The 288,358-nt window shown below is 41.8% G+C and overlaps 4 protein-coding genes across 10 annotated transcripts; 2 read left to right on the top strand and 2 right to left on the bottom strand.

Annotated features, from left to right (window-relative positions):
* Window positions 1–102,019: 102,019 nt before the first annotated feature.
* Window positions 102,020–134,747, top strand: LOC110524914 (mitochondrial import receptor subunit TOM70). 2 transcript variants are annotated; one of them, XM_090236541.1, is made up of 12 exons: window positions 102,020–102,412; window positions 111,973–112,146; window positions 113,173–113,299; window positions 115,163–115,272; window positions 122,239–122,387; window positions 122,801–123,008; window positions 127,691–127,825; window positions 128,100–128,207; window positions 130,531–130,647; window positions 130,804–130,901; window positions 131,102–131,224; window positions 131,901–134,747. In XM_090236541.1, exons 1-12 carry the CDS (start codon window positions 102,167–102,169, stop codon window positions 132,052–132,054), a joined length of 1,749 nt encoding a protein of 582 aa, XP_090092667.1. In that variant the 5' UTR covers window positions 102,020–102,166; the 3' UTR covers window positions 132,055–134,747. The 2 variants fall into 2 exon arrangements, with proteins under 2 accessions (XP_090092667.1, XP_090092668.1); XM_090236542.1 differs by having other exon boundaries at window positions 102,096–102,412; window positions 111,285–112,146.
* Window positions 134,748–143,750: 9,003 nt separating this feature from the next.
* On the top strand, window positions 143,751–199,501 carry gtpbp6 (GTP binding protein 6). 2 transcript variants are annotated; one of them, XM_036978958.2, is made up of 10 exons: window positions 143,751–144,544; window positions 145,063–145,200; window positions 145,372–145,442; window positions 145,572–145,702; window positions 152,442–152,512; window positions 154,664–154,822; window positions 183,909–184,117; window positions 184,951–185,099; window positions 186,663–186,815; window positions 199,214–199,501. In XM_036978958.2, exons 1-10 carry the CDS (start codon window positions 144,061–144,063, stop codon window positions 199,338–199,340), a joined length of 1,692 nt encoding a protein of 563 aa, XP_036834853.2. In that variant the 5' UTR covers window positions 143,751–144,060; the 3' UTR covers window positions 199,341–199,501. The 2 variants fall into 2 exon arrangements, with proteins under 2 accessions (XP_036834853.2, XP_090092665.1); XM_090236539.1 differs by lacking the exon at window positions 145,572–145,702 and having other exon boundaries at window positions 143,775–144,544.
* A 237-nt stretch (window positions 199,502–199,738) lies between these two features.
* Window positions 199,739–223,854, bottom strand: plcxd1.2 (phospholipase C, X domain containing 1, tandem duplicate 2). Of its 3 annotated transcripts, XM_036978959.2 has the most exons (6): window positions 223,413–223,854; window positions 221,484–221,620; window positions 212,403–212,531; window positions 212,017–212,172; window positions 211,292–211,475; window positions 199,739–202,684 (listed from the first exon to the last, which is right to left on the bottom strand). In XM_036978959.2, exons 1-6 carry the CDS (start codon window positions 223,525–223,527, stop codon window positions 202,407–202,409), a joined length of 999 nt encoding a protein of 332 aa, XP_036834854.1. In that variant the 5' UTR covers window positions 223,528–223,854; the 3' UTR covers window positions 199,739–202,406. The 3 variants fall into 3 exon arrangements, with proteins under 3 accessions (XP_036834854.1, XP_036834856.1, XP_090092666.1); XM_036978961.2 differs by lacking the exon at window positions 212,017–212,172 and having other exon boundaries at window positions 223,413–223,835; XM_090236540.1 differs by lacking the exon at window positions 221,484–221,620 and having other exon boundaries at window positions 223,413–223,762.
* A 13,151-nt stretch (window positions 223,855–237,005) lies between these two features.
* Window positions 237,006–282,169, bottom strand: LOC110524918 (jade family PHD finger 3). Of its 3 annotated transcripts, XM_090236535.1 has the most exons (13): window positions 281,979–282,169; window positions 266,709–266,767; window positions 265,991–266,011; window positions 265,702–265,761; window positions 263,016–263,098; window positions 262,447–262,604; window positions 257,820–258,010; window positions 254,026–254,237; window positions 252,538–252,705; window positions 244,628–244,744; window positions 242,632–243,168; window positions 241,759–241,876; window positions 237,006–238,865 (listed from the first exon to the last, which is right to left on the bottom strand). In XM_090236535.1, exons 4-13 carry the CDS (start codon window positions 265,748–265,750, stop codon window positions 237,679–237,681), a joined length of 2,820 nt encoding a protein of 939 aa, XP_090092661.1. In that variant the 5' UTR covers window positions 265,751–265,761; window positions 265,991–266,011; window positions 266,709–266,767; window positions 281,979–282,169; the 3' UTR covers window positions 237,006–237,678. The 3 variants fall into 3 exon arrangements, with proteins under 3 accessions (XP_090092661.1, XP_090092660.1, XP_090092663.1); XM_090236534.1 differs by lacking the exon at window positions 265,991–266,011; XM_090236537.1 differs by lacking the exons at window positions 262,447–262,604; window positions 263,016–263,098; window positions 265,702–265,761; ... (1 more) ...; window positions 266,709–266,767; window positions 281,979–282,169 and having other exon boundaries at window positions 257,657–257,854.
* Window positions 282,170–288,358: the final 6,189 nt, after the last annotated feature.

The raw sequence follows: 288,358 nt of genomic DNA, 5'->3' as shown, positions 1-288,358 counted from the left end.
TATGACAGACCAGCTAGATCTACTGTCTCTATTTTATTATGACAGACCAGCTAGATCTACTGTCTCTATTATAATATGACAGACCAGCTAGATCTACTGTCTCTATTATATTATGACAGACCAGCTAGATCTACTGTCTCTATTATATTATGACAGACCAGCTAGATCTACTGTCTATATTATATTATGACAGACCAGCTAGATCTACTGTATCTATTATAATATGAAGGACCAGCTAGATCTACTGTCTCTATAATAATATGACAGACCAGCTAGATCTACTGTCTCTATTTTATTATGACAGACCAGCTAGATCTACTGTCTCTATTATAATATGACAGACCAGCTAGATCTACTGTCTCTATTATATTATGACAGACCAGCTAGATCTACTGTCTCTATTATATTATGACAGACCAGCTAGATCTACTGTCTCTATTATAATATGACAGACCAGCTAGATCTACTGTCACTATTATATTATGACAGACCAGCTAGATCTACTGTCTCTATTATATTATGACAAACCAGCTAGATCTACTGTCTCTATTATATAATGACAGACCAGCTAGATCTACTGTCTCTATTATTTAATGACAGACCAGCTACATCTACTGTCTATATTAGATTATGACAGACCAGCTAGATCTACTGTTTCTGTCATAATATGACAGATCAGCTAGATATGCTGTCTCTATTATATTATTACAGACCAGCTAGATCTACTGTCTCTATTATTATATGACAGACCAGCTAGATCTACTGTCTCTATTATAATATGACAGACGAGCTAGATCTACTGTCTCTATTATAACATGACAGACCAGCTACATCTACTGTCTCTATTATTTAATGACAGACCAGCTACATCTACTGTCTATATTAATTTATGACAGACCAGTTAGATCTACTGTCTCTGTCTCTATTATATTACTACAGACCAGCTAGATCTACTGTCACTATTTTATTATGACAGACCAGCTAGATCTACTGTCTCTATTGTATTACGACAGACCAGGTAGATCTACCGTCTCTATTATATTATGACAGACCAGCTAGATCTACTGTCTCTATTATAATATGACAGACCAGCTTGATCTACTGTCTCTATGTCTCTATTATATTATGACAGACCAGCTAGATCTACTGTCTCTATCATAATATGACAGACCAGCTAGATATGCTGTCTCTACTATATTATGAAAGACCAGCTAGATCTACTGTCTCTAAAATAATATGACAGACCAGCTAGATCTACTGTCTCTATTTTATTATGACAGACCAGCTAGATCTACTGTCTCTTTCATAATATGACAAATCAGCTAGATATGCTGTCTCTATTATAATATGACAGACCAGCTAGATCTATTGTCTTTTCTATAATATGACAAACCAGCTATAGCTACTGTCTCTATAATAATATGACAGACCAGCTAGATATGCTGTCTCTACTATATTATGAAAGACCAGCTAGGTCTACTGTCTCTATTATAATATGACAGACCAGCTAGATCTACTGTATCTATTATAATATGGCAGACAAGCTAGATCTACTGTCTCTAAAATAATGACAGACCAGCTAGATCTACTGTCTCTATTTTATTATGACAGACCAGCTAGATCTACTGTCTCTATTATATTATGACAGACCAGCTAGATCTACTGTCGCTATTAAATTATGACAGACTAGCTAGATCTACGGTCTCTATTATATTATGACAGACCAGGTAGATCTACTGTCTCTACTATATTATGACAGACCAGCTAGATCTACTGTATCTATTATAATATGACAGACCAGCTAGATCTATTGTCTCTATTATAATATGACAAGCCAGCTATAGCTACTGTCTCTATTATAATATGACAGACCAGCTAGATCTACTGTATCTATTATAATATGGCAGACAAGGTAGATCTACTGTCTCTAAAATGATATGACAGACCAGCTAGATCTACTGTCTCTATTATATTATTACAGACCAGCTAGATCTACTGTCTCTATTACTATATGACAGACCAGCTAGATCTACTGTCTCTATTATAATATGACAGACCAGCTAGATCTACTGTCTCTATTATTTAATGACAGACCAGCTACATCTACTGTCTATATTAGATTATGACAGACCAGCTAGATCTACTGTTTCTGTCATAATATGACAGATCAGCTAGATATGCTGTCTCTATTATATTATTACAGACCAGCTAGATCTACTGTCTCTATTATTATATGACAGACCAGCTAGATCTACTGTCTCTATTATAATATGACAGACGAGCTAGATCTACTGTCTCTATTATAACATGACAGACCAACTACATCTACTGTCTCTATTATTTAATGACAGACCAGCTACATCTACTGTCTATATTAATTTATGACAGACCAGTTAGATCTACTGTCTCTGTCTCTATTATATTACTACAGACCAGCTAGATCTACTGTCACTATTTTATTATGACAGACCAGCTAGATCTACTGTCTCTATTGTATTACGACAGACCAGGTAGATCTACCGTCTCTAATTATATTATGACAGACCAGCTAGATCTACTGTCTCTATTATAATATGACAGACCAGCTTGATCTACTGTCTCTATGTCTCTATTATATTATGACAGACCAGCTAGATCTACTGTCTCTATCATAATATGACAGACCAGCTAGATCTACTGTCTCTATAATATTATGACAGACCAGCTAGATCTAATGTCTCTATTATATTATGACGGACCAGCTAGATCTACTGTCTCTATCCTAATATGATAGACCAGCTAGATATACTGTCTCTATTATATTATGACAGACCAGCTAGATCTACTGTCTCTATAATAATATGACAGATCAGCTAGATATGCTGTCTCTATTATATTATTACAGACCAGCTAGATCTACTGTCTCTATTATTATATGACAGACCAGCTAGATCTACTGTCTCTATTATTTAATGACAGACCAGATACATCTACTGTCTGTATTAGATTATGACAGACCAGCTAGATCTACTGTCTCTGTCATAATATGACAGATCAGCTAGATATGCTGTCTCTATTGTATTATTACAGACCAGCTAGATCTACTGTCTCTATTATTATATGACAGACCAGCTAGATCTACGGTCTCTATTATAATATGACAGACCAGCTAGATCTACTGTCTCTATTATTTAATGACAGACCCGCTACATCTACTGTCTATATTAATTTATGACAGACCAGCTAGATCTACTGTCTCTGTCACTATTTTATTATGACAGACCAGCTAGATCTACTGTCTCTATTGTATTACGACAGACCAGGTAGATCTACCGTCGCTATTATATTATGACAGACCAGCTAGATCTACTGTCTCTATTATAATATGACAGACCAGCTTGATCTACTTTCTCTATGTCTCTATTATATTATGACAGACCAGCTAGATCTACTGTCTCTATCATAATATGACAGACCAGCTAGATCTACTGTCTCTATTATATTATGAAAGACCAGCTAGATCTAATGTCTATATTAAATTATGAAAAAACAGCTAGATCTACTGTCTCTATTATATTATGACAGACCAGCTAGATCTACTGTCTATATTATATTATGACAGACCAGCTAGATCTACTGTATCTATTATAATATGAAGGACCAGCTAGATCTACTGTCTCTATAATAATATGACAGACCAGCTAGATCTACTGTCTCTATTTTATTATGACAGACCAGCTAGATCTACTGTCTCTATTACAATATGACAGACCAGCTAGATCAACTGTCTCTATTATATTATGACAGACCAGCTAGATCTACTGTCTCTATTATATTATGACAGACCAGCTAGATCTACTGTCTCTATTATTATATGACAGACCAGCTAGATCTACTGTCACTATTATTTAATGACAGACCAGATACATCTACTGTCTGTATTAGATTATGACAGACCAGCTAGATCTACTGTCTCTGTCATAATATGACAGATCAGCTAGATATGCTGTCTCTATTGTATTATTACAGACCAGCTAGATCTACTGTCTCTATTATTATATGACAGACCAGCTAGATCTACGGTCTCTATTATAATATGACAGACCAGCTAGATCTACTGTCTCTATTATTTAATGACAGACCCACTACATCTACTGTCTATATTAATTTATGACAGACCAGCTAGATCTACTGTCTCTGTCTCTATTATATTATTACAGGCCAGCTAGATCTACTGTCACTATTTTATTATGACAGACCAGCTAGATCTACTGTCTCTATTGTATTACGACAGACCAGGTAGATCTACCGTCGCTATTATATTATGACAGACCAGCTAGATCTACTGTCTCTATTATAATATGACAGACCAGCTTGATCTACTTTCTCTATGTCTCTATTATATTATGACAGACCAGCTAGATCTACTGTCTCTATCATAATATGACAGACCAGCTAGATCTACTGTCTCTATTATATTATGAAAGACCAGCTAGATCTAATGTCTATATTATATTATGAAAAAACAGCTAGATCTACTGTATCTATTATAATATGAAGGACCAGCTAGATCTACTGTCTCTATAATAATATGACAGACCAGCTAGATCTACTGTCTATATTATATTATGACAGACCAGCTAGATCTACTGTATCTATTATAATATGAAGGACCAGCTAGATCTACTGTCTCTATAATAATATGACAGACCAGCTAGATCTACTGTCTCTATTTTATTATGACAGACCAGCTAGATCTACTGTCTCTATTATAATATGACAGACCAGCTAGATCTACTGTCTCTATTATATTATGACAGACCAGCTAGATCTACTGTCTCTATTATATTATGACAGACCAGCTAGATCTACTGTCTATATTATATTATGACAGACCAGCTAGATCTACTGTATCTATTATAATATGAAGGACCAGCTAGATCTACTGTCTCTATAATAATATGACAGACCAGCTAGATCTACTGTCTCTATTTTATTATGACAGACCAGCTAGATCTACTGTCTCTATTATAATATGACAGACCAGCTAGATCTACTGTCTCTATTATATTATGACAGACCAGCTAGATCTACTGTCTCTATTATATTATGACAGACCAGCTAGATCTACTGTCTCTATTATAATATGACAGACCAGCTAGATCTACTGTCACTATTATATTATGACAGACCAGCTAGATCTACTGTCTCTATTATATTATGACAAACCAGCTAGATCTACTGTCTCTATTATATAATGACAGACCAGCTAGATCTACTGTATATATTATAATATGACAGACCAGCTAGATCTACTGTTTCTATTATAATATGACAGACCAGGTAAATCTACTGTATATATTATAATATGACAGACCAGCTAGATCTACTGTCTCTATTATATTTTGACAGGCCAGCTAGATCTACTGAACTATTATAATATGACAGACCAGCTAGATCTACTGTCTCTATTATAATATGACAGACCAGCTAGATCTATTGTCTCTATTATAATATGACAGACCAGCTAGATCTACTGTCTCTATAATAATATGACAGATCAGCTAGATAGGCTGTCTCTATTATATTATTACAGACCAGCTAGATCTACTGTCTCTATTATTATATGACAGACCAGCTAGATCTACTGTCTCTATTATAATATGACAGACCAGCTAGATCTACTGTCTCTATTATTTAATGACAGACCAGCTACATCTACTGTCTATATTAGATTATAACAGACCAGCTAGATCTACTGTCTCTATTATATTTTGACAGGCCAGCTAGATCTACTAAACTATTATAATATGACAGACCAGCTAGATCTACTGTCTCTATTATAATGTGACAGACCAGCTAGATCTATTGTCTCTATTATAATATGACAGACCAGCTAGATATGCTGTCTCTATTATATTATTACAGACCAGCTAGATCTACTGTCTCTATTATTATATGACAGACCAGCTAGATCTACTGTCTCTATTATAATATGACAGACCAGCTAGATCTACTGTCTCTATTATAACATGACAGACCAGCTACATCTACTGTCTCTATTATTTAATGACAGACCAGCTACATCTACTGTCTATATTAATTTATGACAGACCAGTTAGATCTACTGTCTCTGTCTCTATTATATTACTACAGACCAGCTAGATCTACTGTCACTATTTTATTATGACAGACCAGCTAGATCTACTGTCTCTATTGTATTACGACAGACCAGGTAGATCTACCGTCTCTATTATATTATGACAGACCAGCTAGATCTACTGTCTCTAATATAATATGACAGACCAGCTTGATCTACTGTCTCTATGTCTCTATTATATTATGACAGACCAGCTAGCTCTACTGTCTCTATCATAATATGACAGACCAGCTAGATCTACTGTCTCTATAATATTATGACAGACCAGCTAGATCTAATGTCTCTATTATATTATGACGGACCAGCTAGATCTACTGTCTCTATCCTAATATGATAGACCAGCTAGATATACTGTCTCTATTATATTATGACAGACCAGCTAGATCTACTGTCTCTATAATAATATGACAGATCAGCTAGATATGCTGTCTCTATTATATTATTACAGACCAGCTAGATCTACTGTCTCTATTTTTATATGACAGACCAGCTAGATCTACTGTCTCTATTATTTAATGACAGACCAGATACATCTGCTGTCTGTATTAGATTATGACAGACCAGCTAGATCTACTGTCTCTGTCATAATATGGCAGATCAGCTAGATATGCTGTCTCTATTGTATTATTACAGACCAGCTAGATCTACTGTCTCTATTATTATATGACAGACCAGCTAGATCTACGGTCTCTATTATAATATGACAGACCAGCTAGATCTACTGTCTCTATTATAATATGACAGACCAGCTAGATCTACTGTCTCTATTATTTAATGACAGACCCGCTACATCTACTGTCTATATTAATTTATGACAGACCAGCTAGATCTACTGTCTCTGTCTCTATTATATTATTACAGACCAGCTAGATCTACTGTCACTATTTTATTATGACAGACCAGCTAGATCTACTGTCTCTATTGTATTACGACAGACCAGGTAGATCTACCGTCGCTATTATATTATGACAGACCAGCTAGATCTACTGTCTCTATTATAATATGACAGACCAGCTTGATCTACTTTCTCTATGTCTCTATTATATTATGACAGACCAGCTAGATCTACTGTCTCTATTTTATTATGACAGACCAGCTAGATCTACTGTCTCTATTATAATATGACAGACCAGCTAGATCTACTGTCTCTATTATATTATGACAGACCAGCTAGATCTACTGTCTCTATTATATTATGACAGACCAGCTAGATCTACTGTCTATATTATATTATGACAGACCAGCTAGATCTACTGTATCTATTATAATATGAAGGACCAGCTAGATCTACTGTCTCTATAATAATATGACAGACCAGCTAGATCTACTGTCTCTATTTTATTATGACAGACCAGCTAGATCTACTGTCTCTATTATAATATGACAGACCAGCTAGATCTACTGTCTCTATTATATTATGACAGACCAGCTAGATCTACTGTCTCTATTATATTATGACAGACCAGCTAGATCTACTGTCTCTATTATAATATGACAGACCAGCTAGATCTACTGTCACTATTATATTATGACAGACCAGCTAGATCTACTGTCTCTATTATATTATGACAAACCAGCTAGATCTACTGCCTCTATTATATAATGACAGACCAGCTAGATCTACTGTATATATTATAATATGACAGACCAGCTAGATCTACTGTTTCTATTATAATATGACAGACCAGGTAAATCTACTGTATATATTATAATATGACAGACCAGCTAGATCTACTGTCTCTATTATATTTTGACAGGCCAGCTAGATCTACTGAACTATTATAATATGACAGACCAGCTAGATCTACTGTCTCTATTATAATATGACAGACCAGCTAGATCTATTGTCTCTATTATAATATGACAGACCAGCTAGATCTACTGTCTCTATAATAATATGACAGATCAGCTAGATAGGCTGTCTCTATTATATTATTACAGACCAGCTAGATCTACTGTCTCTATTATTATATGACAGACCAGCTAGATCTACTGTCTCTATTATAATATGACAGACCAGCTAGATCTACTGTCTCTATTATTTAATGACAGACCAGCTACATCTACTGTCTATATTAGATTATAACAGACCAGCTAGATCTACTGTCTCTATTATATTTTGACAGGCCAGCTAGATCTACTAAACTATTATAATATGACAGACCAGCTAGATCTACTGTCTCTATTATAATGTGACAGACCAGCTAGATCTATTGTCTCTATTATAATATGACAGACCAGCTAGATATGCTGTCTCTATTATATTATTACAGACCAGCTAGATCTACTGTCTCTATTATTATATGACAGACCAGCTAGATCTACTGTCTCTATTATAATATGACAGACCAGCTAGATCTACTGTCTCTATTATAACATGACAGACCAGCTACATCTACTGTCTCTATTATTTAATGACAGACCAGCTACATCTACTGTCTATATTAATTTATGACAGACCAGTTAGATCTACTGTCTCTGTCTCTATTATATTACTACAGACCAGCTAGATCTACTGTCACTATTTTATTATGACAGACCAGCTAGATCTACTGTCTCTATTGTATTACGACAGACCAGGTAGATCTACCGTCTCTATTATATTATGACAGACCAGCTAGATCTACTGTCTCTAATATAATATGACAGACCAGCTTGATCTACTGTCTCTATGTCTCTATTATATTATGACAGACCAGCTAGCTCTACTGTCTCTATCATAATATGACAGACCAGCTAGATCTACTGTCTCTATAATATTATGACAGACCAGCTAGATCTAATGTCTCTATTATATTATGACGGACCAGCTAGATCTACTGTCTCTATCCTAATATGATAGACCAGCTAGATATACTGTCTCTATTATATTATGACAGACCAGCTAGATCTACTGTCTCTATAATAATATGACAGATCAGCTAGATATGCTGTCTCTATTATATTATTACAGACCAGCTAGATCTACTGTCTCTATTTTTATATGACAGACCAGCTAGATCTACTGTCTCTATTATTTAATGACAGACCAGATACATCTGCTGTCTGTATTAGATTATGACAGACCAGCTAGATCTACTGTCTCTGTCATAATATGGCAGATCAGCTAGATATGCTGTCTCTATTGTATTATTACAGACCAGCTAGATCTACTGTCTCTATTATTATATGACAGACCAGCTAGATCTACGGTCTCTATTATAATATGACAGACCAGCTAGATCTACTGTCTCTATTATAATATGACAGACCAGCTAGATCTACTGTCTCTATTATTTAATGACAGACCCGCTACATCTACTGTCTATATTAATTTATGACAGACCAGCTAGATCTACTGTCTCTGTCTCTATTATATTATTACAGACCAGCTAGATCTACTGTCACTATTTTATTATGACAGACCAGCTAGATCTACTGTCTCTATTGTATTACGACAGACCAGGTAGATCTACCGTCGCTATTATATTATGACAGACCAGCTAGATCTACTGTCTCTATTATAATATGACAGACCAGCTTGATCTACTTTCTCTATGTCTCTATTATATTATGACAGACCAGCTAGATCTACTGTCTCTAACATAATATGACAGACCAGCTAGATCTACTGTCTCTATTATATTATGACAGACCAGCTAGATCTAATGTCTCTATTATATTATGAAAAACCAGCTAGATCTACTGTCTCTATTATATTATGACAGACCAGCTAGATCTACTGTCTATATTATATTATGACAGACCAGCTAGATCTACTGTATCTATTATAATATGAAGGACCAGCTAGATCTACTGTCTCTATAATAATATGACAGACCAGCTAGATCTACTGTCTCTATTTTATTATGACAGACAAGCTAGATCTACTGTCTCTATTATAATATGACAGACAAGCTAGATCTACTGTCTCTATTATATTATGACAGACCAGCTAGATCTACTGTCTCTATTATAATATGACAGACCAGCTAGATCTACTGTCACTATTATATTATGACAGACCAGCTAGATCTACTGTCTCTATTATATTATGACAGACCAGCTAGATCTACTGTCTCTATTATATAATGACAGACCAGCTAGATCTACTGTATATGTTATAATATGACAGACCAGCTAGATCTACTGTCTCTATTATAATATGACAGACCAGGTAAATCTACTGTATATATTATAATATGACAGACCAGCTAGATCTACTGTCTCTATTATATTTTGACAGGCCAGCTAGATCTACTGAACTATTATAATATGACAGACCAGCTAGATCTACTGTCTCTATTATAATATGACAGACCAGCTAGATCTATTGTCTCTATTATAATATGACAGACCAGCTAGATCTACTGTCTCTATAATAATATGACAGATCAGCTAGATAGGCTGTCTCTATTATATTGTTACAGACCAGCTAGATCTACTGTCTCTATTATTATATGACAGACCAGCTAGATCTACTGTCTCTATTATAATATGACAGACCAGCTAGATCTACTGTCTCTATTATTTAATGACAGACCAGCTAGATCTACTGTATCTATTATAATATGACAGACCAGCTAGATCTATTGTCTCTATTATAATATGACAAACCAGCTTTAGCTACTGTCTCTATAATAATATGACAGACCAGCTAGATATGCTGTCTCTACTATATTATGAAAGACCAGCTAGGTCTACTGTCTCTAAAATAATATGACAGACCAGCTAGATCTACTGTCTCTATTTTATTATGACAGACCAGCTAGATCTACTGTCTCTATTATAATATGACAGACCAGCTAGATCTATTGTCTTTTCTATAATATGACAAACCAGCTATAGCTACTGTCTCTATAATAATATGACAGACCAGCTTTAGCTACTGTCTCTATAATAATATGACAGACCAGCTAGATATGCTGTCTCTACTATATTATGAAAGACCAGCTAGGTCTACTGTCTCTATTATAATATGACAGACCAGCTAGATCTACTGTATCTATTATAATATGGCAGACAAGGTAGATCTACTGTCTCTAAAATAATATGACAGACCAGCTAGATCTACTGTCTCTATTTTATTATGACAGACCAGCTAGATCTACTGTCTCTGTCATAATATGACAAATCAGCTAGATATGCTGTCTCTATTATAATATGACAGACCAGCTAGATCTACTGTCTCTATTATAATATGACAGACCAGCTACATCTACTGTCTCTGTTATTTAATGACAGACCAGCTACATCTACTGTCTATATTAATTTATGACAGACCAGCTAGATCTACTGTCTCTATTATTTAATGACAGACCAGCTACATCTACTGTCTATATTAGATTATGACAGACCAGCTAGATCTACTGTCTCTGTCATAATATGACAGATCAGCTAGATATGCTGTCTCTATTATATTATGACAGACCAGCTAGATCTACTGTCTTTATTATATTATGACAGACCAGCTAGATCTACTGTTTCTATTATAATATGACAGACCAGCTAGATCTATTGTCTTTTCTATAATATGACAAACCAGCTATAAGTACTGTCTCTATAATAATATGACAGACCAGCTAGATATGCTGTCTCTACTATATTATGAAAGACCAGCTAGATCTACTGTCTCTATTATATTATGACAGACCAGCTAGATCTACTGTCTCTATTATATTATGACAGACCAGCTAGATCTACTGTCTCTATTATATTATGACAAACCAGCTAGATCTACTGTCTCTATTATATTATGACAGACCAGCTAGATCTACTGTCTCTATTATATTATGACAGACCAGCTAGATCTACTGTCTCTATTAAATGATGACAGACCAGCTAGATCTACTGTCGCTATTAAATTATGACAGACTAGCTAGATCTACTGTCGCTATTATATTATGACAGACCAGGTAGATCTATAATATAATATAATAGATCTATAATATGACAGACCAGCTAGATCTATTGTCTCTATTATAATATGACAAACCAGCTTTAGCTACTGTCTCTATAATAATATGACAGACCAGCTAGATATGCTGTCTCTACTATATTATGAAAGACCAGCTAGGTCTACTGTCTCTAAAATAATATGACAGACCAGCTAGATCTACTGTCTCTATTTTATTATGACAGACCAGCTAGATCTACTGTCTCTTTCATAATATGACAAATCAGCTAGATATGCTGTCTCTATTATAATATGACAGACCAGCTAGATCTATTGTCTTTTTTATAATATGACAAACCAGCTATAGCTACTGTCTCTATAATAATATGACAGACCAGCTAGATATGCTGTCTCTACTATATTATGAAAGACCAGCTAGGTCTACTGTCTCTATTATAATATGACAGACCAGCTAGATCTACTGTATCTATTATAATATGGCAGACAAGCTAGATCTACTGTCTCTAAAATAATGACAGACCAGCTAGATCTACTGTCTCTATTTTATTATGACAGACCAGCTAGATCTACTGTCTCTATTATATTATGACAGACCAGCTAGATCTACTGTCTCTATTATATTATGACAGACCAGCTAGATCTACTGTCTCTATTAAATGATGACAGACCAGCTAGATCTACTGTCGCTATTAAATTATGACAGACTAGCTAGATCTACGGTCTCTATTATATTATGACAGACCAGGTAGATCTACTGTCTCTACTATATTATGACAGACCAGCTAGATCTACTGTATCTATTATAATATGGCAGACAAGGTAGATCTACTGTCTCTAAAATAATATGACAGACCAGCTAGATCTACTGTCTATATTATAATATGACAGACCATCTACATCTACTGTCTCTATTATAATATGACAGACCAGCTAGATCTACTGTTTCTATTATAATATGACAGACCAGCTACATCTACTGTCTCTATTATTTAATGACAGACCAGCTACATCTACTGTCTATATTAATTTATGACAGACCAGCTAGATCTACTGTCTCTGTCTCTATTATATTACTACAGACCAGCTAGATCTACCGTCTCTATTATATTATGACAGACCAGCTAGATCTACTGTCTCTATGTCTCTATTATATTATGACAGACCAGCTAGATCTACTGTCTCTATCATAATATGACAGACCAGCTAGATCTTCTGTCTCTATTATATTATGACAGACCAGCTAGATCTAATGTCTCTATTATATTATGAAAGACCAGTTAGATCTACTGTATCTATTATAATATGATGGACCAGCTAGATCTACTGTCTCTATAATGATTTGACAGACCAGCTAGATCTACTGTCTCTATTTTATTATGACAGACCAGCTAGATATACTGTCTCTATTATATTATGACAGACCAGCTAGATCTACTGTCTCTATTATATTATGACAGACCAGCTAGATCTACTGTCTCTATTAAATGATGACAGACCAGCTAGATCTACTGTCGCTATTAAATTATGACAGACTAGCTAGATCTACTGTCTCTATTATATTATGACAGACCAGGTAGATCTACTGTCTCTACTGTATTAAGACAGACCAGCTAGATCTACTGTATCTATTATAATATGACAGACCAGCTAGATATATTGTCACCAATTATAATATGAAAGACCAGCTAGGTCTACTGTCTCTATTATAATATGACAGACCAGCTAGATCTACTGTATCTATTATATTATGACAGACCAGCTAGATCTACTGTCTCTATTATATTATGACAGACCAGCTAGATCTACTTTCTCTATTAAATGATGACAGACCAGCTAGATCTACTGTCGCTATTAAATTATGACAGACTAGCTAGATCTACTGTCTCTATTATATTATGACAGACCAGGTAGATCTACTGTCTCTACTATATTAAGACAGACCAGCTAGATCTACTGTATCTATTATAATATGACAGACCAGCTAGATATGCTGTCTCTACTATATTATGAAAGACCAGCTAGGTCTACTGTCTCTATTATAATATGACAGACCAGCTAGATCTACTGTATCTATTATAATATGGCAGACAAGGTAGATCTACTGTCTCTAAAATAATATGACAGACCAGCTAGATCTAATGTCTCTATTTTATTATGACAGACCAGCTAGATCTACTGTCTCTGTCATAATATGACAAATCAGCTAGATCTACCGTCTCTATTATATTATGACAGACCAGCTAGATCTACTGTCTCTATGTCTCTATTATATTATGACAGACCAGCTAGATCTACTGTCTCTATCATAATATGACAGACCAGCTAGATCTTCTGTCTCTATTATATTATGACAGACCAGCTAGATCTAATGTCTCTATTATATTATGAAAGACCAGTTAGATCTACTGTATCTATTATAATATGATGGACCAGCTAGATCTACTGTCTCTATAATGATTTGACAGACCAGCTAGATCTACTGTCTCTATTTTATTATGACAGACCAGCTAGATATACTGTCTCTATTATATTATGACAGACCAGCTAGATCTACTGTCTCTATTATATTATGACAGACCAGCTAGATCTACTGTCTCTATTAAATGATGACAGACCAGCTAGATCTACTGTCGCTATTAAATTATGACAGACTAGCTAGATCTACTGTCTCTATTATATTATGACAGACCAGGTAGATCTACTGTCTCTACTGTATTAAGACAGACCAGCTAGATCTACTGTATCTATTATAATATGACAGACCAGCTAGATATATTGTCACCAATTATAATATGAAAGACCAGCTAGGTCTACTGTCTCTATTATAATATGACAGACCAGCTAGATCTACTGTATCTATTATATTATGACAGACCAGCTAGATCTACTGTCTCTATTATATTATGACAGACCAGCTAGATCTACTTTCTCTATTAAATGATGACAGACCAGCTAGATCTACTGTCGCTATTAAATTATGACAGACTAGCTAGATCTACTGTCTCTATTATATTATGACAGACCAGGTAGATCTACTGTCTCTACTATATTAAGACAGACCAGCTAGATCTACTGTATCTATTATAATATGACAGACCAGCTAGATATGCTGTCTCTACTATATTATGAAAGACCAGCTAGGTCTACTGTCTCTATTATAATATGACAGACCAGCTAGATCTACTGTATCTATTATAATATGGCAGACAAGGTAGATCTACTGTCTCTAAAATAATATGACAGACCAGCTAGATCTAATGTCTCTATTTTATTATGACAGACCAGCTAGATCTACTGTCTCTGTCATAATATGACAAATCAGCTAGATATGCTGTCTCTATTATAATATGACAGACGAGCTAGATCTACTGTCTCTATTATAATATGACAGACCAGCTACATCTACTGTCTCTGTTATTTAATGACAGACCAGCTACATCTACTGTCTATATTAATTTATGACAGACCAGCTAGATCTACTGTCTCTATTATTTAATGACAGACCAGCTACATCTACTGTCTATATTAGATTATGACAGACCAGCTAGATCTACTGTCTCTGTCATAATATGACAGACCAGCTAGATATGCTGTCTCTATTATATTATGAAAGACCAGCTAGATCTACTGTCTTTATTATATTATGACAGACCAGCTAGATCTACTGTTTCTATTATAATATGACAGACCAGCTAGATCTATTGTCTTTTCTATAATATGACAAACCAGCTATAAGTACTGTCTCTATAATAATATGACAGACCAGCTAGATATGCTGTCTCTACTATATTATGAAAGACCAGCTAGATCTACTGTCTCTATTATATTATGACAGACCAGCTAGATCTACTGTCTCTATTATATTATGACAGACCAGCTAGATCTACTGTCTCTATTATGTTATGACAAACCAGCTAGATCTACTGTCTCTATTATATTATGACAGACCAGCTAGATCTACTGTCTCTATTATATTATGACAGACCAGCTAGATCTACTGTCTCTATTAAATGATGACAGACCAGCTAGATCTACTTTCTCTATTAAATGATGACAGACCAGCTAGATCTACTGTCGCTATTAAATTATGACAGACTAGCTAGATCTACTGTCTCTATTATATTATGACAGACCAGGTAGATCTACTGTCTCTACTATATTAAGACAGACCAGCTAGATCTACTGTATCTATTATAATATGACAGACCAGCTAGATATGCTGTCTCTACTATATTATGAAAGACCAGCTAGGTCTACTGTCTCTATTATAACATGACAGACCAGCTAGATCTACTGTATCTATTATAATATGGCAGACAAGGTAGATCTACTGTCTCTAAAATAATATGACAGACCAGCTAGATCTAATGTCTCTATTTTATTATGACAGACCAGCTAGATCTACTGTCTCTGTCATAATATGACCAATCAGCTAGATATGCTGTCTCTATTATAATATGACAGACGAGCTAGATCTACTGTCTCTATTATAATATGACAGACCAGCTACATCTACTGTCTCTGTTATTTAATGACAGACCAGCTACATCTACTGTCTATATTAATTTATGATAGACCAGCTAGATCTACTGTCTCTATTATTTAATGACAGACCAGCTACATCTACTGTCTATATTAGATTATGACAGACCAGCTAGATCTACTGTCTCTGTCATAATATGACAGACCAGCTAGATATGCTGTCTCTATTATATTATGAAAGACCAGCTAGATCTACTGTCTTTATTATATTATGACAGACCAGCTAGATCTACTGTTTCTATTATAATATGACAGACCAGCTAGATCTATTGTCTTTTCTATAATATGACAAACCAGCTATAAGTACTGTCTCTATAATAATATGACAGACCAGCTAGATATGCTGTCTCTACTATATTATGAAAGACCAGCTAGATCTACTGTCTCTATTATATTATGACAGACCAGCTAGATCTACTGTCTCTATTATATTATGACAGACCAGCTAGATCTACTGTCTCTATTATGTTATGACAAACCAGCTAGATCTACTGTCTCTATTATATTATGACAGACCAGCTAGATCTACTGTCTCTATTATATTATGACAGACCAGCTAGATCTACTGTCTCTATTAAATGATGACAGACCAGCTAGATCTACTGTCGCTATTAAATTATGACAGACTAGCTAGATCTACTGTCTCTATTATATTATGACAGACCAGGTAGATCTACTGTCTCTACTATATTATGACAGACCAGCTAGATCTACTGTATCTATTATAATATGACAGACCAGCTAGATCTATTGTCTCTATTATAATATGACAAACCAGCTTTAGCTACTGTCTCTATAATAATATGACAGACCAGCTAGATATGCTGTCTCTACTATATTATGAAAGACCAGCTAGGTCTACTGTCTCTAAAATAATATGACAGACCAGCTAGATCTACTGTCTCTATTTTATTATGACAGACCAGCTAGATCTACTGTCTCTTTCATAATATGACAAATCAGCTAGATATGCTGTCTCTATTATAATATGACAGACCAGCTAGATCTATTGTCTTTTCTATAATATGACAAACCAGCTATAGCTACTGTCTCTATAATAATATGACAGACCAGCTAGATATGCTGTCTCTACTATATTATGAAAGACCAGCTAGGTCTACTGTCTCTATTATAATATGACAGACCAGCTAGATCTACTGTATCTATTATAATATGGCAGACAAGCTAGATCTACTGTCTCTAAAATAATGACAGACCAGCTAGATCTACTGTCTCTATTTTATTATGACAGACCAGCTAGATCTACTGTCTCTATTATATTATGACAGACCAGCTAGATCTACTGTCTCTATTATATTATGACAGACCAGCTAGATCTACTGTCTCTATTAAATAATGACAGACCAGCTAGATCTACTGTCGCTATTAAATTATGACAGACTAGCTAGATCTACGGTCTCTATTATATTATGACAGACCAGGTAGATCTACTGTCTCTACTATATTATGACAGACCAGCTAGATCTACTGTATCTATTATAATATGACAGACCAGCTAGATCTACTGTCGCTATTAAATTATGACAGACTAGCTAGCTCTACTGTCTCTATTATAATATGACAAACCAGCTATAGCTACTGTCTCTATTATAATATGACAGACCAGCTAGATCTACTGTATCTATTATAATATGGCAGACAAGGTAGATCTACTGTCTCTAAAATAATATGAAAGACCAGCTAGGTCTACTGTCTCTATTATAATATGACAGACCAGCTAGATCTACTGTATCTATTATAATATGGCAGACAAGGTAGATCTACTGTCTCTAAAATAATATGAAAGACCAGCTAGGTCTACTGTCTCTATTATAATATGACAGACCAGCTAGATCTACTGTATCTATTATAATATGGCAGACAAGGTAGATCTACTGTCTCTAAAATAATATGACAGACCAGCTAGATCTAATGTCTCTATTTTATTATGACAGACCAGCTAGATCTACTGTATCTATTATAATATGGCAGACAAGCTAGATCTACTGTCTCTAAAATAATGACAGACCAGCTAGATCTACTGTCTCTATTTTATTATGACAGACCAGCTAGATCTACTGTCTCTATTATATTATGACAGACCAGCTAGATCTACTGTCTCTATTATATTATGACAGACCAGCTAGATCCACTGTCTCTATTAAATAATGACAGACCAGCTAGATCTACTGTCGCTATTAAATTATGACAGACTAGCTAGATCTACGGTCTCTATTATATTATGACAGACCAGGTAGATCTACTGTCTCTACTATATTATGACAGACCAGCTAGATCTACTGTATCTATTATAATATGACAGACCAGCTAGATCTACTGTCGCTATTAAATTATGACAGACTAGCTAGCTCTACTGTCTCTATTATAATATGACAAACCAGCTATAGCTACTGTCTCTATTATAATATGACAGACCAGCTAGATCTACTGTATCTATTATAATATGGCAGACAAGGTAGATCTACTGTCTCTAAAATAATATGAAAGACCAGCTAGGTCTACTGTCTCTATTATAATATGACAGACCAGCTAGATCTACTGTATCTATTATAATATGGCAGACAAGGTAGATCTACTGTCTCTAAAATAATATGACAGACCAGCTAGATCTAATGTCTCTATTTTATTATGACAGACCAGCTAGATCTACTGTCTCTGTCATAATATGACAAATCAGCTAGATATGCTGTCTCTATTATAATATGACAGACGAGCTAGATCTACTGTCTCTATTATAATATGACAGACCAGCTACATCTACTGTCTCTGTTATTTAATGACAGACCAGCTACATCTACTGTCTATATTAATTTATGACAGACCAGCTAGATCTACTGTCTCTATTATTTAATGACAGACCAGCTACATCTACTGTCTATATTAGATTATGACAGACCAGCTAGATCTACTGTCTCTGTCATAATATGACAGACCAGCTAGATATGCTGTCTCTATTATATTATGAAAGACCAGCTAGATCTACTGTCTTTATTATATTATGACAGACCAGCTAGATCTACTGTTTCTATTATAATATGACAGACCAGCTAGATCTATTGTCTTTTCTATAATATGACAAACCAGCTATAAGTACTGTCTCTATAATAATATGACAGACCAGCTAGATATGCTGTCTCTACTATATTATGAAAGACCAGCTAGATCTACTGTCTCTATTATATTATGACAGACCAGCTAGATCTACTGTCTCTATTATATTATGACAGACCAGCTAGATCTACTGTCTCTATTATGTTATGACAAACCAGCTAGATCTACTGTCTCTATTATATTATGACAGACCAGCTAGATCTACTGTCTCTATTATATTATGACAGACCAGCTAGATCTACTGTCTCTATTAAATGATGACAGACCAGCTAGATCTACTGTCGCTATTAAATTATGACAGACTAGCTAGATCTACTGTCTCTATTATATTATGACAGACCAGGTAGATCTACTGTCTCTACTATATTATGACAGACCAGCTAGATCTACTGTATCTATTATAATATGATGGACCAGCTAGATCTACTGTCTCTATAATGATTTGACAGACCAGCTAGATCTACTGTCTCTATTTTATTATGACAGACCAGCTAGATATACTGTCTCTATTATATTATGACAGACCAGCTAGATCTACTGTCTCTATTATATTATGACAGACCAGCTAGATCTACTGTCTCTATTAAATGATGACAGACCAGCTAGATCTACTGTCGCTATTAAATTATGACAGACTAGCTAGATCTACTGTCTCTATTATATTATGACAGACCAGGTAGATCTACTGTCTCTACTATATTAAGACAGACCAGCTAGATCTACTGTATCTATTATAATATGACAGACCAGCTAGATATATTGTCACCAATTATAATATGAAAGACCAGCTAGGTCTACTGTCTCTATTATAATATGACAGACCAGCTAGATCTACTGTATCTATTATATTATGACAGACCAGCTAGATCTACTGTCTCTATTATATTATGACAGACCAGCTAGATCTACTTTCTCTATTAAATGATGACAGACCAGCTAGATCTACTGTCGCTATTAAATTATGACAGACTAGCTAGATCTACTGTCTCTATTATATTATGACAGACCAGGTAGATCTACTGTCTCTACTATATTAAGACAGACCAGCTAGATCTACTGTATCTATTATAATATGACAGACCAGCTAGATATGCTGTCTCTACTATATTATGAAAGACCAGCTAGGTCTACTGTCTCTATTATAATATGACAGACCAGCTAGATCTACTGTATCTATTATAATATGGCAGACAAGGTAGATCTACTGTCTCTAAAATAATATGACAGACCAGCTAGATCTAATGTCTCTATTTTATTATGACAGACCAGCTAGATCTACTGTCTCTGTCATAATATGACAAATCAGCTAGATATGCTGTCTCTATTATAATATGACAGACGAGCTAGATCTACTGTCTCTATTATAATATGACAGACCAGCTACATCTACTGTCTCTGTTATTTAATGACAGACCAGCTACATCTACTGTCTATATTAATTTATTACAGACCAGCTAGATCTACTGTCTCTATTATTTAATGACAGACCAGCTACATCTACTGTCTATATTAGATTATGACAGACCAGCTAGATCTACTGTCTCTGTCATAATATGACAGACCAGCTAGATATGCTGTCTCTATTATATTATGAAAGACCAGCTAGATCTACTGTCTTTATTATATTATGACAGACCAGCTAGATCTACTGTTTCTATTATAATATGACAGACCAGCTAGATCTATTGTCTTTTCTATAATATGACAAACCAGCTATAAGTACTGTCTCTATAATAATATGACAGACCAGCTAGATATGCTGTCTCTACTATATTATGAAAGACCAGCTAGATCTACTGTCTCTATTATATTATGACAGACCAGCTAGATCTACTGTCTCTATTATATTATGACAGACCAGCTAGATCTACTGTCTCTATTATGTTATGACAAACCAGCTAGATCTACTGTCTCTATTATATTATGACAGACCAGCTAGATCTACTGTCTCTATTATATTATGACAGACCAGCTAGATCTACTGTCTCTATTAAATGATGACAGACCAGCTAGATCTACTTTCTCTATTAAATGATGACAGACCAGCTAGATCTACTGTCGCTATTAAATTATGACAGACTAGCTAGATCTACTGTCTCTATTATATTATGACAGACCAGGTAGATCTACTGTCTCTACTATATTAAGACAGACCAGCTAGATCTACTGTATCTATTATAATATGACAGACCAGCTAGATATGCTGTCTCTACTATATTATGAAAGACCAGCTAGGTCTACTGTCTCTATTATAATATGACAGACCAGCTAGATCTACTGTATCTATTATAATATGGCAGACAAGGTAGATCTACTGTCTCTAAAATAATATGACAGACCAGCTAGATCTAATGTCTCTATTTTATTATGACAGACCAGCTAGATCTACTGTCTCTGTCATAATATGACAAATCAGCTAGATATGCTGTCTCTATTATAATATGACAGACGAGCTAGATCTACTGTCTCTATTATAATATGACAGACAAGCTACATCTACTGTCTCTGTTATTTAATGACAGACCAGCTACATCTACTGTCTATATTAATTTATGACAGACCAGCTAGATCTACTGTCTCTATTATTTAATGACAGACCAGCTACATCTACTGTCTATATTAGATTATGACAGACCAGCTAGATCTACTGTCTCTGTCATAATATGACAGACCAGCTAGATATGCTGTCTCTATTATATTATGAAAGACCAGCTAGATCTACTGTCTTTATTATATTATGACAGACCAGCTAGATCTACTGTTTCTGTCATAATATGACAAATCAGCTAGATATGCTGTCTCTATTATAATATGACAGACCAGCTAGATCTACTGTCTTTATTATATTATGACAGACCAGCTAGATCTACTGTTTCTATTATACTATGACAGACCAGCTAGATCTATTGTCTTTTCTATAATATGACAAACCAGCTATAAGTACTGTCTCTATAATAATATGACAGACCAGCTAGATATGCTGTCTCTACTATATTATGAAAGACCAGCTAGATCTACTGTCTCTATTATATTATGACAGACCAGCCAAATCTACTGTCTCTATTATATTATGACAGACCAGCTAGATCTACTGTCTCTAATATATTATGACAAACCAGCTAGATCTACTGTCTCTATTATATTATGACAGACCAGCTAGATCTACTGTCTCTATTATATTATGACAGACCAGCTAGATCTACTGTCTCTATTAAATGATGACAGACCAGCTAGGTCTACTGTCGCTATTAAATTATGACAGACTAGCTAGATCTACTGTCTCTATTATATTATGACAGACCAGGTAGATCTACTGTCTCTACTATATTATGACAGACCAGCTAGATCTACTGTATCTATTATAATATGACAGACCAGCTAGATCTATTGTCTTTTCTATAATATGACAAACCAGCTATAGCTACTGTCTCTATAATAATATGACAGACCAGCTAGATATGCTGTCTCTACTATATTATGAAAGACCAGCTAGGTCTACTGTCTCTATTATAATATGACAGACCAGCTAGATCTACTGTATCTATTATAATATGGCAGACAAGCTAGATCTACTGTCTCTAAAACAATGACAGACCAGCTAGATCTACTGTCTCTATTTTATTATGACAGACCAGCTAGATCTACTGTCTCTATTATATTATGACAGACCAGCTAGATCTACTGTCTCTATTATATTATGACAGACCAGCTAGATCCACGGTCTCTATTATATTATGACAGACCAGGTAGATCTACTGTCTCTATTATTTAATGACAGACCAGCTACATCTACTGTCTATATTAATTTATGACAGACCAGCTAGATCTACTGTCTCTGTCTCTATTATATTACTACAGACCAGCTAGATCTACCGTCTCTATTATATTATGACAGACCAGCTAGATCTACTGTCTCTATGTCTCTATTATATTATGACAGACCAGCTAGATCTACTGTCTCTATCATAATATGACAGACCAGCTAGATCTTCTGTCTCTATTATATTATGACAGACCAGCTAGATCTAATGTCTCTATTATATTATGAAAGACCAGTTAGATCTACTGTATCTATTATAATATGATGGACCAGCTAGATCTACTGTCTCTATAATGATTTGACAGACCAGCTAGATCTACTGTCTCTATTTTATTATGACAGACCAGCTAGATATACTGTCTCTATTATATTATGACAGACCAGCTAGATCTACTGTCTCTATTATATTATGACAGACCAGCTAGATCTACTGTCTCTATTAAATGATGACAGACCAGCTAGATCTACTGTCGCTATTAAATTATGACAGACTAGCTAGATCTACTGTCTCTATTATATTATGACAGACCAGGTAGATCTACTGTCTCTACTGTATTAAGACAGACCAGCTAGATCTACTGTATCTATTATAATATGACAGACCAGCTAGATATATTGTCACCAATTATAATATGAAAGACCAGCTAGGTCTACTGTCTCTATTATAATATGACAGACCAGCTAGATCTACTGTATCTATTATATTATGACAGACCAGCTAGATCTACTGTCTCTATTATATTATGACAGACCAGCTAGATCTACTTTCTCTATTAAATGATGACAGACCAGCTAGATCTACTGTCGCTATTAAATTATGACAGACTAGCTAGATCTACTGTCTCTATTATATTATGACAGACCAGGTAGATCTACTGTCTCTACTATATTAAGACAGACCAGCTAGATCTACTGTATCTATTATAATATGACAGACCAGCTAGATATGCTGTCTCTACTATATTATGAAAGACCAGCTAGGTCTACTGTCTCTATTATAATATGACAGACCAGCTAGATCTACTGTATCTATTATAATATGGCAGACAAGGTAGATCTACTGTCTCTAAAATAATATGACAGACCAGCTAGATCTAATGTCTCTATTTTATTATGACAGACCAGCTAGATCTACTGTCTCTGTCATAATATGACAAATCAGCTAGATCTACCGTCTCTATTATATTATGACAGACCAGCTAGATCTACTGTCTCTATGTCTCTATTATATTATGACAGACCAGCTAGATCTACTGTCTCTATCATAATATGACAGACCAGCTAGATCTTCTGTCTCTATTATATTATGACAGACCAGCTAGATCTAATGTCTCTATTATATTATGAAAGACCAGTTAGATCTACTGTATCTATTATAATATGATGGACCAGCTAGATCTACTGTCTCTATAATGATTTGACAGACCAGCTAGATCTACTGTCTCTATTTTATTATGACAGACCAGCTAGATATACTGTCTCTATTATATTATGACAGACCAGCTAGATCTACTGTCTCTATTATATTATGACAGACCAGCTAGATCTACTGTCTCTATTAAATGATGACAGACCAGCTAGATCTACTGTCGCTATTAAATTATGACAGACTAGCTAGATCTACTGTCTCTATTATATTATGACAGACCAGGTAGATCTACTGTCTCTACTGTATTAAGACAGACCAGCTAGATCTACTGTATCTATTATAATATGACAGACCAGCTAGATATATTGTCACCAATTATAATATGAAAGACCAGCTAGGTCTACTGTCTCTATTATAATATGACAGACCAGCTAGATCTACTGTATCTATTATATTATGACAGACCAGCTAGATCTACTGTCTCTATTATATTATGACAGACCAGCTAGATCTACTTTCTCTATTAAATGATGACAGACCAGCTAGATCTACTGTCGCTATTAAATTATGACAGACTAGCTAGATCTACTGTCTCTATTATATTATGACAGACCAGGTAGATCTACTGTCTCTACTATATTAAGACAGACCAGCTAGATCTACTGTATCTATTATAATATGACAGACCAGCTAGATATGCTGTCTCTACTATATTATGAAAGACCAGCTAGGTCTACTGTCTCTATTATAATATGACAGACCAGCTAGATCTACTGTATCTATTATAATATGGCAGACAAGGTAGATCTACTGTCTCTAAAATAATATGACAGACCAGCTAGATCTAATGTCTCTATTTTATTATGACAGACCAGCTAGATCTACTGTCTCTGTCATAATATGACAAATCAGCTAGATATGCTGTCTCTATTATAATATGACAGACGAGCTAGATCTACTGTCTCTATTATAATATGACAGACCAGCTACATCTACTGTCTCTGTTATTTAATGACAGACCAGCTACATCTACTGTCTATATTAATTTATGACAGACCAGCTAGATCTACTGTCTCTATTATTTAATGACAGACCAGCTACATCTACTGTCTATATTAGATTATGACAGACCAGCTACATCTACTGTCTCTGTCATAATATGACAGACCAGCTAGATATGCTGTCTCTATTATATTATGAAAGACCAGCTAGATCTACTGTCTTTATTATATTATGACAGACCAGCTAGATCTACTGTTTCTATTATAATATGACAGACCAGCTAGATCTATTGTCTTTTCTATAATATGACAAACCAGCTATAAGTACTGTCTCTATAATAATATGACAGACCAGCTAGATATGCTGTCTCTACTATATTATGAAAGACCAGCTAGATCTACTGTCTCTATTATATTATGACAGACCAGCTAGATCTACTGTCTCTATTATATTATGACAGACCAGCTAGATCTACTGTCTCTATTATGTTATGACAAACCAGCTAGATCTACTGTCTCTATTATATTATGACAGACCAGCTAGATCTACTGTCTCTATTATATTATGACAGACCAGCTAGATCTACTGTCTCTATTAAATGATGACAGACCAGCTAGATCTACTTTCTCTATTAAATGATGACAGACCAGCTAGATCTACTGTCGCTATTAAATTATGACAGACTAGCTAGATCTACTGTCTCTATTATATTATGACAGACCAGGTAGATCTACTGTCTCTACTATATTAAGACAGACCAGCTAGATCTACTGTATCTATTATAATATGACAGACCAGCTAGATATGCTGTCTCTACTATATTATGAAAGACCAGCTAGGTCTACTGTCTCTATTATAACATGACAGACCAGCTAGATCTACTGTATCTATTATAATATGGCAGACAAGGTAGATCTACTGTCTCTAAAATAATATGACAGACCAGCTAGATCTAATGTCTCTATTTTATTATGACAGACCAGCTAGATCTACTGTCTCTGTCATAATATGACCAATCAGCTAGATATGCTGTCTCTATTATAATATGACAGACGAGCTAGATCTACTGTCTCTATTATAATATGACAGACCAGCTACATCTACTGTCTCTGTTATTTAATGACAGACCAGCTACATCTACTGTCTATATTAATTTATGATAGACCAGCTAGATCTACTGTCTCTATTATTTAATGACAGACCAGCTACATCTACTGTCTATATTAGATTATGACAGACCAGCTAGATCTACTGTCTCTGTCATAATATGACAGACCAGCTAGATATGCTGTCTCTATTATATTATGAAAGACCAGCTAGATCTACTGTCTTTATTATATTATGACAGACCAGCTAGATCTACTGTTTCTATTATAATATGACAGACCAGCTAGATCTATTGTCTTTTCTATAATATGACAAACCAGCTATAAGTACTGTCTCTATAATAATATGACAGACCAGCTAGATATGCTGTCTCTACTATATTATGAAAGACCAGCTAGATCTACTGTCTCTATTATATTATGACAGACCAGCTAGATCTACTGTCTCTATTATATTATGACAGACCAGCTAGATCTACTGTCTCTATTATGTTATGACAAACCAGCTAGATCTACTGTCTCTATTATATTATGACAGACCAGCTAGATCTACTGTCTCTATTATATTATGACAGACCAGCTAGATCTACTGTCTCTATTAAATGATGACAGACCAGCTAGATCTACTGTCGCTATTAAATTATGACAGACTAGCTAGATCTACTGTCTCTATTATATTATGACAGACCAGGTAGATCTACTGTCTCTACTATATTATGACAGACCAGCTAGATCTACTGTATCTATTATAATATGACAGACCAGCTAGATCTATTGTCTCTATTATAATATGACAAACCAGCTTTAGCTACTGTCTCTATAATAATATGACAGACCAGCTAGATATGCTGTCTCTACTATATTATGAAAGACCAGCTAGGTCTACTGTCTCTAAAATAATATGACAGACCAGCTAGATCTACTGTCTCTATTTTATTATGACAGACCAGCTAGATCTACTGTCTCTTTCATAATATGACAAATCAGCTAGATATGCTGTCTCTATTATAATATGACAGACCAGCTAGATCTATTGTCTTTTCTATAATATGACAAACCAGCTATAGCTACTGTCTCTATAATAATATGACAGACCAGCTAGATATGCTGTCTCTACTATATTATGAAAGACCAGCTAGGTCTACTGTCTCTATTATAATATGACAGACCAGCTAGATCTACTGTATCTATTATAATATGGCAGACAAGCTAGATCTACTGTCTCTAAAATAATGACAGACCAGCTAGATCTACTGTCTCTATTTTATTATGACAGACCAGCTAGATCTACTGTCTCTATTATATTATGACAGACCAGCTAGATCTACTGTCTCTATTATATTATGACAGACCAGCTAGATCTACTGTCTCTATTAAATAATGACAGACCAGCTAGATCTACTGTCGCTATTAAATTATGACAGACTAGCTAGATCTACGGTCTCTATTATATTATGACAGACCAGGTAGATCTACTGTCTCTACTATATTATGACAGACCAGCTAGATCTACTGTATCTATTATAATATGACAGACCAGCTAGATCTACTGTCGCTATTAAATTATGACAGACTAGCTAGCTCTACTGTCTCTATTATAATATGACAAACCAGCTATAGCTACTGTCTCTATTATAATATGACAGACCAGCTAGATCTACTGTATCTATTATAATATGGCAGACAAGGTAGATCTACTGTCTCTAAAATAATATGAAAGACCAGCTAGGTCTACTGTCTCTATTATAATATGACAGACCAGCTAGATCTACTGTATCTATTATAATATGGCAGACAAGGTAGATCTACTGTCTCTAAAATAATATGACAGACCAGCTAGATCTAATGTCTCTATTTTATTATGACAGACCAGCTAGATCTACTGTATCTATTATAATATGGCAGACAAGCTAGATCTACTGTCTCTAAAATAATGACAGACCAGCTAGATCTACTGTCTCTATTTTATTATGACAGACCAGCTAGATCTACTGTCTCTATTATATTATGACAGACCAGCTAGATCTACTGTCTCTATTATATTATGACAGACCAGCTAGATCCACTGTCTCTATTAAATAATGACAGACCAGCTAGATCTACTGTCGCTATTAAATTATGACAGACTAGCTAGATCTACGGTCTCTATTATATTATGACAGACCAGGTAGATCTACTGTCTCTACTATATTATGACAGACCAGCTAGATCTACTGTATCTATTATAATATGACAGACCAGCTAGATCTACTGTCGCTATTAAATTATGACAGACTAGCTAGCTCTACTGTCTCTATTATAATATGACAAACCAGCTATAGCTACTGTCTCTATTATAATATGACAGACCAGCTAGATCTACTGTATCTATTATAATATGGCAGACAAGGTAGATCTACTGTCTCTAAAATAATATGAAAGACCAGCTAGGTCTACTGTCTCTATTATAATATGACAGACCAGCTAGATCTACTGTATCTATTATAATATGGCAGACAAGGTAGATCTACTGTCTCTAAAATAATATGACAGACCAGCTAGATCTAATGTCTCTATTTTATTATGACAGACCAGCTAGATCTACTGTCTCTGTCATAATATGACAAATCAGCTAGATATGCTGTCTCTATTATAATATGACAGACGAGCTAGATCTACTGTCTCTATTATAATATGACAGACCAGCTACATCTACTGTCTCTGTTATTTAATGACAGACCAGCTACATCTACTGTCTATATTAATTTATGACAGACCAGCTAGATCTACTGTCTCTATTATTTAATGACAGACCAGCTACATCTACTGTCTATATTAGATTATGACAGACCAGCTAGATCTACTGTCTCTGTCATAATATGACAGACCAGCTAGATATGCTGTCTCTATTATATTATGAAAGACCAGCTAGATCTACTGTCTTTATTATATTATGACAGACCAGCTAGATCTACTGTTTCTATTATAATATGACAGACCAGCTAGATCTATTGTCTTTTCTATAATATGACAAACCAGCTATAAGTACTGTCTCTATAATAATATGACAGACCAGCTAGATATGCTGTCTCTACTATATTATGAAAGACCAGCTAGATCTACTGTCTCTATTATATTATGACAGACCAGCTAGATCTACTGTCTCTATTATATTATGACAGACCAGCTAGATCTACTGTCTCTATTATGTTATGACAAACCAGCTAGATCTACTGTCTCTATTATATTATGACAGACCAGCTAGATCTACTGTCTCTATTATATTATGACAGACCAGCTAGATCTACTGTCTCTATTAAATGATGACAGACCAGCTAGATCTACTGTCGCTATTAAATTATGACAGACTAGCTAGATCTACTGTCTCTATTATATTATGACAGACCAGGTAGATCTACTGTCTCTACTATATTATGACAGACCAGCTAGATCTACTGTATCTATTATAATATGATGGACCAGCTAGATCTACTGTCTCTATAATGATTTGACAGACCAGCTAGATCTACTGTCTCTATTTTATTATGACAGACCAGCTAGATATACTGTCTCTATTATATTATGACAGACCAGCTAGATCTACTGTCTCTATTATATTATGACAGACCAGCTAGATCTACTGTCTCTATTAAATGATGACAGACCAGCTAGATCTACTGTCGCTATTAAATTATGACAGACTAGCTAGATCTACTGTCTCTATTATATTATGACAGACCAGGTAGATCTACTGTCTCTACTATATTAAGACAGACCAGCTAGATCTACTGTATCTATTATAATATGACAGACCAGCTAGATATATTGTCACCAATTATAATATGAAAGACCAGCTAGGTCTACTGTCTCTATTATAATATGACAGACCAGCTAGATCTACTGTATCTATTATATTATGACAGACCAGCTAGATCTACTGTCTCTATTATATTATGACAGACCAGCTAGATCTACTTTCTCTATTAAATGATGACAGACCAGCTAGATCTACTGTCGCTATTAAATTATGACAGACTAGCTAGATCTACTGTCTCTATTATATTATGACAGACCAGGTAGATCTACTGTCTCTACTATATTAAGACAGACCAGCTAGATCTACTGTATCTATTATAATATGACAGACCAGCTAGATATGCTGTCTCTACTATATTATGAAAGACCAGCTAGGTCTACTGTCTCTATTATAATATGACAGACCAGCTAGATCTACTGTATCTATTATAATATGGCAGACAAGGTAGATCTACTGTCTCTAAAATAATATGACAGACCAGCTAGATCTAATGTCTCTATTTTATTATGACAGACCAGCTAGATCTACTGTCTCTGTCATAATATGACAAATCAGCTAGATATGCTGTCTCTATTATAATATGACAGACGAGCTAGATCTACTGTCTCTATTATAATATGACAGACCAGCTACATCTACTGTCTCTGTTATTTAATGACAGACCAGCTACATCTACTGTCTATATTAATTTATTACAGACCAGCTAGATCTACTGTCTCTATTATTTAATGACAGACCAGCTACATCTACTGTCTATATTAGATTATGACAGACCAGCTAGATCTACTGTCTCTGTCATAATATGACAGACCAGCTAGATATGCTGTCTCTATTATATTATGAAAGACCAGCTAGATCTACTGTCTTTATTATATTATGACAGACCAGCTAGATCTACTGTTTCTATTATAATATGACAGACCAGCTAGATCTATTGTCTTTTCTATAATATGACAAACCAGCTATAAGTACTGTCTCTATAATAATATGACAGACCAGCTAGATATGCTGTCTCTACTATATTATGAAAGACCAGCTAGATCTACTGTCTCTATTATATTATGACAGACCAGCTAGATCTACTGTCTCTATTATATTATGACAGACCAGCTAGATCTACTGTCTCTATTATGTTATGACAAACCAGCTAGATCTACTGTCTCTATTATATTATGACAGACCAGCTAGATCTACTGTCTCTACTATATTATGACAGACCAGCTAGATCTACTGTATCTATTATAATATGATGGACCAGCTAGATCTACTGTCTCTATAATGATTTGACAGACCAGCTAGATCTACTGTCTCTATTTTATTATGACAGACCAGCTAGATATACTGTCTCTATTATATTATGACAGACCAGCTAGATCTACTGTCTCTATTATATTATGACAGACCAGCTAGATCTACTGTCTCTATTAAATGATGACAGACCAGCTAGATCTACTGTCGCTATTAAATTATGACAGACTAGCTAGATCTACTGTCTCTATTATATTATGACAGACCAGGTAGATCTACTGTCTCTACTATATTAAGACAGACCAGCTAGATCTACTGTATCTATTATAATATGACAGACCAGCTAGATATATTGTCACCAATTATAATATGAAAGACCAGCTAGGTCTACTGTCTCTATTATAATATGACAGACCAGCTAGATCTACTGTATCTATTATATTATGACAGACCAGCTAGATCTACTGTCTCTATTATATTATGACAGACCAGCTAGATCTACTTTCTCTATTAAATGATGACAGACCAGCTAGATCTACTGTCGCTATTAAATTATGACAGACTAGCTAGATCTACTGTCTCTATTATATTATGACAGACCAGGTAGATCTACTGTCTCTACTATATTAAGACAGACCAGCTAGATCTACTGTATCTATTATAATATGACAGACCAGCTAGATATGCTGTCTCTACTATATTATGAAAGACCAGCTAGGTCTACTGTCTCTATTATAATATGACAGACCAGCTAGATCTACTGTATCTATTATAATATGGCAGACAAGGTAGATCTACTGTCTCTAAAATAATATGACAGACCAGCTAGATCTAATGTCTCTATTTTATTATGACAGACCAGCTAGATCTACTGTCTCTGTCATAATATGACAAATCAGCTAGATATGCTGTCTCTATTATAATATGACAGACGAGCTAGATCTACTGTCTCTATTATAATATGACAGACCAGCTACATCTACTGTCTCTGTTATTTAATGACAGACCAGCTACATCTACTGTCTATATTAATTTATTACAGACCAGCTAGATCTACTGTCTCTATTATTTAATGACAGACCAGCTACATCTACTGTCTATATTAGATTATGACAGACCAGCTAGATCTACTGTCTCTGTCATAATATGACAGACCAGCTAGATATGCTGTCTCTATTATATTATGAAAGACCAGCTAGATCTACTGTCTTTATTATATTATGACAGACCAGCTAGATCTACTGTTTCTATTATAATATGACAGACCAGCTAGATCTATTGTCTTTTCTATAATATGACAAACCAGCTATAAGTACTGTCTCTATAATAATATGACAGACCAGCTAGATATGCTGTCTCTACTATATTATGAAAGACCAGCTAGATCTACTGTCTCTATTATATTATGACAGACCAGCTAGATCTACTGTCTCTATTATATTATGACAGACCAGCTAGATCTACTGTCTCTATTATGTTATGACAAACCAGCTAGATCTACTGTCTCTATTATATTATGACAGACCAGCTAGATCTACTGTCTCTATTATATTATGACAGACCAGCTAGATCTACTGTCTCTATTAAATGATGACAGACCAGCTAGATCTACTTTCTCTATTAAATGATGACAGACCAGCTAGATCTACTGTCGCTATTAAATTATGACAGACTAGCTAGATCTACTGTCTCTATTATATTATGACAGACCAGGTAGATCTACTGTCTCTACTATATTAAGACAGACCAGCTAGATCTACTGTATCTATTATAATATGACAGACCAGCTAGATATGCTGTCTCTACTATATTATGAAAGACCAGCTAGGTCTACTGTCTCTATTATAATATGACAGACCAGCTAGATCTACTGTATCTATTATAATATGGCAGACAAGGTAGATCTACTGTCTCTAAAATAATATGACAGACCAGCTAGATCTAATGTCTCTATTTTATTATGACAGACCAGCTAGATCTACTGTCTCTGTCATAATATGACAAATCAGCTAGATATGCTGTCTCTATTATAATATGACAGACGAGCTAGATCTACTGTCTCTATTATAATATGACAGACAAGCTACATCTACTGTCTCTGTTATTTAATGACAGACCAGCTACATCTACTGTCTATATTAATTTATGACAGACCAGCTAGATCTACTGTCTCTATTATTTAATGACAGACCAGCTACATCTACTGTCTATATTAGATTATGACAGACCAGCTAGATCTACTGTCTCTGTCATAATATGACAGACCAGCTAGATCTACTGTTTCTGTCATAATATGACAAATCAGCTAGATATGCTGTCTCTATTATAATATGACAGACCAGCTAGATCTACTGTCTTTATTATATTATGACAGACCAGCTAGATCTACTGTTTCTATTATAATATGACAGACCAGCTAGATCTATTGTCTTTTCTATAATATGACAAACCAGCTATAAGTACTGTCTCTATAATAATATGACAGACCAGCTAGATATGCTGTCTCTACTATATTATGAAAGACCAGCTAGATCTACTGTCTCTATTATATTATGACAGACCAGCCAAATCTACTGTCTCTATTATATTATGACAGACCAGCTAGATCTACTGTCTCTAATATATTATGACAAACCAGCTAGATCTACTGTCTCTATTATATTATGACAGACCAGCTAGATCTACTGTCTCTATTATATTATGACAGACCAGCTAGATCTACTGTCTCTATTAAATGATGACAGACCAGCTAGGTCTACTGTCGCTATTAAATTATGACAGACTAGCTAGATCTACTGTCTCTATTATATTATGACAGACCAGGTAGATCTACTGTCTCTACTATATTATGACAGACCAGCTAGATCTACTGTATCTATTATAATATGACAGACCAGCTAGATCTATTGTCTTTTCTATAATATGAAAAACCAGCTATAGCTACTGTCTCTATAATAATATGACAGACCAGCTAGATATGCTGTCTCTACTATATTATGAAAGACCAGCTAGGTCTACTGTCTCTATTATAATATGACAGACCAGCTAGATCTACTGTATCTATTATAATATGGCAGACAAGCTAGATCTACTGTCTCTAAAACAATGACAGACCAGCTAGATCTACTGTCTCTATTTTATTATGACAGACCAGCTAGATCTACTGTCTCTATTATATTATGACAGACCAGCTAGATCTACTGTCTCTATTATATTATGACAGACCAGCTAGATCCACGGTCTCTATTATATTATGACAGACCAGGTAGATCTACTGTCTCTACTATATTATGACAGACCAGCTAGATCTACTGTATCTATTATAATATGGCAGACAAGGTAGATCTACTGTCTCTAAAATAATATGACAGACCAGCTAGATCTACTGTCTCTATTATAATATGACAGACCATCTACATCTACTGTCTCTATTATAATATGACAGACCTGCTAGATCTACTGTCTCTATTATAATATGACAGACCAGCTACATCTACTGTCTCTATTATTTAATGACAGACCAGCTACATCTACTGTCTATATTAATTTATGACAGACCAGCTAGATCTACTGTCTCTGTCTCTATTATATTACTACAGACCAGCTAGATCTACCGTCTCCATTATATTATGACAGACCAGCTAGATCTACTGTCTCTATGTCTCTATTATATTATGACAGACCAGCTAGATCTACTGTCTCTATCGTAATATGACAGACCAGCTAGATCTTCTGTCTCTATTATAATATGACAGACCAGCTAGATCTACTGTCTCTATTATAATATGACAGACCAGCTACATCTACTGTCTCTGTTATTTAATGACAGACCAGCTACATCTACTGTCTATATTAATTTATGACAGACCAGCTAGATCTACTGTCTCTATTATTTAATGACAGACCAGCTACATCTACTGTCTATATTAGATTATGACAGACCAGCTAGATCTACTGTCTCTGTCATAATATGACAGATCAGCTAGATATGCTGTCTCTATTATATTATGACAGACCAGCTAGATCTACTGTCTTTATTATATTATGACAGACCAGCTAGATCTACTGTTTCTATTATAATATGACAGACCAGCTAGATCTATTGTCTTTTCTATAATATAACAAACCAGCTATAAGTACTGTCTCTATAATAATATGACAGACCAGCTAGATATGCTGTCTCTACTATATTATGAAAGACCAGCTAGATCTACTGTCTCTATTATATTATGACAGACCAGCTAGATCTACTGTCTCTATTATATTATGACAGACCAGCTAGATCTACTGTCTCTATTATATTATGACAAACCAGCTAGATCTACTGTCTCTATTATATTATGACAGACCAGCTAGATCTACTGTCTCTATTATATTATGACAGACCAGCTAGATCTACTGTCTCTATTAAATGATGACAGACCAGCTAGATCTACTGTCGCTATTAAATTATGACAGACTAGCTAGCTCTACTGTCTCTATTATATTATGACAGACCAGGTAGATCTACTGTCTCTACTATATTATGACAGACCAGCTAGATCTACTGTATCTATTATAATATGACAGACCAGCTAGATCTATTGTCTCTATTATAATATGACAAACCAGCTTTAGCTACTGTCTCTATAATAATATGACAGACCAGCTAGATATGCTGTCTCTACTATATTATGAAAGACCAGCTAGGTCTACTGTCTCTAAAATAATATGACAGACCAGCTAGATCTACTGTCTCTATTTTATTATGACAGACCAGCTAGATCTACTGTCTCTTTCATAATATGACAAATCAGCTAGATATGCTGTCTCTTTTATAATATGACAGACCAGCTAGATCTATTGTCTTTTCTATAATATGACAAACCAGCTATAGCTACTGTCTCTATAATAATATGACAGACCAGCTAGATATGCTGTCTCTACTATATTATGAAAGACCAGCTAGGTCTACTGTCTCTATTATAATATGACAGACCAGCTAGATCTACTGTATCTATTATAATATGGCAGACAAGCTAGATCTACTGTCTCTAAAACAATGACAGACCAGCTAGATCTACTGTCTCTATTTTATTATGACAGACCAGCTAGATCTACTGTCTCTATTATATTATGACAGACCAGCTAGATCTACTGTCTCTATTATATTATGACAGACCAGCTAGATCCACTGTCTCAATTAAATGATGACAGACCAGCTAGATCTACTGTCGCTATTAAATTATGACAGACTAGCTAGATCTACGGTCTCTATTATATTATGACAGACCAGGTAGATCTACTGTCTCTACTATATTATGACAGACCAGCTAGATCTACTGTATCTATTATAATATGGCAGACAAGGTAGATCTACTGTCTCTAAAATAATATGACAGACCAGCTAGATCTACTGTCTCTATTATAATATGACAGACCATCTACATCTACTGTCTCTATTATAATATGACAGACCTGCTAGATCTACTGTCTCTATTATAATATGACAGACCTGCTACATCTACTGTCTCTATTATTTAATGACAGACCAGCTACATCTACTGTCTATATTAATTTATGACAGACCAGCTAGATCTACTGTCTCTGTCTCTATTATATTACTACAGACCAGCTAGATCTACCGTCTCTATTATATTATGACAGACCAGCTAGATCTACTGTCTCTATGTCTCTATTATATTATGACAGACCAGCTAGATCTACTGTCTCTATCATAATATGACAGACCAGCTAGATCTTCTGTCTCTATTATAATATGACAGACCAGCTAGATCTACTGTCTCTATTATAATATGACAGACCAGCTACATCTACTGTCTCTGTTATTTAATGACAGACCAGCTACATCTACTGTCTATATTAATTTATGACAGACCAGCTAGATCTACTGTCTCTATTATTTAATGACAGACCAGCTAGATCTACTGTCTTTATTATATTATGACAGACCAGCTAGATCTACTGTTTCTATTATAATATGACAGACCAGCTAGATCTACTGTTTCTATTATAATATGACAGACCAGCTAGATCTATTGTCTTTTCTATAATATGACAAACCAGCTATAAGTACTGTCTCTATAATAATATGACAGACCAGCTAGATATGCTGTCTCTACTATATTATGAAAGACCAGCTAGATCTACTGTCTCTATTATATTATGACAGACCAGCTAGATCTACTGTCTCTATTATATTATGACAGACCAGCTAGATCTACTGTCTCTATTATATTATGACAAACCAGCTAGATCTACTGTCTCTATTATATTATGACAGACCAGCTAGATCTACTGTCTCTATTATATTATGACAGACCAGCGAGATCTACTGTCTCTATTAAATGATGACAGACCAGCTAGATCTACTGTCGCTATTAAATTATGACAGACTAGCTAGCTCTACTGTCTCTATTATATTATGACAGACCAGGTAGATCTACTGTCTCTACTATATTATGACAGACCAGCTAGATCTACTGTATCTATTATAATATGACAGACCAGCTAGATCTATTGTCTCTATTATAATATGACAAACAAGCTTTAGCTACTGTCTCTATAATAATATGACAGACCAGCTAGATATGCTATCTCTACTATATTATGAAAGACCAGCTAGGTCTACTGTCTCTAAAATAATATGACAGACCAGCTAGATCTACTGTCTCTATTTTATTATGACAGACCAGCTAGATCTACTGTCTCTTTCATAATATGACAAATCAGCTAGATATGCTGTCTCTATTATAATATGACAGACCAGCTAGATCTATTGTCTTTTCTATAATATGACAAACCAGCTATAGCTACTGTCTCTATAATAATATGACAGACCAGCTAGATATGCTGTCTCTACTATATTATGAAAGACCAGCTAGGTCTACTGTCTCTATTATAATATGACAGACCAGCTAGATCTACTGTATCTATTATAATATGGCAGACAAGCTAGATCTACTGTCTCTATTAAATGATGACAGACCAGCTAGATCTACTGTCGCTATTAAATTATGACAGACTAGCTAGATCTACGGTCTCTATTATATTATGACAGACCAGGTAGATCTACTGTCTCTACTATATTATGACAGACCAGCTAGATCTACTGTATCTATTATAATATGGCAGACAAGGTAGATCTACTGTCTCTAAAATAATATGACAGACCAGCTAGATCTACTGTCTCTATTATAATATGACAGACCAGCTACATCTACTGTCTCTATTATTTAATGACAGACCAGCTACATCTACTGTCTATATTAATTTATGACAGACCAGCTAGATCTACTGTCTCTGTCTCTATTATATTACTACAGACCAGCTAGATCTACCGTCTCTATTATATTATGACAGACCAGCTAGATCTACTGTCTCTATGTCTCTATTATATTATGACAGACCAGCTAGATCTACTGTCTCTATCATAATATGACAGACCAGCTAGATCTTCTGTCTCTATTATATTATGACAGACCAGCTAGATCTAATGTCTCTATTATATTATGAAAGACCAGTTAGATCTACTGTATCTATTATAATATGATGGACCAGCTAGATCTACTGTCTCTATAATGATTTGACAGATCAGCTAGATCTACTGTCTCTATTTTATTATGACAGACCAGCTAGATCTACTGTCTCTATTATATTATGACAGACCAGCTAGATCTACTGTCTCTATTATATTATGACAGACCAGCTAGATCTACTGTCTCTATTAAATGATGACAGACCAGCTAGATCTACTGTCGCTATTAAATTATGACAGACTAGCTAGATCTACTGTCTCTATTATATTATGACAGACCAGGTAGATCTACTGTCTCTACTATATTAAGACAGACCAGCTAGATCTACTGTATCTATTATAATATGACAGACCAGCTAGATCTATTGTCTCTATTATAATATGACAAACCAGCTTTAGCTACTGTCTCTATAATAATATGACAGACCAGCTAGATATGCTGTCTCTACTATATTATTAAAGACCAGCTAGGTCTACTGTCTCTAGTATAATATGACAGACCAGCTAGATCTACTGTATCTATTATAATATGGCAGACAAGGTAGATCTACTGTCTCTAAAATAATATGACAGACCAGCTAGATCTACTGTCTCTATTTTATTATGACAGACCAGCTAGATCTACTGTCTCTGTTATTTAATGACAGACCAGCTACATCTACTGTCTATATTAATTTATGACAGACCAGCTAGATCTACTGTCTCTATTATTTAATGACAGACCAGCTACATCTACTGTCTATATTAGATTATGACAGACCAGCTAGATCTACTGTCTCTGTCATAATATGACAGATCAGCTAGATATGCTGTCTCTATTATATTATGACAGACCAGCTAGATCTACTGTCTTTATTATATTATGACAGACCAGCTAGATCTACTGTTTCTATTATAATATGACAGACCATCTAGATCTATTGTCTTTTCTATAATATGACAAACCAGCTAGATCTACTGTCTCTATCATAATATGACAGACCAGCTAGATATGCTGTCTCTACTATATTATGAAAGACCAGCTAGGTCTACTGTCTCTATTATAATATGACAGACCAGCTAAATCTACTGTATCTATTATAATATGGCAGACAAGCTAGATCTACTGTCTCTAAAATAATGACAGACCAGCTAGATCTACTGTCTCTATTTTATTATGACAGACCAGCTAGATCTACTGTCTCTATTATATTATGACAGACCAGCTAGATCTACTGTCTCTATTATATTATGACAGACCAGCTAGATCTACTGTCTCTATTAAATGATGACAGACCAGCTAGATCTACTGTCGCTATTAAATTATGACAGACTAGCTAGATCTACGGTCTCTATTATATTATGACAGACCAGGTAGATCTACTGTCTCTACTATATTATGACAGACCAGCTAGATCTACTGTATCTATTATAATATGGCAGACAAGGTAGATCTACTGTCTCTAAAATAATATGACAGACCAGCTAGATCTACTGTCTCTATTATAATATGACAGACCAGCTACATCTACTGTCTCTATTATTTAATGACAGACCAGCTACATCTACTGTCTATATTAATTTATGACAGACCAGCTAGATCTACTGACTCTGTCTCTATTATATTACTACAGACCAGCTAGATCTACCGTCTCTATTATATTATGACAGACCAGCTAGATCTACTGTCTCTACTATATTATGACAGACCAGCTAGATATACTGTATCTATTATAATATGGCAGACAAGGTAGATCTACTGTCTCTAAAATAATATGACAGACCAGCTAGATCTACTGTCTCTATTATAATATGACAGACCATCTACATCTACTGTCTCTATTATAATATGACAGACCTGCTAGATCTACTGTCTCTATTATAATATGACAGACCAGCTACATCTACTGTCTCTATTATTTAATGACAGACCAGCTACATCTACTGTCTATATTAATTTATGACAGACCAGCTAGATCTACTGTCTGTGTCTCTATTATATTACTACAGACCAGCTAGATCTACCGTCTCTATTATATTATGACAGACCAGCTAGATCTACTGTCTCTATGTCTCTATTATATTATGACAGACCAGCTAGATCTACTGTCTCTATCATAATATGACAGACCAGCTAGATCTTCTGTCTCTATTATAATATGACAGACCAGCTAGATCTACTGTCTCTATTATAATATGACAGACCAGCTACATCTACTGTCTCTGTTATTTAATGACAGACCAGCTACATCTACTGTCTATATTAATTTATGACAGACCAGCTAGATCTACTGTCTCTATTATTTAATGACAGACCAGCTACATCTACTGTCTATATTAGATTATGACAGACCAGCTAGATCTACTGTCTCTGTCATAATATGACAGATCAGCTAGATATGCTGTCTCTATTACATTATGACAGACCAGCTAGATCTACTGTCTTTATTATATTATGACAGACCAGCTAGATCTACTGTTTCTATTATAATATGACAGACCAGCTAGATCTATTGTCTTTTCTATAATATGACAAACCAGCTATAAGTACTGTCTCTATAATAATATGACAGACCAGCTAGATATGCTGTCTCTACTATATTATGAAAGACCAGCTAGATCTACTGTCTCTATTATATTATGACAGACCAGCTAGATCTACTGTCTCTATTATATTATGACAGACCAGCTAGATCTACTGTCTCTATTATATTATGACAAACCAGCTAGATCTACTGTCTCTATTATAATATGACAGACCAGCTAGATCTACTGTATCTATTATAATATGGCAGACAAGCTAGATCTACTGTCTCTAAAATAATGACAGACCAGCTAGATCTACTGTCTCTATTTTATTATGACAGACCAGCTAGATCTACTGTCTCTATTATATTATGACAGACCAGCTAGATCTACTGTCTCTATTATATTATGACAGACCAGCTAGATCTACTGTCTCTATTAAATGATGACAGACCAGCTAGATCTACTGTCGCTATTAAATTATGACAGACTAGCTAGATCTACGGTCTCTATTATATTATGACAGACCAGGTAGATCTACTGTCTCTACTATATTATGACAGACCAGCTAGATCTACTGTATCTATTATAATATGGCAGACAAGGTAGATCTACTGTCTCTAAAATAATATGACAGACCAGCTAGATCTACTGTCTCTATTATAATATGACAGACCAGCTACATCTACTGTCTCTATTATTTAATGACAGACCAGCTACATCTACTGTCTATATTAATTTATGACAGACCAGCTAGATCTACTGTCTCTGTCTCTATTATATTACTACAGACCAGCTAGATCTACCGTCTCTATTATATTATGACAGACCAGCTAGATCTACTGTCTCTATGTCTCTATTATATTATGACAGACCAGCTAGATCTACTGTCTCTATCATAATATGACAGACCAGCTAGATCTTCTGTCTCTATTATATTATGACAGACCAGCTAGATCTAATGTCTCTATTATATTATGAAAGACCAGTTAGATCTACTGTATCTATTATAATATGATGGACCAGCTAGATCTACTGTCTCTATTATATTATGACAGACCAGCTAGATCTACTGTCTCTATTATATTATGACAGACCAGCTAGATCTACTGTCTCTATTAAATGATGACAGACCAGCTAGATCTACTGTCGCTATTAAATTATGACAGACTAGCTAGCTCTACTGTCTCTATTATATTATGACAGACCAGGTAGATCTACTGTCTCTACTATATTATGACAGACCAGCTAGATCTACTGTATCTATTATAATATGACAGACCAGCTAGATCTACTGTCTCTATTATATTATGACAGACCAGCTAGATCTACTGTCTCTATTATATTATGACAGACCAGCTAGATCTACTGTCTCTATTAAATGATGACAGACCAGCTAGATCTACTGTCGCTATTAAATTATGACAGACTAGCTAGATCTACGGTCTCTATTATATTATGACAGACCAGGTAGATCTACTGTCTCTACTACATTATGACAGACCAGCTAGATCTACTGTATCTATTATAATATGGCAGACAAGGTAGATCTACTGTCTCTAAAATAATATGACAGACCAGCTAGATCTACTGTCTCTATTATAATATGACAGACCAGCTACATCTACTGTCTCTATTATTTAATGACAGACCAGCTACATCTACTGTCTATATTAATTTATGACAGACCAGCTAGATCTACTGTCTCTGTCTCTATTATATTACTACAGACCAGCTAGATCTACCGTCTCTATTATATTATGACAGACCAGCTAGATCTACTGTCTCTACTATATTATGACAGACCAGCTAGATCTACTGTATCTATTATAATATGGCAGACAAGGTAGATCTACTGTCTCTAAAATAATATGACAGACCAGCTAGATCTACTGTCTCTATTATAATATGACAGACCATCTACATCTACTGTCTCTATTATAATATGACAGACCTGCTAGATCTACTGTCTCTATTATAATATGACAGACCAGCTACATCTACTGTCTCTATTATTTAATGACAGACCAGCTACATCTACTGTCTATATTAATTTATGACAGACCAGCTAGATCTACTGTCTGTGTCTCTATTATATTACTACAGACCAGCTAGATCTACCGTCTCTATTATATTATGACAGACCAGCTAGATCTACTGTCTCTATGTCTCTATTATATTATGACAGACCAGCTAGATCTACTGTCTCTATCATAATATGACAGACCAGCTAGATCTTCTGTCTCTATTATAATATGACAGACCAGCTAGATCTACTGTCTCTATTATAATATGACAGACCAGCTACATCTACTGTCTATATTAATTTATGACAGACCAGCTAGATCTACTGTCTCTATTATTTAATGACAGACCAGCTACATCTACTGTCTATATTAGATTATGACAGACCAGCTAGATCTACTGTCTCTGTCATAATATGACAGATCAGCTAGATATGCTGTCTCTATTACATTATGACAGACCAGCTAGATCTACTGTCTTTATTATATTATGACAGACCAGCTAGATCTACTGTTTCTATTATAATATGACAGACCAGCTAGATCTATTGTCTTTTCTATAATATGACAAACCAGCTATAAGTACTGTCTCTATAATAATATGACAGACCAGCTAGATATGCTGTCTCTACTATATTATGAAAGACCAGCTAGATCTACTGTCTCTATTATATTATGACAGACCAGCTAGATCTACTGTCTCTATTATATTATGACAGACCAGCTAGATCTACTGTCTCTATTATATTATGACAAACCAGCTAGATCTACTGTCTCTATTATAATATGACAGACCAGCTAGATCTACTGTATCTATTATAATATGGCAGACAAGCTAGATCTACTGTCTCTAAAAGAATGACAGACCAGCTAGATCTACTGTCTCTATTTTATTATGACAGACCAGCTAGATCTACTGTCTCTATTATATTATGACAGACCAGCTAGATCTACTGTCTCTATTATATTATGACAGACCAGCTAGATCTACTGTCTCTATTAAATGATGACAGACCAGCTAGATCTACTGTCGCTATTAAATTATGACAGACTAGCTAGATCTACGGTCTCTATTATATTATGACAGACCAGGTAGATCTACTGTCTCTACTATATTATGACAGACCAGCTAGATCTACTGTATCTATTATAATATGGCAGACAAGGTAGATCTACTGTCTCTAAAATAATATGACAGACCAGCTAGATCTACTGTCTCTATTATAATATGACAGACCAGCTACATCTACTGTCTCTATTATTTAATGACAGACCAGCTACATCTACTGTCTATATTAATTTATGACAGACCAGCTAGATCTACTGTCTCTGTCTCTATTATATTACTACAGACCAGCTAGATCTACCGTCTCTATTATATTATGACAGACCAGCTAGATCTACTGTCTCTATGTCTCTATTATATTATGACAGACCAGCTAGATCTACTGTCTCTATCATAATATGACAGACCAGCTAGATCTTCTGTCTCTATTATATTATGACAGACCAGCTAGATCTAATGTCTCTATTATATTATGAAAGACCAGTTAGATCTACTGTATCTATTATAATATGATGGACCAGCTAGATCTACTGTCTCTATTATATTATGACAGACCAGCTAGATCTACTGTCTCTATTATATTATGACAGACCAGCTAGATCTACTGTCTCTATTAAATGATGACAGACCAGCTAGATCTACTGTCGCTATTAAATTATGACAGACTAGCTAGCTCTACTGTCTCTATTATATTATGACAGACCAGGTAGATCTACTGTCTCTACTATATTATGACAGACCAGCTAGATCTACTGTCTCTATTATTTAATGACAGACCAGATACATCTACTGTCTGTATTAGATTATGACAGACCAGCTAGATCTACTGTCTCTGTCATAATATGACAGATCAGCTAGATATGCTGTCTCTATTGTATTATTACAGACCAGCTAGATCTACTGTCTCTATTATTATATGACAGACCAGCTAGATCTACGGTCTCTATTATAATATGACAGACCAGCTAGATCTACTGTCTCTATTATAATATGACAGACCAGCTAGATCTACTGTCTCTATTATATTATGACAAACCAGCTAGATCTACTGTCTCTATTATAATATGACAGACCAGCTAGATCTACTGTATCTATTATAATATGGCAGACAAGCTAGATCTACTGTCTCTAAAATAATGACAGACCAGCTAGATCTACTGTCTCTATTTTATTATGACAGACCAGCTAGATCTACTGTCTCTATTATATTATGACAGACCAGCTAGATCTACTGTCTCTATTATATTATGACAGACCAGCTAGATCTACTGTCTCTATTAAATGATGACAGACCAGCTAGATCTACTGTCGCTATTAAATTATGACAGACTAGCTAGATCTACGGTCTCTATTATATTATGACAGACCAGGTAGATCTACTGTCTCTACTATATTATGACAGACCAGCTAGATCTACTGTATCTATTATAATATGGCAGACAAGGTAGATCTACTGTCTCTAAAATAATATGACAGACCAGCTAGATCTACTGTCTCTATTATAATATGACAGACCAGCTACATCTACTGTCTCTATTATTTAATGACAGACCAGCTACATCTACTGTCTATATTAATTTATGACAGACCAGCTAGATCTACTGTCTCTGTCTCTATTATATTACTACAGACCAGCTAGATCTACCGTCTCTATTATATTATGACAGACCAGCTAGATCTACTGTCTCTATGTCTCTATTATATTATGACAGACCAGCTAGATCTACTGTCTCTATCATAATATGACAGACCAGCTAGATCTTCTGTCTCTATTATATTATGACAGACCAGCTAGATCTAATGTCTCTATTATATTATGAAAGACCAGTTAGATCTACTGTATCTATTATAATATGATGGACCAGCTAGATCTACTGTCTCTATTATATTATGACAGACCAGCTAGATCTACTGTCTCTATTATATTATGACAGACCAGCTAGATCTACTGTCTCTATTAAATGATGACAGACCAGCTAGATCTACTGTCGCTATTAAATTATGACAGACTAGCTAGCTCTACTGTCTCTATTATATTATGACAGACCAGGTAGATCTACTGTCTCTACTATATTATGACAGACCAGCTAGATCTACTGTATCTATTATAATATGACAGACCAGCTAGATCTATTGTCTCTATTATAATATGACAAACCAGCTTTAGCTACTGTCTCTATAATAATATGACAGACCAGCTAGATATGCTGTCTCTACTATATTATGAAAGACCAGCTAGGTCTACTGTCTCTAAAATAATATGACAGACCAGCTAGATCTACTGTCTCTATTTTATTATGACAGACCAGCTAGATCTACTGTCTCTTTCATAATATGACAAATCAGCTAGATATGCTGTCTCTATTATAATATGACAGACCAGCTAGATCTATTGTCTTTTCTATAATATGACAAACCAGCTATAGCTACTGTCTCTATAATAATATGACAGACCAGCTAGATATGCTGTCTCTACTATATTATGAAAGACCAGCTAGGTCTACTGTCTCTATTATAATATGACAGACCAGCTAGATCTACTGTATCTATTATAATATGGCAGACAAGCTAGATCTACTGTCTCTAAAATAATGACAGACCAGCTAGATCTACTGTCTCTATTTTATTATGACAGACCAGCTAGATCTACTGTCTCTATTATATTATGACAGACCAGCTAGATCTACTGTCTCTATTGTATTATGACAGACCAGCTAGATCTACTGTCTCTATTAAATGATGACAGACCAGCTAGATCTACTGTCGCTATTAAATTATGACAGACTAGCTAGATCTACGGTCTCTATTATATTATGACAGACCAGGTAGATCTACTGTCTCTACTATATTATGACAGACCAGCTAGATCTACTGTATCTATTATAATATGGCAGACAAGGTAGATCTACTGTCTCTAAAATAATATGACAGACCAGCTAGATCTACTGTCTCTATTTTATTATGACAGACCAGCTAGATCTACTGTCTCTGTTATTTAATGACAGACCAGCTACATCTACTGTCTATATTAATTTATGACACACCAGCTAGATCTACTGTCTCTATTATTTAATGACAGACCAGCTACATCTACTGTCTATATTAGATTATGACAGACCAGCTAGATCTACTGTCTCTGTCATAATATGACAGATCAGCTAGATATGCTGTCTCTATTATATTATGACAGACCAGCTAGATCTACTGTCTTTATTATATTATGACAGACCAGCTAGATCTACTGTTTCTATTATAATATGACAGACCAGCTAGATCTATTGTCTTTTCTATAATATGACAAACCAGCTATAAGTACTGTCTCTATAATAATATGACAGACCAGCTAGATATGCTGTCTCTACTATATTATGAAAGACCAGCTAGGTCTACTGTCTCTATTATAATATGACAGACCAGCTAGATCTACTGTATCTATTATAATATGGCAGACAAGCTAGATCTACTGTCTCTAAAATAATGACAGACCAGCTAGATCTACTGTCTCTATTTTATTATGACAGACCAGCTAGATCTACTGTCTCTATTATATTATGACAGACCAGCTAGATCTACTGTCTCTATTATATTATGACAGACCAGCTAGATCTACTGTCTCTATTAAATGATGACAGACCAGCTAGATCTACTGTCGCTATTAAATTATGACAGACTAGCTAGATCTACGGTCTCTATTATATTATGACAGACCAGGTAGATCTACTGTCTCTACTATATTATGACAGACCAGCTAGATCTACTGTATCTATTATAATATGGCAGACAAGGTAGATCTACTGTCTCTAAAATAATATGACAGACCAGCTAGATCTACTGTCTCTATTATAATATGACAAACCAGCTTTAGCTACTGTCTCTATAATAATATGACAGACCAGCTAGATATGCTGTCTCTACTATATTATGAAAGACCAGCTAGGTCTACTGTCTCTAAAATAATATGACAGACCAGCTAGATCTACTGTCTCTATTTTATTATGACAGACCAGCTAGATCTACTGTCTCTTTCATAATATGACAAATCAGCTAGATATGCTGTCTCTATTATAATATGACAGACCAGCTAGATCTATTGTCTTTTCTATAATATGACAAACCAGCTATAGCTACTGTCTCTATAATAATATGACAGACCAGCTAGATATGCTGTCTCTACTATATTATGAAAGACCAGCTAGGTCTACTGTCTCTATTATAATATGACAGACCAGCTAGATCTACTGTATCTATTATAATATGGCAGACAAGCTAGATCTACTGTCTCTAAAATAATGACAGACCAGCTAGATCTACTGTCTCTATTTTATTATGACAGACCAGCTAGATCTACTGTCTCTATTATATTATGACAGACCAGCTAGATCTACTGTCTCTATTGTATTATGACAGACCAGCTAGATCTACTGTCTCTATTAAATGATGACAGACCAGCTAGATCTACTGTCGCTATTAAATTATGACAGACTAGCTAGATCTACGGTCTCTATTATATTATGACAGACCAGGTAGATCTACTGTCTCTACTATATTATGACAGACCAGCTAGATCTACTGTATCTATTATAATATGGCAGACAAGGTAGATCTACTGTCTCTAAAATAATATGACAGACCAGCTAGATCTACTGTCTCTATTTTATTATGACAGACCAGCTAGATCTACTGTCTCTGTTATTTAATGACAGACCAGCTACATCTACTGTCTATATTAATTTATGACAGACCAGCTAGATCTACTGTCTCTATTATTTAATGACAGACCAGCTACATCTACTGTCTATATTAGATTATGACAGACCAGCTAGATCTACTGTCTCTGTCATAATATGACAGATCAGCTAGATATGCTGTCTCTATTATATTATGACAGACCAGCTAGATCTACTGTCTTTATTATATTATGACAGACCAGCTAGATCTACTGTTTCTATTATAATATGACAGACCAGCTAGATCTATTGTCTTTTCTATAATATGACAAACCAGCTATAAGTACTGTCTCTATAATAATATGACAGACCAGCTAGATATGCTGTCTCTACTATATTATGAAAGACCAGCTAGGTCTACTGTCTCTATTATAATATGACAGACCAGCTAGATCTACTGTATCTATTATAATATGGCAGACAAGCTAGATCTACTGTCTCTAAAATAATGACAGACCAGCTAGATCTACTGTCTCTATTTTATTATGACAGACCAGCTAGATCTACTGTCTCTATTATATTATGACAGACCAGCTAGATCTACTGTCTCTATTATATTATGACAGACCAGCTAGATCTACTGTCTCTATTAAATGATGACAGACCAGCTAGATCTACTGTCGCTATTAAATTATGACAGACTAGCTAGATCTACGGTCTCTATTATATTATGACAGACCAGGTAGATCTACTGTCTCTACTACATTATGACAGACCAGCTAGATCTACTGTATCTATTATAATATGGCAGACAAGGTAGATCTACTGTCTCTAAAATAATATGACAGACCAGCTAGATCTACTGTCTCTATTATAATATGACAGACCAGCTACATCTACTGTCTCTATTATTTAATGACAGACCAGCTACATCTACTGTCTATATTAATTTATGACAGACCAGCTAGATCTACTGTCTCTGTCTCTATTATATTACTACAGACCAGCTAGATCTACCGTCTCTATTATATTATGACAGACCAGCTAGATCTACTGTCTCTACTATATTATGACAGACCAGCTAGATCTACTGTATCTATTATAATATGGCAGACAAGGTAGATCTACTGTCTCTAAAATAATATGACAGACCAGCTAGATCTACTGTCTCTATTATAATATGACAGACCATCTACATCTACTGTCTCTATTATAATATGACAGACCTGCTAGATCTACTGTCTCTATTATAATATGACAGACCAGCTACATCTACTGTCTCTATTATTTAATGACAGACCAGCTACATCTACTGTCTATATTAATTTATGACAGACCAGCTAGATCTACTGTCTGTGTCTCTATTATATTACTACAGACCAGCTAGATCTACCGTCTCTATTATATTATGACAGACCAGCTAGATCTACTGTCTCTATGTCTCTATTATATTATGACAGACCAGCTAGATCTACTGTCTCTATCATAATATGACAGACCAGCTAGATCTTCTGTCTCTATTATAATATGACAGACCAGCTAGATCTACTGTCTCTATTATAATATGACAGACCAGCTACATCTACTGTCTATATTAATTTATGACAGACCAGCTAGATCTACTGTCTCTATTATTTAATGACAGACCAGCTACATCTACTGTCTATATTAGATTATGACAGACCAGCTAGATCTACTGTCTCTGTCATAATATGACAGATCAGCTAGATATGCTGTCTCTATTACATTATGACAGACCAGCTAGATCTACTGTCTTTATTATATTATGACAGACCAGCTAGATCTACTGTTTCTATTATAATATGACAGACCAGCTAGATCTATTGTCTTTTCTATAATATGACAAACCAGCTATAAGTACTGTCTCTATAATAATATGACAGACCAGCTAGATATGCTGTCTCTACTATATTATGAAAGACCAGCTAGATCTACTGTCTCTATTATATTATGACAGACCAGCTAGATCTACTGTCTCTATTATATTATGACAGACCAGCTAGATCTACTGTCTCTATTATATTATGACAAACCAGCTAGATCTACTGTCTCTATTATAATATGACAGACCAGCTAGATCTACTGTATCTATTATAATATGGCAGACAAGCTAGATCTACTGTCTCTAAAATAATGACAGACCAGCTAGATCTACTGTCTCTATTTTATTATGACAGACCAGCTAGATCTACTGTCTCTATTATATTATGACAGACCAGCTAGATCTACTGTCTCTATTATATTATGACAGACCAGCTAGATCTACTGTCTCTATTAAATGATGACAGACCAGCTAGATCTACTGTCGCTATTAAATTATGACAGACTAGCTAGATCTACGGTCTCTATTATATTATGACAGACCAGGTAGATCTACTGTCTCTACTATATTATGACAGACCAGCTAGATCTACTGTATCTATTATAATATGGCAGACAAGGTAGATCTACTGTCTCTAAAATAATATGACAGACCAGCTAGATCTACTGTCTCTATTATAATATGACAGACCAGCTACATCTACTGTCTCTATTATTTAATGACAGACCAGCTACATCTACTGTCTATATTAATTTATGACAGACCAGCTAGATCTACTGTCTCTGTCTCTATTATATTACTACAGACCAGCTAGATCTACCGTCTCTATTATATTATGACAGACCAGCTAGATCTACTGTCTCTATGTCTCTATTATATTATGACAGACCAGCTAGATCTACTGTCTCTATCATAATATGACAGACCAGCTAGATCTTCTGTCTCTATTATATTATGACAGACCAGCTAGATCTAATGTCTCTATTATATTATGAAAGACCAGTTAGATCTACTGTATCTATTATAATATGATGGACCAGCTAGATCTACTGTCTCTATTATATTATGACAGACCAGCTAGATCTACTGTCTCTATTATATTATGACAGACCAGCTAGATCTACTGTCTCTATTAAATGATGACAGACCAGCTAGATCTACTGTCGCTATTAAATTATGACAGACTAGCTAGCTCTACTGTCTCTATTATATTATGACAGACCAGGTAGATCTACTGTCTCTACTATATTATGACAGACCAGCTAGATCTACTGTCTCTATTATTTAATGACAGACCAGATACATCTACTGTCTGTATTAGATTATGACAGACCAGCTAGATCTACTGTCTCTGTCATAATATGACAGATCAGCTAGATATGCTGTCTCTATTGTATTATTACAGACCAGCTAGATCTACTGTCTCTATTATTATATGACAGACCAGCTAGATCTACGGTCTCTATTATAATATGACAGACCAGCTAGATCTACTGTCTCTATTATAATATGACAGACCAGCTAGATCTACTGTCTCTATTATATTATGACAAACCAGCTAGATCTACTGTCTCTATTATAATATGACAGACCAGCTAGATCTACTGTATCTATTATAATATGGCAGACAAGCTAGATCTACTGTCTCTAAAATAATGACAGACCAGCTAGATCTACTGTCTCTATTTTATTATGACAGACCAGCTAGATCTACTGTCTCTATTATATTATGACAGACCAGCTAGATCTACTGTCTCTATTATATTATGACAGACCAGCTAGATCTACTGTCTCTATTAAATGATGACAGACCAGCTAGATCTACTGTCGCTATTAAATTATGACAGACTAGCTAGATCTACGGTCTCTATTATATTATGACAGACCAGGTAGATCTACTGTCTCTACTATATTATGACAGACCAGCTAGATCTACTGTATCTATTATAATATGGCAGACAAGGTAGATCTACTGTCTCTAAAATAATATGACAGACCAGCTAGATCTACTGTCTCTATTATAATATGACAGACCAGCTACATCTACTGTCTCTATTATTTAATGACAGACCAGCTACATCTACTGTCTATATTAATTTATGACAGACCAGCTAGATCTACTGTCTCTGTCTCTATTATATTACTACAGACCAGCTAGATCTACCGTCTCTATTATATTATGACAGACCAGCTAGATCTACTGTCTCTATGTCTCTATTATATTATGACAGACCAGCTAGATCTACTGTCTCTATCATAATATGACAGACCAGCTAGATCTTCTGTCTCTATTATATTATGACAGACCAGCTAGATCTAATGTCTCTATTATATTATGAAAGACCAGTTAGATCTACTGTATCTATTATAATATGATGGACCAGCTAGATCTACTGTCTCTATTATATTATGACAGACCAGCTAGATCTACTGTCTCTATTATATTATGACAGACCAGCTAGATCTACTGTCTCTATTAAATGATGACAGACCAGCTAGATCTACTGTCGCTATTAAATTATGACAGACTAGCTAGCTCTACTGTCTCTATTATATTATGACAGACCAGGTAGATCTACTGTCTCTACTATATTATGACAGACCAGCTAGATCTACTGTATCTATTATAATATGACAGACCAGCTAGATCTATTGTCTCTATTATAATATGACAAACCAGCTTTAGCTACTGTCTCTATAATAATATGACAGACCAGCTAGATATGCTGTCTCTACTATATTATGAAAGACCAGCTAGGTCTACTGTCTCTAAAATAATATGACAGACCAGCTAGATCTACTGTCTCTATTTTATTATGACAGACCAGCTAGATCTACTGTCTCTTTCATAATATGACAAATCAGCTAGATATGCTGTCTCTATTATAATATGACAGACCAGCTAGATCTATTGTCTTTTCTATAATATGACAAACCAGCTATAGCTACTGTCTCTATAATAATATGACAGACCAGCTAGATATGCTGTCTCTACTATATTATGAAAGACCAGCTAGGTCTACTGTCTCTATTATAATATGACAGACCAGCTAGATCTACTGTATCTATTATAATATGGCAGACAAGCTAGATCTACTGTCTCTAAAATAATGACAGACCAGCTAGATCTACTGTCTCTATTTTATTATGACAGACCAGCTAGATCTACTGTCTCTATTATATTATGACAGACCAGCTAGATCTACTGTCTCTATTGTATTATGACAGACCAGCTAGATCTACTGTCTCTATTAAATGATGACAGACCAGCTAGATCTACTGTCGCTATTAAATTATGACAGACTAGCTAGATCTACGGTCTCTATTATATTATGACAGACCAGGTAGATCTACTGTCTCTACTATATTATGACAGACCAGCTAGATCTACTGTATCTATTATAATATGGCAGACAAGGTAGATCTACTGTCTCTAAAATAATATGACAGACCAGCTAGATCTACTGTCTCTATTTTATTATGACAGACCAGCTAGATCTACTGTCTCTGTTATTTAATGACAGACCAGCTACATCTACTGTCTATATTAATTTATGACAGACCAGCTAGATCTACTGTCTCTATTATTTAATGACAGACCAGCTACATCTACTGTCTATATTAGATTATGACAGACCAGCTAGATCTACTGTCTCTGTCATAATATGACAGATCAGCTAGATATGCTGTCTCTATTATATTATGACAGACCAGCTAGATCTACTGTCTTTATTATATTATGACAGACCAGCTAGATCTACTGTTTCTATTATAATATGACAGACCAGCTAGATCTATTGTCTTTTCTATAATATGACAAACCAGCTATAAGTACTGTCTCTATAATAATATGACAGACCAGCTAGATATGCTGTCTCTACTATATTATGAAAGACCAGCTAGGTCTACTGTCTCTATTATAATATGACAGACCAGCTAGATCTACTGTATCTATTATAATATGGCAGACAAGCTAGATCTACTGTCTCTAAAATAATGACAGACCAGCTAGATCTACTGTCTCTATTTTATTATGACAGACCAGCTAGATCTACTGTCTCTATTATATTATGACAGACCAGCTAGATCTACTGTCTCTATTATATTATGACAGACCAGCTAGATCTACTGTCTCTATTAAATGATGACAGACCAGCTAGATCTACTGTCGCTATTAAATTATGACAGACTAGCTAGATCTACGGTCTCTATTATATTATGACAGACCAGGTAGATCTACTGTCTCTACTATATTATGACAGACCAGCTAGATCTACTGTATCTATTATAATATGGCAGACAAGGTAGATCTACTGTCTCTAAAATAATATGACAGACCAGCTAGATCTACTGTCTCTATTATAATATGACAAACCAGCTTTAGCTACTGTCTCTATAATAATATGACAGACCAGCTAGATATGCTGTCTCTACTATATTATGAAAGACCAGCTAGGTCTACTGTCTCTAAAATAATATGACAGACCAGCTAGATCTACTGTCTCTATTTTATTATGACAGACCAGCTAGATCTACTGTCTCTTTCATAATATGACAAATCAGCTAGATATGCTGTCTCTATTATAATATGACAGACCAGCTAGATCTATTGTCTTTTCTATAATATGACAAACCAGCTATAGCTACTGTCTCTATAATAATATGACAGACCAGCTAGATATGCTGTCTCTACTATATTATGAAAGACCAGCTAGGTCTACTGTCTCTATTATAATATGACAGACCAGCTAGATCTACTGTATCTATTATAATATGGCAGACAAGCTAGATCTACTGTCTCTAAAATAATGACAGACCAGCTAGATCTACTGTCTCTATTTTATTATGACAGACCAGCTAGATCTACTGTCTCTATTATATTATGACAGACCAGCTAGATCTACTGTCTCTATTGTATTATGACAGACCAGCTAGATCTACTGTCTCTATTAAATGATGACAGACCAGCTAGATCTACTGTCGCTATTAAATTATGACAGACTAGCTAGATCTACGGTCTCTATTATATTATGACAGACCAGGTAGATCTACTGTCTCTACTATATTATGACAGACCAGCTAGATCTACTGTATCTATTATAATATGGCAGACAAGGTAGATCTACTGTCTCTAAAATAATATGACAGACCAGCTAGATCTACTGTCTCTATTTTATTATGACAGACCAGCTAGATCTACTGTCTCTGTTATTTAATGACAGACCAGCTACATCTACTGTCTATATTAATTTATGACAGACCAGCTAGATCTACTGTCTCTATTATTTAATGACAGACCAGCTACATCTACTGTCTATATTAGATTATGACAGACCAGCTAGATCTACTGTCTCTGTCATAATATGACAGATCAGCTAGATATGCTGTCTCTATTATATTATGACAGACCAGCTAGATCTACTGTCTTTATTATATTATGACAGACCAGCTAGATCTACTGTTTCTATTATAATATGACAGACCAGCTAGATCTATTGTCTTTTCTATAATATGACAAACCAGCTATAAGTACTGTCTCTATAATAATATGACAGACCAGCTAGATATGCTGTCTCTACTATATTATGAAAGACCAGCTAGGTCTACTGTCTCTATTATAATATGACAGACCAGCTAGATCTACTGTATCTATTATAATATGGCAGACAAGCTAGATCTACTGTCTCTAAAATAATGACAGACCAGCTAGATCTACTGTCTCTATTTTATTATGACAGACCAGCTAGATCTACTGTCTCTATTATATTATGACAGACCAGCTAGATCTACTGTCTCTATTATATTATGACAGACCAGCTAGATCTACTGTCTCTATTAAATGATGACAGACCAGCTAGATCTACTGTCGCTATTAAATTATGACAGACTAGCTAGATCTACGGTCTCTATTATATTATGACAGACCAGGTAGATCTACTGTCTCTACTATATTATGACAGACCAGCTAGATCTACTGTATCTATTATAATATGGCAGACAAGGTAGATCTACTGTCTCTAAAATAATATGACAGACCAGCTAGATCTACTGTCTCTATTATAATATGACAGAACAGCTACATCTACTGTCTCTATTATTTAATGACAGACCAGCTACATCTACTGTCTATATTAATTTATGACAGACCGGCTAGATCTACTGTCTCTGTCTCTATTATATTACTACAGACCAGCTAGATCTACCGCCTCTATTATATTATGACAGACCAGCTAGATCTACTGTCTCTATGTCTCTATTATATTATGACAGACCAGCTAGATCTACTGTCTCTATCATAATATGACAGACCAGCTAGATCTTCTGTCTCTATTATATTATGACAGACCAGCTAGATCTAATGTCTCTATTATATTATGAAAGACCAGTTAGATCTACTGTATCTATTATAATATGATGGACCAGCTAGATCTACTGTCTCTATAATGATTTGACAGACCAGCTAGATCTACTGTCTCTATTTTATTATGACAGACCAGCTAGATCTACTGTCTCTATTATATTATGACAGACCAGCTAGATCTACTGTCTCTATTATATTATGACAGACCAGCTAGATCTACTGTCTCTATTAAATGATGACAGACCAGCTAGATCTACTGTCGCTATTAAATTATGACAGACTAGCTAGATCTACTGTCTCTATTATATTATGACAGACCAGGTAGATCTACTGTCTCTACTATATTAAGACAGACCAGCTAGATCTACTGTATCTATTATAATATGACAGACCAGCTAGATCTATTGTCTCTATTATAATATGACAAACCAGCTTTAGCTACTGTCTCTATAATAATATGACAGACCAGCTAGATATGCTGTCTCTACTATATTATGAACGACCAGCTAGGTCTACTGTCTCTATTATAATATGACAGACCAGCTAGATCTACTGTATCTATTATAATATGGCAGACAAGGTAGATCTACTGTCTCTAAAATAATATGACAGACCAGCTAGATCTACTGTCTCTATTTTATTATGACAGACCAGCTAGATCTACTGTCTCTGTTATTTAATGACAGACCAGCTACATCTACTGTCTATATTAATTTATGACAGACCAGCTAGATCTACTGTCTCTATTATTTAATGACAGAACAGCTACATCTACTGTCTATATTAGATTATGACAGACCAGCTAGATCTACTGTCTCTGTCATAATATGACAGATCAGCTAGATATGCTGTCTCTATTATATTATGACAGACCAGCTAGATCTACTGTCTTTATTATATTATGACAGACCAGCTAGATCTACTGTTTCTATTATAATATGACAGACCAGCTAGATCTATTGTCTTTTCTATAATATGACAAACCAGCTATAAGTACTGTCTCTATAATAATATGACAGACCAGCTAGATATGCTGTCTCTACTATATTATGAAAGACCAGCTAGGTCTACTGTCTCTATTATAATATGACAGACCAGCTAGATCTACTGTATCTATTATAATATGGCAGACAAGCTAGATCTACTGTCTCTAAAATAATGACAGACCAGCTAGATCTACTGTCTCTATTTTATTATGACAGACCAGCTAGATCTACTGTCTCTATTATATTATGACAGACCAGCTAGATCTACTGTCTCTATTATATTATGACAGACCAGCTAGATCTACTGTCTCTATTAAATGATGACAGACCAGCTAGATCTACTGTCGCTATTAAATTATGACAGACTAGCTAGATCTACGGTCTCTATTAAATGATGACAGACCAGCTAGATCTACTGTCGCTATTAAATTATGACAGACTAGCTAGATCTACTGTCTCTATTATATTATGACAGACCAGGTAGATCTACTGTCTCTACTATATTAAGACAGACCAGCTAGATCTACTGTATCTATTATAATATGACAGACCAGCTAGATCTATTGTCTCTATTATAATATGACAAACCAGCTTTAGCTACTGTCTCTATAATAATATGACAGACCAGCTAGATATGCTGTCTCTACTATATTATGAAAGACCAGCTAGGTCTACTGTCTCTATTATAATATGACAGACCAGCTAGATCTACTGTATCTATTATAATATGGCAGACAAGGTAGATCTACTGTCTCTAAAATAATATGACAGACCAGCTAGATCTACTGTCTCTATTTTATTATGACAGACCAGCTAGATCTACTGTCTCTGTTATTTAATGACAGACCAGCTACATCTACTGTCTATATTAATTTATGACAGACCAGCTAGATCTACTGTCTCTATTATTTAATGACAGAACAGCTACATCTACTGTCTATATTAGATTATGACAGACCAGCTAGATCTACTGTCTCTGTCATAATATGACAGATCAGCTAGATATGCTGTCTCTATTATATTATGACAGACCAGCTAGATCTACTGTCTTTATTATATTATGACAGACCAGCTAGATCTACTGTTTCTATTATAATATGACAGACCAGCTAGATCTATTGTCTTTTCTATAATATGACAAACCAGCTATAAGTACTGTCTCTATAATAATATGACAGACCAGCTAGATATGCTGTCTCTACTATATTATGAAAGACCAGCTAGGTCTACTGTCTCTATTATAATATGACAGACCAGCTAGATCTACTGTATCTATTATAATATGGCAGACAAGCTAGATCTACTGTCTCTAAAATAATGACAGACCAGCTAGATCTACTGTCTCTATTATATTATGACAGACCAGCTAGATCTACTGTCTCTATTATATTATGACAGACCAGCTAGATCTACTGTCTCTATTATATTATGACAGACCAGCTAGATCTACTGTCTCTATTAAATGATGACAGACCAGCTAGATCTACTGTCGCTATTAAATTATGACAGACTAGCTAGATCTACGGTCTCTATTATATTATGACAAACCAGGTAGATCTACTGTCTCTACGATATTATTGCAGACCAGCTAGATCTACTGTATCTATTATAATATGACAGACCAGCTAGATCTATTGTCTCTATTATAATATGACATACCAGCTATAGCTACTGTCTCTATTATAATATGACAGACCAGCTTGATCTACTGTATCTATTATAATATGGCAGACAAGGTAGATCTACTGTCTCTAAAATAATATGACAGACCAGCTAGATCTACTGTCTCTATTATAATATGACAGACCAGCTACATCTACTGTCTCTATTATAATATGACAGACCAGCTAGATCTACTGTCTCTATTATAATATGACAGACCAGCTACATCTACTGTCTCTATTATTTAATGACAGACCAGCTACATCTACTGTCTATATTAATTTATGACAGACCAGCTAGATCTACTGTCTCTGTCTCTATTATATTACTACAGACCAGCTAGATCTACCGTCTCTATTATATTATGACAGACCAGCTAGATCTACTGTCTCTATTATAATATGGCAGACCAGCTTGATCTACTGTCTCTATGTCTCTATTATATTATGACAGACCAGCTAGATCTACTGTCTCTATCATAATATGACAGACCAGCTAGATCTTCTGTCTCTATTATATTATGACAGACCAGCTAGATCTAATGTCTCTATTATATTATGAAAGACCAGTTAGATCTACTGTATCTATTATAATATGATGGACCAGCTAGATCTACTGTCTCTATAATGATTTGACAGACCAGCTAGATCTACTGTCTCTATTTTATTATGACAGAACAGCTAGATCTACTGTCTCTATTATAATATGACAGACCAGCTAGATCTACTGTCTCTATTATATTATGACAGACCAGCTAGATCTACTGTCTCTATTATATTATGACAGACCAGCTAGATCTACTGTCTCTATTATATTATGACAGACCAGCTAGATCTACTGTCTCTATTAAATGATGACAGACCAGCTAGATCTACTGTCGCTATTAAATTATGACAGACTAGCTAGATCTACGGTCTCTATTATATTATGACAGAACAGGTAGATCTACTGTCTCTACTATATTATGACAGACCAGCTAGATCTACTGTATCTATTATAATATGACAGACCAGCTAAATCTATTGTCTCTATTATAATATGACAAACCAGCTATAGCTACTGTCTCTATTATAATATGACAGACCAGCTAGATCTACTGTATCTATTATAATATGGCAGACAAGGTAGATCTACTGTCTCTAAAATAATATGACAGACCAGCTACATCTACTGTCTCTATTATAATATGACAGACCAGCTAGATCTACTGTCTCTATTATAATATGACAGACCAGCTACATCTACTCTCGCTATTATATTATGACAGACCAGCTAGATCTACTGTCTCTATTATAATATGACAGACCAGCTAGATCTACTGTCTCTGTTGTATTATGACAGACCAGCTAGATCTACTGTCTCTATTATATTATGACAGACCAGCTAGATCTACTGTCTCTATTGTATTATGACAGACCAGGTAGATCTAATGTCTCTATTATATTATGACAGACCAGCTAGATCTACTGTCTCTATTATAATATGACATACCAAGTAGAAATACTGTCTCTATTGTATTATGACAGACCAGCTAGATCTACTGTATCTATTATAATATGACAGACCAGCTAGATCAACGGTCTCTACAATAATATGACAGACCAGCTAGATATGCTGTCTCTATTATTTTATGACAGACCAGCTAGATCTACTGTCTCTGTTATTATATGACAGACCAGCTAGATCTACTGTCTCTATTATATTATGACAGACCATCTAGATCTACTGTATCTATTATAATCTGACAGACCAGCTAGATCAACGTTCTTTATAATAATATGACAGACCAGCTAGATATGCTGTCTCTATTGTTATATGACAGACCAGCTAGATCTACTGTCTCTATTATATTATGACAGACCATCTAGATCTACTGTCTCTATTATAATATGACAGACCAGCTTGATCTACTGTCTCTATGTCTCTATTATATTATGACAGACCAGCTAGATCTACTGTCTCTGTTATTATATGACAGACCAGCTAGATCTACTGTCTCTATTATATTATGACAGACCAGCTAGATCTACTGTATCTATTATAATATGGCAGACAAGCTTGATCTACTGTCTCTAAAATAATGTCAGACCAGCTAGATCTACTGTCTCTATTTTATTATGACAGACCAGCTAGATCTACTGTCTCTATTATATTATGACAGACCAGCTAGATCTACTGTCTCTATTATATTATGACAGACCAGCTAGATCTATTGTCTCTATTATAATATGACAAACCAGCTATAGCTACTGTCTCTATTATATTATGACAGACCAGGTAGATCTACTGTCTCTACTATATTATGACAGACCAGCTAGATCTACTGTCTCTATTATAATATGACAGACCAGCTACATCTACTGTCTCTATTATTATATGACAGACCAGCTAGATCTACTGTATCTATTATAATATGACAGACCAGCTAGATCAACGGTCTCTATAATAATATGACAGACCAGCTAGATATGCTGTCTCTATTATTTTATGACAGACCAGCTAGATCTACTGTCTCTGTTATTATATGACAGACCAGCTAGATCTACTGTCTCTATTCTATTATGACAGACCATCTAGATCTACTGTATCTATCATAATCTGACAGACCAGCTAGATCAACGTTCTCTATAATAATATGACAGACCAGCTAGATATGCTGTCTCTATTATTATATGACAGACCATCTAGATCTACTGTCTCTATTATAATATGACAGACCAGCTTGATCTACTGTCTCTATGTCTCTATTATATTATGACAGACCAGCTAGATCTACTGTCTCTGTTATTATATGACAGACCAGCTAGATCTACTGTCTCTATTATATTATGACAGACCAGCTAGATCTACTGTATCTATTATAATATGGCAGACAAGCTTGATCTACTGTCTCTAAAATAATGTCAGACCAGCTAGATCTACTGTCTCTATTTTATTATGACAGACCAGCTAGATCTACTGTCTCTATTATATTATGACAGACCAGCTAGATCTACTGTCTCTATTATATTATGACAGACCAGCTAGATCTATTGTCTCTATTATAATATGACAAACCAGCTATAGCTACTGTCTCTATTATATTATGACAGACCAGGTAGATCTACTGTCTCTACTATATTATGACAGACCAGCTAGATCTACTGTCTCTATTATAATATGACAGACCAGCTACATCTACTGTCTCTATTATTATATGACAGACCAGCTAGATCTACTGTATCTATTATAATATGACAGACCAGCTAGATCAACGGTCTCTATAATAATATGACAGACCAGCTAGATATGCTGTCTCTATTATTTTATGACAGACCAGCTAGATCTACTGTCTCTGTTATTATATGACAGACCAGCTAGATCTACTGTCTCTATTCTATTATGACAGACCATCTAGATCTACTGTATCTATCATAATCTGACAGACCAGCTAGATCAACGTTCTCTATAATAATATGACAGACCAGCTAGATATGCTGTCTCTATTATTATATGACAGACCATCTAGATCTACTGTCTCTATTATAATATGACAGACCAGCTTGATCTACTGTCTCTATGTCTCTATTATATTATGACAGACCAGCTAGATCTACTGTCTCTGTTATTATATGACAGACCAGCTAGATCTACTGTCTCTATTATATTATGACAGACCAGCTAGATCTACTGTATCTATTATAATATGGCAGACAAGCTTGATCTACTGTCTCTAAAATAATGTCAGACCAGCTAGATCTACTGTCTCTATTTTATTATGACAGACCAGCTAGATCTACTGTCTCTATTATATTATGACAGACCAGCTAGATCTACTGTCTCTATTATATTATGACAGACCAGCTAGATCTACTGTCTCTATTAAATGATGACAGACCAGCTAGATCTACGGTCTCTATTATATTATGACAGACCAGGTAGATCTACTGTCTCTACTATATTATGACAGACCAGCTAGATCTACTGTATCTATTATAATATGACAGACCAGCTAGATCTATTGTCTCTATTATAATATGACAAACCAGCTATAGCTACTGTCTCTATTATATTATGACAGACCAGGTAGATCTACTGTCTCTACTATGTTATGACAGACCAGCTAGATCTACTGTCCCTATTATATTATGACAGACCAGCTAGATCTACTCTCTCTATTATATTATGACAGACCAGCTAGATCTACTGTCTCTAAAATAATATGACAGACCAGCTAGATCTACTGTCTCTATTATAATATGACAGACCAGCTACATCTACTGTCTCTATTATAATATGACAGACCAGCTAGATCTACTGTCTCTATTATAATATGACAGACCAGCTACATCTACTGTCTCTATTATTTAATGACAGACCAGCTACATCTACTGTCTATATTAATTTATGACAGACCAGCTAGATCTACTGTCTCTGTCTCTATTATATTACTACAGACCAGCTAGATCTACCGTCTCTATTATATTATGACAGACCAGCTAGATCTACTGTCTCTATTATAATATGGCAGACCAGCTTGATCTACTGTCTCTATGTCTCTATTATATTATGACAGACCAGCTAGATCTACTGTCTCTATCATAATATGACAGACCAGCTAGATCTTCTGTCTCTATTATATTATGACAGACCAGCTAGATCTAATGTCTCTATTATATTATGAAAGACCAGTTAGATCTACTGTATCTATTATAATATGATGGACCAGCTAGATCTACTGTCTCTATAATGATTTGACAGACCAGCTAGATCTACTGTCTCTATTTTATTATGACAGAACAGCTAGATCTACTGTCTCTATTATAATATGACAGACCAGCTAGATCTACTGTCTCTATTATATTATGACAGACCAGCTAGATCTACTGTCTCTATTATATTATGACAGACCAGCTAGATCTACTGTCTCTATTATATTATGACAGACCAGCTAGATCTACTGTCTCTATTAAATGATGACAGACCAGCTAGATCTACTGTCGCTATTAAATTATGACAGACTAGCTAGATCTACGGTCTCTATTATATTATGACAGAACAGGTAGATCTACTGTCTCTACTATATTATGACAGACCAGCTAGATCTACTGTATCTATTATAATATGACAGACCAGCTAAATCTATTGTCTCTATTATAATATGACAAACCAGCTATAGCTACTGTCTCTATTATAATATGACAGACCAGCTAGATCTACTGTATCTATTATAATATGGCAGACAAGGTAGATCTACTGTCTCTAAAATAATATGACAGACCAGCTACATCTACTGTCTCTATTATAATATGACAGACCAGCTAGATCTACTGTCTCTATTATAATATGACAGACCAGCTACATCTACTCTCGCTATTATATTATGACAGACCAGCTAGATCTACTGTCTCTATTATAATATGACAGACCAGCTAGATCTACTGTCTCTGTTGTATTATGACAGACCAGCTAGATCTACTGTCTCTATTATATTATGACAGACCAGCTAGATCTACTGTCTCTATTGTATTATGACAGACCAGGTAGATCTAATGTCTCTATTATATTATGACAGACCAGCTAGATCTACTGTCTCTATTATAATATGACATACCAAGTAGAAATACTGTCTCTATTGTATTATGACAGACCAGCTAGATCTACTGTATCTATTATAATATGACAGACCAGCTAGATCAACGGTCTCTATAATAATATGACAGACCAGCTAGATATGCTGTCTCTATTATTTTATGACAGACCAGCTAGATCTACTGTCTCTGTTATTATATGACAGACCAGCTAGATCTACTGTCTCTATTATATTATGACAGACCATCTAGATCTACTGTATCTATTATAATCTGACAGACCAGCTAGATCAACGTTCTTTATAATAATATGACAGACCAGCTAGATATGCTGTCTCTATTGTTATATGACAGACCAGCTAGATCTACTGTCTCTATTATATTATGACAGACCATCTAGATCTACTGTCTCTATTATAATATGACAGACCAGCTTGATCTACTGTCTCTATGTCTCTATTATATTATGACAGACCAGCTAGATCTACTGTCTCTGTTATTATATGACAGACCAGCTAGATCTACTGTCTCTATTATATTATGACAGACCAGCTAGATCTACTGTATCTATTATAATATGGCAGACAAGCTTGATCTACTGTCTCTAAAATAATGTCAGACCAGCTAGATCTACTGTCTCTATTTTATTATGACAGACCAGCTAGATCTACTGTCTCTATTATATTATGACAGACCAGCTAGATCTACTGTCTCTATTATATTATGACAGACCAGCTAGATCTATTGTCTCTATTATAATATGACAAACCAGCTATAGCTACTGTCTCTATTATATTATGACAGACCAGGTAGATCTACTGTCTCTACTATATTATGACAGACCAGCTAGATCTACTGTCTCTATTATAATATGACAGACCAGCTACATCTACTGTCTCTATTATTATATGACAGACCAGCTAGATCTACTGTATCTATTATAATATGACAGACCAGCTAGATCAACGGTCTCTATAATAATATGACAGACCAGCTAGATATGCTGTCTCTATTATTTTATGACAGACCAGCTAGATCTACTGTCTCTGTTATTATATGACAGACCAGCTAGATCTACTGTCTCTATTATATAATGACAGACCATCTAGATCTACTGTATCTATCATAATCTGACAGACCAGCTAGATCAACGTTCTCTATAATAATATGACAGACCAGCTAGATATGCTGTCTCTATTATTATATGACAGACCATCTAGATCTACTGTCTCTATTATAATATGACAGACCAGCTTGATCTACTGTCTCTATGTCTCTATTATATTATGACAGACCAGCTAGATCTACTGTCTCTGTTATTATATGACAGACCAGCTAGATCTACTGTCTCTATTATATTATGACAGACCAGCTAGATCTACTGTATCTATTATAATATGGCAGACAAGCTTGATCTACTGTCTCTAAAATAATGTCAGACCAGCTAGATCTACTGTCTCTATATTATTATGACAGACCAGCTAGATCTACTGTCTCTATTATATTATGACAGACCAGCTAGATCTACTGTCTCTATTATATTATGACAGACCAGCTAGATCTACTGTCTCTATTAAATGATGACAGACCAGCTAGATCTACGGTCTCTATTATATTATGACAGACCAGGTAGATCTACTGTCTCTACTATATTATGACAGACCAGCTAGATCTACTGTATCTATTATAATATGACAGACCAGCTAGATCTATTGTCTCTATTATAATATGACAAACCAGCTATAGCTACTGTCTCTATTATATTATGACAGACCAGGTAGATCTACTGTCTCTACTATGTTATGACAGACCAGCTAGATCTACTGTCTCTATTATAATATGACAGACCAGCTAGATCTATTGTCTCTATTATAATATGACAAACCAGCTATAGCTACTGTCTCTATTATATTATGACAGACCAGGTAGATCTACTGTCTCTATTATAATATGACAGACCAGCTACATCTACTGTCTCTATTATTATATGACAGACCAGCTAGATCTACTGTATCTATTATAATATGACAGACCAGCTAGATCAACGGTCTCTATAATAATATGACAGACCAGCTAGATATGCTGTCTCTATTATTTTATGACAGACCAGCTAGATCTACTGTCTCTGTTATTATATGACAGACCAGCTAGATCTACTGTCTCTATTATATTATGACAGACCATCTAGATCTACTGTATCTATCATAATCTGACAGACCAGCTAGATCAACGTTCTCTATAATAATATGACAGACCAGCTAGATATGCTGTCTCTATTATTATATGACAGACCAGCTAGATCTACTGTCTCTATTATATTATGACAGACCATCTAGATCTACTGTCTCTATTATAATATGACAGACCAGTTTGATCTACTGTCTCTATGTCTCTATTATATTATGACAGACCAGCTAGATCTACGGTCTCTGTTATTATATGACAGACCAGCTAGATCTACTGTCTCTATTATTTTATGACAGACCAGCTAGATCTACTGTATCTATTATAATATGGCAGACAAGCTAGATCTACTGTCTCTAAAATAATGACAGACAAGGCTAGATCTACTGTCTCTATTTTATTATGACAGACCAGCTAGATCTACTGTCTCTATTATATTATGACAGACCAGCTAGATCTACTGTCTCTATTATATTATGACAGACCAGCTAGATCTACTGTCTCTATTAAATGATGACAGACCAGCTAGATCTACTGTCGCTATTAAATTATGACAGACTAGCTAGATCTACGGTCTCTATTATATTATGACAGACCAGGTAGATCTACTGTCTCTACCATATTATGACAGACCAGCTAGATCTACTGTATCTATTATAATATGACAGACCAGCTAGATCTATTGTCTCTATTATAATATGACAAACCAGCTATAGCTACTGTCTCTATTATAATATGACAGACCAGCTTGATCTACTGTATCTATTACAATATGGCAGACAAGGTAGATCTACTGTCTCTAAAATAATATGACAGACCAGCTAGATCTACTGTCTCTATTATAATATGACAGACCAGCTACATCTACTGTCTCTATTATAATATGACATACCAGCTAGATCTACTGTCTCTATTATAATATGACAGACCAGCTACATCTACTGTCTATATTAATTTATGACAGACCAGCTAGATCTACTGTCTCTGTCTCTATTATATTACTACAGACCAGCTAGATCTACCATCTCTATTATATTATGACAGACCAGCTAGATCTACTGTCTCTATTATAATATGACAGACCAGCTTGATCTACTGTCTCTATGTCTCTATTATATTATGACAGAACAGCTAGATCTACTGTCTCTATCATAATATGACAGACCAGCTAGATCTTCTGTCTCTATTATATTATGACAGACCAGCTAGATCTAATGTCTCTATTATATTATGAAAGACCAGTTAGATCTACTGTATCTATTATAATATGATGGACCAGCTAGATCTACTGTCTCTATAATGATTTGACAGACCAGCTAGATCTACTGTCTCTATTTTATTATGACAGAACAGCTAGATCTACTGTCTCTATTATAATATGACAGACCAGCTAGATCTACTGTCTCTATTATATTATGAAAGACCAGCTAGATCTACTGTCTCAATTATATTATGACAGACCAGCTAGATCTACTGTCTCTGTTATTATATGACAGACCAGCTAGATCTACTGTCTCTATTATATTATGACAGACCATCTAGATCTACTGTATCTATTATAATCTGACAGACCAGCTAGATCAACGTTCTCTATAATAATATGACAGACCAGCTAGATATGCTGTCTCTATTATTATATGACAGACCAGCTAGATCTACTGTCTCTATTATATTATGACAGACCATCTAGCTCTACTGTCTCTATGTCTCTATTATATTATGACAGACCAGCTAGATCTACTGTCTCTGTTATTATATGACAGACCAGCTAGATCTACTGTCTCTATTATATTATGACAGACCAGCTAGATCTACTGTATCTATTATAATATGGCAGACAAGCTAGATCTACTGTCTCTAAAATAATGACAGACCAGCTAGATCTACTGTCTCTATTTTATTATGACAGACCAGCTAGATCTACTGTCTCTATTATATTATGACAGACCAGCTAGATCTACTGTCTCTATTATATTATGACAGACCAGCTAGATCTACTGTCTCTATTAAATGATGACAGACCAGCTAGATCTACTGTCGCTATTAAATTATGACAGACTAGCTAGATCTACTGTCTCTACTATATTATGACAGACCAGCTAGATCTACTGTATCTATTATAATATGACAGACCAGCTAGATCTATTGTCTCTATTATAATATGACAAACCAGCTATAGCTACTGTCTCTATTATAATATGACAGACCAGCTTGATCTACTGTATCTATTATAATATGGCAGACAAGGTAGATCTACAGTCTCTAAAATAATATGACAGACCAGCTAGATCTACTGTCTCTATTATAATATGACAGACCAGCTACATCTACTGTCTCTATTATAATATGACAGACCAGCTAGATCTACTGTCTCTATTAAATGATGACGGACCAGCTAGATCTACTGGTTCTATTATAATATGACAGACCAGCAAGATCTACTGTCTCTATTATAATATGACAGACCAGCTAGATCTACTGTCTCTACTGTATTATGACAGACCAGCTAGATCTACTCTCTCTATTATAATATGACAGACCAGCTAGATCTACTGTCTCTATTATATTATGACAGACCAGCTAGATCTACTGTCTCTATTATATTATGACAGACCAGCTAGATCTACTGTCTCTATTATATTATGACAGACCAGCTAGATCTACTGTATCTATTATAATATGGCAGACAAGGTAGATCTACTGTCTCTATGTCTCTATTATAATATGACAGACCAGCTGGATCTACTGTCTCTATTATAGTATTACAGACCAGCTAGATCTACTGTATCTATTATAATATGACAGACCAGCTAGATCTACTGTCTCTATAATAATATGACAGACCAGCGAGATCTACTGTCTCTATTATATTATAACAGATCAGCTAGATCTACTGTTTCTATTATAATATGACAGACCAGCTAGATCTACTGTCTCTATTATATTATGACAGACCAGCTAGATCTACTCTCTCTATTATATTATGACAGACCAGCTAGATCTACTGTCTCTATTATATTATGACAGACCAGCTAGATCTCCTGTCTCTATTATATTATGACAGACCAGGTATATCTACTGTCTCTATTATATTATGACAGACCAGCTAGATCTACTGTCTCTATTATATTATGACAGACCAGCTATATCTACTGTCTCAATTATAATATGATAGACCAGCTAGATCTACTGTCTCTATACTAATATGACAGACCAGCTAGATCTACTGTCTCTATTATATTATGACAGACCAGCTAGATCTACTGTCTCTGTTATATTATGACAGACCAGCTAGATCTACTGTCTCTATTATATTATGACAGACCAGCTTGATCTACTGTCTCTATGTCTCTATTATGTTATGACAGACCAGCTAGATCTACTGTCTCTATTATATTATGACAGACCAGCTAGATCTACTGTCTCTATTATAATATGACAGACCAGCTGGATCTACTGTCTCTATTGTAATATGACAGACCAGCTAGATCTACTGTATCTATTATAATATGACAGACCAGCTAGATCTACTGTCTCTATTATAATATGACAGACCAGGTATATCTACTGTCTCTATTATATTATGACAGACCAGCTAGATCTACTGTCTCTATACTAATATGACAGACCAGCTAGATCTACTGTCTCTATTATATTATGACAGACCAGCTAGATCTACTGTCTCTGTTATATTATGACAGACCAGCTAGATCTACTGTCTCTATTATATTATGACAGACCAGCTTGATCTACTGTCTCTATGTCTCTATTATATTATGACAGACCAGCTAGATCTACTGTCTCTATTATATTATGACAGACCAGCTAGATCTACTGTCTCTATTATAATATGACAGACCAGCTTGATCTACTGTCTCTATGTCTCTATTATAATATGACAGACCAGCTGGATCTACCGTCTCTATTATAATATGACAGACCAGCTAGATCTACTGTATCTATTATAATATGACAGACCAGCTAGATCTACTGTCTCTATAATAATATGACAGACCAGCTAGACCTACTGTCTCTATTATATTATAACAGACCAGCTAGATCTACTGTCCCTATTATATTATGACAGACCAGCTAGATCTACTCTCTCTATTATATTATGACAGACCAGCTAGATCTACTGTCTCTATTATATTATGACAGACCAGCTAGATCTACTGTCTCTATTATATTATGACAGACCAGCTAGATCTACTGTCTCTATTATATTATGACAGACCAGCTAGATCTACTGTCTCTATTATAATATGACAGACCAGCTTGATCTACTGTCTCTATGTCTCTATTATAATATGACAGACCAGCTGGATCTACCGTCTCTATTATAATATGACAGACCAGCTAGATCTACTGTATCTATTATAATATGACAGACCAGCTAGATCTACTGTCTCTATAATAATATGAAAGACCAGCTAGATCTACTGTCTCTATTATATTATAACAGATCAGCTAGATCTACTGGTTCTATTATAATATGACAGACCAGCGAGATTTACTGTCTCTATTATAATATGACAGACCAGCTAGATCTACTCTCTCTATTATATTATGACAGACCAGCTAGATCTACTGTCTCTATTATATTATGACAGACCAGCTAGATCTACTGTCTCTATTATATTATGACAGACCAGCAAGATCTACTGTCTCTATTATAATATGACAGACCAGCTAGATCTACTGTCTCTACTGTATTATGACAGACCAGCTAGATCTACTCTCTCTATTACAATATGACAGACCAGCTAGATCTACTGTCTCTATTATATTATGACAGACCAGCTAGATCTACTGTCTCTATTATATTATGACAGACCAGCTAGATCTACTGTCTCTATTATATTATGACAGACCAGCTAGATCTACTGTCTCTATTACAATATGACAGACCAGTTTGATCTACTGTCTCTATGTCTCTATTATAATATGACAGACCAGCTGGATCTACTGTCTCTATAATAGTATTACAGACCAGCTAGATCTACTGTCTCTATTATATTATGACAGACCAGGTAGATCTACTGTCTCTACTATATTAAGACAGACCAGCTAGATCTACTGTATCTATTATAATATGACAGACCAGCTAGATCTATTGTCTCTATTATAATATGACAAACCAGCTTTAGCTACTGTCTCTATAATAATATGACAGACCAGCGAGATCTACTGTCTCTATTACATTATAACAGATCAGCTAGATCTACTGTTTCTATTATAATATGACAGACCAGCTAGATCTACTGTCTCTATTATATTATGACAGACCAGCTAGAACTACTCTCTCTATTATATTATGACAGACCAGCTAGATCTACTGTCTCTATTATATTATGACAGACCAGCTAGATCTCCTGTCTCTATTATATTATGACAGACCAGGTATATCTACTGTCTCTATTATATTATGACAGACCAGCTAGATCTACTGTCTCTATTATATTATGACAGACCAGCTAGATCTACTGTCTCTATTATATTATGACAGACCAGCTAGATCTACTGTCTCTGTTATATTATGACAGACCAGCTAGATCTACTGTCTCTATTATATTATGACAGACCAGCTTGATCTACTGTCTCTATGTCTCTATTATGTTATGACAGACCAGCTAGATCTACTGTCTCTATTATATTATGACAGACCAGCTAGATCTACTGTCTCTATTATAATATGACAGACCAGCTGGATCTACTGTCTCTATTGTAATATGACAGACCAGCTAGATCTACTGTATCTATTATAATATGACAGACCAGCTAGATCTACTGTCTCTATTATAATATGACAGACCAGGTATATCTACTGTCTCTATTATATTATGACAGACCAGCTAGATCTACTGTCTCTATACTAATATGACAGACCAGCTAGATCTACTGTCTCTATTATATTATGACAGACCAGCTAGATCTACTGTCTCTGTTATATTATGACAGACCAGCTAGATCTACTGTCTCTATTATATTATGACAGACCAGCTTGATCTACTGTCTCTATGTCTCTATTATATTATGACAGACCAGCTAGATCTACTGTCTCTATTATATTATGACAGACCAGCTATATCTACTGTCTCTATTATAATATGACAGACCAGCTAGATCTACTGTATCTATTATAATATGACAGACCAGCTAGATCTATTGTCTCTATTATAATATGACAGACCAGGTATATCTACTGTCTCTATTATATTATGACAGACCAGCTAGATCTACTCTCTCTATTATATTATGACAGACCAGCTAGATCTACTGTCTCTATTATATTATAACAGACCAGCTAGATCTACTGTCTCTATTATATTATGACAGACCAGCTAGATCTACTCTCTCTATTATATTATGACAGACCAGCTAGATCTACTGTCTCTATTATATTATGACAGACCAGCTAGATCTACTGTCTCTATTATATTATGACAGACCAGCTAGATCTACTGTCTCTATTATAATATGACAGACCAGCTTGATCTACTGTCTCTATGTCTCTATTATAATATGACAGACCAGCTGGATCTACCATCTCTATTATAATATGACAGACCAGATAGATCTACTGTATCTATTATAATATGACAGACCAGCTAGATCTACTGTCTCTATAATAATATGACAGACCAGCTAGACCTACTGTCTCTATTATATTATAACAGACCAGCTAGATCTACTGTCCCTATTATATTATGACAGACCAGCTAGATCTACTCTCTCTATTATATTATGACAGACCAGCTAGATCTACTGTCTCTATTATATTATGACAGACCAGCTGGATCTACCGTCTCTATTATAATATGACAGACCAGCTAGATCTACTGTATCTATTATAATATGACAGACCAGCTAGATCTACTGTCTCTATAATAATATGAAAGACCAGCTAGATCTACTGTCTCTATTATATTATAACAGATCAGCTAGATCTACTGGTTCTATTATAATATGACAGACCAGCGAGATTTACTGTCTCTATTATAATATGACAGACCAGCTAGATCTACTCTCTCTATTATATTATGACAGACCAGCTAGATCTACTGTCTCTATTATATTATGACAGACCAGCTAGATCTACTGTCTCTATTATATTATGACAGACCAGCAAGATCTACTGTCTCTATTATAATATGACAGACCAGCTAGATCTACTGTCTCTACTGTATTATGACAGACCAGCTAGATCTACTCTCTCTATTACAATATGACAGACCAGCTAGATCTACTGTCTCTATTATATTATGACAGACCAGCTAGATCTACTGTCTCTATTATATTATGACAGACCAGCTAGATCTACTGTCTCTATTATATTATGACAGACCAGCTAGATCTACTGTCTCTATTACAATATGACAGACCAGTTTGATCTACTGTCTCTATGTCTCTATTATAATATGACAGACCAGTTGGATCTACTGTCTCTATTATAGTATTACAGACCAGCTAGATCTACTGTCTCTATTATATTATGACAGACCAGGTAGATCTACTGTCTCTACTATATTAAGACAGACCAGCTAGATCTACTGTATCTATTATAATATGACAGACCAGCTAGATCTATTGTCTCTATTATAATATGACAAACCAGCTTTAGCTACTGTCTCTATAATAATATGACAGACCAGCGAGATCTACTGTCTCTATTACATTATAACAGATCAGCTAGATCTACTGTTTCTATTATAATATGACAGACCAGCTAGATCTACTGTCTCTATTATATTATGACAGACCAGCTAGATCTACTCTCTCTATTATATTATGACAGACCAGCTAGATCTACTGTCTCTATTATATTATGACAGACCAGCTAGATCTCCTGTCTCTATTATATTATGACAGACCAGGTATATCTACTGTCTCTATTATATTATGACAGACCAGCTAGATCTACTGTCTCTATTACATTATGACAGACCAGCTATATCTACTGTCTCAATTATAATATGATAGACCAGCTAGATCTACTGTCTCTATACTAATATGACAGACCAGCTAGATCTACTGTCTCTATTATATTATGACAGACCAGCTAGATCTACTGTCTCTGTTATATTATGACAGACCAGCTAGATCTACTGTCTCTATTATATTATGACAGACCAGCTTGATCTACTGTCTCTATGTCTCTATTATGTTATGACAGACCAGCTAGATCTACTGTCTCTATTATATTATGACAGACCAGCTAGATCTACTGTCTCTATTATAATATGACAGACCAGCTGGATCTACTGTCTCTATTGTAATATGACAGACCAGCTAGATCTACTGTATCTATTATAATATGACAGACCAGCTAGATCTACTGTCTCTATTATAATATGACAGACCAGGTATATCTACTGTCTCTATTATATTATGACAGACCAGCTAGATCTACTGTCTCTATACTAATATGACAGACCAGCTAGATCTACTGTCTCTATTATATTATGACAGACCAGCTAGATCTACTGTCTCTGTTATATTATGACAGACCAGCTAGATCTACTGTCTCTATTATATTATGACAGACCAGCTTGATCTACTGTCTCTATGTCTCTATTATATTATGACAGACCAGCTAGATCTACTGTCTCTATTATATTATGACAGACCAGCTATATCTACTGTCTCTATTATAATATGACAGACCAGCTAGATCTACTGTATCTATTATAATATGACAGACCAGCTAGATCTATTGTCTCTATTATAATATGACAGACCAGGTATATCTACTGTCTCTATTATATTATGACAGACCAGCTAGATCTACTCTCTCTATTATATTATGACAGACCAGCTAGATCTACTGTCTCTATTATATTATAACAGACCAGCTAGATCTACTGTCTCTATTATATTATGACAGACCAGCTAGATCTACTCTCTCTATTATATTATGACAGACCAGCTAGATCTACTGTCTCTATTATATTATGACAGACCAGCTAGATCTACTGTCTCTATTATATTATGACAGACCAGCTAGATCTACTGTCTCTATTATAATATGACAGACCAGCTTGATCTACTGTCTCTATGTCTCTATTATAATATGACAGACCAGCTGGATCTACCATCTCTATTATAATATGACAGACCAGATAGATCTACTGTATCTATTATAATATGACAGACCAGCTAGATCTACTGTCTCTATAATAATATGACAGACCAGCTAGACCTACTGTCTCTATTATATTATAACAGACCAGCTAGATCTACTGTCCCTATTATATTATGACAGACCAGCTAGATCTACTCTCTCTATTATATTATGACAGACCAGCTAGATCTACTGTCTCTATTATATTATGACAGACCAGCTGGATCTACCGTCTCTATTATAATATGACAGACCAGCTAGATCTACTGTATCTATTATAATATGACAGACCAGCTAGATCTACTGTCTCTATAATAATATGAAAGACCAGCTAGATCTACTGTCTCTATTATATTATAACAGATCAGCTAGATCTACTGGTTCTATTATAATATGACAGACCAGCGAGATTTACTGTCTCTATTATAATATGACAGACCAGCTAGATCTACTCTCTCTATTATATTATGACAGACCAGCTAGATCTACTGTCTCTATTATATTATGACAGACCAGCTAGATCTACTGTCTCTATTATATTATGACAGACCAGCAAGATCTACTGTCTCTATTATAATATGACAGACCAGCTAGATCTACTGTCTCTACTGTATTATGACAGACCAGCTAGATCTACTCTCTCTATTACAATATGACAGACCAGCTAGATCTACTGTCTCTATTATATTATGACAGACCAGCTAGATCTACTGTCTCTATTATATTATGACAGACCAGCTAGATCTACTGTCTCTATTATATTATGACAGACCAGCTAGATCTACTGTCTCTATTACAATATGACAGACCAGTTTGATCTACTGTCTCTATGTCTCTATTATAATATGACAGACCAGTTGGATCTACTGTCTCTATTATAGTATTACAGACCAGCTAGATCTACTGTCTCTATTATATTATGACAGACCAGGTAGATCTACTGTCTCTACTATATTAAGACAGACCAGCTAGATCTACTGTATCTATTATAATATGACAGACCAGCTAGATCTATTGTCTCTATTATAATATGACAAACCAGCTTTAGCTACTGTCTCTATAATAATATGACAGACCAGCGAGATCTACTGTCTCTATTACATTATAACAGATCAGCTAGATCTACTGTTTCTATTATAATATGACAGACCAGCTAGATCTACTGTCTCTATTATATTATGACAGACCAGCTAGATCTACTCTCTCTATTATATTATGACAGACCAGCTAGATCTACTGTCTCTATTATATTATGACAGACCAGCTAGATCTCCTGTCTCTATTATATTATGACAGACCAGGTATATCTACTGTCTCTATTATATTATGACAGACCAGCTAGATCTACTGTCTCTATTACATTATGACAGACCAGCTATATCTACTGTCTCAATTATAATATGATAGACCAGCTAGATCTACTGTCTCTATACTAATATGACAGACCAGCTAGATCTACTGTCTCTATTATATTATGACAGACCAGCTAGATCTACTGTCTCTGTTATATTATGACAGACCAGCTAGATCTACTGTCTCTATTATATTATGACAGACCAGCTTGATCTACTGTCTCTATGTCTCTATTATGTTATGACAGACCAGCTAGATCTACTGTCTCTATTATATTATGACAGACCAGCTAGATCTACTGTCTCTATTATAATATGACAGACCAGCTGGATCTACTGTCTCTATTGTAATATGACAGACCAGCTAGATCTACTGTATCTATTATAATATGACAGACCAGCTAGATCTACTGTCTCTATTATAATATGACAGACCAGGTATATCTACTGTCTCTATTATATTATGACAGACCAGCTAGATCTACTGTCTCTATACTAATATGACAGACCAGCTAGATCTACTGTCTCTATTATATTATGACAGACCAGCTAGATCTACTGTCTCTGTTATATTATGACAGACCAGCTAGATCTACTGTCTCTATTATATTATGACAGACCAGCTTGATCTACTGTCTCTATGTCTCTATTATATTATGACAGACCAGCTAGATCTACTGTCTCTATTATATTATGACAGACCAGCTAGATCTACTGTCTCTATTATAATATGACAGACCAGCTTGATCTACTGTCTCTATGTCTCTATTATAATATGACAGACCAGCTGGATCTACCGTCTCTATTATAATATGACAGACCAGCTAGATCTACTGTATCTATTATAATATGACAGACCAGCTAGATCTACTGTCTCTATAATAATATGACAGACCAGCTAGACCTACTGTCTCTATTATATTATAACAGACCAGCTAGATCTACTGTCCCTATTATATTATGACAGACCAGCTAGATCTACTCTCTCTATTATATTATGACAGACCAGCTAGATCTACTGTCTCTATTATATTATGACAGACCAGCTAGATCTACTGTCTCTATTATATTATGACAGACCAGCTAGATCTACTGTCTCTATTATATTATGACAGACCAGCTAGATCTACTGTCTCTATTATAATATGACAGACCAGCTTGATCTACTGTCTCTATGTCTCTATTATAATATGACAGACCAGCTGGATCTACCGTCTCTATTATAATATGACAGACCAGCTAGATCTACTGTATCTATTATAATATGACAGACCAGCTAGATCTACTGTCTCTATAATAATATGAAAGACCAGCTAGATCTACTGTCTCTATTATATTATAACAGATCAGCTAGATCTACTGGTTCTATTATAATATGACAGACCAGCGAGATTTACTGTCTCTATTATAATATGACAGACCAGCTAGATCTACTCTCTCTATTATATTATGACAGACCAGCTAGATCTACTGTCTCTATTATATTATGACAGACCAGCTAGATCTACTGTCTCTATTATATTATGACAGACCAGCAAGATCTACTGTCTCTATTATAATATGACAGACCAGCTAGATCTACTGTCTCTACTGTATTATGACAGACCAGCTAGATCTACTCTCTCTATTACAATATGACAGACCAGCTAGATCTACTGTCTCTATTATATTATGACAGACCAGCTAGATCTACTGTCTCTATTATATTATGACAGACCAGCTAGATCTACTGTCTCTATTATATTATGACAGACCAGCTAGATCTACTGTCTCTATTACAATATGACAGACCAGTTTGATCTACTGTCTCTATGTCTCTATTATAATATGGCAGACCAGCTGGATCTACTGTCTCTATAATAGTATTACAGACCAGCTAGATCTACTGTCTCTATTATATTATGACAGACCAGGTAGATCTACTGTCTCTACTATATTAAGACAGACCAGCTAGATCTACTGTATCTATTATAATATGACAGACCAGCTAGATCTATTGTCTCTATTATAATATGACAAACCAGCTTTAGCTACTGTCTCTATAATAATATGACAGACCAGCGAGATCTACTGTCTCTATTACATTATAACAGATCAGCTAGATCTACTGTTTCTATTATAATATGACAGACCAGCTAGATCTACTGTCTCTATTATATTATGACAGACCAGCTAGAACTACTCTCTCTATTATATTATGACAGACCAGCTAGATCTACTGTCTCTATTATATTATGACAGACCAGCTAGATCTCCTGTCTCTATTATATTATGACAGACCAGGTATATCTACTGTCTCTATTATATTATGACAGACCAGCTAGATCTACTGTCTCTATTATATTATGACAGACCAGCTAGATCTACTGTCTCTATTATATTATGACAGACCAGCTAGATCTACTGTCTCTGTTATATTATGACAGACCAGCTAGATCTACTGTCTCTATTATATTATGACAGACCAGCTTGATCTACTGTCTCTATGTCTCTATTATGTTATGACAGACCAGCTAGATCTACTGTCTCTATTATATTATGACAGACCAGCTAGATCTACTGTCTCTATTATAATATGACAGACCAGCTGGATCTACTGTCTCTATTGTAATATGACAGACCAGCTAGATCTACTGTATCTATTATAATATGACAGACCAGCTAGATCTACTGTCTCTATTATAATATGACAGACCAGGTATATCTACTGTCTCTATTATATTATGACAGACCAGCTAGATCTACTGTCTCTATACTAATATGACAGACCAGCTAGATCTACTGTCTCTATTATATTATGACAGACCAGCTAGATCTACTGTCTCTGTTATATTATGACAGACCAGCTAGATCTACTGTCTCTATTATATTATGACAGACCAGCTTGATCTACTGTCTCTATGTCTCTATTATATTATGACAGACCAGCTAGATCTACTGTCTCTATTATATTATGACAGACCAGCTATATCTACTGTCTCTATTATAATATGACAGACCAGCTAGATCTACTGTATCTATTATAATATGACAGACCAGCTAGATCTATTGTCTCTATTATAATATGACAGACCAGGTATATCTACTGTCTCTATTATATTATGACAGACCAGCTAGATCTACTCTCTCTATTATATTATGACAGACCAGCTAGATCTACTGTCTCTATTATATTATAACAGACCAGCTAGATCTACTGTCTCTATTATATTATGACAGACCAGCTAGATCTACTCTCTCTATTATATTATGACAGACCAGCTAGATCTACTGTCTCTATTATATTATGACAGACCAGCTAGATCTACTGTCTCTATTATATTATGACAGACCAGCTAGATCTACTGTCTCTATTATAATATGACAGACCAGCTTGATCTACTGTCTCTATGTCTCTATTATAATATGACAGACCAGCTGGATCTACCATCTCTATTATAATATGACAGACCAGATAGATCTACTGTATCTATTATAATATGACAGACCAGCTAGATCTACTGTCTCTATAATAATATGACAGACCAGCTAGACCTACTGTCTCTATTATATTATAACAGACCAGCTAGATCTACTGTCCCTATTATATTATGACAGACCAGCTAGATCTACTCTCTCTATTATATTATGACAGACCAGCTAGATCTACTGTCTCTATTATATTATGACAGACCAGCTGGATCTACCGTCTCTATTATAATATGACAGACCAGCTAGATCTACTGTATCTATTATAATATGACAGACCAGCTAGATCTACTGTCTCTATAATAATATGAAAGACCAGCTAGATCTACTGTCTCTATTATATTATAACAGATCAGCTAGATCTACTGGTTCTATTATAATATGACAGACCAGCGAGATTTACTGTCTCTATTATAATATGACAGACCAGCTAGATCTACTCTCTCTATTATATTATGACAGACCAGCTAGATCTACTGTCTCTATTATATTATGACAGACCAGCTAGATCTACTGTCTCTATTATATTATGACAGACCAGCAAGATCTACTGTCTCTATTATAATATGACAGACCAGCTAGATCTACTGTCTCTACTGTATTATGACAGACCAGCTAGATCTACTCTCTCTATTACAATATGACAGACCAGCTAGATCTACTGTCTCTATTATATTATGACAGACCAGCTAGATCTACTGTCTCTATTATATTATGACAGACCAGCTAGATCTACTGTCTCTATTATATTATGACAGACCAGCTAGATCTACTGTCTCTATTACAATATGACAGACCAGTTTGATCTACTGTCTCTATGTCTCTATTATAATATGACAGACCAGTTGGATCTACTGTCTCTATTATAGTATTACAGACCAGCTAGATCTACTGTCTCTATTATATTATGACAGACCAGGTAGATCTACTGTCTCTACTATATTAAGACAGACCAGCTAGATCTACTGTATCTATTATAATATGACAGACCAGCTAGATCTATTGTCTCTATTATAATATGACAAACCAGCTTTAGCTACTGTCTCTATAATAATATGACAGACCAGCGAGATCTACTGTCTCTATTACATTATAACAGATCAGCTAGATCTACTGTTTCTATTATAATATGACAGACCAGCTAGATCTACTGTCTCTATTATATTATGACAGACCAGCTAGATCTACTCTCTCTATTATATTATGACAGACCAGCTAGATCTACTGTCTCTATTATATTATGACAGACCAGCTAGATCTCCTGTCTCTATTATATTATGACAGACCAGGTATATCTACTGTCTCTATTATATTATGACAGACCAGCGAGATCTACTGTCTCTATTACATTATAACAGATCAGCTAGATCTACTGTCTCAATTATAATATGATAGACCAGCTAGATCTACTGTCTCTATACTAATATGACAGACCAGCTAGATCTACTGTCTCTATTATATTATGACAGACCAGCTAGATCTACTGTCTCTGTTATATTATGACAGACCAGCTAGATCTACTGTCTCTATTATATTATGACAGACCAGCTTGATCTACTGTCTCTATGTCTCTATTATGTTATGACAGACCAGCTAGATCTACTGTCTCTATTATATTATGACAGACCAGCTAGATCTACTGTCTCTATTATAATATGACAGACCAGCTGGATCTACTGTCTCTATTGTAATATGACAGACCAGCTAGATCTACTGTATCTATTATAATATGACAGACCAGCTAGATCTACTGTCTCTATTATAATATGACAGACCAGGTATATCTACTGTCTCTATTATATTATGACAGACCAGCTAGATCTACTGTCTCTATACTAATATGACAGACCAGCTAGATCTACTGTCTCTATTATATTATGACAGACCAGCTAGATCTACTGTCTCTGTTATATTATGACAGACCAGCTAGATCTACTGTCTCTATTATATTATGACAGACCAGCTTGATCTACTGTCTCTATGTCTCTATTATATTATGACAAACCAGCTAGATCTACTGTCTCTATTATATTATGACAGACCAGCTATATCTACTGTCTCTATTATAATATGACAGAGCAGCTGGATCTACTGTCTCTATTATAATATGACAGACCAGCTAGATCTACTGTATCTATTATAATATGACAGACCAGCTAGATCTATTGTCTCTATTATAATATGACAGACCAGGTATATCTACTGTCTCTATTATATTATGACAGACCAGCTAGATCTACTCTCTCTATTATATTATGACAGACCAGCTAGATCTACTGTCTCTATTATATTATAACAGACCAGCTAGATCTACTGTCTCTATTATATTATGACAGACCAGCTAGATCTACTCTCTCTATTATATTATGACAGACCAGCTAGATCTACTGTCTCTATTATATTATGACAGACCAGCTAGATCTACTGTCTCTATTATATTATGACAGACCAGCTAGATCTACTGTCTCTATTATAATATGACAGACCAGCTTGATCTACTGTCTCTATGTCTCTATTATAATATGACAGACCAGCTGGATCTACCGTCTCTATTATAATATGACAGACCAGCTAGATCTACTGTATCTATTATAATATGACAGACCAGCTAGATCTACTGTCTCTATAATAATATGACAGACCAGCTAGACCTACTGTCTCTATTATATTATAACAGACCAGCTAGATCTACTGTCCCTATTATATTATGACAGACCAGCTAGATCTACTCTCTCTATTATATTATGACAGACCATCTAGATCTACTGTCTCTATTATATTATGACAGACCAGCTAGATCTACTGTCTCTATTATATTATGACAGACCAGCTAGATCTACTGTCTCTATTATATTATGACAGACCAGCTAGATCTACTGTCTCTATTATATTATGACAGACCAGCTAGATCTACTGTCTCTATTATAATATGACAGACCAGCTTGATCTACTGTCTCTATGTCTCTATTATAATATGACAGACCAGCTGGATCTACCGTCTCTATTATAATATGACAGACCAGCTAGATCTACTGTATCTATTATAATATGACAGACCAGCTAGATCTACTGTCTCTATAATAATATGAAAGACCAGCTAGATCTACTGTCTCTATTATATTATGACAGACCAGCTAGATCTACTGTCTCTATAATAATATGACAGACCAGCTAGATCTACTGTCTCTATTATATTATAACAGATCAGCTAGATCTACTGGTTCTATTATAATATGACAGACCAGCAAGATCTAATGTCTCTATTATAATATGACAGACTAGCTAGATCTACTCCCTCTATTATATTATGACAGACCAGCTAGATCTACTGTCTCTATTATATTATGACAGACCAGCTAGATCTACTGTCTCTATTATATTATGACAGACCAGCTAGATCTACTGTCTCTATTATATTATGACAGACCAGCTAGATCTACTGTCACTATTATATTATGACAGACCAGCTTGATCTACTGTCTCTATGTCTCTATTATAATATGACAGACCAGCTGGATCTACTGTCTCTATTATAATATGACAGACCAGCTAGATCTACTGTATCTATTATAATATGACAGACCAGCGAGATCTACTGTCTCTATTATATTATAACAGATCAGCTAGATCTACTGTTTCTATTAAAATATGACAGACCAGCTAGATCTACTGTCTCTATTATATTATGACAGACCAGCTAGATCTACTATCTCTCTTATATATTATGACAGACCAGCTAGATCTACTGTCTCTATTATATTATGACAGACCAGCTAGATCTCCTGTCTCTATTATATTATGACAGACCAGGTAGATCTACTGTCTCTCTTATATTATGACAGACCAGCTAGATCTACTGTCTCTATTATAATATGACAGACCAGCTAGAACTACTATCTCTATTATAATTTGACAGACCAGCTAGATCTGCTGTCTCTATAATAATATGACAGACCAGCTAGATCTACTGTCTCTATTATATTATAACAGATCAGCTAGATGTACTGTTTCTATTATAATATGGAGGCCAGGTATAATGTGTAGGCCAGGTCATCTGCTGCAGCCCTCCATCACTCTCCTTAGTCAAATAGCTCTTACACATCCTGGAGGTGTGTTTTGGGTCATTGTCCTGTTGAAAAACAAATTATAGTTCCACTAAGCGCAAACCAGATGGGATTGCATATCGCTGCAGAATGCTGTGGTAGCCTGCTGGTTAAGTGTGCCTTGAATTCTAAATAAATCACAGACAATGTTACCAGCAAAACACCCCCACATCATCGCACCTCCCCCTCCATGCTTCATGGCGGGATCCACACATGCAGAGATCATCCGTTCACCTACTCTGCGTCTCACAAAGACACGATGGTTGGAACAAAGAATTTCAAATTTGGACTCCAGACCAAATTTGGACTCCCTGTAGTCCATGATCAACTCCTTTGCTTTGCCCATGTTGAGGGAGAGGTTGTTGTCCTGGCACCACACTACCAGGTTTCTGACCTCCTCCCTATAGGCTGTCTCGTCGTTGTCGGTGATCAGGCCTCCCACTGTTGTGTCAAAATGTAGTGATGGTGTTGGAGTCATGCCACAGCATAGCCTAGTGGTTAGAGCGTTGGACTAGTAACCGGAAGGTTGCAAGTTCAAACCCCCGAGCTGACAAGGTAAATTTGTCGTTCTGCTCCTGAACAGGCAGTTAACCTAGGCCGTCATTGAAAATAAGAATTTGTTCTTAACTGACTTGCCTAGTTAAATAAAGGTCAAATAAAAAAAATTAAAAAATGCCTGGCCAGTTAGACGTGGGTCAACAGGGAGTACAAGAGAGGACTAAGCACGCAGCCCTGAGGGCCCTGGTGTTGAGGATCAGCGTGGCAGATGTGTTGTTTCCTACCCTTACCACCTGGGGGCGGCTCATCAAGAAGTCCAGGATCCAGTGACTCCAGTGACCTCATATTAGCCTTCAATAAACATCCGCACAGCCATTGTTCTTGACTTGTGCCACCTCTTTTCACTCTCAGTGCAGCTATGGATGAGGGAACCGCACCAATCCCAAGTTGAGAGGTGCTGTCTGGTAGAGCAGTGTTTTTAAAATTAGATTGAAAAAACAGATAAAAATACACCTTATGGAACAGCGGGGACTGTGAAGCAACACAAACATAAGCACAGACACATGCATACACACACACGCGATAACATACGCACTATACACACACATACACATGGATTTAGTACTGTGGATATGTGGTAGCTGTGGAGTCGGGGCCTGAGGGCACATAGTGTGTTGTTAAATCTGTGAATGTATTGTAATGTTTTTAAAATGGTATAAACTACCTTAATTTTGCTGGGCAGCAGCTGTTGGAGATCCATAATACATACAAATAAAAACTATGGACGGGGGAGCCGCACCAATCCCAAGTTGAGAGGTGCTGTCTGGTAGAGCAGTGCAACTGTGTGGTTGTGGCACAATGTAGTCCCAGCAACACAGGAGCAGCAGCAGAGGGCCAGGATGACAGGGAGTGAGTCCTTTAACACAATGTGTGTAGATAATGAAAGGATAAATCAACAATTCTCAGCAATAACAGTGATGTTCAAATATAGGTAAGTCAACAAACCAAACTCAGAGAAAAACATCCTCACACTACTTTATGGGGAGCCTATCCTAAATTCACACCTTAAGTGGATTATTTAGTACAGTTTAACAGTGTATATGCTGACTACACTATCTATCTAGCAAATCAATTTCCAAGTAGCCACGCCAATACGTTATTTTTAAACTTTTTAAATGTATTTTACCTTTATTTATTTATACAGGTTTTTTCTCATTGAGATAACATCTCTTTTCCAAGAGAGACCTGGTCCAATAGCAGCAGGGGGAACAACGTTTCAGACACTAACACAACATTAAACAAAACTATAAACACACATACAGTACAACAATTACATATTACATTAAAAACACAAACATCTTGACTAGAAACAGCTGGCCTAAAAACAATTACACTCTTCTATGATATATACATCGATCAAGTGTTCAAACTCCACCAACGAAACTAGATCATCACATTTTAAAATGTTCAGGAGAGAATTCCAGGACCACGGAGCTGAGTAACTAAAACTATTTCTACCATGACCTGTTCTAATTTTTGGTACTGTTAGGAGAAAATCAGAATGGGACCGTAATTTATATTTATTTACTGACCTGACTAAAAAATAACAGAGATAAAATGGCATTTTACCCAATATGACCTTATAAATCAGTGTAAACCAGTGTTAAAGCCAACGCAAGGTCAATGACGACCAGCCAACAGCGCTGTAGAGATCACAATCATGTGTTAGACGTTTCTGATTTGAAATGAACCTGAGGGCTGCATGATACACTGAATCAAGTGCTCTCAGGGTAGTGGCTGAGGCCTGCATATATCACTCAAATCTAAAACTGACAGTAATGTACATCGTACCAGCTCCTTCCTGGCCTCAAAAGAAAAACAAGCCTTATGCCGGTAATAAAATCCTATTCTCAGCTTGAGCTTCCTTATCAAGTTCTCTACATGCACAGTGAAGCTCAGCTTATCATCAACCCACACACCCAAATATTTGTACACTTTAACTTGCTCTATAGTATGTCCAGCCAATGTAGCAATGACATGATTTGCAATATGCCTGACATTTGAAAATACCATGCATTTTGATTTACCTGAATCAGCTTTAAATCAATCATACAGATTCTGTTGTGTGATGTTAAATGCTCTTTGGGCATTTTCAAAAGCTAAAGATAAACTACTACCACTTGAGTAAAGTACAGTATCATCTGCTTAAAAATGTACATCGCTGTTTCAATAAGATCCCCAATGTTGTTGATATACAAAATGAACAACAGTGGGCCCAAAATAGAACCTTGCGGAACACCTGAGCACACCTCTATGGACTCAGATTTACAACCATCCACCATTACACATTGTGTACGATTTGATAGGTAATTTATAAACCAATCTAGAGCATGACCAGTAATTCCACAACATTTTAACCTTTGCACTAACACATGGTCCACGGTGTCAAAAGCCTTCGACAAATCAATAAAAACAGACACACAATGTAACTTCTTATCAAGAGCACAGTGGATGTCATTTAAAACCTTCAATGTTGCTGAAAGTGCTGTAGCCAGACCTAAAACCTGATTGCATTCCATTTAAGATGTTGTTTTCTTGGAAGTAGGTCTTTAGCTGCCTACTAACTAAGGACTCCAGTACCTTTGACAGTACAGACAATGTTGATATGGGTTGATAGTTGTCAAGTAGCGAATGATCTCCACCTTTCAGGAGGCAGTACAAAAGCAGATTTCCATAACTTGGGGATTTCCTTAACATCAAGCGTAAGGTTAAAAATACATGTTCAGGGGGAGCAATGATGTCTGCGGCTACAGTAGGTGTAGGAGGCGGGGGTCTAGTTCATCAGAGCCAGGGGATTTTTTTAAATCAATTTCTTTCAGGGCTTTACACACTTCTGAAAGAAGAGAAGAGAAGGATGAGAAGGAGAACCTTATTTGAGACACTTATAAATCCCCAGCTCCAACACTGACCTCTAGAGGCTGCATCTTCCACACTGACCTCCATGTGTGTTTTGTATCAAAAGGTGGTTGAGCCTCTCTGTATGTAAGAAGTGAGCAGCCTTCACTTCTGTTTATTTACAAACCACTCCTACATAATCATCCGATGCATCTGACATCACTAATCAATGTCAAAACAATTGAATACAGTTCAAGAGCACCCTATTGGATAGTGCTAGATGTTCCAAGGTAGCTTCTGATTTAGGGAGAGCTGCTTTGGGTTTTTATATTCCACAGATGTGGAATGTGTTGCAGGGGAGGCTCAGGCTGGAATGTGTTGCAGGGGAGGCTCAGGCTGGAATGTGTTGCAGGGGAGGCTCAGGCTGGAATGTGTTGCAGGGGAGGCTCAGGCTGGAATGTGTTGCAGGGGAGGCTCAGGCTGGGATGTGTTGCAGGGGAGGCTCAGGCTGGAATGTGTTGCAGGGGAGGCTCAGGCTGGAATGTGTTGCAGGGGAGGCTCAGGCTGGAATGTCATGTATTGTCATGTTGTGTCTTTCTGTCCTTTCCTTTCACCCTGTCTCCCTCTGCTGGTCGTACTAGGTTACCGTTTCTGTCCCTCTTTCCCCCCAGCTGTTCCTTGTCTTCTCTGACTACCTCATTCACCCCTTTTCCCACCTGTTCCCTTTTTCCCTCTGATTAGGTCCCTATATCTCTCTCTGTTTCTGCTCCTGTCTTTGTCGGATTCTTGTTTGTGTGTCTCATGCCTGAACCAGACTATCATCGTGTTTGCTGCAACCTTGTCCTGTCCTGTCGGAATCTACCTGTCCATCTGAGCCCACGTGTGTTCATCATTAAAGAAACTCTGTTTGTTAATTCGCTTTTGGGTCCTCATTCACGCACCTGACAGAAGAATCCGACCAAGAATGGACCCAGCGACTTCGGATCCTCTCCACTCAGCCGTCGAGATCCAGGGAGCGATGCTAGGCAGACACGAGCAGGAATTGTCTGCTGCTCGACATGCCGTTGAGACCCTGGCCACCCAAGTCTCCAACCTCACAGAACAGGTTCACCATCTCCGCCTCGATCCACCGGCCACTTCCAGGGCTTTCGAATCTCCGGAGCCCAGAATCAATAACCCGCCGTGTTACTCTGGGGAGCCCACTGAATGCCGCTCGTTCCTCACCCAGTGTGATATTGTGTTTTCTCTCCAGCCCAACACTTACGCCAGGAGCACTGCTCGTGTCGCCTACGTCATATCTCTCCTTACTGGACGGGCTCGTGAGTGGGGCACGGCAATCTGGGAGGCAAGGGCTGAGTGTACTAACCAGTATCAGGACTTTAAGGAGGAGATGATACGGGTTTTTGATCGATCTGTTTTTGGGGAGGAGGCTTCCAGGGCCCTGTCTTCCCTATGTCAAGGCAATCGATCCATAACAGACTACTCTATTGAGTTTCGCACTCTTGCTGCCTCCAGTGGCTGGAACGAGCCGGCTTTGCTCGCTCGTCTTCTGGAGGGTCTCCGCGCAGAGGTAAAGGATGAGATTCTCTCCCGGGAGGTTCCTTCCAGCGTGGATTCCTTGATTGAACTCGCTATTCGCATTGAGCGACGGGTTGATCTTCGTCACCGAGCTCGTGGAAAGGAGCTCGCGTTCTCCGTTGCCCCCCTCTCCGCATCACTACCATCTTCCTCTGCCGGCTCGGGAGCTGAGCCTATGCAGCTGGGAGGTATCCGCATCTCGACTAAGGAGAGGGAACGGAGAATCACCAACCGCCTCTGTCTCTATTGCGGTTCTGCTGGTCATTTTGTTACTTCATGTCCAGTAAAAGCCAGAGCTCATCAGTAAGCGGAGGGCTACTGGTGAGCGCTACTACTCCTGTCTCTCCTTCAAGATCCTGCACTACCTTGTCGGTCCATCTACGCTGGACCGGTTCGTCAGCTTCCTGCAGTGCCTTAATAGACTCTGGGGCGGAGGGCTGTTTTATGGACGAGACCTGGGCTCGGGAACATGACATTCCTCTCAGACAGTTAAGGGAGTCCACGGCCTTGTTCGCCCTGGATGGTAGTCCTCTCCCCAGGATTCAGCGTGAGACGCTACCTTTAACCCTCACTGTTTCTGGTAATCATAGCGAAACCATTTCTTTTTTAATTTTTCGTTCACCTTTTACACCTGTTGTTTTGGGCCATCCCTGGCTAGTTTGTCATAATCCTTCCATTAATTGGTCTAGTAATTCTATCCTCTCCTGGAACGTCTCTTGTCATGTGAAATGTTTAATGTCTGCTATCCCTCCTGTTTCCTCTGTCTCTTCTTCACAGGAGGAGCCTGGTGATTTGACAGGGGTGCCGGAGGAATATCACGATCTGCGCACGGTGTTCAGTCGGTCCAGGGCCACCTCTCTTCCTCCACACCGGTCGTATGATTGTAGTATTGATCTCCTTCCGGGAAACACTCCCCCCCGGGGTAGACTATACTCTCTGTCGGCTCCCGAACGTAAGGCTCTCGAGGATTATTTGTCTGTAGCTCTTGACGCCGGTACCATAGTCCCCTCCTCCTCTCCCGCCGGAGCGGGGTTTTTTTTTGTCAAGAAGAAGGACGGGTCTCTGCGCCCCTGCATAGATTATCGAGGGCTGAATGACATAACAGTGAAGAATCGTTATCCGCTTCCTCTTATGTCTTCAGCCTTCGAGATCCTGCAGGGAGCCAGGTTTTTCACTAAGTTGGACCTTCGTAACGCTTACCATCTCGTGCGCATCAGGGAGGGGGACGAGTGGAAGACGGCGTTTAACACTCCGTTGGGGCACTTTGAATACCGGGTTCTTCCTTTCGGCCTCGCTAACGCTCCAGCTGTCTTTCAGGCATTAGTCAATGATGTCCTGAGAGACATGCTGAACATCTTTGTTTTCGTTTACCTTGACGATATCCTGATTTTTTCACCGTCACTCCAGATTCATGTTCAGCACGTTCGACGTGTCCTCCAGCGCCTTTTAGAGAATTGTCTTTTTGTGAAGGCTGAGAAGTGCACTTTTCATGCCTCCTCCGTCACATTTCTCGGTTCTGTTATTTCCGCTGAAGGCATTAAGATGGATCCCGCTAAGGTCCAAGCTGTCATTGATTGGCCCGTCCCTAAGTCACGCGTCGAGCTGCAGCGCTTTCTCGGCTTCGCGAACTTCTATCGTCGTTTCATCCGTAATTTTGGTCAGGTGGCAGCTCCTCTCACAGCCCTTACTTCTGTCAAGACGTGCTTTAAGTGGTCCGTTTCCGCCCAGGGAGCTTTTGATCTCCTCAAGAATCGTTTTACATCCGCTCCTATCCTTGTTACACCTGACGTCTCTAGACAGTTCGTTGTCGAGGTTGACGCGTCAGAGGTGGGCGTGGGAGCCATTCTTTCTCAGCGCTCCCTCTCTGACGACAAGGTCCACCCATGCGCGTATTTTTCTCATCGCCTGTCGCCGTCGGAACGTAACTATGATGTGGGAAACCGCGAACTGCTCGCCATCCGGTTAGCCCTAGGCGAATGGCGACAGTGGTTGGAGGGGGCGACCGTTCCTTTTGTCGTTTGGACTGACCATAGGAACCTTGAGTACATCCGTTCTGCCAAACGACTTAATGCGCGTCAGGCGCGTTGGGCGCTGTTTTTCGCTCGTTTCGAGTTCGTGATTTCTTATCGCCCGGGCTCTAAGAACACCAAGCCTGATGCTTTATCTCGTCTCTTCAGTTCTTCAGTAGCCTCCACTGACCCCGAGGGGATTCTCCCTGAGGGGCGTGTTGTCGGGTTGACTGTCTGGGGAATTGAGAGGCAGGTAAAGCAAGCGCTCACTCACACTCCGTCGCCGCGCGCTTGTCCTAGGAACCTTCTTTTCGTTCCCGTTCCTACTCGTCTGGCCGTTCTTCAGTGGGCTCACTCTGCCAAGTTAGCCGGCCACCCTGGCGTTCGGGGTACGCTTGCTTCCATTCGCCAGCGTTTTTGGTGGCCCACCCGGGAGCATGACACGCGTCGTTTCGTGGCTGCTTGTTCGGTCTGCGCGCAGACTAAGTCCGGTAACTCCCCTCCTGCCGGCCGTCTCAGGCCGCTTCCCATTCCCTCTCGACCGTGGTCTCACATCGCCTTAGATTTTGTCACCGGACTGCCTTCGTCAGCGGGGAAGACTGTTATTCTTACGGTTGTCGATAGGTTCTCTAAGGCGGCTCATTTCATTCCCCTTGCTAAGCTTCCTTCTGCTAAAGAGATGGCACAAATCATCATCGAGAATGTTTTCAGAATTCATGGCCTTCCGTCAGACGTCGTTTCGGACAGAGGTCCGCAATTCACGTCTCAATTTTGGAGGGAGTTTTGCCGTTTGATTGGGGCTTCCGTCAGTCTCTCTTCCGGCTTTCACCCCCAGTCTAACGGTCAAGCAGAACGGGCCAATCAGACTATTGGTCGCATCTTACGCAGTCTTTCTTTTCGCAACCCTGCGTCTTGGTCAGAACAGCTCCCCTGGGCAGAATACGCCCACAACTCGCTTCCTTCGTCTGCGACCGGGCTATCTCCTTTTCAGAGTAGCCTCGGGTACCAGCCTCCGCTGTTCTCATCTCAGTTCGCCGAGTCCAGCGTCCCCTCCGCTCAGGCTTTTGTCCAACGTTGCGAGCGCACCTGGAAGAGGGTCAGGTCTGCACTTTGCCGTTATAGGACGCAGACTGTGAGGGCTGCTAATAAGCGTAGAACTAAGAGTCCTAGATATTGTCGCGGTCAGAGAGTTTGGCTCTCCACTCAGAACCTTCCCCTTAAGACGGCTTCTCGCAAGTTGACCCCGCGGTTCATTGGTCCGTTCCGTATTTCTCGGGTCATTAATCCTGTCGCAGTTCGACTTCTTCTTCCGCGATACCTTCGTCGCGTCCACCCGGTCTTCCATGTCTCCTGTATCAAGCCCGTTCTTCGCGCCCCCGCTCGTCTCCCCCCCCCCCCCCCATCCTTGTCGAGGGCGCACCCATCTACAGGGTCCGTAGGATTTTGGACATGCGTCCTCGGGGCCGTGGTCACCAGTACCTCGTAGATTGGGAGGGGTACGGTCCTGAGGAGAGGAGTTGGGTTCCCTCTCGGGACGTGCTGGACCGTGCGCTGATCGAGGATTTCCTCCGTTGCCGCCAGGTTTCCTCCTCGAGTGCGCCAGGAGGCGCTCGGTGAGTGGGGGGGTACTGTCATGTATTGTCATGTTGTGTCTTTCTGTCCTTTCCTTTCACCCTGTCTCCCTCTGCTGGTCGTACTAGGTTACCGTTTCTGTCCCTCTTTCCCCCCAGCTGTTCCTTGTCTTCTCTGACTACCTCATTCACCCCTTTTCCCACCTGTTCCCTTTTTCCCTCTGATTAGGTCCCTATATCTCTCTCTGTTTCTGCTCCTGTCTTTGTCGGATTCTTGTTTGTGTGTCTCATGCCTGAACCAGACTATCATCGTGTTTGCTGCAACCTTGTCCTGTCCTGTCGGAATCTACCTGTCCATCTGAGCCCACGTGTGTTCATCATTAAAGAAACTCTGTTTGTTAATTTGCTTTTGGGTCCTCATTCACGCACCTGACATGGAATGTGTTGCAGGGGAGGCTCAGGCTGGAATGTGTTGCAGGGGAGGCTCAGGCTGGAATGTGTTGCAGGGGAGGCTCAGGTTTGAATGTGTTGCAGGGGAGGCTCAGGCTGGAATGTGTTGCAGGGGAGGCTCAGGCTGGAATGTGTTGCAGGGGAGGCTCAGGCTGGAATGTGTTGCAGGGGAGGCTCAGGTTTGAATGTGTTGCAGGGGAAGCTCAGGCTGGAATGTGTTGCAGGGGAGGCTCAGGCTGGAATGTGTTGCAGGGGAGGCTCAGGCTGGAATGTGTTGCAGGGGAGGCTCAGGCTGGAATGTGTTGCAGGGGAGGCTCAGGCTGGAATGTGTTGCAGGGGAGGCTCAGGTTTGAATGTGTTGCAGGGGAAGCTCAGGCTGGAATGTGTTGCAGGGGAGGCTCAGGCTGGAATGTGTTGCAGGGGAGGCTCAGGCTGGAATGTGTTGCAGGGGAGGCTCAGGCTGGAATGTGTTGCAGGGGAGGCTCAGGCTGGAATGTGTTGCAGGGGAGGCTCAGGCTGGAATGTGTTGCAGGGGAGGCTCAGGCTGGAATGTGTTGCAGGGGAGGCTCAGGCTGGAATTTGTTGCAGGGGAGGCTCAGGTTTGAATGTGTTGCAGGGGAGGCTCAGGCTGGAATGTGTTGCAGGGGAGGCTCAGGCTGGAATGTGTTGCAGTGGAGGCTCAGGCTGGGATGTGTTGCAGGGGAGGCTCAGGCTGGAATGTCAAATCAAATCAAATCAAATCAAATTTTATTTGTCACATACACATGGTTAGCAGATGTTAATGCGAGTGTAGCGAAATGCTTGTGCTTCTAGTTCCGACAATGCAGTAATAACAAGTAATCTAACTAACAATTCCAAACTACTGTCTTGTACACAGTGTAAGGGGATAAAGAATATGTACATAAGGATATATGAATGAGTGATGGTACAGAGCAGCATAGGCAAGATACAGTAGATGGTATCGGGTACAGTATGTACAAATGAGATGAGTATGTAAACAAAGTGGCATAGTATAGTATAAAGTGGCTAGTGATACATGTATTACATAAGGATACCGTCGATGATATAGAGTACAGTATATACGTATGCGTATGAGATGAATAATGTAGGGTAAGTAACATTTATATAAGGTAGCATTGTTTAAAGTGGCTAGTGATATATTTACATCATTTCCCATCAATTCCCATTATTAAAGTGGCTGGAGTTGAGTCAGTGTCAGTGTGTTGGCAGCAGCCACTCAATGTTAGTGGTGGCTGTTTAACAGTCTGATGGCCTTGAGATAGAAGCTGTTTTTCAGTCTCTCGGTCCCAGCTTTGATGCACCTGTACTGACCTCGCCTTCTGGATGATAGCGGGGTGAACAGGCAGTGGCTCGGGTGGTTGATGTCCTTGATGATCTTTATGGCCTTCCTGTGACATCGGGTGGTGTAGGTGTCCTGGAGGGCAGGTAGTTTGCCCCCGGTGATGCGTTGTGCAGACCTCACTACCCTCTGGAGAGCCTTACGGTTGAGGGCGGTGCAGTTGCCATACCAGGCGGTGATACAGCCCGCCAGGATGCTCTCGATTGTGCATCTGTAGAAGTTTGTGAGTGCTTTTGGTGACAAGCCAAATTTCTTCAGCCTCCTGAGGTTGAAGAGGCGCTGCTGCGCCTTCTTCACGATGCTGTCTGTGTGAGTGGACCAATTCAGTTTGTCTGTGATGTGTATGCCGAGGAACTTAAAACTTGCTACCCTCTCCACTACTGTTCCATCGATGTGGATAGGGGGGTGTTCCCTCTGCTGTTTCCTGAAGTCCACAATCATCTCCTTAGTTTTGTTGACGTTGAGTGTGAGGTTGTTTTCCTGACACCACACTCCGAGGGCCCTCACCTCCTCCCTGTAGGCCGTCTCATCGTTGTTGGTAATCAAGCCTACCACTGTTGTGTCGTCCGCAAACTTGATGATTGAGTTGGAGGCGTGCGTGGCCACGCAGTCGTGGGTGAACAGGGAGTACAGGAGAGGGCTCAGAACGCAACCTTGTGGGGCCCCAGTGTTGAGGATCAGCGGGGAGGAGATGTTGTTGCCTACCCTCACCACCTGGGGGCGGCCCGTCAGGAAGTCCAGTACCCAGTTGCACAGGGCGGGGTCGAGACCCAGGGTCTCGAGCTTGATGACGAGCTTGGAGGGTACTATGGTGTTGAATGTGTTGCAGGGGAGGCTCAGGCTGGAATTTGTTGCAGGGGAGGCTCAGGTTTGAATGTGTTGCAGGGGAGGCTCAGGTTTGAATGTGTTGCAGGGGAGGCTCAGGCTGGAATGTGTTGCAGGGGAGGCTCAGGCTGGAATGTGTTGCAGGGGAGGCTCAGGTTTGAATGTGTTGCAAGGGAGGCTCAGGTTTGAATGTGTTGCAGGGGAGGCTCAAGCTTGAATGTGTTGCAGGGGAGGCCAGGCTTGAATGTGTTGCAGGAGAGGCTCAGGCTGGAATGTGTTGCAGGGAAGGCTCAGGCTGGAATGTGTTGCAGGGGAGGCTCAGGCTGGAATGTGTTGCAGGGGAGGCTCAGGCTGGAATGTGTTGCAGGGGAGGCTCAGGTTTGAATGTGTTGCAAGGGAGGCTCAGGTTTGAATGTGTTGCAGGGGAGGCTCAAGCTTGAATGTGTTGCATTTCTGTACTTTTAGGGCCCATAATGCAAATCTTCAGGAAATGGTCATAGCTTCACAACGTTTTGATATTTGAGGAAAATGGCGGAAAATATGCAGCGAAGTACAACTGGAGCGGATACAAATTCATTGCTTTAACAAATTATGATAAATGTTGAGAAAATGTTGAGCAATGTAATAAAGTAATGACTTTTCAAATAAATTACCTTACACGTTATGTTGGCTGACAATTTGTTAGCTAAGCTTTCCTTATGAACACATAGCGTATCATTACAGCAATATGTACCGGTATGTTAGCTAGCTAACGTTAGTTGGCTACTTATACATCAAACCTGCCAGTATATTAACTATAGGCTAACTAACTACCCAAGGTTTATTGACTTCCCGTCATTCTTAGCTTAGGTAAATGGTATAGCCGTTGTGCGTACTCAATGGACAATCGAGTGCTTTCGTAAATTTGCTCTGGCCATCACCTCCGAGTTACCAGAGCACAGAATAACTGATGAATTTACAAGCGCTCAACACCAGTTGAATATGGCTGGTGTCAGCAAACTTTGCAAAAAAGCGTAATTAAATTGTTGCCAACAGCACAGTTACAGTCACCACCGCTCTTGATAACATGAAAACTGCCTAACCAGCTCTGCTAGGGCGAGTAAAATGGTCAGAGTGGTCTCATTTGTGTCTGGAAGTAGCTAGCAAGCTAGCCAACGTTATCTTGGGTCCTTGACTGCCGTTGTAAGGTCAGAACGCTCAAATCAACCCTACTCCTGTCCAGTGTCTGAATTTACTAATGGACAATCTGACAACACTTTGAGCGAGTGCATTCTGGCACTCCAGATTGAATTTAAGAACACACCCGAAGTTGTAAAATGTATAACTACTCATTTGTTTTGCTAACTACCTAGCAAGAGGATGCATAACAACAGTATCAACTTCCGGTAGACAGGCGAAGAGCTATATGCTCAAATGAAACAATACCATTTGTTTCCAGTATGCTAAAATTAACTAGTAGTATATAGTATGTAGTATACAGTATGCTAGTATGTGTATTGGAACACAGCTCTAGACCTATAGACTAATAGTATGTAGTATATAGTATGTAGTATACAGACTAATAGTATATAGTATTTAGTATATAGTATGTAGTATACAGTATGTTAGTATGGGTATTGGAACACAGCTCTAGACCTATAGACTAATAGTATATAGTATATAGTATGTAGTATACAGACTAATAGTATATAGTATTTAGTATATAGTATGTAGTATACAGTATGTTAGTATGGGTATTGGAACACAGCTCTAGTCTCTAGACCTATAGACGAATAGTATATAGTATAGAGTATGTAGTATACAGTGTGTTAGTATGGGTATTGGAACACAGCTCTAGACCTATAGACTAATAGTATATAGTATATAGTATGTAGTATACAGACTAATAGTATATAGTATTTAGTATATAGTATGTAGTATGTTAGTATGGAGGTCTTTGTGGGCTATACTCAGCCTTGTCTCAGGATGGTAAGTTGGTGGTTGAAGATATCCCTCTAGTGGTGTGGGGGCTGTGCTTTGGCAAAGTGGGTGGGGTTATATCCTTCCTGTTTGGCCCTGTCCGGGGGTGTCCTCGGATGGGACCACAGTGTCTCCTGACCCATCCTGTCTCAGCCTCCAGTATTTATGCTTCAGTAGTTTATGTGTCGGGGGGCTAGGGTCAGTTTGTTATATCTGGAGTACCTCTCCTGTCCTATTCGGTGTCCTGTGTGAATCTAAGTGTGCGTTCTCTAATTCTCTCCTTCTCTCTTTCTTTCTCTCTCTCGGAGGACCTGAGCCCTAGGACCATGCCCCAGGAATACCTGACATGATGACTCCTTGCTGTCCCCAGTCCACCTGGCCTTGCTGCTGCTCCAGTTTCAACTGTTCTGCCTTATTATTATTTGACCATGCTGGTCATTTATGAACATTTGAACATCTTGGCCATGTTCTGTTATAATCTCCACCCGGCACAGCCAGAAGAGGACTGGCCACCCCACATAGCCTGGTTCCTCTCTAGGTTTCTTCCTAGGTTTTGGCCTTTCTAGGGAGTTTTTCCTAGCCACCGTGCTTCTACACCTGTATTGCTTGCTGTTTGGGATTTTAGGCTGGGTTTCTGTACAGCAAATCAAATCAAATGTATTTATATAGCCCTTCGTACATCAGCTGATATCTCAAAGTGCTGTACAGAAACCCAGCCTAAAATCCCAAACAGCAAGCAATACAGGTGTAGAAGCACGGTGGCTAGGAAAAACTCCCTAGAAAGTAGAAGCACGGTGGCTAGGAAAAACTCCCTAGAAAGGCTCCCTAGCCACCGTGCTTCTACTTTCTAGGGAGTTTTTCCTAGCCACCGTGCTTCTACACCTGTATTGCTTGCTGTTTGGGATTTTAGGCTGGGTTTCTGTACAGCACTTTGAGATATCAGCTGATGTACGAAGGGCTATATAAATAAATTTGATTTGATTTGATTTGAGTATGGGTATTGGAACACAGCTCTAGTCTCTAGACCTATAGACTAATAGTATACAGTATGTAGTATACAGTATATTAGTATGGGTATTGGAACACAGCTCTAGACCTATAGACTAATAGTTTATAGTATGTAGTATGTTAGTATGGGTATTGGAACACAGCTCTAGTCTCTAGACTAATAGTATATAGTATGTAGTATGTAGTATATAGTATACAGTATGTAGTATACAGTATGTTAGTATGGGTATTGGAACACAGCTCTAGACCTATAGACTAATAGTATATAGTATATGGTGTGTAGTATACAGTGTGTAGTATACAGTATGTAGTATACAGTGTGTTAGTATGGGTATTGGAACACAGCTCTAGTCTCTAGACCTATAGACTAATAGTATATAGTATATAGTATGTAGTATATAGTATACAGTATGTAGTATACAGTATGTTAGTATGGGTATTAGAACACAGCTCTAGACCTATAGACTAATAGTATATAGTATGTAGTATGTAGTATACAGTGTGTTAGTATGGGTATTAGAACACAGTTCTAGTCTTTAGACCTATAGACTAATAGTATATAGTATGTAGTATACAGTGTGTTAGTATGGGTATTAGAACACAGCTCTAGTCTTTAGACCTATAGACTAATAGTATATAGTATGTAGTATATAGTATACAGTATGTAGTATACAGTATTTTAGTATGAGTATTAGAACACAGCTCTAGACCTATAGACTAATAGTATATAGTATGTAGTATGTAGTATACAGTGTGTTAGTATGGGTATTAGAACACAGTTCTAGTCTTTAGACCTATAGACTAATAGTATATAGTATGTAGTATACAGTGTGTTAGTATGGGTATTAGAACACAGTTCTAGTCTTTAGACCTATAGACTAATAGTATATAGTATGTAGTATACAGTGTGTTAGTATGGGTATTAGAACACAGTTCTAGTCTTTAGACCTATAGACTAATAGTATATAGTATGTAGTATATAGTATACAGTATGTAGTATACAGTATGTTAGTATGGGTATTGGAACACAGCTCTAGACCTATAGACTAATAGTATATAGTATGTAGTATGTAGTATACAGTATGTTAGTATGGGTATTCAAACGCAGCTTTGGTCTCAATATGACACCTTGTTAAAATAAAGGTTAATAACATTAACAGTTTATGTGTGTTAAATAATGACCATCTTTATCAGTGGTAAAGCACAGGTGGTAAAGCACAACAAATACAGACACTGTATCTCTCATAGTCAAGGTGGGTCTGTTGATATGAATTTGTTGCAGCCTCCATTACATACAACGTACACTAGATGGGGCCCTTGCACTGCATGTCATTTTGCAGTGGTGTTTTTGTTGTTGTTGTCCTGTGTAGTCCGGAAGTACAGAGTACCCCGCCCCGGTTGCAGTTGCAAGGCGCCCGCCAGTATCCCAAGATTCCGCTGTTTCTGCAATGACCTCGCCGATAACGGAGTCGGTAGTGTAAGCAGTGTTGTGTGCTCTCCTTGCATGGTGGATGATGGCCGCTTCAAAGCCCGTTGAGCCGCAGTCCGGGAGCAGTCTCCCTCGCTGGCAGCTGGCCCTCCTGATCGGAACCCCCATAGTGCTGGGTGTAGGAGCTGTTTACCTGTGGAACCGCAGCAAGACGAAGGACTCACCGGGGAAACGGAGTGGGGAACGGACAACTCCAGAAGGCAGCGCGAGCCCCGTCCAGGGCCAAGACGGCGCAGCTAACCGAACCAGTCGCGAGCTGGAGGACATGGTATGAGAATCTCAGGCTCTCCTAGATATAACTCTGCTTTACTCCAGTTTTCCTGCCCAGCCTGGTACTAGCTATAACACTAAATCCGTGTTCCTTGAGCAGAATTTGTTCAGTACCGAAATACATTCAAGGACAGACAGTCAATGAATCCCACCTACATGTAGCAGATGGCCGCTAACTAGCTAGGTAGCTAGTTAGAATGGTAAAAAAAAGCACGCTAACTAACGTTAACTAGGCGCCTAAATAACAATTGCAATGAAGGAAACTAATGTAGTTACACTAAGTCATATTTTGCATGGTATGAGCAAAACATGTCGCTAACTAGCTAGTTGAACTGAGAGCCAAGCACATGTTTTACTAATTCTATAGAGCCATCAAGAAGGATTCATACCCCTTGACTTTTTAAATTTAACCTTAACCGGGAGGCAAGTCAGTTAAGAACAAATTCGTACAATGACGGCCTAGGAACAGTGGGTTAACTGTCTGTTCAGAGGCAGCTCGGGGATTTGATCTAGCAACCTCCCAGTCCAACTCTCTGACCACTAGGCTACCTGACTCCCGGTCCAACTCTCTGACCACTAGGCTACCTGCCTCCCGGTCCAACTCTCTAACCACTAGGCTACCTGCCTCCCGGTCCAACTCTCTAACCACTGGGCTACCTGCCTCCCGGTCCAACTCTCTAACCACTAGGCTACCTGCCTCCCGGTACTACTCTCTAACCACTAGGCTACCTGCCTCCCGGTCCAACTCTCTAACCACTAGGCTACCTGCCTCCCGGTCCTACTCTCTAACCACTAGGCTACCTGCCTCCCGGTACTACTCTCTAACCACTAGGCTACCTGCCTCCCGGTCCAACTCTCTAACCACTGGGCTACCTGCCTCCCGGTCCAACTCTCTAACCACTAGGCTACCTGCCTCCCGGTCCAACTCTCTAACCACTAGGCTACCTGCCTCCCGGTCCTACTCTCTAACCACTGGGCTACCTGCCTCCCGGTCCAACTCTCTAACCACTAGGCTACCTGCCTCCCGGTCCAACTCTCTAACCACTGGGCTACCTGCCTCCCGGTCCTACTCTCTAACCACTAGGCTACCTGCCTCCCAGTCCAACTCTCTAACCACTAGGCTACCTGCCTCCCGGTCCAACTCTCTAACCACTGGGCTACCTGCCTCCCGGTCCTACTCTCTAACCACTAGGCTACCTGCCTCCCGGTCCAACTCTCTAACCACTGGGCTACCTGCCTCCCGGTCCTACTCTCTAACCGCTAGGCTACCTGCCTCCCGGTCCAACTCTCTAAACAGTAGGCTACTTGCCTCCCGGTCCAACTCTCTAAACAGTAGGCTACCTGCCTCCCGGTCCAACTCTCTAAACAGTAGGCTACCTGCCTCCCGATCCAACTCTCTAAACAGTAGGCTACCTGCCTCCCGGTCCTACTCTCTAACCACTGGGCTACCTGCCTCCCGGTCCAACTCTCTAACCACTGGGCTACCTGCCTCCCGGTCCAACTCTCTAACCACTACAGTATTACTTTAGTGCCTTGTTGCAAACAAGGTTTTGGAGTATTAGTATTCTGTACAGGCTTCGTTCTTTTCACTCTGTCAATTAGTTTAGTATTGTGGAATAACTACAATGTTGTTGATCCATCCTCAGTTCTCTCCTATCACAACCATTAAACTCTGTAACTGTTTTAAAGTCACCATTGGCCTCATGGTGAAATCCCTGAGCAGTTTCCTTCTTCTCCGGCAACTGAGTTAGGAAGGACGCCTGTATCTTTGTAGTGATTGGGTGTATTGATACACCATCCAACGTGTAATTAATAACTTCACCATGATCAAAGGGATATTCAAGGTGTGCTTTTTTAAACATTTTACCCATCGAGGCTTTGGAAAACATCCCTGGTCTTTGGTTGAATCTGTTTTGAAATTCAGTGCTGGACTGAGGGACCTTACAGATGTAGTCATTCAAAATCATGTTAAACAACTTATTTTGCGGTTGAATACTTATTGACTCAAGTCATATACATTTTTTCATTTATTTATTAATTTGTAACAATTTCAATAAACACAATTCCACTTTGACATTATGGGGTATTGTGTGTGTTTTGGCCAGTGACCAAAACAATCTCAATTGTATCCCTTTTATAAATTCAGGCTGTGTAACAACAAAATGTGGAAAAAGGGGTGTGAATATTTTCTGACTGTATTGAGTCACCTTGCTTTTCCTTTCGTTTACTCGTTAGCTAACAAGTCACCAAACACTACGGATGGTCAGAACTCCTGCTCATTGTTGCTCATTGGTTGGTCTCTGTGATTGCCCTTGTTCCCATAGTTGGTAAGGGGGGACAGATCTTAATTGGTTCAGACAGGGAAGGGCTTGCCAGTCAAACAAAAAGTCTGATCCTGAATCTGCATTTAAAGGTAGCTACATAGTTCTGACATCTTGTTGTGTTACTTGCTTGTACACATTCACACAACCCAATCAATGTGACAAGTCCACAGTCAGTGTTGTATAGAAACCTTCCACTGCACTGCCTCACTCCATTCTGAGGTCATTTGTAACCTGCTAGCTACACCCAACATGAGTCCACAGTTCAAAGTCTCTCCTCATTTGAATGAATTCACCCACAGAAGTGATCTGTCTGTGATGAGCCTAACGTCTAGCTATGCAGGTGAGCTGCCAATGAGTAAGGCACACAATCATACCATTATTGTGGACTGTCAGATTAATATAATAGTTTGAATAAAACATTTGCGTGATATGCAAGAACGATTTCCCTAATAATCCTGTTTACATGGACTGAAATCAGGCTACCTGTTGGGACTTCGTCAATCAAAATAAACGTTCTAATACAGCGACCATGTTCTTTTTGGGAAGCGTATTTGATTTGATAAAATGTGTATGTTTACTAAAATGCATACTCCCCTCACTCGCCCTAAAGAGGGAGGCCCACTCGCCCTAAAGAGGGAGGCCCCCTCGCCCTAAAGAGGGAGGCCCACTCGCCCTAAAGAGGGAGGCCCACTCGCCCTAAAGAGGGAGGCCCCCTCGCCCTAAAGAGGGAGGCCCCCTCGCCCTAAAGAGGGAGGCCCCCTCGCCCTAAAGAGGGAGGCCCCCTCGCCCTAAGGAGGGAGGCCCCCTCGCCCTAAAGAGGGAGGCCCCCTCGCCCTAAAGAGGGAGGCCCCCTCGCCCTAAAGAGGGAGGCCCCCTCGCCCTAAAGAGGGAGGCCCCCTCGCCCTAAAGAGGGAGGCCCCCTCGCCCTAAAGAGGGAGGCCCCCTCGCCCTAAAGAGGGAGGCCCCCTCGCCCTAAAGAGGGAGGCCCCCTCGCCCTAAAGAGGGAGGCCCACTCGCCCTAAAGAGGGAGGCCCACTCTCCCTAAAGAGGGAGGCCCACTCGCCCTAAAGAGGGAGGCCCCCTCGCCCTAAAGAGGGAGGCCCCCTCGCCCTAAAGAGGGAGGCCCCCTCGCCCTAAAGAGGGAGGCCCACTCGCCCTAAAGAGGGAGGCCCCCTCGCCCTAAAGAGGGAGGCCCCCTCGCCCTAAAGAGGGAGGCCCCCTCGCCCTAAAGAGGGAGGCCCCCTCGCCCTAAAGAGGGAGGCCCCCTCGCCCTAAAGAGGGAGGCCCCCTCGCCCTAAAGAGGGAGGCCCACTCGCCCTAAAGAGGGAGGCCCCCTCGCCCTAAAGAGGGAGGCCCACTCGGCTGGTGCTGGCACGTGCGCAGATCAAACACACCACTGGAACGCCCATTAAGGTGTTTACTTGTCCGAATCATTCAAAACATTGCTCAGAAAACCAGGTGTTTTAATCAGCGTATGTTTACTTGTATTATTAACTTATGTTGATTTTAAGATAAGGTGTTTAAATTACTACTGCCATAATGTTTAATATTCAATTATTAGTGTGCATGTAAACTTAATCAATGTCAGGGCTGCAGGTTTGCAGGGGTCTCCGTTTACACAAGTCAGCATCATGAAGCCCACTCCTCCCTAGTGTCTTTAGGCTTATTTTCAAGCCAACAAGAACCACTCAGCCTGTCTGTCTAACCCCTCCCTTTCTTGGACATGGTCGGTTACACCATCTGAGTGGGATCCCTTCTCACTCCCTGGAGTAGGGGGACAGTGTGGCTGGATGGTTAGGGATGGAGTAGGGGGACAGTCAGGATGGATGGTTAGGATGGAGTAGGGGGACAGTCAGGCTGGATGGATGGTTAGGGATGGAGTAGGGGGACAGTCAGGATGGATGGTTAGGATGGAGTAGGGGGACAGTCAGGCTGGATGGATGGTTAGGGATGGAGTAGGGGGACAGTCAGGCTGGATGGATGGTTAGGGATGGAGTAGGGGGACAGTCAGGATGGATGGTTAGGGATGGAGTAGGGGGACAGTCAGGATGGATGGTTAGGATGGAGTAGGGGGACAGTCAGGATGGATGGATGGATGGTTAGGATGGAGTAGGGGAACAGGATGGATGGTTAGGGATGGAGTAGGGGGACAGTCAGGATGGATGGATGGTTAGGGACGGAGTAGGGGGACAGTGTGGCTGGATGGATGGTTAGGGATGGAGTAGGGGGACAGTCAGGCTGGATGGTTAGGGATGGAGTAGGGGGACAGTCAGGCTGGATGGTTAGGATGGAGTAGGGGGACAGTCAGGCTGGATGGATGGTTAGGGATGGAGTAGGGGGACAGTCAAGCTGGATGGTTAGGGATGGAGTAGGGGGACAGTTTGGATGGATGGTTAGGATGGAGTAGGGGGACAGGATGGATGGATGGTTAGGGATGGAGTAGGGGGACAGGATGGTTAGGGATGGAGTAGGGGGACAGTCAGGATGGATGGTTAGGATGGAGTAGGGGGACAGGATGGATGGATGGTTAGGATGGAGTAGGGGGACAGGATGGATGGATGGTTAGGGATGGAGTAGGGGGACAGGATGGATGGATGGTTAGGGATGGAGTAGGGGGACAGGATGGATGGATGGTTAGGGATGGAGTAGGGGGACAGTCAGGATGGATGGTTAGGGGGACAGTCGGGATGGATGGATGGTTAGGGACGGAGTAGGGGGACAGTCAGGATGGATGGATGGTTAGGGATGGAGTAGGGGGACAGTCAGGATGGATGGATGGTTAGGGACAGAGTAGGGGGACAGTGTGGCTGGATGGATGGTTTGGATGGGGGACAGCCAGGATGGATGGTTAGGGATGGAGTAGGGGGACAGTCAGGCTGGATGGTTAGGGATGGAGTAGGGGGACAGTCAGGCTGGATGGTTAGGGATGGAGTAGGGGGACAGTCAGGCTGGATGGTTAGGGATGGAGTAGGGGGACAGTCAGGCTGGATGGTTAGGGATGGAGTAGGGGGACAGTCTGGCTGGATGGATGGTTAGGATGGAGTAGGGGGACAGTCAGGCTGGATGGTTAGGGATGGAGTAGGGGGACAGTCAGGCTGGATGGTTAGGATGGAGTAGGGGGACAGTCTGGCTGGATGGATGTGTCATGATGTTGGCCTGGGAGGTAGGTTTATGACAGTCATAAACTGTCCTTTCTCTACCCAACTGAGGTTACATTTGCAAAACCCTTGGTTAACATAGAGATTCTGGGAACATCAGAAGGTGGTGGGAAATGAACTATATTCTGGTAATCCGAATAATTGAACATATGCGGTGGTACTTAATGAATATGATGTCAGTTCGGTTGTCATCTGAGACATTCTCATCAATGATAAGATGACAAACTCTACAGTGGAAAGTCTACACATCAGAGTTATCGGATTCACATGGAATTGTTGTTCAATTTAAATGTTTGAATATTAAATTATTTGTGATGGGATGAAATGTGATTTTAGCTTCTAAAAGGTGAGATTTGGGTTTTCATAAGAGAGGGCTCTGCTCAATTAGTGGCCCGCACCTGTGAAGGAACATGGGCTATAAAACTTTTCAAACACCCCCTCCTCTCCCTTCCTATATAAGCCCTTGACGACAATATAACTTCCTGTTCCCGAGGATGTAGGACGACGGTCCGATGTCAGAATGGTTCAGATAATAACTACAGAATGAAGCCAACATCAGCGTGAGCTTTGGTTGCGAATGGTATGAACTTTGAACTCTTATTCACTACAGAAGTGATACCTCCTAGCAGTTGAGTTAGCAACCGCAGATGCAACAAGGGTTAGGAAGGAACAGACAGAGTATCCCGTCTATCACACAATGACGTTACTACATCGTATCCAATTGACAACCAGAGACATTCTTCAAAGGACTCAGTTTGGCAACACGGCCTTCCATCTACCACCAACCTACCGAAGCGCAGCTCAGAGTAAATATTTATTGCATTTTCCTTTTCCAAATGGGCGGTAATTTAGAATGCAGCAGATACTGTATTTACGATAGCACAGCTTCTCCCTGTGTCCCTCAGTCTTCCCGCTCTTTCACTCAAACCCAGCCCTTTTCCTTTGTGTAACAAGCTGTCATATCTGTTCCGCCCGCTAGGGACGTTTTCCTTTATGACGTAATTTGTAATCAAGTTATGATTGAATTATATGTATGTGTAATTCTGTGTGATTAGTTAGGTATTTAGTAAATAAATAATTAAACCCAATTTTGTATTGCTGATTCAAATTGTTAGCCAGGGTTCGTGCAGATAACCAAGAATTTACAACTTTCAGATGAGACTGAATTAAGATCACGATTGATATTGACTGCTATTGATGTAAAATATTACTAGGTCTTTGAGTTTATTCGGAAGATAACAGCTCTATAAATATTATTTCGTGGTGCCCGACTCTCTAGTTAATTACATTTACATGATTAGCTCAATCAGGTGATATTAATTACGGATAAATTATTTTATAGAATAGCATGTCATATCACTTAATCCGGCATAGCCAAAGACACTACATAATTGGAGCCCCCTGATAGGAATCTAAAATAGAATGACGCTTTCATTTTGATTCAGCCTGTATAAAATTGAATGGCAGATTACATAATATACCACGTTTATCGTACACATTTTTGGAGTGGTAGACGAGCATTATTGTGTGTGTGTGCTGAGGCTTCCCCTCCTCCGTGTTGTTCTCTGACGTAGTCGGTGGGTAATACAGTTCTGTATTAGGGCCCGAGAAAGCTAATTATAGAAATCTGAGAAATAGAGCGTTTGGCCAAACGCGTTTCAGACGCGGGTAGGCTCGGTAATTATTAATTTCTCGAGCGAGGACAAAGAGCCAGCCGATCGGGAGATGTAAGCTTGACCAGCGATATATGTCTCTGTCTCTCTCATGAGTAGACCAAGGCACATTTCGTTGTTGCCGCGTGTTCTGGTTAAAACATTGTCAAAAAAACGCTGAAAAGGGTTTGAACATAATACGTTCTAAGGAAAACCTTTCCCTTGCCAAGGGAATCCTATGTGCTGCATTTTCAGGCACAAAGGAGGCTTTAGCTTGCATGCTAAAGCTAACAAGGGAAAATGCCATTTGGGTTTCTTGTGCTACGTTAAAACTCCTCCGCCTTGCGGAACGGAAGTTCCGCCCCGGGTAGTTCCTTTTGATTTCAGCGTGTGAAATTATTGACCGCTGACTGGTGCCTACTATATTCGTTCATGAAGAATTATTCAGGTCATGCTCAAGTCATTACTTATGATATCCAGACGGATATCAATGTCTTATCCAATTGAACTAATAAGTGTAAACCTGGCAATTTACATTCTGAAATAGATATTTTAAATAATATCCAAATTGATGAGTTTTCTAAATAAGACATTGTAAACTTTTTCCAAACTAACCTAGATGAAGCAACTTCTCAGGTTAATTCAAGTTTCATTCCCAAATAGCCTATACAGGTCTGATTTATCATTAAATTGATCAATCAGTAAAATTTGTTTTTTTGCAAAACCATTCAGTAATCCAGTACTGACAGAAGCCCCGCCCCAGCAGGAATCCCATGTGGCTTCGGCCTTAGGGAGAAGTGCACCACAGTGTTGAATGTTCCCAACATTTGATCTACTCTTTACACTTATGATATCCAATCAATGGAGATTGTATGGATTATCGTCTCATTCCATTTTTAATAAGTTAAATTGTTGAACATAACTGAATGTTCTTCTAATCAAATGAGACACTTTTAAACTTCTCATATTAACCTAGATGAAGAAACTTCTCAGGTTAATTAAAGTTTAATACCCAGATAGCCTACCCAGGTAGGATTAATCATTGGCATTGATTAATGAATTAAATTTGCTTTTGCAAATTCATTCACTTCCAACTTCCACATTACTGGTACAGTACTGATAGTTCGTCAACATCTATAAATAGATTAAACGTGTCTTTGCAGATTCCAATGAATTCCAAACCCAAACTTTGAAAGAAAATAGGAAAAATGTTCCTCTAAATGTTTCTAATAATGTGCAAGCTATCAAAGGTGGTCCTCCGCTAATTAGTGAACCTCCACCCATAAAAGGATTGATCTCTGACCACATACCAACCCTAATTATGCCATTAGCGAAAAAACTGCCGAAATTGCAAAAGGCTCTCCAAAATCAACCATCAAACACAGCCTTTGTGACGGTTCTCCCCACTTTTGCACTGATGTATCACCATTAAAATGTGGCATCGGCTAATACTCTACAATTCTCACCACAGTTGATCACTACCCAACTGACAGTTCCATTCCCCCCAAGATAAAGGAAACCTGGAGGGGTACTCCCTGTCCTATCTCACCAGAGGTATAGCTGGGTTGGTTCAAACATAGGTTAAGGACCCTCTTTGTTTTCGTTAGGCACACACATGCATTCCTCTCTTCCCCCCTCCAACCCAGTTGGAGCTGTGTTTATTATTTTTAATTACTCCTTGTTCACCCTTGACCCAGAGTGCCACTAACTCTGTCTCCCTCCCTTCCATCCTGCAGAGTCCTCTGGACCGGGCCCTGGGTGCCACTAACTCTCCCTTCCATCCTGTAGAGTCCTCTGGACCGGGCCCAGGGTGCCACTAACTCTCCCTTCCATCCTGTAGAGTCCTCTGGATCGGGCCCAGGGTGCTACTAACTCTCCCTTCCATCCTGCAGAGTCCTCTGGACCGGGCCCAGGGTGCCACTAACTCTCCCTTCCATCCTGTAGAGTCCTCTGGACCGGGCCCAGGGTGCTACTAACTCTCCCTTCCATCCTGCAGAGTCCTCTGGACTAGGCCCAGGGTGCTACTAACTCTCCCTCTTTTCCATCCTGTAGAGTCCTCTGGACCGGGCCCAGGGTGCTACTAACTCTCCCTTCCATCCTGTAGAGTCCTCTGGACCGGGCCCAGGGTGCTACTAACTCTCCCTTCCATCCTGCAGAGTCCTCTGGACCGGGCCCAGGGTGCTACTAACTCTCCCTTCCATCCTGCAGAGTCCTCTGGACTGGGTCCAGGGTGCTACTAACTCTCCCTTCCATCCTGTAGAGTCCTCTGGACCGGGCCCAGGGTGCTACTAACTCTCCCTTCCATCCTGCAGAGTCCTCTGGACCGGGCCCAGGGTGCTACTAACTCTCCCTCTTTTCCATCCTGTAGAGTCCTCTGGACCTGGCCTAGGGTGCTACTAACTCTCCCTCTTTTCCATCCTGTAGAGTCCTCTGGACCGGGCCCAGGGTGCTAAGAACAAGGGTAACAAGTACTTCAAAGCTGGGAAGTATGAGCAGGCCATCCAGTGTTACACAGAGGCCATCGGTCTGTGTCCTAGAGACAACCAGACAGACCTGTCCACCTTCTACCAGAACAGAGCTGCTGCCTACGAACAGCAGGTTAGTGACAACTATCACCATGGAAACCATTCATTATGTTGCTCTGTATGTGTTCATGTGGGTTTATAGCAGTGGAGGCTGGTGAGGGGAGGACAGCTCATAATACTAGCTGGAATGGAATGCTGTTTCATTCATTCCATACCAGCCATTACAATGAGCCCATCTTCTGATTGAAGGTGTCATCAGACATCACTGGTTTACACTGGACAACTAGAGTGTCCTCGTGTTAACATTAACAACATTGGTTGTCACCTCTAGGTGAAGTGGACAGAGGTGGTACCCAGGGTTTGGGTTTCATGTGGTGCTGTATCCAGGGTTTGGGTTTTATGTGGTGCTGTACCCAGGGTTTGGGTTTCATGTGGTGCTGTACCCAGGGTTTGGGTTTTATGTGGTGCTGTATCCAGGGTTTGGGTTTCATGTGGTGCTGTATCCAGGGTTTGGGTTTTATGTGGTGCTGTACCCAGGGTTTGGGTTTTATGTGGTGCTGTATCCAGGGTTTGGGTTTCATGTGGTGCTGTATCCAGGGTTTGGGTTTCATGTGGTGCTGTACCCAGGGTTTGGGTTTCATGTGGTGCTGTATCCAGGGTTTGGGTTTTATGTGGTGCTGTATCCAGGGTTTGGGTTTTATGTGGTGCTGTATCCAGGGTTTGGGTTTTATGTGGTGCTGTATCCAGGGTTTGGGTTTCATGTGGTGCTGTACCCAGGGTTTGGGTTTTATGTGGTGCTGTATCCAGGGTTTGGGTTTTATGTGGTGCTGTATCCAGGGTTTGGGTTTTATGTGGTGCTGTACCCAGGGTTTGGGTTTTATGTGGTGCTGTATCCAGGGTTTGGGTTTTATGTGGTGCTGTATCCAGGGTTTGGGTTTCATGTGGTGCTGTACCCAGGGTTTGGGTTTTATGTGGTGCTGTATCCAGGGTTTGGGTTTTATGTGGTGCTGTATCCAGGGTTTGGGTTTCATGTGGTGCTGTACCCAGGGTTTGGGTTTTATGTGGTGCTGTGTTGTTGACATAAACTGTCTGTTTGTAGATGATGTGGACAGAGGTGGTGCAGGACTGTACCCAGGCTGTAGAGATGAACCCACGCTACATCAAGGCCCTGTTCAGGAGGGCCAAGGCCCTGGAGAGACTGGACAACAAGAAGGAGTGCCTGGAAGGTAGACACACACACACACACACACACACACACACACACACACACACACTGGATAACAAGAACTACATGGTAGACACACACACACTGGACAACAATAACTACATGGTAGACACACACACACTGGACAACAATAACTACATGGTAGACACACACACACTGGACAACAAGAACTACATGGTAGACACACACACACTGGACAACAAGAACCTCATGGTAGACACACTGGACAACAAGAACTACATGGTAGACACACTGGACAACAATAACTACATGGTAGACACACACACACTGGACAACAAGAACTACATGGTAGACACACACACACACTGGACAACAAGAACTACATGGAAGGTAGACTCTCACACACACACTGGACAACAAGGAGGAAGGCCTGGAGGATAGGTATATCCTATATCCCCCCCCCCCCCAGTTCCTGTAGATGACAAGGGAACCCCCATATATTCCCCCTCCTGTTCCTGTAGATGACAAGGGAACCCCCATATATTCCCCCTCCTGTTCCTGTAGATAACAAGGGAACCCCCATATATCCCCCCCCCTCCTGTTCCTGTAGATAACAAGGGAACCCCCATATATCCCCCCCCCCCTCCTGTTCCTGTAGATAACAAGGGAACCCCCATATATTCCCCCTCCTGTTCCTGTAGATAACAAGGGAACCCCCATATATCCCCCCCCTCCTGTTCCTGTAGATAACAAGGGAACCCCCATATATTCCCCCCCCCCCCCTCCTGTTCCTGTAGATAACAAGGGAACCCCCATATATTCCCCCTCCTGTTCCTGTAGATAACAAGGGAACCCCCATATATTCCCCCTCCTGTTCCTTTAGATAACAAGGGAACCCCCATATATCCCCCCCCCCTCCTGTTCCTGTAGATGACAAGGGAACCCCCATATATCCCCCTCCTCCTGTTCCTGTAGATAACAAGGGAACCCCCATATACCCCCCCCCCCCCCTCCTGTTCCTGTAGATAACAAGGGAACCCCCATATATTCCCCCTCCTGTTCCTGTAGATAACAAGGGAACCCCCATATATCCCCCCCCCTCCTGTTCCTGTAGATAACAAGGGAACCCCCATATATTCCCCCTCCTGTTCCTGTAGATGACAAGGGAACCCCCATATACCCCCCCCCTCCTGTTCCTGTAGATGACAAGGGAACCCCCATATACCCCCCCCCCCTCCTGTTCCTGTAGATAACAAGGGAACCCCCATATATCCCCCTCCTCCTGTTCCTGTAGATAACAAGGGAACCCCCATATATCCCCCCCCCTCCTGTTCCTGTAGATAACAAGGGAACCCCCATATATTCCCCCTCCTGTTCCTGTAGATAACAAGGGAACCCCCATATATCCCCCCCCCCCCTCCTGTTCCTGTAGATAACAAGGGAACCCCCATATATTCCCCTCCTCCTGTTCCTGTAGATAACAAGGGAACCCCCATATATCCCCCCTCCTCCTGTTCCTGTAGATAACAAGGGAACCCCCATATATCCCCCCCCTCCTGTTCCTGTAGATAACAAGGGAACCCCCATATATTCCCCCTCCTGTTCCTGTAGATAACAAGGGAACCCCCATATATCCCCCCCCTCCTGTTCCTGTAGATAACAAGGGAACCCCCATATACCCCCCCCCCCCTCCTGTTCCTGTAGATAACAAGGGAACCCCCATATACCCCCCCCCCCCCTCCTGTTCCTGTAGATAACAAGGGAACCCCCATATACCCCCCCCCCCCCTCCTGTTCCTGTAGATAACAAGGGAACCCCCATATATCCCCCCCCCCCTCCTGTTCCTGTAGATAACAAGGGAACCCCCATATATCCCCCCCCCCCCCCCTTCCTGTTCCTGTAGATGTGACGGCGGTGTGTATCCTGGAGGCCTTCCAGAACCAGCAGAGTATGCTGCTAGCAGACAAAGTCCTCAAACTGCTGGGGAAGGAGAAGGCCAAAGACAAATACAAGGTGAGAGGATGTCCCAGCTCTCCTGTTGCTCCTTACTGAACTTAGATGCTGTTTGATTACAACTAAACTCAGCAAAAAAAAAAGAGATGTCCTCTCACTGTCAACTGCGTTTATTTTCAGCAAACTTAACATGTGTAAATATTTGTATGAACATAACAAGATTCAACAACTGAGACATGAACTGAACAAGTTCCACAGACATGTGACTAACAGAAATGGAATAATGTGTCCCTGAACAAAGGGGGGGGGGGGTGTGTCAAAATCAAAAGTAACAGTCAGTATCTGGTGTGGCCACCAGCTGCATTAAATACTGCAATGCATCTCCTCCTGCACCATATTTGCCAGTTCTTTCTGTGAGATGTTACCCCACTCTTCCACCAAGGTACCTGCAAGTTCCAGCGGGGAATGACCGTAGCCCTCAACCTCCGATCCAACAGGTCCTAGACGTGCTCAATGGGATTGAGATCCGGGCTCAACGCTAGCCATGGCAGAACACTGACATTCCTGTCTTGCAGGAAATGACGCACAGAACGAGCAGTATGGCTGGTGGCATTGTCATGCTGGAGGGTCATGTCAGGATGAGCCTGCAGGAAGGGTAGCACATGAGGGAGGAGGATGTCTTCCCTGTAACGCACAGCGTTGAGATTGCCTGCAATGACAACAAGCTCAGTCTGATGATGCTGTGACATACCGCCCCAGACCATGACGGACCCTCCACCTCCAAATCGATCTCGCTCCAGAGTACAGGCCTCAGTGTAACGCTCATTCCTTCAACGATAAACACAAATCCGACCATCACCCCTGGTGAGACAACCGCTGCTCGTCAGTGAAGAGCACTTTTTGCCAGTCATGTCTGGTCCAGCGACGGTGGGTTTGTGCCCATAGGCGAGGTTGTTGCCGGTGATGTCTGGTGAGAACCTGCCTTACAACAGGCCTACAAGCCCTCAGTCCAGCCTCTCAGCCTATTGCGGAGTCTGAGCACTGATGGAGGGATTGTGCGTTCCTGGTGTAACTCGGGCAGTTGTTGCTGTACTGTACCTGTCCCGCTGGTGTGATGTTCGGATGTACCGATCCTGTGCAGGTGTTGTTACACGTGGTCTGCCACTGCGAGGACGATCAGCTGTCCGTCCTGTCTCCCTGTAGCGCTGTCTTTGGCGTCTCACAGTACGGACATTGGCCACATCTGCAGTCCTCATGCCTCCTTTCAGCATGCCTAAGGCACGTTCACGCAGATGAGCAGGGACCCTGGGCATCTTTCTTTTGGTGTTTTTCAGAGTCAGTAGAAAGGCCTCTTTAGTGTCCTAAGTTTTCATAACTGTGACCTTAATTTCCTACCGTCTGTAAGCTGTTAGTGTCTTAACGACCGTTCCACAGGTGCATGTTCATGAATTGTTTATGGTTCATTGAACAAGCATGGGAAACAGTGTTTAACCCCTTTACAATGAAGGTCTGTGAAGTGTTTTGGATTTTTACAAATTAGGGGTCCTGAAAGGGTCCTGGAAAAGGGACGTTTCTTTTTTTTGCGGAGTTTAATAGAATTTTGGTGCATTGTCACTGTCAGGCTTTGTCTTTGGTATGGTGCATTATCACTGCCAGTCTTAGTGTTTGGTATGGTGCATTATCACTGCCAGTCTTAGTGTTTGGTATGGTGCATTATCACTGTCAGGCTTAGTGTTTGGTATGGTGCATTATCACTGCCAGTCTTAGTGTTTGGTATGGTGCATTATCACTGTCAGGCTTAGTGTTTGGTTTGGTGCATTATCACTGCCAGGCTTAGTGGCAGTGATAATGCACCATACCAAACACAGTCAGGCTCAGGGAAGCTCATCCTCGTGCTTGTCATCCTCACTAGTCTTGATCTGACTGCAGCTTGGCGTCATAACTGACTTCAGTGGCCACTGGCACGCTGGAGAAGTGTGCTGTTCACGGATGAATCACAGGTTCAACTGTACTGAGTAGGTATACTGTACTGAGCGGGCAGCGTAGTGTGTATGGTGTCCCAGTTCTTCCATGGTCTGCATACTCACCAGACATGTCACCCATTGAGCATGTTTGGGATGCTCTGGATCAACTTGTCTAGTTGGCTCATTCATTGGCCCTGATCAGAACATTCTACCAGCTTGTTGTGTAGTTTATCAAGTGGATGATGTTGCTCTTCACTCGCAGTAGCCTACTCCCTACCGGTCACTTAGTAGCCCAGACCTACTCCCTACCGGTCACTTAGTAGCCCAGACCTACTCCCTACCGGTCACTTAGTAGCCCAGACCTACTCCCTACCGGTCACTTAGTAGCCCAGACCTACTCCCTACCGGTCACTTAGTAGCCCAGACCTACTCCCTACCGGTCACTTAGTAGCCCAGACCTACTCCCTACCGGTCACTTAGTAGCCTAGACCTACTCCCTACCGGTCACTTAGTAGCCCAGGCCTACTCCCTACCGGTCACTTAGTAGCCTAGTCCTACTCCCTACAACAAGCCTCTGACTTTTTTGGATTTTGCTTCACTGAATCTCTGTCTGTATAGGCCATTTGGTTAATTGGTTTCTTGCTGGGCAAATAAGTGTAGGTGGAATAGCTAATCTAGTACTGATCAGAAACATTTAGGATGATAGAATGTTGCCCAAATCAAGTGTAGGGCTATTATTCTGCTAGATCCTGTAAAGGCAACTCCAAAAGCCCACGGAGGTTGTGAAATATGAACGAGACATGCTTTTGAAAATAGGATTCATATTTTCTATTTGTATCATGATGAAGGTAAGACACTACGCCTGTTCCCTAACATCGCAGAGTGGGGGTAGGAAAGAGGTGGAACGTGGATAACACTGCAGAGTGGGGGTAGGAAAGAGGTGGAACGTGGATAACGAAGCAGAGTGGGGGTAGGAAAGAGGTGGAACGTGGATAACATCGCAGAGTGGGGGTAGGAAAGAGGTGGAACGTGGATAACACTGCAGAGTGGGGGTAGGAAAGAGGTGGAACGTGGATAACACCGCAGAGTGGGGGTAGGAAAGAGGTGGAACGTGGATAACACCGCAGAGTTGGGGTAGGAAACAGGTGGAACGTGGATAACACCACAGAGTGGGGGTAGGAAAGAGGTGGAACGTGGATAACACCGCAGAGTGGGGGTAGGAAAGAGGTGGAACGTGGATAACACTGCAGAGTTGGGGTAGGAAAGAGGTGGAACGTGGATAACACCACAGAGTGGGGGTAGGAAACAGGTGGAACGTGGATAACACCACAGAGTGGGGGTAGGAAAGAGGTGGAACGTGGATAACACTGCAGAGTTGGGGTAGGAAAGAGGTGGAACGTGGATAACGAAGCAGAGTGGGGGTAGGAAACAGGTGGAACGTGGATAACACCGCAGAGTGGGGGTAGGAAAGAGGTGGAACGTGGATAACGAAGCAGAGTGGGGGTAGGAAAGAGGTGGAACGTGGATAACGAAGCAGAGTGGGGGTAGGAAAGAGGTGGAACGTGGATAACGAAGCAGAGTGGGGGTAGGAAAGAGGTGGAACGTGGATAACGAAGCAGAGTGGGGGTAGGAAAGAGGTGGAACGTGGATAACGAAGCAGAGTGGGGTTAGGAAAGAGGTGAAACGCGGATAACGAAGCAGAGTGGGGTTAGGAAAGAGGTAAAACGCGGATAACGAAGCAGAGTGGAGGTAGGAAAGAGGTGAAACGCGGATAACATCGCAGAGTGGGGTTAGGAAAGAGGTGAAACGCGGATAACGAAGCAGAGTGGGGTTAGGAAAGAGGTAAAACGCGGATAACGAAGCAGAGTGGGGTTAGGAAAGAGGTGAAACGCGGATAACGAAGCAGAGTGGGGGTAGGAAAGAGGTGGAACGTGGATAACACTGCAGAGTGGGGGTAGGAAAGAGGTGGAACGTGGATAACGAAGCAGAGTGGGGGTAGGAAAGAGGTGGAACGTGGATAACATCGCAGAGTGGGGGTAGGAAAGAGGTGGAACGTGGATAACACTGCAGAGTGGGGGTAGGAAAGAGGTGGAACGTGGATAACACCGCAGAGTGGGGGTAGGAAAGAGGTGGAACGTGGATAACACCGCAGAGTTGGGGTAGGAAACAGGTGGAACGTGGATAACACCACAGAGTGGGGGTAGGAAAGAGGTGGAACGTGGATAACACCGCAGAGTGGGGGTAGGAAAGAGGTGGAACGTGGATAACACTGCAGAGTTGGGGTAGGAAAGAGGTGGAACGTGGATAACACCACAGAGTGGGGGTAGGAAACAGGTGGAACGTGGATAACACCACAGAGTGGGGGTAGGAAAGAGGTGGAACGTGGATAACACTGCAGAGTTGGGGTAGGAAAGAGGTGGAACGTGGATAACGAAGCAGAGTGGGGGTAGGAAACAGGTGGAACGTGGATAACACCGCAGAGTGGGGGTAGGAAAGAGGTGGAACGTGGATAACGAAGCAGAGTGGGGGTAGGAAAGAGGTGGAACGTGGATAACGAAGCAGAGTGGGGGTAGGAAAGAGGTGGAACGTGGATAACGAAGCAGAGTGGGGGTAGGAAAGAGGTGGAACGTGGATAACGAAGCAGAGTGGGGGTAGGAAAGAGGTGGAACGTGGATAACGAAGCAGAGTGGGGGTAGGAAAGAGGTGGAACGTGGATAACACCGCAGAGTGGGGTTAGGAAAGAGGTGGAACGTGGATAACGAAGCAGAGTGGGGTTAGGAAAGAGGTGAAACGCGGATAACGAAGCAGAGTGGAGGTAGGAAAGAGGTGGAACGCGGATAACGAAGCAGAGTGGAGGTAGGAAAGAGGTGAAACGCGGATAACGAAGCAGAGTGGGGTTAGGAAAGAGGTAAAACGCGGATAACGAAGCAGAGTGGAGGTAGGAAAGAGGTGAAACGCGGATAACGAAGCAGAGTGGGGTTAGGAAAGAGGTAAAACGCGGATAACGAAGCAGAGTGGGGTTAGGAAAGAGGTGAAACGCGGATAACGAAGCAGAGTGGGGTTAGGAAAGAGGTGAAACGCGGATAACGAAGCAGAGTGGGGTTAGGAAAGAGGTAAAACGCGGATAACGAAGCAGAGTGGGGTTAGGAAAGAGGTGAAACGCGGATAACGAAGCAGAGTGGGGGTAGGAAAGAGGTGAAACGCGGATAACGAAGCAGAGTGGGGGTAGGAAAGAGGTGGAACGTGGATAACGAAGCAGAGTGGAGGTAGGAAAGAGGTGGAACGTGGATAACGAAGCAGAGTGGAGGTAGGAAAGAGGTGAAACGCGGATAACGAAGCAGAGTGGGGTTAGGAAAGAGGTAAAACGCGGATAACGAAGCAGAGTGGAGGTAGGAAAGAGGTGAAACGCGGATAACGAAGCAGAGTGGGGTTAGGAAAGAGGTAAAACGCGGATAACGAAGCAGAGTGGGGTTAGGAAAGAGGTGAAACGCGGATAACGAAGCAGAGTGGGGTTAGGAAAGAGGTAAAACGCGGATAACGAAGCAGAGTGGGGTTAGGAAAGAGGTGAAACGCGGATAACGAAGCAGAGTGGGGGTAGGAAAGAGGTGGAACGTGGATAACGAAGCAGAGTGGGGTTAGGAAAGAGGTGAAACGCGGATAACGAAGCAGAGTGGAGGTAGGAAAGAGGTGGAACGCGGATAACGAAGCAGAGTGGAGGTAGGAAAGAGGTGAAACGCGGATAACGAAGCAGAGTGGGGTTAGGAAAGAGGTAAAACGCGGATAACGAAGCAGAGTGGGGTTAGGAAAGAGGTGAAACGCGGATAACGAAGCAGAGTGGGGTTAGGAAAGAGGTGGAACGCGGATAACGAAGCAGAGTGGAGGTAGGAAAGAGGTGGAACGCGGATAACGAAGCAGAGTGGAGGTAGGAAAGAGGTGAAACGCGGATAACGAAGCAGAGTGGGGTTAGGAAAGAGGTGGAACGCGGATAACGAAGCAGAGTGGGGTTAGGAAAGAGGTGAAACGCGGATAACGAAGCAGAGTGGGGTTAGGAAAGAGGTAAAACGCGGATAACGAAGCAGAGTGGAGGTAGGAAAGAGGTGAAACGCGGATAACGAAGCAGAGTGGGGTTAGGAAAGAGGTGAAACGCGGATAACGAAGCAGAGTGGAGGTAGGAAAGAGGTGAAACGCGGATAACGAAGCAGAGTGGGGTTAGGAAAGAGGTAAAACGCGGATAACGAAGCAGAGTGGGGTTAGGAAAGAGGTAAAACGCGGATAACGAAGCAGAGTGGGGTTAGGAAAGAGGTGAAACGCGGATAACGAAGCAGAGTGGGGTTAGGAAAGAGGTGAAACGCGGATAACGAAGCAGAGTGGGGTTAGGAAAGAGGTAAAACGCGGATAACGAAGCAGAGTGGGGTTAGGAAAGAGGTGAAACGCGGATAACGAAGCAGAGTGGGGTTAGGAAAGAGGTAAAACGCGGATAACGAAGCATGGGCTTGGGCTCTGTTTCTAAATATCACTTGTTTTATATGACAGCGGCTCCATACATCCACAAGTTGTGTGGAAAGAATATTTGAAGCATTTTATTCTGTTATGTTCCATTATATTCTTACTATACAATATGTGTATGTTGACTGTGATCGTGTTGGTGTGTCGTGTCTGTTTCATGAACAAGGTAACTAACTATTGATTTCATTTGGATGGCGTAGCGATGGCTGCACAGACCCGTAACATCGGCCCAATTCAACTAAAAATATTCTGTTCTGGTCTTTTGAAAATACATCTAAAAAAAATATCATTCTTGCCTAAATGAATTAATAATGGATTCATTTTTGATGGTGTATTTTCTCAATGGATTTATTAAAATAAGACAGCCAACCACATCCACACACCACTACTACCACTCATCCCCGGCATGCGCACCGCATGGCAAAAAGGTGGGCCTGTTCGTAAGGGGGTCATATAAACAATGGCCTCTATATATATATATATTTTTTAAGCAAAATACCGTAAATACTTTGAAAGCAGTACAAGTCTCTCCCTCTATTTCCATCTCTCTCTACAGAACCGTGACCCCCTGATGCCTTCTCCTCAGTTCATCAAGTCCTACTTCAGCTCCTTCACCGATGACATAATCAGCCAGCCGCTCCAGAAGGGCGAGAAGAAGGACGAGGACAAGGACAACGAGGGCGAGGCCGCAGAGGTCACAGAAAGGTCAGAAGTCACTGTGTGATGTCACTTTCCGTATGTTGGCTCTGGATGAAAAGGCTGCCTAACTACTAGTCCCTCCCCTCAGGCCTTCTTGTCCAATGGGTTTTGAGAAGGTGAGGACCGAGGATTGATAGGAATTGAGGAAAGATACATTTTGAAAGATCCTAATATGTCAACCCTGTCCTTAACCTCTAACCTCTGTCCTGTCCATAGTTCTGGTTATCTGAAGGCCAAGCAGTACGTTAACCCTGTCCTTAACCTCTGACCTCTGTCCTGTCCATAGTTCTGGTTATCTGAAGGCCAAGCAGTACATTAACCCTGTCCTTAACCTCTAACCTGTCCATAGTTCTGGTTACCTGAAGGCCAAGCAGTACATTAACCCTGTCCTTAACCTCTGACCTCTGTCCTGTCCATAGTTCTGGTTATCTGAAGGCCAAGCAGTATATGGAGGAGGAGAACTATGATAAGATCATCAGTGAGTGCACTAAGGAGGTGGAGTCAGGGGGCCGGTACACTGCTGAGGCATTGTTGCTACGGGCAACCTTCTACCTCCTGATTGGCAACGCCACCGGCGCCCAGCCCGACCTGGACCGGGTCATCAACATGGAGGACGCCAACATCAAGGTAGGGTTTTTCAGGTTTTACTGACTCACAGTTCATAGAAGGAAATCAGTCAAATGAAATGCATTCATTAGGTCCTAATCTATGGATGTCGCATGACTAGGAATACATTCATTAGGTCCTAATCTATGGATGTCACATGACTGGGAATACATTCATTAGGTCCTAATCTATGGATGTCACATGACTGGGAATACATTCATTAGGTCCTAATCTATGGATGTCACATGACTGGGAATACATTCATTAGGTCCTAATCTATGGATGTCACATGACTAGGAATACATTCATTAGGTCCTAATCTATGGATGTCACATGACTGGGAATACATTCATTAGGCCCTAATCTATGGATGTCACATGACTGGGAATACATTCATTAGGTCCTAATCTATGGATGTCACATGACTAGGAATACATTCATTAGGTCCTAATCTATGGATGTCACATGACTGGGAATACATTCATTAGGTCCTAATCTATGGATGTCACATGACTGGGAATACATTCATTAGGCCCTAATCTATGGATGTCACATGACTGGGAATACATTCATTAGGTCCTAATCTATGGATGTCACATGACTGGGAATACATTCATTAGGTCCTAATCTATGGATGTCACATGACTGGGAATACATTCATTAGGTCCTAATCTATGGATGTCACATGACTGGGAATACATTCATTAGGTCCTAATCTATGGATGTCACATGACTAGGAATACATTCATTAGGTCCTAATCTATGGATGTCACATGACTGGGAATACATTCATTGGGTCCTAATCTATGGATGTCGCATGACTGGGAATACATTCATTAGGCCCTAATCTATGGATGTCACATGACTGGGAATACATTCATTAGGTCCTAATCTATGGATGTCGCATGACTGGGAATACATTCATTAGGCCCTAATCTATGGATGTCACATGACTGGGAATACATTCATTAGGTCCTAATCTATGGATGTCACATGACTGGGAATACATTCATTAGGTCCTAATCTATGGATGTCACATGACTGGGAATACATTCATTAGGTCCTAATCTATGGATGTCACATGACTGGGAATACATGCATTAGGTCCTAATCTATGGATGTCGCATGACTGGGAATACATTCATTAGGTCCTAATCTATGGATTTCGCATGACTGGGAATACATTCATTAGGTCCTAATCTATGGATGTCACATGACTGGGAATACATTCATTAGGTCCTAATCTATGGATGTCACATGACTGGGAATACATTCATTAGGTCCTAATCTATGGATGCCACATGACTAGGAATACATTCATTAGGTCCTAATCTATGGATGTCACATGACTGGGAATACATTCATTAGGTCCTAATCTATGGATGTCGCATGACTGGGAATACATTCATTAGGCCCTAATCTATGGATGTCACATGACTGGGAATACATTCATTAGGTCCTAATCTATGGATGTCACATGACTGGGAATACATTCATTAGGTCCTAATCTATGGATGTCACATGACTGGGAATACATTCATTAGGTCCTAATCTATGGATGTCACATGACTGGGAATACATTCATTAGGTCCTAATCTATGGATGTCACATGACTGGGAATACATTCATTAGGTCCTAATCTATGGATGTCACATGACTGGGAATACATTCATTAGGTCCTAATCTATGGATGTCACATGACTGGGAATACATTCATTAGGTCCTAATCTATGGATGTCACATGACTGGGAATACATTCATTAGGTCCTAATCTATGGATGTCGCATGACTGGGAATACATTCATTAGGTCCTAATCTATGGATGTCGCATGACTGGGAATACATTCATTAGGTCCTAATCTATGGATGTCGCATGACTGGGAATACATTCATTAGGTCCTAATCTATGGATGTCACATGACTGGGAATACATTCATTAGGTCCTAATCTATGGATGTCACATGACTGGGAATACATTCATTAGGTCCTAATCTATGGATGTCACATGACTGGGAATACATTCATTAGGTCCTAATCTATGGATGTCACATGACTGGGAATACATTCATTAGGTCCTAATCTATGGATGTCACATGACTAGGAATACATTCATTAGGTCCTAATCTATGGATGTCACATGACTGGGAATACATTCATTAGGTCCTAATCTATGGATGTCACATGACTAGGAATACATTCATTAGGTCCTAATCTATGGATGTCACATGACTGGGAATACATTCATTAGGTCCTAATCTATGGATGCCACATGACTAGGAATACATTCATTAGGTCCTAATCTATGGATGCCACATGACTAGGAATACATTCATTAGGTCCTAATCTATGGATGTCACATGACTAGGAATACATTCATTAGGTCCTAATCTATGGATGTCACATGACTAGGAATACATTCATTAGGTCCTAATCTATGGATGCCACATGACTGGGAATACATTCATTAGGTCCTAATCTATGGATGTCACATGACTGGGAATACATTCATTAGGTCCTAATCTATGGATGTCGCATGACTGGGAATACATTCATTAGGCCCTAATCTATGGATGTCACATGACTGGGAATACATTCATTAGGTCCTAATCTATGGATGTCACATGACTGGGAATACATTCATTAGGTCCTAATCTATGGATGTCACATGACTGGGAATACATTCATTAGGTCCTAATCTATGGATGTCACATGACTGGGAATACATTCATTAGGTCCTAATCTATGGATGTCGCATGACTGGGAATACATTCATTAGGTCCTAATCTATGGATGTCACATGACTGGGAATACATTCATTAGGTCCTAATCTATGGATGTCACATGACTGGGAATACATTCATTAGGTCCTAATCTATGGATGTCACATGACTGGGAATACATTCATTAGGTCCTAATCTATGGATGTCACATGACTGGGAATACATTCATTAGGTCCTAATCTATGGATGTCACATGACTAGGAATACATTCATTAGGTCCTAATCTATGGATGTCACATGACTGGGAATACATTCATTAGGCCCTAATCTATGGATGTCACATGACTGGGAATACATTCATTAGGTCCTAATCTATGGATGTCACATGACTAGGAATACATTCATTAGGTCCTAATCTATGGATGTCACATGACTGGGAATACATTCATTAGGCCCTAATCTATGGATTTCACATGACTGGGAATCCAGATAAAAACAAAGGTGGGGTGGTGGATCAGAAAACCAGTCAGTATCTGACTAACATTCACATCATACAGCAGATACATCTCCTTCAGATAGAGTTGATCAGGCTGTTGATTGTGACCTGTGGAATGTTGTCCCACTCCTCTTCAATGGCTGTACGAAGTTGCTGGATATTGGCGAGAACTGGAACACGCTGTCGTACACGCTATGCAGGGTAACACCTTAAACACAAAAACAAATTTGTTGGAGCATGTTAACGCTTTTCGATACAGATTGCAACGCACCTGTGAGTTTGAGGCTCAAACTAAAATCTACGTTTGTTACGAACGAAAAGCCCAATCCGTACTTTTGATCTGGGTGACCAAGTTTCTGTTTTGTTGCCCGTTCTGGGCTCACTGTTGCAAGCCCGCTTTTCAGGCCCTTACCCCATGGTGAAAAATCTGGATCTGGATTACATTATCGCCACACCGGAGCGCAGGAAGAAAACGCCTGTGTCATGTCAACATGTTGAAACCGTACTTCACCCGCTACGATCGGGGTGGCGAAGTCGGTGGAAACTGGTAGTTTGACTATAGTCTTCCTCGAGAGCACGAGGAAGGTCCAATACACCCGCTTTGCTTGTCCTGTCTCTGTCCTAGTACTGCAGCTCAGGGCCAATGCTCTGACTGAAACCCTGTGTTTGTCCGGTCTCTGTCCTGGTACTGCAGCTCAGGGCCAATGCTCTGACTGAAACCCTGTGTTTGTCCTGTCTCTGTCCTGGTACTGCAGCTCAGGGCCAATGCTCTGACTGAAACCCTGTGTTTGTCCTGTCTCTGTCCTGGTACTGCAGCTCAGGGCCAATGCTCTGACTGAAACCCTGTGTTTGTCCTGTCTCTGTCCTGGTACTGCAGCTCAGGGCCAATGCTCTGACTGAAACCCTGTTTTTGTCCTGTCTCTGTCCTGGTACTGCAGCTCAGGGCCAATGCTCTGACTCAAACCCTGTGTTTGTCCTGTCTCTGTCCTGGTACTGCAGCTCAGGGCCAATGCTCTGACTCAAACCCTGTGTTTGTCCTGTCTCTGTCCTGGTACTGCAGCTCAGGGCCAATGCTCTGACTGAAACCCTGTGTTTGTCCTGTCTCTGTCCTGGTACTGCAGCTCAGGGCCAATGCTCTGACTGAAACCCTGTGTTTGTCCTGTCTCTGTCCTGGTACTGCAGCTCAGGGCCAATGCTCTGACTGAAACCCTGTGTTTGTCCTGTCTCTGTCCTGGTACTGCAGCTCAGGGCCAATGCTCTGACTGAAACCCTGTTTTTGTCCTGTCTCTGTCCTGGTACTGCAGCTCAGGGCCAATGCTCTGACTGAAACCCTGTGTTTGTCCTGTCTCTGTCCTGGTACTGCAGCTCAGGGCCAATGCTCTGACTGAAACCCTGTGTTTGTCCTGTCTCTGTCCTGGTACTGTAGCTCAGGGCCAATGCTCTGACTGAAACCCTGTGTTTGTCCTGTCTCTGTCCTGGTACTGCAGCTGAGGGCCAATGCTCTGATCAAGCGTGGCAGTATGTACATGCAGCAGCAGCAGCCTATGATGTCAACACAGGACTTCAACATGGCCGCTGAGATCGACACGCGCAACGCAGACGTCTACCACCACCGGGGACAGGTAGGGCTGTCTCTATCACTATCCATTACGGCCCAAATGGCACCCTATTTAGTTCCCTACCCATAGGGCTCTGGTCAAAAGTAGTGCACTACCCATAGGGCTCTGGTCAAAAGTAGTGCACTACCCATTTGGCTCTTGTCAAAAGTAGTGCACTAAATGGAGAAAAAGGTTCCATTTGTGACTAAATCTATGTTGCAATCATAAAGTTACATTAAGTCACGTCAGGCTTGTTGCCATTGGTTGACCCTAACACACCGACGTGTTTCCCCTTCAGTTGAAGATCCTTCTGGACCAGGTGGAGGAGGCCGTCGGAGACTTTGATGAGTGCATCCTGCTCAGACCTGACTCTGCTCTGGCACAGGCTCAGAAATGTTTCGCCCTGGTGAGTGGACACCAGAACACCACTGTACAGTACACTACACAGTGTTAGGACAGTACACTCTACACAGTGTTAGGACAGTACACTCTACACAGTGTTAGGACAGTACACTCTACACAGTGTTAGGACAGTACACTCTACACAGTGTTAGGACAGTACACTCTACACAGTGTTAGGACAGTACACTCTACACAGTGTTAGGACAGTACACTCTACACAGTGTTAGGACAGTACACTCTACAGTGTTGGGACAGTACACTCTACACAGTGTTAGGACAGTACACTCTACACAGTGTTAGGACAGTACACTCTACACAGTGTTAGGACAGTACACTCTACACAGTGTTAGGACAGTACACTCTACACAGTGTTAGGACAGTACACTCTACACAGTGTTAGGACAGTACACTCTACACAGTGTTAGGACAGTACACTCTACACAGTGTTAGGACAGTACACTCTACACAGTGTTAGGACAGTACACTCTACACAGTGTTAGGACAGTACACTCTACACAGTGTTAGGACAGTACACTCTACACAGTGTTAGGACAGTACACTCTACACAGTGTTAGGACAGTACACTCTACACAGTGTTAGGACAGTACACTCTACACAGTGTTAGGACAGTACACTCTACACAGTGTTGGGACAGTACACTCTACACAGTGTTGGGACAGTACACTCTACACAGTGTTGGGACAGTACACTCTACAGTGTTGGGACAGTACACTCTACACAGTGTTAGGACAGTGTTAGGACAGTACACTCTACACAGTGTTAGGACAGTACACTCTACACAGTGTTAGGACAGTACACTCTACACAGTGTTAGGACAGTACACTCTACACAGTGTTAGGACAGTACACTCTACACAGTGTTAGGACAGTACACTCTACACAGTGTTAGGACATTACACTCTACACAGTGTTAGGACAGTACACTCTACACAGTGTTAGGACAGTACACTCTACACAGTGTTAGGACAGTACACTCTACACAGTGTTAGGACAGTACACTCTACACAGTGTTAGGACAGTACACTCTACACAGTGTTGGGACAGTACACTTTACACAGTGTTGGGACAGTACACTCTACAGTGTTGGGACAGTACACTCTACAGTGTTGGGACAGTACACTCTACACAGTGTTAGGACAGTGTTAGGACAGTACACTCTACACAGTGTTAGGACAGTACACTCTACACAGTGTTAGGACAGTACACTCTACACAGTGTTAGGACAGTACACTCTACACAGTGTTAGGACAGTACACTCTACACAGTGTTAGGACAGTACACTCTACACAGTGTTAGGACAGTACACTCTACACAGTGTTAGGACAGTACACTCTACACAGTGTTAGGACAGTACACTCTACACAGTGTTAGGACAGTACACTCTACACAGTGTTGGGACAGTACACTCTACACAGTGTTGGGACAGTACACTCTACACAGTGTTGGGACAGTACACTCTACAGTGTTGGGACAGTACACTCTACACAGTGTTAGGACAGTGTTAGGACAGTACACTCTACACAGTGTTAGGACAGTACACTCTACACAGTGTTAGGACAGTACACTCTACACAGTGTTAGGACAGTACACTCTACACAGTGTTAGGACAGTACACTCTACACAGTGTTGGGACAGTACACTCTACACAGTGTTAGGACAGTACACTCTACACAGTGTTAGGACAGTACACTCTACACAGGCAGTATGGAGTATAGCTCTCTAAGGTTGGTGCAGTATGGAGTATAGCTCTCTAAGGTTGGTGCAGTATGGAGTATAGCTCTCTAAGGTTGGTGCAGTATGGAGTATAGCTCTCTAAGGTTGGTGCAGTATGGAGTATAGCTCTATAAGGTTGGTGCAGTATGGAGTATAGCTCTCTAAGGTTGGTGCAGTATGGAGTATAGCTCTCTAGGGTTGGTGCAGTATGGAGTATAGCTCTATAAGGTTGGTGCAGTATGGAGTATAGCTCTCTAAGGTTGGTGCAGTATGGAGTATAGCTCTCTAAGGTTGGTGCAGTATGGAGTATAGCTCTATAAGGTTGGTGCAGTATGGAGTATAGCTCTCTAAGGTTGGTGCAGTATGGAGTATAGCTCTCTAAGGTTGGTGCAGTATGGAGTATAGCTCTCTAAGGTTGGTGCAGTATGGAGTATAGCTCTCTAGGGTTGGTGCAGTATGGAGTATAGCTCTCTAGAGTTGGTGCAGTATGGAGTATAGCTCTCTAAGGTTGGTGCAGTATGGAGTATACTAAATGTGTGTTGATTATAGTTTAACCAGCTAGTCTGTGAGTCTCTTGTGCTAATTTCCCTCCAGTACAGACAGGCGTACACTGGCAACAGCCAGTCCCAGGTGCAGACGGCCATGGACGGCTTTGAGGACGTCATCAGGAGGTTCCCTAAGTGTGCCGAGGGGTACGCTCTGTACGCTCAGGTAAACGTCTCACACACATACTGCAAGTCTCGCCTGTCTGGCACACTATCGTAACATCACGTCTCACTTGCAGTACATTGTGTCTGGTTGTCTCAAAACTAACTTGAGTATGCGAATCACCCTGAACCGTTTCTCCTGTGACGCTGTGTTGTTCAGGCGTTGACTGACCAGCAGCAGTTTGGCAAGGCAGATCAGATGTACAACAAGTGTATTGACCTGGAGCCTGATAACGCTACAACATACGTCCACAAGGGGTGAGTTAGTCTGACAACGCTACAACATACGTCCACAAGGGGTGAGTTAGTCTGACAATGCTACAACATACGTCCACAAGGGGTGAGTTAGTCTGACAACGCTACAACATACATCCACAAGGGGTGAGTTAGTCTGACAACACTACACCAGACGTTCTGTGTGTGCCCAGCCAGTTGCCAATGCCTCTCGGTGTATTCAGGTTGTTGCAGCTCCAGTGGAAGCAGGACTTGGACCTCGGCCTGGACCTCATCAGCAAGGCCATCGAGATTGACAACAAATGTGACTTTGCCTACGAAACCATGGGAACTATCGAAGTTCAAAGGTTAGCTGAATACTTTAAAAATATTGGCCAGTAATAAACACTTAACACACTTTGGAGTTTGGTTTAAAAGGCATGAAATAACTGATGTTTAGGTTTATATGCTGATACACATTAAATGTGATGTCATACAATATATACTGGGTGGACAAAACATTACACTGACCAGGTGAAAGCTATGATCCCTTATTGATGTCTCTTGTTAAATCCACTTAAATCAGTGCAGATGAAGGGGGGGAGACGGGTTAAAGAAGGATTTTTAAGCCTTGAGACATGGATTTATGTATGTGTGTCATTCAGATGGTGAATGGGCAAAGCATAAGTGCCTTTGAATGGGGTATTTTAGTAGGTGCCAGGCGCACCGGTTTGTGTCAAGAACTGCAACGCTGCTGGGTTTTTCACGCTCAACAGATTTGTGTGTGTATCAACAATGGTCCACCACCCAAAGGACATCCAGCCAACTTGACACAACTGTGGGAAGCATTGGAGTCAACATGGGCCAGAATCCCTGTGGGACATTTTCAACACCTTGTAGAGTCCATGGCCCTGATGAATGGAGGCTGTTCTGAGGGCAGAGGGGGGTGCAACTCAATCATTTAGAAAGGTGTTTCATGTTTTGTCCACAGTGTATAAAACACGTTAAAATAATAATTTATTAACATCCCTCTCTCCCTCCCAGGGGCAACCTGGACAAGGCAATAGACATGTTCAACAAGGCCATCAACCTGGCCAAGTCCGAGATGGAGATGGCCCACCTCTACTCACTGTGTGACGCAGCATACGCCCAGACTGAGGTAGCCAGGAAGTATGGGCTGAAGCCACCCACACTGTAACTACCCTGTCACATGACCCAAGACCCTCCCACTCTCCACTGCTGAACCTGATTGTATTATAACTGCAGATGTTTCAGTCATTTGGTTTTGTAGACATACTGGATAAATAAAAAAGAGAAACTTGATCTGTGACCAAATATCAGCATTTCCCAAACTCTGTCCGGGGGGGGGGGGGGGCAGGCAGAGTTTGGGAAACGCTGCACTACATGATCATGTTTACGTCACGTTGAATCGAGCTGTAACAAAGGAGAGGCTTTACTGTTCACAACCAAGGCCAGAACCCAAACATCTGGTAATTAATGGTCTTAACCCACACACCCCTCTTCATCAAGGCCCTTAGTTTGACCCACACACCCCTCTGTTTCTTGGTACTTAGTTTAACCCAGGTCACCAACCCTTATGATCCTTCCTGTACCTCACTGTCTGGTCTGTTATCAGAAACATGTGAATGGCCATGTGAAACCAGGTATCTACCCAGAAATAATTCAACCTTCTAAAATCAAAAGGGAGATTCTTTCAATAGACTTCTCATTCTCATTGACTAATCCATATTCGGAAGTATTTAAGATGATTAACGTTGTATGTTGCCTGCACACTGAGAACGGAATAGAGTTCCAATGGACTGTTCATTTGTTTGTTACTGTTCTCTACCACGTTTCTGTCCAGGCACTTCCATATCCTCAAGATGATGTAACATTATCGAATGGCTAATTAAATGAAGGATTAAAATGTTAGTCAAATGTGTGTATAATGATGGATGTCTGTGTTTGGTGTAATGCTGGAGTTGACGATGTGTGGGATAAGGGTCCTAAAGTAGTGTGGGATAAGGGTCCTAAAGTAGTGTGGGATAAGGGTCCTAAAGTAGTGTGGGATAAGGGTCCTAAAGTAGTGTGGGATAAGGGTCCTAAAGTAGTGTGGGATAAGGGTCCTAAAGTAGTGTGGGATAAGGGTCCTAAAGTAGTGTGGGATACGGGTGAAGTTAGGGTCCTAAAGTAGTGTGGGATAAGGGTCCTAAAGTAGTGTGGGATAAGGGAGAAGTTAGGGTCCTAAAGTAGTGTGGGATAAGGGTCCTAAAGTAGTGTGGGATAAGGGTCCTAAAGTAGTGTGGGATAAGGGTGAAGTTAGGGTCCTAAAGTAGTGTGGGATAAGGGTCCTAAAGTAGTGTGGGATAAGGGAGAAGTTAGGGTCCTAAAGTAGTGTGGGATAAGGGTCCTAAAGTAGTGTGGGATAAGGGAGAAGTTAGGGTCCTAAAGTAGTGTGGGATACGGGTGAATTTAGGGTCCTAAAGTAGTGTGGGATACGGGTGAAGTTAGGGTCCTAAAGTAGTGTGGGATAAGGGTCCTAAAGTAGTGTGGGATAAGGGTCCTAAAGTAGTGTGGGATAAGGGTGAAGTTAGGGTCCTAAAGTAGTGTGGGATAAGGGTCCTAAAGTAGTGTGGGATAAGGGAGAAGTTAGGGTCCTAAAGTAGTGTGGGATAAGGGTCCTAAAGTAGTGTGGGATAAGGGAGAAGTTAGGGTCCTAAAGTAGTGTGGGATACGGGTGAATTTAGGGTCCTAAAGTAGTGTGGGATACGGGTGAAGTTAGGGTCCTAAAGTAGTGTGGGATAAGGGAGAAGTTAGGGTCCTAAAGTAGTGTGGGATAAGGGTCCTAAAGTAGTGTGGGATAAGGGTGAAGTTAGGGTCCTAAAGTAGTGTGGGATAAGGGTCCTAAAGTAGTGTGGGATAAGGGAGAAGTTAGGGTCCTAAAGTAGTGTGGGATAAGGGTCCTAAAGTAGTGTGGGATAAGGGAGAAGTTAGGGTCCTAAAGTAGTGTGGGATACGGGTGAATTTAGGGTCCTAAAGTAGTGTGGGATACGGGTGAAGTTAGGGTCCTAAAGTAGTGTGGGATAAGGGAGAAGTTAGGGTCCTAAAGTAGTGTGGGATAAGGGTCCTAAAGTAGTGTGGGATAAGGGTCCTAAAGTAGTGTGGGATAAGGGTGAAGTTAGGGTCCTAAAGTAGTGTGGGATAAGGGTCCTAAAGTAGTGTGGGATAAGGGAGAAGTTAGGGTCCTAAAGTAGTGTGGGATAAGGGTCCTAAAGTAGTGTGGGATAAGGGAGAAGTTAGGGTCCTAAAGTAGTGTGGGATACGGGTGAATTTAGGGTCCTAAAGTAGTGTGGGATACGGGTGAAGTTAGGGTCCTAAAGTAGTGTGGGATAAGGGAGAAGTTAGGGTCCTAAAGTAGTGTGGGATAAGGGTGGAGTTGGGGTCCTAAAGTAGTGTTTAATTTGAGGGGATTGCCTGTTTTTTCTATATTCCGTACAGCATGTGATATTTCTCTAAGTAAATGTTGATGCTGAAGTCATCTGGCCATGTTGGAAATGCTGACGTGAACATTTAGACCTGAAGTTATTCATGGCCTGATTCAGAATAATTCTCAATGTACCGCTTTTATTTTTATGTGGTTGTTTCCCCAACTTGTAGATTCAGAAAATGTCAGAAGGGACAATTATTTTAAATCTGTTTTCATGCTGTCGTATATTGCAGAGGGCAGGTATGCCATCATATGTAGTGGATCTGTGGATGTTTGAGGCAGTGCCACAGAATAAAACATGTGACTATGTTGGGAAACAGCACTGACATTCTTCCCACACAGAGATGTATCATGACCAAAGTCAGAGAGAGGACATGGAAAATAAAGATGGAACTGACACGTTATTTGAATCCTTGGTAACATATCATTCTTATATAGTTGTTTATTTTCTTTTTCCCCGTTTTGAATAAAGGGTGAATTAAAATCTACCGAAACAATGTGAATATATACACTGGGTATATAAAACATTAAGAACACCTTCTCTTTCCATGACATAAACTGACCAGGTGAATCCAGGTGAAAGCTATGATCCCTTATTGATGTCACTTGTTAAATCCACTTCAATCAGTGTAGATGAAGGGGAGGAGACGGTTAAAGAAGGATGTTTATGCCTTGAGAGGGTTGAAATATGGGTTACCTTAACCCTAACCATCTCCCTTTAGCCGTTGAAATGTTCAACTTCAATGGGTTGACATCAGAGTTAGGATGACACAAGGATCCCGTTGAGACTTTTACCTGAGAACACGCCCCTTTTGGGTTTCAAATTAAAAGCATTACTGATTTTCACTAACTGTTTACAGGTACTTACCGTGTATTAATAAAATAAATAGAATTGATTGTAAACGCAAAACAAACATGTACATGTCAGGGTGCCAGCTACATTCAAACTAAGTACATGAACTCCCGGCGCCAACAGAGATGGCCGCCTCGCGTTCCTAGGAAACTGTGCAGTTTTTTGTTGTGTTATTTCTAACAAATTCTTAGGTTAAATTACTTGTTGGATATTACTGCAATGGTCGGAACTAGAAGCACAAACATTTTGCTACACTCACATTAACATCTGCTAACCATGTGTATGTGACAAATAAAATGTGATTTCATTTGAGAAGGGGGTAGCTGCCCTAACCCGTTCAGATGCTAACTATCCGTCTGCATAAAAGGATTACAGACCTGTCGCTCTGAACTCTCAATTAAATCTCTTGAAAAGATCAAGGCATACATCAACACCACCAGTCACCTTGTTGACCCCCTCCAATCTGCATACATCATCAACACCAGTCACCTTGTTGACCCCCTCCAATCTGCATACATCAACACTACCAATCACCTTGTTGACCCCCTCCAATCTGCATACATCATCAACACCAGTCACCTTGTTGACCCCCTCCAATCTGCATACATCCTCAACACCAGTCACCTTGTTGACCCCCTCCAATCTGCATACATCATCAACACCAGTCACCTTGTTGACCCCCTCCAATCTGCATACATCCTCAACACCAGTCACCTTGTTGACCCCCTCCAATCTGCATACATCCTCAACACCAGTCACCTTGTTGACCCCCTCCAATCTGCATACATCATCAACACCAGTCACCTTGTTGACCCCCGCCAATCTGCATACATCATCAACACCACCAGTCACCTTGTTGACCCCCTCCAATCTGCATACATCATCAACACCAGTCACCTTGTTGACCCCCTCCAATCTGCATACATCATCAACACCAGTCACCTTGTTGACCCCCTCCAATCTGCATACATCATCAACACTACCAATCACCTTGTTGACCCCCTCCAATCTGCATACATCATCAACACTACCAGTCACCTTGTTGACCCCCTCCAATTTGCATACATCCTCAACACCAGTCACCTTGTTGACCCCCTCCAATCTGCATACATCATCAACACTACCAATCACCTTGTTGACCCCCTCCAATCTGCATACATCAACACTACCAATCACCTTGTTGACCCCCTCCAATCTGCATACATCCTCAACACCAGTCACCTTGTTGACCCCCTCCAATCTGCATACATCATCAACACCAGTCACCTTGTTGACCCCCTCCAATCTGCATACATCCTCAACACCAGTCACCTTGTTGACCCCCTCCAATCTGCATACATCATCAACACTACCAATCACCTTGTTGACCCCCTCCAATCTGCATACATCATCAACACTACCAGTCACCTTGTTGACCCCCTCCAATCTGCATACATCAACACTACCAATCACCTTGTTGACCCCCTCCAATCTGCATACATCCTCAACACCAGTCACCTTGTTGACCCCCTCCAATCTGCATACATCATCAACACCAGTCACCTTGTTGACCCCCTCCAATCTGCATACATCCTCAACACCAGTCACCTTGTTGACCCCCTCCAATCTGCATACATCATCAACACTACCAATCACCTTGTTGACCCCCTCCAATCTGCATACATCATCAACACTACCAGTCACCTTGTTGACCCCCTCCAATTTGCATACATCCTCAACACCAGTCACCTTGTTGACCCCCTCCAATCTGCATACATCATCAACACTACCAATCACCTTGTTGACCCCCTCCAATCTGCATACATCAACACTACCAATCACCTTGTTGACCCCCTCCAATCTGCATACATCCTCAACACCAGTCACCTTGTTGACCCCCTCCAATCTGCATACATCATCAACACCACCAGTCACCTTGTTGACCCCCTCCAATCTGCATACATCATCAACACCAGTCACCTTGTTGACCCCCTCCAATCTGCATACATCCTCAACACCAGTCACCTTGTTGACCCCCTCCAATCTGCATACATCATCAACACCACCAGTCACCTTGTTGACCCCCTCCAATCTGCATACATCATCAACACCAGTCACCTTGTTGACCCCCTCCAATCTGCATACATCCTCAACACCAGTCACCTTGTTGACCCCCCCCCAATCTGCATACATCATCAACACCACCAGTCACCTGGTTGACCCCCTCCAATCTGCATACATCATCAACACTACCAGTCACCTTGTTGACCCCCTCCAATTTGCATACATCCTCAACACCAGTCACCTTGTTGACCCCCTCCAATCTGCATACATCATCAACACTACCAATCACCTTGTTGACCCCCTCCAATCTGCATACATCATCAACACCACCAGTCACCTTGTTGACCCCCCCCCCCAATCTGCATACCGGTCAGAGAGAGAGACAGATGATGCCATCCTTTCGCTCTTACATCTGGTGTACATGCATTTGTAGGGCAGTAAAACCCACGTGTGTATCATGTTTGCAGATTTCTCCTCGGCATCTAACACAATCAATCCATTGGTCCTTGTGGACAGACTGAGGAGACACGGATCACCAACTTCCTAACTGATAGGCCTCAGTAGTTAGGAGTTGGCAACACACTCTCTGAGGTGGGCACTGCTTCAGTTGGAACCCCACAGGGCAGTGTTCTTTCACCAATACTATACTTACTGTATACAGATAGCTGCCGGAGCCGGTTCCCAGGGAATATATTTAATATTAGATGGGATGACTCACACCAGACAGTAAAATCATTCAGAGCTGGTCCGTGCTCCACCTGATCAAATATGCTGACCATACTGCTTTGGTCAGTCTTCTCGAAGGGGATGAGATGGAGCACGGCCCGGCTCTGAATGATTTTACTGGTGTGAGTCATCCCATCTAATATTAAATACATCAAAAACAAAGGACGTGGTGTTTGACTTTGGAAGGAACACTACCGTGCACACACCATCACTTACAAAAGGTGAGCCCATTGACATAGTGGAGGAGTACAAATACCTTGGGCTAGTTATCGACAAGCAGCTGTCCTTGTACTGACGCTATTTTTAAGAAAGGCCAACGGAGACTGTATTTCCTATGGAAACTGCACTTCGTTTTAATGTTAATCTAACCATCATGGTTCTCTTGTATAAATAATTCATTGAGAGCATTCTGTCCTACTGCTTGACCTGCTGGTTTGGGAATATCAAGGTTACACAGAAAAATAGGTTGGGCAAGATGGTCAGGACATCTGGGGAAATCATGGAGCAGCAACAGCAAGAACTGTCATCTCTCTACCTGGGCAGAGCCCTCCATCTCTCTACCTGGGCAGAGCCCTCCATCTCTCTACCTGGGCAGAGCCCTCCATCTCTCTACCTGGGCAGAGCCCTCCATCTCTGTAACTGGGCAGAGCCCTCCATCTCTCTACCTGGGCAGAGCCCTCCATCTCTCTACCTGGGCAGAGCCCTCCATCTCTCTACCTGGGCAGAGCCCTCCATCCCTCTACCTGGGCAGAGCCCTCCATCTATCTACCTGGGCAGAGCCCTCCATCCCTCTACCTGGGCAGAGCCCTCCATCTCTCTACCTGGGCAGAGCCCTCCATCTCTCTACCTGGGCAGAGCCCTCCATCTCTCTAACTGGGCAGAGCCCTCCATCCCTCTACCTGGGCAGAGCCCTCCATCTCTCTACCTGGGCAGAGCCCTCCATCTCTCTAACTGGGCAGAGCCCTCCATCCCTCTACCTGGGCAGAGCCCTCCATCTCTCTACCTGGGCAGAGCCCTCCATCTCTCTACCTGGGCAGAGCCCTCCATCTCTCTACCTGGGCAGAGCCCTCCATCTCTCTAACTGGGCAGAGCCCTCCATCTATCTACCTGGGCAGAGCCCTCCATCTCTCTACCTGGGCAGAGCCCTCCAGGTGGCTAATAGAATAGCGGTTGACTCTTCCCATCCACTCCACCCTGAATAATTGCACTTAGCACTTACACTATGAAATTGCACTTACCCTGCCTATTTCTTTGTAAATATCCTTTGCTATTTATTTAACATTTTTAGATATTTGTTTTATGACTGCTGCCAGATGAATTGCCTCTGAGGACATTAAAGTTTTCTGAATCCTTTATTCATAAAGGTTCTAGAGAGGAGTCTGGTATCCTGAGAGATATTCTAGAGAGGAGTCTGGTATCCTGAGAGATGTTCTAGAGAGGAGTCTGGTATCCTGAGAGATGTTGAGGATACTAGTGATGTTCTAGAGAGGAGTGTGGTATCCTGAGAGATGTTGAGGATACTAGTGATGTTCTAGAGAGGAGTCTGGTATCCTGAGAGATGTTGAGGATACTAGTGATGTTCTAGAGAGGAGTCTGGTATCCTGAGAGATGTTCTAGAGAGGCGTCTGGTATCCTGAGAGATGTTCTAGAGAGGAGTCTGGTATCCTGAGAGATGTTCTAGAGAGGAGTCTGGTATCCTGAGAGATGTTCTAGAGAGGAGTCTGGTATCCTGAGAGATGTTCTAGAGAGGAGTCTGGTATCCTGAGAGATGTTGAGGATACTAGTGATGTTCTAGAAAGGAGTCTGGTATCCTGAGAGATGTTGAGGATACTAGTGATGTTTTAGAGAGGAGTCTGGTATCCTGAGAGATGTTGAGGATACTAGTGAAGTTCTAGAGAGGAGTCTGGTATCCTGAGAGATGTTCTAGAGAGGAGTCTGGTATCCTGAGAGATGTTCTAGAGAGGAGTCTGGTATCCTGAGAGATGTTGAGGATACTAGTGATGTTCTAGAGAGGAGTGTGGTATCCTGAGATATGTTGAGGATACTAGTGATGTTCTAGAGAGGAGTCTGGTATCCTGAGAGATGTTGAGGATACTAGTGATGTTCTAGAGCGGAGTCTGGTATCCTGAGAGATGTTCTAGAGAGGCGTCTGGTATCCTGAGAGATGTTGAGGATACTAGTGATGTTCTAGAGAGGAATCTGGTATACTGAGAGAAGTTGAGGATACTAGTGATGTTCTAGAGAGGAGTGTGGTATCCTGAGAGATGTTGAGGATACTAGTGATGTTCTAGAGAGGAGTCTGGTATCCTGAGAGATGTTCTAGAGAGGAGTCTGGTATCCTGAGAGATGTTGAGGATACTAGTGAAGTTCTAGAGAGGAGTCTGGTATCCTGAGAGATGTTGAGGATACTAGTGAAGTTCTAGAGAGGGGCGCTGACAGTCCGGACTGTACCCTCAGGGGGCGGGCTGTGTCATTGTTCAGCCAATGAACAGGAGCTCAGGGAACACTCCTCTAGAGTGACATAGGAAGTGGGTCTCATCTCCCTCTGTGCTCCTGCCCTAACCCTACCAGTGTTTTTTCACCAGTACTACCCTACCTGCTGTCCTGGGGAACACTTACTTGACTCCTCTTAGCAGGGGGGTCGACTTGGGACAGCTCAAAGGAGAAGTTTCCCTTCTGTTGCGCATCGGCAGACTGTTTTTTCTGTACAACCAGTTCCATGTTTCTACGGTCCCCTTTCTCCACACTGACCCAGAAGAGGCTGGTGGGAGGAGCTAAAGGAGGACGGGCTCATTGTAATGGCTGGAATGAAATGGAACGGAATTCAAACGTGGTTTCCATATGTTTGATATGTTCCATTTCAGCCATTACAATGAGCCCGTCCTCCTATAGCACCTCCCACCAGCCTCCACTGTCCCGCCGCCATTTAATGGAAACATTCAGTGAGGTCAGGTCTGCTGCTCCATCATATATTCAGGGTAGCTGAGTGGGTGCTTCTGAAATACACTCTTAGAAAAAAGGGTTCCAAAATAATTATTCAGTACCCATAGGAGAACCCTTTTTGGGTCCAGGTAGAACCCTTTTTTTGGTTGCAGGTAGAACTATTTTAGGTTCCATGAAGAACCCTCTGTGAAAAGGAAACACAATTCTCATGCTAGAGTGGATAAATGGTAGTACCGGATGTTGTGTATCGTGTTCAGCCAATCAGGTCGCACAAGTGTGTTGTTTACCCTTGATCTGAACGCTGTACCCAATGTCAGGAAGTAGCATTAGCCACCATAGCATGGTGGTGGAGAATGGCGTTTCGTAAAGAAAGTACGCAAATTTTCCCCGTTTTTTTCTTCTTCTGCCATTAAATCGAGTTAAGGAGGAAATCGAAACCGTTGCAGCGTGAATGGAGAAGGTTGTATGTATGAACCGGTCAATGGGGTTTAGGAGTGCATAGCCGGCTCCATTCATTGCCTTTGGACCGTAAGAAAAGATGACTGAATATCGCCATCTGCCAGCCTTTAGGCGATGTGCGACCGTGACACCCAACGCCAAATCAAATTACATTTTATTGGTCACATACACATATTTAGCAGACGTTATTGCGGGTGTAGCAAAATGCTTGTAAATTAACTAACTGTCCGGCAGTGATCATGTTCCAACTTGTCTGACTTTCATCTTGTAAATGCAAATGTATTTGTGCAACTTTGTTCAAATGAACGACACTAGCTAGATTTCCATCCATTTGGCGACAGATTGTCATGTGACTATTCAAAAAATCTCATTAAGTGGTGTTCCCACCAAACAGACTTGTTGCAGATAAAAACCCGTGTGTGATGACGAGGGTGCACACAGAAACTCAATATTTATTGGAAAGAGCATCAAGATCAACGTGCACGTTCACCACCTTGTGAAGTTCGTCACTAGTTTAATTTGTAGCCTAATAAACTGCATAGTTCCCTGAGTTGTAGTGAGAAGACCGTTTTTTGAGCTGAAATAAAAGATCCCAGAAATGTCACATATACACAAAAAGCTTTTTTTCCACTAATTTATTTACGTCCCTGTTAGTGAGCATTTCTCCTTTGCCAGTATCATCCATCCACCTGACAGGTGTAGCATATCAAGAAGCTGATTAAACAGCATGATCATCACACTTTTGTGCTGGGGACAATAAATAAAATATGTAGATTTGTTGCACAACACAATGCCACAGATGTCTCAAGGGTTAAGGGAGTGTGCAATTGGCATGCTGATGTAACAGTACAAATTTAGACCGTCCCCTCGCCCATACCCGGGCGCGAACTAACTTCTGCACACATCAACAGTCACCCTCGAAGCATCGTTACCCATCGCTCCACAAAAGCCGCGGCTCTTGCAGAGCAAGGGGAACTACTACTTCAAGGTCTCAGAGCAAGTGACGTCACTGATTGAAACGCTATTTAGCGCCCACGCTAACTAAGCTAGCCGTTTCACATCCGTTACACTGACAGCAGCAATGTCCACCAGAGCTGTTACCAGAAAATGTTATGTTAATTTCTCTACCATAAAACGCCTCCAACAACATTTTAGAGAATTTGACAGTACGTCCAACCGGCCTCACAACTGCAGACCATGTGTAAGTAACCATGCCAGCCCAGGACCTCCACATACAGCTTCTTCACCTGTGGGATCGTCTGAGACCGGCCACCCGGACAGCTGATGAAACTGAGGAGTATTTCTGTCTGCAATAAAGCCCTTTTGTGGGGAAAAACTCATTTAATACAGGACTAGTAAAGACCCAGTACACTACTTTAATACAGGACTAGTAAAGACCCAGTACACTACTTTAATACAGGACTAGTAAAGACCCAGTACACTACTTTAATACAGGACTAGTAAAGGACTAGTAAAAGACCCAGTACACTACTTTAACACAGGACTAATAAAGACCCAGTACACTACTTTAATACAGGACTAGTAAAGACCCAGTACACTACTTTAATACAGGACTAGTAAAGACCCAGTACACTACTTTAATACAGGACTAGTAAAGGACTAGTAAAAGACCCAGTACACTACTTTAACACAGGACTAGTAAAGACCCAGTACACTACTTTAATACAGGACTAGTAAAGACCCAGTACACTACTTTAATACAGGACTAGTAAAGACCCAGTACACTACTTTAACACAGGACTAGTAAAGACCCAGTACACTACTTTAATACAGGACTAGTAAAGACCCAGTACACTACTTTAATACAGGACTAGTAAAGACCCAGTACACTACTTTAACACAGGACTAGTAAAGACCCAGTACACTACTTTAATACAGGACTAGTAAAGACACAGTACACTACTTTAATACAGGACTAGTAAAGACCCAGTACACTACTTTAACCCAGGACTAGTAAAGACCCAGTACACTACTTTACTGAAGACATTTATCATTAAATATTAATATCTGATTTTACAGTGGGTGCTGCAACACTGTCAGCACCCCTACTTCCTACGGCTATGATCCCATCTGTCATGATCCTTTTTAATAGAGGATGACTTTACTCACATACAAACTGTGGATGGAAACGTGGTTTATGTGACAATCTGGAGTGGCCTACATAGGAATGAAATAATCATGGAAGCTTCTTATATTTGAACGACTGCTTTTTATCATTTTACCAGGAAGCTGTGTCAGGAAGCACTTCAGTCGGTGTGATGCAAATAACATGGCTAACACCCTGGTTTTAATGTCTGTGGTTGGCTGAGGTATTGCGCCTTCTCTGCCACACGTTGTCCACCAGGAGATGCTGTCTGCTTTCAGAAACAGAAATAAAGCATGTGATACCGGAAATGTCTAGTCGACATGTGCAGCTTCAAAACAACACCAGCAAATTATTTTAGACCTTTGCCATAAGTCGCTTCTGTCATCAGAATTGATTGCATTTTCAGCACTGATTCAATATTGCGAAAAGGTTTTGTAGCTAATTTCCTAGAACTGTAGTAATAATGCGTTGTTTTGGTCTCACTCACTTCCCAGTGACATTGTTAGTGGCAACGTTAGCTGACTAACGGTAGCTAGCTAGTTCGCTACATAGCTAGGCTACTAGCTAACGTTAGGAAACCGTTATCATGTCAACCATAAAGTATTGTATGTTAGGTAACAATGTAGTTACACGTTTATTCCACAAAAGGACCTATTCACGGTGTGTACAGTTGAAGCAGCAGCAGTTTTACTGCGCAGAGAACTGGCTTAAGTTACTAACAAGTTATAAATGCCATAAGAGATCACATCATGTCAATCAATCATCATATCAGTATATCTCACAATATGGGCTTCAACGTCACAGAGCTACAACAGTGTCATGGCAGACATCTATCCCCTTACAACACAGACGCTTTTCACTGTCAACATACCAGCTGAAAATTAGGGATGACGACCATACCCCAGGACATGAAAGCCTGGGCAGGGATGAGGAGGACGATTATATAGATGACAGTGAGATAGATGAGCTGTTTCAGCACCAGATCCCTATGGTCGGAGAGGGAGACCACCGCATCTTCATCGTCCATCCTGATGTGAAATGGGGAAGCAGGAAGCAGTACCTTACCACAGGTTAGTGGAAACTCAGGAGCTGGCCATTAAACCATGTAAGGCAGTTATGTCATTAGGGTGGGTATAATTTGTGGAATGTTCCAACAGGAATCTGTTCCAAAAACTTCGTAAAGTACAAGGTTGCCAACAAACAACGCATACAGAGTGGCATGATCAATTCAACTAGTTGACGAATAGGCATCAACTCACCACGTAGCTTGTTCTTAATTAATGTTTGTCCATCGGCTACCAGAGTGAGGACAGACATTTTCTGGAATAAACGTAGCCCACTCCCTACCCGGTATCTTATTCTGCCGCTATACAACTTTGTACACGTTGTTTGTTAACAACCTTGTTATTTACAACGTTTTTGGAACAGATTCCTGTTGGAATGTCCCACAAATTATACCCACCCATGTCATAATGAGTTCCAAATGACACCCTGTTTCCCGGGGTCCTCCTATGGACCTTAGTCAAAAATAGAACATTGTAGGAGGCCATTTGGGACGAAGCAGTTCTGTCATGTGTCTCTTTCACAGCCAATCTGATGATGGCGGAGGCAGTGGGTTTGGTCAACACTCTACACAACTGGAGTGTCATCGACAAGATCATCCTCTCCACCAAGACACCAGAGAAAAAGATGATCTTTGGCAAAGGCAACTTCCAGACGCTCACAGGTCTGCCTGTTTTAACCCCATAACTTACCCTCGCCCTAACCCTGTTTCATGAAGTCTGTTCTCTCTCCCTGACACGATTTGACAGGCAATGTTTGGTGATATGTAATGTGAGTCACTATTTAGCATTACTGTATTGAGTCCAGAATCCTAATGTGATTTTTTTTTTCTCAGAGAGAATCAGAAGAACTCCGGGAGTAACTGCTGTGTTTGTCAACGTGGAGCGTCTGTCCCCTGCCTCAGAGGTGAGAGTGGGAGACGAGAGCTTTACCCATGCACTACAGTGTAGATTGAGTCTTTATTGTCCCATAGACCTGTCACAATATGGCATATGGCTGCATAGACTTGACTCTGATAGTATGTTTTCCTTTCAGAAAGAGTTTGAGGAGGCGTGGGGGGTGAAGGTGTTTGACAGATACTCTGTGGTTCTCCATATCTTCCGCTGTAATGCCAGAACCAAGGAGGCCAAGCTACAGGTCTCCTTGGCTGAGATTCCACTGCTCAGGTAGCGTCCTAGTATTTTACCTATATATCACCCAAGTATTCATACTAATGTAATACAATGTATAAAGTCAGAAAGGTAGAGGCGAAGCGAGAGGGATTACTGAGCCCAAAATCTGTCTTATCCAGCAGGTGGTGTTTTCGCACACCAATCAAGGAGATTTTGTATGGAGGTCAATGAATGGCGAATTTGCTACGAGTGGCTTATTTGATCGAATAGAACTCTCGGAATGATTAGGTTGTTATGAGTGTACTGATATAAGTAGGACACAAAACATCCTGGTAGGGCTGTCCCCGAAAGAAGAAAAAAAAAATCTTGGTTGACCGAAAGTCGTCTATTCTTTCGACCAATCGATTGCTCAATATTTTTAAACATGTAATTTACCATATATAGACACAGCCAATTTGTTTTAATATGATCAACGATGTGCTTTGAGTTTGTCTGATGCTTTAAGATTACTGTTTGATGCCTCGATGGCGCAAGAGTTCGAGATACCCAGAAGAATAAAACCTTAACCTGACCCAACTATTCTCCTCCTGCTCCTGCTGCCTCTCCGATTCTGCCATTACTCTCCTGAAGTTGACGCAAATAGTCTACACGAGGAGTTGGCAACCTTTCTCATGTGGAATGACAATATATCTGACCATTTCTACCGATCTGCGTGCCAGTTATGGTTTTCATATGCACATTTTTGTGAAACAGTTTCATTTAATTTATAATACACTTTGTATCTTAAAATCATTGTCATGTGTTTTTAAATTATATCCAAATTAATTACTTAAAAATCATACAATGTGATTTTCTGGATTTTTGTTTTAGATTCCGTCTCTCACAGTTGAAGTGTACCTATGATAAAAAATTACAGACCTATCTTCCGAAAAAACTCTTAAAGACCTAGTAATATTGTACATCAATAGCAGTCAATATTAATCGTCACCTTATTTCAGTCTCATCTGAAAGTTGTAAATTCTTGGTTATCTTCACGAACCCTGGCTAACAAGTTGAATCAGCAATACAAAATTGGGTTTAATTATTTATTTACTAAATACCTAACTAATCACACATAATTACATATACACAGAATGAATCATAACTTGATTACAAATTATGTCATAAAGGAAAACGTCCCTAGCGGACGGAACAGATATGACTACGCAAAGAAAGTGGGTTGGGTTTGAGTGAAAGAGCGGGAAGACTGAAGAACAAAGGGAGAAGCGATGTCTCTATCGGGCCGTAGGCAACTACTCTATGGTAAATACAGAATCTTGTGCATTCTAAATTACCGCCCGTTTGGGAAAGGAAAATATATTTACTCTGAGCTGCGCTTAAATAGGTTGGTGGTAGATGGAAGGCCGTGTTGCCCAACAGAGTCCTTTGAAGAGTGTCTCTGAACGGGAACAGGATACGTTGTAGTGTCGTCGACGGGATACTCTGTCTGTCCTCTCCTAGCCCACGTTTATAGCGGCTGATAACTAGAATCTGAATCTGATAACTATAATGTGTAGACTTTCCACTGTACCGTTTATGTCATCCTATCATTGATGAGAATGTCTCAGATGACAACCGAACTGACATCATACTCATTAAGTACCAACGCATACGTTCAACTGGTTGGATTACCAAAATATGTCTAATTTCTCCCCAGCTTCTGATGTTCCCAGAATCTCTATGTTAACCAAGGGATTTTCAATAGTCACATCAGTAGGGTAGAGAGATGAAAAAGGGGGGAGAGGTATTTATGACAGTCATAAACCTACCCCCAGGCCAGCGTCATGACACTGAGCGTAATTTCAGGGTGGAATCTCGTGATCTGGTCCATTGGACTGCGAATACTGCAGATCAGATGATCAGAGTCATGGCTTAAACAGTTAAACTAGAGGTTGGGAGAACCTGCCCCCACCCAGTCTAATATTCTGAATTAGTCTCTGACATTTACATTACGAGAGTCAGATAGGGGTTTGCTTGAGAGGGGACTCACTTGTATTCCTATACCTTCAGCGACGGACAGGGAGGCTCTGAGAAGGGACATTCATATCACAGACGTATGAAAATGTTGGATCATTATACTACAGATTCAATACCATTTATAGAAAGATCAAAATGGGAACCCGATTTGGACTATCTCACAGCCAATACAAAGGCTCTTTAGGCAGGCCATAGAAGCCTGTTCTCGGATCTCATAGAAAAGTGGATAAGGACAATCCGACTGAGAAAGAACGGATAGCGTTCAAGAATTTAAGGAAAAATCAGGACATAAGTGATTAAACCAGCGGATAAGGATTCAAAAATATTTATTTTGGATAAAACACAATATTTAATAGAGGCAAACAGACAATTGAACAATGTTCAGCACTATATACACTGCTCAAAAAAATAAAGGGAACACTGAAACAACATAATGTAACTCCAAGTCAATCACGCTTCTGTGAAATCAAACTTTCCACTTAGGAAGCAAAACTGATTGACAATAAATTTCACATGCTGATGTGCAAATTGAATAGACAACAGGTAGAAATTATAGGCAATTAGCAAGACACCCCCAGTAAAGGAGTGGTTTTGCAGGTGGTGACCACAGACCACTTCTCAGTTCCTATACTTCCTGGCAGATGTTTTGGTCACTTTTGAATGCTGGCGGTGCTTTCACTCTAGTGGTAGCATGAGACGGAGTCTACAACCCACACAAGTGGCTCAGGTAGTGCAGCTCATCCAGGATGGCACATCAATGCGAGCTGTGGCAAGAAGGTTTGCTATGTCTGTCAGCGTAGTGTCCAGAGCATGGAGGCGCTACCAGGAGACAGGCCAGTACATCAGGAGACGTGGAGGAGGCCGTAGGAGGGCAACAACCCAGCAGGAGGACCGCTGCCTCCGCCTTTGTGTAAGGAGGAGCACAAAGGCCAGAAACCCTGCAAAATGACCTCCAGCAGGCCACAAATGTGCATGTGTCTGCTCAAACGGTCAGAAACAGACTCCATGAGCGTGGTATGAGGGCCCGGCGTCCACAGGTGGGGGTTGTGCTTACAGCCCAACACCGTGCAGGACGTTTGGCATTTGCCAGAGAACACCAAGAATGGAAAATTTGCCACTGGCACCCTGTGCTCTTCACAGATGAAAGCAGGTTCACACTGAGCACGTGACAGAGTCTGGAGACGCCGTGGAGAACGTTCTGCTGCCTGCAACATCCTCCAGCATGACCTGTTGGCGGTGGGTCAGTCATGGTGTGGGTTGGCATTTCTTTGGGGGGCCGCACAGCCCTCCATTTTCTTGCCAGAGGTAGCCTGACTGCCATTAGGTACCGAGATGAGATCCTCAGACCCCTTGTGAGACCATATACTGGTGTGGTTGGCCCCAGGTTCCTCCTAATGCAAGACAATGCTAGACCTCATGTGGCTGGAGTGTGTCAGCAGTTTCTGCAAGAGGAAGGCATTGATGCTATGGACTGGCCCGCCCGTTCCCCAGACCTGAATCCAATTGAGCACATCTGGGATATCATGTCTCGCTCCATCCACCAACGCCACGTTGCACCACAGACTGTGCAGGAGTTGGCGGATGCTTTAGTCCAGGTCTGGGAGGAGATCCCTCAGGAGACCATCCGCCACCTCATCAGGAGCATGCCCAGGCGTTGTAGGGAGGTCATACAGGCACGTGGAGGCCACACACACTACTGAGCCTCATTTTGACTTGTTTTAAGGACATTACATCAAAGTTGGATCAGCCTGTAGTGTGGTTTTCCACTTTAATTTTGAGTGTGACTCCAAACCAGACCTCCATGGGTTGATACATTTGATTTCCATTGATCAGTTTTGCGTGATTTTGATGTCAGCACATTCAACTATGTAAAGAAAAAAGTATTTAATAAGAATATTTCATTCATTCAGATCTAGGATGTGGTATTTTAGTGTTCCCTTTATTTTTTTGAGCAGTGTATTACTACCACATTCCTTACAGCTTGAAACTCAGAGGAAGATTAGAGAAATTATAAAAGATAAATATATTTAATCTAAACAAACGTATGGTCTACAGCGAGAAAGTTCTACCCATTGTTTGAAAGACATAAGGACCCAGGTTTATGGACGGTTCCCTTCCAGATACCCCCTGACTGTCCCATTGTTTAAAAGACATAAGGACCCAGGTTTATGGACGGTTCCCTTCCAGATACCCCCTGACTGTCCCATTGTTTAAAAGACATAAGGACCCAGGTTAATGGACGGTTCCCTTCCAGATACCCCCTGACTGTCCCATTGTTTAAAAGACATAAGGACCCAGGTTTATGGACGGTTCCCTTCCAGATACCCCCTGACTGTCCCATTGTTTAAAAGACATAAGGACCCAGGTTTATGGACGGTTCCCTTCCAGATACCCCCTGACTGTCCCATTGTTTAAAAGACATAAGGACCCAGGTTTATGGACGGTTCCCTTCCAGATACCCCCTGACTGTCCCATTGTTTAAAATACATGTAATGTGGCAGAGTATATTGACTCCTTTCTCAACCCCTTATTTCAGAAGCATCCCATCTATGTAAAGGATACTATGAATGTGTCAATACGAAGCATCCCATCTATGTAAACGATACCATGAATGTGTCAATACGAAGCATCCCATCTATGTAAATTATACTATGAATGTGTCAATACGAAGCATCCCATATATGTAAAGGATACTATGAATGTGTTAATAAGGAGCATCCCATCTTTGTAAAGGATACTATGAATGTGTTAATAAGGAGCATCCCGTCTATGTAAAGGATACTAAGAATGTGTTAATAAGGAGCATCCCATCTATGTAAAGGATACTATGAATGTGTCAATAAGAAGCATCCCATCTATGTAAAGTATACTATGAATGTGTTAATAAGGAGCATCCCATCTATGTAAAGGATACTATGAATGTGTTAATAAGGAGCATCCCATCTATATAAAGGATACTATCAATGTGTTAATAAGGAGCATCCCATCTATGTAAAGGATACTATCAATGTGTTAATAAGGAGCATCCCGTCTATGTAAAGGATACTATGAATGTGTCAATACCAAGCATCCCGTCTATATAAAGGATACTATGAATGTGTTAACAAGGAGCATCCCATCTATGTAAAGGATACTATGAATGTGTCAATAAGGAGCATCTCATCTATATAAAGGATACTATGAATGTGTTAATAAGGAGCATCCCATCTATATAAAGGATACTATGAATGTGTTAATAAGGAGCATCCCATCTATATAAAGGATACTATGAATGTGTCAATACCAAGCATCCCGTCTATATAAAGGATACTATGAATGTGTTAACAAGGAGCATCCCATCTATGTAAAGGATACTATGAATGTGTCAATAAGGAGCATCTCATCTATATAAAGGATACTATGAATGTGTCAATAAGGAGCATCTCATCTATATAAAGGATACTATGAATGTGTTAATAAGGAGCATCCCATCTATATAAAGGATACTATGAATGTGTCAATACCAAGCATCCCGTCTATATAAAGGATACTATGAATGTGTTAACAAGGAGCATCCCATCTATGTAAAGGATACTATGAATGTGTCAATAAGGAGCATCTCATCTATGCAAAGGATACTATGAATGTGTTAATAAGGAGCATCCCGTCTATGTAAAGGATACTATGAATGTGTTAATAAGGAGCATCCCATCTATGTAAAGGATACTATGAATGTGTCAATAAGGAGCATCCCATCTATGTAAAGGATACTATGAATGTGTCAATAAGGAGCATCCCATCTATGTAAAGGATACTATGAATGTGTCGATAAGGAGCATCCCATCTATGTAAAGGATACTATGAATGTGTCAATAAGGAGCATCCCATCTATGTAAAGGATACTATGAATGTGTCGATAAGGAGCATCCCATCTATGTAAAGGATACTATGACTATGTCAATAAGGAGCATCCCATCTATGTAAAGGATACTATGAATGTGTTAATAAGTAGCATCCCATCTATATAAAGGATACTATGAATGTGTCAATAAGGAGCATCCCATCTATGTAAAGGATACTATGAATGTGTCAATAAGGAGCATCCCATCTATGTAAAGGATACTATGAATGTGTCAATAAGGAGCATCCCGTTCTATGTAAAGGATACTATGAATGTGTCGATAAGGAGCATCCCAGTTACAGGGGACCACCTCACCTATTGGTAAAAATGGTATCTTGGTTTTAACTAGAGGGTCATAAAATGAGTGGGCTAATTGTCTATGTGCCTGTCCACTCTGTACTCCTTGTGGGTAAACAGCTTATTTTCCCCTTACCTAACCTTATGCCTAACCTCAACCCTAACCTCACCCCTAACCTCAACCCTAACCTCAACCCTAACCTCACCCCTAACCTCAACCCTAACCTCAACCCTAACCTTAAATTAAGACCAAAAATCAAATGTTTATTAATGTGAATTTGGACTTTGTAGCTGTGGTAACTAGTGAAAACCGTTGTGCCTGTTGTTCACACACATAGCATGGTTTTTCCTGATCTGAGCCTCCTCCCTCCCGACTGCCTTCCAAGACATTTCTTTTCATTGTTAAAGCGGCTGTTAGAGTATCTGGTAAATATAATGGATAATATGTGGTAAAGTAGATTTTTCCAGTATGTGATCCACAGCACCCACTAGTGTAATTTTAATGCACCTCCATTGAAACAGATTCTTAACTGTTTTGAACACTGAAATACTATTGAACATGGTGTTTTCCAACATGTACACAATGTGTTCTTCTGACAGATCCCGTTTGAGAAATGAAGTGGCCAACTTGGACCAGCAGGGTGGGGGCTCCAGATACATTATGGGTTCAGGTAAGCCTACAGGAATATGGCTGCTCCTGGGAACCTGTTGATGTCTCTGCTTCCTCACTTACTGTACTGTAAGTTAGTCTGTATAAGAACACCAGTTAAATTCCTTTGTCTAGGTGACTAACCCCTCCCTCCCTGTTGTCGAGGCGACTAACCCCTCCCTCCCTGTCATTAGGTGACTAACCCCTCCTTCCCTGTTGTCTAGGCGACTAACCCCTCCCTCCCTGTCTCTAGGTAACTAACCCCTCCCTCCCTGTTGTCTAGGCGACTAACCCCTCCCTCCCTGTCATTAGGTGACTAACCCCTCCCTCCCTGTTGTCTAGGCGACTAACCCCTCCCTCCCTGTCATTAGGTGACTAACCCCTCCCTCCCTGTTGTCTAGGCGACTAACCCCTCCTCCCTGTCATTAGGTGACTAACCCCTCCCTCCCTGTCATTAGGTGACTAACCCCTCCCTCCCTGTTGTCTAGGCGACTAACCCCTCCCTCCCTGTCATTAGCTGACTAACCCCTCACTCCCTGTTGTCTAGGCGACTAACCCCTCCCTCCCTGTCATTAGGTGACTAACCCCTCCCTCCCTGTTGTCTAGGCGACTAACCCCTCCCTCCCTGTCATTAGGTGACTAACCCCTCCCTCCCTGTTGTCGAGGCGACTAACCCCTCCCTCCCTGTCTCTAGGTAACTAACCCCTCCCTCCCTGTCATTAGGTGACTAACCCCTCCCTCCCTGTTGTCTAGGCGACTAACCCCTCCTCCCTGTCATTAGGTGACTAACCCCTCCCTCCCTGTCATTAGGTGACTAACCCCTCCCTCCCTGTTGTCTAGGCGACTAACCCCTCCCTCCCTGTCATTAGCTGACTAACCCCTCACTCCCTGTTGTCTAGGCGACTAACCCCTCCCTCCCTGTCATTAGGTGACTAACCCCTCCCTCCCTGTTGTCTAGGCGACTAACCCCTCCCTCCCTGTCATTAGGTGACTAACCCCTCCCTCCCTGTTGTCGAGGCGACTAACCCCTCCCTCCCTGTCTCTAGGTAACTAACCCCTCCCTCCCTGTCATTAGGTGACTAACCCCTCCTTCCCTGTCATTAGGCGACTAACCCCTCCCTCCCTGTCATTAGGCGACTAACCCCTCCCTCCCTGTCATTAGGCCGACTAACCCCTCCCTCCCTGTCTTTAGGTGACTAACCCCTCCTTCCCCGTTGTCTAGGCGACTAACCCCTCCCTCCCTGTCTCTAGGTAACTAACCCCTCCCTCCCTGTCTCTAGGTAACTAACCCCTCCCTCCCTGTCTCTAGGCAACTAACCCCTCCCTCCCTGTCTCTAGGTGACTAACCCCTCCCTGTCTCTAGGTGACTAACCCCTCCCTCCCTGTCTCTAGGTGACTAACCCCTCCCTGTCTCTAGGTGACTAACCCCTCCCTCCCTGTCTCTAGGTGACTAACCCCTCCCTCCCTGTCTCTAGGTGACTAACCCCTCCCTCTCTGTCTCTAGGTGACTAAGCCCTCCCTCCCTGTCTCTAGGTGACTAACCTCTCCCTCCCTGTCTCTAGGTGACTAACCTCTCCCTCCCTGTCTCTAGGTGACTAACCCCTCCCTCCCTGTCTCTCGGTGACTAACCCCCCCCCCATCCCCATCCCTGTCTCTAGGTGACTAACCCCTCCCCTCCCTGTCTCTAGGTGACTAATCCCTCCCTGTCTCTAGGCGACTAACCCCCCCCTCCCTGTCTCTAGGTGACTAACCCCTCCCTCCCTGTCTCTAGGTGACTAACCCCTCCCTCCCTGTCTTTAGGTGACTAACCCCTCCCCCCATGTCTCTAGGTGACTAACCCCTCCCTCCCTGTCTCTAGGTGAGTAACCCCTCCCTCCCTGTCTCTAGGTGACTAACCCCTTCCTCCCTGTCTTTAGGTGACTAACCCCTCCCTCCATGTCTCTAGGTGACTAACCCCTCCCTCCCTGTCTCTAGGTGACTAACCCCTCCCTCCCTGTCTCTAGGTTACTAACCCCTCCCTCCCTGTCTCTAGGTGACTAACCCGTCCCTCTCTGTCTCTAGGTGACTAACCCCTCCCTCCCTGTCTCTACGTGACTGACCCCTCCCTCCCTGTCTCTAGGTTACTAACCCCTCCCTCCCTGTCTCTAGGTGACTAACCCCTCCCTGTCTCTAGGTGAGACGCTGATGGAGGTACAGCAGAGAGTTTTGCAGGAGAGAGAGCTGAAGATCTGCTCTGCTCTGCAACATCTGAGGAGGAAGAGACACCTGCTCCGCTCCCAACGCAAAAACAGAGACTTCCCCATCATCTCTGTTATGGGCTATACCAACTGTGGTGAGAGGCAGGGTTATGAACTATACCAACTGGGGTGATAGACAGGGGTTATGGGCATTAACAACTGTGGTGAGAGACGGGGTTATAGGCTATACCAACTGTGATGAGAGACGGGGTTATGGGCTATACCAACTGTGGTGAGAGACGGGGTTATGGGCTATACCAACTGTGGTGAGAGACGGGGTTATGGGCTATACCAACTGTGGTGAGAGACGGGGTTATAGGCTATACCAACTGTGGTGAGAGACGGGGTTATGGGCTATACCAAATGTGGTGAGAGATGGGCTTATGGGCTATACCAACTGTGGTGAGAGACGGGGCTATGGGCTACACCAACTGTGGTGAGAGACGGGGTTATGGGCTATACCAACTGTGGTGAGAGACGGGGCTATGGGCTACACCAACTGTGGTGAGAGACGGGGTTATGGGCTATACCAACTGTGGTGAGAGACGGGGTTATGGGCTATACCAACTGTGGTGAGAGACAGGGGATTGTGGGCACAGGAGGTTGGTGGCACCTTCATTAGGGAGAACTGGCTTGTGGTAATGGCTGGAGCGGAATCAATGGAATGGTATCAAACATTTATTATGGATCCCCATTAGTTCCTGCCAAGGCAGCAGCTACTCTTCCTGGTGTTTATTATGGATCCCCATTAGTTCCTGTCAAGGCAGCAGCTACTCTTCCTGGGGTTTATTATGGATCCCCATTAGTTCCTGCCAAGGCAGCAGCTACTCTTCCTGGGGTTTATTATGGATCCCCATTAGTTCCTGTCAAGGCAGCAGCTACTCTTCCTGGGTTAATTATAGATCCCCATTAGTTCCTGCCAAGGCAGCAGCTACTCTTCCTGGGGTTAATTATAGATCCCCATTAGTTCCTGCCAAGGCAGCAGCTACTCTTCCTGGGGTTTATTATGGATCCCCATTAGTTCCTGTCAAGGCAGCAGCTCTTCCTGGGGTTTATTATGGATCCCCATTAGTTCCTGCCAAGGCAGCAGCTACTCTTCCTGGGGTTTATTATGGATCCCCATTAGTTCCTGCCAAGGCAGCAGCTACTCTTCCTGGGGTTTATTATGGATCCCCGTTAGTTCCTGCCAAGGCAGCAGCTACTCTTCCTGGGGTTTATTATGGATCCCCATTAGTTCCTGCCAAGGCAGCAGCTACTCTTCCTGGGGTTTATTATGGATCCCCATTAGTTCCTGCCAAGGCAACAGCTACTCTTCCTGGGGTTTATTATGGATCCCCATTAGTTCCTGCCAAGGCAGCAGCTACTCTTCTTGGGGTTTATTATGGATCCCCATTAGTTCCTGCCAAGGCAGCAGCTACTCTTCCTGGGGTTTATTATGGATCCCCATTAGTTCCTGCCAAGGCAGCAGCTACTCTTCCTGGGGTCCAGCAACATTAAGGAAGTTATAAACAATTTTAAAAACATTATAATACATTTCACAACAGATTTCACAATACATTAAGTGTGTTCCCTCAGGCCACTACTCTACAATACATTAAGTGTGTTCCCTCAGACCACTACTCTACTACCACTACTCTACAATACATTAAGTGTGTTCCCTCAGACCACTACTCTACAATACACTAAGTGTGTTACCTCAGACCACTACTCTACAATACATTAAGTGTGTTCCCTCAGACCACTACTCTACAATACATTAAGTGTGTTACCTCAGACCACTACTCTACTACCACTACTCTACAATACATTAAGTGTGTTCCCTCAGGCCACTACTCTACTACCACATATCTACAATACATTAAGTGTGTTCCCTCAGACCACTACTCTACTACCACTACTCTACAATACATTAAGTGTGTTCCCTCAGACCACTACTCTACAATACACTAAGTGTGTTACCTCAGACCACTACTCTACTACCACTACTCTACAATACATTAAGTGTGTTCCCTCAGGCCACTACTCTACTACCACATATCTACAATACATTAAGTGTGTTCCCTCAGACCACTACTCTACTACCACTACTCTACAATACATTAAGTGTGTTCCCTCAGGCCACTACTCTACTACCACATATCTACAATACATTAAGTGTGTTCCCTCAGACCACTACTCTACAATACATTAAGTGTGTTCCCTCAGACCACTACTCTACAATACATTAAGTGTGTTCCCTCAGACCACTACTCTACAATACATTAAGTGTGTTCCCTCAGACCACTACTCTACAATACATTAAGTGTGTTACCTCAGACCACTACTCTACTACCACATATCTACAACACATTAAGTTTGTTCCCTCAGACCACTACTCTACAATACATTAAGTGTGTTCCCTCAGACCACTACTCTACAACACATTAAGTGTGTTCCCTCAGACCACTACTCTACAATACATTAAGTGTGTTCCCTTAGACCACTACTCTACAATACATTAAGTGTGTTCCCTCAGACCACTACTCTACAATACATTAAGTGTTCCCTCAGACCACTACTCTACAATACATTAAGTGTGTTCCCTCAGACCACTACTCTACAATACATTAAGTGTTCCCTCAGACCACTACTCTACAATACATTAAGTGTGTTCCCTCAGACCACTACTCTACTACCACTACTCTACAATACATTAAGTGTGTTCCCTCAGACCACTACTCTACTACCACATATCTACAATACATTAAGTGTGTTCCCTCAGACCACTACTCTACTACCACATATCTACAATACATTAAGTGTTCCCTCAGACCACTACTCTACAATACATTAAGTGTGTTCCCTCAGACCACTACTCTACAATACATTAAGTGTGTTCCCTCAGACCACTACTCTACTACCACTACTCTACAATACATTAAGTGTGTTCCCTCAGACCACTACTCTACTACCACTACTCTACAATACATTAAGTGTGTTCCCTCAGACCACTACTCTACAATACATTAAGTGTGTTCCCTCAGACCACTACTCTACAATACATTAAGTGTGTTCCCTCAGGCCACTACTCTACAATACATTAAGTGTGTTCCCTCAGACCACTACTCTACAATACATTAAGTGTGTTCCCTCAGACCACTACTCTACAATACATTAAGTGTGTTCCCTCAGGCCACTACTCTACAATACATTAAGTGTGTTCCCTCAGGCCACTACTCTACTACCACATATCTACAATACATTAAGTGTGTTCCCTCAGACCACTACTCTACTACCACTACTCTACTACCACTACTCTACAATACATTAAGTGTGTTCCCTCAGACCACTACTCTACAATACATTAAGTGTGTTCCCTCAGACCACTACTCTACTACCACTACTCTACAATACATTAAGTGTGTTCCCTCAGACCACTACTCTACTACCACATATCTACAATACATTAAGTGTGTTCCCTCAGGCCACTACTCTACAATACATTAAGTGTGTTACCTCAGACCACTACTCTACTACCACATATCTACAATACATTAAGTGTGTTCCCTCAGGCCACTACTCTACAATACATTAAGTGTGTTACCTCAGACCACTACTCTACTACCACATATCTACAATACATTAAGTGTGTTCCCTCAGGCCACTACTCTACAATACATTAAGTGTTCCCTCAGACCACTACTCTACAATACATTAAGTGTGTTCCCTCAGACCACTACTCTACAATACATTAAGTGTGTTCCCTCAGGCCACTACTCTACAATACATTAAGTGTTACCTCAGACCACTACTCTACTACCACATATCTACAATACATTAAGTGTGTTCCCTCAGACCACTACTCTACAATACATTAAGTGTTCCCTCAGACCACTACTCTACAATACATTAAGTGTGTTCCCTCAGGCCACTACTCTACAATACATTAAGTGTTACCTCAGACCACTACTCTACTACCACATATCTACAATACATTAAGTGTGTTCCCTCAGACCACTACTCTACAATACATTAAGTGTGCTCCCTCAGACCACTACTCTACAATACATTAAGTGTGTTCCCTCAGACCACTACTCTACAATACATTAAGTGTGTTCCCTCAGACCACTACTCTACAATACATTAAGTGTGTTCCCTTAGACCACTACTCTACTACCACTACTCTACAATACATTAAGTGTGTTCCCTCAGACCACTACTCTACTACCACTACTCTACAATACATTAAGTGTGTTCCCTTAGACCACTACTCTACTACCACTACTCTACAATACATTAAGTGTGTTCCCTCAGACCACTACTCTACTACCACATATCTACAATACATTAAGTGTGTTCCCTCAGGCCACTACTCTACAATACATTAAGTGTGTTCCCTCAGACCACTACTCTACAATACATTAAGTGTGTTACCTCAGACCACTACTCTACTACCACTACTCTACAATACATTAAGTGTGTTCCCTCAGACCACTACTCTACTACCACATATCTACAATACATTAAGTGTGTTCCCTCAGGCCACTACTCTACAATACATTAAGTGTGTTCCCTCAGACCACTACTCTACAATACATTAAGTGTGTTCCCTTAGACCACTACTCTACAATACATTAAGTGTGTTACCTCAGGCCACTACTCTACAATACATTAAGTGTGTTCCCTCAGGCCACTACTCTACAATACATTAAGTGTGTTCCCTCAGACCACTACTCTACTACCACATATCTACAATACATTAAGTGTGTTCCCTCAGACCACTACTCTACAATACATTAAGTGTGTTCCCTCAGACCACTACTCTACAATACATTAAGTGTGTTACCTCAGACCACTACTCTACAATACATTAAGTGTGTTCCCTCAGACCACTACTCTACTACCACTACTCTACAATACATTAAGTGTGTTCCCTCAGACCACTACTCTACAATACATTAAGTGTGTTCCCTCAGACCACTACTCTACAATACATTAAGTGTGTTCCCTCAGGCCACTACTCTACTACCACTACTCTACAATACATTAAGTGTGTTCCCTTAGACCACTACTCTACAATACATTAAGTGTGTTCCCTCAGACCACTACTCTACAATACATTAAGTGTGTTCCCTCAGGCCACTACTCTACTACCACTACTCTACAATACATTAAGTGTGTTCCCTCAGACCACTACTCTACAATACATTAAGTGTGCTCCCTCAGACCACTACTCTACAATACATTAAGTGTGTTCCCTCAGACCACTACTCTACAACACATTAAGTGTGTTCCCTCAGACCACTACTCTACAATACATTAAGTGTGTTCCCTCAGACCACTACTCTACAATACATTAAGTGTGTTCCCTCAGGCCACTACTCTACTACCACTACTCTACAATACATTAAGTGTGCTCCCTCAGACCACTACTCTACAATACATTAAGTGTGTTCCCTCAGACCACTACTCTACAACACATTAAGTGTGTTCCCTCAGACCACTACTCTACTACCACATATCTACAATACCTTAAGTGTGCTCCCTCAGACCACTACTCTACAATACATTAAGTGTGCTCCCTCAGACCACTACTCTACAATACATTAAGTGTGTTCCCTCAGACCACTACTCTACAACACATTAAGTGTGTTCCCTCAGACCACTACTCTACTACCACATATCTACAATACCTTAAGTGTGCTCCCTCAGACCACTACTCTACAATACATTAAGTGTGCTCCCTCAGACCACTACTCTACAATACATTAAGTGTGTTCCCTCAGGCCACTACTCTACAACACATTAAGTGTGTTCCCTCAGACCACTACTCTACAATACATTAAGTGTGTTCCCTCAGGCCACTACTCTACTACCACTACTCTACAATACATTAAGTGTGTTACCTCAGACCACTACTCTACAATACATTAAGTGTGTTCCCTCAGGCCACTACTCTACTACCACTACTCTACAATACATTAAGTGTGTTCCCTCAGACCACTACTCTACAATACATTAAGTGTGTTCCCTCAGGCCACTACTCTACAACACATTAAGTGTGTTCCCTCAGACCACTACTCTACAATACATTAAGTGTGTTCCCTCAGACCACTACTCTACTATACATTAAGTTTGTTCCCTCAGACCACTACTCTACAATACATTAAGTGTGTTACCTCAGACCACTACTCTACAATACATTAAGTGTGTTACCTCAGACCACTACTCTACAATACATTAAGCGTGTTCCCTCAGACCACTACTCTACAATACATTAAGTGTGTTCCCTCAGACCACTACTCTACTACCACTACTCTACAACACATTAAGTTTGTTCCCTCAGACCACTACTCTACAATACATTAAGTGTGTTACCTCAGACCACTACTCTACAATACATTAAGCGTGTTCCCTCAGACCACTACTCTACAATACATTAAGTGTGTTCCCTCAGACCACTACTCTACTACCACATATCTACAACACATTAAGTGTGTTCCCTTAGACCACTACTCTACAATACATTAAGTGTGTTCCCTCAGACCACTACTCTACAATACATTAAGTGTGCTCCCTCAGACCACTACCCTACTACCACATATCTACAATACATTAAGTGTGTTCCCTCAGACCACTACTCTACAATACATTAAGTGTGCTCCCTCAGACCACTACTCTACTACCACATATCTACAATACATTAAGTGTGTTCCCTCAGACCACTACTCTACAATACATTAAGTGTGTTCCCTCAGACCACTACTCTACAATACATTAAGTGTGTTCCCTCAGACCACTACTCTACAATACATTAAGTGTGTTCCCTCAGACCACTACTCTACAATACATTAAGTGTGTTCCCTTAGACCACTACTCTACAATACATTAAGTGTGTTCCCTCAGGCCACTACTCTACTACCACTACTCTACAATACATTAAGTGTGTTCCCTCAGACCACTACTCTACAATACATTAAGTGTGTTCCCTCAGACCACTACTCTACTACCACTACTCTACAATACATTAAGTGTGTTCCCTCAGACCACTACTCTACAATACATTAAGTGTTCCCTCAGACCACTACTCTACTACCACATATCTACAACACATTAAGTGTTCCCTCAGACCACTACTCTACTACCACTACTCTACAATACATTAAGTGTGTTCCCTCAGACCACTACTCTACAATACATTAAGTGTTACCTCAGACCACTACTCTACTACCACATATCTACAATACATTAAGTGTGTTCCCTCAGGCCACTACTCTACAATACACTAAGTGTGTTCCCTCAGGCCACTACTCTACAATACATTAAGTGTTCCCTCAGACCACTACTCTACAATACATTAAGTGTGTTACCTCAGGCCACTACTCTACTACCACTACTCTACAATACATTAAGTGTGTTACCTCAGACCACTACTCTACAATACATTAAGTGTTCCCTCAGACCACTACTCTACAATACATTAAGTGTGTTACCTCAGACCACTACTCTACAATACATTAAGTGTGTTCCCTCAGGCCACTACTCTACTACCACTACTCTACAATACATTAAGTGTGTTACCTCAGGCCACTACTCTACAACACATTAAGTGTTCCCTCAGGCCACTACTCTACTACCACTACTCTACAATACATTAAGTGTGTTCCCTCAGACCACTACTCTACAATACATTAAGTGTGTTACCTCAGGCCACTACTCTACAATACATTAAGTGTTCCCTCAGACCACTACTCTACAATACATTAAGTGTTCCCTCAGACCACTACTCTACTACCACATATCTACAACACATTAAGTGTGTTACCTCAGACCACTACTCTACTACCACTACTCTACAATACATTAAGTGTGTTCCCTCAGGCCACTACTCTACAATACATTAAGTGTTCCCTCAGACCACTACTCTACAATACATTAAGTGTGTTCCCTCAGACCACTACTCTACAATACATTAAGTGTGTTCCCTCAGGCCACTACTCTACAATACACTAAGTGTGTTACCTCAGACCACTACTCTACAATACATTAAGTGTGTTCCCTCAGACCACTACTCTACTACCACTACTCTACAATACATTAAGTGTGTTCCCTCAGGCCACTACTCTACTACCACATATCTACAATACATTAAGTGTGTTCCCTCAGACCACTACTCTACAATACATTAAGTGTGTTACCTCAGACCACTACTCTACAATACATTAAGTGTGTTCCCTCAGACCACTACTCTACTACCACATATCTACAATACATTAAGTGTGTTCCCTCAGACCACTACTCTACAATACATTAAGTGTTCCCTCAGACCACTACTCTACTACCACTACTCTACAATACATTAAGTGTGTTCCCTCAGACCACTACTCTACAATACATTAAGTGTTCCCTCAGACCACTACTCTACTACCACTACTCTACAATACATTAAGTGTGTTCCCTCAGACCACTACTCTACAATACATTAAGTGTTCCCTCAGACCACTACTCTACTACCACTACTCTACAATACATTAAGTGTGTTCCCTCAGACCACTACTCTACAATACATTAAGTGTGTTACCTCAGACCACTACTCTACAATACATTAAGTGTGTTCCCTCAGACCACTACTCTACAATACATTAAGTGTGTTCCCTCAGACCACTACTCTACAATACATTAAGTGTTCCCTCAGACCACTACTCTACAATACATTAAGTGTGTTACCTCAGACCACTACTCTACAATACATTAAGTGTGTTCCCTCAGACCACTACTCTACAATACATTAAGTGTTCCCTCAGACCACTACTCTACAATACATTAAGTGTTCCCTCAGACCACTACTCTACTACCACTACTCTACAATACATTAAGTGTGTTCCCTCAGACCACTACTCTACAATACATTAAGTGTGTTACCTCAGACCACTACTCTACAATACATTAAGTGTGTTCCCTCAGACCACTACTCTACAATACATTAAGTGTGTTCCCTCAGACCACTACTCTACAATACATTAAGTGTTCCCTCAGACCACTACTCTACAATACATTAAGTGTTCCCTCAGACCACTACTCTACAATACATTAAGTGTGTTCCCTCAGACCACTACTCTACAATACATTAAGTGTTCCCTCAGACCACTACTCTACAATACATTAAGTGTGTTCCCTCAGACCACTACTCTACAATACATTAAGTGTTCCCTCAGACCACTACTCTACTACCACTACTCTACAATACCTTAAGTGTTCCCTCAGACCACTACTCTACAATACATTAAGTGTGTTCCCTCAGACCACTACTCTACAATACATTAAGTGTTCCCTCAGACCACTACTCTACAATACATTAAGCGTGTTCCCTCAGACCACTACTCTACAATACATTAAGTGTGTTCCCTCAGACCACTACTCTACAATACATTAAGTGTGTTCCCTCAGACCACTACTCTACAATACATTAAGTGTGTTCCCTCAGACCACTACTCTACAATACATTAAGTGTGTTCCCTCAGGCCACTACTCTACAATACATTAAGTGTGTTACCTCAGACCACTACTCTACAATACATTAAGTGTGTTCCCTCAGACCACTACTCTACAATACATTAAGTGTGTTCCCTCAGACCACTACTCTGCAATACATTAAGTGTGTTACCTCAGACCACTACTCTACTACCACTACTCTACAATACATTAAGTGTGTTCCCTCAGGCCACTACTCTACTACCACATATCTACAATACATTAAGTGTGTTACCTCAGACCACTACTCTACTACCACATATCTACAATACATTAAGTGTGTTACCTCAGACCACTACTCTACTACCACTACTCTACAATACATTAAGTGTGTTCCCTCAGGCCACTACTCTACTACCACATATCTACAATACATTAAGTGTGTTACCTCAGACCACTACTCTACAATACATTAAGTGTGTTCCCTCAGGCCACTACTCTACTACCACATATCTACAATACATTAAGTGTGTTCCCTCAGACCACTACTCTACAATACATTAAGTGTGTTCCCTCAGGCCACTACTCTACAATACATTAAGTGTGTTCCCTCAGGCCACTACTCTACTACCACATATCTACAATACATTAAGTGTGTTACCTCAGACCACTACTCTACTACCACTACTCTACAATACATTAAGTGTGTTCCCTCAGACCACTACTCTACTACCACTACTCTACTACCACTACTCTACAATACATTAAGTGTGTTCCCTCAGGCCACTACTCTACTACCACTACTCTACAATACATTAAGTGTGTTCCCTCAGGCCACTACTCTACTACCACATATCTACAATACATTAAGTGTGTTACCTCAGGCCACTACTCTACTACCACATATCTACAATACATTAAGTGTGTTACCTCAGACCACTACTCTACTACCACTACTCTACAATACATTAAGTGTGTTACCTCAGACCACTACTCTACTACCACATATCTACAATACATTAAGTGTGTTCCCTCAGACCACTACTCTACAATACATTAAGTGTGTTCCCTCAGACCACTACTCTACAATACATTAAGTGTGTTACCTCAGGCCACTACTCTACAATACATTAAGTGTGTTCCCTCAGGCCACTACTCTACAATACATTAAGTGTGTTCCCTCAGACCACTACTCTACAATACATTAAGTGTGTTACCTCAGGCCACTACTCTACTATACATTAAGTGTGTTCCCTCAGACCACTACTCTACAATACACTAAGTGTGTTCCCTCAGACCACTACTCTACAATACACTAAGTGTGTTCCCTCAGGCCACTACTCTACAATACACTAAGTGTGTTCCCTCAGACCACTACTCTACTACCACATATCTACAATACATTAAGTGTGTTACCTCAGACCACTACTCTACAATACATTAAGTGTGTTCCCTCAGACCACTACTCTACAATACATTAAGTGTGCTCCCTCAGACCACTACTCTACTACCACATATCTACAATACATTAAGTGTGTTCCCTCAGACCACTACTCTACAATACATTAAGTGTGCTCCCTCAGACCACTACTCTACTACCACATATCTACAATACATTAAGTGTGTTCCCTCAGACCACTACTCTACAACACATTAAGTGTGTTCCCTCAGACCACTACTCTACAATACATTAAGTGTGTTCCCTCAGACCACTACTCTACAATACATTAAGTGTGTTCCCTCAGACCACTACTCTACTACCACTACTCTACAATACATTAAGTGTGTTCCCTCAGACCACTACTCTACAATACATTAAGTGTGCTCCCTCAGACCACTACTCTACTACCACATATCTACAATACATTAAGTGTGTTCCCTCAGACCACTACTCTACAATACATTAAGTGTGCTCCCTCAGACCACTACTCTACTACCACATATCTACAATACATTAAGTGTGTTCCCTCAGACCACTACTCTACAACACATTAAGTGTGTTCCCTCAGACCACTACTCTACAATACATTAAGTGTGTTCCCTCAGACCACTACTCTACAATACATTAAGTGTTCCCTCAGACCACTACTCTACAATACATTAAGTGTGTTCCCTCAGACCACTACTCTACAATACATTAAGTGTGTTCCCTCAGACCACTACTCTACAATACATTAAGTGTGTTCCCTCAGACCACTACTCTACTACCACTACTCTACAATACATTAAGTGTTCCCTCAGGCCACTACTCTACAATACATTAAGTGTGTTCCCTCAGACCACTACTCTACTACCACATATCTACAATACATTAAGTGTGTTCCCTCAGGCCACTACTCTACTACCACATATCTACAATACATTAAGTGTGTTACCTCAGGCCACTACTCTACTACCACATATCTACAATACATTAAGTGTGTTACCTCAGACCACTACTCTACTACCACTACTCTACAATACATTAAGTGTGTTACCTCAGACCACTACTCTACTACCACATATCTACAATACATTAAGTGTGTTCCCTCAGGCCACTACTCTACTACCACATATCTACAATACATTAAGTGTGTTACCTCAGGCCACTACTCTACTACCACATATCTACAATACATTAAGTGTGTTCCCTCAGGCCACTACTCTACTACCACATATCTACAATACATTAAGTGTGTTACCTCAGACCACTACTCTACTACCACATATCTACAATACATTAAGTGTGTTACCTCAGGCCACTACTCTACTACCACATATCTACAATACATTAAGTGTGTTACCTCAGGCCACTACTCTACTACCACATATCTACAATACATTAAGTGTGTTACCTCAGACCACTACTCTACTACCACATATCTACAATACATTAAGTGTGTTCCCTCAGACCACTACTCTACAATACATTAAGTGTGTTCCCTCAGACCACTACTCTACAATACATTAAGTGTGTTCCCTCAGGCCACTACTCTACAATACATTAAGTGTGTTACCTCAGGCCACTACTCTACAATACATTAAGTGTGTTCCCTCAGACCACTACTCTACAATACACTAAGTGTGTTCCCTCAGACCACTACTCTACAATACATTAAGTGTGTTCCCTCAGGCCACTACTCTACTACCACATATCTACAATACATTAAGTGTGTTACCTCAGACCACTACTCTACAATACATTAAGTGTGTTCCCTCAGACCACTACTCTACAATACATTAAGTGTGTTACCTCAGGCCACTACTCTACAATACATTAAGTGTGTTCCCTCAGGCCACTACTCTACAATACATTAAGTGTGTTACCTCAGGCCACTACTCTACAATACATTAAGTGTGTTCCCTCAGACCACTACTCTACAATACACTAAGTGTGTTCCCTCAGACCACTACTCTACAATACATTAAGTGTGTTCCCTCAGGCCACTACTCTACTACCACATATCTACAATACATTAAGTGTGTTACCTCAGACCACTACTCTACAATACATTAAGTGTGTTCCCTCAGACCACTACTCTACTACCACATATCTACAATACATTAAGTGTGTTACCTCAGACCACTACTCTACAATACATTAAGTGTGTTCCCTCAGACCACTACTCTACAATACATTAAGTGTGTTCCCTCAGACCACTACTCTACAATACATTAAGTGTGTTCCCTCAGACCACTACTCTACTACCACTACTCTACAATACATTAAGTGTTCCCTCAGACCACTACTCTACAATACATTAAGTGTGTTCCCTCAGACCACTACTCTACAATACATTAAGTGTGTTCCCTCAGACCACTACTCTACAATACATTAAGTGTGTTCCCTCAGACCACTACTCTACAATACATTAAGTGTGTTACCTCAGACCACTACTCTACAATACATTAAGTGTGTTCCCTCAGACCACTACTCTACAATACATTAAGTGTGTTCCCTCAGACCACTACTCTACAATACATTAAGTGTGTTCCCTCAGACCACTACTCTACTACCACTACTCTACAATACATTAAGTGTTCCCTCAGACCACTACTCTACAATACATTAAGTGTGTTCCCTCAGACCACTACTCTACAATACATTAAGTGTGTTCCCTCAGACCACTACTCTACTACCACTACTCTACAATACATTAAGTGTTCCCTCAGACCACTACTCTACAACACATTAAGTGTGTTCCCTCAGACCACTACTCTACTACCACTACTCTACAATACATTAAGTGTGCTCCCTCAGACCACTACTCTACAATACATTAAGTGTGTTCCCTCAGACCACTACTCTACAATACATTAAGTGTGTTACCTCAGACCACTACTCTACAATACATTAAGTGTTCCCTCAGACCACTACTCTACAATACATTAAGTGTTCCCTCAGACCACTACTCTACAATACATTAAGTGTTCCCTCAGACCACTACTCTACTACCACTACTCTACAATACATTAAGTGTGTTCCCTCAGACCACTACTCTACAATACATTAAGTGTGTTACCTCAGACCACTACTCTACAATACATTAAGTGTGTTCCCTCAGACCACTACTCTACAATACATTAAGTGTGTTCCCTCAGACCACTACTCTACAATACATTAAGTGTTCCCTCAGACCACTACTCTACAATACATTAAGTGTTCCCTCAGACCACTACTCTACAATACATTAAGTGTGTTCCCTCAGACCACTACTCTACAATACATTAAGTGTTCCCTCAGACCACTACTCTACAATACATTAAGTGTTCCCTCAGACCACTACTCTACAATACATTAAGTGTTCCCTCAGACCACTACTCTACAATACATTAAGTGTGTTCCCTCAGACCACTACTCTACAATACATTAAGTGTTCCCTCAGACCACTACTCTACAATACATTAAGTGTGTTCCCTCAGACCACTACTCTACAATACATTAAGTGTTCCCTCAGACCACTACTCTACTACCACTACTCTACAATACCTTAAGTGTTCCCTCAGACCACTACTCTACAATACATTAAGTGTGTTCCCTCAGACCACTACTCTACAATACATTAAGTGTTCCCTCAGACCACTACTCTACAATACATTAAGCGTGTTCCCTCAGACCACTACTCTACAATACATTAAGTGTGTTCCCTCAGACCACTACTCTACAATACATTAAGTGTGTTCCCTCAGACCACTACTCTACAATACATTAAGTGTGTTCCCTCAGACCACTACTCTACAATACATTAAGTGTGTTCCCTCAGGCCACTACTCTACAATACATTAAGTGTGTTACCTCAGACCACTACTCTACAATACATTAAGTGTGTTCCCTCAGACCACTACTCTACAATACATTAAGTGTGTTCCCTCAGACCACTACTCTGCAATACATTAAGTGTGTTACCTCAGACCACTACTCTACTACCACTACTCTACAATACATTAAGTGTGTTCCCTCAGGCCACTACTCTACTACCACATATCTACAATACATTAAGTGTGTTACCTCAGACCACTACTCTACTACCACATATCTACAATACATTAAGTGTGTTACCTCAGACCACTACTCTACTACCACTACTCTACAATACATTAAGTGTGTTCCCTCAGGCCACTACTCTACTACCACATATCTACAATACATTAAGTGTGTTACCTCAGACCACTACTCTACAATACATTAAGTGTGTTCCCTCAGGCCACTACTCTACTACCACATATCTACAATACATTAAGTGTGTTCCCTCAGACCACTACTCTACAATACATTAAGTGTGTTCCCTCAGGCCACTACTCTACAATACATTAAGTGTGTTCCCTCAGGCCACTACTCTACTACCACATATCTACAATACATTAAGTGTGTTACCTCAGACCACTACTCTACTACCACTACTCTACAATACATTAAGTGTGTTCCCTCAGACCACTACTCTACTACCACTACTCTACTACCACTACTCTACAATACATTAAGTGTGTTCCCTCAGGCCACTACTCTACTACCACTACTCTACAATACATTAAGTGTGTTCCCTCAGGCCACTACTCTACTACCACATATCTACAATACATTAAGTGTGTTACCTCAGGCCACTACTCTACTACCACATATCTACAATACATTAAGTGTGTTACCTCAGACCACTACTCTACTACCACTACTCTACAATACATTAAGTGTGTTACCTCAGACCACTACTCTACTACCACATATCTACAATACATTAAGTGTGTTCCCTCAGACCACTACTCTACAATACATTAAGTGTGTTCCCTCAGACCACTACTCTACAATACATTAAGTGTGTTACCTCAGGCCACTACTCTACAATACATTAAGTGTGTTCCCTCAGGCCACTACTCTACAATACATTAAGTGTGTTCCCTCAGACCACTACTCTACAATACATTAAGTGTGTTACCTCAGGCCACTACTCTACTATACATTAAGTGTGTTCCCTCAGACCACTACTCTACAATACACTAAGTGTGTTCCCTCAGACCACTACTCTACAATACACTAAGTGTGTTCCCTCAGGCCACTACTCTACAATACACTAAGTGTGTTCCCTCAGACCACTACTCTACTACCACATATCTACAATACATTAAGTGTGTTACCTCAGACCACTACTCTACAATACATTAAGTGTGTTCCCTCAGACCACTACTCTACAATACATTAAGTGTGCTCCCTCAGACCACTACTCTACTACCACATATCTACAATACATTAAGTGTGTTCCCTCAGACCACTACTCTACAATACATTAAGTGTTCCCTCAGACCACTACTCTACTACCACTACTCTACAATACATTAAGTGTGTTCCCTCAGACCACTACTCTACAATACATTAAGTGTGTTACCTCAGACCACTACTCTACAATACATTAAGTGTGTTCCCTCAGACCACTACTCTACAATACATTAAGTGTGTTCCCTCAGACCACTACTCTACAATACATTAAGTGTTCCCTCAGACCACTACTCTACAATACATTAAGTGTTCCCTCAGACCACTACTCTACAATACATTAAGTGTGTTCCCTCAGACCACTACTCTACAATACATTAAGTGTTCCCTCAGACCACTACTCTACAATACATTAAGTGTTCCCTCAGACCACTACTCTACAATACATTAAGTGTTCCCTCAGACCACTACTCTACAATACATTAAGTGTGTTCCCTCAGACCACTACTCTACAATACATTAAGTGTTCCCTCAGACCACTACTCTACAATACATTAAGTGTGTTCCCTCAGACCACTACTCTACAATACATTAAGTGTTCCCTCAGACCACTACTCTACTACCACTACTCTACAATACCTTAAGTGTTCCCTCAGACCACTACTCTACAATACATTAAGTGTGTTCCCTCAGACCACTACTCTACAATACATTAAGTGTTCCCTCAGACCACTACTCTACAATACATTAAGCGTGTTCCCTCAGACCACTACTCTACAATACATTAAGTGTGTTCCCTCAGACCACTACTCTACAATACATTAAGTGTGTTCCCTCAGACCACTACTCTACAATACATTAAGTGTGTTCCCTCAGACCACTACTCTACAATACATTAAGTGTGTTCCCTCAGGCCACTACTCTACAATACATTAAGTGTGTTACCTCAGACCACTACTCTACAATACATTAAGTGTGTTCCCTCAGACCACTACTCTACAATACATTAAGTGTGTTCCCTCAGACCACTACTCTGCAATACATTAAGTGTGTTACCTCAGACCACTACTCTACTACCACTACTCTACAATACATTAAGTGTGTTCCCTCAGGCCACTACTCTACTACCACATATCTACAATACATTAAGTGTGTTACCTCAGACCACTACTCTACTACCACATATCTACAATACATTAAGTGTGTTACCTCAGACCACTACTCTACTACCACTACTCTACAATACATTAAGTGTGTTCCCTCAGGCCACTACTCTACTACCACATATCTACAATACATTAAGTGTGTTACCTCAGACCACTACTCTACAATACATTAAGTGTGTTCCCTCAGGCCACTACTCTACTACCACATATCTACAATACATTAAGTGTGTTCCCTCAGACCACTACTCTACAATACATTAAGTGTGTTCCCTCAGGCCACTACTCTACAATACATTAAGTGTGTTCCCTCAGGCCACTACTCTACTACCACATATCTACAATACATTAAGTGTGTTACCTCAGACCACTACTCTACTACCACTACTCTACAATACATTAAGTGTGTTCCCTCAGACCACTACTCTACTACCACTACTCTACTACCACTACTCTACAATACATTAAGTGTGTTCCCTCAGGCCACTACTCTACTACCACTACTCTACAATACATTAAGTGTGTTCCCTCAGGCCACTACTCTACTACCACATATCTACAATACATTAAGTGTGTTACCTCAGGCCACTACTCTACTACCACATATCTACAATACATTAAGTGTGTTACCTCAGACCACTACTCTACTACCACTACTCTACAATACATTAAGTGTGTTACCTCAGACCACTACTCTACTACCACATATCTACAATACATTAAGTGTGTTCCCTCAGACCACTACTCTACAATACATTAAGTGTGTTCCCTCAGACCACTACTCTACAATACATTAAGTGTGTTACCTCAGGCCACTACTCTACAATACATTAAGTGTGTTCCCTCAGGCCACTACTCTACAATACATTAAGTGTGTTCCCTCAGACCACTACTCTACAATACATTAAGTGTGTTACCTCAGGCCACTACTCTACTATACATTAAGTGTGTTCCCTCAGACCACTACTCTACAATACACTAAGTGTGTTCCCTCAGACCACTACTCTACAATACACTAAGTGTGTTCCCTCAGGCCACTACTCTACAATACACTAAGTGTGTTCCCTCAGACCACTACTCTACTACCACATATCTACAATACATTAAGTGTGTTACCTCAGACCACTACTCTACAATACATTAAGTGTGTTCCCTCAGACCACTACTCTACAATACATTAAGTGTGCTCCCTCAGACCACTACTCTACTACCACATATCTACAATACATTAAGTGTGTTCCCTCAGACCACTACTCTACAATACATTAAGTGTGCTCCCTCAGACCACTACTCTACTACCACATATCTACAATACATTAAGTGTGTTCCCTCAGACCACTACTCTACAACACATTAAGTGTGTTCCCTCAGACCACTACTCTACAATACATTAAGTGTGTTCCCTCAGACCACTACTCTACAATACATTAAGTGTGTTCCCTCAGACCACTACTCTACTACCACTACTCTACAATACATTAAGTGTTCCCTCAGACCACTACTCTACAATACATTAAGTGTGTTCCCTCAGACCACTACTCTACAATACATTAAGTGTTCCCTCAGACCACTACTCTACAATACATTAAGTGTGTTCCCTCAGACCACTACTCTACAATACATTAAGTGTGTTCCCTCAGACCACTACTCTACAATACATTAAGTGTGTTCCCTCAGACCACTACTCTACTACCACTACTCTACAATACATTAAGTGTTCCCTCAGGCCACTACTCTACAATACATTAAGTGTGTTCCCTCAGACCACTACTCTACTACCACATATCTACAATACATTAAGTGTGTTCCCTCAGGCCACTACTCTACTACCACATATCTACAATACATTAAGTGTGTTACCTCAGGCCACTACTCTACTACCACATATCTACAATACATTAAGTGTGTTACCTCAGACCACTACTCTACTACCACTACTCTACAATACATTAAGTGTGTTACCTCAGACCACTACTCTACTACCACATATCTACAATACATTAAGTGTGTTCCCTCAGGCCACTACTCTACTACCACATATCTACAATACATTAAGTGTGTTACCTCAGGCCACTACTCTACTACCACATATCTACAATACATTAAGTGTGTTCCCTCAGGCCACTACTCTACTACCACATATCTACAATACATTAAGTGTGTTACCTCAGACCACTACTCTACTACCACATATCTACAATACATTAAGTGTGTTACCTCAGGCCACTACTCTACTACCACATATCTACAATACATTAAGTGTGTTACCTCAGGCCACTACTCTACTACCACATATCTACAATACATTAAGTGTGTTACCTCAGACCACTACTCTACTACCACATATCTACAATACATTAAGTGTGTTCCCTCAGACCACTACTCTACAATACATTAAGTGTGTTCCCTCAGACCACTACTCTACAATACATTAAGTGTGTTCCCTCAGGCCACTACTCTACAATACATTAAGTGTGTTACCTCAGGCCACTACTCTACAATACATTAAGTGTGTTCCCTCAGACCACTACTCTACAATACACTAAGTGTGTTCCCTCAGACCACTACTCTACAATACATTAAGTGTGTTCCCTCAGGCCACTACTCTACTACCACATATCTACAATACATTAAGTGTGTTACCTCAGACCACTACTCTACAATACATTAAGTGTGTTCCCTCAGACCACTACTCTACAATACATTAAGTGTGTTACCTCAGGCCACTACTCTACAATACATTAAGTGTGTTCCCTCAGGCCACTACTCTACAATACATTAAGTGTGTTACCTCAGGCCACTACTCTACAATACATTAAGTGTGTTCCCTCAGACCACTACTCTACAATACACTAAGTGTGTTCCCTCAGACCACTACTCTACAATACATTAAGTGTGTTCCCTCAGGCCACTACTCTACTACCACATATCTACAATACATTAAGTGTGTTACCTCAGACCACTACTCTACAATACATTAAGTGTGTTCCCTCAGACCACTACTCTACTACCACATATCTACAATACATTAAGTGTGTTACCTCAGACCACTACTCTACAATACATTAAGTGTGTTCCCTCAGACCACTACTCTACAATACATTAAGTGTGTTCCCTCAGACCACTACTCTACAATACATTAAGTGTGTTCCCTCAGACCACTACTCTACTACCACTACTCTACAATACATTAAGTGTTCCCTCAGACCACTACTCTACAATACATTAAGTGTGTTCCCTCAGACCACTACTCTACAATACATTAAGTGTGTTCCCTCAGACCACTACTCTACAATACATTAAGTGTGTTCCCTCAGACCACTACTCTACAATACATTAAGTGTGTTACCTCAGACCACTACTCTACAATACATTAAGTGTGTTCCCTCAGACCACTACTCTACAATACATTAAGTGTGTTCCCTCAGACCACTACTCTACAATACATTAAGTGTGTTCCCTCAGACCACTACTCTACTACCACTACTCTACAATACATTAAGTGTTCCCTCAGACCACTACTCTACAATACATTAAGTGTGTTCCCTCAGACCACTACTCTACAATACATTAAGTGTGTTCCCTCAGACCACTACTCTACTACCACTACTCTACAATACATTAAGTGTTCCCTCAGACCACTACTCTACAACACATTAAGTGTGTTCCCTCAGACCACTACTCTACTACCACTACTCTACAATACATTAAGTGTGCTCCCTCAGACCACTACTCTACAATACATTAAGTGTGTTCCCTCAGACCACTACTCTACAATACATTAAGTGTGTTCCCTCAGACCACTACTCTACTACCACTACTCTACAATACATTAAGTGTGCTCCCTCAGACCACTACTCTACAATACATTAAGTGTGTTCCCTCAGACCACTACTCTACAATACATTAAGTGTTCCCTCAGGCCACTACTCTACAATACATTAAGTGTGTTCCCTCAGACCACTACTCTACAATACATTAAGTGTGTTACCTCAGACCACTACTCTACAATACATTAAGTGTGTTCCCTCAGACCACTACTCTACAATACATTAAGTGTGTTCCCTCAGACCACTACTCTACAATACATTAAGTGTGTTCCCTCAGACCACTACTCTACAATACATTAAGTGTGTTCCCTCAGACCACTACTCTACAATACATTAAGTGTGTTCCCTCAGACCACTACTCTACTACCACTACTCTACAATACATTAAGTGTGTTCCCTCAGACCACTACTCTACAATACATTAAGTGTGTTCCCTCAGACCACTACTCTACAATACATTAAGTGTGTTCCCTCAGACCACTACTCTACTACCACTACTCTACAATACATTAAGTGTGTTCCCTCAGACCACTACTCTACAATACATTAAGTGTTCCCTCAGGCCACTACTCTACAATACATTAAGTGTGTTACCTCAGACCACTACTCTACAATACATTAAGTGTGTTACCTCAGACCACTACTCTACAATACATTAAGTGTGTTCCCTCAGACCACTACTCTACAATACATTAAGTGTTCCCTCAGACCACTACTCTACAATACATTAAGTGTGTTCCCTCAGGCCACTACTCTACAATACATTAAGTGTTCCCTCAGACCACTACTCTACAATACATTAAGTGTGTTCCCTCAGACCACTACTCTACAATACATTAAGTCTGTTACCTCAGACCACTACTCTACAATACATTAAGTGTTCCCTCAGACCACTACTCTACTACCACTACTCTACAATACATTAAGTGTGTTCCCTCAGACCACTACTCTACAATACACTAAGTGTGTTCCCTCAGACCACTACTCTACTACCACTACTCTACAATACATTAAGTGTGTTACCTCAGACCACTACTCTACTACCACTACTCTACAATACATTAAGTGTGTTCCCTCAGACCACTACTCTACAACACATTAAGTGTGTTCCCTCAGGCCACTACTCTACTACCACATATCTACAACACATTAAGTGTGTTCCCTCAGACCACTACTCTACAATACATTAAGTGTTCCCTCAGACCACTACTCTACAATACATTAAGTGTGTTCCCTCAGGCCACTACTCTACTACCACATATCTACAATACATTAAGTGTGTTACCTCAGACCACTACTCTACAATACATTAAGTGTGTTCCCTCAGACCACTACTCTACAATACATTAAGTGTGTTACCTCAGGCCACTACTCTACAATACATTAAGTGTGTTCCCTCAGGCCACTACTCTACAATACATTAAGTGTGTTACCTCAGGCCACTACTCTACAATACATTAAGTGTGTTCCCTCAGACCACTACTCTACAATACACTAAGTGTGTTCCCTCAGACCACTACTCTACAATACATTAAGTGTGTTCCCTCAGGCCACTACTCTACTACCACATATCTACAATACATTAAGTGTGTTACCTCAGACCACTACTCTACAATACATTAAGTGTGTTCCCTCAGACCACTACTCTACTACCACATATCTACAATACATTAAGTGTGTTACCTCAGACCACTACTCTACAATACATTAAGTGTGTTCCCTCAGACCACTACTCTACAATACATTAAGTGTGTTCCCTCAGACCACTACTCTACAATACATTAAGTGTGTTCCCTCAGGCCACTACTCTACAATACATTAAGTGTGTTCCCTCAGACCACTACTCTACTACCACATATCTACAATACATTAAGTGTGTTACCTCAGACCACTACTCTACAATACATTAAGTGTTCCCTCAGACCACTACTCTACAATACATTAAGTGTGTTCCCTCAGACCACTACTCTACAATACATTAAGTGTGTTACCTCAGACCACTACTCTACAATACATTAAGTGTGTTCCCTCAGACCACTACTCTACAATACATTAAGTGTGTTCCCTCAGACCACTACTCTACAATACATTAAGTGTGTTCCCTCAGACCACTACTCTACTACCACTACTCTACAATACATTAAGTGTTCCCTCAGACCACTACTCTACAATACATTAAGTGTGTTCCCTCAGACCACTACTCTACAATACATTAAGTGTGTTCCCTCAGACCACTACTCTACTACCACTACTCTACAATACATTAAGTGTTCCCTCAGACCACTACTCTACAATACATTAAGTGTGTTCCCTCAGACCACTACTCTACTACCACTACTCTACAATACATTAAGTGTGCTCCCTCAGACCACTACTCTACAATACATTAAGTGTGTTCCCTCAGGCCACTACTCTACAATACATTAAGTGTGTTCCCTCAGACCACTACTCTACAATACATTAAGTGTTCCCTCAGGCCACTACTCTACAATACATTAAGTGTGTTCCCTCAGGCCACTACTCTACAATACATTAAGTGTGTTCCCTCAGACCACTACTCTACAATACATTAAGTGTTCCCTCAGGCCACTACTCTACAATACATTAAGTGTGTTCCCTCAGACCACTACTCTACAATACATTAAGTGTGTTCCCTCAGACCACTACTCTACAATACATTAAGTGTGTTCCCTCAGACCACTACTCTACAATACATTAAGTGTGTTACCTCAGACCACTACTCTACAATACATTAAGTGTGTTCCCTCAGACCACTACTCTACAATACATTAAGTGTGTTCCCTCAGACCACTACTCTACAATACATTAAGTGTGTTCCCTCAGACCACTACTCTACAATACATTAAGTGTGTTCCCTCAGACCACTACTCTACAATACATTAAGTGTGTTCCCTCAGACCACTACTCTACTACCACTACTCTACAATACATTAAGTGTGTTCCCTCAGACCACTACTCTACAATACATTAAGTGTGTTCCCTCAGACCACTACTCTACAATACATTAAGTGTGTTCCCTCAGACCACTACTCTACTACCACTACTCTACAATACATTAAGTGTGTTCCCTCAGACCACTACTCTACAATACATTAAGTGTGTTCCCTCAGACCACTACTCTACTACCACATATCTACAATACATTAAGTGTGTTCCCTCAGACCACTACTCTACAATACATTAAGTGTTCCCTCAGGCCACTACTCTACTACCACTACTCTACAATACATTAAGTGTGTTCCCTCAGACCACTACTCTACAATACATTAAGTGTGTTCCCTCAGACCACTACTCTACAATACATTAAGTGTTCCCTCAGGCCACTACTCTACAACACATTAAGTGTGTTCCCTCAGGCCACTACTCTACTACCACTACTCTACAATACATTAAGTGTTCCCTCAGGCCACTACTCTACAATACATTAAGTGTGTTCCCTCAGGCCACTACTCTACAACACATTAAGTGTGTTCCCTCAGGCCACTACTCTACAATACATTAAGTGTGTTACCTCAGACCACTACTCTACTACCACTACTCTACAATACATTAAGTGTTCCCTCAGACCACTACTCTACTACCACTACTCTACAATACATTAAGTGTGTTCCCTCAGGCCACTACTCTACAATACATTAAGTGTGTTCCCTCAGGCCACTACTCTACAATACATTAAGTGTTCCCTCAGGCCACTACTCTACAATACATTAAGTGTGTTCCCTCAGGCCACTACTCTACAACACATTAAGTGTGTTCCCTCAGACCACTACTCTACAATACATTAAGTGTGTTCCCTCAGACCACTACTCTACAACACATTAAGTGTGTTCCCTCAGGCCACTACTCTACAATACATTAAGTGTTCCCTCAGGCCACTACTCTACAATACATTAAGTGTGTTCCCTCAGACCACTACTCTACTACCACTACTCTACAATACATTAAGTGTGTTCCCTCAGGCCACTACTCTACTACCACTACTCTACAATACATTAAGTGTGTTCCCTCAGACCACTACTCTACAATACACTAAGTGTGTTCCCTCAGACCACTACTCTACAATACATTAAGTGTGTTACCTCAGACCACTACTCTACTACCACATATCTACAATACATTAAGTGTGTTCCCTCAGACCACTACTCTACAATACATTAAGTGTTCCCTCAGACCACTACTCTACAATACATTAAGTGTGTTACCTCAGACCACTACTCTACAATACATTAAGTGTTCCCTCAGACCACTACTCTACAATACATTAAGTGTGTTCCCTCAGACCACTACTCTACAATACATTAAGTGTGTTCCCTCAGACCACTACTCTACAATACATTAAGTCTGTTACCTCAGACCACTACTCTACAATACATTAAGTGTTCCCTCAGACCACTACTCTACTACCACTACTCTACAATACATTAAGTGTGTTCCCTCAGACCACTACTCTACAATACACTAAGTGTGTTCCCTCAGACCACTACTCTACTACCACTACTCTACAATACATTAAGTGTGTTACCTCAGACCACTACTCTACTACCACTACTCTACAATACATTAAGTGTGTTCCCTCAGACCACTACTCTACAACACATTAAGTGTGTTCCCTCAGACCACTACTCTACTACCACATATCTACAATACATTAAGTGTGTTCCCTCAGACCACTACTCTACAATACATTAAGTGTGTTCCCTCAGACCACTACTCTACTACCACATATCTACAATACATTAAGTGTGTTCCCTCAGGCCACTACTCTACAATACACTAAGTGTGTTCCCTCAGACCACTACTCTACAATACATTAAGTGTGTTCCCTCAGGCCACTACTCTACTACCACTACTCTACAATACATTAAGTGTGTTCCCTCAGACCACTACTCTACAACACATTAAGTGTGTTCCCTCAGGCCACTACTCTACTACCACATATCTACAACACATTAAGTGTGTTCCCTCAGACCACTACTCTACAATACATTAAGTGTTCCCTCAGACCACTACTCTACAATACATTAAGTGTGTTCCCTCAGGCCACTACTCTACTACCACTACTCTACAATACATTAAGTGTGTTCCCTCAGACCACTACTCTACAATACATTAAGTGTTCCCTCAGACCACTACTCTACAATACATTAAGTGTGTTACCTCAGGCCACTACTCTACTACCACTACTCTACAATACATTAAGTGTGTTCCCTCAGACCACTACTCTACAATACATTAAGTGTGTTACCTCAGGCCACTACTCTACAATACATTAAGTGTTCCCTCAGATCACTACTCTACAATACATTAAGTGTGTTCCCTCAGACCACTACTCTACAATACATTAAGTGTGTTCCCTCAGACCACTACTCTACTACCACTACTCTACAATACATTAAGTGTGTTACCTCAGACCACTACTCTACTACCACATATCTACAATACATTAAGTGTGTTCCCTCAGACCACTACTCTACAATACATTAAGTGTGTTCCCTCAGACCACTACTCTACAATACATTAAGTGTGTTCCCTCAGACCACTACTCTACAATACATTAAGTGTGTTCCCTCAGACCACTACTCTACAATACATTAAGTGTGTTCCCTCAGACCACTACTCTACAATACATTAAGTGTGTTCCCTCAGGCCACTACTCTACAATACATTAAGTGTGTTCCCTCAGACCACTACTCTACTACCACTACTCTACAATACATTAAGTGTGTTCCCTCAGACCACTACTCTACAATACATTAAGTGTGTTCCCTCAGACCACTACTCTACAATACATTAAGTGTGTTCCCTCAGGCCACTACTCTACAATACATTAAGTGTGTTCCCTCAGACCACTACTCTACTACCACTACTCTACAATACATTAAGTGTGTTCCCTCAGACCACTACTCTACAATACATTAAGTGTGTTCCCTCAGACCACTACTCTACTACCACTACTCTACAATACATTAAGTGTGTTCCCTCAGACCACTACTCTACAATACATTAAGTGTGTTCCCTCAGACCACTACTCTACAATACATTAAGTGTGTTCCCTCAGACCACTACTCTACAATACATTAAGTGTGTTCCCTCAGACCACTACTCTACAATACATTAAGTGTGTTCCCTCAGACCACTACTCTACAATACATTAAGTGTGTTCCCTCAGACCACTACTCTACTACCACTACTCTACAATACATTAAGTGTGTTCCCTCAGACCACTACTCTACTACCACATATCTACAATACATTAAGTGTGTTCCCTCAGACCACTACTCTACAACACATTAAGTGTGTTACCTCAGACCACTACTCTACTACCACTACTCTACAATACATTAAGTGTGTTCCCTCAGACCACTACTCTACAATACATTAAGTGTGTTCCCTCAGACCACTACTCTACTACCACTACTCTACAATACATTAAGTGTGTTCCCTCAGACCACTACTCTACTACCACATATCTACAATACAATACTGTTATCGTGTGTGTGTGTAGGTTACGTGTGTAAGCATGTGTCTGTGCCAACGTTTGTGTTGCTTCACAGTCCCCGCTGTTCCATAAGGTGTATTTGTATCTGTATTTATACATCTGATTCTCCTGCTGCATCAGTTACCTGATGTAGAATAGAGTTGCATGTAGTCATGGCCCTATGTAGTACTGTGGAATAGAGTTCCATGTAGTCATGGCTCTATGTAGTACTGTGGAATATAGTTCCATGTAGTCATGGCTCTATGTAGTACTGTGGAATATAGTTGCATGTAGTCATGGCTCTATGTAGTACTGTGGAATATAGTTGCATGTAGTCATGGCTCTATGTAGTACTGTGGAATAGAGTTGCATGTAGTCATGGCTCTATGTAGTACTGTGGAATAGAGTTCCATGTAGTCATGGCTCTATGTAGTACTGTGGAATAGAGTTCCATGTAGTCATGGCTCTATGTAGTACTGTGGAATAGAGTTCCATGTAGTCATGGCTCTATGTAGTACTGTGGAATAGAGTTGCATGTAGTCATGGCTCTATGTAGTACTGTGCTCCTCCCGTAGTCTGTTCTGGTTGTGGGGACTGTGTAGTCATGGCTCCATGTAGTCATGGCTCTATGTAGTACTGTGCTCCTCCCATAGTCTGTTCTGGATTTGGGGACTGTGTAGTCATGGCTCCATGTAGTCATGGCTCTATGTAGTACTGTGCTCCTCCCATAGTCTGTTCTGGATTTGGGGACTGTGTAGTCATGGCTCCATGTAGTCATGGCTCTATGTAGTACTGTGTTCCTCCCATAGTCTGTTCTGGTTTTGGGGATTGTGTAGTCATGGCTCTACGTAGTACTGTGCTCCTCCCATAGTCTGTTCTGGATGTGGGGACTGTGTAGTCATGGCTCTATGTAGTACTGTGCTCCTCCCATAGTCTGTTCTGGATGTGGGGACTGTGTAGTCATGGCTCTATGTAGTACTGTGTTCCTCCCATAGTCTGTTCTGGATGTGGGGACTGTGTAGTCATGGCTCTACGTAGTACTGTGCTCCTCCCATAGTCTGTTCTGGATGTGGGGACTGTGTAGTCATGGCTCTATGTAGTACTGTGTTCCTCCCATAGTCTGTTCTGGATGTGGGGACTGTGTAGTCATGGCTCTACGTAGTACTGTGCTCCTCCCATAGTCTGTTCTGGATGTGGGGACTGTGTAGTCATGGCTCTACGTAGTACTGTGCTCCTCCCATAGTCTGTTCTGGATGTGGGGACTGTGTAGTCATGGCTCTACGTAGTACTGTGCTCCTCCCATAGTCTGTTTCCAGGTGTTTGATGCCATTCCATTCGCTCCGTTCCGGACATTATTATGAGCCGTTTTTGATTTTCCACCTGTTGTTGCTAAATATGATATATAATATAAATGGCTTCATTCACCGAACGGTGATCAGCATTTACCCACTTATTTACTGACTATTACACCTCCAGAAGCACTTATTTAATATCTAATTAAAATATTGTCTCTTCTGCCTGTTCATTACTGTTAAACTCCTATCCCTCCTCCAGGTAAGACGACTCTGATCAAGGCGTTGACTGGTGACGCTGCGCTGCAGCCTAGAGATCAGCTGTTTGCCACGCTGGACGTCACGGTGCACGCCGGCACGCTGCCTAGTCACATGACTGTGCTTTACGTGGACACCATCGGCTTCCTGTCCCAGCTTCCTCACCGGCTCATAGACTCCTTCTCCGCCACGCTGGATGACGTCACTCACTCTGTATGTTACAACACTTTTCATTTCAAAATGTTTACAATTCATCCCAAAGGTGTTCCATAGCGTTACATTTTCCCTTCACTGGAACTAAGGGGCCTAACCATAACCATGAAAAACAGCCCCAGACCATTATTCCTCCTCCACTATGGGGCAGGTAGTGTTCTCCTGGCATCCGCCAAACCCTGATTAATTAACCGGACTGCCAGATGGTGAAGTGATTCATCACTCCAGAGAAGGTGTTTCTACTGCTCCAGAGTCCAATGGCAGTGAGCTTATCACCACTCCAGCCGACGCTTGGTATTGCACATGGTGATCTTAGGCTTGTGTGCGGCTGCTCGGCCATGGAAACCCATTTCATGAAGCTCCAGACGAAAGGTTCTTGTGCTGACGTTGCTTCCAGGGGCAGTTTGGAACTCGGTCGTGTTGCAACCGAGGACAGACAATTATTACGCTCTACGCGCTTCAGGACTTGCCGGTCCAGTTCTGTGAACTTGTGTGGCCTACCACTTTGTGGCTGAGCCGTTGTTGCTCCTAGACATTTCTACTTCACATTAACAGCACTTACAGTTGACTGGGCAGCTCTAGCAGGGCATAAACTTGATGAACTGACTTGTTGGAAAGGTGGTATCCTATGACGGTGCCACGATGAAAGTCACTCAGCTTTCAACGTGGCCATTCTACTGCCAATGTTTGTCTATGGAGATCGCATGGCTGTGTGCTCGATTTTACACACCAGTCAACAACAGGCGTGGCTGAAATAGCAGAATCCACTAATTTGAAGGGGTGTCCACATACTGCTGTATAGAGAGTGTTCTTTCTCCTCGTTCTGTCCCCAGGACCTGATAGTCCATGTGAGAGACATCAGCCACCCAGAGACTGTGAACCAGAAGGAGAATGTGTTGAATGTCCTGAGGAACCTTCAGATCCCAGACAGACTGCTGAGCTCCATCGTAGAAGTCCATAATAAGATAGATCTGGTGGACAGGTGAGGAGAATAACATTCACATACAGTCTTGTACAGCTAACCTTGTGGGGACACACAATTCAGTCCCATTCAAAATCCTATTTTCCCTGAACATAACCCTAGCTCCTAACCCGTACCCTAATCCTAACCTTAACCTGAAAGTCTAACCTTAAACCCAACCCTAGCTCCTAACCCTAGCTCCTAACCCTAAAACTAACCCTAGCGCCTAACCCTAGCTCCTAACCCTAGATCCTAACCCTAAAACTAACCTTAGGTCCTAACCCTAAACCCAACCTTAGCTCCTAACCCTAAACCCAACCCTAGCTCCTAACCCTAAACCCAACCCTAGCTCCTAACCCTAAAACTAACCCTAGCTCCTAACCCTTAAACTAACCCTAGCTCCTAACCCTAGCTCCTAACCCTAAACCCAACCCTAGCTCCTAACCCTAGCTCCTAACCCTAAACCCAACCCTAGCTCCTAACCCTAGCTCCTAACCCTAAACCCAACCTTAGCTCCTAACCCTAGCTCCTAACCCTGAACTTAATTCTAATTCTAACCTTGACCCTAAACCCCACTATTCTTGTGGGGACTTTTGGTCCACAAGTAGTTAGAACGGTTAGAACAACACACTCAAACACTTCGGTGAGATGCAAAATAAAGTATGTTGAGGGGAGGAACTAAAGCATGTTGAGGGGATGGAACTAAAGCATGTTGAGGGGAGGAACTAAAGTCTGTTGAGGGGAGGAACTAAAGCCTGTTGAGGGGAGGAACTAAAGCATGTTGAGGGGAGGAACTAAAGCATGTTGAGGGGAGGAACTAAAGCATGTTGAGGGGAGGAACTAATGTCTGTTGAGGGGAGGAACTAAAGCCTGTTGAGGGGAGGAACTAAAGTCCGTTGTGGGGAGGAACTAAAGCCTGTTGAGGGGAGGAACTAAAGCATGTTGAGGGGATGGAACTAAAGTCTGTTGAGGGGAGGAACTAAAGCCTGTTGAGGGGATGGAACTAAAGCCTGTTGAGGGGAGGAACTAAAGCCTGTTGAGGGGATGGAACTAAAGCCTGTTGAGGGGAGGAACTAAAGTCTGTTGAGGGGATGGAACTAAAGTCTGTTGAGGGGATGGAACTAACGTCTGTTGAGGGGAGGAACTAAAGCCTGTTGAGGGGAGGAACTAAAGCCTGTTGAGGGGATGGAACTAAAGCCTGTTGAGGGGAGGAACTAAAGCCTGTTGAGGGGAGGAACTAAAGTCTGTTGAGGGGAGGAACTAAAGTCTGTTGAGGGGATGGAACTAAAGTCTGTTGAGGGGATGGAACTAAAGTCTGTTGAGGGGATGGAACTAAAGTCTGTTGAGGGGAGGAACTAAAGCCTGTTGAGGGGAGGAACTAAAGCCTGTTGAGGGGAGGAACTAAAGTCTGTTGAGGGGATGGAACTAAAGCCTGTTGAGGGGATGGAACTAAAGTCTGTTGTGGGGAGGAACTAAAGCCTGTTGAGGGGAGAAACTAAAGTCTGCCAGATGTATATGTGACTATGCTGTTTATCCATATATACGTTCTTATCATTCATTACATGGATATGTTGTCCTCCTCAGCTATGAGCCCTCTGAGCCCAACAGCCTGCCTATCTCTGCTCTGAGAGGACAGGGTCTGGAGGAGCTGAAGATAGTCGTAGAAGAAGCTATAATGAGATCTACAGGGAAACAGGCCCTGACTCTCCCTGTGGACCTCAGCAGCTCCCAGTTAAGGTAAGGTTAAAAGTATTGGAATCAAGCCACATACTGTGAGTGACTGCTACAGTACAGTAGCAGTCACTTTGAACAACCTTATTCATATGACATTACATGTCCACTTCTTCTGATTTTTCTTCTTCTGCTTCTTCTGCTTCTTCTTCTTCAGTATATACAGTAAGTACGGTGAATTCAGAAAGTATTCAGACCCCTTGACTTTTTCCACATTGTGGATTTAATATGGATTTTTTAAATTCTCAGCAATCCACACACAGTACCCCATAATGATGAAGTGAAAACAGGTTTTTAGATTTTTTTGCAAATGTATTCAAAACGTAAAACAGAAATACCTTATTTACATAAGTATACATAAGTAGAATGAATTGTCCGTAGAGCTCCGAGACAGGATGTGTAGAGGCACAGATCTGGGGAAGGGTACCAAAACATTTCTGCAGCATTGAAGGTCCCCAAGAACACAGGGGCCTCCATCATTCTTAAATGGAAGAAGTTTGGAACCACCAAGACTCTTCCTAGAGCTGGCCGCCCGGCCAAACGGAGCAATCAGGGGAGAAGGGCCTTGGTCAGGGAGGTGACAGAGCTCCAGAGTTCCTCTGTGGAGATGGGAGAACCTTCCAGAAGGACAGCCATCTCTGCAGCACTCCACCAATCAGGCCTTTATGGTAAAGTGGCCAGTTGGAAGCCACTCCTCAGTAAAATGCACATGACAGCCCACTTGGAGTTTGCCATAAGGCTCCAAAAGACACTCAGTCCATGAGAAACAGGGGATGGGGGGGGCTTTGGATCACTACTGGCTGTAAGCGAACGGGTGATGCGCGTTTGGAGCAAGGCTCAGCCATTCAATCACATAACAACAGAATGCAGCGCAGCACGCGACTGAAGAAACACGAGACAATCAATTTGGTAGTTCCAGTATCAACGCGCTCTGGAAAGAGCGGGAGAGAGGAAAGGCAGTTTGCCAGTTACAGCAGCGCGTCCCCTGAACGGTAACGAAGAGGTAGATGAGAAGCTTGACCATGGAGACCGGGGGTTGAGAATGTGACGAAGCCTACTTCATGAGCTGGTACTGAAAAACAACTGGCATTTGGAAAGTTTGAGGTGAGGAAGAAAGTGGTGGACAAGTATTGTTAGCATTGTTAAGTATCTTGCTAGCTGGATCGAATTCTCTGTTAGCTAGCCAGAAAAATGTTGCGCAACATTAGCCAATTTAACTGATCAAATAATTTAGTTTATGGTGTGAAATTATTATACAGGCTGTCATGGTAACAAGCGTTCTATTATAAATGCTGTCGTGGTAACAAGCGTTCTATTATAAAGGCTGTTGTGGCAACAAGCGTTCTATTATAAAGGCTGTCATGGTAACAAGCGTTCTATTATAAAGGCTGTCATGGTAACAAGCGTTCTATTATAAAGGCTGTCGTGGTAACAAGCGTTCTATTATAAAGGCTGTCATGGTAACAAGCGTTCTATTATAAAGGCTGTCATGGTAACAAGCTTTCTATTATAAAGGCTGTCGTGGTAACAAGCGTTCTATTATAAAGGCTGTCATGGTAACAAGCGTTCTATTATAAAGGCTGTCATGGTAACAAGCGTTCTATTATAAAGGCTGTCATGGTAAAAAGCGTTCTATTATAAAGGCTGTCGTGGTAACAAGCGTTCTATTATAAAGGCTGTCATGGTAACAAGCGTTCCATTATAAAGGCTGTCGTGGTAACAAGCGTTCTATTATAAAGGCTGTCATGGTAACAAGCGTTCTATTATAAAGGCTGTCGTGGTAACAAGCGTTCTATTATAAAGGCTGTCATGGTAACAAGCGTTCTATTATAAAGGCTGTCATGGTAAAAAGCATTCTATTATAAAGGCTGTCATGGTAAAAAGCGTTCTATTATAAAGGCTGTCATGGTAACAAGCATTCTATTATAAAGGCTGTCATGGTAACAAGCATTCTATTATAAAGGCTGTCATGGTAACAAGCGTTCTATTCTAAAGGCTGTCGTGGTAACAAGCGTTCTATTATAAAGGCTGTCATGGTAACAAGCGTTCTATTATAAAGGCTGTCATGGTAAAAAGCGTTCTATTATAAAGGCTGTCATGGTAAAAAGCGTTCTATTATAAATGCTGTCGTGGTAACAAGCATTCTATTATAAAGGCTGTCATGGTAACAAGCATTCTATTATAAAGGCTGTCATGGTAACAAGCGTTCTATTATAAAGGCTGTCATGGTAAAAAGCGTTCTATTATAAAGGCTGTCATGGTAACAAGCGTTCTATTATAAAGGCTGTCATGGTAACAAGCATCCTATTATAAAGGCTGTCATGGTAACAAGCGTTCTATTATAAAGGCTGTCATGGTAACAAGCATTCTATTATAAAGGCTGTCATGGTAACAAGCGTTCTATTATAAAAGCTGTCATGGTAACAAGCATTCTATTATAAAGGCTGTCATGGTAACAAGCGTTCTATTATAAAGGCTGTCATGGTAACAAGCGTTCTATTATAAAGGCTGTCATGGTAACAAGCATTCTATTATAAAGGCTGTCATGGTAACAAGCATTCTATTATAAAGGCTGTCATGGTAACAAGCGTTCTATTATAAAGGCTGTTGTGGTAACAAGCGTTCTATTATAAAGGCTGTCGTGGTAACAAGCGTTCTATTATAAAGGCTGTCATGGTAACAAGCATCCTATTATAAAGGCTGTCGTGGTAACAAGCGTTCTATTATAAAGGCTGTTGTGGTAACAAGCGTTCTATTATAAAGGCTGTCGTGGTAACAAGCGTTCTATTATAAAGGCTGTCATGGTAACAAGCGTTCTATTATAAAGGCTGTCATGGTAACAAGCGTTCTATTATAAAGGCTGTCATGGTAACAAGCGTTCTATTATAAAGGCTGTTGTGGTAACAAGCGTTCTATTATAAAGGCTGTCGTGGTAACAAGCGTTCTATTATAAAGGCTGTCATGGTAAAAAGCGTTCTATTATAAAGGCTGTCGTGGTAACAAGCGTTCTATTATAAAGGCTGTCATGGTAAAAAGCATTCTATTATAAAGGCTGTTGTGGTAACAGGCGTTCTATTATAAAGGCTGTCATGGTTAACTGCAATATTAGTGTATATTTTTTTCTCAAGACTTGAGTGTCATTTGCAGTAAAGTCTAGGCAACAAATAATATTGGATTGCTTTCTTTACATGTTTTAGCTGTGTGTTAGGTTCACATTAACCACTTTTTATTTTACACACAGAGACCTGGCATGAGAGCTCATGTGAGTCCAGTTCAGGTATTGCATGGTCTGGCCAGCTATGGGTGGTAGCTAGTCCAGTTCAGATGAAACATGGTCTGGCCAGCTATGGGTGGTAGCAAAATAGGTACAGATGAGGACAATGCACTCCAGCATTTTACAGATGGCATTTCGGCTGTTGAATGGCCTCCTGTTGAATGGCTTCCTGTTGAATGGCTTCCTGTTGAATGGCCTCCTGTTGAATGGCCTCCTGACACGTGGCAGTGCAGTTCCATGTCTCTGTCATTATTAACTGCCAGAGGGGAGGGCTCATGGTGAAGTGTGCCTATCGAAGATAGTTCTGGGAGATTCAGGATGGCTTTGACATTGAGGAGGTGCAATTCTTATCATATGTGAAGGCCCAGTAAGTTGATGGCATTTCTTGTCAATGAGTGTTGTGTTGGTTGATTGTTATGAACACCTGCCTTATGAGCTTGTTATCATATGTGGTTGCATTCTCCCCATACACCATAATATCACCAAGTTGACATGTACGGCAACTCCAGGGCAGATGTGTAGTCAGAGCATGGGTGGACCGACTGGCAAGTGTTTTCACTGACATCTTCAACCTCTCCCTGACCGAGTCTGTAATAACCTACATGTTTCAAGCGGACCACCATAGTCCCTGTGCCCAAGGAAACCTGCTGCTGCCTTCCATCGCTCAGACTGCTCTATCAAATCATAGACTTAATTATAATATAATAAACACACAGAAATACAAGCCTTAGGTTATATTCTTTCCTTTCATTAGAGCCTCCCAGTTGTAGAGCTAGGGAGAGGGTGTCAGGTTGGTCTATAGAGCCTCCCAGTTGTAGAGCTAGGGAGAAGGTGTCAGGGTTGTCTATAGAGCCTCCCAGTTGTAGAGCTAGGGAGAGGGTGTCAGGGAGAACCTTCCAGGAGGACAACCATCTCTGCAGCACTCGACCAATCAGGCCTTTATGGTAGAGTGGCCAGACAGAAGCCTCTCCTCAGTAAAAGGCACATGACAGCCCGCTTGGAGTTTGCCAAAATTCACCTAAAGGACTCTGACCATGAGAAACAAGATTCTCTGGTCTGATGAAACCAAGATTGAACTCTTTGGCCTGAATGCCAAGCATCACGTCTAGAGGAAATCTGGCACCAACCCAATATAACATCTCTGGGGAGACCTGAAAATAGCTGTGCTGCAACACTCCTCATCCAACCTGACAGAGCTTGAGAGGATCTGCAGAGAAGAATAGGAGAACCTCCCCAAATACAGGTGTGCCAAGCTTGTAGCGTCATTCCCGAGAAAACTAAAGGCTGTAATCTCTTCCAAAGGTGCTTCAACAAAGTACTAAGTAAATAGTCTGACTACTTATGTAAATATGATATTTAACTTTATATAATTTTATTACATTTGCAAAAAATTCTAATAACCAGTTTTTGCTTTGTCATTATGGGGTATTGTGTGTCATTTGATGAGGGGGAAAAAACAATTTAATTAATTTTAGAATAAGGCTGTAACGTAATTTTTTATTTTTTATGTCAAGGGGTCTGAATACTTTCCAAATGCACTGTATGACTGGTTTCACATTTGTCTCCAGCTATTGTAAAGTCAAATATATCTACAACAAGTGTCATTTATATTTACAATCCCCTTCTCCAAACGGATCATTTACCTAGCTCTTATCAATAGCACTTATCAATAGCTCTTATGAAGTTGTAAATAACGGTGCATGGAGAATGGTGTCTCATTTAATGCGGCATATCTGTAGACACACCTCCATTAATACAGTGTATCTGTAGACACACCTCCATTAATACAGTGTATCTGTAGACACACCTCCTCCACACCTCCATTAATACAGTGTATCTGTAGACACACCTCCTCCACACCTCCATTAATACAGTGTATCTGTAGACACACCTCCATTAATACAGTGTATCTGTAGACACACCTCCTCCACACCTCCATTAATACAGTGTATCAGTAGACACACCTCCATTAATACAGTGTATCTGTAGACACACCTCCATTAATACAGTGTATCTGTAGACACACCTCCTCCACACCTCCATTAATACAGTGTATCTGTAGACACACCTCCATTAATACAGTGTATCTGTAGACACACCTCCTCCACACCTCCATTAATACAGTGTATCTGTAGACACACCTCCTCCACACCTCCATTAATACAGTGTATCTATAGACACACCTCCTCCACACCTCCATTAATACAGTGTATCTGTAGACACACCTCCTCCACACCTCCATTAATACAGTGTATCAGTAGACACACCTCCATTAATACAGTGTATCTGTAGACACACCTCCATTAATACAGTGTATCTGTAGACACACCTCCTCCACACCTCCATTAATACAGTGTATCTGTAGACACACCTCCTCCACACCTCCATTAATACAGTGTATCAGTAGACACACCTCCTCCACACCTCCATTAATACAGTGTATCTGTAGACACACCTCCATTAATACAGTGTATCTGTAGACACACCTCCATTAATACAGTGTATCAGTAGACACACCTCCTCCACACCTCCATTAATACAGTGTATCTGTAGACATACCTCCATTAATACAGTGTATCTGTAGACACACCTCCTCCACACCTCCATTAATACAGTGTATCTGTAGACACACCTCCTCCACACCTCCATTAATACAGTGTATCTGTAGACACACCTCCTCCACACCTCCATTAATACAGTCTATCTGTAGACACACCTCCATTAATACAGTGTATCAGTAGACACACCTCCTCCACACCTCCATTAATACAGTGTATCTGTAGACACACCTCCTCCACACCTCCATTAATACAGTGTATCTGTAGACACACCTCCTCCACACCTCCATTAATACAGTGTATCTGTAGACACACCTCCATTAATACAGTGTGTCTGTAGACACACCTCCTCCACACCTCCATTAATACAGTGTATCTATAGACACACCTCCTCCACACCTCCATTAATACAGTGTATCTGTAGACACACCTCCTCCACCACACCTCCATTAATACAGTGTATCAGTAGACACACCTCCATTAATACAGTGTATCTGTAGACACACCTCCTCCACACCTCCATTAATACAGTGTATCAGTAGACACACCTCCATTAATACAGTGTATCTGTAGACACGCCTCCATTAATACAGTGTATCTGTAGACACACCTCCTCCACACCTCCATTAATACAGTGTATCTATAGACACACCTCCTCCACACCTCCATTAATACAGTGTATCTGTAGACACACCTCCTCCACACCTCCATTAATACAGTGTATCTGTAGACACACCTCCTCCACACCTCCATTAATACAGTGTATCTGTAGACACACCTCCATTAATACAGTGTATCTGTAGACACACCTCCTCCACACCTCCATTAATACAGTGTATCAGTAGACACACCTCCTCCACACCTCCATTAATACAGTGTATCTGTAGACACACCTCCATTAATACAGTGTATCTGTAGACACACCTCCATTAATACAGTGTATCAGTAGACACACCTCCTCCACACCTCCATTAATACAGTGTATCTGTAGACACACCTCCATTAATACAGTGTATCTGTAGACACACCTCCTCCACACCTCCATTAATACAGTGTATCTGTAGACACACCTCCATTAATACAGTGTATCTGTAGACACACCTCCTCCACACCTCCATTAATACAGTGTATCAGTAGACACACCTCCATTAATACAGTGTATCTGTAGACACGCCTCCATTAATACAGTGTATCTGTAGACACACCTCCTCCACACCTCCATTAATACAGTGTATCTATAGACACACCTCCTCCACACCTCCATTAATACAGTGTATCTGTAGACACACCTCCTCCACACCTCCATTAATACAGTGTATCTGTAGACACACCTCCTCCACACCTCCATTAATACAGTGTATCTGTAGACACACCTCCATTAATACAGTGTATCTGTAGACACACCTCCTCCACACCTCCATTAATACAGTGTATCAGTAGACACACCTCCTCCACACCTCCATTAATACAGTGTATCTGTAGACACACCTCCATTAATACAGTGTATCTGTAGACACACCTCCATTAATACAGTGTATCAGTAGACACACCTCCTCCACACCTCCATTAATACAGTGTATCTGTAGACACACCTCCATTAATACAGTGTATCTATAGACACACCTCCTCCACACCTCCATTAATACAGTGTATCTGTAGACACACCCCCATTAATACAGTGTATCTGTAGACACACCTCCTCCACACCTCCATTAATACAGTGTATCTGTAGACACACCTCCTCCACACCTCCATTAATACAGTGTATCTGTAGACACACCTCCTCCACACCTCCATTAATACAGTGTATCTGTAGACACACCTCCTCCACACCTCCATTAATACAGTGTATCTGTAGACACACCTCCTCCACACCTCCATTAATACAGTGTATCTGTAGACACACCTCCTCCACACCTCCATTAATACAGTGTATCTATAGACACACCTCCTCCACACCTCCATTAATACAGTGTATCTGTAGACACACCTCCTCCACACCTCCATTAATACAGTGTATCTGTAGACACACCTCCTCCACACCTCCATTAATACAGTGTATCTGTAGACACACCTCCATTAATACAGTGTATCTGTAGACACACCTCCTCCACACCTCCATTAATACAGTGTATCAGTAGACACACCTCCTCCACACCTCCATTAATACAGTGTATCTGTAGACACACCTCCATTAATACAGTGTATCTGTAGACACACCTCCATTAATACAGTGTATCAGTAGACACACCTCCTCCACACCTCCATTAATACAGTGTATCTGTAGACACACCTCCATTAATACAGTGTATCTGTAGACACACCTCCTCCACACCTCCATTAATACAGTGTATCTGTAGACACACCTCCTCCACACCTCCATTAATACAGTGTATCTGTAGACACACCTCCTCCACACCTCCATTAATACAGTGTATCTGTAGACACACCTCCTCCACACCTCCATTAATACAGTGTATCTGTAGACACACCTCCTCCACACCTCCATTAATACAGTGTATCTGTAGACACACCTCCTCCACACCTCCATTAATACAGTGTATCTGTAGACACACCTCCATTAATACAGTGTGTCTGTAGACACACCTCCTCCACACCTCCATTAATACAGTGTATCTATAGACACACCTCCTCCACACCTCCATTAATACAGTGTATCTGTAGACACACCTCCTCCACCACACCTCCATTAATACAGTGTATCAGTAGACACACCTCCATTAATACAGTGTATCTGTAGACACACCTCCTCCACACCTCCATTAATACAGTGTATCAGTAGACACACCTCCATTAATACAGTGTATCTGTAGACACGCCTCCATTAATACAGTGTATCTGTAGACACACCTCCTCCACACCTCCATTAATACAGTGTATCTATAGACACACCTCCTCCACACCTCCATTAATACAGTGTATCTGTAGACACACCTCCTCCACACCTCCATTAATACAGTGTATCTGTAGACACACCTCCTCCACACCTCCATTAATACAGTGTATCTGTAGACACACCTCCATTAATACAGTGTATCTGTAGACACACCTCCTCCACACCTCCATTAATACAGTGTATCAGTAGACACACCTCCTCCACACCTCCATTAATACAGTGTATCTGTAGACACACCTCCATTAATACAGTGTATCTGTAGACACACCTCCATTAATACAGTGTATCAGTAGACACACCTCCTCCACACCTCCATTAATACAGTGTATCTGTAGACACACCTCCATTAATACAGTGTATCTGTAGACACACCTCCTCCACACCTCCATTAATACAGTGTATCTGTAGACACACCTCCATTAATACAGTGTATCTGTAGACACACCTCCTCCACACCTCCATTAATACAGTGTATCAGTAGACACACCTCCATTAATACAGTGTATCTGTAGACACGCCTCCATTAATACAGTGTATCTGTAGACACACCTCCTCCACACCTCCATTAATACAGTGTATCTATAGACACACCTCCTCCACACCTCCATTAATACAGTGTATCTGTAGACACACCTCCTCCACACCTCCATTAATACAGTGTATCTGTAGACACACCTCCTCCACACCTCCATTAATACAGTGTATCTGTAGACACACCTCCATTAATACAGTGTATCTGTAGACACACCTCCTCCACACCTCCATTAATACAGTGTATCAGTAGACACACCTCCTCCACACCTCCATTAATACAGTGTATCTGTAGACACACCTCCATTAATACAGTGTATCTGTAGACACACCTCCATTAATACAGTGTATCAGTAGACACACCTCCTCCACACCTCCATTAATACAGTGTATCTGTAGACACACCTCCATTAATACAGTGTATCTATAGACACACCTCCTCCACACCTCCATTAATACAGTGTATCTGTAGACACACCCCCATTAATACAGTGTATCTGTAGACACACCTCCTCCACACCTCCATTAATACAGTGTATCTGTAGACACACCTCCTCCACACCTCCATTAATACAGTGTATCTGTAGACACACCTCCTCCACACCTCCATTAATACAGTGTATCTGTAGACACACCTCCTCCACACCTCCATTAATACAGTGTATCTGTAGACACACCTCCTCCACACCTCCATTAATACAGTGTATCTGTAGACACACCTCCTCCACACCTCCATTAATACAGTGTATCTATAGACACACCTCCTCCACACCTCCATTAATACAGTGTATCTGTAGACACACCTCCTCCACACCTCCATTAATACAGTGTATCTGTAGACACACCTCCTCCACACCTCCATTAATACAGTGTATCTGTAGACACACCTCCATTAATACAGTGTATCTGTAGACACACCTCCTCCACACCTCCATTAATACAGTGTATCAGTAGACACACCTCCTCCACACCTCCATTAATACAGTGTATCTGTAGACACACCTCCATTAATACAGTGTATCTGTAGACACACCTCCATTAATACAGTGTATCAGTAGACACACCTCCTCCACACCTCCATTAATACAGTGTATCTGTAGACACACCTCCATTAATACAGTGTATCTGTAGACACACCTCCTCCACACCTCCATTAATACAGTGTATCTGTAGACACACCTCCTCCACACCTCCATTAATACAGTGTATCTGTAGACACACCTCCTCCACACCTCCATTAATACAGTGTATCTGTAGACACACCTCCTCCACACCTCCATTAATACAGTGTATCTGTAGACACACCTCCTCCACACCTCCATTAATACAGTGTATCTGTAGACACACCTCCTCCACACCTCCATTAATACAGTGTATCTGTAGACACACCTCCTCCACACCTCCATTAATACAGTGTATCTATAGACACACCTCCTCCACACCTCCATTAATACAGTGTATCTGTAGACACACCTCCTCCACACCTCCATTAATACAGTGTATCTGTAGACACACCTCCTCCACACCTCCATTAATACAGTGTATCTGTAGACACACCTCCATTAATACAGTGTATCTGTAGACACACCTCCTCCACACCTCCATTAATACAGTGTATCAGTAGACACACCTCCTCCACACCTCCATTAATACAGTGTATCTGTAGACACACCTCCATTAATACAGTGTATCTGTAGACACACCTCCATTAATACAGTGTATCAGTAGACACACCTCCTCCACACCTCCATTAATACAGTGTATCTGTAGACACACCTCCATTAATACAGTGTATCTGTAGACACACCTCCTCCACACCTCCATTAATACAGTGTATCTGTAGACACACCTCCATTAATACAGTGTATCTGTAGACACACCTCCTCCACACCTCCATTAATACAGTGTATCTGTAGACACACCTCCTCCACACCTCCATTAATACAGTGTATCTGTAGACACACCTCCTCCACACCTCCATTAATACAGTGTATCTGTAGACACACCTCCTCCACACCTCCATTAATACAGTGTATCAGTAGACACACCTCCATTAATACAGTGTATCTGTAGACACGCCTCCACCACACGTAATTTATTTGATCTCCACCCCCAAATGATTAGCAGGTGAATAGCGGTTGAGTAGTGGGTGAATAGCAGGTGAATAGCAGGTGAATAGCGGTTGAGTAGTGGGTGAATAGCAGGTGAGTAGTGGGTGAATAGCGGGTGAGTAGTGGGTGAATAGCGGTTGAGTAGTGGGTGAATAGCGGTTGAGTAGTGGGTGAATAGCGGTTGAGTAGTGGGTGAATAGCAGGTGAATAGCGGTTGAGTAGTGGGTGAATAGTGGTTGAGTAGTGGGTGAATAGCGGTTGAGTAGTGGGTGAATAGCGGTTGAATAGCAGGTGAATAGCGGTTGAGTAGTGGGTGAATAGCAGGTGAATAGCGGTTGAGTAGTGGGTGAATAGCGCGTGAATAGCGGTTGAGTAATCGGTGAATAGCGGTTGAGTAGTGGGTGAATAGCGCGTGAATAGCGGTTGAGTAATGGGTGAATAGCGGTTGAGTAGTGGGTGAATAGCGGTTGAGTAATGGGTGAATAGCGGTTGAGTAGTGGGTGAATAGCGGGTGAGTAGTGGGTGAATAGCGGTTGAGTAATGGGTGAATAGCGGTTGAGTAGTGGGTGAATAGCGGTTGAGTAATGGGTGAATAGCAGGTGAATTACATGCTGTTCTCGTGCTTTAGTTCAACTTCAGAATACGCAGAGAGAAAAGTGCATATAAAGGAAATGACGTTCCATTTATGCTTAACTCAGGTCGGAATGAGGGCCTTTCAGAATAGGTTTTACAATGATATTTATCATGTTTAAGGCTTAATTTACCCCCATTCTATATCTCTAACCATTCATCTCCCAACGAGCCAGGACACAGCCTGCCTGAGATCCTCTGGCAGGCCACTGTTGACCATTCATCTCCCTATGAGCCAGGACACAGCCTGCCTGAGATCCTCTGGCAGGCCACTGTTGACCATTCATCTCCCTATGAGCCACTATGATGTCAATCACTTTGTTACTTGTATTGAAAAGCGCAATATAAATAAAGTTATTAACTTCTCCTTCGTGTGTTTCCAGCTGGCTGTACAAGGAGGCAACAGTTCAGGAAGTGGACGTTAACCCAGATGAAGGTTCCGCTGTCGTCAAGGTGATCATCAGTGCTGCTGCGTACGGACGCTACAGGAAGATGTTCTTAGGTAGTTAGAAACACTGCAGGTCTAAACCCTGGATGATTGACAGGAGGCTTTATTGAAGCCACCGCGCAGCAATAGAAATGCATTTATTATATTACAGACACCTTAATGCAGACTTCAAAAATGTTTTATGTTAGCTTAACATACAAATAAAAACATTTTCCTTAATAAAGTATTTATTTTTTGAGTATTGTTACTGTCCCCACTACAGCAACAATAAATACTTGTATAATGGCTATGGTGTCTCAAAATGGACAAACGGTACTACCAGTATAGACATTTTTTTTTCTTGTTTTTCAAGCAAGGGTCTTTTAAGGGAGTATGGAGCACACTTGTTTGGTTCAGTTAGGCGAGTTTGGCCGAACTGAAGCATGCTGAAGCCTATACCAATAATCACTGTTACCGAGAGTTCCTGTTATAACATCCTTTTATTAGGGAACACACAAAAAGCTGTTTCACCAGAAAACCAAACTACTCTTGTTGTATGAATGATGAAATGTATTTAAATGTAAATATGTTAACAGGAAAGTGACATGGTATGACAGTATATTGATTAATTATTAACTGTCTATCATGTTTCACATCTCACCTGGGCTGGATCTGCTTGTTTCAGTGGAGAAACAATGCATGTGATCTCTTAAATTGAATATATCGTCACTGTAAAAAAAGTAGAATATTCCTGTACATATTTGAAAATCCATTGCATAGAAAAGGGAAAAACGGATGTCTGAATAAGAGGTAGCCTATTTAGTGGTTCTATTGGAATGACTTTTTGTGGGCTTTAATGACCCTCTAAAACAAAATATTGACCTGTACTGTAAGATTTATGTAACAGTTTTTCTGTTGAAAAACCCGTAGCATTGAAAGGGGAAAGGGCTTCAGGGAGAATTCATACCCCTCGCCTTACTCCACATGTTGTTGCAGCCTGAATAAAACAGTTATTAATTGTTTTTACCCATCTACACACAATACCCCAGAATGACAAACTGAAAACATGTTGTTTTTACCCATCTACACACAATACCCCAGAATGACAAACTGAAAACATGTTGTTTTTACCCATCTACACACAATACCCCAGAATGACAAACTGAAAACATGTTTTTTTGCAAATGTATTGAAAATGAAATACAGAAATATCTAATTTACATATGTTTTCACACCCCTGAATACATGTTAGAATCACCTTTGGCGGCGATTACAGCTGTGAGTCTTTCTGGGTCTCTAAGAGCTTTGCATACCTGGGTTGTACAATATTTGCACATTATTATTATTTTAATTGCTAGACAGCCATTTCAGTCTTGCCGTAGATTTTCCAGCTGATTTAAGTCCAAACTGTAACTGGGCCACTCAGGAACATGCAATGTTGTCTTGGTAATCAACTCCAGTCTATATTTGGCCTTGTGTTTTAGGTTATTCTGATGAAATGTGAATTAAATCTCCCAGTGTCTGTTGGAAAGCAGACTGAACCAGGTTTTCCTCTAGGATTTTGCCTGTGCTTAGCTCTATTCCCGTTTCTTTTCATCATAAAAAACTCCCTAGTCCTTGCCGATGGTAAGCACACCAATAACATGATGCAGCCACCACCATGCTTGACAATATGAAGAGTCGTACTCAGTGATGTGTTGGATTGGCCCAAAATATAACACCTTGTAGTCAGGACATAAAGATAATTTCTTTGCCAATTTTTTTTGCAGTTTTACTTTAGTGCCTTCTTTCAAACTGGATGCATGTTTTGGAATATAGTTTATTCTGTAAAGGTTTCCTTCTTTTCACTCTGTCATTTAGGTTAGTATTGTGGAATAACTACGATGCTGTTGATCCATCCTCAGTTTTCTCCTATCACAGCCATTAAACTCTGTAACTGTTTTAAAGTTACCATTGGCCTCATGGTGAAATCCTTGAGCGGTTTCCTTTCTCTCCGGCAACTGAGTTAGGAAGGACGCCTGTATCTTTGTAGTGACTGGGCTTATTGATACACCATCCAAAGTGTAACTAATAACTTCACCATGATCAAAGGGATATTCAATGTCTGCTTTTTTTTTAACCATCTACCAATAGGTGCTTTTCTTTGCAAGGCATTGTAAAACCGCCCTGGTCTTTGTGGTTGAATCTGTGTGAAATTCACTGCTCGACTGAGGGACCTTACAGATAATTGTATCTGTGGGGTACAGAGATGAGGTAGTCATTCAGAAATCATGTTAAACTATTATTGCACACAGAGTGAGTCCATGACACTAATTGTGTGACTTGTTAAGCACATTTTACTCCTGACATAACAAAAGGGTTGAATACTTATAGACTTAAGACATTTCAGCTTTTCATTTTTAATTAATTTCTAAAAACATAATACCACATCATGTCAAAGTGGAATTATGTGTAGGCCAGTGACACAAAATCTCAATGTAATCCATTTTAAATTCAGGCTGCAACAAAATGTGTAAAAAGTCAAGGGGTGTGAACCATTTCTGAAGTATCTAGGGCTTCTATTGGAATGACTTTCTGTGGTCTGTATGATTCCCAGTGAAACTAAATAATGGCTGGTTGTCCTCGGTCATAACTTTGCTGATGTAGCAGTTTTCTGTTCTCTTTGAATTACTTACTTTTGATGGAATTACTCCCTAAACCAGGTATTTTATTTCTCATCTGTAGGTCGGTCAGTCCTCCTCTCCTCTAAGAGTCCTCTCATCCATCCTCTCCTCTAAGATTCCTCTCATCCATCCTCTCCTCTAAGAGTCCTCTGATCCATCCTCTCCTCTAAGATTCCTCTCATCTATCATCTCCTCTAAGATTCCTCTCATCTATCCTCTCCTCTAAGAGTCCTCTGATCCATCCTCTCCTCTAAGATTCCTCTCATCTATCCTCTCCTCTAAGATTCCTCTCATCTATCCTCTCCTCTAAGAGTCCTCTCATCCATCCTCTCCTCTAAGATTCCTCTCATCCATCCTCTCCTCTAAGAGTCCTCTGATCCATCCTCTCCTCTAAGATTCCTCTCATCTATCCTCTCCTCTAAGATTCCTCTCATCTATCCTCTCCTCTAAGAGTCCTCTCATCTATCCTCTCCTCTAAGATTCCTCTCATCTATCCTCTCCTCTAAGAGTCCTCTCATCCATCCTCTGCTGCCGTAACAGTTTTCTATTGAGGTTGATGACCAGAGGACAGAAGGGGACAGGTCCTATAAAGTCTCCTGCTATGATGTTGAGGTTGTTAGGGTGTGGTCCAGGGACCTGTTCCTCCAGCCACGGCCTCAGCTCCTTCCAGTTAGCCAGAGTTAGGGTCTGCAGGGACTGACGGGGGTGCAGCGCGATGTAGGAGCGGTCAGCCGTCAGGTTCAGACCAGACACAAAGAAACCATCTGAACAAAACAAAACGTGGATTAAAGTTTAAGGGCTCTATTCAATCCGTATCGCGGAAGTTCAGCATTACAGCGTGATTGAAATGTAAAGATTAATGTTGTGTTAGTGGAGAACACACCAGCGACACAGATTGAGCCATACAGGACATCTCTGAACACACTGCCTTCACATCAAATGGATTTTATAAAGCCCTTTTTACAGAGGCAGTTCACAACAGTATCACTAGACATTGTCATGGTCCTCTTGATATGTTGCTATCTGAAGAGTAATAACATACAGTGTCATGTGAAAGTCTACACACCCCTTGCACAGTCGTAAGGCCTAGATTGAATCAGATCAAGCATTAACCGACGGTAGCAGACACACCTTGATCACGAAGCCACACCGTCCTACTCTCCTTAGAAGTTCAAAAGGAGGAAGTGTACGCTATATACAAATAATTAGGCTCAAATGTAAAAAATGATTTAAATACGGATTTCTAGAATCCTAATCGAGGTGTAGATTACATCTCCCATTCCAGTGTTCTAACTTGTCAACAAGGCTACATGGAATTTCTCTCCACGAAACTCTGTGCAGCCAATGGCAATGTCCGCTTTAGGTATAATCAAATCGTATTTGTCACACACGCCTTACAACAATGCAGTTTTAAGAAAAAAGAAAAAAAAAGGAATTGGCTTTTGGGGTGACCAGTGAGATATACCTGCTGGAGCGCGTGCTACGAGTGGGTGCTGCTATGGTGACCAGTGAGCTGAGATAAGGGGGGACTTTACCTAGCAGAGACTTGTAGATAACCCGTAGCCAGTGGGTTTGGCGACGAGTATGAAGCGAGGGCCAACCAACGAGAGCGTACAGGTCGCAGTATAGACTGGGTGTTACGGTACAGAGTCAATGTGGAGGCTCTATACAGGGGGTACTGGTACAGCTTGACGTGCGGTAGCAGAGAGAACAGTCTTTGACTGGGGTGGCTGGAGTCTGACCATTTCTAGGGCCTTCCTCTGACACCGCCTGGAATAGAGGTCCTGGATGGCAGTAATCTTAGCCCCAGTAATGTACTGGGCCGTACGCACTACCCTCTGTAGTGCCTTGCGGTCGGAGGCTGAGCAGTTGCCATACCAGGCAGTGATGCAACCGGTCAGGATTCTCTCGATGGTGCAGCTGTAGAACTTTTTGTGGATCTGAGGACCCAGTACTCTGGCTCCTGAGGGGGGACAGGTGTTGTCGTGCCCGCTTCACGACTGTCATGGTGTGCTTGGACCATGTTAGTTTGTTGGTGATGTGGACACCAAGGAACATGAAACTCTCAACCTGCTCCACTAGAAGAGAAGACTAATTGATCAGATATTAAAATATCTGAAAGTTATATTAGGAAAATTATAACTTTGATCTGAATATTTTCCTTGGTGCCCCGACTTCCTAGTTAATTACATTTACATGATTAAGTTAGTTTAATCACGTAATAATAATTACAGAGAATTTATTTGATAAAAATAAGTCTTCAGTTGAATGATGCCAAAGACACGACATACAGATGCTCCAGTCATATATTGTGCTCCTTCTCTGGTTCAGGCTGTTGAAGAGCTCCAGACTGCTTTTCAGTCACTGCAGGCCTCCCTTTATGGTCTCAAACCAGTCTTGAATGTAGAAAAAATAAATATGACCTTTACCAGAGCTAGAACTCTGCCAGAGAAGGTTTGCATTGTCACATCTGGTGGCTTATCCATTGAAAACGTGTCATCCTACAAATATCGAGGTATATGGTTGGATGCGAAGTTGTCCTTTAAAAGTTTACATGGATAATCTTATGAAGTTTGAATTGAACTCTGTTTATCATCAGCCTCCTCTGTCTTACAGAGACTGGAATCTGTTTACCATGCAGCCTCCTCTGTTTATCATCAGCCTCCTCTGTCTTACAGAGACTGGACACTGTTTATCATGCAGCCTCCTCTGTCTGACAGAGACTGGACTCTGTTTATCATCAGCCTCCTCTGTCTTACAGAGACTGGACTCTGTTTATCATCAGCCTCCTCTGTCTTACAGAGACTGGACTCTGTTAATCATGCAGCCTCCTCTGTCTAACAGAGACTGGACTCTGTTTATCATCAGCCTCCTCTGTCTTACAGAGTCTGGACTCTGTTTATCATGCAGACTCCTCTGTCTGACAGAGACTGGACTCTGTTCATCATGCATCCTTGCACTTTATTACAAATGCCAAGTCACTCACCCACCATTGCACATTGTACCAAATGGTAGATTGGACCTCACTTGATATGCGCAGAAAGCTACATGTGTCTACAAAGCCCTTTTGGGTAAACTCCCTCTGTAGTCTGGTCTCCTTCACCACCAGCAGTTACCCCGTCCCCAGGACATTCACAGTATTAGGCAAGACTGCCTTCTTGTCTTGTGCACCAGAGGCATGGAATAGTCTACAATCCATGTTTCATCTGGATGTGTTAGTGCCACTGAATTAATGTAAAATAGAGACTCTGTTACAGAGGAGTGTAAAATGCTTTTTTTTTGGGGCCGTATGATGTATGTTTTAATTCTGTAATGTATTGATTGTTGCTGCCTTCTTGGCCAGGTCTCCCTTGAAAAAGAGACTCTGGGTTTCAATGGGCTTTTCTTGGTTAAAAAAAAGGTTAAATAAAATTCAAAAAAACTGGTTACACCTCAACTGTTTTTACCACTACATCATTGGTTACACCTCAACTGTTTTTACCACTACATCACTGGTTACACCTCAACTGCAGAACAGTCAGAGGTCAAATCAAATGTTATTGGTCACATACACATGGCTAGCAGATGTTATTGGTCACATACACATGGCTAGCCGATGTTATTGGTCACATACACATGGCTAGCCGATGTTATTGGTCACATACACATGGCTAGCCGATGTTATTGGTCACATACACATGGCTAGCCGATGTTATTGGTCACATACACATGGCTAGCCGATGTTATTGGTCACATACACATGGCTAGCCGATGTTATTGGTCACATACACATGGCTAGCCGATGTTATTGGTCACATACACATGGCTAGCAGATGTTATTGGTCACATACACATGGCTAGCAGATGTTATTGGTCACATACACATAGCAAGCAGATGTTATTGGTCACATACACATAGCTAGCAGATGTTATTGGTCACATACACATGGCAAGCAGATGTTATTGGTCACATACACATGGCAAGCAGATGTTACTGGTCACATACACATGGCAGGCAGATGTGAGTGTAGTGAAATACTTCTAGATCTTACAGTGCAGCAGTATCTAACAGGTAATATCTAACAAATTCACAACAAAACCTAATATCTAAAAAATTCACAACAAAACCTAATATCTTCCAAATTCCACCATAAACCCTAATACACACAATCTAGTAAAGGAATGGGATGAGAAGTATAAAATATATGGACGAGCAGTGACAGAGCAGCTAAGATGCAATAGATAGTGAAGGATACAGTATATACATATGACATGAGTAATGTGAGCTATGTAAACATTCTTAATGTGGCATTATTACAGTGCCTAGTGTTCCATTTATTCAAGTGGCCAATTATTTCAAGTCTGTAGGTAGGCAGCCGCCTCTCTGTGCTAGTGTTGGCTGTTTAACAATCTGATGGCCTTGAGATAGAAGCTGTTTTTCAATCTCTCTGTCCCAGCTGTGATGCACCTGTACTGACCTCACCTTCTGGATGGAAGCGGGGTGAACAGGCAGTGGCTCAGGTGATTATTGTCCTTGATGATCTTTATGGCCTTCCTGTGACATTGGGTGCTGTAGGTGTCCTGGAGGGCATGTAGTTTGCCCCGGTGATGCGTTGTGCAGACCGCACCAGTGGCAGTGATACAGCCCGACAGGATGCTCTCAATTGTACACTTGTAAAAGTTACTGAAGGTTTTCGGTGACAAGCCAAATTTTTTCAGCCTCCTGAGGTTGAAGAGGCACTGTTGCGCCTTCTTCACCACACTGTGTGCGTGGACCATTTCAGTTTGTCAGTGATGTGTACACCGAGGAACTTAAAACTTTCCACCTTCTCCACTGCTGTCACGTCGATGTGGATGGGGGAGGGGGGGGGGGAGTCCACAATCATCTCTTTTGTTTCGCTGACTTTGAATGAGAGGTTATTTTCCTGGCACCATACTCGGAGGGCCCTCACCTCCTCCCTGTAGGCTGTCTCGTCATTGTTGGTAATCAAGCCTACCACTGTAGTGTCGTCTGCAAACTTGAATTGAGTTGGAGGCGTGCATGGCCACGCAGTCATGAGTGAACAGGGAGTACAGGAGAGGTCTGAGAACACACCCTTGTGGGGCCCCAGTGTTGAGGATCAGAGGAGTGGAGATGTTGTTTCCTACCTTCACCACCTGGGGGGCGGCCCATCAGGAAGTCCAGGACCCAGTTGCACAGGGCGGGGTCGAGACACAGGGTCTGAAGCTTAATGATGAGTTTGAAGGGTACGATGGTGTTGAATGCTAAGCTGTAGTCAATGAACAGCATTATCACATAGGTATTTATCTTGTCCAGATGGGATTGTGCAGTGTGATGGCGATTGGGGCCACCAGCAAATGGAATTGGGTCTAGGATATCTGGTAGGGTGGAGATGATATGATCCTTAACATCTCTCTCAAAGCACTTCATGATGTCAGAAGTGAGTGCAATGGGGCAATAGTCATTTCGTTCAGTTACCTTTGCTTTCTTGGGTAGAGGAACAATGGTGGCCATCTTGAAGCATGTGGGGACAGCAGACTGGGATAGGGATTGATTGAATATGTCCGTAAACACACCAGCCATCTGGTCTGCGCATGCTCTGAGGACGCGGCTAGGGATGTCGTCTGGGCCATCAGTCTTGCGAAGGTTAACACGCTTAAATGTCTTACTCACGTCGCCCACGGAGAAGGAGAGCCCACAGTCTTTGGTAGCGGGCCGTGTTGGTGGCACTGTTTTGTCCTTAAGCGCGCAAAGAAGTTTAATTTGTCTGGGAGCAAGACTTCAATGTCCGCGATGGAGCTGGTTTTCTTTTTGTAATCCGTGATTGTCTGTAGACCCTGCCACATACATCTTGTTTCTGAGACGTTGTATTGCGACTCCACTTTGTGTCTATAATGACACTTTGCTTGTTTGATTGCCTTGAGGAGGGAATAACTACACTGTTTGTATTCGGTCATGTTTCCAGTTGCCTTGCCATGATTAAATGCGGTGGTACGTGCTTTCGGTTTTGCGTGAATGCTGCCATCAATCCACGGTTTCTGGTTCGGGAAGGTTTTAATAGTCACAGTGGGTACAACATCTCCTATACACTTCCTTATAAACTCGCTCACGAGTTAGTGTATACGTCAATGTTATTGCCTGAGGCTACCCGGAACATATCCCAGTCCACATGATCGAAAGCAACCTTGAAGCGTGGAATCTGATTGGTCACACCAGCTTTGGATAGACCTAAGCATGGGCGCTTCCTGTTTTAGTTTATGCAACAGGAGGGGAGCAACAAGATGGAGTCATGGTCAGATTTGCCAAAAGGAGGGCCTTATATGCAGCACGGAAGTTAGAGTAGCAGTGGTCAAGTGCGTTTCTCGCTCGTGTACTGCAAATCCTGCACAGTTTCCTAAGGACTTGAAGCGAAGCTGGCACCTCTATTGGCGCCATCTTGATCTGCTTATAGGTCATGCTGAGAGTTGTGCCTCTGAAATCAAGCAATAGTTAATGTACGTTTCATCTGGTTACTTGACTTTAACATTAATCTGAGGACTGATATTTATCTAATTAACTAAAATATGTTTAATTGTTAAATTCATCATGTAACAATGAACTCATTAGGATCTGGGGCACCACGAGAGTGGTTCTTTAAAGAGTTACCATCTCCCGAATTTACCTATCACATCTATAAACAGTCAATTTAATCATAACCTCGTATCATATTACCATTCTGAACAGTCGTAACATTGCATCTGCAAAAACCCGAGCCTTACTTTATTCAGTACTACAGAAATTGGTTGAATTATTATTTACTAGCTAATTAAATGGGAACACAGGATAAACACACATACTACACCGATATTGACTGGAGACATAATACGCTGAAAAAGGGTCCCTAGCGGAATGACAACATGGATGCTTGTTAAAGAAGAGATGGAGAGAGGGGGACAGAGACACTTAACGTTGCCACATTCAGAAACTACTCTACCCTACATTAACCATATACTTTGCACATGAACCACCGCCCGCTTTGAGCAAGAAATCATGTATGTATTTACGTGAAATGCCTGGTTTCGCCGGAGATCTCACGGTGAACGGGGCAGCCTTAGAAAGGGATTTGGGCCTTTTCGCGGCACGCTTGTAAGGTTCCGATTATCCAAAATAGTTCCAACAACTGTTGTCCTTCTTTGTTGTTGTCCGGTATCTGGTGACTTGTCGTGTAGTACTGAACAGAACTACAGAGTCGATTTTCCATTTTCTGGTCCAATGTGTTTTTTTCTAAACCCATCATTTATACCTTTTGCTCGAAAGGGGCGGTTCCGGCAGGCCGACACGCTCCCTGACCTCACTCAGGGCGGTGATTAGTCATTGTGCAAAGTTCTGTAAAACAATTATCTTAAAACTTCTCAAATCACATCCCTCTCTTAACAAAAACAAAAAATTACAAACAAAAAGGACATTAGTGTTCTATAGATCGCCTCTGACCATTCCCCCCCGTTCTACGTTACAGATGTTCCACTATTCACTTTTGAGCGTGTTAAGAGTTTCAGCAGGAAAAAGGTCTGTTGAGACAAAGCACATTCCTTTGGTGAATTTGGATAGTACAGGCCTGGATCTTCTCCCCTGATTTACAACAGGATGTGGTTGTTAATCCCAACTAGTTCTTTCCTTCCCCCTCTACATTCATTGCAAACCTGATCTGACCTATTTGGATTCTCGTGGACAGTCATGACACATGGTAGGTGTTTTTCTAACCTCAAAGTGTGATAACCAGTTCATATAACATATGGGTTTGTGCTCTATGGAAGTGTCCATACTCTATTTGCTATGCAAATGTCAGCTAAAGCATATCTGATTGAATACAGCCCTAAATGTAAAATAAAATCATACTGATCTACACAACCTAAAAAAATGAATGAAGATATGTTGTTTGCGTATGTCTTCCCACCCCAGAGCGAAGATTGATGGAAGCGTCTTTGTCAACCATTACAGATGTGATCAATAACTCTTAGGGCAACATATTGTACATCCATTGTTTTTTTTCTCAGTAAATTTGGTCAGGAGTTATTGGTGGACAGCAATATTCAAACCATTCAGAAACACATTGTGAAAATCCATTCTGGTGTCTGTCATACATTTTTTTGTAATTGTCCCACTGAAAAATACAACACTATTGCAGGGTTAGGTTTACAGAAGACTACGGCGGGTTTTCATTTAGGTTTTTACCTGGGCTTTGCACCTTCTATATTTATTCTAATCGTGACAAACTCCCCAGTCCCCGTCAGTGAAAAGCATACCCATAACATGATGCTGCCACCACAATAAATACCCATGACATGATGCTGACACCACAATAAATACCTATAACATGAAGCTGCCACCACAATAAATACCCATAACATGAAGCTGCCACCACAATAAATACCCATAACATGATGCTGCCACCACAATAAATACCCATAACATGAAGCTGACACCACAATAAATACCCATAACATGAAGCTGACACCACAATAAATACCCATAACATGAAGCTGACACCACAATAAATACCCATAACATGAAGCTGACACCACAATAAATACCCATAACATGATGCTGACGCCACAATAAATACCCATAACATGATGCTGACGCCACAATAAATACCCATAACATGAAGCTGACACCACAATAAATACCCATAACATGATGCTGCCACCACAATAAATACCCATAACATGAAGCTGACACCACAATAAATACCCATAACATGAAGCTGACACCACAATAAATACCCATAACATGAAGCTGACACCACAATAAATACCCATAACATGAAGCTGACACCACAATAAATACCCATAACATGATGCTGACGCCACAATAAATACCCATAACATGAAGCTGACACCACAATAAATACCCATAACATGAAGCTGACACCACAATAAATACCCATAACATGAAGCTGACACCACAATAAATACCCATAACATGAAGCTGAAACCACAATAAATACCCATAACATGATGCTGACGCCACAATAAATACCCATAACATGAAGCTGAAACCACAAAACTTGAGTTGTGCGAAGTTGGTTGAAGCTTATTCAAACCAGGTTCACAGCTGTAATGGCTGCTAAAGGCTCTTCCACCAAGTATTATCACTTGGGGTGTGAAGACATACCCTAACCCTACACAATTAAGACATCTTCATTTTTGATTAATTTGAAAAATGTTCAAATCAGAAATGTGGAGTAGGTTGTGTAGATCTGTAGGAAAAATATATGATTTAATCCCAAAAAATTATTAAATTAGAAGACGGCAAAATGTGAAGACTGTGCAAGGGGTGTTTAGACTAGGCACTGTAACATGTCTGAACCTCAAAGTCCTTTATTACTTTTAGTCTAGGGCTTTTCACATACCTGGGCGTCCCATGTCTTTCTGCCAGTCCAGATAGCTGACCACCCCGCTGGCCGTGTATTGGTTGGCCCACCAGTACGGTATACCTGGCCACAGAGCCTGGTGTCGTGCTGCTGACTGGTCATCATACGACAGCAGTACCTGGTAACCCAATGCCCACAGACCACGCAGGGTCACCACTGTCTCCTGGAGGGAAAGACAGAAGAACAAGTAGCCTCTGTTATCGGCTGTCCATATGGCACCCAATTCCCTGTATAGTGCACAACTTCAGCCCTGGGCAGAGAAAGGAAAGCATCCTAGTGATTTGTGTAGGTAGCATTGGGCAGCTAGTGATTTGTGTAGGTAGCATTGGGCAGCTAGTGATTTGTGTAGGTAGTATTGGGCAGCTAGTGATTTGTGTAGGTAGTATTGGGCAGCTAGTGATTTGTGTAGGTAGCATTGGGCAGCTAGTGATTTGTGTAGGTAGCATTGGGCAGCTGGTGATTTGTGTAGGTAGCATTGGGCAGCTAGTGATTTGTGTAGGTAGTATTGGGCAGCTAGTGAAGCCTTCTCTCATGCTGAACATTAACTAAACATCTAATTCAATTTACTGAAGAAATACAGTATTTTCAGTAAAGCAATCCAATTCGATAGAGACCTACTGGTAATGCTTAGCAAAAATGTTGTATATGTATCAATCTTTTCAGCTATTGACATTGACTACAGTTATAGAAATAACAAAGCTTACCTTGCGAGGACAGAGTTTAGACCCAAAGATTTTCTTCAGTGAGAAAATTAAATGTTCATGTAGTTTGTCGTTGAGTCCTTCAAAGTGACTGCATGCTAGGATAACAACCTCCCTGGAGTGAGACTCCAACCACGAGGCTACGGCCCTCAGAGTTTCCTGTACAGCCACCAGTCAGGAAATATTAAATATATGAGAAATGATCCTCCCAATATTGCGTATTCTTTTTAGAGAGCTCTTCTTGGCCATTGTGCTCTCTCTCTCTCTCTCCTGTTTCTACTTGGTCTTTGGGGCTTAGGCTGGGTAACTATAAAGCTCTTTGTAACAACTGACGATGTAGTAAAAAAAATGTCTAATTAATAGTTAGGCATAGTATTCCTTCTACTCACCACCACTGTCAGATGAGTGTAAATGACGTGTGTAAAATACAGTTCGTTGGACGGGTCGTACGGTTTGTGGGCGATTCGGAGGTCGAAGTATCGAATCCCCTCTGATAGCTGCTCCACAATACCTTTTTCCTGTTTGAAGGGCAAAAACAAACAAAACATTATTTAAATAAATAACTTTCCTGAATTCAGTTCTCGGTTTTATTTTTATTTGTTTATGATTTGTTTCTGTTTTTTACTCTCAATTATTACAATTATTGATATAGAAACACTGAAAATTGGTTTTCAGGGTCCACGTCAAAGCTTACAGTGCTTTCAGGAAAGTTTTCAGACCCCTCGACTTTTTCCACATTTTGTTACATTACAGCCTTATTCTAAAATAGATTACATTTTTTCTTCTTCAGCAATCTACACACAATACCCCATAATGACAAAGTGAAAAAGGTTAAGAAATTGAAGTAAATGTGTATTAAAAAAACAAAATTTACATAAGTATTCAGACTCTTTTCTATGAGACTCAATATTGAGCTCAGGTGCATCCTGTTTCCATTGATCATCCTTGAGATGTTTCTACAACTTGATTGGAGTCCATCTGTGGTAAATTCAACAGATTGGACATGATTTGGGAAGGCACACACCTGAATAAAAGGTCCCACAGTTGACAGTGCATGTCAGAGCAAAAACAAAGCCATGAGGTCGAAGGAATTGTCTGTAGAGCTCCGAGACAGGATTGTGTCGAGGCACAGATCTGGGGAAGGGTACCAAAATATTCTGCAGCATTGAAGGTCCCCAAGAACACAGTGGGCTCCATCATTCTTAACTGGAAGTTTGGAACCACCAAGATTCTTCCTAGAGCTGGCTGCCTGGCCAAACTGAGCAATCGGGGGAGAAGGGCCTTGGTCAGGGAAGTGAAGTGACCAAGAACCCGATGGTCACGCTGACAGAACTCTAGAGTTTCTCTGTGGAGATGGGAGAACCTTCCAGAAGGACAACCATCTTTGCAGCACTCCACCAATCAGGCCTTAATGGTAGAGTGGCCAGACAGAAGCCGCCACTCAGTAAAAAGGCACATGACAGCCCGCTTGGAGTTTACCAAAAGGCACCTAAAGACTCTGACCATGAGAAACAAGATTCTCTGATCTAATAAAAACTTGTTGGCCTGAATGCCAAGTGTTACGTACGGAGGAAACCTGGCAACATCCCTACGGTGAAGCATAGTGGTGTCAGCATCATGATGTGGGGATGTTTTTCAGCTGCAGGACTGGGAGATGCGTTAGCCCCCGCAGGGCTGCCGGCCCAGCATCCCTTGCCACAGAGCTGGCTGCAGTGTTTACGGACATATTTAATATTCCGTGTTTACGGACATATACTTATGTAAATGTGATATTTCAGTTTATTTTTAATACATTTGCTACAATTTCTAAAAACAGTTTTTGCTTTATCATTATGAAGTACTGTGTGAAGATTGATGAGGGAAAAAAACAATTGAATCAATTTCAGAATAAGGCTGTAACATAACAAAATGTGGAAGAAGTCAAGGGGTCTGAATACTTTCCAAATGCACTGAACATCACACCAGAAGACAATTATTTAGGTCTGGGGGAAAAAATATTTAGATGTTTTTGTGTAATTCCCCTTTAATTGTGCATTTAGCAAGAGAGGAGACTATGTCGGTCTAGCAATGTTTCTGCCGTTAAAGGTCAGACTGTCAAACGTTCGCCAGACTACAGTACTTAGCACCTGTGGGCAGTCAATCTCTTTTGTGTTCACACAGCAAAGACCTCGTCAGCCACACAGCCTTGTTAAAATACTCCAAACCAGAAGGTGGCAGTAACGTTGTTTGACAATATCTGTGTCTTTTACTTATGGTCTAGATTCCCAGCTATCTGCACCAATGTTGTTATTTTGTTGATGCAAGCCTAGGGCTGTTGCATGACCGTATTACCGCCACACCGGCAGTCATGACCGTTTAGTCACTGTAATTAGGCTTTTCCAAGCTCTGATGCTACTGATGGTCATTAGTAACCACCAAACTTGCTTACTGCATGGTACTCAGCACTTTATTGTCCCTCTAATCACTCTGACATCAATGCAAATGTAATGGAAAATCTAATCAAACACTTCATGAGAGCCCATGAGCTCATGTTGCTCAACATTTCTATAGGCTATGCATAAGAAAACAGAGTGATGGCCTCTATTAAAAAGAGGAGGATCCTACCAGCTTTCTATAGGCTAGGCCTACTATATTTATTTCTCAACTTTCCTAATATTAAGCACATTGCTTATATTTACAACAAGAGTATAGCCTACTTGGCTGGCATGTAAATAAACCACGGGGAAAAGCGTCTTCTCTTCGCTATTTAAGTGCATAGATTATATTTTTTCCGCTACCCGTTTCAATACAGGTGCATGATAATGGTCCATTCTAAATCAAAACAAATTTCACACATACAATATTTAGTGTATGTAAAGACAAGATTAAATCAAGAATAGTCTGATGAGTGACAACATAAGCCTATAACTTGTAGCCTAGCCCGTAGGCCTATATGTTTTAATAAGGTTAGTATCACACCCCATGTAGTCTAGCCCATAGGCCTATATGTTTTAATAAGGTTAGTATCACACCCCATGTAGTCTAGCCCATAGGCCTATATGTTTTAATAAGGTTAGTATCACACCTCATGTAGCCTAGCCCGTAGGCCTATATGTTTTAATAAGGTTAGTATCACACCTCATGTAGCCTAGCCAGTAGGCCTATATGTTTTAATTAGGGTTGTATCACACCTCATGTAGCCTAGCCAGTAGGCCTATATGTTTTAATAAGGTTTGTATCACACCTCATGTAGTCTAGCCCATAGGCCTTATGTTTTAATAAGGTTAGTATCACACCTCATGTAGACTAGCCCATAAGCCTATATGTTTTAATAAGGTTAGTATCACACCTCATGTAGACTAGCCCATAAGCCTATATGTTTTAATAAGGTTAGTATCACACCTCATGTAGACTAGCCCATAGGCCTATATGTTTTAATAAGGTTTGTATTACAACTAAAGGCCAAATAACTTTTTTAAATGAAGCACATTAATCCGCTTTACAAGGGGTGTAGAGCCTAACTGGCATACATACGCAGAGCGTGAGGTTCCAGTTTGGGGAAGATCATTGTCACCATAAAAATCCACCTTTATAATAAAAGCATTACATGCATAATTGCATTCGTGGTCATTTTTGATAATGTTTTTTTCCGCTAATTGGTGCTAATAGCCTACTACCATGGGCGCATTATTGCGCTTATAATGTGAAGAAGTAGCATAACAGTTCAACATTTTAAGCTAAATCTTCTGATCTGTTGCGTTAGCCACATTGCATAAAACATGTTTTTTGATGGTAGTGGTTGTATTAATTTGGGATCTATCCCTCAACTGTCCTAGACTATGTTTATTTGATTATGATTTGATTATTTATTTCTCGCACAGAATGTTGACTTTTATACTATGGGGTATAGTAGATTGACATAGGCTAGTGCTTTTGCTGTACGTTAGGCCTACTCATCTTGTTGGCTGACGAAAAGTAATCTATGTGGACAGTTCTTCCAATATCTTCAATATGCACCTCGGAATTGGATAAAGACACGTGCAGTTGCATCCCCGATGTGTCCGTCTTCACTTGTAGCCTGTGAGAAAGACCCGATCACATGATGGAGCGCGCAGCACTCAGGGAGAAGGGCACAACGGCCACTGGCCGACAAACGGCATGGATTTTTTTTAGGGCACATTACGACCACACAAAGGGGATGCTGCAGTGAAATTCTAGGCATTATCAAGTGCTTGTGAATGAGAGACTGATGAAGTGTGTACAGCCTGCGCAGAAAACAAAGCAGAGCTCATGCCTTTCAAGTGACTTTTTTCAAATCATCATTAGTCTCATCATGCAGCCTTAGAATGTATTAAACATCAAAATGTTTATAGCCCAACATGTGTAGAACAACTAAAGTTACATTAATAACTCTACATGAAGCTTATAGGAGGACCTGTTCCTTTGTTAACCACTCAACACAGAGTGGCTACAGCTGCACACTCCCTCAAATCTTTTGGAGAAAATATCCTTTCTATTTTATTCAGCTTTGTTCAATTGTGTTCTTCATACTATAAAATAATATCAAATAATTCCAAGGAATTCTAAGTAAATCATGTCTGCTAAATAAACAAGTGTAGCCCACAGCCATATGGCATAACCAGATCAGGACCTAACATGAGGACAACTCAGAGTATGCTATTCTGTTCTTCTGAAATAAACTACATTTTCTTCATATCATGTTTCTTTAGACCTGTCTAAAATAAATAATGGATTTATTGTGATGGTGTAGGTAGACTATATTACATGGATTTATTGTGACGGTGTAGGTAGACCACATTACATGGATTTATTGTGACGGTGTAGGTAGACCACATTACATGGATTTATTGTGACGGTGTAGGTAGACTACATTACATGGATTTATTGTGACGGTGTAGGTAGACCACATTACATGGATTTATTGTGATGGTGTAGGTAGACCACATTACATGGATTTATTGTGACGGTGTAGGTAGACTACATTACATGGATTTATTGTGACGGTGTAGGTAGACTACATTACATGGATTTATTGTGACGGTGTAGGTAGACTATATTACATGGATTTATTGTGACGGTGTAGGTAGACTACATTACATGGATTTATTGTGATGGTGTAGACTATATTACATGGATTTATTAGACTTTTTAAAATGTGGATGTTCCAAAGGACTGCATCAGTGGCTTGTAGGCCACAGCCCTATACATGTCAGATGGCCACAGCTAGGTAACTACCAAGCAAGATGACGAAGAAACAATTGAATTCACTTATTGCCAATGCCAAATGTTTAAACTAGCTAGCATAACATATCTAACTAGCTAAGTACACTGCACTAACTTGGCAGCTAACACTAGCTAACGTTGTCTGACGGAGATGTGGACAAATTTTTATAGAAAGTTAGCAAAAATAGATAAGATCTTGCTACCACGGAAAGGAAAATACCTGTCTATTGGTGGAAAAATCACCCTGATTAACTCTTTAGTCATATCATAGTTTACCTATTTGCTTATGGTTTTGCCTACACCTTTTGATCTGCTTTTTAAATGATATGAACAAAAAATATTCAAGTTAATTTGGAACGGCAAACCAGACTAAATTAAACGGGCCTATTTATATAATGAATATGAATTTGGAGGGCAGAAATTGTTAAATATTAAAGCATTAGACCTCTCACTAAAGGCATCAGTCATTCAAAAGTTATACATAACTCCAAACTGGTTCTCTAGTAAATTGGTAGCAATGTCTCATCCTATGTTCAAGTATGGCCTTTTCCCTTTATTCAGATTACAATCTCTCCCTTTACTCAGATTACAACCTCTCCCTTTACTCAGATTACAACCTCTCCCTTTACTCAGATTACAACCTCTCCCTTTACTCAGATTACAACCTCTCCCTGTATTCAGATTACAACCTCTCCCTGTATTCAGATTACAACCTCTCCCTTTACTCAGATTACAACCTCTCCCTTTACTCAGATTACAACCTCTCCCTTTACTCAGATTACAACCTCTCCCTTTACTCAGATTACAACCTCTCCCTTTATTCAGATTACAACCTCTCCCTTTATTCAGATTACAACCTCTCCCTTTATTCAGGTTACAACCTCTCCCTTTATTCAGGTTACAACCTCTCCCTTTACTCAGATTACAACCTCTCCCTTTACTCAGATTACAACCTCTCCCTTTACTCAGATTACAACCTCTCCCTTTACTCAGATTACAACCTCTCCCTTTACTCAGATTACAACCTCTCCCTTTACTCAGATTACAACCTCTCCCTTTACTCAGATTACAACCTCTCCCTTTACTCAGATTACAACCTCTCCCTTTACTCAGATTACAACCTCTCCCTTTACTCAGATTACAACCTCTCCCTTTACTCAGATTACAACCTCTCCCTTTACTCAGGTTACAACCTCTCCCTTTACTCAGGTTACAACCTCTCCCTTTACTCAGGTTACAACCTCTCCCTTTACTCAGGTTACAACCTCTCCCTTTACTCAGGTTACAACCTCTCCCTTTACTCAGGTTACAACCTCTCCCTTTACTCAGGTTACAACCTCTCCCTTTACTCAGGTTACAACCTCTCCCTTTACTCAGGTTACAACCTCTCCCTTTACTCAGGTTACAACCTCTCCCTTTACTCAGGTTACAACCTCTCCCTTTACTCAGGTTACAACCTCTCCCTTTACTCAGGTTACAACCTCTCCCTTTACTCAGGTTACAACCTCTCACTATATTCAGGTTACAACCTCTCACTATATTCAGGTTACAACCTCTCACTATATTCAGGTTACAACCTCTCACTATATTCAGGTTACAACCTCTCACTATATTCAGGTTACAACCTCTCCCTTTACTCAGATTACAACCTCTCCCTTTATTCAGATTACAACCTCTCCCTTTATTCAGATTACAACCTCTCCCTTTATTCAGATTACAACCTCTCCCTTTATTCAGATTACAACCTCCCCCTTTACTCAGATTACAACCTCTCCCTTTACTCAGATTACAACCTCTCCCTTTACTCAGATTACAACCTCTCCCTTTACTCAGATTACAACCTCTCCCTTTATTCAGATTACAACCTCTCCCTTTACTCAGATTACAACCTCTCCCTTTACTCAGATTACAACCTCTCCCTTTATTCAGATTACAACCTCTCCCTTTATTCAGATTACAACCTCTCCCTTTACTCAGATTACAACCTCTCCCTTTACTCAGATTACACCTGCTCACTTTCGGTTGTTTGAAAAGGAAATAATCTCCAAAATATCGTTATTTTTTAAACTAGCCTTAGAAAGCTGGTTGCAATTTCAGTTTAATCCACCTGAAAAGACAGAACAAATAATACAACAAATATTGTGGTTAAACTCAAATATACTAATTGATTTAAAAAAATGAATTTTCTGAAGAAATGTTTAAGAAAGGTATAATTTTTGTGAATGATACAAATAGGACTGGTGGAGTTGTCACACATGCAGCTAACACCGACATGGAAATGCCTGCTCTACCCAAAATTACAACCAACTAATTGCAGCATTACCACAAAAATGGAAGAGGCAAGTAGAAGGGGAAAAAAGTAAGGAACTTGCATGTCGGCCCTGCACTAAATGGTTAAAGAAGGGTGTGAAAAATAAAAACATATACCAATTTCATTTAAGGACCAAAAAACTGACAGCTGTGCCATATAAATTGCAAAATAGTTGTGAAGAGATTTGCGATGTACCCATTCCATGGCACATGGTTTATGAATTGATACGCCAAACACCTGAATCAAAACTTCTCATTTTTACATTTAAATTACTATACAAAATTCTTGCAACTAATAGAATGTTATATATATGGGAGATACAATCTTCCCAGCTCTGCAGATTTTGCTGTGAGGAGCCAGAGTCATTTATTTTGGTATTGTCCGTATGTAGCTCGTTTTTGGTCACAGGTCCAGGAATGGCTGAAGAATTGCAACATTTGCCTAGAAATAACACTGCAGACAGCAATACTGGGTGATTTGAAAAGCCATAGTCAATCAATCAATAATATAATTATTTTAGCAAAAAATATATTTTTAATGTACAATCTGTAGAAGCTATGAGAATAGAAAGGTTCAGTACTTTTGTGAAGCATCACAGCACAGTTGAAAAATGTATGGCAAATAGAAATCCAAAATGGATGGTGTTGAGAGATAGATGGGAGGGGTTGAATGGAGCTGAAGGGTGGGACTAATAAGATAACCAATGTAAAACATATGGGGTCTGTCAAATGTATATAGGTTCAGAACTTTTGTGAAATAGCACAGTTACAAATAGAAATTTAACTGGAGGGACATCAGAAATAGAGGAAGAACTAAAAACAAACAAAATATAACTATTGTAAAATAGATTGTGTCTGTAAAACGTGTATAGTATGTATAAACTGAAGGTAGAAGCCTAAGTGTCATTGTTAATTAGTTTACTCCAATTGGGGGAGGGGTGGTAGGGTTTGGGGAATAATAAAGGTATATTCTAAAAAAATTTATGTATATAATGATGTATGCATGGTTTACTGGAAGCCTAGTCTTCATAATGATGTATGCATGGTTTACTGGAATCCTAGTCTTCATAATGATGTATGCATGGTTTACTGGAAGCCTAGTCTTCATAATGATGTATGCATGGTTTACTGGAATCCTAGTCTTCATAATGATGTATGCATGGTTTACTGGAAGCCTAGTCTTCATAATGATGTATGCATGGTTTACTGGAAGCCTAGTCTTCATAATGATGTATGCATGGTTTACTGGAATCCTAGTCTTCATAATGATGTATGCATGGTTTACTGGAATCTTAGTCTTCATAATGATGTATGCATGGTTTACTGGAATCCTAGTCTTCATAATGATGTAAGCATGGTTTACTGGAATCCTAGTCTTCATAATGATATATGCATGGTTTACTGGAATCCTATGCTTGAGAAGACAGACAGGCAGGCTGTGTCATAGATACTTTAAGTGATGAACCACCATCGCGTGAGAAGTTTGGCTGAGAGAGGAAGTGAGAACACTGCCACCACAACTCTGTGGCAACCTACTGCCTAACAACCTGTCTGTCTCAACCAACCCCATATCTCACACTTGACCTGACCCGCTTATCCTGTGGCACACGGTTCAACTTCCTGTGACTCCAACTCAACCTGTTATTCTAATCTGTACCAAAATTATATTAGGCCAGAGTCCAGTTGTTGCATGATTCCAAAATTGTTATCCATTTGCATCAGTTTTAATGTAGGCCTTTTATTTTGAAGGCAAACCACCGATTCCACTATTGTTGCTCAAGCTAACGCTATTCACAATACAACCGTCCATTTTGGTCTCCGACAAGAAGATGGCTATAGCGTTCATACTATGCTCACCCTACCTAGCCATTAGTCGTCTATTCAAAGCCTCCGGGCAAACCAGTTTTTTTTACAACAGGTATTAGCAGGCCCTGTACCTGCGTGGTAGACCACCTGTAGATAGCAGGTCTGGTGAGGCAGTAGAAGAGACCATCCAGGAGTCTAAAGGTGTCAGACTCAGAGCGGATCAGAGGAGAGTTGATGTCCAGGGAGTAGCTCATAGCATCATGACTTCCTAAATAGGGATGAATGAAAGATTTGTTTACAGAACTAAAGACAGTTTCAGGTTGGATATTTGATCGATATTCGCGCTTTCAAACCTCAATAGCTTTCAAACCTCAATAGCTTTCAAACCTCAATAGCTTTCAAACCTCAATAGCTTTCAAACCACTTGAGCCACAGACTCCAAATAAGTGTCATGATGTTGGGGAAACTGTGCACAACATTGCACAGGTCTTATTTTCACAATTTGGACATTCATTCGCTTTGAAAAAGCTGATAAACATGTGGAAATGTGAGCAGCATTTTGTATTCCTAGTTGAATTAGTTAGGGAGTGTAAACAAAGAACAAACTTTTTTTATATTTGAATTTCATTTAGCTCCTTGGTCATGTGACCTATTGATCTCACACAAGGTTCAGAATGTCCAATCACTGGGCCGACACATTGCACACCCTTTAGTTAGTCCATTTTTATCTCATTAGCGCCTTGGTCATGTGACCTACTGACCTCAAACTACTTTCAGAATGTCCGGAGACGGGCGTCGCAAAAGCTTCTAGTGTGGTAACGCGACCGATCTCAGAGAAGCTGGCAGGAGCCCCGGGGAGAGTTCTCTTTTCTTTGTGAAGGGCGCCCTGGAATGGGTTCGCCCCGAGGGACCCAAGCCCTGGAAAGCTTTGCGGTTTCGGCGGTGTCTGGTGAGCTCTCGCTGGCCCTTGAAAATCCTGGGGAGAGGGTGTAAATCTTGTGCCGGGCCGTACCCATATCCGCAGCAGGTCTCCAAGGTGAACAGCCTCTGGCAGGTGGGGAGTTTGACTGGGGTCTTACCTGTCAAACGGTAACGCAGGTGTCCTAAGGCGAGCTCAGGGAGGACAGAAACTTTTCGTGGAGCAGAAGGGCAAAAGCTCGCTTGATCTTGATTTTCAGTATGAATACAGACCGTGAAAGCGGAGCCTCATTATGAACCTTGTTTAAGTCCAGTAGGTCACATGACCAACTAGCTATTGAAATTAGAATGTTTACAAAATTAATGTAAAATTGTGTGAGTTTAATGGGCAAACTAAAGGGTGTGCAATGTAGAAGGGTAGTCAGTGGGCATTCTGAACCTTGTTTGACGTCAGTAGGTCACATGACCAAGGAGCTATTGAAATTATAAACATTGAAAAACAGAAGATGAATGTAAAATTGTGAGATGAAAATGGACAAACTAAAGGCTGTGCAATGTAGAAGGGTAGTCAGTGGACATTCTGAACCTTGTTTTAAGTCAGTAGGTCACATGACCAAGGTGCTATTGAAATTAAAAAATGTAAATAAATAATTTAAAATAGTGTGAGATGTGAATCGACAAAAAAAGTGCGTGCAATGTGTGTCTATCCCATCGGGTTAGCTAGAACCCGTTTTGAACGTTTTAGGAGTAATGGTTAAAGAGCTATTGAAATTGGAAGAATTTGACTTGTCACTATGTTGATGGTCCCTAACTGCTGTTGGTGGATTTAAGGAAAATTACAGGCAATATCCAACCTGAATCTGTCTTTACCTCGGTAATTAGTTTTGTAAAGAAATTGTAATTGTAATGATGGTTATATACTTGTAAGAATGGTTATATAATTGTAAATTGTAGGGATGGTTATATAATCATGATTAGGCTACAGAATGAAAATAATGTCTCTTTAGGCAAATTAGTTTGGCTACTGAAGATTAGAGAGCCTATCGCAATTGGCCACCTGTCAACGTGAAGAAGAGAGGATTGTGGACGTTTAATGAATTAATTTAAACATGTACAGTCTGCATGCAGTTGAATAAAGTTACCTGGTATGGCGAGACTTGAAAGAGGCACATCCCACAGCTCCTCTGGCAAATTTGTCATCCAGTCCTCATTATTCTGGTTATCCTCATCAGAATACATTGCAACTTCCGTGGACATTCATTCGTGTCAGTGCTCTGTCTCCCGAAGTTCCCACTGACATGCACAAGTCGAAACCCAGTGGTTTCTACTCATGACACCACTTCATTGCAAATAATTCCCATCGGTTCCTCTATCAGTTCCAGACAGAAACTCTCAAACCGAAATAGTGACACCTCTATAAAAGCGAACAACAATGTGGGAATATCACCCAAGTTTGCATTTCCTGGTTTCGCTATTGTGTTTACGCTCGACCGTTTAAAAAAATGCCTTTACTTATTATGACTGACTCTGGATCAACTGTCGCTAGCATTGCTTTAAAAATGAGCGTTGATCCAAACAACAACTGGCTCTAGATCAGTTACTAAGAGGTCGTCAGTACTCATGTTGCTCCGCCTCTGTCACCCCAGAGAATGTCTAAAAAGTTATTTCCCACAAAATTGCGAAATAATTGTAATTTCAAATCATCAACACACATAGGGATTGATTTATGCGAGTATTGATAATTTCACTTTTTCATTCAACAGTATTGTGGGTACAAATATTCCTGTAGTAGCTTCCTTTTTATCACACATAATACATTTAGGTCTATAAAATGTGGGATCCATAAATTGGTCTGATACAATCACGCTCAAGTTCAGTTAATGTCATCAGTCATATCTGTTATTTACACAGACAGTAATACTATCCCAAGAGAACAAAATTACCTTAAGAATTAGAATACTGTAGCAATCCTTGCTATGAGTCAAGTTACAATTTCCACCACGCGGGTTAATCTTATTGGCGCAATGTGTAGGATGTTTGCCGTTCACGCCAGCGACCCAGGTTCTCAACCGCTCCATTCATAATGTTCGAACATTTCAGAAAAGCTCAAATCAAGTATAAACTTAAGTTGCAAATTAGATGCATTATTTGCTTTGAACCTGAGGTGTCCTGAAATTGTTTCGCCTGTTCAGAGGAGGAAAGCAGTCCCAGTAGAAACAATGTTAAGATGTGAAGAATGCAGATGTATACAGTGCCTTCAGAAAGTATTTCGCACCCCTGAACTTCTTCCACATGTTGTTGTTGCAGCCTAAATTTAAATTGAGATGTTGTGTCACTGGTCTACACATAATACCCCATAATGTCAAAGTGGACTTATGTTTTTGGACATTTTTACAAATGTATAAAAATAAAAAGCTGTAAGTATTCAATCCCTTTGTTATTTCAAGCCTAAATAAGTTTAGAAGTAAAACTGTGCTTAACAAGTCACATAATAAGTTGCATGGACTGTGTGCAACAGTCTGTACCTCACACATACAATTATCTGTAAGATCCCTAAGTCGAGCAGTGAATTTCAAACACAGATTCAACCACAAAGACCAGGGAGATTTTCCAATGCTTCACAGAGATGGTGGTGGCTGCATCATGTTATGGGTATGCTTGTCATCGGCAAAGACTAGGGAGTTTTTAGGAACGGAATGGAGCTTAAGTACAGGCACAATCCTAGAGGAACCCCTGGTTCAATCTGATTTCCACCAGACACTGGGAGATGAATTCACCTTTCAGCAGGACAATAACCTAAAACACAAGGACAAATATAGACTGGAGTTGCTTACCAAGATGACATTGAATGCTCCTGAGTGGCCTAGTTACAGTTTTAACTTAAAGTCGGCTTGAAAATCTATGGCAAGACTTGAAAATGTCAGCCAAGCATTGATCAACACCCAACTTGACAGAACTTGGAGAATTAAAAAAATAATAATGTGCAAATATTGTACAACCCAGGTATGCAAAGCTCTTAGAGACCCAAAAAGACTCACAGCTGTAATCGCTGCCAAAGGTGATTCTAACATGTATTGACAGAGGGGTATGAAAACATCTCTAAATGATATATTTCTGTATTTCATTTTCAGTACATTTGCAAAAAACAACGTGTTTTCAGTTTGTCATTCTGGGGTATTGTGTGTAGATGGGTAAAACCAACATGTTTTCAGTTTGTCATTCTGGGGTATTGTGTGTAGATGGGTAAAAACAACATGTTTTCAGTTTGTCATTCTGGGGTATTGTGTGTAGATGGGTAAAAACAACATGTTTTCAGTTTGTCATTCTGGGGTATTGTGTGTAGATGGGTAAAAACAATTAATAACTGTTTTATTCAGGCTGCAACAACATGTGGAATAAGGCGAGGGGTATGAATTCTTCCTGAAAATGTTCAACTGTTCTGTTTGAAGTCTGCCTGTGGTGACTGAAACCACACCCTTCTCCAAACTGAAACCACACCCTCCTCCAAAACTGAAACCACACCCTCCTCCAAACTGAAACCACACCCTCCTCAAAACTGACACCACACCCTCCTCCAAACTGAAACCACACCCTCCTCCAAAACTGAAACCACACCCTCCTCCAAACTGAAACCACACCCTCCTCCAAACATTTGGAACCTTGCCAATGGGATGACGTGTCACTAGTCACAGAGACTTGTTTGAGTGTTAGTAACATGTTGTTTAAAGGTCTGAGTGACTTGACCTGTCATTGACCTATGGTTTCATTGTTCTAATCTATTCTATTGCCAGACCTCTGACTTGCTATATTGAGAACTCCATTCCTCTCCGTGATCTCTAAACTGGAATCAACTTTAGAAGGTTTTAAGCTGTAATTACTAGAATAGTGTGAACATGCCCAAAAACACAAGCAGAAATCCAAATCATGTTTTAAGTAAAAACATTTTTGAAGTTGAAGCCTATAAGGTAAACCATTCTGTAGATTGATTCTCTATTCAAAATGCTCCTCCTGTTGTATGAACGGGCTCTCATCTTGTCCACAGGCACAGAGGTGTAGGTCTTTTCAGTAATAATGAAGGCATCCACTGTCCCCTATTAAAGGGTACATACAGGGGGGAGAACAAGTATTTGATACACTGCCGATTTTGCAGGTTTCCTACTTACAAAGCATGTAGAGGTCTGTCATTTTTATCATAGGTACACTTCAACTGTGAGAGACGGAATCTAAAACAAAAATCCAGAAAATCACATTGTATGATTTTTAAGTTATTAATTAGCATTTTATTGCATGATATAAGTATTTGATACATCAGAAAAGCAGAACTTAATATTTGGTACAGAAACCTTTGTTGCAATTACAGAGATCATACGTTTCCTGTAGTTCTTGACCAGGTTTGCACACACTGCAGCAGGGATTTTGGCCCACTCCTCCATACAGACCTTCTCCAGATCCTTCAGGTTTCGGGGCTGTCGCTGGGCAATACGGACTTTCAGCTCCCTCCAAAGATTTTCTATTGGGTTCAGGTCTGGAGACTGGCTAGGCCACTCCTGGACCTTGTGATGCTTCTTACGGAGCCACTCCTTAGTTGCCCTGGCTGTGTGTTTCGGGTCGTTGTCATGCTGGAAGACCCAGCCACGACCCATTTTCAATGCTCTTACTGAGGGAAGGAGGTTGTTGGCCAAGATCTCGCGATACATGGCCCCATCCATCCTCCCCTCAGGTGCAGTCGTCCTGTCCCCTTTGGAGAAAAGCATCCCCAAAGAATGATGTTTCCACCTCCATGCCTCACGGTTGGGATGGTGTTCTTGGGGTTGTACTCATCCTTCTTCTTCCTCCAAACACGGCAAGTGGAGTTTAGACCAAAAAGCTTTATTTTTGTCTCATCAGACCACATGACCTTCTCCCATTCCTCCTCTGGATCATCCAGATGGTCATTGGCAAACTTCAGACGGGCCTGGACATGAGCTGGCTTGAGCAGGGGAACTTGCGTGCGCTGCAGGATTTTAATCCATGACGGCGTAGTGTGTTACTAATGGTTTTCTTTGAGACTGTGGTCCCAGCTCTCTTCAGGTCATTAACCAGGTCCTACCGTGTAGTTCTGGGCTGATCCCTCACCTTCCTCATGATCATTGATGCCCCACGAGGTGAGATCTTGCATGGAGCCCCAGACCGAGGGTGATTGACCGTCATCTTGAACTTCTTACATTTTCTAATAATTGCGCCAACAGTTGTTGCCTTCTCACCAAGCTGCTTGCCTATTGTCCTGTAGCCCATCACAGCCTTGTGCAGGTCTACAATTTTATCCCTGATGTCCTTACAGAGCTCTCTGGTCTTGGCCACTGTGGAGAGGTTGGAGTTTGTTTGATTGAGTGTGTGGACAGGTGTCTTTTATACAGGTAACGAGTTCAAACAGGTGCAGTTAATACAGGTAATGAGTGGAGAACAGGAGGGCTTCTTAAAGAAAAACTAACAGGTCTGTGAGAGCCGGAATTCTTACTGGTTGGTAGGTGATCAAATACTTATGTCATGCAATAAAATGCTAATTAATTACTTAAAAATCATACAATGTGATTTTCTTGATTTTTGTTTTGGATTCCGTCTCTCACAGTTGAAGTGTACCTATGATAAAAAATTACAGACCTCTACATGCTTTGTAAGTAGGAAAACCTGCAGTGTATCAAATACTTGTTCTCCCCACTGTAGGTCATACCCAGTCTCGTGAAGGGTAAACACATGGCAAGGCCATTTACTAACCTTTTTTTATGTTGTACGTTTAATCTTTTGCAGAAAAATGCAATGAAAGTATAGAGGGTTACTTTACTCATCGTGAACAGCAATCAGCATTTACCCACCTAGGCCTAGATTCAACCAGTTTACCCACCTAGGCCTAGATTCATCCAGTTTACCCACCTAGGCCTAGATTCATCCAGTTTACCCACCTAGGCCTAGATTCATCCAGTTTACCCACCTAGGCCTAGATTCATCCAGTTTACCCACCTAGGCCTAGATTCAACCAGTTTACCCACCTAGGCCTAGATTCATCCAGTTTACCCACCTAGGCCTAGATTCATCCAGTTTACCCACCTAGGCCTAGATTCATCCAGTTTACCCACCTAGGCCTAGATTCAACCAGTTTACCCACCTAGGCCTAGATTCATCCAGTTTACCCACCTAGGCCTAGATTCAACCAGTTTACCCACGTAGGCCTAGATTCAACCAGTTTACCCACCTAGGCCTAGATTCAACCAGTTTACCCACCTAGGCCTAGATTCATCCAGTTTACCCACCTAGGCCTAGATTCATCCAGTTTACCCACCTAGGCCTAGATTCATCCAGATCAAGCATTAACCGGCGATAGCGACACATATCTGATGTTTTGGCGGTGCTGGAGGAGTAGCTTCCTTGGAGCTGTCAAATCTCCCACTCTCGTTAGAAGTTCAGAACAATAACCAGTAGGCTGTATAGAAATTGAAAAATATTCAACTAAATAATAAGGATTTCTTGCATCCTAATCGAGGTGTGGATTACATCTCACATGACAGTGTTGGAACAGTGTAAACAAGGCTGCATGAGATTTCTGTTAATACAACTCCATGCAGCCAATGGCAATGTCCGCTTTAGGTATAATGCCGGGAGCTGCTTGTGGATTTGACAGCTCTAAGGCAGTTCCACCTCCGACACAGTCAGAACAACCACTATGCGGACATCGACTAAAGTGGATCTCATTGAATAGAGACCCTATTTTTTATTTTTTACTATATCACTGGTCATACCTCAACTGTTTTTACCACTACATCACTGGTTATACCTCAACTGTTTTTACCACTACATCACTGGTTATACCTCGACTGTTTTTACCACTACATCACTGGTTACACCTCAGCTGTTTTTACCACTACATCACTGGTCATACCTCAACTGTTTTTACCACTACATCACTGGTTATACCTCGACTGTTTTTACCACTACATCACTGGTCATACCTCAGCTGTTTTTACCACTACATCACTGGTCATACCTCGACTGTTATTACCACTACATCACTGGTCATACCTCGACTGTTTTTACCACTACATCACTGGTCATACCTCGACTGTTTTTACCACTACATCACTGGTCATACCTCGACTGTTTTTACCACTACATCACTGGTCATACCTCGACTGTTTTTACCACTACATCACTGGTCATACCTCGACTGTTTTTACCACTACATCACTGGTCATACCTCAACTGTTTTTACCACTACATCACTGGTTACACCTCGACTGTTTTTACCACTACATCACTGGTCATACCTCGACTGTTTTTACCACTACATCACTGGTTATACCTCAACTGTTTTTACCACTACAGTCATAAGAAGTCATAGGTCGTGCTGAGAGTTGTGCCTCTGATATCAAGCAGTGGTTCATGTACGTTTGATCTAGTGTGTTCCAAATGGCACCCCATTCCCTTTATAGTGTCCTACTTCTGACCAGGGCCCCATTCCCTTTATAGTGTCCTACTTCTGACCAGGGCCCCATTCCCTTTATAGTGTCCTACTTCTGACCAGGGCCCCATTCCCTTTATAGTGTCCTACTTCTGACCAGGGCCCCATTCCCTTTATAGTGTCCTACTTTTGACCAGGGCCCAGCCATGTTCTTCAGTTGGTACGGTGTTATAACTAGAGAAACGTTTTAACCACAGACATGGGATATCTAATGGAAAAACATGGTAGGTGGGGTTTTTTAACCTCAAAGTGTGCTAACCATTGAAGTGCCCATTCTGTATATGCTACTTTAAACCAGTGCTGTGTGAAGTGCTTGTTGTGGTCTAAGACACCGACAGAGGTTTTAGTGAAAACATTAGTCATATCATTATTGCTTAGGTCGAAGGAGCATTTTAAAACATGTGGCCACTGCCTGAGATATGAAAATACATACATTGCATTAAGAGAGGACTAAAGATTACAAAAGTTCACGTAAACAGATACATCAATATATCCGTGCAGGTCAGGAAGACAGCAGCTCAACAGACAGGAAGTGGAGAGAGCAGCTCAACAGACAGGAAGTGGAGAAAGCAGCTCAACAGACAGGAAGTGGAGAGAGAAGCTCAACAGACAGGAAGTGGAGAGAGCAGCTCAACAGACAGGAAGTGGAGAGAGCAGCTCAACAGACAGGAAGTGGAGAGAGAAGCTCAACAGACAGGAAGTGGAGAGAGAAGCTCAACAGACAGGAAGTGGAGAGAGCAGCTCAACAGACAGGAAGTGGAGAGAGCAGCTCAGCAGATAGGAAGTGGAGAGAGCAGCTCAACAGACAGGAAGTGGAGAGAGCAGCTCAACAGACAGGAAGTGGAGAGAGCAGGAAGAAACAGTTCACTGTTGTCAATCATTTTGTGCAAATATATCTTAGCAAATAATGATGTTCAAGTCAATGATATTATTTTGAAAACGAGCCACGTTTTATTTCATCATGCTGCAGTTTCATCCTCTTCTTTAGGTGAGTTCAGAATAAAAAGGGAGACAATGTGGAGATAAGGAATAACAAAATATATTTATTAACTGAAGAAACGTAAATACAATTAACAATGGTGTGTGTAGTCAGTAGTGAGTGAGTGTTTGCACGCATAAATGTGATAATGAGGGGCGTTGAAAGGTGCCAAAGCAAACACACAAAACCAGCCACAACCAAAATGTATCAGTGTGTCTGCATGGAGAGTCTCCTCAATGAATGGGGAAGAGGTGTATTTATCCCGGGACACACCCGAGCCAAGGGGTTTCCCATGTATCTGACGACCCTCCAGGCTCCGCCCACCTACATCCTAATAAGGAAAACAAGAGCAAAGAGCAAGAATACGGCAGACAGAGTGGGAAGGTCGTCACAGTATTGTAACGTAATTATACATGGTTGTAGGTTCTGTTGCTACAGTAACGTAATTATACATGGTTGTAGGTTCTGTTGCTACAGTAACGTAATTATACATGGTTGTAGGTTCTGTTGCTACAGTAACGTAATTATACATGGTTGTAGGTTCTGTTGCTACAGTAACGTAATTATACATGGTTGTAGGTTCTGTTGCTACAGTAACGTAATTATACATGGTTGTAGGTTCTGTTGCTACAGTAACGTAATTATACATGGTTGTAGGTTCTGTTGCTACAGTAACGTCATTACACATGGTTGTAGGTTCTGTTACTACAGTAACGTCATTACACATGGTTGTAGGTTCTGTTACTATAGTAACGTGATTACACATGGTTGTAGGTTCTGTTACTATAGTAATGTAATTATACATGGTTGTAGGTTCTGTTACTATAGTAATGTAATTACACATGGTTGTAGGTTCTGTTACTATAGTAATGTAATTACTATACACTGACATTCCTGTCTTGTAGGAAATCACGCACAGAACGAGCAGTATGGCTGGTGGCATTGTCATGCTGGAGGGTCATGTCAGGATGAGCCTGCAGGAAGGGTACCACATGAGGGAGGAGGATGTCTTCCCTGTAACGCACAGCGTTGAGATTGCCTGCAATGACAACAAGCTCAGTCTGATGATGCTGTGACATACCACCCCAGACCATGACGGACCCTCCACCTCCAAATCGATCTCGCTCCAGAGTACAGGCCTCGGTGTAACGCTCATTCCTTCGACAATAAATGCGAATCCGACCATCATCCCATGTGAGGCAAAACCACAACTCGTCAGTGAAGAGCACTTTTTACCAGTCCTGTCTGTTCCAGCAACGGTGGGTTTGTGCCCATGTAGTTGCCGGTGATGTCTGGTGAGGACCTGCCTTACAACAGGCCTACAAGCCCTCAGTCCAGCCTCTCTCAGCCTATTGCAGACAGTCTGAGCACTGATGGAGGGATTGTGTGTTCCTGGTGTAACTCGGGCAGTTGTTGTTGCCATCCCGTACCTGTCCCGCAGGTGTGATGTTCGGATGTACCGATCCTGTGCAGGAGTTGTTACACGTGGTCTGCCACTGTGAGGACGATCAGCTGTCCATCCTGTCTCCCTGTAGCGCTGTCTTAGGCGTCTCACAGTACGGACATTGCAATTTATTGCCCTGGCTAAAACTGCAACCTCCTTGCAGCATGCCTAAGGCAAGTTCACGCAGGGACCCTGGGCATCTTTCTTTTGGTGTTTTTCAGAGTCAGTAGAAAGGCCTCTTTAGTGTCCTAAGTTTTCATAACTGTGACCTTAATTGCCTACCATCTGTAAGCTGTTAGTGTCTTAACGACCGTTCCACAGGTGCATGTTCATTAATTGTTTATGGTTCATTGAACAAGCATTGGAAACAGTGTTTAAACCCTTTACAATGAAGATCTGTAAAGTTATTTTTGATTTTTACGAATTATCTTTTAAAGACAGGGTCCTGAAAATGGGACGTTTATTTTTTTGCTGAGTTTATTGAATCAATTTTAGAATAAGGCTGTAAAGTAACAACATGTGGAAAAAGTCAAGGGGTCTGAATACTTTCTGAATGCACTGGGTGTGTTTATCTTTTAAAAATAAATTTTCCTTCATTATTTTCCCCTAACCCTACCACCCCTCCCCTAATTGGAGTAAACTAATGAAAAACTACTTAGGCTTCTGCTTCCAGCTTCTACATCCTCTATAGTATAGAGTCTATACACTACCGGTCATACGTTTCACAACATCAAGGCTTTTCTTTTTCTTTATTTGGACTATTCTCTACATTGTAGAATAATAGTGAAGACATGACAACTATGAAATAACACATATGGAGTCATGTAGTAACCAAAAAAGTGGTTACTTTTCAAACAAATCAAAATATATTTGAGATTTGAGATTCTTCAAAGAAGCCACCCTTTACCGAGACAGCTTTGCACACTCTTGGCATTCTCTCAACCAGCATCATCTGGAATGCTTTTCCAACAGTCTGCGCATGCTCTGAGGACGCGGCTAGAGATATGACATAACGATATAATGACAAAGTTAACCGTTTTCAGATCTGGTGTCACGTTGAGGTTCCCCTGCAGATCTGGTGTCACGTTGAGGTTCCCCTGCAGATCTGGTGTCACGTTGAGGTTCCCCTGCAGATCTGGTGTCACGTTGAGGTTCCCCTGCAGATCTGGTTTCACGTTGAGGTTCCCCTGCAGATCTGGTGTCACATTGAGGTTCCCCTGCAGATCTGGTGTCACGTTGAGGTTCCCCTGCAGATCTGGTGTCACGTTGAGGTTCCCCTGCAGATCTGGTTTCACGTTGAGGTTCCCCTGCAGATCTGGTGTCACGTTGAGGTTTCCCTGCAGATCTGGTGTCATGTTGAGGTTCCCCTGCAGATCTGGTGTCACGTTGAGGTTCCCCTGCAGATCTGGTTCCCCTGCCCATTGGAACCTTGTTTTCGGTGTGATGTCTTTAAATCAATATGTGTTCTCACTCCAAGTGTCAATATACTAACGACTACTTAGAGCCCAATCAATATTTACCACAATACTTGTTTAAGGTAAATTTTATCCCTACACTGAACAAACATACAAACACAACATATAAAGTTTTGATCCGATGTTTCATGAGCTGAAGTAAAAAAATCCCAGAAATGTTCCATATGCAGAACAAGCGTTTTTCTCTCATTCTGTGCACAAGTTTGTTTACATCCCTGTTAGTGAGCATTTCTCCTTTGCCAAGATAATCCATCCACCAGACAGGTGTGGCATATGGAGTATTTCTGTCTGTAATAAAGCCATTTTTGGGGGGGAAAAAACTCATTATGGATTTGCTGGGCATGGCTCCCCAGTGGCTGGGCCTGGCTCCCCAGTGGGTGGGCCTATGCCCCCCAAGGCCCACCCAAGGCTTCACCCCTGCCCAGTTAAATGAAATCCAAAGATTAGGGCCTTCATTTCAATTGACAATATTCCTTCCATGAACTGTAACTCAAGTCAAATATTTGAAATGGTTGCATTTATATGATGATGCGTTCACATTTTAGTTCAGTGTACATAGGGGGTAGAGTAGATTCACAGGTTATGATGAAGAATACTAGATTCACAGGTTATGACGATGAAGATGAGTAGAGCGTACAGAGACCGGTGGAAAGGTATGGATCGCAGTTTTGGGGGTCACGATTCGGTTTTGGTATAGGGGGAAAATGAACAGTTTGGCTTCGGCAGTTAACTTCCGTTAATTAAATAAAATACATGTTGGTAGTTCTGATTCCATATCTGCCATAACAGGCCTGATGAGAGCACCATCTTCTGAAATGAAAACACCACGACTCATCAACACTAGGAGAAAGTGACATGTGTAATCAATATGGAAACGTGGCTCAGACATGGAAAAGACCTATGCAAACGTTTTCTTACGAAGAGAAAACATACGCGCACTCAAAGGGGGTGTGTCTATGGCACTGTAGTTCTCCTTTCCCAGTCCGGGGTCATGTGATGGGCTGTCACTTAACAGTCCGGGGTCATGTGATTGGCTGTCACTTAACAGTCCGGGGTCATGTGATTGGCTGTCACTTAACAGTCCGGGGTCATGTGATTGGCTGTCACTTAACAGTCCGGGGTCATGTGATGTGCTGTCACTGTGAAGTAACTGTGTAACCCTGGAGATCCATCCATCTGTAGGAAGTCCAACACAGGCTGGATTGGCCAATTCATTGTCAACTTCAGCTTTAACTAGCTTATATATGGGTAGCCTGTATTCTGAAATGAGTGAGAGAGTGAAGAGCCTAATGTGGCTGGAACACTTTCACAAAGTGCAGAAACGCTCTAACCCCGACATCCTGACCCCCTAACCCCGACCCCCTAACCCCGACATCCTGACCCCGACATCCTGACCCCCTAACCCCGACCCCCTAACCCCGACATCCTGACCCCCTAACCCCGACATCCTGACCCCGACATACTGACCCCCTAACCCCGACATCCTGACCCCCTAACCCCGACATCCTGACCCCCTAACTCCGACATCCTGACCCCCTAACCCCGACCCCCTAACCCCGACATCCTGACCCCCTAACCCCGACCCCCTAACCCCGACATCCTGACCCTCTGACCCCGACATACTGACCCCCTAACCCCGACATCCTGACCCCCTAACCCCGACACCCTGACCCCCTAACCCCGACATCCTGACCCCCTAACACCGACACCCTGACCCCCTAACCCCGACATCCTGACCCTCTGACCCCGACATACTGACCCCCTAACCCCGACATCCTGACCCCTAACCCCGACATCTTGACCCCCTAACCACTGAGAATGGCCGCACATATCGCTCTAGATTATTTTGGCCTGATCAGAATCAGCTGAGAAGGGTTTAGTTGTGTTATGTACGTGCGTTTCCGTCTTGCTCCCATGGAATACTGAGGTGATGTTGGTGTAAATGTGTCAACATGTCTGAGGTGTTGGCAGATGCAGAGGCTATTCTAGATGAGCGTGGAGACATGCTCTCTGTCCATCACCTCTGTAATCTATTCTAGATGAGTGTGGAGACATACTCTCTGTCCATCACCACTAATCTATTCTAGATGAGCGTGGAGACATGCTCTCTGTCCATCACCTCTGTAATCTATTCTAGATGAGTGTGGAGACATACTCTCTGTCCATCACCACTAATCTATTCTAGATGAGCGTGGAGACATGCTCTCTGTCCATCACCTCTGTAATCTATTCTAGATGAGCGTGGAGACATGCTCTCTGTCCATCACCTCTGTAATCTATTCTAGATGAGCGTGGAGACATGCTCTCTGTCCATCACCTCTGTAATCTATTCTAGATGAGCGTGGAGACATGCTCTCTGTCCATCACCACTGTAATCTATTCTAGATGAGCGTTAGGAGGCATACAACACAGCGTAGGTTTAGCCTATAGGTAGTGGTTATATTTGTTTAACTCCGATTAGGAGGCAGACAACACAGCGTAGGTTTAGCCTGTAGGTAGTGGTTATATTTGTTTAACTCCGATTAGGAGGCAGACAACACAGCGTAGGTTTAGCCTGTAGGTAGTGGTTATATTAGTTTAACTCCGATTAGGAGGCAGACAACACAGCGTAGGTTTAGCCTGTAGGTAGTGGTTATATTAGTTTAACTCCGATTAGGAGGCAGACAACACAGCGTAGGTTTAGCCTATAGGTAGTGGTTATATTTGTTTAACTCTGATTAGGAGGCAGACAACACAGCGTAGGTTTAGCCTGTAGGTAGTGGTTATATTTGTTTAACTCTGATTAGGAGGCAGACAACACAGCGTAGGTTTAGCCTGTAGGTAGTGGTTATATTAGTTTAACTCCGATTAGGAGGCAGACAACACAGCGTAGGTTTAGCCTGTAGGTAGTGGTTATATTTGTTTAACTCTGATTAGGAGGCAGACAACACAGCGTAGGTTTAGCCTATAGGTAGTGGTTATATTAGTTTAACTCCGATTAGGAGGCAGACAACACAGCGTAGGTTTAGCCTGTAGGTAGTGGTTATATTAGTTTAACTCCGATTAGGAGGCAGACAACACAGCGTAGGTTTAGCCTGTAGGTAGTGGTTATATTAGTTTAACTCTGATTAGGAGGCAGACAACACAGCGTAGGTTTAGCCTGTAGGTAGTGGTTATATTTGTTTAACTCTGATTAGGAGGCAGACAACACAGCGTAGGTTTAGCCTATAGGTAGTGGTTATATTTGTTTTTGTATTCTTTCAGGCTCACAGTGCGACCGAAACAAGGTTCCGTATGAATATGTATACTGTTAAACCCCTAACAGATACAGAAAAACATTTATAGGCAAAACAGAGAAGACAGAAATAAACAGACAAGTCGTTTAATCTCAGAAGACAGTACAACACTGCTCCGCTCACAGCGAGCATGGAGAGAGATAGAGGATCCGTAACAGGAGGACACACGTCGGAGTCCCATTGAGGTGATGATCTGGGCTAGGACGCCCGCCATGCATCAGTCCTTTGCTCCTGTCTGTATGTGTCTCAGCAGACCAATACATAGATGCCCCAGCCAGTGTAGGGGGCCCTGGTCCCAGTTGACCAATAGATAGATGCCCCAGCCAGTGTAGGGGGCCCTGTCCCAGTTGACCAATAGATAGATGCCCCAGCCAGTGTAGGGGGCCCTGGTCCCAGTTGACCATTAGATCGATGCTCCAGCCAGTGTAGGGGGGCCTGGTCCCAGTTGACCAATAGATAGATGCCCCAGCCAGTGTAGGGGGCCCTGGTCCCAGTTGACCAATAGTTCAATGCTCCAGCCAGTGTAGGGGGCCCTGGTCCCAGTTGACCAATAGTTCGATGCTCCAGCCAGTGTTGGGGGGCCTGGTCCCAGGTGACCAATAGATGCCCCAGTTTACCAATAGATGGCTGCGATTGGCCCCTGCTGCTCTATGGCTGGTCAGGGCTCCAGTGGTCAGAGAGGGAATGACAGAGCGGTGACAGAACTGGGGCCAGTGTCTACAGTAGGTGAGGGGTCAGGGATGTCACCTCTGTGCTGAGGTTCTACTGGACCCCCCCAGGCCCTGCTTCCCTCTGCTGTTCCCCCTGCTGTAGTCTCCTCCTGCCTGGCCCCCCGAGTCACCCCTACCCTGCCTCCACCTCTGACCTTGAGCCTCTGGCTCCGAGTCACTGAGCTCCAGGTCAGGGCAGTATCCATCCGTCTCCTGGTAGGGTGGTGGTCTGGTACCACTGGCTCCTTGGGGGCCTCCAGGAGCTGGTTTGGCCCAGGGCCGGTCCTGGACTGATCTGGTACCACCGAGTCCCTGGGGGCCTCCAGGAGCTGGTTTGGCCCAGGGCCGGTCCTGGACTGATCTGGAGCCTTTACCCCCCTGGGACACCTTGTCCCCCCGCAGGTCCTCCGTGGTCCGCACCAAACTGACCGTCGCCTCCTTGAATGACCGGCTGAAGTGCTCCATGGTTGACCTCCTGAAGCTTTCTGACTGGCTGCCCTTGCCCCCTGACCCCTCACCAGCATCCTGTTCACTGGGGGTCTGACAAGCGGTGTCCTTCTGGGTCACGCCCACCATCTTCTCCATCACACCGTTGGATTTGGGGATGTGGCCCGCTCGGTCTGGGTCCAGTTTAACATTTCCATTGGAGGAATGGCCGTGGAGCACCAGGGGTTTACCCGTTAAGGTTTTGCCAGTCAGGGGCTTGCCAGTAGATTTGATAGGCAGGGCTGAGCCTCTGTTGGTCAGTGCTGGTCCAGTGGTGGTACTGCTCTCTCTACATGACTGACCTGAGGTAGAGGTTGACAGTAGACTGCCATTGGAGCGCTCCTCTCTCCTGCCTCGCCCATGGAGCTGAGGCTTCCCTCCTCCTTTACCCAACCCTCCCCCCTTACCCTTTCCCAGCCCCCCTCCTTCCTTACCCAGCGCCCCTCCCTCCTTACCCAGCGCCCCTCCCTCCTTACCCAGCGCCCCTCCCTCCTTACCCAGCGCCCCTCCCTCCTTACCCAGCGCCCCTCCCCCCTTACCCAGCGCCCCTCCCTCCTTACCCAGCCCCTTCCCTCCCCCACTACGTTCGTGAACATTCCCGCTGTTATCTGGACAGAGGGGGCCGTTGCCTGACTTGGAGCCGGTCTTCCCATTACCCAGCGACACTTTGGGCATCTTCAGCTTCAGGGTGATTCTGGGAGGAGGCCGGAACAACATGCTGTCCACCGGCAGACCTGGAGAGAAAAGACCATGAGTCCCAACTCCACCCTAGGATAGAACATTAACCTGGAAAGACAAACACCATGAGTCCCAACTCCACCCTAGGATAGAACATTAACCTGGAGAGACAAACACCATTAGTCCCAACTCCACCCTAGGATAGAACATTAACCTGGAGAGACAAACACCATGAGTCCCAACTCCACCCTAGGATAGAACATTAACCTGAAGAGACAAACACCATGAGTCCCAACTCCACCCTAGGATAGAACATTAACCTGGAGAGACAAACACCATGAGTCCCAACTCCACCCTAGGATAGAACATTAACCTGGAGAGACAAACATCATGAGTCCCAACTCCACCCTAGGATAGAACATTAACCTGGAGAGACAAACATCATGAGTCCCAACTCCACCCTAGGATAGAACATTAACCTGGAGAGACAAACACCATGAGTCCCAACTCCACCCTAGGATAGAACATTAACCTGAAGAGACAAACACCATGAGTCCCAACTCCACCCTAGGATAGAACATTAACCTGGAGAGACAAACACCATGAGTCCCAACTCCACCCTAGGATAGAACGTTAACCTGGAGAGACAAACACCATGAGTCCCAACTCCACCCTAGGATAGAACATTAACCTGGAGAGACAAACACCATGAGTCCCAACTCCACCCTAGGATAGAACATTAACCTGAAGAGACAAACACCATGAGTCCCAACTCCACCCTAGGATAGAACATTAACCTGGAGAGACAAACACCATGAGTCCCAACTCCACCCTAGGATAGAACATTAACCTGGAGAGACAAACATCATGAGTCCCAACTCCACCCTAGGATAGAACATTAACCTGGAGAGACAAACATCATGAGTCCCAACTCCACCCTAGGATAGAACATTAACCTGGAGAGACAAACACCATGAGTCCCAACTCCACCCTAGGATAGAACATTAACCTGAAGAGACAAACACCATGAGTCCCAACTCCACCCTAGGATAGAACATTAACCTGGAGAGACAAACACCATGAGTCCCAACTCCACCCTAGGATAGAACGTTAACCTGGAGAGAAACACCATGAGTCCCAACTCCACCCTAGGATAGAACATTAACCTGGAGAGACAAACACCATGAGTCCCAACTCCACCCTAGGATAGAACATTAACCTGAAGAGACAAACACCATGAGTCCCAACTCCACCCTAGGATAGAACATTAACCTGGAGAGACAAACATCATGAGTCCCAACTCCACCCTAGGATAGAACATTAACCTGGAGAGACAAACACCATGAGTCCCAACTCCACCCTAGGATAGAACATTAACCTGGAGAGAAAAGACCATGAGTCCCAACTCCACCCTAGGATAGAACATTAACCTGGAGAGACAAACACCATGAGTCCCAACTCCACCCTAGGATAGAACATTAACCTGGAAAGACAAACACCATGAGTCCCAACTCCACCCTAGGATAGAACATTAACCTGGAGAGACAAACACCATGAGTCCCAACTCCACCCTAGGATAGAACATTAACCTGAAGAGACAAACACCATGAGTCCCAACTCCACCCTAGGATAGAACATTAACCTGGAGAGACAAACACCATGAGTCCCAACTCCACCCTAGGATAGAACATTAACCTGGAGAGACAAACATCATGAGTCCCAACTCCACCCTAGGATAGAACATTAACCTGGAGAGACAAACATCATGAGTCCCAACTCCACCCTAGGATAGAACATTAACCTGGAGAGACAAACACCATGAGTCCCAACTCCACCCTAGGATAGAACATTAACCTGAAGAGACAAACACCATGAGTCCCAACTCCACCCTAGGATAGAACATTAACCTGGAGAGACAAACACCATGAGTCCCAACTCCACCCTAGGATAGAACGTTAACCTGGAGAGACAAACACCATGAGTCCCAACTCCACCCTAGGATAGAACATTAACCTGGAGAGACAAACACCATGAGTCCCAACTCCACCCTAGGATAGAACATTAACCTGAAGAGACAAACACCATGAGTCCCAACTCCACCCTAGGATAGAACATTAACCTGGAGAGACAAACATCATGAGTCCCAACTCCACCCTAGGATAGAACATTAACCTGGAGAGACAAACACCATGAGTCCCAACTCCACCCTAGGATAGAACATTAACCTGGAGAGAAAAGACCATGAGTCCCAACTCCACCCTAGGATAGAACATTAACCTGGAGAGACAAACACCATGAGTCCCAACTCCACCCTAGGATAGAACATTAACCTGGAAAGACAAACACCATGAGTCCCAACTCCACCCTAGGATAGAACATTAACCTGAAGAGACAAACACCATGAGTCCCAACTCCACCCTAGGATAGAACATTAACCTGAAGAGACAAACACCATGAGTCCCAACTCCACCCTAGGATAGAACATTAACCTGGAGAGACAAACATCATGAGTCCCAACTCCACCCTAGGATAGAACATTAACCTGGAGAGACAAACACCATGAGTCCCAACTCCACCCTAGGATAGAACATTAACCTGGAGAGACAAACATCATGAGTCCCAACTCCACCCTAGGATAGAACATTAACCTGAAGAGACAAACACCATGAGTCCCAACTCCACCCTAGGATAGAACATTAACCTGGAGACAAACACCATGAGTCCCAACTCCACCCTAGGATAGAACATTAACCTGGAGACAAACACCATGAGTCCCAACTCCACCCTAGGATAGAACATTAACCTGGAGAGACAAACACCATGAGTCCCAACTCCACCCTAGGATAGAACATTAACCTGGAGACAAACACCATGAGTCCCAACTCCACCCTAGGATAGAACGTTAACCTGTTCCTCTTCTGGACAGAGGACACACAACCAGTATCTTACCAGCGGAGATCTCCTGGTTGAGCAGTTTGACGTGGAGGTTGAAGATCTGCTCCTGGGCCTTGCTCTGAGACAGTTTCAGCTTCTCCCTCCGACTCACCATGTAACACAGGTTCCTCACCTGTAGGGGACACAAAACGGCCGTCAAGAGAGCAGACATTGACCCAACACGGTAGAGAAGTTCTAAATCAGGGGTGGGCAAACTTTTTGGCTCAGGGGTCAGTTGGGGATTTTGAAATTCAACGGAGATCCGTAGTTTGCCCACCCCATTTCTAGATAGACATTTAAATACCTGGAAGGTTCCTCAGTAACTAGAATATAATAGACTGGTCCTATAACTGGCACAGAAAATGTGTTCCTGGAGCTAACCTAGAAACCATATGGATGAGCTTCATTACATCATATCTCTCCAACCCTGTACCTGGAACTAACCTAGAAACAATATGGATGAGCTTCATTACATTATATCTCTCCAACCCTGTTCCTGGAGAGCTACCCTCCTGTAGGTTAACACCAAGCCTGTTCCTGGAGAGCTACCCTCCTGTAGGTTAACACCAAGCCTGTTCCTGGAGAGAGACCCTCCTGTAGGTTAACACCAAGCCTGTTCCTGGAGAGAGACCCTCCTGTAGGTTTTAACTCCAACCCTAACAGGGTCGGAGTTAAAACCTACAGGAGTGTTTCTCTCCAGGAACAGGGTCTGAGTTAAAACCTACAGGAGGGTTTCTCTCCAGGAACAGGGTTGACGAGCCCTGACATAATATAATCAACCAGTCACACACTAAGTTCTGTCTGAGGTGCATGATCATCCTCATCCGTGTGTAGCCGCTGTCTTCTAATATATCTGTTTTAAATATCCAACTAATAAGTAATACTAACCCTCTCTAAGTCCTGTCTGAGGTGCATGAACATCCTCATCCGTGTGTGGATGCTGTCTTCATGAGGCAACAGCAGCAGGTTACCCTCCTCCTCACTAGGGGGCAGCAGAGCACGGTTGAAGTTGCTCTTCCTCTTCAGTTTCCAGTACTGGTAGATGAAGTCCAGCAGGCTGGGAGGGAGGCCCAGGTTCAGGGCCAGCTCCTCAGGGTGAATCAGAGTAGAAAACTCCTCCTCTAGTTCTAGTAACCTCTGGGCCCTCAGGCCCCCCCTCTCTGGGTCTGCGGGTGGTTTGGGCCGGGCCGGACTGAGACCGGAGCCTGGCTCCCCTGCCTTGGGCTGCTTGTTGTGGGCTGGTTGACAGGGGCTGAGGCCGGGGGCTGTTGGGTCGGAGGAGGCCTGGTTCTTGGGCTTGCTGTGCTTCAGGCAGTAGGACCTGAACTTCACCTCGTCTCCTTCATCCAGGACAGTCTTCATCTCCAGGCTGTACTCGAAGGCACACGTCACATGGAACGGGATGGTGCAGTTCTTCACTGAGCACTGAGAGGGATGAGACCCAACACAACAGAATATACACATCATTAACTAAATCAGAATAATATAAACATATTACAACTCCAAGGAACGGGATGGTGCAGTTCTTCACTCAGCCCTCTGGGGGATGGGGGAGGATAAGGAGAGTTGAACTCTGGGGGATGGGGGAGGATAAGGAGAGTTGAACTCTGGGGGATGGGGGAGGATAAGGAGAGTTGAACTCTGGGGGATGGGGGAGGATAAGGAGAGTTGAACTCTGGGGGATGGGGGAGGATAAGGAGAGTTGAACTCTGGGGGATGGGGGAGGATAAGGAGAGTTGAACTCTGGGGGATGGGGGAGGATAAGGAGAGTTGAACTCTGGGGGATGGGGGAGGATAAGGAGAGTTGAACTCTGGGGGATGGGGGAGGATAAGGAGAGTTGAACTCTGGGGGATGGGGGAGGATAAGGAGAGTTGAACTCTGGGGGATGGAGGAGGATAAGGAGAGTTGAACTCTGGGGGATGGGGGAGGATAAGGAGAGTTGAACTCTGGGGGATGGGGGAGGATAAGGAGAGTTGAACTCTGGGGGATGGGGGAGGATAAGGAGAGTTGAACTCTGGGGGATGGAGGAGGATAAGGAGAGTTGAACTCTGGGGGATGGAGGAGGATAAGGAGAGTTGAACTCTGGGGGATGGGGGAGGATAAGGAGAGTTGAACTCTGGGGGATGGAGGAGGATAAGGAGAGTTGAACTCTGGGGGATGGAGGAGGATAAGGAGAGTTGAACTCTGGGGGATGGAGGAGGATAAGGAGAGTTCATTGACTGATCCTGATACACAACTAATAAACATTTTACTAGCTACCCTCCACGTAGACAGCGGGCCCTACCCTCCACGTAGACAGCGGGCCCTACCCTCCACGTAGACAGCGGGCCCTACCCTCCACGTAGACAGCGGGCCCTACCCTCCACGTAGACAGCGGGCCCTACCCTCCACGTAGACAGCGGGCCCTACCCTCCACGTAGACAGCAGGCCCTACCCTCCACGTAGACAGCGGGCCCTACCCTCCACGTAGACAGCGGGCCCTACCCTCCACGTAGACAGCGGGCCCTACCCTCCACGTAGACAGCGGGCCCTACCCTCCACGTAGACAGCGGGCCCTACCCTCCACGTAGACAGCGGGTCCTACCCTCCACATAGACAGCGGGCCCTACCCTCCACGTAGACAGCGGGCCCTACCTCCACGTAGACAGCGGGCCCTACCCTCCACGTAGACAGCGGGCCCTACCCTCCACGTAGACAGCGGGCCCTACCCTCCACGTAGACAGCGGGCCCTACCCTCCACGTAGACAGCGGGCCCTACCCTCCACGTAGACAGCGGGCCCTACCCTCCACGTAGACAGCGGGCCCTACCCTCCACGTAGACAGCGGGCCCTACCCTCCACGTAGACAGCGGGCCCTACCCTCCACGTAGACAGCATTACTCACCTGTATACAGGCACCAGTCTTCAGTTTACAGAGGCTGCAGATGAGAGACCAGCGGGAAGGGGGGATGTGAGACACTTTGGTGATGGGCTCCATCCTCTCTGGACACGCTATGCTCACCTAGAGACATGAAGAACACACTGTCAACACGCTATGCTCACCTAGAGACATGAAGAACACACTGTCAACACGCTATGCTCACCTAGAGACATGAAGAACACACTGTCAACACGCTATGCTCACCTAGAGACATGAAGAACACACTGTCAACACGCTATGCTCACCTAGAGACATGAGGAACACACTGTCAGCACGCTATGCTCACCTAGAGACATGAAGAACACACTGTCAACACGCTATGCTCACCTAGAGACATGAAGAACACACTGTCAACAGGCTATGCTCACCTAGAGACATGAAGAACACACTGTCAACACGCTATGCTCACCTAGAGACATGAAGAACACACTGTCAACACGCTATGCTCACCTAGAGACATGAAGAACACACTGTCAACACGCTATGCTCACCTAGATACATGAAGAACACACTGTCAACACGCTATGCTCACCTAGATACATGAAGAACACACTGTCAACACGCTATGCTCACCTAGAGACATGAAGAACACACTGTCAACACGCTATGCTCACCTAGAGACATGAAGAACACACTGTCAACACGCTATGCTCACCTAGAGACATGAAGAACACTGTCAACACGCTATGCTCACCTAGAGACATGAAGAACACACTGTCAACACGCTATGCTCACCTAGAGACATGAAGAACACACTGTCAGCACGCTATGCTCACCTAGAGACATGAAGAACACACTGTCAACACGCTATGCTCACCTAGAGACATGAGGAACACACTGTCAACAGGCTATGCTCACCTAGAGACATGAAGAACACACTGTCAACACGCTATGCTCACCTAGAGACATGAGGAACACACTGTCAACACGCTATGCTCACCTAGAGACATGAAGAACACACTGTCAACACGCTATGCTCACCTAGATACATGAAGAACACACTGTCAACACGCTATGCTCACCTAGATACATGAAGAACACACTGTCAACACGCTATGCTCACCTAGAGACATGAAGAACACACTGTCAACACGCTATGCTCACCTAGAGACATGAAGAACACACTGTCAACACGCTATGCTCACCTAGAGACATGAAGAACACTGTCAACACGCTATGCTCACCTAGAGACATGAAGAACACACTGTCAACACGCTATGCTCACCTAGAGACATGAAGAACACACTGTCAACACGCTATGCTCACCTAGAGACATGAAGAACACACGGTCAACACGCTATGCTCACCTAGAGACATGAAGAACACACTCAACACGCTATGCTCACCTAGATACATGAAGAACACACTGTCAACACGCTATGCTCACCTAGAGACATGAAGAACACACTGTCAGCACGCTATGCTCACCTAGAGACATGAAGAACACACTGTCAACACGCTATGCTCACCTAGAGACATGAGGAACACACTGTCAACACGCTATGCTCACCTAGAGACATGAAGAACACACTGTCAACACGCTATGCTCACCTAGAGACATGAGGAACACACTGTCAACACGCTATGCTCACCTAGAGACATGAAGAACACACTGTCAACACGCTATGCTCACCTAGATACATGAAGAACACTGTCAACACGCTATGCTCACCTAGATACATGAAGAACACACTGTCAACACGCTATGCTCACCTAGATACATGAAGAACACACTGTCAACACGCTATGCTCACCTAGAGACATGAAGAACACACGGTCAACACGCTATGCTCACCTAGAGACATGAAGAACACACTGTCAACACGCTATGCTCACCTAGAGACATGAAGAACACACTGTCAACACGCTATGCTCACCTAGATACATGAAGAACACACTGTCAACACGCTATGCTCACCTAGAGACATGAAGAACACACTGTCAACACGCTATGCTCACCTAGAGACATGAAGAACACACTGTCAACACGCTATGCTCACCTAGAGACATGAAGAACACACTGTCAACACGCTATGCTCACCTAGAGACATGAGGAACACACTGTCAGCACGCTATGCTCACCTAGAGACATGAAGAACACACTGTCAACACGCTATGCTCACCTAGAGACATGAAGAACACACTGTCAACACGCTATGCTCACCTAGAGACATGAAGAACACACTCAACACGCTATGCTCACCTAGAGACATGAAGAACACACTGTCAACACGCTATGCTCACCTAGAGACATGAAGAACACACTGTCAACACGCTATGCTCACCTAGAGACATGAAGAACACACTGTCAACACGCTATGCTCACCTAGAGACATGAAGAACACACTGTCAACACGCTATGCTCACCTAGAGACATGAAGAACACACTGTCAACACGCTATGCTCACCTAGATACATGAAGAACACACTGTCAGATTTACTGTTCTGGCCATTCTTCACCATGTGGTAATGCATGAATGTTTGTGTTTTCATGTTTTATTGGAGCTGAAGTAAAATGCAATGTACATTTTGGTGGTTTAGGGTTTTACCTCAAGGACCCTTCATTTGGGCTAACCCTATGGGCTCTGGCAAAACCTCAGGGACCCTTCATTTGGGGTAAAAGTAGTGCTCTATAAAGTACGTATTGTAAACGGTTCAGTACGTATTGTAAACGGCCCACCAAACCCACGGTTCAGTACGTATTGTAAACGGCCCACCAAACCCACGGTTCAGTACGTATTGTAAACGGCCCACCAAACCCACGGTTCAGTACGTATTGTAAACGGTTCAGTACGTATTGTAAACGGCCCACCAAACCCACGGTTCAGTACGTATTGTAAACGGTTCACCAAACCCCCAGTTCAGTACGTATTGTAAACGGCCCACCAAACCCCCGGTTCAGTACATATTGTAAACGGCCCACCAAACCCACGGTTCAGTACATATTGTAAACGGCCCACCAAACCCACGGTTCAGTACATATTGTAAACGGCCCACCAAACCCACGGTTCAGTACATATTGTAAACGGCCCACCAAACCCACGGTTCAGTACATATTGTAAACGGCCCACCAAACCCACGGTTCAGTACGTATTGTAAACGGCCCACCAAACCCACGGTTCAGTACATATTGTAAACGGCCCACCAAACCCACGGTTCAGTACGTATTGTAAACGGTTCAGTACGTATTGTAAACGGTTCACCAAACCCCCAGTTCAGTACGTATTGTAAACGGCCCACCAAAACCCCCGGTTCAGTACGTATTGTAAACGGCCCACCAAACCCACGGTTCAGTACGTATTGTAAACGGCCCACCAAAACCCACGGTTCAGTACGTATTGTAAACGGTTCAGTACGTATTGTAAACGGTTCACCAAACCCCCAGTTCAGTACGTATTGTAAACGGCCCACCAAACCCACGGTTCAGTACGTATTGTAAACGGCCCACCAAACCCACGGTTCAGTACATATTGTAAACGGCCCACCAAACCCACGGTTCAGTACGTATTGTAAACGTCCCACCAAACCCACGGTTCAGTACATATTGTAAACGGCCCACCAAACCCACGGTTCAGTACATATTGTAAACGGCCCACCAAACCCCCAGTTCAGTACGTATTGTAAACGTCCCACCAAACCCCCAGTTCAGTACGTATTGTAAACGTCCCACCAAACCCCCAGTTCAGTACGTATTGTAAACGTCCCACCAAACCCCCAGTTCAGTACGTATTGTAAACGTCCCACCAAACCCCCAGTTCAGTACGTATTGTAAACGTCCCACCAAACCCACGGTTCAGTACGTATTGTAAACGTCCCACCAAACCCACGGTTCAGTACGTATTGTACGTATATGTGGATAGTGGGAATTGCCAGCTGTCGAAAATACCAGTTGGATACATTCATGTGATTTGAAGCTGCGTCAACCATAAACTAAAAGTACAGCTATCATGATTGTAACCTAATTATAGAGTTAAAAAACACATTAATTCATTGATTTTTGTTGTGTTCAACTGCCGAAAATGCTGTTATCGAGGTCATTTCCTTAGATGAGGTCAGAGGTCACCATGTGGGAGAGGTGTGAGCTCAGGATGACAGTTTCCCCACTAGTAATTACCAGTTGGAGGGTGTTAGCGGATTTTTTCAGTCGTATGTGGTATTTTCCCACTTCCATCTTGGTTACGAACGCAGCATGACACTGCCTCCTGTGCCAGCTGCCCACTTGTGACTCTCTTAAAGGGGGCGTATCTGTAGCGCATTACATCCCCCACTCAAATAAAATCTCATTCTATTGGTCACATACACAAATTTAGTAGATGTTATTGCGGGTGTAGCGAAATGCTTGTGTTCCTAGCTCCAACAGTGCAGTAATATCTAACTAAAATGCTTGTGTTTCTAGCTCCAACAGTGCAGTAATATCTAACTAAATGCTTGTGTTCCTAGCTCCAACAGTACAGTAGTATCTAACTAAATGCTTGTGTTCCTAGCTCCAACAGTGCAGTAATATCTAACTAAATGCTTGTGTTTCTAGCTCCAACAGTGCAGTATTATCTTACTAAATGCTTGTGTTCCTAGCTCCAACAGTGCAGTAATATCTAACGAAATGATTGTGTTCCTAGCTCCAACAGTGCAGTAATATCTAACTAAATGCTTGTGTTTCTAGCTACAACAGTGCAGTAATATCTAACTAAATGCTTGTGTTCCTAGCTACAACAGTGCAGTAGTATCTAACTAAATGCTTGTGTTCCTAGCTCCAACAATACAGTAGTATCTAACTAAATGCTTGTGTTTCTAGCTACAACAGTGCAGTAATATCTAACTAAATGCTTGTGTTTCTAGCTCCAACAGTGCAGTAGTATCTTACTAAATGCTTGTGTTCCTAGCTCCAACAGTGCAGTAATATCTAACTAAATGCTTGTGTTTCTAGCTCCAACAGTGCAGTAGTATCTAACTAAATGCTTGTGTTCCTAGCTCCAACAGTGCAGTAGTATCTAACTAAATGCTTGTGTTCCTAGCTCCAACAGTGCAGTAGTATCTAACTAAATGCTTGTGTTCCTAGCTCCAACAGTGCAGTAATATCTAACTAAATGCTTGTGTTTCTAGCTCCAACAGTGCAGTAGTATCTTACTAAATGCTTGTTTTTCTAGCTCCAACAGTGCAGTAATATCTAACTAAATGCTTGTGTTCCTAGCTCCAACAGTGCAGTAATATCTAACTAAATGCTTGTGTTTCTAGCTCCAACAGTGCAGTAATATCTAACTAATTGCTTGTGTTTCTAGCTACAACAGTGCAGTAGTATCTAACTAAATGCTTGTGTTTCTAGCTACAACAGTGCAGTAATATCTAACTAAATGCTTGTGTTTCTAGCTACAACAGTGCAGTAGTATCTAACTAAATGCTTGTGTTTCTAGCTACAACAGTGCAGTAGTATCTAACAATTCACAACAATACACACATTTGAAAGTAAAATAACGGAATTAAGAAATATATAAATATTAAGACGAGCAAAGTAGGAGTGGGATTGACTAAAATAAACTAGAATACAGTACATACATATGAAATGAGTAAAGCAGTATGTCAACATTATTAAAGTGGCCAGTGATTCCATGTCTATGTATATGGGGCAGCAGAGACTAATATGCAGGTTTGATTGAGTAACCAGTGTAGCTGGCTGGTGATGGCTATTTAACAATCTGATGAACTTGAGATAGAAGCTGTTTTTCAGTCTCTCGGTCCCTGCTTTGATGCACCTGTACTGACCTCGCCTTCTGGATGATAGCAGGGGGAAAAGTCAGTGACTCGGGTGGTTGTCCTTGAACTTTTTGCCTTTCTGTGACAACGGGTGTCCTGTAGGACTGTAGGTGTCCTGTAGGGCAGGCAGTGATACAGCCTGACAGGAAGTCCTCAATTGTGCATCTGTAAAAGTTTGTGAGTGTTTTGGTGACAAGCCAATTTCTTCAGCCTCCTGAGGTTGAAGAAGCACTGTTGCGCCTTCTTCACCACACGGTCTGTGTGGTTGGACCAATTCAGTTTATTCGTGATGTGTACGCCGAGGAACTTTCCACCTACTCCACTGCTGTCCCGTCGATGTGGATAGGGGGCTGCTCCCTCTGCTGTCTCCTGAAGTTCACGATCTTCCTCTTTGTTTTGTTGACGTTGAGTGTGAGGTTACGCCCAATTTTTCAGTTTTTGATTTGTTAAAAAAGTTTGAAATATCCAATAAATGTTGTTCCACTTCATGATTGTGTCCCACTTGTTGTTGATTCTTCACAAAAAAATAACAGTTTTATATCTTTATGTTTGAAGCCTGAAATGTGGCAAAAGGTCGCAAAGTTCAAGGGGGCCGAATACTTTCGCAAGGCACTGTAGAGAGGATACTACACCGGTTTGGCTTGTTTATATAGAGAGGATACTACACCGGTTTGGCTTGTTTATATAGAGAGGATACTACACCGGTTTGGCTTGTTTATATAGAGAGGATACCACACCGGTTTGGCTTGTTTACATAGAGAGGATACTACACCGGTTTGCTGAAATGGGTGCTAGAGGGAAGTTTATAATGTGGCTTGAGCACTTTATCAGGGTGCTGAAACCCCTTATTCTCAACCACTGAGAATTGGTTTATAGCTGCGCCCAAAGACTAAACATGTAAACATAGCCTACCTATCACTCTTGTAATGTATTTGTCCCAGTCAGGGACAGCTTGAATGCTGAGGGGAGATGGTGTTGTTCCTTCCCAAATTGTACTGGGAGACGGGACGGACAGCAGATCGTCTTCGCAGTGGCAGACCACATATAACAACACCTGCACAGGATCGGTACATCCGAACATCACACCAGCGGGACAGGTACAGTACAGCAACAACTGCCCGAGTTACACCAGGAACGCACAATCCCTCCATCAGTGCTCAGACTCTCCGCAATAGGCTGAGAGAGGCTGGAGGGCTTGTAGGCCTGTTGTAAGGCAGGTTCTCACCAGACATCACCGGCAACAACGTTGCCTATGGGCACAAACCCACCTTCGCTGGACCAGACAGGACTGGCAAAAAGTGCTCTTCACTGACGAGCAGCGGTTGTCTCACCAGGGGTGATGTTCGGATTTGTGTTTATCGTTGAAGGAATGAGCGTTACACCGAGGCCTGTACTCTGGAGTGGGATCGATTTGGAGGTGGAGGGTCCGTCATGGTCTGGGGCGGTGTGTTACAGCATCATCGGACTGAGCTTGTTGTCATTGCAGGCAATCTTAACGCTGTGCGTTACAGGGAAGACATCCTCCTCCCTCATGTGGTACCCTTCCTGCAGGCTCATCCTGACATGACCCTCCAGCATGACAATGCCACCAGCCATACTGCTCGTTCTGTGTGTCATTTCCTGCAAGACAGGAATGTCAGTGTTCTGCCATGGCCAGTGACGAGCCCAGATCTCAATCCCATTGAGCACGTCTGGGACCTGTTGGATCGGAGGGTGAGGGCTAGGGCCATTCCCCCCAGAAATGTCCGGGTATTTGCAGTTGCCTTGGTAGAAGAGTGAGGTTTATTTTTTTAACATCTCACAGCAAGAACTAGCAAATCAGGTGCAGTCCATGAGGAGGAGATGCACTGCAGTACTTAATGCAGCTGGTGGCCACACCAGATACTGACTGTTACTTTTGATTTTGACCTCCCCTTTGTTCAGGGACACATTATTCCATTTCTGTTAGTCACATGTCTATGGAACTTGTTCAGTTCATGTCTCAGTTGTTTAATCTTGTTATGTTCATACAAATATTTACACATGTTAAGTTTTCTGAAAATAAACGCAGTTGAAAGTGAGAGGACGTTTCTTGTTTTGCGGAGTTTATAAAGGCAATTGGTTGTAATTAGGAAGTCATCCTTTACCTCAGGGATCCACAGGGCACAGCTGACATGTGCCCACTTGGTGCCCGCCCTCGTAGCCTTCATCGCCCCTCCCTTGATGGGGCACAGCTGACACTGGGGGTCTATGCCCAGGACACACGTCCTGCACAGCCAGTTACCATCTGGTACCTTCACTATACCATAACACGCCTGGGCAGGGGGAGAGAGAGAGAGAGGATTACACATGGTATCTTCACTATACCATAACACACCTGGGCAGGAGAGAGAGAGACAGATGGCCCCTTCAACAGCCATACTAAACGAGGAGATGTTCCATACGCACAAAAAGCTTCTCGCTCTCATTTTCTGCACAATGTGTGCAAAGATAATCCATCCACCAAGTTTTGTCTCAAAACACAATGCCACACGTAAACACAGTTCACTTTCATAGCAGCCACGTTGTATTCCTTCTCAACCTCTACGCGCTCTCCTCCTCTCACCGTTTCCCTTCACTTGTAGACTTCAATGTACAACACAATAGCTGTCTGTGACCAGGCGAAAAATCCTTACCAAAAACTTTCCTATCATAACCGCTACACACAGCCTACATCGTTGTCACCATATTTGCTAAAGTAACATCATAGTCAACATAGCTAATAGAACTAATGTGTTAAAAACCCGCTAAAATCATGCAGTACAGTGTACAGTCAGTTTAGTAGTTACACCGGCAGGTCCCGGAGGCAATACATTTGTAAAAACAGAAGCTTTTTGAAGCAATGTATTTGTTCAAAACGGTTCAACTATTGTCTTCCTCTCTCTTTGAGTCAACTACTCACCACATTTTATGCACTGCAGTGCTAGCTAGTTGTAGCTTATGCTTTCAGTACTAGATTCATTCTCTGATCCTTTGATTGGGTGGACAACATGTCAGTTCCTGCTGCAAGAGCTCTGATAGGTTGGAGGACTTCCTCTGGAAGTTGTCATAATTACTGTGTAAGTCTATGGAGGGGGGTGAGAACCATGAGCCTCCTAGGTTTTGTATTGAAGTCAATGTACCCAGAGGACGGAAGCTAGCTGTCCTCCGGCTACACCATGGTGCTACCATACAGAGTGCTGTGGAAGATACTGTAGACTATTGCAAAACAGTGTGTTTTAAATCAATTATGTGGTGACATGAATATATTTGGTATAGTTATATCTAAAAATGACTTGAATGAATCACTAAGGAGGATAGTCCTCCCCGTCCTCTGCTGAGGAGCCTCCACTGCTCAGTGTATATTTAAGCAATAAGGCCCAATGAGGTGTGGTATATGCCCAATATACCACGGCAATGTACCACAAACCTCCAAGGTGCCTTATTGCTATTATAAACTGGTTACCAACATAATTAGAGCTGTAAAAATAAATGTTTTGTCATACCTGTGGTATACGGTCTGATATACCATGGCTGTCAGCCAATCAGCATTCAAGGACCACCCAGTTTATCATTAGTATTACATTTCTATAGTCATCAGGTGGTCAGGTTCCTACCTGATGAACACAGATGTTACATTTGTCACAGAAGACCATGTCGTTGCCCTCCTCGCTGTCGGGGGAGCGACACACGTCACAGATGACATCCTCGTCGTACTCGATGCCCAGCCCTTCTACCGTGTCGATGGCGTGGTTCATGTTGTCATGGCAATGACGCTCCAACGCCTCCATGGTGCGCTCCATTGTCAGCTCGTCTACAGGCCCCTCCCCTGGGGAATGACGTAACAGTTAGACAAAAAGTTAGACATAGAGACAGAATAACAGTTGGCTCGTCCCCGGGACCCTCCCCTGAGAGACACAATAACAGTTGGCTCGTCCCCGGGACCCTCCCCTGAGAGACACAATAACAGCTGGCTTGTCTCCAGGACCCTCCCCTGAGAGACACAATAACAGTTGGCTCGTCTCCGGGACCCTCCCGTGAGAGACACAATAACAGCTGACTCGTCTCCGGGACCATCCCGTGAGAGACAGAATAACAGTTGGCTCGTCCCCGGGACCCTCCCGTGAGAGACAGAATAACAGTTGGCTCGTCCCCGGGACCCTCCCCTGAGAGACAGAATAACATGTGTGAAGCCTGTCCCCTGGAAGGCGGAGGTGTGAAGCCTGTCCCCTGGAAGGCGGAGGTGTGAAGCCCGTCCCCTGGAAGGCGGAGGTGTGAAGCCCGTCCCCTGGAAAGGCGGAGGTGTGAAGCCCGTCCCCTGGAAAGGCGGAGGTGTGAAGCCCGTCCCCTGGAAAGGCGGAGGTGTGAAGCCCGTCCCCTGGAAAGGCGGAGGTGTGAAGCCCGTCCCCTGGAAGGCGGAGGTGTGAAGCCCGTCCCCTGGAAGGCGGAGGTGTGAAGCCCGTCCCCTGGAAGGCGGAGGTGTGAAGCCCGTCCCCTGGAAGGCGGAGGTGTGAAGCCCGTCCCCTGGAAGGCGGAGGTGTGAAGCCCGTCCCCTGGAAGGCGGAGGTGTGAAGCCCGTCCCCTGGAAGGCCGAGGTGTGAAGCCCGTCCCCTGGAAGGCGGAGGTGTGAAGCCTGTCCCCTGGAAGGCGGAGGTGTGAAGCCCGTCCCCCTGCCCCTTGTCTGTGATTGGTCAACAGTACTACTCCTAGTAGGTGTGGGCACTATGGATGGGTTTTCTTGAATTCATTGTTTGTCGTCATTCAAAAAGCAAATAGTAGTTTTCACTTGAAAAATACTTGACCAAATCTTTAATGTAAAATATAATGAATATGACCTCCTACGCAGAAAAGTCCAAATTCATTACAGATGTATTCATCGTAGATTAATTTGGACTATTGAGGAAGTAGTATATTGTCTGTGTTGCTGCTACGGCATCTCAAGAGGGACAAACAGTAACATTTTATCTTGTTATTCAAGTGAAGGTCTTTTGAGGGAGTATACAAACACAGACATTCACGTCGCCTAGCAGAGTTCTGCTGGGAGAAAACCGAACCTACGCAAGTATGTGGATGTGTTCCTAACCCATGTGTCCTAGCTCAGCAATGTGTTCCTTACCCATGTGTCCTAGCTCAGCAATGTGTTCCTTACCCATGTGTCCTAGCTCAGCGTTGTGTTCCTTACCCATGTGTCCTAGCTCAGCAATGTGTTCCTTACCCATGTGTCCTAGCTCAGCAATGTGTTCCTTACCCATGTGTCCTAGCTCAGCAATGTGTTCCTTACCCATGTGTCCTAGCTCAGCAATGTGTTCCTTACCCATGTGTCCTAGCTCAGCAATGTGTTCCTTACCCATGTGTCCTAGCTCAGCAATGTGTTCCTTACCCATGTGTCCTAGCTCAGCAATGTGTTCCTTACCCATGTGTCCTAGCTCAGCAATGTGTTCCTAACCCACGTGTCCTAGCTCAGCAATGTGTTCCTAACACGTGTCCTAGCTCAGCAATGTGTTCCTTACCCATGTGTCCTAGCTCAGCAATGTGTTCCTAACCCATGTGTCCTAGCTCAGCAATGTGTTCCTTACCCATGTGTCCTAGCTCAGCAATGTGTTCCTTACCCATGTGTCCTAGCTCAGCAATGTGTTCCTTACCCATGTGTCCTAGCTCAGCAATGTGTTCCTTACCCATGTGTCCTAGCTCAGCAATGTGTTCCTTACCCATGTGTCCTAGCTCAGCAATGTGTTCCTTACCCATGTGTCCTAGCTCAGCAATGTGTTCCTTACCCATGTGTCCTAGCTCAGCAATGTGTTCCTTACCCATGTGTCCTAGCTCAGCAATGTGTTCCTAACCCATGTGTCCTAGCTCAGCAATGTGTTCCTAACCCACGTGTCCTAGCTCAGCAATGTGTTCCTAACCCATGTGTCCTAGCTCAGCAATGTGTTCCTAACCCATGTGTCCTAGCTCAGCAATGTGTTCCTAACCCATGTGTCCTTGCTCAGCAATGTGTTCCTTACCCATGTGTCCTAGCTCAGCAATGTGTTCCTTACCCATGTGTCCTAGCTCAGCAATGTGTTCCTTACCCATGTGTCCTAGCTCAGCAATGTGTTCCTAACCCATGTGTCCTAGCTCAGCAATGTGTTCCTAACCCACGTGTCCTAGCTCAGCAATGTGTTCCTAACCCATGTGTCCTAGCTCAGCAATGTGTTCCTAACCCATGTGTCCTAGCTCAGCAATGTGTTCCTAACCCACGTGTCCTAGCTCAGCAATGTGTTCCTTACCCACGTGTCCTAGCTCAGCAATGTGTTCCTTACCCATGTGTCCTAGCTCAGCAATGTGTTCCTTACCCATGTGTCCTAGCTCAGCGTTGTGTTCCTTACCCATGTGTCCTAGCTCAGCAGTGTTCCTTACCCATGTGTCCTAGCTCAGCAATGTGTTCCTTACCCATGTGTCCTAGCTCAGCAATGTGTTCCTAACACGTGTCCTAGCTCAGCAATGTGTTCCTAACACGTGTCCTAGCTCAGCAATGTGTTCCTAACACGTGTCCTAGCTCAGCAATGTGTTCCTTACCCATGTGTCCTAGCTCAGCAATGTGTTCATTACCCATGTGTCCTAGCTCAGCAATGTGTTCCTTACCCATGTGTCCTAGCTCAGCAATGTGTTCCTTACCCATGTGTCCTAGCTCAGGAATGTGTTCCTTACCCATGTGTCCTAGCTCAGCAATGTGTTCCTTACCCATGTGTCCTAGCTCAGCAATGTGTTCCTTACCCATGTGTCCTAGCTCAGCAATGTGTTCCTTACCCATGTGTCCTAGCTCAGCAATGTGTTCCTTACCCATGTGTCCTAGCTCAGCAATGTGTTCCTAACACGTGTCCTAGCTCAGCAATGTGTTCCTAACACACGTGTCCTAGCTCAGCAATGTGTTCCTAACACATGTGTCCTAGCTCAGCAATGTGTTCCTTACCCATGTGTCCTAGCTCAGCAATGTGTTCCTTACCCATGTGTCCTAGCTCAGGAATGTGTTCCTAACCCATGTGTCCTAGCTCAGCAATGTGTTCCTAACCCATGTGTCCTAGCTCAGCAATGTGTTCCTAACACATGTGTCCTAGCTCAGCAATGTGTTCCTTACCCATGTGTCCTAGCTCAGCAATGTGTTCCTTACCCATGTGTCCTAGCTCAGGAATGTGTTCCTAACCCATGTGTTCCAGCTCAGCGTTGAGTTCTTACCCATGTGTTCCAGCTCAGCGTTGTGTTCCTTACCCATGTGTCCCAGCTCAGCGTTGTGTTCCTTACCCATGTGTCCCAGCTCAGCGTTGTGTTCCTTACCCATGTGTCCCAGCTCAGCATTGACTCCTTACCCATGTGTTCCAGCTCAGCGTTGAGTCCTTACCCATGTGTCCCAGCTCAGCGTTGTGTTCCTTACCCATGTGTCCCAGCTCAGCGTTGAGTGCCTGCAGCCAGTAGAGGTCCATGTTATCCAGGTCATAAGAGCACATGGCCTCAGCCAGCTCCTTGATGTTAACGTAACCCGTCTCTGTAGAGGCCTGGCTCCAACACTGGATATACCTCTTCTGTAGGGTGAACACCGTCTCCTTAGGCTTCTCCGCTATGTTCCTACAGACACAAACGCAAACAATTGTCAGGAATCACTGGCAGTTTGGGAAGTTTATTATTTTTATTTTACCTTTATTTAACGAGGCAAGTCAGTTAAGAACAAATTCTTATTTTCAATGACGACCTAGTACTACTCCTAGTAGGTGTGGGCACTATGGATGGGTTAACTGCCTGTTCAGGGGCAGAACGACCTTGTCAGCTCGGGGGTTTGAACTTGCAACCTTCCGGTTACTAGTCCAACGCTCTAACCACTAGGCTACCCTGCCGCCCCCAAGTTGTCCAGTACACAGACAAACAGAGAACCAGTAACACTCTACAGTCATACCCATACACAGGTTGATAACGGCAGACCTGGACACTGAGAAGCACCGAAATTGGTACGCAGTGGCTGTACGGTAACATGCTCAGGCTCTGTGCTTCACAGCGCTGTATGGGTTTTGACTGACAGCTGTTCTGAACTAGAGCACAAGAAGTTCCCCCATCCGTCCCGCTAATTGGGCAACTTTTGCACACTTTGAGTGAGGGAATTGCTGTAAATTACGAGGACTCTACGTATTTTGAAAAGATGAGACATTGATGTTTATAATGAATATCGCTTTGATGTCATACAAGCAATCCAAACACACGTCCAAATGTGCACGTCACATTTCCATATAATAAAACTCATGTCATACAGTGTCAACGTTTATGATCAATTTGTTTGATGTACAGTTACAGGATGACACGGTGTCGTACCCTGGCCTGTCCTGAACAGGATGACACGGCGTCGTACCCTGTCCTGAACAGGATGACACGGCGTCGTACCCTGGCCTGTCCTGAACAGGATGACACGGCGTCGTACCCTGGCCTGTCCTGAACAGGATGACACGGCGTCGTACCCTGGCCTGTCCTGAACAGGATGACACGGAGTCGTACCCTGGCCTGTCCTGAACAGGATGACACGGCGTCGTACCCTGGCCTGTCCTGAACAGGATGACACGGAGTCGTACCCTGGCCTGTCCTGAACAGGATGACACGGCGTCGTACCCTGGCCTGTCCTGAACAGGATGACACGGCGTCGTACCCTGTCCTGAACAGGATGACACGGCGTCGTACCCTGGCCTGTCCTGAACAGGATGACACGGCGTCGTACCCTGGCCTGTCCTGAACAGGATGACACGGAGTCGTACCCTGGCCTGTCCTGACACGGCGTCGTACCCTGGCCTGTCCTGAACAGGATGACACGGAGTCGTACCCTGGCCTGTCCTGACACGGCGTCGTACCCTGGCCTGTCCTGAACAGGATGACACGGCGTCGTACCCTGGGCTGTCCTGACACAGCGTCGTACCCTGGCCTGTCCTGACACGGCGTCGTACCCTGGCCTGTCCTGAACAGGATGACTCGGAGTCGTACCCTTGGCTGTCCTGAACAGGATGACGCGGTGTCGTACCCTGGCCTGTCCTGAACAGGATGACACGGCGTCGTACCCTGGCCTGTCCTGAACAGGATGACACGGCGTCGTACCCTGGCCTGTCCTGAACAGGATGACACGGTGTCGTACCCTGGCCTGTCCTGAACAGGATGACGGTGTCGTACCCTGGCCTGTCCTGAACAGGATGACACGGTGTCGTACCCTGGCCTGAACAGGATGACATGGTGTCGTACCCTGGCCTGTCCTGAACAGGATGACACGGTGTCGTACCCTGGCCTGTCCTGAACAGGATGACAGGGCGTCGTACCCTGGCCTGTCCTGAACAGGATGACACGGAGTCGTACCCTGGCCTGTCCTGAACAGGATGACACGGTGTCGTACCCTGGCCTGTCCTGAACAGGATGACACGGAGTCGTACCCTGGCCTGTCCTGAACAGGATGACACGGAGTCGTACCCTGGCCTGTCCTGACACGGCGTCGTACCCTGGCCTGTCCTGACACGGCGTCGTACCCTGGCCTGTCCTGAACAGGATGACACGGCGTCGTACCCTGGCCTGTCCTGAACAGGATGACACGGCGTCGTACCCTGGCCTGTCCTGAACAGGATGACACGGCGTCGTACCCTGGCCTGTCCTGAACAGGATGACACGGCGTCGTACCCTGGCCTGTCCTGAACAGGATGACACGGAGTCGTACCCTGGCCTGTCCTGACACGGCGTCGTACCCTGGCCTGTCCTGAACAGGATGACACGGAGTCGTACCCTGGCCTGTCCTGACACGGCGTCGTACCCTGGCCTGTCCTGAACAGGATGACACGGCGTCGTACCCTGGGCTGTCCTGACACAGCGTCGTACCCTGGCCTGTCCTGACACGGCGTTGTACCCTGGCCTGTCCTGAACAGGATGACTCGGAGTCGTACCCTTGGCTGTCCTGAACAGGATGACGCGGTGTCGTACCCTGGCCTGTCCTGAACAGGATGACACGGCGTCGTACCCTGGCCTGTCCTGAACAGGATGACACGGCGTCGTACCCTGGCCTGTCCTGAACAGGATGACACGGTGTCGTACCCTGGCCTGTCCTGAACAGGATGACACGGTGTCGTACCCTGGCCTGTCCTGAACAGGATGACGGTGTCGTACCCTGGCCTGTCCTGAACAGGATGACACGGTGTCGTACCCTGGCCTGTCCTGAACAGGATGACATGGTGTCGTACCCTGGCCTGTCCTGAACAGGATGACACGGTGTCGTACCCTGGCCTGTCCTGAACAGGATGACAGGGCGTCGTACCCTGGCCTGTCCTGAACAGGATGACACGGCGTCGTACCCTGGGCTGTCCTGACACGGAGTCGTACCCTGGCCTGTCCTGACACGGCGTCGTACCCTGGCCTGCCCTGACACGGCGTCGTACCCTGGCCTGTCCTGAACAGGATGACACGGCGTCGTACCCTGGCCTGTCCTGAACAGGATGACACGGAGTCGTACCCTGGCCTGTCCTGAACAGGATGACACGGAGTCGTACCCTGGCCTGTCCTGACACGGCGTCGTACCCTGGCCTGTCCTGACACGGCGTCGTACCCTGGCCTGTCCTGAACAGGATGACAGGGCGACGTACCCTGGCCTGTCCTGAACAGGATGACACGGTGTCATACCCTGGCCTGAACAGGATGACACGGTGTCGTACCCTGGCCTGTCCTGAACAGGATGACACGGTGTCGTACCCTGGCCTGTCCTGAACAGGATGACAGGGCGTCGTACCCTGGCCTGTCCTGAACAGGATGACACGGAGTCGTACCCTGGCCTGTCCTGAACAGGATGACACTGTGTCGTACCCTGGCCTGTCCTGAACAGGATGACATGGTGTCGTACCCTGGCCTGTCCTGAACAGGATGACACGGTGTCGTACCCTGGCCTGTCCTGAACAGGATGACAGGGCGTCGTACCCTGGCCTGTCCTGAACAGGATGACACGGAGTCGTACCCTGGCCTGTCCTGAACAGGATGACACTGTGTCGTACCCTGGCCTGTCCTGAACAGGATGACACGGAGTCGTACCCTGGCCTGTCCTGACACGGCGTCGTACCCTGGCCTGTCCTGACACGGCGTCGTACCCTAGCCTGTCCTGACACGGCGTCGTACCCTGGCCTGTCCTGACACGGCGTCGTACCCTGGCCTGTCCTGACACGGCGTCGTACCCTGGCCTGTCCTGAACAGGATGACACGGCGTCGTACCCTGTCCTGAACAGGATGACACGGCGTCGTACCCTGGCCTGTCCTGAACAGGATGACACGGCGTCGTACCCTGGGCTGTCCTGAACAGGGTGAGCCTGTGTGTGTATTGTGAAGAACATTTGGCGCTGACCACACATCGCATAGGAATGCACGCATGACTCCATTCCGCACCAAAATTACAACCTGCTTCTCTGAATTGCCTTGTGAATGCCTAAAACTGTAAGATAGTATTTATCATTTATCTCGTGACCCAGATTGCGATTTATAAGTAGACAATTTGTGGATTGTGTAAACAACAGTAGTTGTGTGTTTGCGGGGCTGTGTTCCAAACCAAACAGGCAGGGATGCAGGGCTGTGTTCCAAACCAAACAGGCAGGGATGCAGGGCTGTGTTCCAAACCACTACAAGTGTGCTTACTCTAGTTCCTCAACTGCACAGCAAAAAAAATACTTTATAGCTGAAGACTATTTTTTTAATCATAAAAGTATATTGAAATTACTTAGGAGCTGTGCACAGTCTGGAGAGGTGTGGCCACTTGGAGACACCAGTCAGACCTCTCACTCAAACCCACAGTCTGGAGAGGTGTGGCTACTTGGAGACACCAGTCTGGAGAGGTGTGGCCACTTGGAGACACCAGTCAGACCTCTCACTCAAACCCACAGTCTGGAGAGGTGTGGCCACTTGGAGACACCAGTCTGTCCTCTCACGTGGGAGGATTACCTGATAGAGGCGTGTGGGAGGGTTACCTGAAAGAGGCGGTGGGAGGATTACCTGATAGAGGCGTGTGGGAGGGTTACCTGATAGAGGCGTGTGGGATGGTTTCAGGGAAGGCGGGCACCTGCACTCCCTTCTCCCACTCCTGTCTCCAGGTGTCCCCCAGCAGGTAATAGTCTTCAGGGGAGACATGGTGAGAGTCTGGCAGCTTCATGGCACTGATCAGGTCTTTCCTGAACACCTAGAGAGGAGGAGAGGGGGTATCAACAGGCTGACAGACGTTCTACCCTAGGGAGAGAGGAGAGGGGGTATCAACAGGCTGACAGACATTCTACCCTAGGGAGGGAAGAGAGGGGTATCAACAGGCTGACAGAGGCATTCTACCCTAGGGAGAGAGGAGAGGGGGTATCAACAGGCTGACAGACATTCTACCCTAGGGAGGGAGGAGAGGGGGTATCAACAGGCTGACAGACATTCTACCCTGCATGTAACGAATACTCAGGAAGCTGCAGCTTTCTGACCATGTGTCCAAAATGGCCCCCTATTACCTAAACAGTGCACTACTATTGACCAGAGCCCTATGGAGTTGTCATCAGGGAACAACCTGAGAACCAGCCTATAGACAGGAAACAGTGTCCTTCTCTTACTGTACCTCTGCTGGTTTCTTGGGCATGGGAGCAGGGGTTCCAGGTTTGCTTCCATACTTGTTGGAGGAGCAGAATGAGGTGGAAGGACCTGAAGGAAAAGGGAGTTTGAGAGAGGAACAGGGCGTACATGCCAGGGTTGGGCTCAATTCTAATTGGAGGCAGTCAATTCTGTAAGTAAACTAAAATGACAATTCAATCGAAAAAAAAATGTCCTTTATTTCCAATGGCTTTTCAATAAGCTGAAATGTAGTAGCTATTTATTTCAAACATTTTAAATCTTCCTGAATTGACTGGCTTCGTTTCAAATTGAGCCAACCCTGGTACAGGTTTTAAATCTTCCTGAATTGACTGGCTTCGTTTCAAATTGAGCCAACCCTGGTACAGGTTTTCAATCTTCCTGAATTGACTGGCTTCGTTTCAAATTGAGCCAACCCTGGTACAGGTTTTCAATCTTCCTGAATTGACTGGCTTCGTTTCAAATTGAGCCAACCCTGGTACAGGTTTTAAATCTTCCTGAATTGACTGGCTTCGTTTCAAATTGAGCCAACCCTGGTACAGGTTTTAAATCTTCCTGAATTGACTGGCTTCGTTTCAAATTGAGCCAACCCTGGTACAGGTTTTCAATCTTCCTGAATTGACTGGCTTCGTTTCAAATTGAGCCAACCCTGGTACAGGTTTTCAATCTTCCTGAATTGACTGGCTTCGTTTCAAATTGAGCCAACCCTGGTACAGGTTTTAAATCTTCCTGAATTGACTGGCTTCGTTTCAAATTGAGCCAACCCTGGTACAGGTTTTAAATCTTCCTGAATTGACTGGCTTCGTTTCAAATTGAGCCAACCCTGGTACAGGTTTTCAATCTTCCTGAATTGACTGGCTTCGTTTCAAATTGAGCCAACCCTGGTACATGTTTTAAATCTTCCTGAATTGACTGGCTTCGTTTCAAATTGAGCCAACCCTGGTACAGGTTTTAAATCTTCCTGAATTGACTGGCTTCGTTTCAAATTGAGCCAACCCTGGTACAGGTTTTCAATCTTCCTGAATTGACTGGCTTCGTTTCAAATTGAGCCAACCCTGGTACATGTTTTAAATCTTCCTGAATTGACTGGCTTCGTTTCAAATTGAGCCAACCCTGGTACAGGTTTTAAATCTTCCTGAATTGACTGGCTTCGTTTCAAATTGAGCCAACCCTGGTACAGGTTTGACCTGTTTTTCTTTGTCAAGATGAAAATGCAAAACATGCAACAAACACTTCGGAAAGTAATCAGACCCCTTGACTTTTTTTCCAGATTGTTACATTACAGCCATTTTCTAAAAATAATATGTATAAATTGTTGCTAATTTATCAAATAAAATAAATGGAAATATCATATTTACATAAGTATTCAGACCCTTTACTCAGTACTTTGTTGAAGCACCTTTAGCAGCGATAACAGCCTGGAGTCTTCTTGGGTATGAAGATAACTTGGCACATCTGTATTTGGGGAGTTTCTCCCATTCTTCTCTGCAGATCCTCTCAAGCTCTGTCAGGTTGGATGGGGAGAGTTGCTGCACAGCTATTTTCAGGTCTCAAGTTCGGGCTCTGGATGGGCCACTCAAGGACATTCAGATACTTGTCCCGAAGCCCCTCCTGCGTTGTCTTTGATGTGTGCTTAGGGTTGTTGTCCTGTTAGAAGGTCAACCTTCGCCCCCAGTCTCAGGTCTTAAGCGCTCTGGAGCAAGTTTTCATCAAGGATCTCTGTATAACGGATCTTTGCTCCGTTCATCTTTCCCTTGATCCTGACTAGTCTCCCAGTCCCTGAAAAACATCCCCACAGAATGCTGCTGCCACCACCATGCTTCACTGTAGGGGTTGTGCCAGGTTTCCTCCAGACATGACACTTGGCATTCTGGCCAAAGATTTCAATCTTGGTTTCATTAGACCAGAGAATCTTGTTTCTCATGGTCTGAGAGTCTTTAGGTGCCTTTTGGTAAACTCCAAGCAGGCTGTCGTGCCTTTTACTGAGGAGTGGCTTCCAACTGGCCACTCTACCATAAAAGGCCTGATTGGTGGAGTGCTGCAGAGAAGGGAGAACCTTCCAGAAGGACAACCATCTCCACAGAGGAATTCTGACAGCGCTCCAGAGTGACCATCGGGTTCTTGGTCACCTCCCTGACCAAGGTCCTTCTCCCGATTGCTCAGTTTGGCCGGGCGGCCAGCTCTAGGAAGTATCTTGGTGGTTCCAAACTACTTCCATTTGGAGGCCACTGTGTTCTTGGGGACCTTCAATGCTGCAGAAATGTTTTGGCACCCTTGCCCAGATCTGTGCCTCGATCGACACAATCCTCTCTGAGCACTACGGACAATTCTTTCGACCTCATGGCTTGGTTCTTGCTCTGACATGCACTGTCAACTGTGGGACATTATATAGACAGGTGTGTGCCTTTCCAAACCATGTCCAATCAATTGAATTTACCACAGGTGGACTTCAATCAAAATGTCAAAAAAGCTTTTTTATTATGGGGTAGTGTGTGTAGATTGTATTAAATAACATTTGCTCAGCATTTTTGAATAAGGCTGTAACGTAACAAAATGTGGGAAAAGTCCAGGGGTCTTAATGCTTTCCGAAGGCTCTGTGTACTAGGTATAAAAAAATATAAAAAACAATCACATGTCGTTTTAGGTCATGAAGTTTATGCAGAAAGTGAACTCACTCTCATTGTCAGAACTGTCACTGCTGCTTGAAGACCTGAGCCGTTTCATCCTGACGTATCCTACAGGGGGAGAGGCATGAGAAGAGGCACGAGAAGAGGCACGAGAAGAGGCACGGAAAGAGGCACGGGAAGAGGCACGGGAAGAGGCACGGGAAGAGGCACGGGAAGAGGCACGGGAAGAGGCACGGGAAGAGGCACGAGAAGCTGAGCAATGAGACGTAGAATAACTATATATGAACCCAACGGGAGACTAAAGAACTTCCATCCTATCCAATAACATCGTTCATACCATCTTCTTTATATCTGGAAGCTGTAAGGGGTACAAATCAAGATGCAGGGGTGATAAATTTGACCTCTTTATCTGAAAGCCCAGAAAAACAAAGTGCTCTGTCAAAAGGCTGTAAACTATGTCAGAACGAGGTTTTTGTCAGAACCTAGAGAGAGATTTTCAATGCCCTCCGTTTGTGATGAACATGAATTAGTGGGCTTTAATTGGATGTTCAGTCAAATGCTCCTCTGTTCATTTTGTCAAAATAAACATTTTAATTTCAGAAAGAAGGTCTCTTGTGTTTCTTTAGACAGCTGCAGAACTCACCCTTAAATGACATCCTGTATACTTGAATCACTTTACCAATATGTTATTGAGCTCATTTCTGGGTGTGGAAATTATATTTTAATGGGTTTTTTGTTTTGTTTAAAAAATAAAGGTCACCAGAACCAAGCTTTTCAAAACGTAAACATGTTTTTTTGTGGGGGGGGGGGGGGGGGTCCTCAGAAACACCCAAAAACAGGGGGACCCCCCAACAGCTAAACACATTTTCCAGAGGACACACTGGGGCCAGTTATCTACAAAATTCTATATTTTGGGAGAGGGCAGAAAACAGTTTTCAACCAGCGATTGAGTTGTGTGAGTCTGCTGTAGAGCTCACCACTCCCCCTAACTGGGAGGGGGACAGAGACAAGTACTTGATACTGACACATCAGCAAGCAGCACGGAGACAACTCACCATAAATGTCACGTCACAAAGTCTTCCTCTGGTGCACTCCAACCAACCTCCTCTCATCCCTGTAGACAGATTACAACAGCTCATGTCATTATGAGTCCATAGATGGAATAGCTGTTGGTAGGAGAACCCTATCAATAGCTGTGGGTAGGAGAACCCTGTCAATAGCTGTGGGTAGGAGAACCCTGTCAATAGCTGTGGGTAGGAGAACCCTGTCAATAGCTGTGGGTAGGATAACCCAGTCAATAGCTGTGGGTAGGAGAACCCAGTCAATAGCTGTGGGTAGGAGAACCCTGTCAATAGTTGTGGGTAGGAGAACCCTGTCAATATCTGTGGGTAATGGGCTGGATCCACTAGACAATATGATCCATCTGGAACAACTAGACAATATGATCCTGCTGGTAGGGGGCTGGAACCACTAGACAATATGATCCATCTGGAGCCACTAGAAAATATGATCCATCTGGAGCCACTAGAAAATATGATCCTGCTGGTAGGGGGCTGGAACCACTAGACAATATGATCCTGCTGGTAGGGGGTTGGAACCACTAGACAATATGATCCTGCTGGTAGGGGCTGGAACCATTAGAAAATATGATCCATCTGGAACCACTAGACAATATGATCCATCTGGAGCCACTAGAAAATATGATCCTGCTGGTAGGGGGCTGGAACCACTAGACAATATGATCCTGCTGGTAGGGGCTGGAACCATTAGAAAATATGATCCATCTGGAACCACTAGACAATATGATCCATCTGGAACCACTAGACAATATGATCCATCTGGAACCACTAGACAATATGATCCTGCTGGAACCACTAGACAATATGATCCTGCTGGAACCACTAGACAATATGATCCTGCTGGTAGGAGGCTGGAACCACTAGACAATATGATCCATCTGGAACCACTAGACAATATGATCCATCTGGTAGGGGGCTGGAACCACTAGACAATATGATCCATCTGGAACCACTAGACAATATGATCCATCTGGAACCACTAGACAATATGATCCATCTGGAACCACTAGACAATATGATCCATCTGGAAGCACTAGACAATATGATCCATCTGGAAGCACTAGACAATATGATCCATCTGGTAGGGGGCTGGAACCACTAGACAATATGATCCATCTGGAACCACTAGACAATATGATCCTGCTGGAACCACTAGACAATATGATCCATCTGGTAGGGGGCTGGAACCACTAGACAATATGATCCATCTGGAACCACTAGACAATATGATCCTGCTGGTAGGGGGCTGGAACCACTAGACAATATGATCCATCTGGTAGGGGGCTGGAACCACTAGACAATATGATCCTGCTGGTAGGAGGCTGGAACCACTAGACAATATGATCCATCTGGAACCACTAGACAATATGATCCATCTGGTAGGGGGCTGGAACCACTAGACAATATGATAGGGGGCTGGAACCACTAGACAATATGATCCATCTGGACCCACTAGACAATTTGATCCATCTGGAACCACTAGACAATATGATCCATCTGGAACCACTAGACAATATAATCCATCTGGTAGGGGGCTGGACCCACTAGACAATATGATCCTGCTGGTAGGGGGCTCGACCCACTAGACAATATGATCCTACTGGTATGGGGCTGGACCCACTAGAAAATATGATCCATCTGGAACCACTAGACAATATGATCCATCTGGAACCACTAGACAATATGATCCATCTGGTAGGGGGCTGGACCCACTAGACAATATGATCCTGCTGGTAGGGGGCTGGACCAACTAGACAATATGATCCTGCTGGTAGGGCGCTGGAACCACTAGACAATATGATCCTGCTGGTGGTAGGGGGCTGGACCCACTAGACAATATGATCCTGCTGGTGGTAGGGGGCTGGACCCACTAGACAATATGATCCTGCTGGTAGGGGGCTGGAACCACTAGACAATATGATCCTGCTGGTAGGGGGCTGGACCCACTAGACAATATGATCCATCTGGTAGGGGGCTGGAACCACTAGACAATATGATCCTGCTGGTAGGGGGCTAGAACCACTAGACAATATGATCCATCTGGAACCACTAGACAATATGATCCTGCTGGTAGGGGGCTGGACCAACTAGACAATATGATCCTGCTGGTAGGGCGCTGGAACCACTAGACAATATGATCCTGCTGGTGTTAGGGGGCTGGAATCACTAGACAATATGATCCTGCTGGTAGGGGGCTGGAATCACTAGACAATATGATCCATCTGAAACCACTAGACACTATTATCCATCTGGTAGGGGGCTGGAACCACTAGACAATATGATCCATCTGGAACCACTAGACAATATGATCCTGCTGGTAGGGGGCTGGAATCACTAGACAATATGATCCTGCTGGTAGGGGGCTGGAACCACTAGACAATATGATCCTGCTGGTAGGGGGCTGGACCCACTAGACAATATGATCCATCTGGTAGGGGGCTGGACCCACTAGACAATATGATCCATCTGGAACCACTAGACAATATGATCCATCTGGAACCACTAGACAATATGATCCTGCTGGTAGGGGGCTGGAACCACTAGACAATATGATCCATCTGGAACCACTAGACAATATGATCCATCTGGAACCACTAGACAATATGATCCATCTGGTAGGGGGCTGGACCCACTAGACAATATGATCCATCTGGAACCACTAGACAATATTATCCATCTGGAACCACTAGACAATATGATCCTGCTGGTAGGGGGCTGGAATCACTAGACAATATGATCCTGCTGGTAGGGGGTTGGAACCACTAGACAATATGATCCATCTGGAACCATTAGACAATATGATCCATCTGGAACCACTAGACAATATGATCCATCTGGTAGGGGGCTGGACCCACTAGACAATATGATCCATCTGGAACCACTAGACAATTTGATCCTGCTGGTAGGGGGCTGGAATCACTAGACAATTTGATCCTGCTGGTAGGGGGCTGGAATCACTAGACAATATGATCCTGCTGGTAGGGGGCTGGAACCACTAGACAATATGATCCATCTGGTAGGGGGCTGGAACCACTAGACAATATGATCCTGCTGGTAGGGGGCTGGAACCACTAGACAATATGATCCATCTGGAACCCCTAGACAATATGATCCATCTGGAACCACTAGACAATATGATCCATCTGGAACCACTAGACAATATGATCCATCTGGTATTGCACATCAACACGAGAAACACTATTGTACTGTAACACTATCTATTGCCAAAGACATTGCAGTTCATTGCCAAAGACATTGCAGTTCATTGCCAAAGACATTGCTCAAACTGTTAGTTGAGTGTTCATACTATAGTTATTTCATGAAACTGAATAACACAGGACTCACCATTGGTGAAAGTGCAACTTGCAGTCACTGACTAGTCTACTGTAACACCCTTGATACCCCACTGACTAACGAACCCCTGTAATATGGTCTACTGTAACACCCCTAGTCCCCCTGACCATGTTACTAACCCTAGTCCCCCTGACCATGTTACTAACCCCTGTAATATGGTCTACTGTAACACCCCTAGTACCCCTGACCATGTTACTAATCCTAGTACCCCTGACCATGTTACTAACCCTAGTCCCCCTGACCATGTTACTAACCCCTGTAATATGGTCTACTGTAACACCCCTAGTCCCCCTGACCATGTTACTAACCCTAGTCCCCCTGACCATGTTACTAACCCCTGTAATATGGTCTACTGTAACACCCATAGTCCCCCTGACCATGTTACTAACCCTAGTACCCCTGACCATGTTACTAACCCCTGTAATATGGTCTACTGTAACACCCCTAGTCCCCCTGACCATGTTACTAACCCTAGTCCCCCTGACCATGTTACTAACCCCTGTAATATGGTCTACTGTAACACCCCTAGTCCCCCTGACCATGTTACTAACCCCTGTAATATGGTCTACTGTAACACCCCTAGTCCCCCTGACCATGTTACTAACCCTAGTCCCCCTGACCATGTTACTAACCCCTGTAATATGATCTACTGTAACACCCCTAGTACCCCTGACCATGTTACTAACCCCTGTAATATGGTCTACTGTAACACCCCTAGTCCCCCTGACCATGTTACTAACCCCTGTAATATGGTCTACTGTAACACCCCTAGTCCCCCTGACCATGTTACTAACCCCTGTAATATGGTCTACTGTAACACCCCTAGTCCCCCTGACCATGTTACTAACCCTAGTCCCCCTGACCATGTTACTAACCCTAGTCCCCCTGACCATGTTACTAACCCCTGTAATATGGTCTACTGTAACACACCTAGTCCCCCTGACCATGTTACTAACCCCTGTAATATGGTCTACTGTAACACCCCTAGTCCCCCTGACCATGTTATTAACCCCTGTAATATGGTCTACTGTAACACCCCTAGTCCCCCTGACCATGTTACTAACCCTAGTCCCCCTGACCATGTTACTAACCCCTGTAATATGGTCTACTGTAACACCCCTAGTCCCCCTGACCATGTTACTAATCCTAGTCCCCCTGACCATGTTACTAACCCTAGTCCCCCTGACCATGTTACTAACCCCTGTAATATGGTCTACTGTAACACCCCTAGTACCCCTGACCATGTTACTAATCCTAGTACCCCTGACCATGTTACTAACCCTAGTCCCCCTGACCATGTTACTAACCCCTGTAATATGGTCTACTGTAACACCCCTAGTCCCCCTGACCATGTTACTAATCCTAGTACCCCTGACCATGTTACTAACCCTAGTCCCCCTGACCATGTTACTATCCCCTGTAATATGGTCTACTGTAACACCCCTAGTCCCCCTGACCATGTTACTAATCCTAGTACCCCTGACCATGTTACTAACCCTAGTACCCCTGACCATGTTACTAACCCCTGTAATATGGTCTACTGTAACACCACCAGTCCCCCTGACCATGTTACTAACCCCTGTAGTATGGTCTACTGTAACACCCCTAGTCCCCCTGACCATGTTACTAACCCCTGTAATATGGTCTACTGTAACACCCCTAGTACCCCTGACCATGTTACTAATCCTAGTACCCCTGACCATGTTACTAACCCTAGTACCCCTGACCATGTTACTAACCCCTGTAATATGGTCTACTGTAACACCCCTAGTACCCCTGACCATGTTACTAATCCTAGTACCCCTGACCATGTTACTAACCCCTGTAATATGGTCTACTGTAACACCCCTAGTCCCCCTGACCATGTTACTACCCCTAGTCCCCCTGACCATGTTACTAACCCTAGTACCCCTGACCATGTTACTAACCCTAGTCCCCCTGACCATGTTACTAACCCCTGTAATATGGTCTACTGTAACACCCCTAGTCCCCCTGACCATGTTACTAATCCTAGTACCCCTGACCATGTTACTAACCCTAGTCCCCCTGACCATGTTACTAACCCCTGTAATATGGTCTACTGTAACACCCCTAGTCCCCCTGACCATGTTACTAACCCCTGTAGTATGGTCTACTGTAACACCCCTAGTCCCCCTGACCATGTTACTAACCCCTGTAATATGGTCTACTGTAACACCCCTAGTCCCCCTGACCATGTTACTAACCCTAGTCCCCCTGACCATGTTACTAACCCCTGTAATATGGTCTACTGTAACACCCCTAGTCCCCCTGACCATGTTACTAATCCTAGTACCCCTGACCATGTTACTAACCCCTGTAATATGGTCTACTGTAACACCCCTAGTCCCCCTGACCATGTTACTACCCCTAGTACCCCTGACCATGTTACTAACCCTAGTCCCCCTGACCATGTTACTAACCCCTGTAATATGATCTACTGTAACACACCTAGTCCCCCTGACCATGTTACTAATCCTAGTACCCCTGACCATGTTACTAACCCTAGTCCCCCTGACCATGTTACTAACCCCTGTAATATGGTCTACTGTAACACCCCTAGCACCCCTGACCATGTTACTAACCATTGTAATATGGTCTACTGTAACACCCCTAGTACCCCTGACCATGTTACTAACCCTTGTAATATGGTCTACTGTAACACCCCTAGTCCCCCTGACCATGTTACTAACCCTAGTACCCCTGACCATGTTACTAACCCCTGTAATATGGTCTACTGTAACACCCCTAGTCCCCCTGACCATGTTACTAACCCTAGTACCCCTGACCATGTTACTAACCCCTGTAATATGGTCTACTGTAACACCCCTAGTCCCCCTGACCATGTTACTAACCCTAGTACCCCTGACCATGTTACTAACCCTAGTACCCCTGACCATGTTACTAACCCTAGTACCCCTGACCATGTTATTAACCCCTGTAATATGGTCTACTGTAACACCCCTAGTCCCCCTGACCATGTTACTAATCCTAGTACCCCTGACCATGTTACTAACCCTAGTCCCCCTGACCATGTTACTAACCCCTGTAATATGGTCTACTGTAACACCCGGTAGTGTCACTAACTGACATAGGAAAAAGAGGGCTGCACTGTGTGAAGTAAACAGCTCTAATAACTATGTACTGACAAGTCCTATTTGGAGATACTGATACTGACACGTCCTATTTGAAGACACTGCTACTGACACGTCCTATTTGAAGACACTGCTACTGACACGTCCTATTTAAAGATACTGCTACTGACACGTCCTATTTGGAGACACTGCTACTGACACGTCCTATTTGGAGACACTGCTACTGACACGTCCTATTTGGAGACACTGCTACTGACACGTCCTATTTAAAGATACTGCTACTGACACGTCCTATTTAGAGATACTGCTACTGACACGTCCTATTTAGAGACACTGCTACTGACACGTCCTATTTAGAGACACTGCTACTGACACGTCCTATTTAGAGACACTGCTACTGACACGTCCTATTTAGAGACACTGCTACTGACACGTCCTATTTGGAGATACTGACACGTCCTATTTGGAGACACTGCTCCCGACACGTCCTATTTAGAGATACTGCTACGTCCTATTTAGAGATACTGCTACGTCCTATTTAGAGATACTGCTACGTCCTATTTAGAGATACTGACACGTCCTATTTAGAGATACTGACACATCCTATTTAGAGATACTGACACATCCTATTTAGAGATACTGACACGTCCTATATTAGAGATACTGACACGTCCTATTTAGAGATACTGACACGTCCTATTTAGAGATACTGACACGTCCTATTTAGAGATACTGACACGTCCTATTTAGGGATACTGACACGTCCTATTTAGGGATACTGACACGTCCTATTTAGGGATACTGACACGTCCTATTTAGAGATACTGACACATCCTATTTAGAGATACTGACACATCCTATTTAGAGATACTGACACGTCCTATTTAGAGACACTGCTACTGACACGTCCTATTTAGAGACACTGCTACTGACACGTCCTATTTGGAGACACTGCTCCCGACACGTCCTATTTAGAGATACTGCTACGTCCTATTTAGAGATACTGCTACGTCCTATTTAGAGATACTGCTACGTCCTATTTAGAGATACTGACACGTCCTATTTAGAGATACTGACACATCCTATTTAGAGATACTGACACGTCCTATATTAGAGATACTGACACGTCCTATTTAGAGATACTGACACGTCCTATTTAGAGATACTGACACGTCCTATTTAGAGATACTGACACGTCCTATTTAGGGATACTGACACGTCCTATTTAGGGATACTGACACGTCCTATTTAGGGATACTGACACGTCCTATTTAGGGATACTGACACGTCCTATTTAGAGATACTGACACATCCTATTTAGAGATACTGACACATCCTATTTAGAGATACTGCTACTGACACGTCCTATTTAGAGAAACTGCTACTGACACGTCCTATTTAGAGACACTGCTACTGACACGTCCTATTTAGAGACACTGCTACTGACACGTCCTATTTAGAGATAATGACACGTCCTATTTGGAGACACTGCTACTGACACGTCCTATTTAGAGACACTGCTACTGACACGTCCTATTAAGAGATACTGACACATCCTATTTAGAGATACTGCTACTGACACGTCCTATTTAGAGACACTGCTACTGACACGTCCTATTTGGAGATACTGCTACTGACACGTCCTATTAAGAGATACTGCTCCTGACACGTCCTATTAAGAGATACTGACACATCCTATTTAGAGATACTGCTACTGACACGTCCTATTTAGAGACACTGCTACTGACACGTCCTATTTGGAGATACTGCTGACAATGGAAGTGGTGGGGGGTGTGTCTAATGGCAAGCTATTCCCTATATAGTGCACTACTATAGACCGAAGCCCTATTCCCTATATATAGTGCTCTACTATAGACAAGAGCCCTATTCCCTATATAGTGCACTACTATAGACCAGAGCCCTATTCCCTATATAGTGCACTACTATAGACCAGAGCCCTATTCCCTATATAGTGCACTACTATAGACCAGAGCCCTATTCCCTATATAGTGCACTACTATAGACCGAAGCCCTATTCCCTATATAGTGCTCTACTATAGACAAGAGCCCTATTCGCTATATAGTGCACTACTATAGACAAGAGCCCTATTCCCTATATAGTGCACTATTATAGACCAGAGCCCTATTCCCTATATAGTGCACTACTATAGACCAGAGCCCTATTCCCTATATAGTGCACGACTATAGACCAGAGCCCTATTCCCTATATAGTGCACGACTATAGACCGAAGCCCTATTCCCTGTATAGTACAATACTATAGACCAGAGCCCTATTCACTATATAGCGCACTACTATAGACCGAAGCCCTATGGCTTTTTACCAGCCAAAATATTTTTGCCCCATTATCACATCAACCCCCTCCCCAGATGAGCATGCTCTGTAATGTTTCTAAAACAGGAAATGTATTAGTAAGAAGTAATGTGGTATACTACTCAATTTAATGTGACCAATGTAATGTGAGTCTTTTAATCAAAATATCAGAGACAAAATGTTCAGCTGCCCCTTTAAGGGCGGGAGGTTACCGTGGTAATGGTGTCACATGTCTGAGATGTTGGATGTGACTTGTAGTAGACAGCCACTCTGCTATCAGTTGAAGCAGCAGAACCAAACTAACATTGAACAACAACCTAGCTTGTGGACGAAACCATGTACAAAGCCAAGAAACACAGGACAAAGTCCCACTTTGCTGACTGGACTAAATCACACCAACTTCCATGTCTGTGGCAGTGCCCTCAAATATGAATCTATCAGCACGAAAACTGACAATTCAGCCACTTTATAACTTGTTAATATGCTGTAAGATGTGACACAGATGTTTTAGAGTTGTTGCTTGTCATACGACAGGATTCCTAGTTTGTGTCATGTTGAAGTTACTGTATTGCCCTCATCTACAGCATAACTACCATTTCCAGAACAACCGATAATCGTCCAACCCGACATATCGGGTCGATATTGGCCTTTTCTAGTCTATCGGCTGTCCACTATGCCAATAGTCCCTATAGATAGAAACACTGCTGCTATGCCACGAGCACTGTACAATGCTGAGGAATGTCTAGCTGGTCAAATCAGCATCTAGCTCATTCTCTAACAGAAAGGTAAGGTATTGAGACGTGGATGAATTGACCAGTGCCTTCCCCACAGCCTCCCTTAGCTGGTGATACTCTGTGCCTTAGTGTTGATACTCACCAGCTGGGAATATTGAAGACTCATGTTTGATTTGATATGTTAAAAGGAACCACCAGCTTTCATATGTTCTCATGTTCTGAGCAAGGAACTTAAACGTTAGCTTTCTTACATAGCACATATTGCACTTTTACTTTCTTCTCCAACATGTTGTTTTTGCATTATTTAAACCAAATTGAACATGTTTCGTTATTTATTTGAGGCTAAATTGATTTTATTGATGTATTATATTAAGTTAAAATAAGTGTTCATTCAGTATTGTCAATCACCACATCCTCATTGGCAGACTCGACAGCCTTGGTTTCTCAAATGATTGCCTCGCCTGGTTCACCAACTACTTCTCTGATAGAGTTCAGTGTGTCAAATCGGAGGGTCTGCTGTCCGGACCTCTGGCAGTCTCTATGGGGGTGCCACAGGGTTCAATTCTTGGACCGACTCTCTTCTCTGTATACATCAATGATGTCGCTCTTGCTGCTGGTGAGTCTCTGATCCACCTCGACGCAGATGACACCATTCTGTATCCTTCTTTGGACACTGTGTTAACAACCCTCCAGGCAAGCTTCAATGCCATACAACTCTCCTTCCGTGGCCTCCAATTGCTCGTAAATACAAATAAAACTAAATGCATGCTCTTCAACCGATCGCTACCTGCACCTGCCCGCCTGTCCAACATCACTACTCTGGACGGCTCTGACTTAGAATACATGGACAACTACAAATACTTAGGTGTCTGGTTAGACTGTAAACTCTCCTTCCAGACCCACATCAAACATCTCCAATCCAAAGTTAAATCTAGAATTGGCTTCCTATTTCGCAACAAAGCATCCTTCACTCATGCTGCCAAACATACCCTTGTAAAACTGACCATCCTACCAATCCTCGACTTCGGCGATGTCATTTACAAAATAGCCTCCAATACCCTACTCAACAAATTGGATGCAGTCTATCACAGTGCAATCCGTTTTGTCACCAAAGCCCCATATACTACCCACCATTGCGACCTGTACGCTCTCGTTGACTGGCCCTCGCTTCATTCTCGTCGCCAAACCCACTGGCTCCATGTCATCTACAAGACCCTGCTAGGTAAAGTCCCCCCTTATCTCAGCTCGCTGGTCACCATAGCATCTCCCACCTGTAGCACACGCTCCAGCAGGTATATCTCTCTAGTCACCCCCAAAACCAATTATTTCTTTGGCCGCCTCTCCTTCCAGTTCTCTGCTGCCAATGACTGGAACGAACTACAAAAATCTCTGAAACTGGAAACACTTATCTCCCTCACTAGCTTTAAGCACCAACTGTCAGAGCAGCTCACAGATTACTGCACCTGTACATAGCCCACCTATAATTTAGCCCAAACTACTACCTCTTTCCCTACTGTATTTTATTTATTTATTTAGCTCCTTTGCACCCCATTATTTGTATTTCTACTTTGCACATTCTTCCACTGCAAATCTACCATTTACCATTTACTTTGCCACCATGGCCTTTTTTGCCTTTACCTCCCTTATCTCACCTCATTTGCTCACATCGTATATAGACTTGTTTATACTGTATTATTGACTGTATGTTTGTTTTACTCCATGTGTAACTCTGTGTCGTTGTATGTGTCGAACTGCTTTGCTTTATCTTGGCCAGGTCACAGTTGTAAATGAGAACTTGTTCTCAACTTGCCTACCTGGTTAAATAAAGGTGAAATAAAATTAAAATAAATTGTTGTAATTGTCATTATAACAAATAATAAAAATACAAAAATAAGCCGATTGATCAATATCTGCTTTTTTTAGTCCTCCAATAAATCGGTATCGGCGTTGAAAAATCCTAATCGGTCGACCTCTGGTAGGTAGAGTTAATAAAGTGACAATGCATAGATAATAACAGAGAGTAGCAGCAGCGTGGAAGAGGGGGGAGGGGGGCAATGCAAAGAGTCTGGGTAGCCATCTGACTAGATGTTCAGGAGTCTTATGGCTTGGGGGAAGCTGTTGAGAAGCCTCTTCGACCTAGACTTGGCGCTCCGGTACCGCTTGCCGTGCGGTAGCAGAGAGAACAGTCTATGACCAGGGTGGCTGGAGTCTGACCATTTGTAGGGCCTTCCTCTGACACTGCCTGGTATAGAGGTCCTGGCAGGAAGCTTGGCCCCAGTGATCTACTGGACCATATGCACTCCCCTCTGTAGTGCCTTGCGGTCGGAGGCCCGAGCAGTTGCCATACTAAGCAACCAGGCATCCCCTCCACAATCAACTTAGAAACGTTATCTCCATTCCAAAAGACTGAAACAGGTTTCAGATACTTGTGTTGCTCCAAATCTTAATAACCTGTTCACTTCAAATGATATGCCTTGGCTAACGAAGATTAAACAGGACCTGATTAACTGGTCACCCTACCAAAGTCTTTTTGGCAGGATTAATGTCGTCAGGATGAATATCCTTCATCGGCTAAATGATCTACTCTGAAATATCCCCTGCCATCTATCGCAGTCTTTTTGCCAGAAAATGAATGCCAATCTAAATATATCTGGAGCAATAAGAAACCTATTAACCTAAGGATTTAGCAGGGATCTCTTTGCCAAAACCACAACTATATTACTGGTCTGCACATGATTAGTTGGTGCCTAGACAGACACCACACAATTTAGGTTTGGATGGAACCAATAGCATGTCACCCAACCACATTAGCTTCCTTACCATGTATTTAATAGCATTGAAAAGATCCCGACCTTATCTGACAATTGTAACAGTGCAGAATGCACTCTTAGCTTGGAAACATGCAAAGAGGTACCTGCAGATTCCAGACGATGTATCACTCTGGTCACCGTTTGCCCTTAATCAAGATTCCCCCCAAATAAGGAGTATTGGACTTCTGGACTAGAAGAAGAAGATGATGATTGCTGACCTTAGAGCCTTTATTTGCTCAGGACACTCTTATATCGTTCCAACAGATAAAAACTGAGATTGACTTTCTCAACAAAGATTTTTTTTTACCTACATCTTAGACACTTCATAGGAGTCAATTAACTACGTTTTCAAATGACTGAAGATTTGAAATCTATTGACGAATCCTACTGTTCGGAGAGGTTTAATCTCCGACATATATTCTATTCTATTTGACAGAAGTTCCTCATCTTATGCTGCGTTGAAACCCGTTTGGGAGAGAGACATTGGACATGGGTGAGGAAGAATGGGCTTCTATATGCCAACGGGTCTACCCCAAATGCAACTCCATAAGCAAACAACTCCATTTCTTCATAGAACCTACTTTACACCGGTTTGTCTTCACTCTACTTTGATTGTAACATTGTGCTTGACCCTGATTCTGAACATCTGCTCAATAACCTTGTAAACTTAGCCAAAAAAAATCATATTGTTACTATGGTCCACACCTGAAGTACCATCTGCGAGAAAGTGGCTCTCAAGCTTCTGCTATTCAACTCCCCAATAAAATAAAATAAAAAAACTCTGGAAAAGTAAATTCTGTTCGTAGCTGTATACCATTAGTAGGGCCAGGATGATACCAATAATCGCAATATTTTTTCCATGGCAAAAATGAAAACACTGAAGCAATTCACACTCCTTGGTCCTTTAAAAACCTGCTGTATGTAAAATATTGTGTGCTATAGCTTGGAAATAAATACCTGTGACTCGATGACAACATAATAATGATGTTTGTTTACAACATTAGTGAGGTTTTCCTAAAGAAGTTCAATCCGCTTAACGTTTTGTTTCCTCCAGAATTCCTCTGACACTAACTACTTCCACAGACATATCTGGCTCATTGTTCTTTCACCGAATGTATAAATGTGAGGCCTCCGGTTGGCGTTCACACTCACTACCAAATATGGTGATGAGAGGAAGTCCAGTGACCAGCAGTGGGAGAAGATTGAGCAAGATGGCCGTTAAACTACACATTTCCTCATAGATTAAACATTTGATCTCCATACAGTTTTCAGATTCCAAAACTAGAAACTGTAACAAACGGAGTGGACTGCATTTTGTAGACGTTACCCTATGTCAAAGTTTTAAAAAATGACATTGTTTAGAAGGAAAGCCAGGGCAAACAGAAGTATTACACAGGCTCACTTCAAAGTAGGCATTCCCTAACGGAAATATGCAAACCAATGCTAGAAAGCGCCAATAGGATCTCACTAGCTCTTGCTTGGCTCTGCCTACATCCGTGCTTGTTCTTCCCGATATCATTAATTTACTCCAATTGGATACGACAACTTATGGTCTATATTGGGTTAGTTATAAATATATTTGCTACTCCAGTTCCATAGATTAACTACGCTCATTTACGAAAAAGGAAAGTTATTTTCATGAGAATAAAGTGCATGAAATCATTGTGTTTTGTTCTTGTAACTATGGCAGGACGCGTTGTCTAACTTACTACGTTATTCACCATCAACTAACAAGTCTAAGCATAGGCTAACCCAATTTGATATATAACTAGCTAACAGTAATATGGAATCCCAGTATGTAAATAAGAAGACAAATCCACTATCCTACATTTACCTCCACAAATGACCCGTTTCCTGAAGGTAATCAACAGACCCCGGTCACTAAAAATATAGATTCTGTAAAACCATGCATATTGCCTTGCGGTGGTAGCTAGACCAAAACTACAAACCACACACATCCAGACTGGGACAAACCACACACATCCAGACTGGGACAAATCACACACATCCAGACTGGGACAAACCACACACATCCAGACTGGGACAAACCACACACATCCAGACTGGGACAAACCACACACATCCAGACTGGGACAAACCACACACATCCAGACTGGGACAAACCACACACATCCAGACTGGGACAAACCACACACATCCAGACTGGGACAAACCACACACATCCAGACTGGGACAAACCACACACATCCAGACTGGGACAAACCACACACATCCAGACTGGGACAAACCACACACATCCAGACTGGGACAAACCACACACATCCAGACTGGGACAAACCACACACATCCAGACTGGGACAAACCACACACATCCAGACTGGGACAAACCACACACATCCAGACTGGGACAAACCACACACATCCAGACTGGGACAAACCACACATATCCAGACTGGGACAAACCACACATATCCAGACTGGGACAAACCACACATATCCAGACTGGGACAAACCACACATATCCAGACTGGGACAAACCACACATCCAGACTGGGACAAACCACACATCCAGACTGGGACAAAACACTGGCGGCCCTGGCGCCAAGCTCAGGCCTCGCTTCATGACGTGGACTACAGCACCGCGGTGGCTGAAATCAATCGGCGCCGCCACCAACACCACCACCACTCCGGCTACTTGCGATGCCTAAAATATCACTCCATTTTAGCTCCCAGCGGCATTTCTCAATGTCTCAATTAATTCAGACGTTAATCCATTAGAGTATCGATGTGACCGCGTATCACATTAATAATTTGTGCCATACGAGGGTGAAATATCTACATGAGAGAGGAGGAAGTTATCTAGTTAGCAGGCCATAGAGCCTGGCTGAACCATATGGCAAGCAGGCTCGGCACACAACGACAAGATTGTTCAGCGACCTTACCTTGGGCCAGCGGTAAATTCTGCAGCTCGTGATTTCTATCACCCAATTCCTCACATATAAAACACCGCAGACTCTTAGTAAAACGGTATTTTTGGGGGGACAGTATTTCCCAGAGTTAGCAGCAAGCTCTCCGCATTACGGCATAACAGGGCTATTGTACCACCTTGTCCGCTGGGTCATAGACTCCGCCTGGCTTGGGGCTGTATGGTCAACACTGTACTTCGGTTTAAAATCTATTGAATTTATATTTACGGTCTCTGGTTAAAGCATTGGCCTGCGCTACCGTACTGAACTAAACTGGTGATATTCTGTCAAATATATTGAGCTGCATGAGTTATTTTTTTTGATAACATACAACACTTGAAATAAACTGAGTATACAAAACATTAAGAAAATCAGGTCTTTACATAGACTGACCAGGTGAAAAATAAGATCCCTTATTGACATCACTTGTTAAATCCACTTCAATCAGTGTAGATGAAGGGGAGGAAACAGGTTAAAGAAGGATTTTTAAGCCTTGAGACATGGATTGTGTATGTGTGCCATTCAGAAGGTGAATGGGTAAGACAAAATATTTAAGTGCCTTTGGACAGGGTACAGTAGTAGGTGCCAGGCACCCCATTTTGAGTGTTTCAAGAATTGCAATGCTGCTGGGTTTTTCACACTCAACCGTTTTCCCCGTGTGTATCAAGAATGATGCACCACCCAAATGACATCCAGACAACTTGACACAACTGTGGGGCGGATTGGAGTCAACATCCCTGTGGAACTCTTTCAACACCTTGTAGAGTCTATGCCCCGATGAATTGAGGAGGTACAACTCAACAGTAGGAAGGTGTTCCTAATGTTTTGTCCACTCAGTGTATGTGTCCGTTTCAGTCAACAATAATTTGCTCCTGACACAAACATGTGAGTGTTTGTCAAATGCAGAGAAATGTCAACAAACTAAGTTTAATCAAGATGTGAAGGATGAAAGTCTTAAGTGGATTATATATTGTAAATCTGTTTACTATATCTGGATATGGCCAGTCAGCCACAAACATATAAATTCAGCAAAAAAAGAAACGTCCTCTCACTGTCAACTGCGTTTATTTTCAGCAAACTTAACGTGTAAATATTTGTATGAACATAACAAGATTAAACAACTGAGACATAAATTGAACAAGTTCCACAGACATGTGACTAACAGAAATTGAATAATGTGTCCCTGAACAAAGGGGGGTTCAAAATCAAAAGTAACAGTCAGTATCTGGTGTGGCCACCAGCTGCATTAAGTACTGCAGTGCATCTCCTCCACATGGACTGCACCAGATGTGCTAGTTCTTGCTGTGAGATGTTAAAAAAATAAACCTCACTCTTCCACCAAGGTACCTCCAAGTTCCCTTTTTTTTGTTGCTGAGTTTATTTCTGTTTACTATACCTGATTTTGGCCATTATCAGCCAACAACTATTTTTTTTAACCTTCATTTAAATAGGCAAGCCAGTTAAGAACACATTCGTATTTACAATGAAGGCCTAGCCCGGCCAATGCTGGGTCAATTGTGTGCCACCCTATGGGACTCCGAATCACAGCCGGTTGTGATTCAGCCTGGAATCAAACCAGGGTCTGTAGTGACACCTCTAGCACTGAGATGCAGTGCCTTAGACCACTGCACCACTTGTGAGCCCAGTTATTATCCTGAGACAGGATATCCTGTATATCTGTTTACTATACCTGGTTACGGCTATTGCCAGCCAACTACCATGTACAGTTGAAGTCGGAAGTTTACATACACTTAGGTTGGAGTCAGTAAAACTCGTTTTTCAACCACTCCACAAATTTCTTTTTAACAAACTATAGTTTTGGCAAGTCGGTTAGGACATCTACTTTGTGCATGACACAAGTAATTTTTCCAACAATTGTTTACAGACAGATTATTTAACTTATAATTCACTGTATCACAATTCCAGTGGGTCAGAAGTTTACATACACTAAGTTGACTGTGCCTTTAAACAGCTTGGAAAATTCCAGAAAATTATGTCATGGCTTTAGAAGCTTCTGATAGGCTATTAGACATAATTTGAGGCAATTGGAGGTGTACATGTGGATGTATTTCAAGACCTACCTTCAAACTCAGTGCGTCTTTGCTTGACATCATGGGAAAATCAAAAGAAATCAGCCAAGACCTCAGAAAATAAATTGTAGACCTCCACAAGTCGGGGCGGCAGGGTAGCCTAGTGGTTAGAGCGTTGGACTAGTAACCAGAAGGTTGCGAGTTCAAACCCCCGAGCTGACAAGGTACAAATCTGTCGTTCTGCCCCTGAACAGGCAGTTCCCAGGCCGTCATTGGAAATAAGAATTTGTTCTTAACTGGTTAAATAAAGGTAAAACATTTTTTTTTTTAAAGTCTGGTTCATCCTTGGGAGCAATTTCCAAATGCCTGAAGCTACCACATTCATCTGTACAAACAATAGTATGCAAGTATAAACACCTTGGAACCACGCAGCCGTCAGTCATACTGCTCAGGAAGGAGACGCGTTCTGTCTCCTAGAGATGAATGTACTTTAGTGCGAAAAGTGCAAATCAATCGCAGAACAGCAAAGGACCTTGTGAAGATGCTGGATGAAACAGGTACAAAAGTATCTATATCCATAGTAAAATGAGTCCTATATCAACATAACCTGAAAGGGCGCTCAGCAAGGAAGAAGCCACTGCTCCAAAACCGCCATAAAAAAGCCAGACTACGGTTTGCACATGGGGACAAAGATCATACTTTTTGGAGAAATGTCCTCTATTCTGATGAAACAAAATTAGAACTGTTTGGCCATAATGACCATCGGTATGTTTGGAGGAAAAGGGGGGAGGCTTGCAAGCCGAAGAACACCATCCCAACCGTGGTGCACGGGGGTGGCAGCATCATGCTGTGGGGGTGCTTTGCTGTAGGAGGGACTGGTGCACTTCACAAAATAGATGGCATCATGAGGTAGGAAAATTATGTGGATATATTGAAGCAACATCTCAAGACATCAGTCGGGAAGTTTAAGCTTGGTTGCAAATGGGTCATCCAAATGGACAATGACCCCAAGCATACTTGCAAAGTTGTGGCAAAATGGCATAAGGACAACAAAGTCAAAGTATTGAAGTGGCCATCACAAAGCCCTGACCTCAACCCTATAGAAAAGTTGTGAACAGAATTGAAAAAGCGTGTGCGAGCAAGGAGGCCTACAAACCTGACTCAGTTACACCAGCTCTGTCAGGAGGTATGGGCCAAAATTCACCCAACTTATTGTGGGAGGCTACCCAAAATGTTTGGCCAAAGTTAAACAATTTAAAGGCAATGGTACCAAATACTAATTGAATGTATGTAAACTTCTGACCCACTGGGAATGTGATGAAAGAAATAAAAGCTTAAATCAATCATTCTCTCTACTATTATTCTGACATTTCACATTCTTAAAATAAAGTGGTGATCCTAACTGACCTAAGACAGGGAATTTTTACTAGGATTAAATGTCAGGAATTGTGAAAAACTGAGTTTAAATGTATTTGGTTAAAGTCTGTACGGTATAACAAGAAAATCTCCCACAATGACGCCACACTAAAATCTAAAATAAACACACCACAGAACATAAAACTGATCTTTTGACAAATATATTAAACATGTTGATTCTACAAAAGAAGCAGATACAAAAAGGAATTATTTTTACAAAGTCCAATCATATCATTCCTTCAACAAATATTACAGTACATTGTCTATCCCAAATGGCACCCTAGTCCTTTTATAGTGCACTACCCTGGTCAAAAGTAGTGTACTATAAAGGGAACAGGGTGCCATTTAGGAAGTACACAGTGCCTTTGGAATGTATTCAGACCCCTTGACTTTTTCCACATTTTGTTATGTTACAGTTTTATTCAAAAATTGATTAAATAAATAAAAATCCTCAGCAATCTACACACAATACCCCATAATGACAAAGCAAAAACTGTTTTGTTTTTTAAAACTTTGGGCAAATGTAAAAACAAATACAAAACAGAAATACCTTATTTATATTTACATATTAGAGTTCACCAAAATGCACCGAAAGGACTCTGACCATGAGAAACAAGATTCTCTGGTCTGATGAAACCAAGATTGAACTCTTTAGCCAGAATGCCAAGTGTCACGTCTGGAGGAAATCTGGCACCAACCCGATATAACATCTCTGGAGACCTGAAAATAGCTGTGCAGCGACGCTCCGCATCAAACCTGACAGAGCTTGGATCTGCAGAGAAGAATGGGAGAAACTCCCCAAATACAGGTGTGCCAAGTTATCTTCATACCCATGAAGACTGGAGGCTGTTATCGCTGCTCAAGGTGCTTCAACAAAGTGCTGAGTAAAGGGTCTGAATACTTATGTAAATATAATATTTCAGTTTATTTTGAATAAATTAGCAAAAATGTCTAAAAACCCATTTTTTCTTTGTCATTATAAGGTATTGTGATTGAGGAAACAATTTTTTTAAATCAATTTTAGAATAAGGTTGTTACGTAACAAAATGTGGAAAAAGTCCAGGGGTCTGAATACTTTCCGAAGGCACTTTACATTTCATCACAGAAGAAAACAACATTACCACCTACATCGCTTCCTGTCTGGTCCCATAGAAAACAACATTACCACCTACATCTCTTCCTGTCTGGTCCCATAGAAAACAACATTACCACCTCCATCTCTTCCTGTCTGGTCCCAAAGAAAACAACATTACCACCTCCATCTCTTCCTGTCTGGTCCCAAAGAAAACAACATCTCTTCCTGTCTGGTCCCAAAGAAAACAACATTACCATCTACATCTCTTCCTGTCTGGTCCCAAAGAAAACAACATTACCATCTCTTCCTGTCTGGGCCCATAGAAAACAACATTACCATCTACATCTCTTCCTGTCTGGTCCCAAAGAAAACAACATCTCTTCCTGTCTGGTCCCAAAGAAAACAACATTACCATCTACATCTCTTCCTGTCTGGTCCCAAAGAAAACAACATTACCATCTCTTCCTGTCTGGGCCCATAGAAAACAACATTACCATCTACATCTCTTCCTGTCTGGTCCCAAAGAAAACAACATTACCACCTCCATCTCTTCCTGTCTGGTCCCAAAGAAAACAACATCTCTTCCTGTCTGGTCCCAAAGAAAACAACATTACCATCTACATCTCTTCCTGTCTGGTCCCATAGAAAACAACATTACCATCTCTTCCTGTCTGGGCCCATAGAAAACAACATTACCATCTACATCTCTTCCTGTCTGGTCCCAAAGAAAACAACATTACCACCTCCATCTCTTCCTGTCTGGTCCCATAGAAAACAACATTACCATCTCTTCCTGTCTAGTCCCATAGAAAACAACATTACCATCTCTTCCTGTCTGGGCCCATAGAAAACAACATTACCATCTACATCTCTTCCTGTCTGGTCCCATAGAAAACAACATTACCACCTACATCTCTTCCTGTCTGGTCCCATAGAAAACAACATTACCACCTACATCTCTTCCTGTCTGGTCCCATAGAAAACAACATTACCACCTACATCTCTTCCTGTCTGGTCCCATAGAAAACAACATTACCATCTCTTCCTCTCTGCAATACATTCCAAATCCTTAGATCTATTTAGTTAACATTGTGTGTAGTCTTGAAAGCTGATTTGTGCACATTCTGGTTGGCTTTCAATAAAAAAATATTCACAACTTGAGAGCAGAAAACAAAAATACAAAATAAGAATCGAGACTTATAAAAATCCTCAGCCTTTCCCCAAACTCATTTCAGTGTTGTAACCAAAGTGTTACCTGAATCATGTGGCATGGGATGTATTCATTTGTGCAAACGTATTACAGTGGTGTAACCAGGGTTACAGATACAACCTGAATCATGTGGCATGGGGTATATTCATTAGTGCAAACTCATTTCTATTTGACATATTCAGGTGGATACAACCCCGTTTTGCCCTGTTTGCTTCAGTTTATTTCCTAGTGAATACACTCTCGTACTCATTAATCAGATCAATGTCCAGTCAGCTATTTACACCTGTATCACCTTGACAACGTGTCTGGAAACAACCCAGGTAACCCAGGTAACCACTAAGGAAGTCCAGCTGACTTGCTGCTCTACTAAACACCCTAACAAATATGTGAAGAGAAAACACATGAAACATACCAAACAATGTCACATAGCTAGATGAACCAACTTCCGCCCCCCCCCCTTCTAAAATGTACAACAATGATGATTACTACCATAAATAAACTGTAGCAAGCCTGTGTTTATAAGTGTGGACATATCGTCTTTACAACTTCAGCATTCTTTTATGACACAGCTGATGCCACGCAGGGCCAACAGGCCAGAAGGTTGAGGGTTTACTGACCACCATGG

Source organism: Oncorhynchus mykiss, chromosome 5 (genome assembly GCF_057628025.1).
Source record: "Oncorhynchus mykiss isolate SJ-2025 chromosome 5, ASM5762802v1, whole genome shotgun sequence".
Classification (NCBI taxonomy): domain Eukaryota; kingdom Metazoa; phylum Chordata; class Actinopteri; order Salmoniformes; family Salmonidae; genus Oncorhynchus; species Oncorhynchus mykiss.
The sequence above is the reverse complement of the archived record's forward strand: the minus strand, read 5'-3'. Positions and strand labels throughout refer to the sequence as shown.

Excerpts from the sequence above, each read along its gene's own strand:
- LOC110524914 (XM_090236541.1), top strand. The coding sequence starts at position 102,167 with ATGATGGCCGCTTCAAAGCCCGTTGAGCCGCAGTCCGGGAGCAGTCTC. Across the intron at positions 128,208-130,530 it reads CTCAGAAATGTTTCGCCCTG|TACAGACAGGCGTACACTGG; the intron begins GTGAGTGGACAC and ends ATTTCCCTCCAG. Across the intron at positions 130,648-130,803 it reads GGTACGCTCTGTACGCTCAG|GCGTTGACTGACCAGCAGCA; the intron begins GTAAACGTCTCA and ends TGTGTTGTTCAG.
- gtpbp6 (XM_036978958.2), top strand. The coding sequence starts at position 144,061 with ATGTCAACCATAAAGTATTGTATGTTAGGTAACAATGTAGTTACACGT. Across the intron at positions 145,201-145,371 it reads CAACTTCCAGACGCTCACAG|AGAGAATCAGAAGAACTCCG; the intron begins GTCTGCCTGTTT and ends TTTTTTTCTCAG. Across the intron at positions 145,703-152,441 it reads GCTGAGATTCCACTGCTCAG|ATCCCGTTTGAGAAATGAAG; the intron begins GTAGCGTCCTAG and ends TTCTTCTGACAG.
- plcxd1.2 (XM_036978959.2), bottom strand. The coding sequence starts at position 223,527 with ATGTCCACGGAAGTTGCAATGTATTCTGATGAGGATAACCAGAATAAT. Across the intron at positions 221,621-223,412 it reads TTCAAGTCTCGCCATACCAG|GAAGTCATGATGCTATGAGC; the intron begins GTAACTTTATTC and ends ATCCCTATTTAG. Across the intron at positions 212,173-212,402 it reads ACACTCATCTGACAGTGGTG|GAAACTCTGAGGGCCGTAGC; the intron begins GTGAGTAGAAGG and ends GTGGCTGTACAG.
- LOC110524918 (XM_090236535.1), bottom strand. The coding sequence starts at position 265,750 with ATGAAACGGCTCAGGTCTTCAAGCAGCAGTGACAGTTCTGACAATGAG. Across the intron at positions 262,605-263,015 it reads TGCCCAAGAAACCAGCAGAG|GTGTTCAGGAAAGACCTGAT; the intron begins GTACAGTAAGAG and ends CCTCCTCTCTAG. Across the intron at positions 243,169-244,627 it reads AGACTGGTGCCTGTATACAG|TGCTCAGTGAAGAACTGCAC; the intron begins GTGAGTAATGCT and ends CATCCCTCTCAG.